This window comes from Coturnix japonica, chromosome 3 (genome assembly GCF_054131305.1).
Source record: "Coturnix japonica strain WE chromosome 3, WE-NBRP24, whole genome shotgun sequence".
NCBI lineage: Eukaryota > Metazoa > Chordata > Aves > Galliformes > Phasianidae > Coturnix > Coturnix japonica.
The window spans coordinates 64,480,102-64,702,924 of NC_140665.1; the positions used below are offsets into that span (position 1 = coordinate 64,480,102).

Here is a 222,823-nt window from a genome sequence, read left to right on the forward strand (position 1 = left end):
ACTTGCTGGTGGTTTTCTGAGCACAATAGTCAGCAAAACTCCTTTGATCGCTTCGCTTGCCGGGGCACAGCGGGGGGGACACGCAGCACAAACCCCGTGGCACCGGGAGTGGGAAGAAAGCGGGATGTTGTGCGGCCTCAGCTGGGAGAGCAGCGAGCACCGCGGGCGAGGAAGCAGCAGCCCTGAGCCCACTAAGGAGTCCCAGAGCAGCGGGGTCACGGCCGCGGCCAGGCAAGGTGCTGCCTCTCCCCTGGTAGCCAGAGAGAACCCGAAGCTGGGAAAACCAGGTCCCTTCATGTGCAGGATTAGTCTTTTCTTGCTTGTTGTATTTTTAAAACACAACGAGCTGAATCTTTCGGAGCCTAACTCGCAGCTCCACAGGTAAGCTCCAAAAGTACGGTGCTTCCTACTTCTGCACCGCACCACCAGCAGCAACCACATCCTTCTTTTCTATTCATGGGATTCTGTTACAAATGAGTCAGTGCGGCCAACCCCTCATCAAATGCAGGAGGTGCTCCCAGGATCTCAGCATCTCATGACAGGGTAAGGATAGGCAGCATAAGGGGAAGCTGCTTATAAGCACCATTAGAACTGCAGGTTTGAAACCTCTGAGAGGGAACCTCAGGGAATCTTCCTGCTTTGAATCACCAGCACCTTGTTGATTCATCACTCACAGGAAAAAGGCAAAATGAATTTTTCCATTCGGGACACATCACTGTTTTCTCTATAGAGATGGTAAAACAATTTTCATGAAAATCTTGGACCTTTTGCTACATGGAATAACCATGTTGCCCTAAACGGTTATTGTTTAGCGAAACATCTGAAAACACATAATAGACTACTTGTTTGCAATGCTTGCTATAGATATTGTAATAAAGTGCTGTTTCGCTGCATCAGTTTAACAGTCTGAGTTGATAATTTGACAGAAAGATTAATCCTAAACTCCCAGCATAAAGAGAATTAATATCAGAAGGGATTTGGTAACTGCCAGCCCAAATGGACTTCAGCAGGTTACAGCCAGCATCTTCAGGATCGAATCTGACATTCCTTTTCCTGACTAACAATTGGTCGTTGAGAACTGAATGCCTCTCACAGCCCTTGCTACCATCTCTGAATTGTGATCCTCGCTTTTTGATCACCCAAACCAAGGACTTGCAGACTTCTTTTCCCAAATGCTCACTGCAAAGGCTGTGAGCCCAAATGCAGGTGTTGATTCGTGCCTCCTGACAACAGGCTCGGTTGTCTCAGCTACTTTTAGTAAGCTCCTAAAAACAGCCCACAGTCCCTCAGAACCTCACCAACAACTGGCTAACAGCCACGCTCTCAGTGTATCCTCTTTGTCTTGGTACCTACTATAGACTTTAGATGGGTACAGAAGTTCTACAAGGCTGGGTCCAGATCTCTCCATCTGATAGCACATTCTTTCTGCAGCCACCACATCTCCTAATTTATTAGGGCTGTTATTACCTTTACATATTACATATTATTATAAATAGTCTTGGGAAGTTGTTCTTGTAGTGGCAACATATAGAGGACCATCAACTGTCAAGACAGAAGTTCATGCATTCAGAATGCTTAGACACTAACGTTAAATACACCTACTGAACTGTGACAGCACACATTTCTGGTATGAAAACCTGTATTTTTGATGAAGAAACCTGGTTCAGCAGTGCTCAATATGGATTCTGGCTAACATCTTAAAGAGGTCAATAAGGGTGGCTGATTGGATCGGTAGCACAGCTTTTGTTTGTTCTACCAGGCAGAGGTACAGAGCAATGTGGTATCAGTAGGCAGATATCAGCCACAGATACGATCCTGACCCTGTGGAAATCAGTGAAGCTGTTTTTATCCCTGGTGAAATATTCCAGGGGATTTCTTGTCAATTCTATTATTTAGTATGGATTAGAAAGAAAGAATTCCATTCTGTTAATTAAGGTTTTCCAAACACATTTCCATTTTCTGAAGCAAAATTAAGATTTTTCAAAGTGAGGAGGAAAAAAGAGATAATACTCTTTATTGTAACTCAGCTTTAGGAGAGGCTGAGAACTTCAGGCTTCCCACAATGAGCCCCAGTTGCAGTGCCGTCCATAGTCTCTCACTGCTTTATCTGCTGGAGAGTTTTGCTTATATTGTTACTTTGAAAGCTGGGAAGGAAAAAAAAGGCGATACGATCTGACTTTTGGTGGACACTGAGACACTTGTGAGGCTGAAGTCCAGCTCCCTGCTATGTCTGAGTGCCAGAGAAGCCTCAGCTTTTTCTTGCATCGCCCAAATCAATGTTCTGTGCACGCGGTGGTTTGCCCAAACTGGGTGCTTTCATCCTATTGAAGCTTTGCATTCCCAGCTCTAAATTTGTGCTTGAGTTTTTGCAAGCACAGTAATGTGGACTCCTGAAATATCGAGTGACAGGTGTGAACAAGTTGCCTTAAATAAATTGCCCCAGCTTTAATTCATATTCTATTATTCGTATTCTGATTTATCGGTCTTTATTTGTTTTTAAAGGGCACTCTTTCAAAAGGGCTTTGTAAAGAACAAGAAAGCAATGCTCTGCCATAACCAAGTTCTGGCTGGTCTTTATTAACTCACAACTCTTTGATATTATCAGCCACGCTTTTCTCCTTATTATTGCCTACCGGCATGGACGAGACAAGTGAGAAGGCCCGGTTTTCCATTCAGCACATAAGCATGCAGCCCCCAAAGCTCTAGCACGGGCTGCGGAGCTCGGGGCTGAGCGGGCTGCCAGGTGCCGCCCGCGGGCGCTGCGCGGAGCTCCCCCTCCTGGTGCCAGACGCGGCCTGAAGCCGCACCTGCGCCCGGCCGCCCCGAGGGAGCTGAAGGGCGGCGGGCAGGGAGATGAGAGACACGACCCCTTGTTCCTCGATGGGTATCTCAGCGAGTGGCTTCCTGCTTGCCAGGAGGTCACCCCAGCTCTCGGTGATGCCGGTCGTTACGTATGACTTGCACGGTCTGTCGTAAAGTAACTTGTTCTTGTCTCAGCTGTAGCTGAGGTGAGCCCTTGAGAAACAGAAATTTAAAATCGGGGATTTGGTTTGCTAAATGGTTTCGTTAAACAAAGGCATTCATTATGAGCGCTCATAGAAAACTGCTGTTATGGTGAGGTTTTCGTTTGGCTCAAGGTGGAACCGATCCTCTGGCTTTCTGTATGACGCAATAAGGTGATTATTTATGCCATCAGGAGCAAATAAATGCACCAATTCATTAAAATATCTGCTCCAAAGCTTTTTTCTTTCCTCTCCTTTTTTTTTCCTCTCTTTCTTTCTTTTCCTTCCAGCCCAACCAGCCATTTCATGCATACAGAAACATGCCTGTGAACTTCTCCCTGCAGTCAGCTCCTTCAGCTCCCCACTTCCATGCCAGTGATGTTATTTCACCCACACCTTGCAGAAGGGGTGCATTCCACTCATACCTGAGCTGGGATGAGAGCCCGCAGCGTTACTCACCCACAGCAGTGTCTGTAGATCCCTGTCTGCTGTGGATACTAATCTCAATCCAGAGCTTCCTCAGACGATTAGAGGCTGTTCTGCAAAATGTCAATACTCAGCCTCTCCGAAGCCAACACGGTGTGGTGGTTGAAATGGGAGTCATGGCAGCTTTCCAAATATGAAGGTCTGGAAATGTTTGGAGGTATTTTAATATTGATGAATATTTCAGATTTTTTTTCTGTTGCTTCAGTGTATCAGTGTCAAACCTGTGTGGATTCATGGCAAGATAGAGCCCTGATACAATTTGCGTCTGTCAAAGTTCTGGCAAATGCTAAACAACTTATTGCTATTAACGATTGCTCTTTGCCCAGAAGTTCACATAATTCATTAGAAAGCAAATTTTGATAAACAGAAAGACATTAAACACTTCTGAGTCTTCTGTTAAAACGCCTTTCTTTTTTACTTTGTTTAACACCTTGTGTCTCCTACGGCAAAAGTAAACAAGGGGAAGTCTTTTCCCTCTTCAGCATGTGCCATGGTTCAGCATGAAAGAGCACCTGCACTACTGGAAAACAGTTGAGATTAAACCTTTGAAAAGGTATCAGCAATTTGTGTAAAGCCAGATGGGTAAAGTGTGCCCTGGACACCAGTTTTGACTTTGAGGAAAATGCTTTATCATCTGCCTACTGCTACACTCTGCCCATTCTCCACCATTACTCAGTAGATCTGTGGTGACAATTTTATACCTAGCATGAAGCCAAAGATCAGGGAGAGGCACACATCAAACAAGACTTGAACTTGGGATGGCAAACCATACATTCTAGACCTCATTCCTTTAAAGGACTGTACCTCAGAATGAAACCTGTGAGCCTTCTCTAAAGTTTCATTTATTCAATACAGTGCTCCATTTGTTCTGTAAAACAAGTTGGTAAAAGCCCTGCTTTCCTGAGATCTTGTCATTCATAGTGACAGAAACCTAAAATGCTGCCCTATTGTACTAAGGCAGGTCTAGAGTACCTGAGAGACCCACCTGCTCCCTATGCCTCCATTCCATGTCCTTCACACACCTTGAAACTTACGAACTGTCAAACACAAAAGCAAAGATGGTGAGGGGTGGACTCCTGCATTCTTTGCAGCTTCCCATGGCTATAAAGCTCACCCTGAAGTGACCTGAGAATACGTACAACAAAAGACAACTCATTTCTTCACCTGCCATTTCTCAACAGCAGTCTGTTCCAGCTCTTGTCATTCTTCTACTTCTCCACACAGAAGAAAGCAGGAGAGAATTTCCTTGGTTTCGCTTTAATAAATGGGTAAGTCGCACAGACACCACAATGGTAGGAGGAGGTGCAGAGAAGTTGTGTGTGGTTGGAATACAGAGGAAATTTTTCCATTATTTTGAAATTATTTCTTTCTTTAAAATAGATCATTCATACTTGTACGCTCCTGAAAATGTTTCACAGTGATCTACATCAAGTTCTTCCTAAAAAGCATCCCTCCTCTCTTTGTCTTTTTGTGAAGAATAGAAGATTTTTTTTTACAATGAAGATAGTGGTTTACGCATTTTCTCATAATTCTGTATTTCCCCTGTGAGCTTTGTTGCATGATATAGTATGTCAGTTTAAGTAACATCTGTCAAGGGATGGAAAACAATTACAAGTTCTTTTCATTCACAAAAGTCATTCTGGAGTTTCCTCATCCTTAATTTTCTTGTCATGCTTTCAAAAACATTACATCATTTTGTCCAAATTACCCTCTTCATTGCTTATACAGTAGGTTATTAATTTCTCTCCCGGACCCAAAGAAACACATCAAAATACATACAGTCACCGGTACTAAATGTTTTAGACCTGTTTAAAGTTGGGCTTTGACGTGTCATTATTTGACAATTACTCTTCTACTGCAATGCTTGCTTTCCTGCCAGCATCTCACCAGAATCCTACATGACAGGTGATTCAATCTCTCGATCTTCTCAGTTAGATTTACGTGAATTTTACACAGCCTAATATATAATGGCAATGCATTCACATTGCTGTGGCTAAAAGTCTGTCAAAATTCCAAACACATCATGAGAATACAAATATATGCAGGACTAGAACATGTCATATCTTTTCAGCACAGGAAACATTCTTTGTCCTAGAATCAAAGAATAGCAGAGATTGGAAGGTTCTTGAGAAGAAGAACCTCACTTCCCTCCTCAATGGTGAACGTGTTGCTCATGGCTATGTTCTGTAATGTATCAAATATCTCTAAGGCAACCACAGCATCTCAGGACAACCTGCTCCAGAGTTTGTCCACCTTCACAGTAAAAAGCGTTTACCTTATGCTTAAATGGAATTTGCTGTATTTCAATTTGTGCCCTTTGTTCCTTGACTTTTCACTGAGAAGAGTGTGGCTCCATCTTCTTTTCTCCCTCCCATCAGATGTTTCTACATACTGATGAAATCCCCTCCGAGCCTCCTCCATGATGAACAGACTTGGTTCTCTGAGCCTCTTCTCTTACATTAGATACAGTACTGCTGTGCTGCACTTGTTGCAGTGCATCCCTCTCTATTTTGTTCTTGGGAGCCCAGAACTGGACCCAGCACCTCAGACACGTCTCACCAGAGCCGAGTAGAGTGGAAGGATCACCTCCCATGACCTGCTGGCAATGCTTTTCCTAATGCAGCCCAAGCCTTTGCTGCAAGGGCGCATTGTTGGCTAATGTTCAGCTGGTTGGATGCCAGCACCCCAGGGCCTACTCTGCAAAGCTGCTTTCTAGTTGGTCTCCCACCTGTACTGCTGTAAGATTATTCCCTTCCAGGTGCATGACTTTGCGTTGCTTTGTTGAACATCAGGAGATTCTTGTCGGCCCTTTTCTCCTGCAATTTATTCAATTTGCTTTGATTTATAAACTTTTAAGCAATTAGTATGACTGTTATCTGGAAAGGTTTTGATTTCCTGAACCATGTAGCTTTTTCTAATTAAACTGTGCATGTAACAATAATGATAATAATCTATGTCTTTTACTGCCATAATCAAACATGAATTTCCCTTAAAGACAGTCCCAAGAATCCTTCTCAGCACAGATGAGATTTTTTTTTCCCCTTAGAACTGGACCAATATATGTATCTATCTCAATTCAAGATTCTTGAAGCTGCATTTGGTTATCTACTTCTTTTCACAATGCTGTATCTAAAGCAGAATTGATGCCCTCACCACACCTTTTCACATCACCAGAGGATGCTGATGGGAGATGATTGCAATCCATCCCACCCTGCTCTCATGCAGAAGGCTTGCTACTGGATTTCAGATTTTGGTAACTGATATGAGTAATAGATGAAAAAATGATGTCACTCCAGTCTTCAAAAAGGGCAAGAAGGAGGACCTGTGAAACTAAGGGCCCATCAGCCTCACCTCCATCTCCAGGAAGGTGATGGAATAACTTACATGCAACCTGCTCTAGGGAAACTGCTTTAGCAATAGCGTTGCACTAGATGATCTTCCAGCCCCCATGATTCTGTGATCGTGTGATTCTGTGATACTTGAAGAATGTCACAGTCTGAACTAGAACCCAGTTCTTATGTCCTGCAGGACAGTTCTGTCACTGCTGGAACATGTAACATGAAATTTTTGTTGGGGGAAAAAGAAGCGAGTCTCCCTTTGAACCATCTTGCCTTTGAGCTCATTCATGAAACACCAATGACCTTTGAAAGAATACAGAGATGGCACCGCTGACAGATTTTTCCCCAGTTGGCTGCAAATAAAGTTATTTGAAATAACTGCAAAAGCTGTAATTTATCAGACTTTTTCACAGATTCCACAAAAGCAAGGAAACTCGAAAGGCTTTCTCCAGGCAGAACATGCCAGTCATTTGTGCATAAATTGCAAGAGGGGAAATTATATGTTTCTTTTAGAGCTGTTGTTGCCATCGTGGAAAGCGAACAAGCATCTGTGCTTCAGAAATCAGTGGAAGGAAGGTGTTCCGTGAAAGAGAGCATGTGGGAAAGCGACTTGAAATGGTGAGAGTATATGAAAGTAGCAGGAGTTCTGAATGCCACTGGGGAGAAGAACTGGAACAAGGCTGACACATAGAAAGGTGGTGAGAAAGCAAAAAGAATTGTAAAGAGGAATATACTGAAGGGGGGGAAAAAAAAAGGAAGAGGGAGAGAAAAAAAATTGGCTAGAGAGTAGGTCTGAGCAAATTCCAAATGTGAGAGAGGAACAGGAAAGGGAGGGAAAAATATAGGGCAGATGGAAAGGTTATCTGTTTGATAACAGCGCAGGTAAATGTGAACATGAAAGTTTTAAAGTGTGTTTTACTATGGAAACAAATAGAAATCTGAAAATCAGATGTCCAAGAAGGACCCCTGATGCAGCAATATTCTGTATGTTTGTATTACACACAATCTGTATGATGGCTGTTCTCTGTCACTGATTCTGAACAAAGGTTCTCAGTCGCTAATATTTAATTGGAGAGGACTGCTTACCTCAAATCACTGCAAGTAGAGGCTGCACCACCAGCCCCGAGGTTCTTAATTTTACTGCTAGGCTGACTATTTCCTGTGCTACAGTGCAGCGGATCTGAATCCAGAATACCAATTTAATACTCGAGTGCCCAAAATCAGGCTGGCACTTTGCATAAAAGTCTTTTCCTATATGTGCTGAGCGCCTGCAGCTCCCCCTGGGAATCAGTGGGTGCTGAGCACCTCCAAAAACCGGGTCACTGTCACTTGGCAGCTGTGAAATGAAACGAGGTGAGAAAGTTTAAAACTGAACTTACAAGTGATTGACATCTCTGTGGAAGGGGGCTTCTCTGAAGGTCATTCAGATTTTGGTAGGTAGTAGATGAACGTTTTTAATACAGATAACTATATAGCTCATAAACTTTCCAGAGGTAATATGAGGATAAAATGAAGTGAGAAGGAGAGAGAAGCAAGTTAGGGGGAATTAAGAAAGAAAGGGATGGGGGTGTTGTTCAAGCCTAATTCAAGACTAACTCGGGCATGCCTTACTGGCCTTACCTGTTCATTGGGAGCCTTAAAATAAACATAATGAAGTAGGGATCTTTTTTTCTGATATGATGTGTATATTAACTGTGGGACACCTGTCTGTGGGGTTTTTTGAGGAGCAAAAGCCTAAACAGTTTCAGAGAATTTAGAAGAGCCAGACCTGAACATTTGGGAAAACACATCCATTTTGGTTTGTTAAACACAACAGACTTAATAGGGCATCTAAGAAATCCCTAAAATGCAGACAAATGGAATCCGAGTGGACATACGACATGAAATACTTCCTTGTAGTTGGCTGATTTCTCATTCTCTTCCATTAAGCATTTTAAACCAGTGCTTATCAGAGACACAATACTCTTATATTCCATTTTGCATTTTCAGCTTATGGTTTCCCGACCATAGCTTCCGTTTGTGTTGGCCTATATCAATTGTCCCTGCTTGTGTACAGCAGCAATAACTATGACTGCCATGTTGTTAACATTTTAATCATTTTAGAGCGTGTATTGAAGAGGCAGGCAGGCATTTTAATTACAGAGGTTAAAAGAAGAACAGATGCAGTGAGTAAAGAGCTAGATAAAAATGAATGCGTCTCCCCTTGTACCATGACGGTCACTATTCTTTGTCTCCAATGGATTGGCAGGGGGACAAATTCAAAAGCAGAGGATGTCATACTGAAAAACACTTACACTGAAAAGAAGGGTTTACCTAAACCAAGGGGGAAATGTGTTGATAGTACAGTATAATAATAAAGGAATACTTTTGTTTTTATTTCCCTGAAGCCATTTAGTTAGTGCTATTTAAAGTCCATTTCTTTGTTCAGACACAGAATTTGAAGGACAGATTTAAATTATTTTCTTTGTGCCACTTAAAACAATTTTGAAGCCATTTTCTTCATCATTTAGGTCGTCTTTTGTATACACAGACCTTGTTCCCAGAAAGACATTATTGCCTTTGTGTTAGCAAAGCAGTGAGCAGGTACAGAGTGAGAGCAGCCCTTTGGATAACAACTTCCTCAAATGTTCTATGCTTTTTAAGTTCATCAGGAAACAGAAAGCTAGAGTCAAGCCTCTGGTGCTGGGTGCTCACACTGTGCCATGCACCTCAGCAGTGGGCAGTGGGTTTATGTTGAACCAGATCTTTCAGGCACCCTTCAAGAAGGAGTCATAAATAAGAAGGGGAGATAAATAAAACAAGGCCCTAGTCACTTCTGCAATGCTTGCTTCAGTAGAAAAATGAAGCCAAATATACCAATATAGCCTTGGTGGGTAGAACATTGCTTCTCGTGTAAGTGGAAAAAAGGAAAGGACAAAAACATACACAGGTCTCCTCTCAAACTGAGCATTGCTGGTAGGAAAAAAAAAAAAAAAGAACATTTAATATTCAGTCTGTGCTTTGATTATGCATGTGAATAGCAAGCTGCAAAATATACATAACGCTTCATAAATTACACACATTTATCCCTGTGATATAAGTATTTTAACAGAGAAACGCTTGGATTTACTTATTAAATCCATAGAAAATGTACACATTCTGTATGTTAGCCGGTATCTTGATATACTATGACTTTAATCACTGCATTTTGTCTCCTACTCACCAATTGTTAAAAGGGTTTAGCTTTTCAATCTACTTTTCATCTAAAAGGCTAAATCCTGCTTATTTTTCCACTGGACCCTCCCAAATTGCACAAAATTCTTTGATTTCAAAGGATGCTGTGATGGAAAAAAAAATAATAAAATAAAAAAATCCATATAAAATCTATAGGTATATGGGGAGGAATGTTTAATGGTGTGTGTGTGTGAGTAAGCCTTTGTTCAGCACGGCTGTCATTTACTCTGCTGCCTTCACTCTCATCCCGACCATGAACTCCGTAAGCAAGGGACCATCTCCTTTGTCGCAGTACTAAAATGTGTCTGGTTGGAGTTTTTCACTGCTACTGGAGTGCAACTAAATAGAAATAATAAATAGTTAATAGGTTGCCGAGTTGCAGAGGTGGGGCTAATTAGCTGAGGCTTCACGGGGTGGTTAATGATGGATTAGGAATGGGGAAACTGATAAAGCTGCATATGTAAAGGCTAATATTGTACAGGGTGATGGATGCTTTGTCAGCTTCGATTGCATACAACCAGAATTAACATTGTGCTTATCTTCCTCCTGCTCCTTCCATAGATTACTCAGCTCTAAAGCACTGCTGTTTTATAAGTCCCTGCCCAAATTCCCCTGAGTGGAGCGGTGCCAGTCATTTAAGACAGACTAAGAGGCTGCCTTACAATTGAAATTGGGTTGGTAGGTGAAAAAACGGTGACTTTCTGAAGGAGGGGTGTTATCAGCTGCACACTGCTCTGCTACTATTCCTCCTCAGCTTGCTGAAATGGAGGGATTTCAATTGATTTTGTTTTCTTGCAGTGCAGGCTGGTGAGCAAGTGTGAATGGAGCTGTGTGCAGTAAGCATGCAGCACAGGAGGGCTCGCCTCGTTGCCTGCACAGTGCCACCGAGACCTATTGGGTGCTTTGGCTCCTTATCCGTGCTGTGCACTGACTATAGACCCAAGTGCCGTGTTTTGTGTGCAAAGGAAAAATGGTATCATACTCCTATTCACACAAAGCATCCCTATATATCACAGCTGTATTTATTTATTTGTTAAGGAAAATCAAAGTAATTATGCATTAATTATCATTCATTAACCAGCAACAAATCATTTTCTGATATTGCTATCTCAGCAGGTATATTTAGATTTTAAAATTAACACATTTTCTTGCCAAATTCTATCCAGAGAATGTGGCTGCTACTGAAATCACTTGACACTGAATTGTACTGGCTTTTTGTGTGTGTGTGTAACTAAAGGATCAATAAGCATTCATACTTCTCTGTAGGCTATAGACCAGTAGGAAAACAGGCAGCCTTGTAGACAAGGCACAGACAGTCAGGTCAAGAGAAGAGAATTCTTTTCTCAGTTTGCCTTAGGGCTTTTTTGAAGCCTTGGACAAATCACATAACCTCTAAGTTTAAACCTTCTGACTTTCAACACAGAAATTATCATAACTGTCTACTTCTCCAGGATGTTGTGAAGTAAATCAATTCACTGTATGTATGTCTGTGTGGTAGGGAGACTGCTTGGATACTCGGCAAAACAAAGACACATTCCTGTTAGCTTTCCTTTTTGTAAATGTTTGTGGAGTACACCAAGTGTTTTAATGTATTAAAAACTTAAGCAATATCCAGAACAATATTTGGTTACATAGAGTATAGATAGTATAAAATACAAACATTTCTAGCTTCATTCTCCCACAGGCATTTTTTATTTTGCATAGGGCCAGAGTAACTATGAACAGTCAACTGTTCCACAACCAAGCGTAAGTCCTTTGCAAAAGTTCTGCTTTAGATGATAGTCAGGAAAATACTGCTACATTTCATTTGTTAGAAGAGATCCAGAGCTGGCATTGATGCTGGCTTTGATGTATCCTGTGGCATACAGTCCAAAGAATGATGCTGTAAACAGAAATGTCCCTTCACATCTCCTCTTTGTTCTTCAACTTTGATACTGGCCCCCTGCAGAGGCTTCTTTCTCTTCCTGGGAAGGCTTAACGAAGTCAATTGATAGGGGGAAAAAAAAAGGAAAAAAAAAGGCCTACCATTTCCTTTTCTACTAAAGACTCCAAAGAAATAGACACATATATCGTACACATACCGAAGCCCTAGAAATAGTGTGGCTTTTTCTATTGATTCCTGAGGGGAAATGAACCAAGACAAAAGCAAGCAAGCAAGCAAGCAAACAAACAAACAAACAAACATACTGTTGTGTCCACAACTTAAAATACAATGAATACATCACACTTTTGCTTCTGTTTTATTTATTTATTTATATTCTGAGTGGAAGAAAGAAGAAAAAACTGAGAAACTCAGTATTATAGGCGGTACAAGCAGCAATACCTCTGGGCAGGATTGTCTATCATTACCCTTTATAAGACTCTGGCTTTTAATGCTTGTAACTGTCAACTAAAAAAGTGTAAGTAAATACCCTTCCTCAAAATGGCATTTCCGCTTTCTGCTGCCTGGAAAGTCCAACAGCAATAGTCATCTTCATTAGGCTTAACTGGACTTCAATTGCTTTTCACAGAAATAGGGGTGTTATGGAGCTCAGCACAAGAGCAGAGAGAAGACTTTGATGCTTCTCCCAACAAACCACACTCACAAACACACATGAAAAGAAGAGTCCATGATTAGGATGCAGGCTGTGCAGACAAGAGGATGACTGGAACTTAACGAGAAAAAGATGAGGAAGCTGTCACAAGAATAAGAAGAAAAAAAAAATGCCAGTAAGGATGTTGTGCTGCACTGAAGTGAAGAAGTGAGGAGGTCATCAGGGTAAAACCATGTACCTGGACCAAGGGTAAAAAATGGGAATAGAAGCATGGATGGGATTAAGGCATTGGGCTGACAGCATGAGGAGGAAGGTCCTAGAGTATTATGGTATAATCCTTTCAAAGAGTTTCCAGATTATCCTGTGGTGAAATAAATAAATTAATAAAAAGAAAAAAAAAAAAAAGCTGTTTAAGAATGGCAGCCTACTGTTGACGCTCACGAAATCCTGAGGAAGCTCTAGTAGCAGTATACTGCATTGTGGTTATTGAGCTTCTTGCCCTACTTCTAAACCATTTGCTCTTAGTTGAATTCTGTAAACAAAGAGCAGAGGTGCTTGGTTTCTTAGAATAATATGAAGAATGGCAGTTTTGAAGAGCTGAAGTCTCACATGTTAGGAGATGGTAGGTTTACTGCCCACAGAACTCTAATTCTCCTCACTCTGTTTATAAGTAACATTTTAAGTAGACTGTAATTGAATAATCATGTTAGTTTTTTACAGAACACTTACCACATTAAGTGCAAGAACGGACAGGGCTCGGGAGATGGATCAAGGAATTTGTCACTGTTATAGGTTGAGGTGCCTTGTTAGCTCCTCTTAAGTGCATCCCTCCGGCGTTTTTCATTAACTCAGTCTTTCTGCACAGAAGCAGGCCATCACATTCTGTCATTTGTGGACAGCGCTTATAAGCTGGAAACTCGCTATTTACCACCAATTTGCTCTGTGACAGTAGCTAAGCAAACCCAATGGCAGTACGCCTGACTCTCCCCACAGAAAGCAGACCTTGCAGGCTCTCTACATTCCAGTTGTTCTCTCTCAGGTTTGGAGGAGGCTGCTCACCACAGACAAGCCCTGATGCTATCAGCTCCAGCCAAACCCCCTTCCTTAGGGCAATAACTTTTAAACCGCTGGTGTTTGTTCTGAGTCTTATCTCAGGTGTGAGATCAGTGAACCCCTTGTGGTTATCCATGGAAACAGGCAGCACTGTTTTCTCACTATCATTTCAAGAACTTCTGTTTGTTTGTGCTTTCCTGGGCTGCACCTCATTTTTAGTTTTGCGATGGAACTGTGTTCTGCTTGCACCTTATTTATTTATTTATTTCACAGTATCCTTCACAGTAACTCAAGGCGGGGACAAAGCGAGAGGCCGTCGAAACGGGAAGGGAGAGCGGCGCTGCCTCGCTTTACGGCCCGTTTGCGACTCGCAAGATGGCTGCCCCCAGGGCGCTGTAAGGTAGCGCCGTTCTGCCGCCCGGTGCTGAGCCGGGCCGAGATGTGGGGGGCCCTGCTGCGGCTCGGGAGCCGCGGCGGAGGCCGGCGGGGGCTTTCGGGGGGCGGCCCGTCTTCGGCCGCGCCCTGGAGTCAGGTGGTGTCGGAAGCCGAGAAGATCGTGGGGTACCCGACGTCCTTCATGAGCCTGCGGTGCCTGCTGAGCGACGAGCTCAGCAACATCGCCATGCAGGTCCGCAAGTTGGTGGGCACCAAGCACCCGCTGCTCGACACCGCCCGGTGAGCGCCCGCCGCCGTAACGGGGTCGGGCTGGGAGCTCCTCGGGTGGGAGAAGCGGGGCTGGCCTCGATGCACTCGCGATTTTGGGGTGTGTGTGTTGTGAGGAGACAGTGGGACAGAAGGGGAAAGCGGTCGGCATGAATCGCTGTGGGTAAATACTTGGGCTGAACCCTGTGCTTTGTGGCTTGGATGGATATTATACCACAGGATGGTCTTTTTGAAGTGATGTTCATGTGCTGCTTTGGGCTTGATCCTTTAAGCCTGTAGCTTGTGGGATGCTATCAAGGATGCAGTCAGGCACAGGGACTGAAGAACTGATTCTATTTATTTCTTTAAAATTAAGGAAAAAACTCACAAAACAAAATAACAAACCAGTACTTAGTACTTGTACTTTTGGGTGTGATGTTGTTCAGTTCTAACCTTGAAGGCTGTACTTCAGTAGTGCGTGGGGACAGGACTAGGGGTAATGGGATGAAAGTACAGCATAGGAAGTTCCACACGAATGTGCGGAAGAACTTCTTTACAGTGAGGGTGACGGAGCACTGGAACAGGCTGCCCAGGGAGGTGGTGGAGTCTCCTTCTCTGGAGATATTCAAGACCCGCCTGGACGCCTACCTGTGTGACATGGTGTAGGGAGCCTGCTTTGGCAGGGGGGTTGGACTCGATGATCTCTAGAGGTCCCTTCCAACCCCTACAATTCTGTGACTGAATGCAAAAACGTACACGTCCATTAAGTACTCAAACACTTGGAAAGATATTTGGTTTTTGTGACCATCTGGAAACTCTGCTTAAAATTGATTAATTAGATTTGTTTCTAAAGTTTCTACTTCCTACTGTGTTTTTGAGGTTGTACATTGTACGTGTTGGCAATCAAATTATGATTGTTTATTGTCATTTCTGAGCAGGGCTAATTTTCTTTAACTTATTCGATAAGTAGAATTTTATTTTTGGGGCTTTTTCCTTTGTTTTTTCCTTCATGGAATCATAGAATTATATAATGGTTTGAGTTAGAAGGGACCTCAAAGCCTACCCAGTCCCACCCCCTGCCATGGACAGGGCTGCCACCCTCCAACTCAGCTGCCCAGGCCTCACTCAACCTGGCCTTGAGCACCTACAGGGATGGGGCACCCACAGCTTCTATGGGCTGCTGTGCCAATGCCTCACCCCCCTCTGAGTAAAGTTCCTCTTAACATCCAATCTAAATCTCCCTTCTTTTAGTTTAAAGCTTTCTTCCTTGTCTTGTCGCTATCAGACCATTGAAAGTTGCTCTCCCTCCTGTTTATAAGCTCACTTCTCTTCCTGTCTAAATTCTTTGCTGCTCCTTGAAGTCTTCCTTAGGCTGTAATGGGTTTCTTAAGCTTTGGTAGAAAACCCTTGGTTGTGAGCAGCGTAAGTTCTGACCTGAAACAGCGTAGAGCGTCACTGCTACAGCTCTGAAAACATGCAGTGTAAGTGAAGTGCTGATGAGCGATTTTAACCTTTTGCCATATTTTGGGTCAGCAGGCTGCTGCAGCACATAGCCCAGTGCTGAAAGCCTTAGGGAAGACAGCTTTAAGATAACAGTCCATGTGAGACAGGACATGTGGAGAAGCAGCTGTTGGGGCAGTATATATTTCGCTGATGATCCTATCAATTCCTTTCCCTCGTTGGATGCAGCAGTGGCAGCTCATGGGTTTCGGTGCCTGCCATGAATCAGGCCTGCAGCAGGTGTTCTGGGGTGATGCTCAACCCCCGATGCCTCCAACCGAGACAGCTCCTGGCCAGCAGCCTTAAATCCGTGAGCTATTGCTGACTGTGCAGCTGGGGCAGAGTGACGGGTAACTGACCCCTACAACAAGGGATTTTGGAATTACCGTGTGGTAAGGAAAACTGTCTTTTGATGAATTTTTTTGTTAAGCTTTGGTTTCCGAAGTCAGCCACATGAAGTGAACATCCTCGGTACTGGCTTTGCCAGACTTGTCAGAAGGAGAGTGCAATGGGAGGGAAGGTTGAATTTCGTTTCAGAAAGGCTAATGTTTAGTGGTTAACAGATCATTGGAGGTTGGGGTATCTGGATTATATTCACAGCTGTGCTTCTGGCACTCTGAGCGGAGAAGTCACTTAATTTTTCATACTTGCTTGTACTTATCTGTAAAATGAATATTGCAGCATCTGTTTTCTGGAGGTATTACACTTAGTTCACTATAGCCTACGTTGATCACTGTGGTCTTTCAGTGGAAAAAGGTGTACAAACAATATTAATAAAGAATACGTTAAACAAACACTGTCATTAGAATATTCACCTCTAACAGTTACTCTGGTAACAGAACCGAATGCTGACTTCCCCTGGATCTTGGTAGCCTTCTGAGCTACAGGATGGTTCATCAGAGCTTTCATTTTTCTTGCCCCATAACAAAGTGCTTTTAGCAAACTAACATTAGCATTCTTTTGCTCTTCAGGCTTTGTTGAACTAAAGAATTTTTTCCAACAATGAGCATGTGAACTTCTTTTCAGATGGGAAGAAAATAAATCTCCAGTCCTCTCTCTTCGCTTCCCTCGCCTTCCTAGGCCAACTCACATCCTTTTTAATACAGGAAAGAAACTGTAATTGGCACCACGATCTACTTTTCTCAAATACATAGCGCGAATAACATGTTCTTGATTATTTAATCTCCCCTGAGAAGGATATAGCTTATTGCACATTGTAAACAGTAAACGTTATGGCCAATGCATCACTTTTATAATATCAGTAAATGAAATGGAACGCTTCGTACATGTAAAATTATTATGGGGCACCATTTAGCTCTAGTCATTCCATCATTAGCGTGCGGGAGGGATGATTGTATTTTAGTTCAGTCAGAATTGTTTGTTGGTGACAAATCCTTGTGTAGACTTAGTTACAGTTTTCCTGGATTATTGCGGAAATAAAAAAGCCTGATCAAACAGGATTTGTTCTGCTGCAGCCTGCCATAGGTTGCTCTGTAGCTGTTCTAAGTAAGCACTGAGTGTAGCATGCGATCCAGAGCAGCTTGCAGATCACACAGAATCACAGAATTGTAGGGGTTTGAAGGGACCTCTAGAGATCATCGAGTCCAACCCCTCTGCCAAAGCAGGCTCCCTACACCACGTCACACAGGTAGGTGTCCAGTCAGGTCTTGAATATCTCCAGAGAAGGAGACTCCACCACCTCCCTGGGCAGCCTGTTCCAGTGCTCCGATGATCTGCTTTTGGGTTAAAATGTCCGGTAACATTGCATTCCTGATGGTTGTGTTTCTCTATCAACTTGGAATGGCTCTGTTGGTGACTCATATCATGTCACTTTAGATGCAGCATTTGTCCTCCTGCGTGGATGGCCGAGTGTCTGCAGCACAGATACAGGGGCGTGTTCCAGCCCTGTGAGGTGGAATTGTTGTGGCTAATTCATATTTTGTCTAACAGAAAGGTGACCTTACAGGTACCCTTATTCATAACTGTGTGTGCTGTGACTGACTGTGAGCAGCTTTGTTGCGACTTCCAAATGTATTCATTTGCTATTTTTTCCCTGGGCTATTAAAACAAAGGTGTCCATGTGCTGGGCTGTGGCTAGCAGGGTAACTGCGCACAGCCAGCAGCCATGAGCAGAGACTCTGCTAAGCTGAGGGCTTCTGCCTGTACGTAGTGTTTTGAAGCTCCAACTTGCTTTCCTTCTGTATCTGATTCCTCCTTTTTTTCATTGTATTTATGGACTCCACTGTTATTTTCAGTTAGCCATTAAATGCTGTCTCACCCAGTTAAGGGAAAAGTAAAATACATTTTTCCCTTGTCACATTTGTCCTTTATACTTTAATAAGATAGAACTGGATGAATAAATAAGTGCTGCTTTTTTTTTTTCCCCCAAAATTCCACTTCTTGTCTCTCTTCTTGCAGTTTTTACCAATGCAAGTTTTATTAGTCTTCTCCACCAGAGGCATTACCTTCACATACACCAATGCTTGTGCCCATTAGTTATTCCTGCTCTGTTGAAGAGCTGTCAGTAGGATCAAGAAGATAAGAATTGCATCAGAACTTGTACAGTTGTGCTTGAGGTTCACAGTTTGCTTTTAAGGATCTTAACTGATTTGTTACATTTGATTTTAATTAAACATGCTTTTTGCTGGGTTTGGTGGTGAGAATCTTATTCCTGAAGGTAAAACACATTATTCAATTGAATGTTGACAAGTGTTCCTAAAGCAGAGCTCAGGAAGGTAAAGACAGTCATCCTCATGGCCATGGATTTGCCAGAGTTGCTGAGGGAGGCCGAGCTGTTGAACAAACAGGTTGTTTTCAACTGAAATGATGCTGAGCTCCTGTTGTTCCATGATGGGATGTTTATGGAAGTGTGTGCTTAAGGATGCAAAGGATGTACTGTGTTGTACAGTACCGGGTTTTGCTGAATGTTTTGCCACCATAAGCAAAGCCTTTATTTTCAAATAAAGGCAATTATGGGTCTTTACATCTTTTTTACATTCAAATACAAATGATTTGTAATGCCTACGAATATGGAATGGCAAGTTGAGTGTGCTGGTGAATGACTGTTATGTCAGTGTTTGCTCTGTGCAGGAAAAGAGTATTGAATAAATGGGAATATCTTCAAAATCATTCTTTCTGTAACCCAGAAGATGGTTACCAAGTATGCCGTCATATAAAGCACAAATGAGAGATGATGTCATAGAGTAATCAGGATTCACATTTGGATCACTGGAAACAATTTTCACTTAATGAATCTTCTTTTTCAAAGGCTTAGCTCGCCTTTTTTAATGTTAGAGGTGAAAGTACGTTCCCTGGCCTCTTATTCTTTCTGACATCTGTATGTTCTGACATCCAGTACAAAAAAGACAAGTATCTCTTGGAAAGAGTCCAGCAGAGGGCCACTAAGATGGTGAAGGGCCTGGAGCATCTCCCCTGTGAGGAGAGACTAAGTGAACTGGGTCTGTTTAGCCTTGAGAAAAGAAGGCTGAGAGGGGACTTGATCCAGGTTTATAAATACCTGAGGTGTGGGAGCCATAGTGGTGAGGCTGGTCTCTTTTCAGTAGTGTGTGGGGACAGGACTAGGGGTAATGGGATGAAAGTATAGCATAGGAAGCTCCGCACGAATGTGCGGAAGAACTTCTTTACAGTGAGGGTGACGGAGCACTGGAACAGGCTGCCCAGGGAGGTGGTGGAGTCTCCTTCTCTGGAGATATTCAAGACCCACCTGGACGCCTACCTGTGTGACGTGGTGTAGGGAGCCTGCTTTGGCAGGGGGGTTGGACTTGATGATCTCTAGAGGTCCCTTCCAACCCCTACAACTCTGTGATTCTGTTGTAGCTTGCAAGAAGTGTTTTCTCTTACTCAAGGGATTTTCCCTCCACCACATTGTAGTTTTTGATGCCACCTCCCAGTCTGACTCCACTCCTTGTGGCCCCCGGAAGCCCTGTTAAATAAATCTGGCGATCCCTTTCAGAAGTCCAGAGAACCATATGTATAACACTGTGTTGTCTGCAGTACTTTGTATTTTCCTGAATAGATACCGAGTTGGAAAAGCACAAATACAAGCAAGTATCTGGATGTTTCCATGCTGATGCCACTGCTTTCTCCCGGGGCTGGAAGACCATTGTTTTAAATTATTAATAACCTTCTTTTACCCCACTTCTGACTCTCTTAGTTTCCCTCAGGGTAGGCAGACTGTCTACAGCACTTGCCCTAAAGGAACTACCGCAGGAGACAAACCTGACAGACTATAAAGGAACACCATGAATTTAAAAATTGGAACTATTTCAGAATTTGTTTAAATTCTGTAGCGGATGCTTTGCTGTCCTTGAATTGTCCCTGCTGGTTCTGTAGCATTGACAATCACTTTTGCTTAATTTTTCTTCTCCCTTCTTGTTTTGTGAAAGATTCATGTAATGGAAGAATTGATCATATAGGAAAACTGGTGTGACTCATTATGCATGAGCTTTCATCAGAAATGTGCTGTGAACCATCTAGATTGTACTTATAATGATATGGAGGGGCTTAGAAGTTTGACTCTAAACCTGACTTAACTAAGAAGTGCCCGGAATGGGTCAGCCTGCTGGAGGTTCCTCAGGTGAGCTGCAGTCGTTTTTGTTTCATTCCCAGCTATTTCTATCAAGAAGCACCAGGTTGTTCCACCTCTTGCTTTCATCCTTGTTTATTTTCACTAAAATTACAAGAGATGGATATTTGCTTTTTGCCTTCGTTCTCCTCCATTTCACTTTTTCAGTTGCTTCTTTTCTCCTTTTCTATCCTGCAGATAAATAAGCACAGGTCTAAAATTAATGCTGTTTCTTGATAGACCACGTGTACAGTAAATGTCAAGTTCATTTTCTTCCTCTTTTCTTCATTCGTAGCTAAGGAAGGAAGTCATATCCAGGTACTTCTGGTTCAGCTGTATTCTCTAGTTAAAAACAAATGTGCATAGTTTTCATTTCAAACTTGCTTCAGACATGCTTTGTTTTGGGAGAACTTTTCTTCGACATTAATTCCTGTTGATAATTAGTTATAGTGCTATCGTGATAGATGCCACTGAGTATACATAACATTCATTCATTTTGTAGAATTTGATGTCATAAGAAAAGAAAACTATATCCCCCCAACAACTTCAATTAGGCTTTTCCTGGGTGTTCACACTCATGCTACAAACCTGATGGAATGAGAGCTATCTCTTCTCTTTAACTGTTCAGGACATCCCACAAAGTAAGTGTAACCAAGGGATTATTACATCTGTATGTTGTATACTGGTCCATGAGTTGTCTTCAATGTTGCACTAAGAAAAAAGAACAACCTCAAAGCCAACAACTTCCTTTCTGTCACAAGGGAGGTCTGGGTTGACAACAGCACTTGCTTGTGTAAAGCCATCCTACAAGTGTGTTGTCCTCATTAAGGCAGTCTGAGGCTAATGGCCCGTGCCAGTGTGTCTGGTTGTCATCTGAATGATTAGCCAGTAGCAGAAGAACCGTCATTAGTTGATTTGGTAAGATTGATTTTAATCAAACTTAACAGATGGTTCAAGTTGTCAAAAGCTAAGTGGAATCTACTACTTATTGGGTCAAGTACACAAGACAGAGCTTTGTGATCGTATGTGGAAAGTCATCTCTATTTCAAGCATGTAAAAAATAGTTGTGCTAGAGAGTATGTGTTTGCTAGAGACTGTTTTTGTCCAAAGATGCATCAAGTTCCCAGTTAAATTACTGGTGAGTTTTGAGACTGAGTATGGCATAGTGACCGTGTTTTCACATTATGAAAATTCATATATTTTCATAGACCTCAAAGTAAAAGTACCTGCAATATATCAGTGTTGTTTGCATGTGTATGTGTTATAAAGGGGAGATTTTTGTCTCTCCTGTCTCTGACTCCCAACTACTTTTGATTTAATGTGGTTTGTTTGAAGATACACTGTGTGCATATTTCACAATAATTACAGTGATGTTAATGCTATATTATAAAGCTCGTATTTGGATTGTGCTTTTGGAAATAGACTTCTGAATGTGAATCTCACTGGTTCGATGTCTTTGAATAATTAAAAATGGATCTACAGGAAAAAGAAACATTTTTCCCAAGCCTTTGTTGTCCTGTGGATGTGAAGCTGAAATATAAAAGTACAAGAGATCAGTTCAGCATATCTGTTATTGATCCCTGGTTCCTGGAGCCAGAAATAGGGTGTGCACCCCATGTTCCATTGCTCACAGGAAGATCTTGGCACTTTCTGAGTATCTGTAAGTTTAGATAGTATGGGAGGTTGTTGATAGGCTTTGCAAGAAATCAGATCTCATGTATTAGTAGGAGTAATAGATGAAAAGACTGCTTTCAGAAATAAGGTTCTGAGGACCTGAGGAAGCTGGAAATGCAGAGGCCCGCAAGGTGGTTGTGGGGAAGCCCTTGTTCTAATACATATTTATTCAAGGAACGGAACACATTGAAGGAGTTTCTAATATTGGAATTTACAGTATATTTTATGTGTCTTTTGTCCATAATATAACTTCATAAAACTGAATCAAATTATCTTGCCAGCAGGAAAGTAGGAAATGAATCCATGTAATGACTGTAATGTGTCATAGCAACCAAGTTTTAAAATAGTCAAATTCCAAAATAAGGTTATAAAAATGACATCAGAGGAAAAAAAGAGCATTCTATGTTATGTTATAGCAACAGGAACGTAGGCTTATTTTTTGTTTGTGAATCACTTGGGATCATATTGCTGCTTGAGGATTTTTTTTTTCTTTCATTTTTCTTTTCTTTTTAGGGGAAGATTATGTCCTAACACAATGTGTATTCGTGGGGAGAACATATTTTGGCAGTCCTTGTTTCTGTCACACTTCAGAAGAGCTGAAGTTTTGTTAGGTTTTGCTCTTTCAAAATTTCTCTCAAATAAAAATATTTGCTGAATATTTATCTCCTCATTCTCTTTTCTATGTTTAAGTTTTTAGGAGTTCCCTTGAATCTTTTGGTCCTCTCGCCTTGTCAGAGAATGATTGAGTTTCACTAGCAGAATGTTACGAACGAAAATTTGAGAGGTATATATGGCTATTAAGAACTGAAAGTGTATTACAATGTATTACAGCCCAAAGCTGGGGGGTCTTCACAGCTAGAAGCCCACTCCCTCCCTCTTATGCTTTAAATGCTGGCAACTTGCTTGCCAGAAATACCAGGTTTGGGTTAACGTATTGTCCCAGGGTGATAGCACTGCTTTGGATTACCTTGGTGTGCATGTAGGCATTAAATATTGAAAGCTGTTTTCATATTCTCCAGTGGTGAAGCTCTGTATAAACAAGTCTTATTTACTGAACAGTTTTGGAAGTGTGTACACACTGGTATGCCTTAGGAAATCTACTGTTTAAGCCTTTGTGGACCTGATTTTCTCTGGCCATGATAAATGGAGTGGTAGACCAGGAACTGTATCAGTGTTACTGCAAGGAATAAGTAGTGAGCGTTGAGATTTAAGAAATTTTGTGTGAGTTCACTAATAATTTAAATGCTTACCAACTGCTGTCACCAGACCTCATTAAACATTTCTCATTTTGTTTTTCAAAGGAATTTGAAAGCAAAAGTCTTATGCTGTATGAAACAGTATCTTTTATGCTTGAAAGATTTGTAAGCCAGGTATGAAATCTGGAGACAAACAAATGTAAGTCCTTCTTACACATATAATTATTAGAGAAGCAAGAAAAGGCATTGAAGAGGAGAGAGATATCTGTGAGTACTTCAAACCTACATGGAATTAATGTTGCTGCACTATATGGAATGTAATGCAGGCGTTTAAAACCTGCAGCTAGTGCTGCTACTTACTGAAAGGGTGCAGTTGTACACTTCACATTTAACAAGAAACCAAAACCCCACAGCCTTTGGGAAGTGATGATGTGCAAGTAGCAATTTTCCTTTTTCAGACTTTTCTGCTTCCAAAAGTGTATTGTTAAGAGAGCAGAGGAGAAAACCTTGTATACATTTAACCCCTGTCTCATTATGCACATTTTGGAGATGGTTTTACGTCTTCATATCAAGAATGGGAGATGTTTTCTTTCTTCACCGAGGGCTAAATAAACCATTTAGAGCTGGATTAGCTCTAGAAAGAGGGCTAGAGAAAGCAAGAGAAGTAGCTTTCCTCTAGCTCTAAATTCTCTGTGATTTTCATTAATTCACAAACCGTTTATTTTTACTACGGAGACACAAAGTGCAGAGCCCTGCAGTCTGGTTATGGCAAATAGAAGGATTACTGTGCTTAGCAGGTTGTGATTCTGTACCTGATGGCTTCAAGTTAGAAATCTGTGTTATCTTATCTCAAAATGTCATCATTTGTTGATGCGAATAATTCTACATTCTTCCCTCCCTTATGAACGTTGAATGATTCTTTCACAAGAAATTAGGTTATTTTAATTAATTACTTGGGGTTTTAAATCTTTGAATTAAGTTACAGGTGAGCTCAGCTCTTCCCTGAGGAGCTTTTACTATGTTAGCAGTGGAAAAGGATAATTCTTACTGCATAATTCTCTCTAATGGGCTGTTGTGTGTTGCTCAGTTGAACAAGACTGCTGCTTTGCTTTTGATTTCTGGTTTGTATCCAGCTTTTCAGGGAACAACTTGAATGGTAGAAGATATCACCTGAAACATATTTTCCTTTTCACTGTAAAAGAGAAGAGTGAGACCCACTTATATCTGTTGCTTTGGGAAATTATTAAAGATTACAGAAATATAATGTGAAACTAAATGAGGTACTGGTAACCAAATATATGAAGTCTTCATAGAAGATGGACAAAATATAAGGACAGGTTTATTGGTGTTAATTTCCTATCCTTATTTCAGGAAATATTCCCCTTGCTTTTAAACTATTTCTCTTATGTGTTTATAACTATATACAATCATAAAATGGTAACTTTATCTGTTACTTGTGGGCTGTGGGGACTGAAGAGATGCTTATTTTCCTGTTCTGGAGTATGATTACTTGTTGAAGATGTGACAAATTTAGGTCATATTTGGCACGCGTTTAAATTTAGCCTGAGACTGATTTATGAAAAAGAGGTAACAAACCTAAATTATATTTTCCCTTGTGTGAGTATTGCAGCCAAACTGCAATTCATTTTGTACTATGTTATGTTGCGATAAAAGATACACGCATGAAATAAAGTAGGGTAAAGAGTTCAGTCATTAAACCTTTTTCTTTTCTTTTAAGTTAGCTTTCATCGCTGCACCTTCAGTTGTGTTAATTACTTCAAAGAATTATCTTAGAGGCTAGTTGAAGAGCAGAATCAAAGAGGAAGGGAAATAGCCTTAAGCAGAATCTTTTTTTTTTTTTTCTTTCATGAGAACATTCTTACAGTAACTTGTAGGATAGAGGTCACTAAAAGAGCCCCTTTTAAAATTCACTGCTTCACACCTTTTGTTTTCTTTTTTAGTATCTTGATATTTTTCTTTTTTTAATATTCCAGAATACTATACGGCCATGCCTGCAGCTAATGTTAGAGAGCAAAGTGCTTGTCCTAAACTTATGACCCATCCAACATGGCCTTGAGCGCCTTCAGGGATGGGGCACCCATAGGCCTTTTAACGTGCTGGAAGGCTGCAGTGGGGTCTCCCCATAGACCTTTATTCCAGGCTGAACAAGCCCAGCTCCCTCAACCTTTCTTCATAGAAGAGATGATTCAGCTTTGTGATCACCTGCGTGTCCCTCCTCTGGTCCTGCTCCAACTGCTCCACATCCTTCTTGTACTGGGTGCTGCATGCCTGGGTGTAGTATTAAGATGGAGCCTCGTGAGGACAGAGTAGAGGGGGGCAGTGACCTCCCTTGCCCTTCTGCCTCCTCTTTTGATGCAGCCCAGGCTATATTTGGCCATATATCAAGCTTTTCTCCACTGGAACTCCCAAGTCCTCTTCCATAGGGCTGCTCTTGACCCATTCTCTGCCCAACTGATGTTTGTGCTTAGGATTGCCCTTTACCAGGGGCAGGACCTTATGCTTGGCCACATTAAGCTGCATGGAGTTCATGTGTTATTGCATGATTGCATTTTGTAAGATTTGTGGGATATATTTTTATTATTATTTTTAAATGTGTTTGTGTAGATGAAAACCTTAGGAAACAAGTAGTTGAAAGGCTTTTTTTTTTCTTTTTTTTTTTTGCCGGTGTATAGGAGAGTGTTTCATTCAGATAGTACTTGAAGTTAACTCGGAAAACACTCCATGTTTTACTGCAGATGATGTGAGATTGATTTTCTTGTTATGAATTTAACATAGCTGTAAGTTACTGCTGTTAAAATATGGCAATAATTTGTGATGTTGAATAGCCAGAACAGTATTTACAGAAAATATTGCAATCCGTGATACTAACTAAATGAAAGTGTGTTGATTTAGACTAGATATTAGGAAGAGATTGTCTACTCTGATGGTAGTGAGACACTGGAATGGGATGCCCAGTGAGGTTGTGGATGCCCCTTCCCTGGAAGCATTCGAGGCCAGACTGGTTGGGGCTCTGAGCAACCTGGTTTAGAGGGGGGATGTGTTTCAGCCTATAGCAGGGGGTTTGGAACTACATGATCTTAAAGATCCCTTCCAACCCAAACCATTCTGTAATTCATTGCTTATTTTATATTAAAAGGTTATCTGAAACCTGACTTATTTATTTTTGCTTCATGCACAGCTAGTCCTGACACATTTTGAGACTAAGGTAGAAAGTATCTCCGAGTAACAATATTCAGTGCTATTTTAAGTATGTATGCCCTAGTGATGATTTTTAAAGCACAAAATAATGATGACATACCATGCAGAGGTCTTGCTTGCCTGAGGCTAGTGGTCTGAATGCGCTAGGTGCAGACACTTCTGTTTGCTGATGAAAGTGTTGAAAAGAAGCAGGATTTCACTGCTTCCTTTCGTTTTGTTTTGTGAATGTCGTCTTATTTTTTTCTTTTTAGGTTGCTTTTAATTAAGCTGCAGTCAATTAACATCTGAAATCTTTTGAAGAATGTGAAGAGAGGTATAAGTACTTCTGGGAAGGAGGTTTGAAGCTTAGTTTTGGCAAAACTAAGGTTCAGTTGATTACCTGGTAGTGGCAAGAAGAAGGGCAGGCATTTTGGGTGATGTGTGCCAAGCCAGGGGCAAGGTAGCTTTTCAGGGAAAGGAATGAGGATCCTGACAGACTTCCTAGCAAGTAGGGCAGAGAAGTGTTGCCAGTAAATTATTAGAGAAACACCTAATGAGACAGAAAGAAGTCAAGAAGGCTAAGAAAAAGTATGGGAAGTACATTATAGCGGTCAGGTTAAGGAGGAGGCAGCTGGAGCGTGTGCGCTCAGGGATCATCATGGGGAGGTTGTCTGAGATATGTACAAAACAGTTCCGGTTTGCATCCAAGGCATCCCAGTGCTTTCCAGATGTTTTTGTCTGCGTAGTGCTGCTAAAAGTGAACTACTGTGTTATGCCCTTTTCATCACTTGAAATTGAAAGCAATGGAAAGATACAGTTCAGCAGACTAACAGCTCCCCTTATGGACAGCAGTACATGAACTTTATTTATCGTGCATTGCGTGTCTGTATTGTTCATATGCAGTCTGGCAGCCTTTTTCAGCCTCGGTGTGTACCTGTCATGTAGAAATAGAAATATTTAGTGTTTTTCATTCTAATCTTCAGAGAAGATCATGATATGCAGAGGAATGTATTGTGACTTTTCTTAATTGAAAAGGTGTGTGAATAATACTCTGGAAGAACTGTAAGGAAGAACGATATTTGCTAATTAGAACTTTGACATAATGCAGAAGTAACGATGTTTGAGAACACAAGTGACAAAGCATTGCCTTATTGCTAACGCATTTGGATGCTGAAGAGTAGGAAATGCTTTCCTATTCAGCTGGGACTTACAAATATTAAGTATAAGAGCTCTCAATTATGTAGTGAAGTAACTTCAATTTTAGTTTCATGATCTGCTGAAGGATTTATTACCATCTGAAGTCTTGTATGAATGTGAATAGCTCTTGCAATGTAAATCTGTGCAGTTGTCGTGGGTCAAGGTATTACAACTCTGAAGTTTGTCCTTTATCCAGGTACAGTAGACTCTGAAAAGTTTATTCCTATAGCCTTAGTCATTGCATTCTTGCTTCTCTACCTTTTGGTGTAAAGGATTTGTAAAGCGGAAAAAATGGAAGTGTAACAGAATGGAAGTGTGCAAAAAAATCCCTAAGAAATGAGAATCTCCTTCTTCTGGTGGACAAATAAAAGCTGCATTGAAAATGAGGACTATTGTAGAAAATGAGGCTTGGCTGTATTTGAGTACTTTGTCACAAACTGTAAACCTATACAGTCACTGAGTTCAGAAATCAATGAAACTATATCTTTTTTTCTCCTTTTCTCAGTTTAGTGTCCAGAGCATTTGTTCAGCATAGGAATAATACCTAAGGTATAGTTCTTTTTGCTGTGTTATTGCTATTTGAGTTTTAATTGCCTGTTTTGGGAAGGAAGGTTTTATGAGTTAAGGGAACTTTGCATCCATAAGAAAATAAGAAATGTGAACTTTGAGATATTTGACTTGGTAACTATTCAGGGAAAACTACTTGCAGATAAAGTGGTTTTGTGATTGTAATTGAAAATCGTCTTTCTGTATTTACAGAATAGTTTAGTTTAGAAAGCACGGAAATCTTTTTGCCTTGCTTGGCTGCTAAGTGATGCAGTTAGGAGAACTTTAACAAGTGGCCTGAGGCAGTTGCGTTGAGTGGAAGAAGTGCTTGAAAGGAAGCAGAATTGGCTGGAGGGGCCTTGGACTGTGGTTTCAGGAGCAGCTGAGCGGGTCTGAGGGCTATTGCAGCTGGAAGCAGGTGTGGCACGCTCTGCCTGCCCTTGCTGTGCAGGTTTACCACTTCCATGTGTTGGTTTTGGTGCTTTTCTGGTCTTTCTGTGAACTGACCTAATTTGTTAATTTGGGGAAAAAAAGAAAAGCAGGTGGCTTCTTTCAGTTTGGGTTCGTTTTCTCTTGGGCTGATCTGGTTCACTGGTAGAAGCAGCACAACGTTCATTCTCTTGCAGTGCTTGTTAAGTCCTTCAGCAAGGTTCTCCTGTTGTGAAGTTGCTGCTTCTGTTTTTGTTAGCAGTCTTTATGGATGCTCTTGCCTCTGGTGTCTGAAGTAGCAGATGAGCTTCTGAACTCTGTGGCACATCTGGTTCTGGACCAACTCCTCCTTTAGTTGAAACAACAACAACCAAAAGTTTAACAATTCTCAATTTCTCTTCTTGATTCCAAAGTACGGAAGGATGACCTTGAATATTGTAGGTGTCTTTTACTGCTGCTCCTAAAGTTAGTCTCATTACTTAGCTTAGTTCTACTAACCAACAACAAAGAGTAGTATCAAGGCATGAACTCAGGGGCATATCTAGATTTTTCTATTTACACTTTCACTGCTGGATCTGTGTAGTTGTGATACGGAGCACAACTGTTGTCATTCATTGTTCCCATCTACCAGGAGTGAGCCTTCTCTATTTCATGATAATTTCATTTTAATACAGAATACAGTGTAGGAAAGGATGTTTGTGTCTAGCCTTCTGAGGTCAGTAGATGTCAAATATACCTTGAATATTTTAACTACTAGTTTTGCCTGAATGATAAAAAAAAAGGTCTCTTTCCCTCTTAAGGATATCCAAGGTCATGCCCAGGTACCTTTATGCATTTTCTGAAGTCTAATTTGCCTTAGGAAGTAACTGCATTGCTGTGTTATTTTCTAAAAACCTTCTCGGAAGAAATCGCAGATAAGCTGAGATGAGAATGGCTGCCCTCCCTCATAGGGTAAGTGGGAGGCTTAAAATCTTCCAGCTGTTTGTCAGATATTTAACTCTGCTCTGAAACTGCTTTACCATCTGTCTAGCTGAAAAAGGTACACTGAGCAAGAAGAAAAGCGTGTTTCCAATTCAGATGAGTCTACTGCATCCTGAGAGATAATCAAGTCACAGATGATTATAGGAGCAGTGAATTTTAAATTTTATAGCAATAGCTTTGTAAAAGACATAGAAAGCTGAAGCTTGAAAGGATTCAGCTTCTGGGTACCTCAAAGGAGCAGCATCATTGCATCCTGAATTTAATGTTTCTGACCGCTACATTAATTTATTGTTCCTCAGCCTTGCTTGTAGGTAATTGGTGTTTTCTCTTGTGTAAAATGCATCGTTTTCCTGAAATCAACAATACATGCCACTTATCATTTCTTGTTAGATACTAAATGCCTTGAATTTGATGAATAGAAATTTATAAAACTTATGAAGAGATCTGAAAAGCATGGCAGGAGGACAGGGCAAATTTCATCAATTAGAAACAATCAAGCAGTTTAAATGATGAAATGACTGAAAATTAAAAAAACCTCCGACACGAAAAATATGAAGAAAAATATATAATCCACTATTGCCACCTGCAGGATATGATTGGAACAGACTGGGGACATTGAGGAACAGGAATTTGAATGGCAGTTTACAGTGACTGATAAAGAAAGAAGAAAGTGTCACCTCCGAGAAAACCTGAAGAAACAAACTTCAGAGCCTTTATGTCAACTCATTTTCAGTTTGTGGGTTTGCTGGGTAGGATGTACACCAGCTCACAAAGTTTCTGCACATATCTTGTTTTCTACTTCTGCAATAGAAGGTGGTTGCTTCTTTAGGTTTCTTGAGAGAAATATCAGTTATCATATTTGGGATAAGTAGCCCTTTGGCTCTGCTTCCTGCTAGAAAGCTGTGTTCTCTGACAGAAGTAACAGATCTTACATATTTTCCTAACATTCTTCCCATCATGATTCCAGTAAAGGCATCTCTTGGAAATAATGAATTAAATTGCCTGCTAAGTCTATTTTTTGTGACATTAGAAAAGAATTACCACAGACCAGTAGGGAAGTGGAGCACAGATACAAGTTGCTAGCAGTAGGCAAATGATGTCTATGTGAAGGGTTAATAGCCAAAAGCTGTGGTTTTAGAAGGGGTGGGAAGAGTGGAGGAGGGTGTAAGCCTTGTTTTGTGTGGGCTCAGCTGCAGTGGCTGTGAGCTGAACCTGACCTGTCTTTCCATGTTGACTTCTTACAGAAGTGCAGGTTCAGGTATAGGTCCTTAATCTTCAGAGACAGTGTTCAGGATGAATGAAAAACTGCAGGAAGATCCAAGGGGAAGCTGAAAGTCCTGCTTGGCAGAACTTTTTATGCAACCAATTTGTTGCCAAAGTAATTCCCCCCCGAGACTAGGGATCTCTTCAACCTGCATTGGGTAGTTTCCTGATGGGTGTCTGCTGTAGACAGCAAGTTGGTGGTGTAAATCATTGGAGCATCTTGACTTGAGTTGGGATCCATATTTCATGCTTGTGAGCTTACAGGTCTGTTAGGAGTTAATTTTTACTATGTCAGTGTATATCTGAGGCTATGTGTTGCTCTTAATAAATGAATGTAGAGAACTGGATGTTTCTAAAAGCATCCTGTGCTGTGCTATTAGAGTAAGTTTGTTGGATTTCTTTTCCAAGGAGGTGTGCAAAATGGAGGTGAGTGATGCATGCCGGCAGAGCCTCAGCATTACGGACATTCCTACTTCAGCTAAAACTATATGAATACATAAAACTCACCAGTCATTTATTTGAAGGAGCCCTTGAATCAGTGTAGGGATGTGGATGTGAGGAGAAAGGATTCTGGAGTGAGATCTGAGATCCACTAGGGACTTCGTTGCTGCAGAATTTGCCATGTAATGATGGTGTCAGATGTACAATTGGTCCTGTACTTTCATCTTGTTATGTCCTGAATTGAGAGATTCTTTTAATCCCAGGAAATCTGTCCCAAATACATACAGTACCCCAGAAAGGATGCCAAGGCATCACTAACAGAAATTGGCTTAGTAAAGTAGCTTCAGTATCGAGCATTATCTTTACTCATGAAGCTGTTCTGATCTTGTGAAAGCAAGAGAGAAGCACCCAGTTCCTCGCTGTTAGAGGACCATGCAAGTAAGCTCCCCCTCCCCCCTGAAATACTGTAGTATTTGTGCACGTGGTTGAAAGACTGTGCTTCTCTGGCTGAGTTAACCTGGTCTTATCTTTCAGGATTGTAAGAAGTTTGCAGTTTCTGAACCATTTCTTCCACCAGACCTGACAAAAAGCAAAATTTTGAGGCAAATTATAGTTCCCATGAGGTCTTGGAGGAAAGAAAACAAATAGAAAACCTTAGCTGCAATTTAAGTACACAGTTTTTGTGAAAGTGCACATTAAACGGGTCAGCTCCTTGCTTTGAGCTCTGGGAATCCTGTCTTTTTACTTTGTCCTTTTTGAAGAAAAATAAAACATGAAAGTGAACCTCAAATGTAGATCAGACATTATGAAAAAGCAAAGTATGGAAATGATGTGGATAGTAAATGAATAAATGATGGGAAGGTTGCCATTGGGCACTTACTCATTCTGCAGATTTGAAAGGCAAGTATCTGCTCATAAGGGAGTACCTCAATTGAGATGTTGGGATACAGAAGGATTTCTTTCGACAGTAGTACTTTTAACCTGTAGGATACTGGTTTTCTTTGGTTTTTGTGTTATTTTGGTTACATCTTAGGATAGAATATTATTAGTGTTAAGAAAGCATTTGGAGGTAAATTCTCAAATAGTAGTTTGTAGTACGTGACATCAGTTTTTCATTCAAAAAAACCCTGACCATTAGTATCTTTTTAAATCTCAAATAAATCAGCACTTGTTTGCTGTTTGCTCGTAAGTAGGAGTCATAAGCAGGAGCTCAGCAGAGCAGTTTGGACAGGGCAGAAGATGTTTCACTGTGGATGCTAAAAGAAGTGTTGTGCGCCCTTGTTTAGCCCAGCTTACATGGATGTAACTTCCTCTCAGTGACTGATTTCCAAGGGGCTGTGGTTAGGAATAATTCACCCACAAGTTCTTGCAAAGAACATAGGTGCGCTTTTGGTCCAAGTTCTGCTCTAATTTGGGATTTGAATGATTTTCTTCACAAAGAATTTGCCTCTGAATGCACGCACGGAAAAGGGAAGGTTACCATTAGCATGAAAGAGTAAAAGCAGATGCCAAAGTTGATCCTCGATTAGAAGAGATTTCCTCTCGGTTTTAAGTCCCTCACAATGGCACTGTGGGGAACGTTTTCAGCGCAGTGCGGCCCTGTAACAAAGAGTTGCTGCTAACAAAGGGAGCTGCTTCGCCAAATCCTCCCGCATGGCGCTGAATGGCTGTCACATCGCGGCACTTATTAAGCTATGAACCTACCGGAGCCCAGCAAAGGCAACACTTGAAGCAGCTCTCAGGATAGTGTTTTTATGGATGTTGGGAACTTTGATATTAGCAGGGCACCGAGTGTGGCTTAAAGTGTATGTGTGAATATTTTACTTTCTAGGACCCTTTATATGTGAGAATTGAATATTCAGCCCTTTGTGTGTGAGCGCTGAAGTTATTTGGATCAGTAATTAGTATTTTTAAGTTGACCATCCAGTTATGATAATTTCTTGTTCTGCACTGTGCTTGGATTTCAATGATTGAGGCAACATTTTAAAAGTCCATCCAATTGAGTGTTTATGTCCGTGCACCCCCGTGTCTCAGAGCTGTGACCTGGTGGTAGGATGTTTTACTGCAGTACTGGGAAGAGTCAACATCCATATGAAGTCAAGTGCCGTATGGAGAGGACTCGTAGAATCATAGTCACAAGGTTGGAAAGGACCCACAAGATCACCTAGTCCAACTGTCCTCCCATTACCCTTGCTACCACAGTCCACTAAACTGTATCTCGTAGCTGCTCATCCAGACACCTCTTGAACACTGACAGGGATGGCAGCTCCACCACCTCCCTGTGCAGCCATTCCAGTGCCTGACCACTCTCCGAGAAAAGTTTTTCCTTATCTCTAAATTCGATTCGGTTCTAGTAGGAGTCCTTTGCTCTCTCCTCTCCATTTTCTTTTATACAGTCCACTACTAACCAGTTAGCTCTCACAAAATTAATGTTGGTGTTCATTGGGTGTAGGTTGTAAGAATACCACTTATTACTTACTTATTATATCAATTAAGTGATAATAGAAACTTACAAAAACGTTGTCATGTTTCTATTCCGTTTATAAAAGGGATTAAAAATCCTACCAGAGAAGAGTTGACTAAATATTAAACACAGACCTGCAGTAGCCCTTACAATGAAAATTCTGTATATTCCTTTCTTGGCTTTGTGGCTCATCCAGCTGCGCATCGGTGACTTCCCCCCTCTCCTCCCCCCCCAGTGCTGTATTGTCAGGCTCAGTCTTTTGTGTTGCTAGTGGTAGCGTGCTGCAACTGTATCTCAACACTGATCTTTAAAAGATACTTGTTTATAATGGATGTGCAGTCAGGTCACTGCTCATAAAATGAGCTGTAAACACTGAATAATGTGTATTCACCTAGCCCAAAGCAAATGCAAAATAATGCAATGTAGCTTGACCTTTTCTCATGGCAGGTTAACCTGAGTCTAATTATCTCGGATTTGCCTCGGGCTAGGAGTGGACAGGAATCACAGCTTGGCTGAGTAGTAACTGTTTAACTCTTCCTAACTTGCTTTTGTGTTTACATCCTATGCTGCTAGGGGTGAGGCGAGGAATTTGGGGCAGAACAAAGAGGGACAAACCAAAAGTGCTTGTAGCAGCGGTTCCAGGAGCTTGCTGAAGTGGTGACTGAAGTTCGGGTCCCTGCCTGGTGGGTGTTGTGGTAGATGTTTTGGTAGTTTACCAAAGATAAGATAAGATATCATCTTATCCAGAGAGCATAAGGACCAATCCTCTAAACTACAGCAGCACTCTTATATGTATTATTGTATTATCATTATATTATTTATATATATATATATATAATTTTCCCTTTTTGACATAGTTCACAAAACGCAGCAGAATTGTAAACGTGCAGTGTTGAAATTTATACAAATGTCGAAAGCAAACTTCTTCAATGTAATTCGAAGTGGAGAGAGTTGCAGTAGTGGAGGAGATGCATTTTAAGTATCACATTTATATCATTAAGCTTCTGTCATTTTTATTGATGGTTATGAAGGTAGTTTCACTTCCAAGATGTATTTTCACCTCAGACTCCAAATGTGACATCTGAACCATCTCTTGTGCTCCAATAAATTCCATTTTTTTGTATCTTGCTTTGAAAATACCCTACGTGGTGTTAATGAGGGAAGCTATTGGCTGTGTGCTGGCTGAGCTGGTGCATTGCCACTGCAGCTATCAGAACTTTCCCTCCCAAAACACCAGCGGTGTTTGTTGGTTTTGAATGTCAAATACTTCCATTACTCTTTGTGAGGTCACTGGAGCTTGAGATAGCAGTTGAAAAATGTATAGATTTTACTATTGAGACACTGCCAGAGTTTGATGCAAATTTTTGTAGTCTGTGTCAGCAGTATCATAGAATCAAGAATTGCTTAGGTTGGAAAAGACCTTTAAGATCATCAAGTCCGACCACAACCTAACCATAGTACCCTAACAACCCTCTGCTAAAACCGTATAGTATAATCAGAAACCCCAGAAACTTCACTACCTCACTGCAATTAATGTGTAAGGTAACGAAACTGAGAAAGGTACTGCTAAGTTCTGGATTTGTGAAGTGCTATATAGCTCAGCATGGCATTCTGTTTTGCAGGAGAGATATAAATACAAAAGTCACTGTGTAAAGCTTTAAAAATCCACACTTAGAAACGAACTATGTTTGTGATGGTATGTGCCAGGTATTCTCCATGTGTTTATGCCTTTATTTTGAATGTAGTTTAAAATCTCAAATGCTCAGTCTGGCTTTTGTAGCTAGGAAGAAATATACCAAACAAGCAGCTTTCAAAAGGGAATGGATTTATGCCATAGCTTTTAACGTGGCCATAGCAAAATGAGAAGTGAGATGGGGAAATCTTGACTAGTGAATTGCACTGCTAACTAACTATGTTAGCAGCTTTGCCATAAGGCATTTGGAAATGTTGTGTTTCTCGAGATGTACAAGTCTTTTCGTGACAGGATATGAACAATTTATTGCTACACTTACCATTCATGCAGCAGCTACGTTGTCCCCGATGAATTGTTGACTCGGAAAAATATTCTAGCTTTATTTTAAAGAAACAGTGCTCTTTTCTTTCTGGTTGAGATTACGGCTCTCTGTTCCTTAGCTCTTGCGCATAAACTTAATGCTTAATTTTGCTTTGTTTTCTTATAAGAGAGAAAGCAGTTGTCATCTTTTCAGCAGATGTCTGGTGATGTTCAGAATATGATGAATAGAGCACTATACTTAGTTGAATTTATCCTCATTGTGCATGCTGTCATATAGGAAGCCTGGAGTGGTGGAGTCTGTGAGAGGTGCTCAGGGCTCTTGAGGAAGAATGCAAGGAGAGCTACTGAGCAGTGTCTCTGCCTTCTAGTAATGGATATTTTGATCTTCCTCTAAAAGAAATCTGTTTGCTTGACTCCTTGAGCAATGCAATAGATCACCTCACTCCACTTGTTACCACTGGAGCTTAAGGACTCGTTTAAATCCTGTGCAGTCTCAAACTTTAATGATTTTACACAGAAATGGGGGTGCTGATCACTACGCTGCAGTATCAGGTAACAATAGCCAGCAATGTTGTGTACTTCATAACCCTCGGGTTTAGAAGAGGACACGTTTAAAGAGGCATTCAAGATGATTGAATAGCTGTGAAATCATGCAAGAGCTCATTGCTGATAGTGCTTGTCTCTGTCCATAACCTTATGACAACAGTTTGCCTGTGGCGGTATATGAGGAAGAGATCTCCTGCTCTTCTTCTCATGGCTGTGATCCTCCTGCTTCAGCAGAACAGAGCATAGTGGAATAACTGTTACTCCCTTGCGATGGGCATTCCAGTGATGGCTTCTGAGCTCTTCTGGGATAATGTGGTTCTAGGATAGATGTGTGAAAATGGAAACCAAGTACTGTTAGCCAAAGACTTCTTGCTCTGATCTTCTGGGACTTAAATACCAGAAGAGATATAGGCAAAATTTGGAATTTTATAGGCCCAAGTTAATACTGAAACCTTTCTTAGACAGATCCTTCCATGAAAGAATACTAATAACCGTGATCTTCCAGCAGCCAGTTAGGAAATCTTGCCTCTAAATCATTTGAAAGCAAGTTATAGTAACTGGAAGAAAAAAATAAAGCTTTCTCATGCTGCGTTTTGCATTTTACCCTGAAATGTATCAGATGCCAGAGACCAAATATATTCCAATACAAAATTTTGTTGGTTTCTTGTGACAAGAGACAAGAAGTTGTCACATATATACTAGGATTATTAGAAGAGAATAACACAAATTAAGGAGTTAATGAAAAATTTTCTTCTACTATTTCCCATGTGCAATGCTTTTCACATCCATATGTGCTTGATAGAATCCCTAGGACCATAAGATTAAGTTGGATTAATGCAGGCTGTTGCAAGTACCGCTTCTAGATGAAATAGCTTCTGCAGGGCTGCTTCAGCATCCCGTCTCCTCCTCCTCCGTTCCCATGGTGGGCTTTTCTTGAAGAGGAAGCTGGTTGTTACGAATCCACCTAGAAATAATCTCAGACACAGGAGGAGCAGCTGCCACAGAGCTGTGAGCTGTGACACAGCCGAGCTCTGTCCCTTTTTTCTGCTTTCAGTTCTTCCCCTTCTCCTTGGGTGGGCATTAAGAGCAGAGTAGGAGCTTTTGGATGTGTAGGAGAGGAAGGAGGGGTAGCATCATATACAGCAGGAAGGAGGTGGCCAGGAGCCAGCACCACTGTAGGATGTACCAGAGAAAAGAGCATGGGCGTAGCCCAAAGCTCTCCAAACATAGAAACTGCCAAGTTTGGACCACCACAAGCTGTATTTTCCCGGAGCCTCTGAAAAGTCCTCGTAATCTAGGTTCAGAAGTTAACTTCCAACTATGTTGTATCTTTTTATGGGGGTGAAGGAGAGTGAAAAGAGTAAATAATTCTGACTTAAATTTAAAGCTAAGTTAAATGTCAAATGAAAAACAAAACAAAAACCACCAAAGAAATAACAAACCAAATCTCACCTCTGTTAGACACTGACTTGCATTCCCCAGCCTCTTTTCAATGACGCAGTCATGCTACATTGTGTCATTGTGTATACACTCTTGCACTGGATATGATATTTATTTGGATTTTCTGGATTTAAGAAAATATAAAAATCTTTTATTAGTTGTAGATTTTATTCAGAGAGCTCTCATTTGAGTGTCAGTGGGTTTCGCTGTGTGTCACAAGAGCAAAGATCCTGGTGGTGTGTCTACTTTGACAAGTCTTTCCCCTCCTTTCCCCACCATCTTGTTCTTCGTTAAAGTTCTGTGAGAATGTTGTTTAGAAAGTAGCAAACAGTAAGGTGCATGGCCAGACATTCAAAATTCAGGAAGTGCTGATGGGTTTGTAGTCTTGTATGTGTGCTTTGAGATGTCATCAGAATCTGACATGCGAATAACTTTCTATATACCTAGAGTTGTATGGTGTGTATGTTAGTTGTCATTTACACCTGCTAACTCTGGAATATCTGTGCTTGTTGCACTGAGATGCTGCTCTGTTTTGGAGCTAAGTTGAAGCATAATAAATTCTTGAGTCTTAGTTTTGTGGATTTTAAAGATGGTTATTTAATCTGAAGCAGCATTATTGACTTACAGAAAAGTATTTTGATGTTCTGTGTTTAGGTGTTACCTTGTGTATGTGTTGTCGTACGCCTCTGGTATTGTATTATTTTACAGCAAGAATGTGTTGACATCTTGTTTTTTACTGCTGCTGCAGGCATAATGGGTCAGATAAGACTAGAACACTAGTACTACGAAATCATTGTCGCACATGTTATGAAGAACTTGCAAATGCAAGTTAGGTACAGTAGGATATTGGGATTATCTTAATACATAGTCTTTGAAAGGGGGATTGTCTATGCACTGGGAATCTCATCAAGGACAGCATGTTGAAGTGTATTTAATATTAAAGTTACTTGATGAAGCAGCCCAAGAGTTAGCATGTTTTTTATTGCCTGAAAGAAGCATTTACGTTAACCTGTGACATTGTCATTCAAGTCTCTAGATGGCATTAACAGCGTCCTCTGACAAAGTCACCAGTACTGAGACAGAATAGACTGTGTTTTTTATCACAATGGCCTCCGTGGATTCAATTCTGTAAAGGTCAATAAGGGGAGCTAATTAAACTTTAGTTGTTGAGAGTTTGCACCAGGTTTGACATTTTTCTGTATATAGTCTATTAACATTTATGAGTTCTTATTTTTAGATTTCTGACTTAGGTAACCATATACTATAGCTTTCTGGTGTACCCCTGACAGCTGAATTATCAGTTTCAGTCATTGAAACTGGAGAACAAGAATCTGGTTACTCAAGATCAAACCAAAGTTTGTAGTCTGTCTAATTTCTGTATAGTGAATAGAACTAGTTGTTACTGTTGTAAGAAAATTTAGTTATGTGAAACATTCTAAATCTTGCCATAGGGAAAGAATTAAATCACCTTCAGAAGTTGCTGTATTTTCAAAGCAGGGATTTCAGAACATGAAGATGAAGGACTTCTCATTAATGGGTACTACTGTATGTATTTGTATTGGTTGAGGATGTGAAATTCTTTTGCTTATGGGCATCATTCTCTTTATTTTTGATCTGCGTGTGTTGATGAAACCATATAGTCTTATCTGAAAGATAACAGGCTGTTAGTAATTTGAACTTTATTGTCTGTCCGAGATGAAGTAAACTGAGAATATCTCCAAAGCTGTTGCTTTTGGGAGATACTCTGCTTATTGGGAAATGTCACTACTGGGAAGTGGTACTGTTTCTCTGTTTTGTAGAATTATATTTCTGCAAAGAGGATGGCGATCTTCCAAAAGCAGGTGAATCTCAATGTGGACCTGAAGGATAATGTTTGATTTTTATCTGTTTCATTTTCATACTCTTAGTCCTGAAAGAATAGGAAACTTGACTCATAGCTTATTTTTGAGGTTTAGTGTGTGGGGTTTGGATTTTGTTTTCCTTCTTTTATTCTTTCCTTCTTTTTTCTTGTGGTTTACTACTTAAGAGTCTGCCTTTCTCTAGTTAATAATGGGGTGAAAGAGAAAGCGTGCTGGGTAGCTTGATGAGACTGACCTTGTGCCTGGTTTGCCTACATGGCAAAGCTCTTGTAAGTTTACTTTGGAATTGGAATCCATTTCTACACATTATAATGAGATTCACCTGAGTTTCTACTTCTCCAGGCTGAGCAGGCCCAGCTCTCTCAGCTTCTCTTCACAGCAGAGGTGCTTCAGTCACTTCAGCATCTTAGTGGCCCTCTCTTTTATTACAGCCTAACATTCTTTTCGGTATGTCCATGTCTCTCTTGTATGGGGAACCAAGAATTGTTCAGTACTCCAGATGGGGCCTCATGAACTCAGGAGTAGAGGGGAAGAATAATCTCTCTTGACCTGCTGGCTACACTTTGTGTAATGCAGATAGAAATACTGTTAGCAGTTTGCTGCTATTAGTAATAGTGCTATCAGCACTATAATTGTAATTGAAGTTGTACTTCAATACTTCTTCTTATTGTAGGGGTAAACTGAAAGCCTGACCATCAGATTGGGCAGAAGAGTTAGGCTAAGCCTCAGTGAGTATTAATGGTCTTTTTTATTATGTGCTTTTGCAGGTTTATTTAAAATATTATATTGGTTATAAAATATACTGTGCGTGTTCTTGGTGGTTTATTTTTGTTGTTGTTGTTCTGTTTTTGTTTTTCTTTTGTGAGACTAGGTAATGTTTGGGGCAGGATACCCCTTCTGAGGTTTGGCTGCTAAGAGTAAGCATAGGTGGGCAGAAGTGTACATATAGACCATATATCTGCTTTATTTCTTGCATCTGGGTCACACTTATATCGGGAGACTTTTGTATAGTTTCTACTTCATATTTTCCAGTAGAGTAAGTGTTTTCCGTTTCCTGATAGCGGGGTTTCATGCCTCTGCTAAGATTTGTAATAAGAAGGAAGGCCCTTATGAGTTTTTTATTATTATTATTGTACTTGGGGGAATGAATAGCTAGAATAAAGGGGAAAAAACAACAACAAGACACAGAATCTGATACTGTTTTTGTCAGTTTCTGTATGTTCTGCCTTTTCCTTATTTCTGATCGCTGACATTTCACCACAAAATACTAATCGTGTTTCATTTTAAAAACCTCAGGATCCGCTGTGGCTGACCTCATCAGCAGAAAGGAGACATGTGAGCCCCAAACTCAGCGGCACTAGAAAGTTGTAGCGTTCTAACTGGCTGCTTCGGAGTCTAATGAAGAGAGTGAACGAAATCTCAGAATTTTGTTTGGAATGGCATCTAACAATGCTAAAAGCAGCATATGCCAACTAGGGGGAGCATAGCTAATAGGTAAAGAAAATGGTTGAAAATGCTGTATTATAATTGTAGTAATACTCTTAAAAAAAAAAAAAAAAAGAAAAGAAAGAAAGAAACCCTCTAATATATAATTCTAGTGACATGCTTTTAAGATATCTGTACGTTTTTCATTTACATTTTGACATTTAAATCGACATCGTTTTATGATCCTGTAATTTTGCAGCTCATTTCGCATACACTTTTTTCAATGGCAAATTGAAATCACAGATGAAGTGAGCTTAACTTGAGTAAGGAAGAAAAAATGTTTAGTGGGATGGGGAAAAAGTTTGTAGCACACAAACATATTCCTTGGCTGCAAATGTGTATGTGCAAATTAGGCTCACTTATGAGAACGACCTTTTTCTTTTTTTCTCGTGCTAACAAATCCCAAGGGAAGTGCATATGGTTCCTTGAAGTATTAAAATGTATCCCGCTGTTGGCATGGTAGAGAACACGTTTTGTTATACTTGCCAGCATACTACAGTTAAAGTATAACTGGACTGTTGGTTTTTTGGTGGAAGTTTAGCAAGTTTGCCAAAGCACTTTGACTGCAATCCAAAGTTAGATTCTATCCTTCAAATGTAGGGTAATGTTGGAGGAAAAAAAACACAAAAACTTTAAACTGTGCCCCTCTGTCATGTTCTCTAATATTTTCATAAATATGTAGTTTTATTTTTCTAGGTCAGGTACCTTGTAGGCATTTTTGTCTGAGATGTTTGACTTAGTATTTGTCTTCTAAAAGAGAATTCCATATCTATGAGGGCTGCTCTGAAAGTAAAATGCCCTGTTTTATTATATAGTTCCATGATGTCAGAGGTGGATGGTGGTGGTATGGCACCTTTCCTGCCAACATCCCATTACGTGTTGTTGCCTTGTGACAGATGGCAGCAGAGGGGCAGTGTGACAAAACAGTGTCTGACATGGAACTGTTTGCACAGCAAAGGTTTGTCCCTGAATTCGTCCATGCAGAAAAAATGACACCCATTGACACTGATATGCTGAATGTTGGTGGAGACCAGACAGTGGATGCGAGCACAGTGAGGCTGTGGGTGGTACGTTTCAGCAGTGGCAACAACAACACGAATAGCAACCATACACAGATGTTACAACACAAAATAAGGACCATCTCATCAGCTGTGAAACAGTGGTTCACCTACACTGATGCAGATTTTTACCGGCGTGACGTGCAGGTTCTTGTTCATTGCTGGGGAAAATACATAGCTAATGGTGGTGACTATGTTGTTGAACGTAGCTGTGGTGGTTAATCAAGTCAAGCCACATCAAAGAGTGTGTGCATTAGGGTTTTGTTTTGTTTTGTTTTCCTCTGTCTCATGTGGAATAAGTGAGATCAGAGTTAGTTGGTGTTAAGCTAAATTAACAGCCGGACAACTAGTGCAGGGAAAACCAACGTTAAGAGGAAAGTAGGGCCTTATTTTTTTTCTGCAAATCAGCATTCTACTAATGTTGATGAGTAACTTGTGAAATACTGTTACACAGTATTTCTGTTTCTGGGATAGAAGTTTAAGAAAGATCCTGAAATCTAGGATTTGGTTTTCATGTAGTTCTTTCTACAGATAAGATGCAGCACTGCTGCTTCTGTGCAGAAGTTGTGAAAGGTTTTCTGGAGCATTTTTGTTGGTGCTGTTGTATGTTTTTTCTTCATTCCAGTGGTGGATTATATGGAAAATCTTGATTTTTTGGAGAAGTCTGAAGAAGATTCCTCTATTTTATCTTAGGATATTTACCTTGTAAGTTTTTCCAAGGTTGCCTGGCTATTTTCCTTGTACTGTAGGCACCTGAAGTGTAGTAAGTAGGTTTCTTTAAAGCAAAGTGACAAGTCTAGAACGTCATTCATTATTATTATTATTTTTTCATTTTTCTTGATTCTTCTCCAAGAATAACATTTTAGTAAGGTGCACTCCTTTTTTTGGCAGCTCTGCTGTAGCTCTTTTCACTGTTAGCAGTGCTGCTTTCCACGTTTGCTATGCAGCCGAGGTCACTCCAGTGGAGAGAAATGAGGTTCCAGCTTCACATTCCTGCCTTGTTTTCTCTTGCCATTTTATTTTATTTTTCCTCATGGTCTCCAGTAATTCCTCCAGACTACGATCCTTAACTTTGTCCTTCAGACTCTGGCACCAAGCAGTCCAGGAAAAATTGAGGTGATCAGGACCACTAGTGCCTTTCCAGAAGAACCAAGTAGCTCTATTACAGAAACCCCATCTCTTTGTGTCATTATACTGTTCTGAAGTTGTGGTTTATCTTTTTAACGCAGTTAATGTGAGGGTTAGGTTGTCTCACCTCTTGCATGTGAAGCCTAGAATCCTTCTGAATGATACAAGCCCTGTTTTTGCCCTTCACTCTGTATTCTGCTCCACATTTTATTTTGCTTTTTAAAACTCAGCTGACTGTTTGGATCTTAAAAAAAATAAATAAATTTTAATTTGCTCAATTGAAATCTCTTGATTCAGAATTCTTGAAGGTTTTACCTTTGTACCTCCAGCTTGTTTGTTTGTTTTAGTTTTTTCTTACATGAATGTTTTCACATACAGCAAGAAGTGATGCTTAAAATCATAGAATGATTTGGATTGGAAGGGATCTTAAAGCCCACCCAGTCACACCCTTTCCTGTGCTCAGGGCTGCCCCCTACCAGCTCAGCTGCCCAGGGCCCCATCTAACCTGACCTTGAGTGCATTCAGGGGTGGGGTATTCACAGCTTCTCTGGGCAGCTGTGCCCACCCTTCACCGCCCTTTGAGCAAAGAATTTCCTACCAACAACTAACCTATATCTCCCTTCCTTTAGTTTGAAGCTATTCCCCCTTGACCTGCTACTATGTGACCTTGTCAGAAGTCTTTACTTGTCATTCATATAGGCCAACTATCTGATGTCTCCATTCCTGGACTCACTCCAGCAAGTCCAGGTCTTTCTTATGCTGTGAGCCCAGGAGCTGAATGCATGTGGGGTCACAATGAATGCAGTTCTGTTGATAATAAGGTCAAAATAATTTCTTCTTCTAGTCTCTGTCAGCTATAGAAATCTTAGATTTTTTAGAGTGCTTTTTTAAGGAGTTTAGAAAAAACATAAATAGCCAAGTAGCAGGCAGTAAAGTATAGAATGAATGTAAAAGCTTGTGCTCAATTTCAATGGTCTTTCTATCCAGGATCAGTGTACCTTTTCACTCTGAAACTGCTATTCAGATGCATTTTAATGAACATACCTTTTTTTTTAACTTCACTCAAGGCAGAATGGGATTACAAATTCCATTATTTTTTTCCTTCATAAGCATAGCACTCATTAAAATTGTAAGTTGTATGGCTATTGAATAAGAGAGTGATGCTCCAGCACTTAATATTTTTCTAGTAGATGCTGACTCTCATCCCAGTAGGCCTCTTCCTTCTTTCCAACAGTTGCACACTCTTTTGCATTCTCACTAGACCTTCAAAACACATGTGCCCTTGTTATTCAGCTTTATGGTTAATGCACATAAGTGGGTCAAATAGTAAATGTTTGCAGTGTAAATAAAAGCACAATGTCACTGGCTTTAGAAGAGCCCTCTGTAGACCAGCTAGTTCAGCATGCACCCTATGCTCAAAGCGCAGTCCCCTAGAACACGTTGCTCATGGTTGTGACCCATGGGATTTTGAGTTGGGGCAGCTTGTTCCGGTGTAAGATCACACTCAGAATTAGCAAGTAACAATTCTTACATGCAAATGACAGTTCTTTTCTTTCAGCTTCTTGTCCTTTCATTAAGCCACTGCTTAGTGGAGAAAACAAACAAAAGCAGCAAAAAATCATACTTTAAAAATTCTATTTATTTTTACCTGTTTTATGGGAACTTCCTGTGCAAGCCCTGATTGAAATTGGAGAATGGCATGAGTCTGCTTTACTTCAGTGGGATTTGGATCCATATTTTAAGAAGAATTTGTTTATAAGGTATTTTTAGTCTGGTTACAGGTAATACTTTGATCTAAAATGCTGGAGTTAGACTCCTGAAACGGTCAGTGCACCATAGGAGTTCTGTATCTCCCTTTTCCTGTTTGCTTGTTTGTTTTTTGCCCTGAGTTATGGCATGAGACAAGTTACACAGCCAAAACACAGGAGGAATAGGCTGAATGCAATGGCAAGTATCTCTGTTAGCATGCACTGCTGGTAGCTGCTGCTTCAGACTTTCCCAGAGAGGTACCAAATCAGATTCAGTACCCAGTCAAATTCTCTTGATACTTCCAGCCATCTGTAAAACAAAAACACTTTCACGTTGTATACTGTAGCTACAATCAGAGGATTAAGATGTAAAGAAATGTGATTCTTTGTATTCTACAAATCACCTGCCAGAATAACCTCTGCTTATTGAGACGTAAGGAAGGCAAGTTTACAATTTGCTGTCTTCTCTGAACAATTCCAAAGGTAATATAACAAGGACATAATTCTAAAGCACGCTTTACTACCAGTAGGTGTAAATACAGTGACACTTTTATTTCCTGTTCAAATTCATTATTTTAATCCCTGTCAGATACATATTTGTGGTAGTAACGTACCCTGCACGGCAAGTGCTGAGAAAACATTTATGGAAAGCTTTGCCAGAGAAGTCTGACTGTATAGACTACAGTGACTTTACTGTTGGGGCTCTTCATGTGTTTATGGAAAAAAAAGGCACTAGTTAAGCATGTCTGATTTGTAGATTTTGTTGCTCAAATACCCAAGTTACTTAATAACTCTAATACGTAAGATCGAGTAGCACAGCAGTTCTATTGATATGCTGGCAAAGAAGCAAACATGACCAGTCTTTACCATCTGTTTATAATGCTATATAAAGAAGACCTTACCAGTTGCCATGGAAACCAGCATTTCCAAAACCACAAGTGTTTGCTTAAATTCTCAAGCTTTCTAAAGTCTTGTCTTTTCTGCAGGAGAAAGAATAGGAAATCTCTAAAGTTCTCCAGTGATTTTTTTTTTCTCCTAACAATTGCTTTGCTGTAATATGCTTTCAGCATTTTTGCACCGTATCTTGTTTCACTACTTCATAAATTTAAGGAGCGCCATTTGTAACTTAATGACTTCATTTGATGCATTTAGCAATGATCCAGGAAAAGGAGGAAGATATTTGTCGTGCGTCGTGTTTATCTTTATCAAAGGAGTTTTTCCTGCTCACGTGAACAGTCCTCATTGTGGTATTGACAATGCGGGGTGATCCTACAGAATTTGAGTAAAGGTCAAGTTAAGAATTTTTATTATTTGATTAAAAATAACAATAATAATAATCAATGAACACAGTTGCCCACTGGGGTCTCACTGAAAAGTGACCCTCTGCAATGAGTAATCTAGAGAAAAAATGCAACTGAGATAATACCAGTAAGAGTTATGGCTTGGGTTTGTATTCTCCACTGTTGGCTTAAAGTTGTTTTTTAGTTAAAACTGAAAGAAGCCACTGAGAAGCCCTCAAGATGTGCTATTGGGAAGAATATACATTTAGTGCAGTATCTCAGAATATTTATATTTCTTCCCTTTTCTAACTGTGTGTACACGTTGCTGCCTTGCATTCTGTCCTAGCTCTCCGCTGTGGTTGAAGTTGTTTTTGTTGTTGTTCTGCTTCCTTTTGAGTTTATGAAAGGCTTTTACTGTGTATAAGCACTTAACTTCAGTAGGTAGTGACGAATGTAAAGCCTTTAGAAAAGGTGCCGCAGTCAGATTATTGGTGCCGGTTGGTTTTCAACCACTTAAAACAACTTCTGTTTCTTTTTATTTAAAAGGAAGATCTGTATTTAAAGGGTTCTTGGTGAATTTGGATTAAACTACTTGGACTGAGTGAAAAAATCTTCTCAAGCGCAGAGCTTGAATGTCGCGTTCCCTGCTACTGAAGGGCTGTCAGTGCTCTCAGAGATTACATATCTGTAATCCACCTAAATAATGCTGAAGATAAGTGAAGTTGTTTAGAAATATTGCTGAGCACAAAAGGTTATGAGAACTTTTAAGATCATTCTAAACATTCCCAACATTTTTGTCTTTTTCTATTTCATACTTCGGTAAAACACATTTATGAGCATTTTCGTTGGGAGATAATGGCCAGAAGCTGACCTATTTCATTGTTGCGTTTCCCTAGTAGAATTTATTTAATACAAAATACATCTTTATGACAGGCTTTACTGTTACAATATTGCCAAAGTGACACTGGGCCTCCAGAGGTGTCTGAAATCATTAGCCTTGTGAAGCTAATGATACTTCTGTCATTCAGAGAATTCTTCCAAAGTATTTATATTCCTTTCACTTAGCAGAATATTCTTGCATCTTTTCAGAAAGGTAGCCTTGTGCTTGAGTAGACTTGTTGATACTGGTTGGCAGTGGGGTGCTATACCTCCCACCGAGTTTAAATAAAGTAAATATTGACGGAGAACTCAGACACACAAAAAATTAGGCTTCTGTCTAAGTATTTGTGGTTAGAAAAATAGGGGTGCCAGACCTGTGAGTGACTGCTGGTCAGAGAAATTGCACTCAGACACTGACTGCTTTTTTTTTGGTATTAGCTTGCCTGTTATCCACATCACATTCCAAGATCAAGCCAAACGCTGACCAGGAAAACCAGCAAAGGTTGGCAGTTGGCTTAAAAATACTTCCCTCCTCCCCCTTCCCTATGGTGTCCTAATGTCAACCTTAAGGTAGTCCTTTTGCCCACCTCTAACACTCATGTGATGGGGGTAAGGTATCAGTATTATAACAAATTTGTAATTAAAACTTTTTCTGAGAAATCAATATCTTTGAGATTATGTGTGATTATATCTGCCTGATATTTTTACTGTAGGATCATTTTTTTTTCAGTGTAGGTTGTTTTCTGATCTCAAATGACCATGCAACTTGCAGCCAGTTCTATTGAAACCTTAGTTAACACAGTGCTATGTTTTTTCAACTCATGAAAAAATCTAGTTGTCCTCATCTGCTTACCTAGGAAAGCTCTGTCCTCTTGGTACTCAGCTGCTAAGAAATTTTGTGGAAAATTAGGAGCCCAGAACATCATGGTCACAATTCACGTAACTTCTGCCTTTGGGAAGCCCAGGGTTAACGGGTTGCCCAAGGAGGTTGTGGATGCCCCATCCCTGGAGGCATTCAAGGCCAGGCTGGATGTGGCTGTGGGCAGCCTGGTCTTGTGGTTGGCGGGCCTGTGTATGTGTGTGTGTGGGGGGGGGTTTGAAACTAGATGGTCATTGTTGCCCTTTTCAACCCAGGCTATTCTATGATTCTGAGCCCACTAAGTCATAGCGGTGGCTGGCAGACCGATACTTATGTTTGAATGAGGTTATAAAGGCTCCAAGAAGAAGAAATCTTTTAACAATTCAAATGCTGTTTCAATTTGTAGGAGCCGTAAATGTTCAAAGACAGTGAACTGCTGATTGTTTATCATCAAGTATCAGTATTTGCTTTGCACTTGCCCCCCAAACTTGTAACTTTTAAAATTAATTTATTTTGATGCCATTTGACTTTTGTGAGGCCTTGCCCACTTGAATCTCTACAAATTTATTTAAACTGTTGATTCCTAGAGTTTTCTAGAAGGTTCCATCATTTGTGATCATTGCTGTGTTTAGAAAGTTGTTGGAATTTTATTTCTGAAAGTACTACATTATATGGGGATATATACTGAAGCCAGAAGAAATTGGTGTAACAGTTCCAGAAAGAAATATAGAATATCCTGAGGTGGAAGTGACCAGCACAAATCATTAAGTCCAACTCCAGCTTAAACACCTACGTTTCCTGTAAGCTGTAATTCTAATGTATGTTGAATGTTCATCAGTCAGTTTCCCCATCTGTGACCAGGCTGCCCAGGGAAGTTGTGGGTGCCCCCATCAATGGAGGTTCTCAAGGGCAGGGTGGATGGGCCTTGAGCAGCTGAGCTGGGGGACTGGCAGCCCTGCCCACAGCAGGGGTTGGGACTGGGTGGGCTCTAGGGTCTCTTCCAACCTGAGCCATTCTGTGATAACTGTGCTCAAAAGATGTGGCGTGATAAGGCTGATGTACTTGTAATGTTTCATAGTTTTGTGCAGGTTGGAAGGGACCTTAGAGATCATCAAGTCCAGCCCCCGGGATTCGAGCCTCTGTGTAGCAGAGTGGCACTTCTACCACTTGCGCCACAGGGGGGGATTCGAACTCCGGGCCCCAGTGTTGCAAAGCGGCGTCTTTAACCACTGCGCCACCGGGGCACACGGTGTTTGAAGATATGTTGTTTAGAGGGTTATTTAACATACTTGAAACTTCATTAGGTGAAAATAAGCCATTATAGACTGCTGTTAACATAAACGAAATATATAATTGAATAGTGTATGCTTGTTTGAGTGTGGTCATATGATCAATCACATGATTCGAATAAGTGCATCTGTAATAAAGTGGTTTAGCATCAGTTAGGAAAATGAATATATCAGGAGAGTTTTCTCTTATTTACTTCTGACTAGTCATTAATAAAGCAAATTGAATAAAAGCCCTGAGGTTAGGTGAACTCTTACATTTCTAATAAAGTAGCCAGTGTTCTCACCACATAGTCCTGACATTTACTTGTAGCACTAGATATAGAATCATCAGTCATATTTAATTTTGAAAGTGTTTGTTTTTTAAATGTAGTTGTACCTGTACCCATGTGTATGTTCTGACGATCCTTCTGTCTTGAACAAAATCGGTGTAACTTTCCCTAAGTGTTACAGATTTAAACCGTGTTTATATATTGTCACATCTAAGATTGTCAAGCAGAATTGAGATGTTTCTTTTTCAGAACAGTTTTTATTTCAGCCTAAAACCAGCTTGTGTTTTTCAAAGACATTATCCCAGCTTTGTAAAGCTTTTTCGTCAGCATAATTGATTTTGGTTGTTACGCTCCTTTTCCAGTTCCTTTTTATTAGTGCTGTGTAAACAGGTTGATTTTTTCCCCCTCCTTTTGTTCAACATCTGTGTGGGGGAGGCTGAGGAATGGCTGCTCAACACCCAGAAGGAAATGTTTGACCAAACATTTCACAGCTCTCTTTGTGACCACTGTAAAATACCTTATCATATCTGTTTTAATTAGGTCTTTTTTTCCCCCTGCTTTCTTAGCAATTAAATTGGAACCATAAATTGGTGCTCCTGCATATAGATTTGATCTCTTATACATCCACATTTATTCAGTAGACTTCATAGTTGGCTGTGGCTTTTTTCCCCTCCCGTATTTCATCCACATCCACCTCTTCTTTAACAGTAACTATTTTCTGTGTTTCTTATAGTATAAATTCTTGGTATAATGTAATGAAAAAAATGGCAAGAACACGAGCTGTATTTGTCTGAGGACCTGCTAGAACGTAAATAACTTTAAATCTTCGCGGTATTTAATCAACATTGCTCAAAAGTAGGAGTGGAGCTTACAATCAGTGCTCTGTTTATTACTTATTTCTTTATATATAGAAACGTAAATTAATGCGGAAGTTAAGCCTGACACTTATTGGAGGCTAGTATTTCACCTGCAGAGTGTACTGAAATGGCTGCACATGTGGAAAAATACACAAAACATTAAGGGAAATGCTCATGTTTGCTTGATTTATTCTCTGCAGCAGACGGACTCTGGTAGTAGGAGGTGTAATTTGCAGCACATGAGCTATTAGCCAGTGTCATTGCTTGAGTGGGTGGTGTGAGTCTCGTGTCTGTATGGTGTCACACTGCGCATGTTTCAGAGCTGGGCTCTTCTCCCTTGTGCTTTCAGATGAAATTTTTTGTGAACAAGGCTCTGCTTAAAACTGTGAATCTGCGCTTTCAGACGGGTTATTCTGTCACATGGATAATATCTCAAGTAAATGCTCACTCCACACCTCCCCTGATATTCAGAACGTTTGGCAAAGCTGGATTGTTGTAGTGTTTGACTTACCCACTTTTTTTGACATGAGCTGCCCTAAAGATGTAATATGTTATTCGCAAGAAACCCCGTCTGTTACTCCATAGCAAACAAGCAAAATTACACTCTCGTTTCTTTTTGTTTTCTGTGGGTATGTTTTTGGGGGTGGGGGGCTACACTGTGCATGTACACGAACACTTGTGTTCAGCAGAGGTTTTCTAAAAGAATCTGAGCTTGAAGCATCTTTCTTTTTTTTTTCCTCTTGTGTGCACAATTTCACTTGGGTTGCTTTTAGTTCACTTTTTTCCCTGGAGGCACCTGTCTCCTGCCACATACCCATCAAGACTAATTGCACCATCTGGAAGACTTTTGTGTAGCTGTTACTTGTGCAGAATATCTCTTGGGAGCTTAATTCTGAATGTGAATGTGACCCCTGAAGCCATGTCAAGTAGCTGCAGTAGTTTCCAGCCTCTAAAGGATGATCACCGTAGGCTTTATTTGTTTCAAGTCTCATGCGGTTTGCTTTAGTACGGATATGTTACATGTCAGTAACACAGCTTCAGTCATGTTTTGAAGGGAATTAGGCTTTGAATGTGGGTCTGGTAATTCATAGAAAATTCTGTCTAAAATTGCATCCAAAACATATGGATTTGGATTTAGTCTATATGACGAGGTGTAGAAATGACAGACATGTTGCTCCTTACTATTACACTATGTCATTTTTATGTCCTGTTCTTCCCCCACCCACATCTGCAGTTCTCATTAATAACATCCTGCTAAAAATGCGAGGTGTTCTTTAGAGCATGGGTTGCAACCCCCCAGAACAGCTCTAAAACAATTGTTTTCCTTAGTGCTATGAATCTGTTCAAGTATTTTCAGTACAGGTAATTTTTTTCTTGTTCCTCACTTAAGCTTTATTAAGTTAAAAGCACTGCAGCACTTGGCACTTCCACCAGTGTCCCCCTGGGCAGTGCCTTGTTTAAAGGTTGGTGCTTTAAAGTCTTGTGGTGGTCTGGACAATTTTCTTCTTTCTGTAATAATGTGTCTGTTGGAAAACCATGGAGCACTGAGCGTGGAAAACCAAAGCATTCTGACTTAAAGCATCAGCAAAATTTGTTGTGTCTTATTACAAAAAACACAACGAAACAAAACTCTTTTCTCTTGGGATCCTGCATATATTATGTCAGGTTTTACCAATATATGTATGTGGATAATATATATATATATATATATATATATATATAAATGTAATTCTTATCCTGAAACCACTTCTTTTATTATTATTATTATTTATTTTTCCAATGATGGAATTGTAATAAGTGTTGAGGAAATATGAGGACTCTATTTGTTCTTAGCTGCATCAGCTGTGTAACTTGTTTGCTTGTAAGTACTGTGGTCAGCTGAAGCTCAAGCCAGAGAAGTACTTACACCACCACAAGCAATTGTGAATTCTGTCTACAGGATATATGTGTAATATATATTATTCATTATATGTATTTTTTCTGTTTTTTGTTTGTTTTTCTTGAGTCATTTAATGTTTGTTGTGGCTGTGACTTTGGAAATCTATAGAATTTTAAAAGTGTAACTGTTTTGGCTGTATTCTGTTAGTTATATATTTGAGTGTGGTAATTATAGCCATTCCTTTGTGTGCTTAAGGGGAATGAAGGTATGTAAGGTGAAAATTCGCAGGACAGTAATGGTAAGCAGCTTTCTCCTCCTCTTTAAAATGCCTCCCCATACATAGCCAGTAAGCAATGCAAAGTTGTACATTGCAGTACGGCTCTGTGTCTTAGGAACTGATCTGAGCCGGGTAAGCTTTCCTGGCTTTCAATGGTTGGGAAGCACTGCGTGAGTGGTTTACAAAGAGAAATCATTGTCTGCTCTGGGAAGCTGTACAGCATCTTCCTTTCAGCTGTTGTTACGCTGCTGTATTCAGGTTTTTTTTTAAAGGATCTTTGTGGATGAAAGAAATTGAGAGCCGATGGCTTCGATGTGGCATTTCCTCAGAAAGTTGAGTCTTGTGTTAAATACTGACTAATGTGCTGAATGTAGTCTTCCACAGAAATAATGATTACCCATCTTCTCCTAATTTACACAATCGTTTAGATTAGTTTGTGATTTGCTCTCATAAGGTAGCAAGGTAACGTGTTCTTAGAATCACAGAATGTCCCAAGGTGGAAGGGATCCACAGGGACCAGCTGCAGCCACCATCAGGCCTCCCCTTATCTCCTCTGCTCTGGGCTGAGCAAACCCGGGTTCTGCAGCCACACCTCATGCATCTTACCTGCTAGACTTTTCACCATCTTTACAGTTGTGTGAATTGCTATTTTCATGTTATTGCTTTGTTAAGAGGCTGACATCTGAAGTCTACCTGCATTGGTGCAGATAGACTGTGAATGTTTGGCATCCTCTTGGTTCTTAAAGCTCAGTTGAACTAAACTCTAGCTATCTCAAGCTTCTCTTGGAAGCCTTCCCTCACACCATGGCCGTGCATGGTGCTGCAGGCATGGCCGTGTAGGGCTGGGCTCACCCGCCACAAGCCACCTGAGACAGCTTGTTCTCCACTGAGCTTTTGGAGGCACGTAGTCTGCTCCATCACTGTGGGAATAGATATATTCCATTGACAATAGAAGTAGGGTGGTTATCTGCAGTAGCACGTGATCTTTTGTCATGGTCTTCCAGTTACTTAAAATATATATATATTTACAAGTCTGCATAAATAAGATAGTAATCTGAAGGTATGATTGTGTTATGAAGTGGTGTGAATGTAATAAAAAACCATCTTAATGGACCTTTAGCTTGCATGCAATGTTTTACTTATTCAACTGTACTTCCAAGATAGATATCCTAGCCTTTCTGTTAGCTGCTTTAAAGACTGGTATGGATTGATTTCCTTCAGTGATTAGGCCTAAAATTACACAGTGGGATGAAGTGACTTGGAGTTCTTAGTAATCCGTGATGTAATTCTTATATATTTAGCAAATATTTAAATTATATTGGAGGTAAGGGCTCTTTCTGGAAAGCAGTTCACAGATCTAATAGCATCTGGGATATATTATCTTTTCTTGTAGCTATTTAGCCTTATTGATGATCATAGGAAGTAGAAAGTAACTTTGACAAGGACAGAAAGAATATAATTTGAGACACTGGACGCTGTGGTCAAAAAGGAAAGCAAAGCTTGTTTCAAAATAAGCAGAATTCTGAAATGATACATGTAAGGGGTCATTTGGAATTGCTTTCAACAAATGTTTTTGGGAGCACACAGTACAGGCTTCCTTCTAACCCCAGATTTAAGGGTGCAGCATCTGAAGCAGTTCCTTTGTTTAGAACAGTCTGCCTCTACTTCAATTAGTTTCTATTATTTTGACTTGTATCTTACTGTTTCATCAGCGTCTACAAAGTCTATCCCTGAAATACTTGGATACTACTTTGATATACTCATTTTGTAACATCATATGAAGCTCAGGACGTGTGTTGCTTTTGGAAAAAAACAGCATTTAACCCTGAATTCTCGCTTTGCTCTGCAGTAGTAATATCTCATAGTGGGTTAGAGGTGAAGGATGACAAAAGTTTGTGGTTAATAATTACAGCTAATTTTCATGCAAATGTGAATATTAAAGACTTAGAGAAATGATGGGAGCTCAAGGTCTGAGTCTTTCTGTTTTGTTATAAGCAGAGAAAATAGACTGTAAATAATACACTTTTAAAAAATTCTTTTTCTTTTTTCTTTTTTTTGCAGGGGTTTTGTGTATGATAGTCGAAATAATTTACAGATGCGAGGTTTGGTCGTATTGCTTATTTCCAAAGCTGCTGGACCCAGCACAACAGATCTCTCTTTCCAGCACAACATGGTCAGTGGGATTTATTCCAGGTACGTGGCAACTTTCTTTAGTGATGCATACATGGATGCATTTGATTGGCAAAGTCATGGTGATATCAGAGCATCCTAGTGCTCAGCTGTTAAGGAAAAATCAATACTTGCCTAATTACAGATCCTTATTCCACAGGATTATTATAAGCTTTACACAGTGAAAACCATTTCCTACCAGTTGCGTAGCTCGTATAATATCCATGCCTAAGTCTTAATTGGTGTTTCTGGTACAGTTAAGTCAAAAAGATTTTAATCACATTAGGTATCAGAAAGTTTATGTTAGAGGTACTCAGAATCAAATATGTACATACACTAATTGAGTGGGATTTTTCTGCATTACTCAGATGTAATTTAGGTACACTTACTTACTAGAAGTGTCAGAGTCAGATTGACAGTCGTGTGGAATAACAGTTTGTTTCACTGAGCAAATCATTTTCACTACAGCCACTTTGGAGGATATTTTCCCTTGACACTATAGTGTAGAATGAAGTTCCTTACCTCCCACATGTGAGCTGAATTACTGAGTCTGTCACTAAGGTACCTCAGGATCTCACTGGTGTATAATCTGTCTTCATCCAGTTCCTAAATATATTTTTAAGTATTTAAAGTAAATTATTTAATACTAGTAACAGCAGTAATTAGAAATAGCGGTTGTTTTTCTTTGCGTGTATGTGTGTTTGACAGGTAATTGTTCCTCCAAAATAATAAGTGATGTTAAAAAGTTCTGGTTGGAAAAACTGTAAAATTAAAATTTTTGAAGTCCTTTTGAAGACTTGAGTGCCAATGGGTGAGGGAACTCTGTCGTATCTTCAGCTATTTCTACCTCTGACCTCTGCAGAGTATTAAAGGAAGATACACAAACTTAGTGACAGGTTTGTATCCTAATTCTTTATATAAGGGCACAACAAATTATGTCCTTAAAATACATATAAAATCTTAAAGCAACAGAATAAAGAAGGAAAATAAACATGAATAGGGAAGGACAGAAATGACATTAAGTAAGAAAAAAGACAGATATAGGAGGCTTGTTAAGGAGGGGCTGTGATAGCTGTTTAATTCTATTCTTGTTTGGTTTTACCCTTAATGTCCCCTTAGGGTTGTAATGTTTTTATATTTATATGCAAATGATGCTGTATGAGGGCATAATTCTATTTAGTTAATTATGGTACAGAAAGTATTTTAGTTGATTTTGTAAATGATTTTGAAAGTTTTCATTAAGCGTGTCTCATAAAAGGAGAGAAAAAGCATTATGTTTTCATAACCAACTTTTTGAGTATGATGATTCTGACTGTGGAGGTAACTTGTGAGCATTTAAAGCTGCCACTGGGAAGGTGACTATTGGAAGTATTCAGTGAGGAGCAAATAAGACCTTGAATTAATAATGAGCCAGTTGGTGTAAATGGACATCACTGGAGCTATGCCAGTTCAACCAGCTGAAAATCTAGCCTAATAATCTAAGTTTGAGCAAGTCAATAGCCATTATAATACCTAGTTTAGAGTTACCAAGGTATTCCAGAAATGAAGCAGCTTTGAATACGTCCGCACTGGTTCACTTAAGGTTCATTACTGTCTATGAGAGTGATAACTATGGAGTCATTAATTTAAATGAATTTTCAGTGGCAATTTGAATCTGTATGGTGGAGTAAATACGAGCAAACTGATGCACGCTAGCAGAGTGGCAGTGCTTTATTTCATTTTGTGCCATAGTGAGCCAGGTTTGCCTTCCTCTGAAATCACTCTGGGCTTTGTCTTTGACTTGGAACTGGTTGGTTGGTTGTTTTTTTTGTTTTTCCCCTCCCCTTTCTTTTTAATGATTTTATGACTCTGTACATTTCCAAATGCACTCTTCAATCCTGTCTTGTTTCTCATTTTGATTTCTGTACTATATAAAGCAAAGAGAAGTGGCAGCTTGTAAAATCATGAACTTAAAGGGCTTTTGCAATTGTTTTATGTATTACAAATAATGTTTTATAAACTGCTTTTCGAATAAGTACCAAAGGACTTTTTCCCTTAGTACGTTTTTGTCTGCTGTCCTGGTTACAGAGTAGTTATATACGGTTTGTGTATTAGAGTCGTATAACAAAGGCAAAGTATATTCCTCAGTGATATGCAATGAAGAAACGTGCTTGATCCTTTAATGCTTATGTACTGCTCCAGCTTTGAAAGTATTTTTTGGAAATTGATTCTTACAGTTTCATCTCCGCTGTAAACTATACAGCTCTTTCTGTTACCATGCCATGTAATTACTTCATCTTTACGTATAATATTTTGCTGGAAATATTATTTCTGGCGCTGTAACCAGCATCTTCATTGCCTGATACTTACATGTTGTGAACATTGCATTGTGGACTATTAGTTGGGATATGGCTTGCATGATTTTAGGGTACTTAATAGGGACTAATTGCATTTCTGAAATCTGAGCATGAGTTAAGTTCTAGTACTTGTCAGTGATTGCAACAGTCCAGTCTTTTTCTTTTCCCTACAGTTTATGTTGGAATGAGCTCCTCTGCTCTCTTCAAATCTTCTGTCCCACAGGGGGTAGCCAGGTTAAATCAGTCTGTTGTATCACAAAGAAAAAGAAAGATTTTGTGATGAGGCATGTTCTGCATAACCTTCTTTCCCTATTTGATATCTTGAATCACAGTATGAACAAGGAGTGCAATATCCATAATTAAAATTTAAGGACGCTAAATTTGGAACTGCCAACGTTTTCTTTATCCTATTCTCCCAATTTCTAGATGTCTCAATGACCCAAATGCATAAAAATAGATTAGCTAGCTGCTTAGCTTGCATCTGTTTTAATTGGTACACAATGGAACAAAACCAGTGCCTAGTACTAGAGAGCAATTTTTTTTTTCCCAAAATAATGAGAATTACAATTTGGGTAGTTAAAGGAGCAGAGCTGGTGCAGTGATATGATGCTGCCTGTGGCTGGAACTGCTTCCAGCTTGGCACTTTGTAATTTGCAGATGTGAACTGTCCACATCGAGCTGGGGAGGAACTGCAAGCCATTGTGCACAGGGATATCATAGTAACTGCTGGTTACCTTACGAGTCATGCAGAAGATAAACAGGAAAGTGTTATAAGTGTCTGCTTGGCGTACTTTTCTCTGTACTTCCACCTCCCTGTTAGGCTGCCAGCAACCTAATTTCATTGCTATTGGCTGGGAAAGGAGCCTGACATTACTTCCAGCTCAGCACCAGTACTCCCAAAAGAGGATGCAGAAAAGAAGTGGCAACATAATAAACAGCCCTATTTCACCAGCTGGACAGATTTCCTAAAACTGAAACTTCCTACTGGTCTCTTACCCTTTAGGTAAATATTTCCTTGGCTACAGAACCATGGCAAACACTATGATGAGGAGCAGCGCTCACAACAAGTTATGCAAGCGTTGTCATCTAAGGGTTGATATCATTACCCATACTCAAGCAAAGCATCATCCCTTATTCACTTGAACCTTGTTGGTGTTCTTTCTTTGCTGAAAAGAACACAGAACACACATTTACATATAGACAGAATCTAGCTAATTATAATCTATCATGCTAATAGTATTCGAGAACACCTTAGATGTGATGTTGCAGCCTAGACCCATTTCCAAACTTGCAATTATGTTAGAGATAGATACTGCTCTATGTTGCCTTCTTTCAGAGCAAATCTTGACTGGATATTCATGTAAGCAGCTTGCTGGTCTTCACTGTGAAGGTTTTTAATAGAAGTATCAGGATCATATGGTTTCTGAACACCTATAGCTTTCCGCTTCATAGATTTAACAACTAAATTACAACTGAAGATACCAAGCTGGGCTTGGGCTCTGTCACTATGTACCCAAAGGGTTATCTTCTGCTGTTGGTGTCTGGTACTGGCAGACATAATTGGCTGGGGACTGAGGAATCTCCTTGGCTTTATACTGAGTAACATATTCCTCACATGGCCTCTATATTGCAGCTGAAAGTGTAAGTGATGCCAAAGAACAAACTTATGCCATTTCTTCAGGCATCAATATCCTTGGCTCTACGACAGCAAGTTATTTTCTTCTCTCTTTCATGTTTTCAATCTTTCTTTTTTCCTTCTTCCTTTAGTGCCAGTTTCAGGAGTACCCTCTGGCACTGATACCCACTGATCAGCTCCGCAGATTCCTTTGGACACTTGTCTGAGGTTTTTTGTTATTTTTTTTTATATGTTTTAAGCCTAGTTTGTTTGTGCATTCACAAGGTCTGATCCTGTGGACACTGAGAAAGTAAAAAGATCTTTTCTTATCAAACTCAGCAAGTGTGTGTGTAGAATAGATCACAGAAAGTACCAACGAACTGATAAGTGAAGCACTACGGGTTTCTGGATTAGTGCTTTTAATACTAGGCTCTGCCCATGCTTGTTCTCCTTCAGAATTATGCATCTGGCCTTTAAAAGCTCCAGGAATTCATTTCTCACAAGGCGAACGTGCTTTCTTACATGCTTTCACTGCCTAAACTTTTCTCTGAATCCTTTCTGGTGCTTGAAATAGTGGCAGTGAAACTGGAGTGACAGTCAGCATGAACATGTACTCCTTTTCCTGAGTGTTTCAGCAATGATTTTGGAACCAGCACTGATGCTGCTTCCAACAAAAACCTATAAGGTGGCAGTTAACAGCAGATACTAGTTCTTGTTATGGTGTTGAGTCCTTCACTCACCAGGTTCTTGTAGAAATTCTTACTAAGTGCCCCAGATACCACTTTTTTTTATTTTCTTTTTTTTTTTTGGACACAACTCATGCACACACATTACACAGTCTGCTTTCACATATATTTGTGATGACAAAATGTCTCAAGTCATCTTGTTCTCATCATCTCTAAAGTAACATTGATTTGAAGGTCTCTGGGGATTACCAAGTCTTGACCAGAATGTTCATCCACTGGTTCCTCTTGGTTGCTCTGGAAGTTTCTCCGGTTTCATGAAGTTAGTGCCTCTACTGCTCTGTCCCTTTGCAGTTCCTTGAAGTTTAGTCCCAGCTTTGCTAGATATGAAAACAGAAAAGCTTTCCATACCCAGATTTTCCAGATTAGTGGTATGGTCTGTTTCCAGGCCAATTATGAGAACACAAGTGTAAAGTTCTCATCAGTCTTAGTAACTTCTGATGGGGTATCCCTTGGTGTTAGTAAGGAATCTCGTGTTTCTCATAGGTAACAGTTCACCATCTGCAGCTTTGTTTTTTCTCTAAAACCAGTGCCATGGCAGACGTAACAGGGGATGCTGTGCTTTTTGAAGCAGTCTTTAACAGCTGTGTGCATGAAAAGCATTCAGGCTGCTTCCACAGAACTGAAGCTATGTGAATGATTATATTTTTTTGGACTCCTTTGGACTGCAGAGGTAAATAAGAACTAGTGTAGTCCAAGATATAGTGGTCGTAGGCTTACTGCTGTTTATTTCTGAGAGCTATGTTCTGCACAGATTTACATGGGTGGACATTGGTTTGTTGACTTCTTCCTCTGACCTGAGCTGCTACTGAATTGGGATTTTATGGTTGAGGGAAAACCAAAATGGTAATAGTCCTCTTTGGGTAATTAGCATCATAGCATTTGATGTGTGAGCAAATCTTCTCTGAAGACTGAGGAAAATAAAATGTGTTCCATTTTGAGTGATAAACAGAATAACTGTTATATCTAGATATGCACCTTGGGCTCTGCATTCTCTGGGAGCTTTAATTATAGCCTCTGTCCTGTCCTTCTGAGTGCAACCAAACAGATGACAGTTGTGACTCAGTGGGCTGTCGCATCTCTCAAGTGAAGTAGGTGACTACAGTAGCAAAGGGCTACTTCTGATTTAGGAAAAGGCAACAGGCAATGCCTGTATGTAAATATATAATGACTTTATTGATAGCTCTATACAAAGAAATCAGATGGACTCACATTAAGAGGAAGAAAGTGGAAGTCTGTTACAAAAGCTCTTCATTTATAAGCTATGACAAACATTAGTAAATTTTGGTGAAGACAAGATCAGTTCTATCAGTGTAATTTAGAGCTTTCCTTGATCTATTTGCTACTAGGTTTTGAAGAAGTCTTCTTTCTGCCTTGCACAGGTGAGCTTCTATCTTCATAGCTGAAACAGGGGAGATTTATCTGTGAACAAATTGTTTGAGATTTATTGTAAAAGACAAAACTTAGATGAAATAAAATCAAAGAATCACCATAAAAATGATGACTTCAGTACCTACAAAAATGCAGAGCATAAGAGCATGACTTTTCACCTCCCTTTCAGACTTTTTGCTTCTCTCAGTTTTTCTGAACTATACTGTATATTAACATGGAAGATTGCTTTTCACTGTTTCTTACCTCTGTGTTTGAAAGTAAGTAAATGATGCTTTGTTGTATTTTGAACTTCTTTCTCCTGGAGAGTACATACAGAATTGCAAGAAGGTTTTGTTTTTTTTCATTGCTTCTTGTCTGTCAGTAGTGGAAAACAAGCTTAGATTTACCCTGACCTGGTGCAGTGCAGAAGGAGTGGCCAAAAAAAAGAATTTGGGAGACCTCATATTGTATTGCATCTGCCCCATGAATGGTGTACACTACATAACATGTTTAAAGAAAATAAAAAGCAAGAAATAAGAAAGATGTTGCAAGATCTAAAGTGTATGTAGGGACCCAAAACTCTAAAAAGGTAGGGCTTTTTTTCTTTTGTCTAGTCTAGGTATGCAGACGGAGAGTTTTATTGCAGAATAGCTGTTGCGCTTTAAATTCATACTGTCTTATTGCGTACAAGCCCTGGGTCTCAGCTGCAGATATTGCAGAGATTAATCTTATTAATGGTACTGCTAATTGGTGTTTGACTCCTAATTATAGTAACAATAGACCGTAACAATCAATCCTCACCTTTACTGGGAAACATTCGGACTCTTTATCATAAAAAATATTCCCTTTGGGTCTTAGTTGCTTTATTCCTATCTTCTGCAAGGCTGGCTCCTGGTGAAGGTGCAGTATCCTGAGTGCTGTGTTTTTGAAGCTTAGGTAATTAGCTGGTAGAGAAAATGCATGGTCCTAAAGTATGCAATATCTAAGTATTTAAGGAATGTGAAGCTTTTGACAAAATTACTGCTTTGAAAGATAAAGGAGAAAAGTGTCTCAAAGTATAAGTAGTGATGTCTTTTATAATCTGTAGGAAATGTACAGTTTTGTTTCCCAAACCTTGGTGGCTTTCTCTTAGCTTTTAGTTAGAGGAAATATAAGTGATTATTTTAAATTATTCTGTTTAGTTTTTGCTGTACAGGATGAACCCTGTGAGATTCTTCATCTCATTTGCAAGACGAGTCTCAGGAGATGAAAAGCACATACAACTTGATTACATATTCCTATTGATCATCTTCTACACACAACAATAAGAATCAACTCCAGATACAAATTTAACAATATTACTAATTCATTACAAGCAGTACTTTTCTTCATTAACTTTTTATTGTTTTCAGCATACACAGCATGTGCAAATATAGCAATTTTGTGTTGAATAAGAAAAGGTCCTCTCTGCACAATGCAGGATAAGTCAGAATACACTGCAGTAAAGCTGATCCAAGACTGTGGAGGAATATGGACTTCAAACTTGTTCAAAATAAGTCTGTTTAGCGCCAGATAATGGAGTAATAGTTCATACCCCAATATGAACACTACAAACGATTTTCATATTCACCGTAGAGAGGGCTTACATTGGAGGAAATATAGTGCTGCCTGCTGTATGTCTGGAAAGTCTCTATTTCTGGATCTTCCTCCTTCTACTGCATGTGAAGTGGGTACTGGACTGATGAATTTGTGCAGTGGGTCAGTAGCACCTATGGGAACAAGTTCTGCTTCATCCTAGTGGTACTTCATAATTCTGTTTAATAACTTTGATGCTTTCTTAATGAATAAGTTATGTGAAGAGAAACTTCTGTCATGTGAGTGCAACTCCATGCTGTTATGAAAGCACTGCGAAGATGCCCTAAGATGGCAGCTGCTTGTCACTCACAACTACGAGTGTGATGCCAATATGACCAGTTGTATCACAGCAAAGTTCTGAAGTAACTGTATGTTTATAATTGATGTCCTGCAATCCTAGAATGTCTCTTATGCTTTCCCATATGCTAAAATAACAGCTCTCCTTTTCCCATGCCCAAGCCATTAACATCTCCCTTTTTCTAATTTTACAGTACAATTGCAAAGTTTCAATACTAATTTCCACAGTATTCATAAAATTGGAAAGTTAAATGTTGCAAAAGTTGCAGGTCCAATTTTTTCTTATATGTCTCAATCCGTACACTGATATAATGTAACTGAAGGTACTGCAAAACTTTCCAACTGATGGTGTAGAATTGAGGGGAAGGTACTAAATCTAAAGTATGCACTGGTCTTCACTGTATTTGGCTACGTGTAGGGAGTATGGTGTTTGTTTTGTGGTAAACAGGTTGTTTCAGGACGGAGTTTAAGTACAAGTGAGGCTGATTATTAACAAATGACGCTCTCTCAGAAAAGGCAGCCTTTTCTACTTCATTTCCTTCTACTTGAAATAATGGGTTGTTTTAGAGTCTGGTTACATTACATGTTAAATAAATGAATCTTTCTTTTAATGTTATCTGGTTTTAAACTTGTGGTAGATTTTCATGTAGAGTTTGACAGCTCTGAGATGCTTCTGAATCACAGTATATTGTTGTGGACATTGATTTTCTTTTGTAGGGGAAGAGACATCTAAATGTTCTACCTTTTGACTAGAAATTAACAAATTCTTTAAAATACAAAGTTTATTTGCACTGTAAGTTACTTTATTGAATGGCCGCTAAGGTCAGTATAAACAAGGTATTGTTTTGCTGGACAAAACTTGGTTGCTTGTATTACTTTCCAATATAAAAGTAGATCTATGAGTACATACGGAGAACGGGAACGTAAAGGAAACTCAAGGAAAAAGTTAGAAGTTACCAGTTGCTGTAGTATTGTAGCCCAGGTTGTTTAAGGCTTTAAAAGACTTTTTCTGTCTGGCCATGTTGCCAGAAAAAAGAACAAGAAGTGGGGCAAGAGCAGAGTGTCTAACTAAGTGTGGGTGAATTTTGTGTTTGGTTTTATTTGTGTTTTGTTTTGTTTTTAAAGATGGCAAGAAAGGATTTTAAGTTAAATTCGTGAAGAGAGTGTGAAATAAGGAGGTCCTTAATTCAGAGATTCATTTTTTTCTTTAGTTGGTAATAGATGGGTAGGCAGAAACAACTTGTTTGACTGACTCCCTCTTATGTAGACATTGGCCATGTTTATTTCAGTGCGTTACTTCAATGCATCTTGACATCATCATTTCATAAATCTTCACCTTCACAAGCAAAATGGTTTATATTGGATGTAAAATATATTCAATAAAATAGCAAGGAATGATAGCAAAGATTAATGTGTTGGAAAAGACTCATTAATAAAAAATGAGCCATCTTTGCAAAAACTTAATTGATGAGCCTGAGATGATACTTCAGTAGATCAAAATGGAAAATATTAGTCCTTGTTACGTTGTACCTTCATTATTAGAAGAAGAGGAAAGTTAAATTGTTACTTAATACAAGATTTTTGGAATGTGTGGATTGCAAGACCAGCCAGCTGGAATTTGAAGATAGTTGTTGCATTCTGAGTTTAAGTTGCTTGAAATATGATTGATGACAGTGATTAGTGATTTGAGAAGAGAAATAATGAGTTAAAAAAGGATAGAGATTTCACAACTGTATTTTAATTATGTTATATGAGAAGGTGTTTAGGCAGTCAAAAAGGAAATCAGAAAGGCAGATGATGTTTTTTTCCTAAGGCTTGCAGCAGTTGAAAAGTTCTGATTGGCACTGATGGTATGATTATGGAGCATATTCAGTGCAGTGAGATTCTGGGAGAGCCTGACTGCCAAAACCTGGAAGTTTATTATAGTATTGGCAGTTGGAGTTTTTAATTTTTCTACAGACTGACCAAACTTTGGTAATTTTTTGTGGGAAGAGAAGATGTAGCCAAGGAAATTATGCATCTAGTATTTCCAGAAAAGGAGGAAAACTTGAGTTTCAGATATTGTACAATATTGTACGTAATTACTGTGTTTCATCAAAACTGTGTTCTGTGGAAAGCTTACTTCACAATTGTGGCTGAAATTTCCTTCTGGCTTCTGAAACTATGCACCAAAACCAATATAAAAAGTTTGTGTAATTTCATGTGCTGTTTCAGTCAACTACCTGAGTGTTATCAGGAATGTAGCAGTAGCTGCAACCAATAATAGACCCTGTTTTTTTGGACTCAGAGAGGAATTCTGCAGAAGATTTGCTCTTGGAGGCGTTTCATTAACATGTAACTCTCTCTCCACCAGTACTCATTTGGGGTGAATGTTTTTTGAATTAGTTGATGATTTTTGAATGCCACTTATTAAAATGTGTAGATGGAATTGTTCTGGGATGAAAGGACCAAAGAATGAAAGAATGAGATTTTCAGATTTGTAATGAACTAATATAAACAAGGTAAAAATAGATGGAAATTGTGCCAATGGGATAATGGGACATAGTTTTGTTCATCAAAAGATACATTTTCATAGTCTTACATTAAACTTTCTTTGCATATAATATTACTACTAATAATACTACTACCACTACTAAAACCTTGCAGACGTCAGTAGTACCAAATGCTTGTGCTATACTGATGTGGTCCCAGAAGCAGCCTTACTCCTAAAGGTTTATTGTCATATCTCTACTTGTGATTCCATCAACACATCTGCTCCAACAGGCAAGGTCTCTGAGAAGTCTTCCTGCCTCCCTTTGTCTATCTATCTCACCCTTTGTTCATTGCAGGCAATATGCATCTGCTGCATACTTCTGCTCTGTGAAAAGTGAGAGCATTCCCATAGTAAACAATTTAAATGTATGGTATTAGTGTCCCTGTCCAATAAAATTGGAAAGTTCAGGAATGGAGAGGAGAGCAGGTGTGCAAAGCACAGGTTTAATTCCCAAGTAATAAAAACACAGTTACAAATGTTCAGAGTAGGACGGCTTTCCTTGCTTATATGAGGTATCTGTGATTGTGCAGTGTAAATTCTTGCAGGTTTTTTCCTCTGTGAATTGGATATTTGTTGACATTTCAAAATACACGTTATGATTTTATATAAGCATGATAAAGAAAAATTGTAATTACCTTGTAAACTACATTCTGGTAATTCAGGTGATTTTGGTTTTTTTCCCCAGTGCCTTTTTCTTACACATTTAGACATATGAACCATCCATTCTCTTAACAGGACTGCTCATTTATCAGGTTTTCTTCACTGCATAAAAAAGGTTACCTTCTTTTCTCTTGCATAAAAAGGTTCGATGTATTTCAAGTGTCATTAGTAACAGAGCTTTAATGTCAAGGTTACTGCACCTTAACTTTTAGCTACATTGAATGCAATTATAGACAAACTCTTCAGCAATATTTCAGAGAGACACTTAGAGTGATAAGTCATGATGGCATTTGCTGGTCGTATCTGCATAGCTGACAGTACACAGTAATGGGAATTTCTGTTACGTTGGTTCAAACTGTCCCTTGTACTCATTGCAAATAAAATTTTATTCATGCTTCAAAGTCTTGGGGGACTGAGAAGTAACTAATGTATAGCAAGAGAAAATACAGTCATAAAATTAGAATTGGAGTAGTTCAGTTGGAAGGGACCTTCCTGAGTGCTTCAGGGCTGAACAAAAGTTACGGGATGTTACTGAGGGCATTGTCCAAATATCTCTTGAGAGCTGACAGGCACAGGGTGTCAACCACCTCTCTAGGAAGAGAGCTGTCACTCTATTTCAGTGTCTGATCATCCTCACAGTAAATAAACTTTCCTAATGCCCAATCTGAGCCTCCTCTCATACAGCTTTATGCTGCTCCCACTGTTCCCAAGCATCCACAGCCTCTTCTTACAGGATATGCCTTCCAGTCCTTTTTATCACCTTTTTTGCCCTCCACTAAACACATTTGAGGACCTTAACATCCTGTTAATGTTTTGGAATCCAGGACAGCATACAGCACTCAATATGAGCCTGCCTCACCACTAAAGACAGTGGGAGTATCACTTCCTCTGACTGGCTGGCTGTGTACCCCAAAATGTGGTTTCACTCCTTAGCTGCCAAGGCACGCTGCTGGCTTGTGTTGTTAGTAACCTATTTCTTCCAAATGCAACCTTATTTCCCTTTAATTATAGTGTATTTAAATGTTCTGGCTAAATAAAATAGCAATTTTTAATCTGTGATGTGAAATTTGTTCTGGAATATATGTTGCACGGGATGTAACTGAAGGCTACCTGTGCAGGGTACATCTCCTCCTGTCTTCCCCTCTTTTTTTGGAGTCCTTGTTATAAAACTTGCAACTCTCCCTTCAGTAAGCCAGAAGGAAGGTCCTTATAGTAGCTCATCTTTAAGACTCTCCTTTTGGTTTGATCTTCTTGTATCTGATCAAGTTTAAACATCTTACTTTATCTTCATGTTTTTTCCAAGTTTTGTACAGCTGTTTTAAGGGAGCAGCAGTTCTTTTTCTTCAAGAGTAGCAACAGCATTGATTGTTGAGCAGAGCTCTTCAGCTTCACAAACATCACCCTCTATTCCTCGTTCGGTGGTTTTCATAAAATGCCCATTTCATACTAGAGGTGTGTTTCTGTCATAGGAGTAAAAAATGCAAATAAAGAAATAAATAAAATTCACTGAGGCCAGTGGTGAACCTGCATGTATATCCAATGTATCTGCATAGTGTACATAAACTATTGACTTCTGACAGACAAATTTCATCTGCAGAGTCAATGGGAAAGTTTTGTGTCCAGTGCTGAAATTTGGTTGTTGGCTTCAGTAAGTGGTCTAGAATGATCTCTGCAGAAGTTAACATCCCTTTGGCAATGAAGAAGTGGATTAATTGGCAGGAGAGGAAAAGTCCTCTCTGGAAAGGCTGAGGGTTGGCATACAAAATAGAACATCAGTCCCCTTAGTCCAGAGGATATCAGAAGACAACTCTGGCTTTCGTGCTCGGGTGCTCTGGCTGTCTGAAGAGGTAATCTGTGTGCTGGCATAGGAGCTGGCTGGCAGCAGGCACCAGGTTGGAAGGCAGATGTTGATAAGAACAGGAAGAAAGTTTAAAACCAGTTTTAGATGGATTTTATTTGTTTGTTTGTAAGACCTTGTTAAATAAAGATGTTCTTCAGGAGCACGGACCAAAATGCCCTTCACTTCAATTGTCAGCTGATGCTTTCAGTGCTTAATTCCGCCATCTCTTCCACTGTTTTGTTTTGTTTTTTACTTCTGAATACTCGCTGTTACTTGGAGGCTGGGAAACATCTGCATGTTTTTAATTGATAAGACTCATCCTTTTTAGTACTGGCAAATATTCGCATTGACCTCAATACATCGTTTCACCCACATCCTTCTATAAACTGGACAGGCAGGAAAACATCTCCAGCAGACAATTTTAGCTGTGAATCAGCACATGCAGCTGAATGGAAAGGTGCTTTAAGTCGTACATGGTAAATTTTTTCTCAAAGGTGGCACTCTTGTTATTTCAGGCAGCCATGCTTCTAACCTATGGTAAAAGAGGATGGTAAAATTCTGGATGCTTGAATTTTCTTTGCTGTCAAAGCAACAAATTGAAATGTAGATAGGAATTTTCAAAACTGAAAGTTCAGTTTCACCTTTTTGTTTTATGACTTCTGTCACATGGTGTCACAATTTAACTGTTGTTTCCACTAAGTGTTACTAAGTCATGTGGAGCTTGCTCAGTTAAAATAGTCTGTCTTCATGTCAAGTCTCTGCTTAGAGTGGATTTTACTCTTTTTAGAATCCTGTGTTAGATAATAGCTCAGAGAAGAATGGATTCCAGGGACTTTTGATCCGCCATTACTGTAAAATAAAAATGCAGTTTAATCTTTTTTCCCTCTGACCGTAATGATTTTAACCTTGTGTACTAATTTGAATGGGCTTGCGGGGGCAGAGTCTTAAATGAGACACAAATGAAGGAAAAATTGCTAATGCTGCCACTGTATATCTAATGAGCACTGTGTAATAAACCATAACCTCTTCAACATTTCTGTGGAAAATGGTGTGATTATTTTGGATGGCTGGCCCTTTGTGTATGGCTCATTACCATCTGGCATAATGTGTATTGATATAGCCTGTAATTGTCAACTCTTATTTGACATGCAGCCTTTAATAAATGTGACTTGCATGGCTAGAACCCCCAAATGGTTATATGAAAAATTGTGATTAAAGAAAGTATGTATACTTAAATAAAATACACAACCTTATATGCATAAAATAATTTTGTAGATGGGCTCAGTTTTGCTTTATCTCTTTTTTTTGTTGTTGTTTTTGGGATTTTTTTTGTGGGAGTACAATGCCAAATACATTGTGTTACCAGTGTGAGTGCCTGAATGTGTGAAGATGAATGTGAATTCTGGACAAAGGTTGTTTCCTCTTGCAGAACTTCTTTTTGTTGTTGTTTTGGTCTTTTTTTAAACATTTATTGTCTGCGTACAGTAAGAACTAAGCTCTGTTAGCAGGACAGGTTCCCAGCCTGCTGGTGGCTTTGGATGATCCAATACTGTGAATGCAAGGTAACTCTACTAAATAAAGTAGTCCTGGTTTTGCTGTCCGCTAAATAAGGTGGCTGAAATGCATTCAAAAATCCCAATCCTCAAAATATCTGTGCGTCCTTAAAAGAAAATAGGCTACTCACCAATAGTAAATTTTTAAATACAGGGACCATTGCTAAGTGGTGCCAAATCTCAGTTGTTGTTTGTTTGTTTTCTGAAGTCTTCCTCCCTTGGCGTTATGGTTCAGAAGTATGTGAATAACTGAGATATCATTTTGATAGATTAGCTTGCAATACAAAACATAGGATTTCCCCAGCTTTAATCAGCTCCAATCCTTATACTTCAGGGAGATTTCATGAAGCATCATCTTCAGTTTTGCCAGTGCTGGAGAGTCCTTCATTACTCTTTGTAATAGATTTTGGAAAGTACTTTCACCTTATTCTTTTCTGAATTTGCTTAGTGTCAAGCTACTGGGTTGTGTTTTATCTTTGCCTGATAATCTCAGTGGAAACTGGGGACGCAAACTCCCTCCCACCGCAAGGGCAGAGCAAGTCTGAGACTGCCTCAGGAAACTGAATACACACAAGTCTATGGGGCTGGATGATGGGCATCCTAGGGTCCAAAAGAAGCCACTCTGCATCATATTTGAAAAGTAGTGACTGCCAGGTGAAGTCCCGTATGACTGGAAAAAGGGGAACATCACTCCCACTACCGTTTATAAGAAAGAGAGGAAAGAGGATCCAGGCAACTACAGACCGATGAGCCTCACCCCTGTGCCTGAGAAGATCATGGAACAGATCCTCCTGGAAGACATGTTAAGGCAATGATGGATGAACAGGTGATCCAAAGCAGCCAGCATGGCTTCACCAAGGGAAGATCATGCCTGACTAGTCTGGTGGTTTTCTGTGATGGAATGACAGCACATAAGCTACCCTTCAAATCCATCTCTCTCCAATTTAGAGATAAGGGTGTGGTGGGGGATCATGGTAAAGGCCTTGAAGAACTCCAGGTACGTGACATTGGTTACCTTCTCTTTGTCAACCAATGCTGTCATTCCATCACAGATCATGGACCATAGTTTTAAACTAAAGGAGGGAAGATTTAGATTAGAAATCGGGGAAGTTTTTTTTACTGAAGATGATGAGGTACTGGAATAGATTACTTGTAGAGGTTATGGATGCCCCACAGCATGGGGATCAAGGCCAGGCTGAACGAGGCCCTGGGCAGCCTGATCTAATACTTTCATCTAGTGGTTGGCAACCCTGCCCACAGCAGAGGTTGGAACTTGATGGTCTTTGAGTTCCCTTCCAATCCAAGCCATTCTATGATTCTACAATCCTATGATAATCCAGGTATTTTCTTCTCTGAAATTTGTTTCAAAAGTGTAGGTAGGTTCATTTCCTTTAAATAGTCGTGAGCAGATTAGTCTACAGATTCAATACCAGCCTTCTCTTTATGTTAAATGATGGAGTTTCTCACTGGAATATGTGTTTTATGTTACTCTGACTGTTAGTGGAACTCTTCCCCAAAATCTTTTTCTGGCTTTCCCAAATTGCTCCTCAGTGAAGTGCAGTTTCCCAATAATTATTTGACTAGTATCAGAAACCAAGAGTTGGCAGAAATGTGTTTTTGACTTGAGAAAAACATATTGAACCATCTTGGCTTACTTTGTACCGAGGTCAGTTCCTTCTCCTAGCTGTTTATCTACTATGTCATTCCTTTCCTGTTATCTCCTCTCCAGAGTGCAGTTTCTCTGGACCTACTGACTATAAAATTGTAACTACTGCTGTTTATGAGCATTATTATTCACTGCTGGTCTAGAGGATATTTGTACCTGGCTGTGTCAATGTAACACTTAGAAATATAACAGACTTCCTAAAATCCTGTGCCTTTCTGTTATGTTTCTGCCCAACCCAACCTAATGGAACAACGCAGTTCTTGAAGTTCTTTTGACTTTCAGGGGGTTTTAGTATATCATTTTTAAATTGCCTTTGCTTAGTTTCATGCACGTCTTCACATCTTCTTGTTCCTTTTGTCAATTTCCTTCCTTGCCTGGTTTCTCTGATTTGCATTTGTTGCATCCATTTTTTAGTTTGCTTCAGACAGGGAGGAAGGGAATTATAGCTGGTTTGGCTTTGTCTAGGCAACAGTTCTTTGGCTTTCTGTTTTGCTTTTAATCAGCTTAGTCTTCCTGACTAGGGAATTGTGGCCTTTTGGTTATATAGCAAAATATTCTTGAACGGTATCCAAAACCTGTTTGTGTTTTACTGTTTAATTTATCTATTGGTTTCAGCTTGTTTTATCTTTGAAAATAACACCTATTTACAATATTAAATGCATCTAAATATTACATACCATATTTATAAGCAATGCTCATATACTGCTTTGGCTATAATTATATTGTTTTTATATAAGAAATGCGTTTAGGTCATACCCATTTGTACCTAAATTATTTGTTATGATAGGAACTCTGTGTAGCAAATTAAGGTTTTAACAGAGAATTCAAGGTGAATCTAACATTTCTTGAGATAGGAAATTTCCTTTCAGAAATACAAGATATTAACAATACATCATATTGCCAATAGAAATTACTGAGTATCAGTAAGAAAAATCTTATGTAATATATTTACTAAAGGAGGGAAGTAGCTCTTTAAGGAAGTAAATATTTTAGCTCTTGGTATGACTCGATCCTTGCACTTTATATGGTCTGCATGGCTCTTGATGTTATCTGCAACAGACAGCAACTAGAATTTCAACTTGTCTTTTATTTACTAGATGTTTAAGGCTTGATTATTGCCTAGTAAAAAAACAATACTGCTTCTGACAGCTGTGATTCATTTTGGAAACATCAGTCTTCCCACACTGATTTTAAAATGAGGACCATACTATGTGATTCCTGTATGAAGAACGGGAACAGAATGCTGTCCATGCACAATGTTAGGGGAAACAGTTGTACTAAATTCAAGTCCACATCAAGTAAACTTAAAAATCAGAAAACATGTTCAAATTCTACAATAGGATGAGGGAAGAGCTTACTAAAGTAAATTGGAGGGGGGTGGGAGGGAGAATGAAACAGAATTTCAGTCGTGGGGGAAATACAGAAAAAAAATGTAAGCTCTTTACAAGAGTAAAAGTAAATGTGTGGGCAAGTATGGGTAGAAGTTTTACTTCAAAATTTCTTGTGATGCCAGGAGGGGAAAAAGAAGAGCGAGGGAAGGTAGGAAGCAACTCTGAAAATAAATGGATGGACAGGAGTGCGATTAACAACGTACTTAATAAACTTCGTAGAACCAATGTATTTGAACTTAATTTATCCCTCAGATGGAAGATGACATCTGCAATAACCTAGAGACCAAGGCAGGAGGAATCACAGAAGTCTTAGTCTTTGACCTTGCTAAAGAATTAACAGTGGGTAGATACTTTCTGCAGGTAACAGGACATGAGTCATGGCCATGCCAGAGTATTTGGTGTTGTGCTTAAGTCTACTGTTTCATCCTGAAGCCTTTTCCTGCTTGTGAAACCACAGCACCTACCATATGTGTTGGCTAATTTAACCAATGTTAAATAATGTTAATAATGTTACATAATTTAAGAATGTTTTTATTAAGTGTGGTGTTGGTTTTGACCGATGAGTGGGGGAAAAAGAACTGTAAAATTCTTTCCCCCCCCTTTTTAATGTGTGAATAAGTGTACTGTGTTGATGCAGCATCATGACCACAGCAAACAGAATCACTTTAATTTAGCTTGTGCAATGTTTTGTCCTTATAAATGTTTTATTCTTTCTCTTCACTGATCACAAATATTGCATCAGATATAATGTTCTGTGATACACATATACATTGGCAGTGTTAATATTATCATTTTAATTCTTTCTTAAATGCTTTTTCAGTTTTTCAGTTCCTTAGTTATACATAGATTATTATGTATATGTTATGATATTACTATGTATTTTATGTATCATTATTTATGTAACAAAACATACTAAACAGACAAAATATTCAAATCTTGGGTGTACAGTGTTAGTAACCTTTTAATAAAGGGTTCCATGATGACAGTTCTTAAAGAATTTTTAATCTCTCTTCTGCATTGTCTTCCTTCTAAACAGTTGTGTTCATTGCTGAGAACTACAGAATGTGGGTTTTAGTAGCTAGTATTATTCTTTGTTTATTTGGTCCATTTATGTGAAATATTATCCCTAATATTAACATAATTTTAAGCTATTAAGTGGCTCTTTGTGTAACCTATCCTTCTCTGAGAGGGGCAGTATATTTCTGACAGTTAGCTCATAAGGAAAGGTAAACTGACTCATGCTTTACAGCTGTTACTGAGAGCTTGAGTTTCCATCACAAATACTGCAGAGTATTCAACTTGAAATAATTCTTTGTTCGCAGCAGATCAATTGAGCTGTTTAATGTTTCTATTGTATATGCTTTGCAAAATGCTATTTTCTCTTTAGAGGAGGACTTGAAATCAGGGACTGAAGTTGCTGATAAGAACTTCTGAAGAAATCACACCCAGTAACATTTCATAGCTGCAAGCATTTTGTGGTAGCACAGACAACAATTGGGGTATTCAGGAAGGAGCGCTGCAAAATTCATTTTTAAACATATTTTTATTTACACCAAATTTTTTTGCAATATTTTGCCAGTCAACCTTGCCATTTTGTACAGTTTTGTGTAGGTTTCATCATTTGTGTTGAAGCTTTCATGGGATGCTCCTCTTTGTAATAATAGTGTTTGCCTTATTTTTCTCCATGGGTCTGGTGCCTACCTGTGTGTGGTGCCATACAGAAGCTGTCTTCCTTCCCTGGGCACACCCTGTTGCACCTCCTGGGTCAGTTTATAGAGCAGATCTAAAAGATTTGTTGAAGTATGCTCAGCAGTTTATCAAAGTTCACCAAAACATACTTGAGTGCCAAAGGTCTGTGTTGAATTTACTGGGGCAAGTGAGCAGTGGGTATCCCTGCTGAAGTAGGGGTTGGGTGAGATGGGCCCAGAGGTCCCACCAGCCTCAGCCATCCTGTGATTCTCTTAGTTGAGATGGAGGGAAGGGGCTGCTTTTCACACCTAACTCTGCTTAGGTAATGCAGGTAACAGTGGAACTTGTGCCTGTTTGACTGTGACCCATCAGAACTTCTTGTTAAGGCCCCCCATGTTCTGTCAAGCCTCTGTACCATCCTTTCTGGAATGACATCACTACACGTGGGTCATTTTCTGGAAAGGGAGAAAGAGGAGATGGAGTGACTTGCAGAGCTTGACATAATAATCTCTTGCAATGCGAAGCCTAGAATTTGGGTCTCTGGGGCAGTTGGTGGTGGTTTGCAGTGTGTACTTGCTTTAGTGCTAAAGGCCGTGGAAGATGAATGGAAGTATATTGGCATTTGGTGAAAAAACGCTTCTGCTTCTGTTTTAACAACACACAAACTTTGCATGTTGTTGTCCAGCATTTCTTCCAACATTACCTTTTTGTAAGTAGGGACTATGTGCTTTCAAATACAAATCTATTGAATCACTGAATAGTACTTCAGATTGAGAAAGCTGTGTATAGTATTGCTTTGGGCATTCAATAGCAAGTTCATAACGATGTTGTGTGTTGATATGTTTTAGTTTGTTTTTTGTGTGTATGTGCTTGTTTGTTGGGTGCTGTACTTTACAAAGTCATGTCAAGAACTCCTTTGTATTCGTAGCAGCACCATGGAGTCCATTGTAGTGCCTCAGTATTGTGGGTGTTATCACAGAAAGATGTTAGGAAAGGCATTGCCTGGGATTTCTACAGTGGCTTTGTTTCTTCTATCTTTATCTGACTCAAGAGAGAGGGTAGCAGAGCACTGTGTAAGATCAGGATTAAATGCAGATTATCTGCATAATATGGTTCTCTTGTTAGCACAAATAATACAAGTATCGTTACGAGAACAAATGGATTATAAAAAAATGAAAACATCTAGATCCTGTGTATTTGGAAAGCGAGACACTGATGTATTTGTGTAACCTTTTCATGAAGAGCAATGCTGAAGTCAAAGAGGAGATTTTGATTTCCTTCATTAAAAGCTTATTAAAGGAAGAAATGGGACAGTCACTGCTTTGCTTCAATGGCTGGAGGTCGCAGAGGCGGGCCCAGACTCCTCAGGATATTAATGTCTGCTTTCAGCTGGGGGAAATGAACCATCACTGGAGCTGGCGACAGCGCCGTGCTCGTCACCAGGGATCCCCATATGTCCCAGGATCTGTGCAGCCTGAGGTGGCAGGGCTGTCTGCGGGCAGCGGGCCCTCATTGCTATTCATGCCAGGTAGCTCGGCTCAGTCTGCCCAGAGCAAGGCTGTTTCATGTTGATCAGCTGTCCATCTGATAAACCGAATTGATAGGGACATTTCCTCCAAGGGCTGCTGTGACAGTGACAGCAGGAGCGTTGGGATGTCTTGTTAGTCTTTTCCTCCAAGCTGGCAATCCTGTTAACCCTTTGTTAGAGACAAGCCAGCAGTGATTACAGTACTGCTCTGTGGATGAAGGCTGTAGGAGTTTCTGCTATCAACCTACAATTTTCCTGTCTAAAGGGAGAATGGCCAGCTGTTTTGTTTTCATATTGTCTTCACATGAAGCAAAAATGGTGAATTTTAGAACAACTTAGCTCTCTGTGTGACAAAACACATTGGGGACCACAGCTTCCCCTTTCCCCACTTACCCACCCTGCTGCGCTGCAGCAGCCCATGTGGGTTTGCTGGCTCCTTGCTCTGCTGGCCTGAAGCAGGTGCTGCTGGGGCTCATTGTGTCTGCAGTCATTGGAGGCAGGAGGTTAGTTACATTCAGGTTGTTCAGGTGGGTGCAACACATCTGCACCAGCCAGAGGAAAGATATTGATTTACTCAGCTGAACCAGAACCTAACCTGTATATGCATACATGAGGTATATGGATATATGAACGTGTGCTGTTCTGTTCCCTCCCCTCATCTCTGCCTGCTGTCAGCTCATCACCTGCTGTGGGTGGGAGTGAGAGAGGAACCGATCTAGGTCCCCTGGAGCAATCACTAGGGTACAGCACCAAATTAGGCTGAGGAGTGGAAAGAGAACTGGTTACCTGACTCTTCTGCTGCCTTTTACAAAAAAGAAATGTGAAAATAGAGGGCAACTTTCAACTCAAGAAAGTGAAAATATTGTGTTTGGTGTGGGGGTTCTCACAAGGATGAAGCTCCAGAATTCAGAGGGTAGCACACACTGAGCTGGAATGAGAAACAATTTGTGAAGCTACCCAAATCTGACCTGTTCCTGTGCCAGACAGGCATCTCTGTGTCTTCTGACTAGTGAAATGTCACTAGTCCACCATATGAAATGTTTGGCTTTCTCTCCCACTCCCCTTGAACTGCAAATTATCCTGTTATTATTTTAGCTCTAATTTGAGCAGTCATTTAACTGTAGTTTTCTTACAGTGTTCACATTACCTTGCTTATCCTTTGTTCATTCCCATTGGCACTTTATGTTTGGCAATTTCTTCATGCTGTTGTCCCTCCAGCTTCTGAAGATGAAACTAAAAGGAGGATGCAGTGAGAACCATATTGATTGCTTTATTTTTCTGGAGAATTCAAACAAAGGGCAGTGTTCCTCCAAACAACCAGTGGTATCAGCAGTTTAACTGGAAATGCTTGGTGGTGTGATGTGATTCTTCTCTATGTTTAATGCATCCAAGTTGTTGCATCTGGAAATAAAATGACTGCTTAGCATACAGCATGGCCTTTGTTTTTTCCCTGAAAGTCTTTATTTTATTCATAGCTTCAAAAGTAATTGTACTTTTTCTTTGCTTTCAGTCAAAGAAGTCTTGCAGAGATTACGGAACTGATCCACACTGCCTTTCTGGTGCATCGTGGCATAGTGAATATTGGTGAGCTCAAGTCCTGTGATGGCCCGCTGAAGGATATGCAATTTGGGAATAAAATGGCGGTTCTGAGTGGAGATTTTCTTCTAGCAAATGCTTGCACAAGTCTTGCTCAGTTACAGAATACCAAGGTAAATATATATATATCTATAATTATTTTACTGCCAAAGCAAGTTAGCATTGGTAAATCTAAAAGAGAAGTCCATTATAAAATCAGCTTAGTTATGGTGTGTTGCTTATTGTCACGGTTTGAACTAAAAATCCACCTGCGTCCGTGACAGGGGGCCGTAGGCCCCGGAGGGGCCCTAGGCCGAAAGGAAAAAGTTAATTAGGAAAAGAAAACAGCGGCAACGATCTAAGGAGGCACACTTATTTACTAAATACTATATCGAAATACAGGATAACACAATATAATACAATATAATTGAAATTGAGCTAACGAATCAAGCAAAATAGGAGAGAGAATGAGTCCCGTAACCGAGAGGCCTACTGTAAATCTAGGCGAACGGCTGAAGGCTCCCACACACTCCCCTGAACGCCAGAACTCGAAAGAACGTCAGTCTGTTCTGCGACAGAGTTAATATAGAGTCCAGGTCCCGTGACCTATCGTGTTGTTCCCTGGGAGATGTAGTCTTCTTCTGATAAGTTGCAGATTCAGTAAAATTATTCATGCTTTATATGATGTTATGATGTGGAATACTGATAGCAAAATTACAAAATTATTAAACCATGACATTCCACCCCTTATTCTACATCATTACATTATATTTATACATACATACACACTCATATGTATAATTGTGAATAATAAGCAACCTTATTTTTTCTCAACAATCTATATTTATTCCATACAAATCCCTAAGTTGAGAACAAAACTCTATAACCTAATTTACTATTTATTAATTTTGAGAAAATGGCAAAACTGCCAGAAAAAGGAAAACATGTCAGCGGTAGAGGGGAAAGGCAGCGCTAGTAGGGCGTCCCCCACATCAAGGTGCACTCATCCTTTCCCAGCCACCACAGCAGATTTCCTTTTGACTTATACTTCTTTCCATGTGTGCTCTACACATGCATGGCCAGTGCAGGATATAGAGTCCAGATGGAAAACTTGCTTACAGAATGCCTAATTAAGGTATATAGAGAAAAAGTGTTTCCTTAACATTAATCCACTCTATCTTAAGTCCTATACCTAATTGAACTATTCTGTACCTAATTGAAATATTTTCTGAGACTCTACCTATATATTTACAGGAAAATCATTGGCTGCACTCCCCCAACATCAAATTCCCTTGTGGTACACATTGAACATTCCCATTTTTGTCCATCACCCACCATGTGCACCCAGGTCCCTGGGCAAAGACAGTACCCCGGAGAGGTTTGCCCTTTCCAGACGCTGGAAGGACCCAAACTGTTTTTCCCAACACACTCTTTATGTGTACTACAGGAACCTTATCTCCCTCCACGGTACGTAGGGAGCTGGATTGGTTAGGACCATTACGATTACTAGATCCTCGAGTGTTGACCAACCAGGTGGCTTCTGCTAAATGGTTCTCCCAATTTTTATACGTTCCGCCACCCATTGCTTTCAACATAGTTTTCAATAACCCATTGAATCGTTCAATCTTACCAGAAGCTGGTGCATGATAGGGAATATGGTAAATCCACTCAATGCCATGATTTTTGGCCCAAGTGGTTACAAGGGAATTTTTAAAATGGGTCCCATTATCTGATTCAATTCTTTCCGGAGTGCCATGCCGCCACAGGATTTGCTTTTCCAACCCTAATATGGTGTTTCGGGCGGTAGCATGGGGTACTGCGTATGTTTCGAGCCACCCAGTGGTTGCCTCCACCATGGTGAGTACATAACGCTTACCATTGCGAGATCGTGGCAAGGTGATATAATCAACCTGCCATGCCTCTCCATATTTATACTTTTGCCATCGCCCTTCCCCCCAAATAGGTTTCATCCTCTTGGCTTGTTTAATTATGGCGCATGTTTCACAATCATGAATAACTTGAGCAATAGCGTCCATAGTTAAGTCCACCCCTCGGTCTCTGGCCCACTTATATGTTGCATCCCTTCCTTGATGACCTGAAGTCTCATGGGCCCACCGAGCTAGGAATAATTCACCCTTGTTCTGCCAGTCCAAGTCTATTTGAGCCACCTCAATTTTGGCAGCTCGATCAACCTGATGGTTATTTTTATGTTCTTCAGTAGCCTTACTTTTAGGCACATGAGCATCTACATGGCGCACCTTTACAACAATGTTCCTTATTCGGGCAGCAATGTCTTTCCACAGTTCAGCAGCCCAAACAGGTTTACCCTTTCGTTGCCAATTATCATTTTCCCACTGTTGCAACCACCCCCATAAGGCATTTGCCACCATCCATGAATCAGTATAAAGATGAAGCATTGGCCACCTCTCCCGTTCAGCCACATCTAAAGCCAGCTGAACAGCCTTTACCTCTGCAAATTGACTTGATTCTCCTTTACCTTCAGTGGCCTCTGCAACTTGTCGTGTGGGGCTCCATACAGCAGCTTTCCATCTGCGATGCTTCCCTACAATACGACATGATCCGTCTGTGAATAGGGCAAATTTCTTTTCGTTTTCTGGTAGCTCATTGTATGGTGGTGCCTCTTTAGCACGTGATACCTCTTCTGTAGGTGGTTTTTCAATTTTTTTACTCTCAGGCCAGTCCATGATCACTTCTAGAATTCCAGGACGGCTGAGTTTTCCCATTCGAGCTCGTTGAGTAATTAATGAAATCCACTTACTCCAAGTGGCATCAGTAGCATGATGGGTGGAGGGAACCTGTCCTTTAAACATCCAGTTTATTACTGGCAAGCGAGGTGCTAGAAGAAGCTGAACCTCTGTCCCAACTACTTCAGAAGCAGCCCGAACCCCCTCATACACGGCTAAGATCTCCTTCTCAGTTGGAGTGTAGCGCTCCTCAGACCCTTTATATGCTCGACTCCAAAATCCTAGGGGTCGGCCTCGGGTCTCTCCTGAGGCTCTTTGCCACAAACTCCAGGTGGGACCTTTCTCTCCAGCAGCAGTGTAGAGGATGTTCTTCACATCCTGTCCCGTCCGTACTGGCCCCAAGGCCACGGCACGGGCTATTTCTTGTTTTATCTGCTCAAAAGCCTGCTGCTGCTCAGGACCCCATGAGAAATTATTCTTCTTCCGTGTTACCTGATAGAGAGGGCTCACTATGTGGCTGTAGTTTGGGACATGCATTCTCCAAAAGCCCACTACTCCCAGAAAAGATTGGGTCTCTGTTTTATTTGTGGGCGGAGACATAGCAGTGATTTTGTCAATCACATCTGCTGGGATGTGACGACGTCCATCTTGCCATTTTATGCCTAAGAACTGGATTTCCTGGGCAGGCCCCTTCACCTTGCTGCGCTTAATGGCAAAACCAGCTTTCAAAAGAATTTGGATTATCTGTTTCCCTTTCTTGGAAACCTCTGCTGCTGTATGGCCCCACACCACAATGTCATCAATATACTGCAAGTGCTCAGGAGCATTACCCTGTTCCAAAACAGCTTGGATCAATCCATGGCAAATTGTTGGGCTGTGCTTCCACCCCTGGGGTAAACGGTTCCAGGTATACTGAATACCTCTCCAGGTAAAAGCAAACTGTGGCCTACATTTTGCAGCCAATGGGACGGAAAAGAAGGCATTAGCAATATCAATGGTGGCATACCACCTAGCTTCTTTTGACTCCAATTCATACTGGAGTTCTAGCATGTCTGGTACAGCAGCACTTAATGGAGGTGTGACTTCATTCAGGCCACGGTAATCTACCGTCAGCCTCCATTCCCCACTGGTTTTACGCACTGGCCATATGGGGCTGTTAAAAGGCGAGTGCGTTTTGCTAATCACTCCCTGATTTTCTAATTGGCGAATTAGCTTTTGAATGGGGAGCAATGAGTCCCTATTGGTGCGGTACTGCCGTCTGTGAACCACTTTGGTGGCAATTGGTACCTCTTGGTCTTTTACCTGGAGCAACCCCACAGCAGAAGGATCATCTGACAGACCAGGTAAAGTTGACAGCTGCTTAACACCATTTGTGTTTACAGCAGCTATCCCAAAGGCCCATCGATACCCCTTGGGATCCTTGAAATATCCCATCCTAAGGTAATCGATTCCCAGTATACATGGAGCCTCTGGACCAGTCACAATAGGGTGCATTCGCCAGTTTTTACCAGTGAGGCTTATTTCGGCCTCCAACATAGTCAATTCTTGGGAACCCCCAGTCACTCCATGGATATAAATTGGTTGTGTCCCTTGGTGACTTGAGGGCATTAGGGTGCATTGTGCACCAGTGTCCACCAAGGCTTTATATTTCTGTGGTTGAGATGTGCCAGGCCACTTAATCCACACAGTCCAGTATACTCTGTTGTCCCTTTCCCCCCCCTGGCTGGGGGCAGGGCCCCTCTATTGTTTACCTCGTTGACTTGCAGCAACTGGAACTCTCCCCCGTTTGGAAGAGTTCACCTTGGTGGTTGTTTTGGATTGTAATTCTTTCACTCGTGCCTGAAGTGCAGAAGTGGATGAGTTATACCACTTCTTTATATCCTCCCCATGATTACTCAAGAAATACAACAAAGCAAGACGTATGGTCTTATCATTGTCGTTTGCTTGAATACGAGGACGTCTCTTTTTTATGGTTGAGATTTTCGATGATACAGGTCGAGAGGAACTCATGTTGTTTAGCTCTCTCAATAGGTGATCGTGGAAATCCTGGTTTCCATCATCTGGTACCACCGTGGATTCATCTACATCAGGCACATTAGCCAATTTGTCAATAATATCACTTTGTGTTTCCTCCACTTTGTCTAACCTTTCCACTATTTTTTTTCCCATTTGGACAATGGCTGAAGTATAAAGCTTAACTTCTGTAGCGCTTATAAATAATTCAAGCTCCTGAAGTCTGCTAATTAGCTCATTTACAAGGGGCTTTCTTTCCCCTTTGCCATATACCAATGCAAGTGCACTGGCATGCTTTTCTGGAGCTGCCTTTGTAAAGTCACGCCACATTTGTCGTGGAACGTGGACTGCTTCAGGATCATGTAATTGGTTTGGATTGTTACGATTGAACTGGGGGCTGTAGAGCATTTCCACCAGAGCCCTTTCTCTCAAAAATTGGATACCTTTCTCCATATCAGTCCATTTCTTTTTCTCAGGCTCCAAGTCCCGTTTAAAGGGGAATCTATCTCTTACCGCTATCAACATCCGCTTCCAGAGGGTGTAGGACTGATTTTGGCATGTGCCTATACCTCTGTCCACACGTGAGTCCCTGGAAATGCTACCCAGTTGGCGAGCTTCACTGCCATCGAGCCACGCACTGTTGGCACCATTGTCCCAGCAGCGAAGTAACCAAGTGACCATATTTTCTTTTGGCTGACGTGTGAAATCCTTTCTCAGATCTCGAATTTCACTCAGTTTAAAAGATCGATCAATAATGGTCGTAATACTTTGCTCACCTTTTGCTCTATCAGGAGTCCCAGGTGTTAATGTTGGCAGCTGTGTTGATGAGGCTGCCCCATCTATAAGTTTGGACTCGAGAAATTCTCGTAAAGAAAATTTAGCTTTTGGCTCCTCGTCTGACTCTGACCCTGACTCTGACGCTTGTGTTATTTCCTCCAGGCGACCTTCCTCCTTCTTCCTCTCTCCTAACTTTCTCTCTCCTAACTTTCTCTGCTCCTCTGACTTCTTCTCCTCCTCTAACATCTTCTTATACTGCTCTAACAACCTCTGCTCCGCCGACTTCCTCTGGTCTTCTGACTCCTCCTGCTCTCCTGAGTCCCCCTGACCTCCTGAGTCCCCCTGCTCTCCTGAGTCCCCCTGCTCTCCTGAGTCCTGCTCTCCTAACTCCCTCCGCTCTTCTAACTCCTTCTGCATTTTCTCTATCTGAGTTGAAACTCGTTTTGTTTTTCGCCCTCTTACAGGGGCAACCAGCATTGTATCTGGTGCCCCCGGTGGTTGGTTAAGTTGGAGTACATACGGTTCAGACTTGAGGGTGTCGCATTCTGCCCGGAGATTGTCGTACCTGGACTGGAGGTCTTTGTGTTCAGACTGGAGAGCGTCGTAGTCAGACAGGAGCTCGTCGTACACAGACCGGAGGGTGCTGCGACTGGCTTTGAGGGCGTTGTAGTCGGCCTTGAGGTCAGTGTACAACGAGTCAATAGAGTCATGTTTGAACTGGAGATCGACGCACTTACACAGGAGGGCGCTGTGCTCGGACTGGAGAGTGTCGTGCTCGGACCGGAGGGCATCGCGCTCAGTCTGGAGAGTGTCATGCTCGGACCGGAGGGCATCGCGCTCAGTCTGGAGAGTGTCATGCTCGGACCGGAGGGCATCGCGCTCAGTCTGGAGAGTGTCATGCTCGGACCGGAGGGCGCCGTGCTCGGACTGGAGAGCGTCGTGCTCGGACCGGAGGGCATTATGCTCGGACTGAAGAGTGTTGTGCTCGGTCTGGAGGGCATTGTGCTCAGTCTGAAGAGCGTTATGCTCGGACTGGAGGGCATTATGCACAGACTGAAGAGTGTTGTGCTCGGACTGGAGGGTGTCGCAGTTGGATTGGAAGGCATCATGCTTGGCCTGGAGGGTGCCGCACTCAGACTGGACGGCGTCATACTTGGACTGGAGAGTGTTGTGCTCGGTCTGGAGGGCATTGTGCTCGGTCCGGAGGGCATCGCGCTCAGTCTGGAGAGTGTTGTACTCGGACCGGAGGGCGCTGTGCTCGGACTGGAGAGTGTCGTGCTCGGACCGGAGGGCGTCGCGCTCAGTCTGGAGAGTGTTGAGTTGGGATTGCAGGGAGCTTTTCTCATCCCAAAGTTTTTCTGCGTCAGCTCTAAGACTCTCTTTCTCGTACCAGATTGAGTCTCGTTGGTACAGGAGATCTTTTCTCTCAGCTTCAAAAGCTTTTTCTCTCTCTACCTTCTCATCCCAAAGTTTTGCTGCGTCAGCTCTAAGACTCTCTTTCTCGTACCAGATTGAGTCTCGTTGGTACAGGAGATCTTTTCTCTCAGCTTCAAAAGCTTTTTCTCTCTCTACCTTCTCAGTCCAAAGTTTTTCTGCCTCAGCTCTAAGACTCTCTCTCTCAGGAATGGTATTGACTAAGGCCCAATAAGCATTAGCTAGGCCCAAAATCATTTGTGCCTCCTGAGATCTGCCTGAGCCACAACATTCCTGCCTCAAATATGCAATCAAACTCTCAGGATTCTTCAAGTGTTCAGGAGTGAAGCTCCATAACACTGAAGATGTCTGTCCTTTGAGAATCTCTTCAATTCCCTGCCACTCAGTATTCTCTGGTTCTAGGGAAGACTTCCTCCGGATGTTATAAATCCAGATACTGAGTGAGATTATTACAATAATCAACAGTAAGTTCAGGGAGATTAAGAGTGTGACCCACTGATCATTCAAAAACTGCATAAAGGATTCATAGAAAGAAAGAGGAGCACGCTTAAAAATCACCATTTCTGTATAATTAGTTGCATTAGTTGCTCCCTCTGGAGCTGTATACAGATACGAAGTGAGCATTGCTAACCATGCTTTCAATCCATTATACAATTGTATAGCTCCATAAGGAAAAGTGGCTAGCTTAAACATGGCCCAATATGTTCGGAGCGTCTCAAAAAAGGAACCAATGGCACACAGTCCCTGGTAAAACAAATTTAGTAGAGAAAACATTTTTTTTTTTTTTTTCCTCCAATAGAGAGAAAAAAGTAAAAGAAAACAAAGCTCAGCAGTGTTTATAAAATATACCGGAGTATTGGCAGTCCGCCTGGACTTTCAAGGTCAAGCTCGCAGGTGCAGAATCGCAAACACGAGATAGCTCCTTAACAGGGAAAAAAAAACTCGTAGCTCTGTTAAAAGCTAAAAGAGCAACAGAAGAAAACACAGAAAAACAGCAACTCAATGTGCCCGCATTCTCCACCAAAATCTGTCACGGTTTGAACTAAAAATCCACCTGCGTCCGTGACAGGGGGCCGTAGGCCCCGGAGGGGCCCTAGGCCGAAAGGAAAAAGTTAATTAGGAAAAGAAAACAGCGGCAACGATCTAAGGAGGCACACTTATTTACTAAATACTATATCGAAATACAGGATAACACAATATAATACAATATAATTGAAATTGAGCTAACGAATCAAGCAAAATAGGAGAGAGAATGAGTCCCGTAACCGAGAGGCCTACTGTAAATCTAGGCGAACGGCTGAAGGCTCCCACACACTCCCCTGAACGCCAGAACTCGAAAGAACGTCAGTCTGTTCTGCGACAGAGTTAATATAGAGTCCAGGTCCCGTGACCTATCGTGTTGTTCCCTGGGAGATGTAGTCTTCTTCTGATAAGTTGCAGATTCAGTAAAATTATTCATGCTTTATATGATGTTATGATGTGGAATACTGATAGCAAAATTACAAAATTATTAAACCATGACACTTATGTATAGAATATCCTTTAAAAATCAGCATGCTTACATTATAGCTGTGGATGGATTAACAGGATGCTACTGCTGTGAACATCTACTGGAAGACTGCTGTGTTGGCAACTTCAGTGGATGTTCTGAAGCAGTGTATATATAGGTAGAGATGAATGAGTGGTTAGTTTGGTGGATTTTAACTGTGTGCTGTGGCATCCTTGTGACACCTTGAAGTAGGGCCCCTCTAGCAGACTGCAGTCTGAAGGCACATTTGGTTTGGTGTTTTTGCTTTGTGAAAAGTTTGACCATCTTAGAGAATTCATAAGGGAAGACACTTAATCTCTTGTCTACACAGCCCTCAGGTAATAAAATTATTTAGTTAGGCACTTGGTTACCCTTGAGTGTTGGATTGCCCAATTAACGTGGATGTACTGGCTTCTAAAAGTCAGCTGCAACTCAGCTATTCCGCCAAACCTAACAGGCAATGTGTTTCATGATGAACAAGTTGTGTATATGTGTGATCACAGAAAATGAATCTCATGGAAAACTTGAGAAATCATCTTTCTGGTTGGTTTGCCTGTCCCGAGACAGAATCAGCTACCCTAAATCATTCTGGACATGTTTGTCTGGCTTCTTCTTAAAACTTGTCATGGTGGAGAGAGATTCATGAGCATCCCTGTGCTGTCTGGTGTAATACCTAGCTACGTGTATGGCTGGAGTTTTGTGGACTGAAAACTGTTGTTCTTGGCAGGGAAACCTTAATACATGCGAACATTGCCGCCATATCTTAATGTAAAAAATAAATGTGTGTCATATGCATGATTGTCAATGATCAACACAGTTTTAACCCTTAGCTTAGTGAGGATGTAGTTTTTAACTTATGGAGTTCTCATAATGATTAGAGTTGAGTATTTCCATACTGCTTTGATCATCATTGTAACAGTGTCTCTCAAATGTGGTGTCATTTCTTTATGTAGAGCTGAGGTTCAGTAGAAGGGACAGGAGAGTAGGTGTCAACCTGCTGGAATATTGGGTTAAGCTGTTACAGGGAGAACTGATAGGAAATATTTTTTAGCAGTTTTGTAAAGAGTTTTAGTTATCCCATAATAAAAATGGGTGGTAATTAGCTTTAATAATTATTGTTGATTTGTGTCCATTAATTTTTTTGTACATAATAGGAATCTTAAGACAAAGCAAAGCATTTAACTCTACATTTTTGTTGTTGTTGTTGTTTCCTCTTCTGTGGAAACATTTATAAAATGCAGCACCTTTGCATTTATTACATCATTAAGTATCGCGGCAACAACTCCCTTAAAGGCTTGCCAGGAAACAAGCCTACAGTAAAATGAAACACAAGTGCAAAGAAATATTTTTTCCTCTTTTTTTTCCTTACTATTTTTTTTTTTTTTTACAAAGTAATCATATTGTATGTCTGAAAAATCCTGCCAAAACATTTTAGCACTTTTTTCATTTTTCTGACATCTAAATACTTTCATAGCTTCTACATACGATAAGTGGGATGCCATTATGGGAACTGATTGACTTAGTAAATTATTCTTTTTCATATGTCTAACCCAACTAGCAAAGTTAGAGAAATTGAAGTACAAGCTATAGAAATTTCTTGACAGGTGCAATGATTTAAACATACTGTATTTATTCTTTTGTAAATGATGAATTTTCAAATCTGGCATCTGTTTTTCAGCAGTGTGAAATAACTGTGACTTTTTTCCTTCATAATGTTTTGTTTTCTTTGATGGAAAAAGTAAAAGTCTCAGTGCTGCTTTTTGCTGGCACCCATTTGGTAGCTCAGCAATTGGCTAGTGAAATGAGCAGCATGCATTGTATGTGGCGGTGACCATGGTAGACTATAACCTCTATTTAGGCATGCATAATTGTTGTATCATCTAGAATTTAAAGGGAATTTGAACATTACCTGATACCACTGCTACCTAGATAATTTTATTGTGCCATTAAACTCTTGTCTAAGCTTGCGTATGATGCATTTATCTCTGTGCTTCTCTCGGGGCTGACAATTAGATGTGAAATTCTGTAGTCGTAATGAAATGCAGAGCTATTTTATAATTGCCAAGGGTAAAATTAGCAAAGTCAATTATTTTCCCTTAGGCTTTTCCCTGTAGATATTAAAAGGCTGCAAGGTAATTGCCTTAGGTAACGCTTTGATTTTTAAATAACATTAAATATAGGAATTGTTGTTGTTAATTTGTAGTAATTTTCCTCTTCTTGCTAGTGCTGTAGAATATAACCACGCTGATGTTAACAGCATTCAGGGCTCAGGGTTTGTGGGTTTTCCTTTTATAAAAACAAATGCTTTTAGTTCTCATTCATATGTTTGCCAGTGTTATGCAAAAGGAGATTTTTAGGATGGAGGGTTGCTTTTTTGGATGGGGGTGGGGAAGAGGGTTGGGTGTTTTTGTTTGTTTTTAATGTGTGTGGTACAAACACTCGGGATTTCTTGAAATGACAATTAGAATGCCAAAAACAGTACAGCCTCCTGTAATACTAATACTGGTTTTGTGCTATGGTGAAGTCATGTAATATTGGTTGTTTGAACACACACAATAATTCAGAAGAGAGCATTCTCATTTTCTACTCTGTGAAATTGAGACATTAATTATGATTACAAAGTTGGCATTAATTGAGTCTTAAAACTAGCTACAGAAGGGCAACTATATTTGTGCAAATTACAGCAAAGTTTTCAGCTGATTTGAATAATAAAATCTGTTTCAAATGAATGGTGATTTCTTCAGCTGTAAAATCTTACATTGATTAGATTGCATATTTTCTGTTCTTCCATGTTAATTCTTTGACTGCCTTTTTTCTTGTCTTGTATTCTTGATAGTGGCTTTTCTTGGCTTTCTGATTATAGTGATAAGTTGTGTTGCTGATTGAAGAAAACCTTATTCCAAAACTGCACCCTGTAGTAGATTGGACGTTGGATTTTATAACTGAATTGAGCACAAAGAGCATCTGGGTAGGATCTTTTAATAGATGAGGTGTTGGCAGTGGTTATAGAAGTTAGTAGCCTTCAACAAGGAAGAGGATGGGGTTTTTTGCTAGTTAAAAATTACACAGCAACGTCTGGTGATGTGCTGACTTGCTGGACTGGAATGTGTTTATTTGGGATGATAGGAGGGGGTTGTTTGGTAGGTTTTCTCATTTTGTGGTGTTTTGATTTTAGAATCTTGATGAAGTATTTATAGAAGTTATTGTAAACATGTAGGTTGTGGGAGAAATAGAAAAGCAAATGATGCTTACCTAACAAATGACGGTACCCCCAGTGTGCGTAAAGAAATATCGGTTGGTTCTTTGTTGCCTTCTGAAGATGATATGACTTTAAAATATGTTATCGTGCTTTGCCTAGCCGTGGATGAGGGGTTGAAATTGCTGGCAAGATTTTGTTGCGTGAAAGTGCTTCTTTAGTAGTGAAAAGTATTAGTTTGGTCTTTGAGTTCTGCCTAAGTAACCTGAACCTCTTATAATAATTGTAAGGTGGTGTTCATATGTGAATGCAGCAAACATAGCAGACATTAATTGCAGTTTTGCCATCTGTTAGCAAGAAATGTGGTCTGGACATTTTTAACACAAGTAATGTGTGAATATTGACCAGGGTGTTGTCAAATATTTTTCAGGGTATATTACAGATTAGTTGGATGAAACTTGTTGCAGCTTTAAAGCTGTAGCTTGTTAGATCATCTCTAATGTCTGTTCTCTTATGAAACCATAGTTAGAGTGCATTAATGATGTAGTTGTGACCAGTTTTGTTGCTCCCACAGTCTGAAGGCAATGACACATAGAACTCAAATAGGATAAAAAGAGTCATTTTAGTGCAATACTTATGATAAAAGAATCTAAATGTATTGCTTGCAACTCCACAGACAGGCAGGAAGGCATATCTCTTAGAAGTAAACAAAATAAAATATTTTTTTTAAAAAGAGAGGAAAAAAAAGCTTAATCCAAACCACTTTGAAATACCTATAAGGGTCGTGTTCTTACTACTGAAATTCTCAGAATGGTGCTGCTCTTCCCTCTGTTGGAATGATTGAGCTGCACCAAAGCACTTCAAATCTGCAGCCTGAAAGCTTGGAATTGAGTTCAGGAATCTTGTCTGTCGGTGCAGAGCTTTGCCAGCAGACCACATCACAGAGTGTTGTTTTATTAGGCTTTATTTGTTTATTGCAGTACTTAGATAATGGATGCATTTCCTTATGTTCAGTTTACGTGTTCCTAAGTGCACGTGTTATTAACAAGATAGGGCTTGTGTTAGCATAAATGTTAACAAGTTATTCATGTAAATCCTTCTATTGAAACAATCTGAATATGCACTTTGCTTCCTGAGTTCTGCTTGCCTTGAGCCCTGATTTGTATTTACATAGTATCGCTTATGGTCCTATTGGAGGGAAGGGGGGCGGGGGGAAGAGAGGGGAATAGGTTTTGAATTTGAGGGACTTGATTCGTTGGCACCAGTAAGGAATACACAGTTTCCCCTTTTTGAAATGAATTTTTGAGAGGAAAAAAAAAAATAGTAGAAGAAAAAAATAAGCTTCAGAATAAACTAACTTACCATGTCTGTCTTGCTGTATCTTCGTCTGAGGGCAGCGTGCTGCATTGAATGAGGAGTAGGGCAGCTTCTATATTGCTGAGTGGTTTTAGTATAATTTAGTATTTCGGAGTGCCTCGGAAGTGAGACTACTGAAAATTGCAGATAGGGTTGAAGAATTGTGAAATTATTTACAGAAGGTATGGTTAAGGAGCACTGCTTTCTCTGGGAAATGGAGAAGGAAACCAAGTAAGTAATGTAGTGTTTTGAACATTTAACCCAATATGAAATGACATAAGACAACTCAGTTGTCCTGATTGAGCGTTGTTATAGAATAAAGCTGTTGTTTGGGCAACCCTAAGAAAGTAGTTCTGTATCTTAAAATATCTCAGGATTAGTATACAGCTTAGCATAAATTCTGTTGGAGAATGCAGAGAAGTTTTCATTACTGAGAAGTGAGCTGTTATATTAAGTCAACTAAGAATACAGTTATTTAATATTCTTAGGGTGTACCAGAATCCAGTAATTCACATCCTTCTGAGAAATGAATTTGAAATCCTTTATATTAAGGTCAAAAGATTAGCATTTATTCAAATTGATACTTGATAATGTTGGTTTTGGGTTTTTTTTTCTCCCAAGGCACTACCTTAAAACTTTTGTTCAGCATTTTTGCTGTCAGTAGAGGTAAAAGTTCTCATGGTGATGATGAGAAAATTGTAGTCATGCTTGTGAATCTCTTGATTCTTTGTGCCATCCCCACTGCCCCTTTGCATGGCTGTGCCAGTGGAATACTTTCTTAGCAAGCACATCATTTGCCTTTGTTTTCAAGCAGTAGATTTGTAGCCTCTTAAAATAACTCATGAGCAAATGAGGCACTCGGTTTTCTGAATCTTTCACATTTTTTTTGCCTGATTCACTTTTGCTGTCTGTAACTGGTAATAAAATACTTGTAGAATTTCATTACCTTAATGGCTGTGATTATATGTTTGAAAAGCGATCTTTTGGAGAAGTTAAGTTGGAGGATTAGGTGACACAGCTTATTAACTTATTAATTTCACTGAAATTCTAAAAATTAGAATTAATCTGCAATTGTGGTAATAGATTAGAAACAGTCTCCTTTTTGATGATCTGTAAAAGAGTTCTTTTGCATTGCAGTGAACATGAGGTTGGGGATTACATCTGCATAATTGAGTTTTGCTTCCTAATCAGTGTGTTCTACACGTAGGCCTTTTCTTTACCTTAGTAACCTTTTGCACCTGCACTGATTTTTAAAGCTAATACTTACCATAAACTTTCCCCAAACTAGGCTCCACTGGGATTAGGTTTGCCCCTATAAAATATGTCTGTATTGAAAGAGTTTATTTTCCTGTGGTTCTTGGCCATGGCAGTGCTGGAAAATCTTGTGTTTAGATTTCAGTCTGTTTTCTGACCTCCCACTTCTGCATGAAAAACTAGTTTAAAAAATATAAAAAGAGAAAATTCTACCATTTCCCTTATGGACATATCTATGACTTGTAACCAGTGCCTTGTAGCAGAGTGACTGCTGCAGAGCGTGGAAGGGCTGAAACCGAAACTGGTAGCAAAGTACATTCTCATAGACGTTGCTGTGAATCATCAAGTCTCAGACTGAAGATCTTTGCCAAAAATACATCACAAGGGTTGCTGCATCCCAGCTGCAAAACCCAGCACTTGCACTTGTTAAACTTCATGTGGTTGATGCTTGCCCAGCACCCCGGTTTGCCAAGATCTCTCTCTGCAAGGCCTCTCAGTGCTCAGGGAAGTCAACAGCTCCTCCCAATTCTATCATCAGCAAACTTACTTAGTATGCAGTGGAGTCCTATATCCCGATCATTTATAATAACAGTGAAGAGAACTGGCACTGAAATGGTAATGTCGCCATCCAGGTTTCTAAAAGCATGAATAATCATCAGAGGCGAGTTCATACAGAAATTATCAAAGTAGATTTTTCATAAAATTGCAGGAGGTGATGTCTGTCCTCAGTGAGTGAGATTTGCATATCACCTTCATTCTTGTAATAGCTCAAACAGTGGAATATCACAAGTTCCGTTTTCTCGGCTTTATTTGAAGCCTGTTTCTTAACCGTCATAGAAGATTCATATTGAGAGTATGTATGTAGTAGGGTGAAAAGCAATGGAATCTGTTTGTGGTGACATACTGTATTGACAGTATTTTCTCAAAGAGCCTTTTTTGACTGAGGACTTAACGTATTTTGACACTCATCTTTGTTTGGATGGGATCTTAGGGCACATTTGTTCCAGAGGTGGACTTTTATTATTTTCTAACAACACAGTTAATAGATTATGCAGAACTGAAAGTGACAGCATATAGTCAGATGTCCACCTGAAGTACAGCTTCAGTAAAGAATATGCTTTTTAGAAGTGAAATTAGATTTTTGTAGTGATTCATTTGCAATTCAACACAGAGCAATACTGATAGAAATGTAAGATTTGTCTGGATTGCCTGTCTTAATGTCCCAAGAGCCTGGCTACTCTTCTGAGGAATACGCTAATATTTACCGTTCCTTAAGAGAGTATTTAGCATCTGCTTTGTAGTGCTAGTTTTCTTTCTCTAAAGAGATATTCTTATTGTTACTTGTGCTGCAGAAGTGCATATGCAAAATCAGCTGTGCTCCTTCTCAGACAGCTGCTACTATCACAGAGTGCTCATGGTTGAAAGGAACTAATGGAGGTCGTCTAGACCAAGCCCTGGACTCAAGAAGGGGCACCCACAGTGTGTTGCCCAGCAGTGCCATGTCCAGTTGGTGTTTGGAGCTTTGTCTCCTGGAGGAGAAAGCCCCTTTGGGCAGCCTGTTCCAGTGTATGACTGCCCTTACTGTAAAGCGTTATCGTGTGTCCAGATGGAATTTCATGTGTTTTGATTTGTGCCCATTGCCTCATCCTTTCAGTGGGCATAACTGAGAAGAATCTGGCTCTGTTTTCTTCGTTCCCTCCCTGCAGATGTTCTCACACAGCGTACTGCTAGTAGGAAAAAATGTATGTTGTAAGTAGGGTGATAGATTCAGTATCTTCCTCTCTTCTTGCACCACAAGAAGGCTGGTCTTTGAAGCAGACCTTCCTGCAGTGAAAAAAATTTTGGTGAGTGTCTTTACATCAGGAGACACTTTACTGCAATAATGCAGTTAAGTACATACTATGGTAGCAGTTTTGTAGATAAATTAATTGTATTTTTGAACAGAATACTCCTGTTGGCTAGCAAGAGGATTTAATTTTTGGATTGACAGAAACTGCTGGTTAATAATAGCATTTTATAGTTCAGCAGCATTTCACTTCAAGAATCTGATTTCTGCTCCTGGTACATCAGAGCAGGCTGTTGATTTGATAGTTTTAACAAACATCTGCAGCTCGGTTTAGTTGATTCCATCTGTCAGATGCTACGTGATATTGCTTCTGATGCACATTTATTCAGACATAGTCTACACAAAGTAGTTAATACCACTTGCAGTGAATCATTTTTGTCATCCTGAAGCTGATAAAAAAATTTTTTTTGTTCATTTTGTGGATTAAAATCTACAGTTTCTTTGTGAAAACACTCAGCTGTAGTGGTTGTCTGCCCCAGCATGACTGGACATAGTGTTTTTTCAACCATGCTGTCTTGGATCATTTATTGATCAGGAGGGTTTTTATAGCTACAGAGCCCTGTAGTCCTGGTACCATCTTTGTTCACTGTTTTTGTATGTAAGACATGCAGAGAAATAGATACCCCTTTGAAAAAGGTCAAGTTGAAGAAACCACATACTTCTTTAACCTGAGTCACTCAATAATAGATGGCTGAGTGCTTCAGTGCAAAGATATGTAAAGATTTCTGAAGATATTAGTATAATGCATAAGAAACCAACTGAAGGTAGGGAAGAGATAGTGACATTTCTTCTATTAGTTTTGTTATCATTAAGGAAAACAACTGAGTTATGCATTGCAACTCTTTGTGTTTGTGTAAACCCCTTCTGTGGATAGTGTTACCTCAGTATAAAAAGGAGTCACTTAACTTTGTGGAAAATCCTCAAGATAAACTGACCTTAAGTTATGTATTAAAAGTATTAATAATGTTTGAATTGACTGCTGATATTTATTTTGAATATCTATACGTTGTTTTGAGTATGAATCTAAATGTGTGTAGTTACAGCTAGGAAGTACCTTTTTATCAAGTTGTGTGTGTGGGTGATGTGTGTACTTTGCACCTCGCGTTTTTCTTCCTTCATTGGTAATAGAGTGAAATAAATTTGTTTTCAAAGAGCACTTAAAATTCATTTAGAAAGCAGATCGCTGTGAGGAGTCTTTTTCATGTGCTTCAACAGGAAGAGTGGCTGCTTAAAAAAAATAAATAAAAAGAAGGACGAAAGAAAAAAGCTCAAGTAGTAAATCCAATAGGGTACAATAAAGATAACATAAAATCTTGTAGCTGGCATGCATCTCTACATGTGTGACTAATGACGCTTCAGGAGATTACCAGGGAAGAAAATTAAATTTCAGTATTCTTGGCATTCCATAGAGTTTTTGCTCTCTTTTTTTAGATATTATTGAACAATCAGAATTCTGCCTACTGAGTTTCATCTGTAGCTTCTTAGTGTGGCAGTGCGTCTGTGTCAAATGCAGGAGAATATTTGGTTGTAAGAGTTTTTCATTGAATTTTTGTGTGTGAAATATTTCCAAAAATTAACACTTAGTAATGAGAGTAGAGAAAAAGTAGCAATACGGTCAAATGTAAGTTGAAGTAAGTTTTATCCTTATATTTAATGTTTCTTGGCTATATGATTTTTCTTATTGGATGGTGAAGTCTTGCAACATCTTCAGTTTTGTTCATGAGCATCAAGGGGGTAGGGTCTGTCACAGCAGATGTCTAAGGAAAGAATATCATTCCAAGACCAGCAGCCCAAAGAGACAGAGGGAGACTAAGAAGGAAAAGAATAACTCATGGCTCTTCTTGAAAGGAATTTGGCAAAGCTACAGAATTTTTTCAAATAGAAATCAGAAGGGTGAGGAACAAAGACATACCTGTTGTTGTGTTCTCCCTACTGCTGTTTTCCATTTCTCCCCAAAAGCTTCATCCTTTCTCTGACATTCCCCTTGAAAATATCTGTTTGAGTCTGGAGAGATACTGTGCTGCTTTTTCTAAATAACCTGTTTAACCAATACCATTTCAGCTGCTGAATTTCAAAACTACAATTAAAAAACACCACGTATTGAATGGAACTCAAATTCATTCTGTTTTTAAACTAGGGAAATTGGGAAAAAATATATCTATTCAGTGTTGTGTTGCAGTGAACTTGAAAAAACATATTGCAAAGATGATTGCTTGAGTTGCTGAGCTGATGGCAGTAATGTCTTCCTTTCATCCACTGTGTTCAGAACTCCTGTGAAGAAAGAGCATTGCTCAAAATCCCTTTTTTTTTCACTACATTTGAAGGAATTTGTCACATCTTACTTTTGAAGAAAGCATTCTAGTCCTACCAAAAAATGTCTTATATTCTGAGATTTCTCTGCACTTGTTTTAATTTCACTTTAATAAAAATAAGTGGATTAGTTTTGTTTTTGTTTTTGTGGGCACTGGAAGCCAGAACTGGGCTGCTACACCTGTGTCAATGAATACTTGGCCCTATTCTTTGTCATTGTGTACAAAGAATTATTTGAGAATTATGATCTTGAACTATCATATATGTTGGTCACGAGTGACCTATCCAAAAGATTTTGTCTGAGTTCAAGAAAGGGAGAGAGGAGTTTCAGTGTGCGGTTGTTGGAACATCCCAAGCATTTTTTGAACCACCAGGACAATTTATATTTGCATCGAAGAAGTTAGAGTGTGAGCTCTGCTTTGCTATGGAATCAGGCATGTTGTGCTTATGTCCAGAATTTATATCATGTCATACACTTTCTCTGTCTAGATAGAAGGGAATATTCTAACTTTATCCATGTATTTCTTTTCCCTGTGTTCATGGTAAACTGATGGCCTGTGTCAAGCTTTTCATTAGCCATACTCTCCAAGACCTCTGCAAGACTGCTCTCAAAGAGTTCTGCTCCCAGTCTGTATACATATCTGGTACTGCCCTGACCCAGGTGCGACACTTTGCATTTGGCCTTGTTGAATCTTATTAGGCTGATGTGGCGCCATTTCTCAGGCTTGTCCAGGTCCCTTTGGATAGCGTTCCTTCCTTTTATTGTGTCAACTATACCACCGAGCTTAGTTTGGTCTGCAGTCTTGCTGAGTGTGCTGTCAAGTCTTGAAGTGTTAATCGCGCAACACCCCTACCTCCCCATGGGGGAAGTGAGGGGAAATAGGAAAAAACAACTTGTCAGAGATAAGGGAACTAATTTATTAAAAGGAATGTGAGATAATACAGAGTAATTAAGAATAATACATCAAATGATCTGAAAACAGGAGGAAAGAGAGAGAGCCCAACTCCTTATTGACTGGCAGTCATGACTGGCCTCCTGGAAGGGCAGAGAGCTCTGTCTCATCACCCAGGTTCAGAAATCACCTGGGAAGTACTGGAGACTTCAGGGAAAAATTAGTTAGTCTCTTCTCAGTGTATCCACTTCTCACACAGCTAGAACCCTCATGAGAATAGCTGAGACTGCCAGAGCTTAGACCCAGGAAGTTCAGTTCCCCCGTGCTTTGCTCCAACACCAGACAGCTTACTGCATGATGTCATGGTATGGAGTACTGATAAAACCAGGACAATGTGTACTGAATTCATCTGTCCATGTTGTTGATAAAGATATTGAAGAGCACTGGTCCCAAGACAGGTCCCCAAGGGACACCACTTGTCACCAGCCTCCACCTGGAGATTATGCCATTGACTACAGCCCTCTGGCTATGACCGTCACAACGCTACAAAATGTTTAGGTTCTACTTAAGGGGGGAAAAAGAAAAAAAGAAAGGAAAAAAAAGAAGAAAGAAAAAGGCAAAACTGTTGGACAAAATTTGTTAAGAGAGTGTGAAATGATCTATGAGATCTTTAACTTGTCACCTGCAAATCCTTGGCCAGTCCCTGGTTTGCTGCTAGGCTTCCTCGCTCTTTGATGGGCAGAGAAGGTACCACTTTGGGTGATACTGATGCAGAATGGAAAGCAAAATATGGAGTGGAAATTCATTTTCTGTCAATACAGAGCTACTTCTCCACTAGGAGAGACTAGGATTCTCAGAAATGCATGGAGGAGTGAAAAATAGTGGGGAGAGAGACTATGAATAGCCTGCCTTTGGTCTGTAGAGATCCTGCTGTTTTGAAGCACTAGTTCTCGCAGTTCTTTCTTCTCTTTCCCAGTCTTTGAACTTCTTCAGAATGGAGCTCAACCTTCAAATGATAACAGAAGGAAAACAGTTTGGAGCATGTGATTTTCATCTACCTTTCCTACTCTTCAGACTTGCTTCTTAGAAATGTTGAAGAGCTGAACAGGGCACTGGTGCAACAAAGCACAGATGAGAACAGGGGCGACCTGGATGCTGTTTTCTGCTCTTCCACTGGCATGTTACATGACTTTGGGGAAAATAAATTCCCTATTGTTCTTTTTCTCTTATATAAAACAGGAATAAATAAATTTTACAGTGGACTTTAATTGCGTTCAAATTTTCTGATGAATAAAGAAGAACAAATTGGTGTATCATTGGCCACATGAGTGCTACTGAATCTGTAATAATCTTTCTTCCTCTTTGTCAGTTTGGGGCACAGAGGAAGAATACCTTTTTTCCATGTTTTTGATTGCATTCTTCTGCACTCAAGACCCCAGGCCACTGATGTTATGTAGCAAATACTTTTCATAGATCAGACTAAGGGGCAATGAAGTAACAGAGACTCATGCAAGCATCCCACTGTGCTCTTGAAACTGGAACTTCATTTCTGGTAATGATCTGTATGGCCTTGTGTTTACCTTAGAAAAATAATTTGTGAGAGAAAAGGAGAAATTTGGAAAGAATTATTGCTGTTATTTAACACTTAGTGAGAATATGTCATTGAAGGCCTAATAGTGTTTAATATATAAAATCTATTTCGTAAATATGTAACTCTCTGAAGATGTTTTATAAACTATGAGAGGAAGAGGTACAATTGTCCACAAATGTTTTCACTGAGATTGTTTTAAAGTCAGTTAAAATTGCCTTTGAGAGTAGAGTTGCACTAAAAAGAGAGGAGAGATGGAAAGGAGAAACCCCAAAACAGGGTCTTGCTCAGTCTAGAGTTTCAGGAGAGAGAGGAAGAGGTCTAGTTATCCAGAGCCAGATGCATTGTTAAAGTTCATACTATCACTTTGACATTTAGAGTAGGACTCAGTGTCTTTGTAAATTCCTCTTCGTATTACCAGTGTAGGTCTCTGAGCTCAGACTGTTTCACAAACCATAACATTTTTTAGCGAGTGATTGATCTGTATTATGTGTCCTAGCCATCAGAAGAATCTTGGGATGTTGCTTGTATAAACTGTAATACAATCTGATCTTGGGCATTTTGTTACAGACTTTCATAGACCTATTGGCGATACTCAATCCTCCTGGATTTGGGAATAGTGCTTATCTGATACCTTTTAAAAAAAAAAAAAAAAGAAGAAGAAGAAGAAGAAAAGAAAAGAGAAAGGAGAAAAAAAAAAGCCCTCATTTTCTCTGTTCCCCACTTAAATAACTCAACACATCTGGTAACACTGTAGGATCATTGTCCTTTCAGTTCCTCTGCAGTTCATATTGCTACAATAATTCTTAGGTATCTAGTTTCCTAAAGGGCAATGTGATTTTTATTTTTTTAAGGCTGTTTTTATGGGTCTTCCAAATTAACCCATATGCATTGCAAGAAAAAAAACATGACTTTTAATCAGCAGCATTTCTAAAGTTAGCGCTTGCTCTGTGTGTATGAATATGTATACGAAGCAGCCTTAAAAAAAACACACCACCTTTCTGCTAGTACTGAAAACTAACATGCAAATGTGTTTTTATTATCAAATAAGGTCTGCCCAAATGTTAAAATATCTTTCCGTTAGGGGTTTTATCATTTGACTTCTTGTGTTCAGTTACAAGAATGATAAAAACTGAAACTAAATCTTTTAATTCAATAAGAATGAGGCTGAATTTAGGAAGCAAAAAGGGGAATCAGATACAGAATCATATGCATAGGAAATGAAGCATTCAAGAAATCAAAACTGCAGGGGTAGCCTTAAGGTGTCCTTATTTGGAATGCCTGCATTTAATTTTACAGTAAATCTGAGTATTTTGTTCCAATTAAGACAGTTCACGTGCACAACTCTTAAACTGTACAGTAGTTCCAGGGAGACCATGGAATGCTTGTTTTACATTCTGGATCAAGTTCAGATTTTTAGGCTTCACTTGAATAAAATAAAAAGTCTGAACCCTGAAGATAATACAGATTGATAAATCTGATTTAATCATTCCCGTGTTGCAGACTTCCAGAGTATGTGGTACAGCTGAGCCTCAGGCCATGCGCTAAATACATCCACAGTGCATTCCCAAGACACCCGAATACCAAATGATCACATTTGAAAGGTTACCTTTCCATGGATTCTGACTTTTCTGTATTAGCCGCGAAGATTAGAATTTTAACAGCTCCCAATGAGAGGTATTGTGAAGTGTTTACTTGGCAGGAAAAAAAGAACAGCAAAACAAAACCAAGCCCAGATGAGGTGTTGTCTTATATTCATGAACTGGGATTTGGTAGCTCTGCGAATGTCCTGTCAATAAACTCCGTAGTTCATACTTCAATTTTTTAAAATCTTTTTTTAATATTTATTTTAAAATATTGGGTTTTATATATTACTGTCCTTCTAAAATTCTTTTTTAAACATTGGGTTTTATATATTATTTAAAACTTTGATAGAAGAGTTACAGCGGCGCAGGCTTTAGCAGGGAGACAGGATCGTGCTTGTGCAGAATGTATCCTGGTAATTCCTGCAGTCCTTCACATCTAGCTTTATACAAAGGAAGTTGAAAACCATGTACCTCTCTGCAAGTCAGGCAGTAGCTTTTTTTCAATTATGACTTAATTTACTAGTAAAGATCTAAGCCTGTTTTTGTTTTTTCTCTCCTTTTCTTTTACAGGTTGTGGAGCTCATATCAAGTGCTATTGGTGATTTAGTTCAAGGTATCTACTATGAAAATTCAAGATCATCTGAGGTAAGAATTTCAGTAATTTGGCATACTCGAGACATTTCGTGGTATTAATGTGACTACAGTAAATGCTGCAACTTTTTAATCTGTTTGAAACGGGAGAGGAAGGGGGAGGAAGAGAATGAGCTGCAGTCATGGTGAGGTTCAGCACTGACGTCACTGTGGCACCTGTGAACACTGAACCTTTGCAGAAATGCTTCAGTGTGTTCTTTTTTGTGTTTTAAGTTTGATAACTTGAACATCTGTTTTGGTGCTGAGGAGTTAGAAATGTAGTACTGCACTTTTCTCCACTGTAGACTGTGTGCACGTATTGCAGAGTTGGTGTGGGCAGAGGCAGTGGATGACAGTGTTTCACACCAAATAATCATTTCTCTTTTCAAAGGCAGTTGTGGGTGTCCTCTGCCACGGTCTTGTTTTTTAATTTGTGTGACAACAACCATAATGAAGATGTAGCAAATCAGGCCTAGGTGCTTTTGTCTTCAGTAGAATATTTAAGGAAATTTGTTGAGATACAAAAGACTTACATGAAGTAAGTTGGCACGAGCTGGATGTTGGAGCAAAACTGACTTTTATTTTGTATTGCCTGTATCTTAGCATGTGTAAAAACTGATAATTAAAAATTGCCGTAACCTCTGCAGGTCTTAAATAGCAAGTTTGCACAGTATGGCAACAATCAGCAATGTGTGTATGTAAATATGTATCTTAAAATCTACTGCAGTATATAGTTTTATTTCTTATGTTTTCTCATGTGCCTAGTTTGCCTCAGACACTTGTGTCTTAATGTTCAGCGTATGAGATGGCAGAAGTTTATGGATACATTTGTATGTGCTGTGTATTCAGATCGCTGTTCTGACTTTCTGTTGCCGTGTTGCAGTATGCAGCAAAATAAATCAGCTCATACAGGTTACAGCCACAGTAGGTTCCTGCATTGGCAGCTCTACACCAGGCAAAACCACAGTGTGCAAAACAGAGAGTGTCAGGCTGTGGATGTGCTACAGCTGGGCCACAGAAAGTGTTGCATACGATGGAGGCATGTTACTTCAACTAACCTTGCTTCAGCTTACCCATCTTCTCTTGGCTGAAGCCAGTTAGCAGGGAGTGCTCACACTGCTCCATTGAGCAGTTCCCTCTGGGGAGGTGAGGGCCTCTAGCAAGAAAGCTTTGTTGGGGGCTGCAGGCAAGGGACAGTGTGCTTAGAGCCACCCCCTGGCTCCTGTTCACAGTGGAGGTGTGGGAGCAACACTGAGCACTTGACAGTGCTCCTGCACCTTCTGGGTTAGATCTGAGTAAGCAGCACTTCAGTCTGCTTGCAAGGGCTGCGCTGGGGGTTTTACAGTAACGTAGATGGTATCTTTGAGATCTTTGCAAAGAAGTTAAATTGTATTTTCTGTGTTCAGGCAGGTTTCTAAATACAACCAAACCCCAGATACATTATATTTAGAAGAGCAACAGCTGCCTTTATGGTTAGGAGTAAAGTTCTACTCATTGATCTCATCAATGAGGTTGTATTTTAACAGTGGGTACTGTATAAATAAGAAGTGTTGTGGACTCTTTTTGGGCTCCTGCCATCACAGAAGGTCAAACTCTTCTTTTTCTTCATTTGGCAAAGCACCGAGCTGACAGTTCTGACGCAATTACATCATCTTAGAGGAACTTGAAAGTAATTGTTTTCTATTGCAGTACAGAAGCACTCCAGATGTAGACTGCAGAGGAAGTGTGAGTTACACTACATACAGCTGCGTGGTGTTTGCCTACCATGGCCCAAGTAGAAGATGCTTACTTTGTTTTAGTGGCTTATTCTGTCTAACAAGAACTGGAAGTACGGTATACTCTTCGTAGGAGAAATCCAGTTGATTCAAAGCATAATTTGAGTGGTGGCATAGCAGGTACTGAAAATTACATGACAGTGTCTGAAGTTTAGTTTTACAATGTATGTGGCCTCTTGAGACCAAGAGCAAAGAAGTGTAGCAACTTTTCTTCCTTTTTGTAAAAATTCGGTCCTTTATGAAATGTAGATCCTTGTTGTGTATTTAGATGTATCCCTGTCTCTTTTCTTGCTATTCTGTGGCATTGCCCCATTCATATGCTGACCATCTCTGTAGCAGAGATTGCAAAATGGTCTAAGTCAGCTATTAGTCTTTATTTGTACCTTTTGTGCATCTTCCTTCCATCACCAACTGCAATTTGACCAAAACCATAATTTGAATGACATTTCCTGGAGGTAAGACAAATACTGTAATCTATTCCACAACTAAGTCTCAAATGTCAAGCTTACTTTCTTTTTAACGGTGGGGCATAGGGATGTTAGTAATGACATTTTCATTGCTGGGAATATCTTCAATTTAGAAAAGTGGAAGGATGTCTTCTCACTCTTTTTTTTTCTTCTTTTTGAGGCAGGAAGGTTGTGGTTCTTATGTTAAGTGTGCCTTTAATTCAACTGTTATAAAACTTCTCAGTAGCATAAAATGGACTCATCTCTTGTTCAGCGCTGAGTTGTTTGAGTTTTGCTAGGTATTTTTTCTCTTTTACTTCAGATAAAAATAACTGAATTCACCTTTCCCCTTTGAGATCCTAAGTTCATGTTTATCCAAGAATGTACTTTCAGCTTGCTTCATTTGGATGACCCTATGGGAGAATTAAAAGGATCTTTGACCTGACAAGGCTGACCTTATTTACTACTGAAGATGTATAACGGATATAATGATTCGACAGCTCTCATTACCACTTCGCTCTCTGTAAAACTGCATGCAGTCCTGCAGCCATCCCATTGTAGTATGTGCTGCTTGGTTGTTCTTGATTGGGTCTTCACAGTGTGGGTCATTATATCTGTGTAGAAAGGGGGAAAATAAAGATTGTTTTAGCTTTTTATCTTTATTTGCAGTGGCAGTCCTACCTTTAAAGTGTAGGCCTCAGTTGCAAGCACAACCTAAAGATTAGGGCTACTACTTTTGTTGCAAGTAGTATATAGATGTGGTTGAAGATGTTGCATTAATGGCTTAAGATAATGTTCTGGACTGTAAACTGGAACACAAAGGGGCAGTGAAATAAATTTTTGCAGCTTTGTGCTAAATCGCATGTCAGAACCCCAAATTCTGTGACTAAAGGGCACCATTCCTGCTTCCATCTCCTCCTTCCATTCCTGCTTCCTCTCCTACATCTAGTTCTAATTTGGAAGTTAAAGTGTATGCCCTTAGCGAGTGCAGTGATTATATTTGCCTAACATGGCCCTCACTCATTATCACGGTGTCTGTTTTTAACAGAACAAAACACTGTGCTGGATCTCTTATTTCCTACTTTTAGAAGAGTGAAGGCTTCTGAAATGTTTGCCAGCTCACAGAATACTTTTGCACTTTCAGAAATCTTCTGTCGTAATATCCCAGACCATTTAACAAATACTTGAGTGCGTTGGATCTTGTATGTTACTTGGCAGACTGTTTTTTAAAGTATTATGGATTTCCATAGGAAACTGTAGTGTTCTTTTTTTTCTCACCTCCAAATAATCCAGCTGATGCTAGATTTGTGTTACCAAACCTCATTTTTAATATCAGAATGAGGCTGTTACATAAGATATTACAGTTTCAAAGATATTCTTCTGCTGGCCGTAAAGTATTATTGAAATTTTCAATTGAATTCTTTGAAAATGGGGTCGAATTAGTGTGTAAAACAACTATGAAAAAGAAATCTCTTTGTAGCACATACTCATTGTACCAAATAGTGATTTAGTCAGTATTAACAGGCTTAGACTAATATCAAACAGAAACTTATTTTCCTGCAAAGCACAGGCTGTATGCAGTGAGCTATACCCGTTCTTCGTTGATGTTTGGTCACCAGTCCTGCTTTGAGGGGTTGTGTTTTGGGGTTTCAAGGCCAGGTTGGATGGGACCCTGGGCAACATGATCTAGTAATTGTGGAAGTTTGGTGGCCCTGCCAGTCAGGGGGGTTGGAATTTAATGATCCGTGAGGTCCCTTCCAACCCAGGTCGTTCTGTGATTCTGTGATTCTGCACGTGTTCATCAACTGGAGACAAACAGATCCAGCAAGCAGGAATACATCTGTTTATAGCTTGTATGAACCACATGCAAGATGTTTTGCAAGGCCTTGCTGTAGTTAGAGAGATTGATAAGTGTATCGGATTTTACCTATGTAAAATAATCGTTCTTGATCGAGCTAATGTGAAACTTTTAAATATTAGAACTATTTCAGAATATTCCTCAGTGTTTATGTGGGTTATTTGCCTGTTGAGAATTGAGCTATAAAGCTTGGTGTCAAAGTGGTTCAGACATCTTGATGGTTTTGAGCAACAGCAGATGGCTGAGAAGGAGCTGCCATCGTATTGATTAAAATAAAGCTTCCCTTCATGTGATCTGTATCTGACTTCTACTCTTTCCTGTTTTTGCATATGATTTTGTGCACTTCTAAGAAACTATTGTCATTCATGTTTCTTCGAATATGTTTTCAGCTGAACTGCGTATAACCATTTTCTCTGGTGTGACATATCAAACCGCTTTTGCACTGGGGATACTTGTTACCGTAACAACGAAGACCTGCCCCTCTATGACCGCATATTTTGTCCTGCAAGTTCATTTTCTGAGAGTTCCACCTTTCCTGTTGCCTGGGATGATTGTTTCAGACCGAATTTAAATTACAGAAGTAGTTTAACAGAAAAAATCTCTCAACTATCCAATTTCTTTCTCACAAGAGAGTAAGTGGCCTTGACATTAATAAAAGTGGGAGCACCGTCAGCTTTTCATTTCCCTCTTCCAGTTACTGCTTTGAAAAATTAGTTTTTAAGACACCGATTCTTGGAGTTTTCAAATTGTGAGTGTGAATTATCAAAACATGTTTGCAAGAAAAGCAGACCTGCTGTTAGATAGACCCTTGAGGACCGTTTTTCTTGAGCATAACTGGAATAGAAGTGGTGATTGACAAAGGTGCTTCAGATATTGCACTCCCATGCCAGCACTCCTCAAAGTGCATCTGGACTTGGAATTGACTGCATTTTTGAGAGATGGTGAGGGATTCAGCTGTCTTCACCCAACCTCTGCTGCACAAGCAGCATGAGAGTTGATGGGGATCCAGACCCATTTCTTGAGGACAGAGCTTTGTAATGATGTCCCTCTGTAGGCGTGAAATGTCTGAGCCCTGTCCAGTACAGCTAGAATTAATAAAGGTAATAAACATCACAGTTACTTCAGATTTCAAAACGTCTCGAAACCAGAACTAGTTTCATTTCTTCCTTGATGTTTTAAAGTCATGTTTAGCTCTTAACATAGATAGTTGTGTAGGACTGCAGTGTTGCTGGCAGACAGTTGTATGGCATGAAAGTTGTCTTTGGTAAAAAATGCTAGTTCGTTTGTAAGAAAATCTTGATGAAGAAGAGTTGTGTTTGCCTCTGTTCTCTTAACAAGCAGAAGCTTTAGAAGTGTGTGGTCAGAAGATTTTCTGTGATTAAAATCAGCTATATTTTGGCTTGCAGACTTACATGCTAAGTCACATCCATATGAGTGTAATTCAGTTTTAGAACTTGCTTCTTTCTGTATCCTAGGGGTTCACAATACTATGTTTTTTAATGTCTTGGATTCTCATCGTTTTTTGGAAGTTATATGTCCATTTCAGATAGATGTAGCTTTACACTGTTCTCATCCCGTGGACAGGAGCTTCTTGTGCACTTCCAAACATCATCGAATCAATTTCCTCATGTGCGCTGAGTTGGAAGGGCTGTTTAAGCTGCTCCAGTTCCTGCATTATTTGATTAAGCCTGCATTTCTCTTACTGTTCAAGGGCTCAGGGAAGCTAAAATGTTCAACCCATGGATGTTCTGAAAGATATTTTAACTTCATAAACTGTTTAAGGATACCTTAAGAGTATGTTTGTCTTGGTTGGATTTAAAACAAATTATGATAAAAATCACTGCCAGTTTCCATTATCATCGAGCACATTTTAGTAAATCCTGTTCTTTCTCTGAGCAGATTGGTTGTTAAGCAAAAGATTGTGTTGCGTCTTCCAAGAGCTCCTGTTTTCAAATTTAAAATGAATGGATCTGTATCTGAGTTCAGGGGGGGTGGATGGGGAGGGAACCTATCACTTGATACAGAGGAAACTACTTGAATTAAATGCTCGTTTTGACATTTTGCCAGTCATGGGAATTTGCACATGCTCTGGGCTGAGTCAAGATATTAAAACAAAATTGCAACAGTAAAATGAAACACGAGGAAAATTCAGGCTTGACTTTGTAAGTTATCAAATATGTAATAGCAAACATGTGGTTTCTCTGTTCTTCACATTCCTTGTATAAGTTAATAGTATGTCTGAAAGCAATGGAATTTTGATACAGCACTGTGTTACTTGGCATTGCAGTATTCTCCTACATTTTCCATTAGTCTCAAATTATCCTCTCCCTTGTAACGCAGCACTTCTGAGTGATATCCATAAGGGGGGAAAAATAGAGCTGAATGGGTGGATTCTATTTCATTTGTTACCTATTTCATGACAGATAATACCTTGTGAGAAAACTATAGGGTCACATAGAACTACTACGTGCCCATTGCTAAGTAATTTAATTGATGTCACTTTGAAGGAAAATACTTGTTATGTTGGAGATTTTTATATTACTCTTTTGAAGAATGTTTTGGTTTAGTGTATGCTGTATGTTTGACTGAACTGAGAAATTACCAACTTTTTAACTTGTATATGCCTGATTTTTTTTTCCTGGAGTTTCTCTTTACTGGTTTTTGCTTTTTATAAGCAAAACAATGTGGTCTTTTCTATTTATTTCTATCTTCTATTTGGAGAATACATACAGGTGTAACAGTGATGTGTATATGTGAGGAAGTTTACGTGTCACATCTAGCTTTGAAGACTTAGTAAAACAGTAAAGTACCAACACAAATGAATTCATATTTGGGGAAGAAAAGATGGGATTCATGTTAACTAAAACACATTTCCATTTTGTAGGAAGAAATTCCAATTAATGTTTTAGATATAGAGGATCTGGGAAAATGTTAAACATATTTGACCTTAGTATCAAGGTGATAAAGTTCACTAGAGGCATCACTGAGATTTCTGTTAGGCCTCGGGGAAAGTTAATACCCGGTTTTCATCATCAAACATGGCTTTATTTATTTGTTTTGAAATACTTTCAGTTTTTCCTGGAAAGGAAGAGGTACGAGTCCTTCATCACTCACCTTCTTCTTTTGTAGTTCTACATGCATTGTCGTGTTGTTTTTTTTTCTCAACTGCAAAGAAGAAATGTTAGTGACTTCTGAGATGGCATCCTGTTTGTTTGGGATTGATGGTTCTTAATTACTGGCAAGAGGCTGAAATATAGACATACTTTGCTTTCTGATTTCGTTTTTTCTCCCCAGTACTGCAGAGGGAGTACAATTGACAGTTAATGTTCAGGGTAATAATGAAGTCATTTAGAAAAGGATCTATGTGGAATCTGTTGATGACTCCACATATTTTATTTGCTGTTCTTTTTGAGCAGAAAACAAAAATTTGTTGTTTGTTGAATTTTCTGGCGTATTTATTCTGGTATTTTTCTCTACCTATCCCCAAAAGCACTTCTCCAGAGTTTTGTTACTTACCACATGTTGCATTTTCCTCTGCCACAATGCTAACTTCCATGAGCTGACAGTTGCAGTTTTGGTGTTTTCATTTTCACCTTTCTTTCATTTACAGAACTGTCTTACAGATGACATCGGAATATCTACATGGAAGGAACAGGTTTTCCTGTCACATAGTGCCTTGCTGGCGAAGAGCTGCCAGGCTGCAATGGAACTAGCAAAGCATAGCACTGAGATTCAAGACATGGCATTTCGGTATGGAAAGCACATGTCCATGAGTCATAAGGTACACCTTTTTCTTTCAATCTGAGATTTTAAAATAGGAAAAACTTGCAAGATGTGTTGGTTTTGAGCTCTGCTTTGTGACACCACTAAGCCACAGACCTCTGTCAGCAGGTTAATGGTACTGAGAGATTTGACCACTGCCTGGTATAACATTTACAGAAACTGCTGATATGAACAGTGCTTATGAACTGGCAAAATCACGCTTCTGGCTGTGTGCTTTATTTCATTTGAGGCTCTGTTAAAAGTCCCTCTAGTTCATCTGTCTGTAGTAGCTTAAAGCTTTACTTTCCATGATCATGTGTTCTTCAAGCCACCGTCCCAGCAGCAGGAATTGCAGAGGGAAGCAGGTATTGGGTGCCAAGCTGCCTCCATGCAAATGTTTGTGCCAATGAGTTCAGCTCCCTGCAGTAGCACATGAGGCTGAGGCAGGAGCTGCAGTGGCTGAAGTACTTGCATCTGTTCCCTTATGTCTAACCTGCTGTGGAGGTAACTTCCAGAGGGAGTAAATGCACAGTGAGGGAGGTAACCAGATGACAATAGCAGCAGCATAAACTTCTGCAGCAGTAGGATTTCCCAGGGAACGTCCAACCCTCCCTCATGCTTAGGTGAGACAGTCACTGCAAAATGTCTGTGCAGGTTTAAGATTTCTACTTGTCCTCTGTGGGAGCTCACTGGCCTTACATAGAGACGTATCTCTAGCATTTTCAAGTTCAAGTCAGGAGTGCATCCACTTAGTCAACTTTTGTTTGAGTTAAAGTATTCCAGTGTACGTAAGCTGCATTTTCTTCACTGAAAACTGGATGGAAATATTTTCTTCAAACATTGGAAGTCTTTCAGTCCACAGATACAACTACAAAGCAAAATACAATAGGGAAATTCAGATCTTCAGCACTCCTGTTTTGCCTTGCATAACCACTCCGTCTGTATTGCAATACTTGTAAATGAAGATGTTGCTTGAGACAGGCAAATAGACCTCCCATCCGCTTCTACTCAGTTGGTTTATGTGGTTTCTAGTTCCTCCAGGAAAAGGAAGTGGTTTTCAAAAGCATAACTTCATTGACGTACAAATATTGCTATGTGCTATTTCTAGGTACTACTCTGAGAGTAAACTACATCTAGTTCAGACTAAATCTTTAGTATATGTAGTGTATGCCTTAATACTAATACTTCCTCTACTGACTAATATGGTTATGTATAAAGGATTGCATGATTTTCATAGGAGGCTACTAGCTGTGTAATATTTCCTTGTCAGGAAACAAGTCATACTGCATCAATTTATTCAGTTACTGAAAAGCAGGTAGAATGCATTGCCCTTAACAGACAAAAAAACTGATCTTCTCAATGACGACTAAATCATTCTTCCTTGTATATTTTTTTCCACTTCTTTCCATTTAACAATTCCTTACCTGACTGTCCCACCATTTGCCCAGCTCTGCAAGCTGTCCTTTATTTATTTGGAGATACTCTACATACTTGTCTTCATGACAGTTTTCTGCCACTTAGTGCTTCTCCCTGTTCCTCTCCCTCCCCCAGTCTTGAAGTGCAACCAAAATGCAAGTGTCGAAGCAGAAAATGGCAAGTAGCTGTAGAATTGGGATGCTGGCTTTGAATTGATAGATAAATGTATAGTCTGCTTCTGGAAGCTTAAAAATTTTTTTCTTCTCTTTCAGCTACATTCAGACCTTCAGCCATTTGTTGAAGAAAGTTCTAGTGATGCCATGGCCTTCAGTTTGAATTGTGCTCCTGCAGTCCTTCATCAGGAGTTTCTTGGAAGGGATGCATGGATTAAACAGATCAGAGAGGTAAATTAAAACGTTGTTTAGAATTGCCTACTTCTATCATTTCCATCTCTCTTCCCATCTGTGCTTTCAACCTACAGAGAAACTCAGAAACTGACATCAGATGAGGTAATGCAAAGGTTATTACCTCCACACTCCAATACCTAAAACCTCTCTCTTTCGTTATTTCAAGAGGATGAAATCACTGGAGCTGACAAACGAACTCTGTAAGACTTCGGTGTGTTAGTGTAACAAGCAGATTCATTTCCATGGAGCATATTTTTGCAAAGTCACATTTCTTAGCTTAAACCTTCTTTTATTGGCAGTGTAAAGCCACCACAGTGGTCATATTTTCTTTGGGTAACTTTTCTCTGGGATTTGTAATTTTCAACAGAGGGAAAAGACCTGGGAGACATGGCTTCCTGACCACTACAAAGAGTCTGTGAGGTCTAGCTGGTTGATTTCCTCATTCTCAGTTCTCTTCATTCAATTATGTCTCATCTAACACATAAAGAAGGATATAAAAGTAAGATAGCTGTGTAGCATATATCTGTTTTACATTACCATGTAGAACTGTGTGGTTCAGGCTTAAGAATAGTTCTTGTGTGCTGAAATACAAATAGATAACTATACAGGAGAGCAGGGAGGAGAAAGAGTGGAAGACACACACAAAAAAATGACCCAAATTAAACATTCTGTTGTGTTCCTGTATCAGACAGATGTGTTTTTGCCTGTCTAAACAGCTGTGTTATGTACTGTTCAGAAATTCCTGCTGGTGTTACACTGAGTCTTCAGAAGAAACTCTGCTGCCTTTGTTAATAAGCTAGCTCCCTGCAAACCTATTCCTTTAAGATGCTTGTTGATGGCTTCTTTCCTTCTTGGTTTGAAAGCAGAACTCAGTATCACAGGATGTAAAGTTTGAGCTTCTGCCTAATTCTCCCTTAGAGGTGGCCAGGTTGCCGTGGTACTGTGTGTGTGTACGTGTGTGTGAATCTTGAACCAAAACAAGCTTTGTGTCAATGTGAAATTAGAGGATGATAGTTTATAATGTTTGATGAGAAATTTTCAGATTCTGCAGTCCCCACACAAGGCTCAGATGTGAGTTGAATGTAAATGGATTTAGATGATTGCAGTTGGGGAATAATGGCATTACCACAGCACGCTTTGTAAAGGCTTTGAAACCATTTCCCATCTGCAGAATCTAGAGGAGGTTGCAGGATTCCAGGAGTGCCGTCTGTCTCCTTGCTAATTCTTATACCAAAAATGGGCATGAAGCAGTTTTTGCTGAAGGGAAAAGAAGTGACATGCTCTACATAGAAGTATTGTACCTAATATTATTTTAGCTAAGTACAAAGCATGTGGCCAGGACTTACTGCCTGTCATTTGTGTCTTAATCAAGGATGCCTGAGCTACTGTGGAGCCCAGAACTTTTTGTGGTTGTTTCACCAGAGTACTCTTGTCACAAGTCCAGAAACAGGCACTGTTCCTACAGTAGCTTTAGAAGAGATACAGCCATATGCACCTTCTTGCTGCTGAGCTGGAGACTTTTTAAGAGCCCTCTTGTTTCTTTATTTGGAAAGAGCAAAACACACCAGATCACCACATGTGGAAGGCTGCATCAACGCTGAATGTATGTATTTTGAGAAGATTAGCTTCAGATTTGGAAGTTCAGAAACTGCCTTAAAAGAAACTTGGGATGCATACAGAGGGAAGCTGTGTCTAGAACTCCGTGTCTTAGCCCACCTCATTTTAAATTCAGTAAGAGAAGAAGTTAGAAACTAGCACAATCTCACTTAGGCCAAAATAATCCTTGTACCACTTACCATGTCTTTCTGAGCCTTCTCTGAAGGGGAAAAAAAAAAGCATTTCTGAAATGCTTTGTAGATGATTTATCAGATGCTTTGTTAAGTATTGTGAAGTACAGGTTTTAAGAACATACCTAAGAGGGTCATCTCATCCGAGAAAGAAAAGTCAATCTTCAAAACCACTAGTCCTGAAAACCTGCTTCAAAAGCAGTGTCATAAACTGTCTGCTTGTGGTCTGCTTATCTGATGCATTTCATGGGGGATTCAGGGATCTTTCTTCCTGGCAAGGTGAGCTGATGTCACACCACCTGATTGTTGATGAAGAATGTCCTAAAATTATTGTCCCTCACTACCGGCATGTGCTATTCAGAAGAAAGGCTAAGCTGAGTTGGTTGTATATATCTTTAGCATGCTGATAAACAGATCCCTTTCTTTGAGGCCCAAGAGCCTTGGCACAGCCAAGTAGTAAGACCCGGAAAGTTACCCCAGTTTGACAAGAAGGCATAACTTTTGCAAGTCAGTCTTTATGCCTGTGAGGAAGCTAAACCAGATGCAGAAATCTTATGTGAAAGAAGAAAGCCTCTGTGTCTGAAATCAGGGTCAGTAAAAGTCAAAGAGCAAACTACTGTGAGGATAAAAGGAAAAAAAGGGTAGATATGCTATTGTAAAAAGAAAGCTTAGAAAACATTAGCTAAGGCTGCTGCTTGGAGAAGTGTAACTGCTGTTGGCTTGAATGTTTGAGAGGAGCAGAGCAGGAGAAAGTACTCCTGCTGCTTGTAACGTCTTATGTTTAAGAGAGGGCATGCCGAACACACCTCTTCTGATAGCGCTAAGACTAAAAAGCCTGATTCTGTGAAACAGAACTATGTTGGATAAGCTGGTAATACCTTCAGTTCTATTTTTTCTGCATCAGATTCCTAAAGAAAGTCAATTCTGTTTCAAGTAGTACGTCTTCTAATTGTATTTTATACTCTTGCTGTTCTAGTCTATAGTTGGTAATATATAAAATTCTATAGTAGGTTATATAAAATCTCTCTTTCTCTTTAAGGCACAAGGAAAAGGAAATTTGATAGACTACAAGAAGGTCAGTAAATTACATTTAAACCTGCTTTTTATTTTTAATATTATATGTAATATTTTCAAGGTTATTCTTGACAGTTGAAACTTCCTTATTAAAGCCATTTTGTGCATGGGGGGGGGAGAGAGAGAGAGAATGGCTTGTACTTATTACTTGATTTGAAGTCAGTAATACTTATCTAACCTGTATCAAACACAGCCATTTCATAATCATTTTTGCTATTATTTTTTCCATGTAATTCTCCAAACTTAGTTCTGAAATCAGCTTTCTGTCAGCTTTTGCTGTCTCCTTTTGTGCAGTTGTTTGCAGGTTCACTGCCATCAGTGTTCTCTACTTATTGATAGAATGTGCTGTTTTTCTTTTCTTAACCTCACCTTAATATTCCGCTACCTTTAGAAAAATACACACACCTACACACTTCGTATAACAATTTGTCTTTCCTTCAGTTCCTGTTACAGCTTTAAGCAAGTCGCTACAGCATTTGCTCTGCAACTGCTCTATAGTATAAAGGCAGATGTGAACTTACTAGCTTATCAGCTGAAAGTAGCTGGGGCACTGTGAAGCTCTAAGATGGTTTAGAAGGCTCCCCTGGTTCAGTACTGGAGAGCAGCTTAACTGAGGTGGAGGTAGAAGATAAGGTTTGTCCCCAAGTTACTCACTGAGCACATAGCTGAGTTGTTCTCAGTCTCAAGTATGTCATGAGGATTGGTCATTAGTCTCCTCCAGCATCACTGGGAAATAACAGATGTAGAATGTAGATTGGATTTCCTTCTTTTAAGAGTTACAGTTGTGACATGCCCAGTGTCATTCCCATAGTTTAAAACAAACAAACAAATAAAGTGGGAGGTGGGAGGAAGGCTTCTAAAGGCTTCTAGAATTGCTTTACTGAATTATGCATTTGTCATTATATTCTTCATTTTTACTTGCATGATTTTGTATTTTTAATCTTTCATATGAAGCTGGGAAACTTAGTGTGACTATGCAACTTGGACATGGGGAGGGAAGGGGAGGGGAGGGGAGGGGAGGGAAGGGAAGGGGAGGGGAGGGAAGGGAAGGGAAGAGAAGGGAAGGGAAGGGAAGGGAAGGGAAGGGAAGGGAAGGGAAGGGAAGGGAAGGGAAGGGAAGGGAAGGGAAGGGAAGGGAAGGGAAGGGAAGGGAAGGGAAGGGAAGGGAAGGGAAGGGAAGGGAAGGGAAGGGAAGGGAAGGGAAGGGAAGGGAAGGGAAGGGAAAAAGCCTTCTCTAGTTTTTTATTTCGTGCAATTGACTTCAGCTGGGAAACATGATTTCATTGCTCTGGCTGATCATCTCTTACATACTCATGAATATTATGAGTTCAGTAATGAAGAATTATTAGTAGTTTATTAGTGAAAAATTCTCCATTGCTTTTACACACTCTAATAATCAACTTCGGGTTTTGTGAACATCTGTTTCAAAACTGGTGTCACGTCCCTCTCTTCTGTGTATCTTCATTGAAAATAAAAATGGCCATTAGTTACATCTGTGCTCAGTAAGCTCAGTAACCTGTAGCTCACCTCAGTGTAGTAGCTTGACCGGTCCATGCACACAGCCAATTAGAGTACACCTGGTGCCACACAAATTTGTATTTTTTCTCCTTTGCTGTGATGTCTTTATTTCTGTACCACCAGAGTCAGTGTTTTGCACAGTTGCTGTCTTTTTTTTCACAGCATCAGTGTCTCCTCTCATCTTTCTATTCAGTTGCTAGAATTACTTCAACATTTCTAATCAGATCTGGAGGCTTGCTTCTCTTTGACTCTCTGAAACGTCTCTTTCATGTTGAAAAAGCTAAGTTCACCAAAACTAGATGCAAAACTTCATTTTTGCTGTGAACTTCATCACGCCATTTGCACAAAGTAAAAATGCTCTTCCTTTATTTAAATTCATAACAATATGTACATAAAGACTTTCTGCTGTTTTGTCTGCTCAAGAATATTTCACCTTATTCACTGCAGATTTCAATTAAAATAATGAATTAAGGAAAAGATGAGAAATTGAGATCTACCCATTCAACGTGACGACTTAAAAGGCTGCTCAAGAACTTTTCAACTGTTCATTCGATGCATGTTATATTAAAATGATCTTTTTGAGCTTTTCCACTGACAAAAAAATCTTGATGGCACCAGTAAATTTAGTGAGGGCTCCGAGATAAAAACAGAAGCGAAATACTTTTCATTAATTTAATTAGCCCTGAGACTATTGTGTCAATAAGGTCACTGTTCTGCAAAATTATTAGTACATTTTTCTCCTAGCATATCAATTTTCTTATCAGAAGGACTTTGATATCAGAAAGACTCTTATTTTCTTGCTTTATTATCTGAATGTTTCACTCTGATTTTTTTTTGCTGTAGTATTGCACCACATCCAGACAAATTATTGATCCATCATTATGTTGTTTGAAAGCCTCTTACAGAGATAAAAAAGTAGTTTCAGCTCTATTTCAATGGTGTTTCTCAGATAACAACAGTTAAAGTACTGGTATATGGCAGAAACAAAGTTTGTGTGTCTCTGAAAGCAGCTGAATTCCTGTCATCCTCACTTGTGCGCTGAATTTCAGCAGAAATCTCAGGCTTCTTTGTCCATTTTACAAATTATTTGCCACAGGTAAGCTGTGTAATTCTACAAAAACAAATTGAGATCCTCAGTGAACCACTTATTATTGTATTATTTTAGTTAAACATCTTCCGCTGAGATCAAGACTTAGTGGTGCTAGGCATCATGCAGTCTTTTTAAGTGGGAGTAATAAAGGTTCAAAAAGTAGCAGGAGTGAATAATTCTTGTTTACTGGCCAAGGCTCTAGAGGAATTACGAGGTAAGACTAAAGTGACATCCTGTATTTTGCATCCAGCATTGTATTTCTTAATGTACAATTCGTAAAAGATACATTAAGTCAAGTGAAAGAAGACATGGCAAAATAGTATTTTTTGAATGTAGCCCTATTCACTTGCTTTCCTTTGGAGTCCTTTCATCCAAACTGGCACAGGAAATATGGTACATCAGCAGTGCTGTGACGTACTTTGATAGTTTGTATGTAAAAGCACCACACAGTGTTAACAGAACAGATTTTATACAGGATTGGCAGTAATATGAGTCAGGAAGTGGTAGATCCATTCATACACTGCATGGCACTAATGTCTTGGCTTTGCATATTCAAGGAAAGAACCAGAAAAGAAAAATGGGAAAGGTCAGGTCTGGAAACAAGGAGGTTTCTTGGTAGCAATGACAATAAACAGTGCTATCCAGCTGCACCAGCAAGGGCATATGACTTTGCTTGACCAGCTCACTACTGACTGCTGTGGTCAGTGCACTTGTCTTAATGTGGTGCTGTCTATGGAGCGGTATTACCATTCCACAACATAAATGACAGTGCTCCCTCAGCTGTGATTAATTAAATGCTGGTGTATCATCATGAGAGGTGTCATGGGACTACTGGCAATAGACTAGCTACTGTCCTGCTCCTGAAATGCAGCAAAGAACTAAAACCAGATGATTGGTATTTGCAGATGCTAATGACCTCTGGTAGTTTTCTGTTAAAATCTGTCTTGTTTGTGGCCATTGCCATTAGTTTCTTTTGTTCTGTATATTAAAACAACAGTTGTTAGTGAGTATACTTATTCTTGATGAGTTAGTGATATTACATAAGCAGACAAAACTTCTCAGGAGAAGCAGCTTAATGCACTGTTGGAATTAACCGAATCTCAAAATGAATGATGCTCACCTCATGGGACCCTTGTAGGACTGGTCCCATGCTCTGCTGGGAGGTCATCTCACATGGCTCCTTGTCTTTTATAGAGAAGTTGGCCCTTACTGCTCACTGACATTCACTTTTGTCCCTGAAATAAAGTGGGAATGGCTTCAAGTTGCACCAGAGGAGATTCAGGTTGGTTATTAGGAGCAATTTATTCTCAGAAAGAATGATGGGACACTGGAACAGGCTGCCCAGGGAAGTAGTGGAGCCGTGGTCCTGATCACTTGTTAGATGGGGGATGCTGTTACGTTGTTATTTGGGGTAAATTTAGGAAGTTTTGTTTTCTGAGAGAGTCTGTGTGTTTGTTTGCTTCTTTTGAAATTAGATTTAGAATGGCAACAGTTACCTCACACACCCAAGTGCACACCCAGTACCAAAAACCAGCTGTATCATTGTTTTTAAGTGTGGATGTCTTCCGTGGCTTTTTTAGGATGAGAATCCAACATAACTTTTGTATCATTAAACCAAACAACGTTACTTTTTTTTTTAATTGAATAAATGTATTTATCATCCCTATTTCAAATGGCGCATTATTTTGCATATAGCCAACAAAGACTGACAATATGTATTCAGTGATATTATGAAGCGATGCACTTAAATGACTGCCCAGCCTATATTGAGAAGGAAGAGCATGAATCTGTGTTTGGCCACAAAGTGTGAGTGCTGAGACATCCCAAGGTACTTCAAAAATATAGGAAAAAAACACAAAACGTTGATCTACTAGCTGTAAAATAGGCTTCAAGGTGACGTTTCAGCAGTGTAATATAGTTCTTACAGAGCAAAGAGAACAGGTTGAGAAAAGCTAGTACAGGGCACTGTAAACAATGCATTAGTCAGTCACTCAGCCACAGATCAATTTAAATTTTGCATTTGGGGGTTCTTATTTTGGTAAATAATGTGTTTCAGGAATTTAGAATAGTTCAGCTCAGTTCAAGATCAGTTCAAACGTGGTGTTTGAAGATTTCAGTGTATAAGAAATCAAGGTGTTTAGGGCCATTCAAACAAAAAATACTTTTTTTCTTTTTATATAGTTGCTTTTTATCTTGTCAGTTAATCCTAAATTTGATCATTATGAAAAAGGAATTCCTGTGTTCTTCTCCCTCTGCACGTAAAATCTAGCTCTATCAAATGTTTACTGCATGTTCACAGAGTCTTTTCCTCTGCAGAATGTATTGCTCCCTATAGGTAGAACTATCTAAAGGGAATCTTGTTTTTCCTTAGGCTGGGAAATAAGGTAAAAATATATCAGCACAGGAGAATTGAAGTTGTTCCTTTATACTTGAACACCTGCTGGTTTTCTTTTTTCTTCATTGATTCTTCAGTCTCCAAAATCCAGCAGTCCCTAGCTTAACCTTTTGTCCTTTTGTTGCCCTCAAACAAGCAGTCTTCTCCAGTAGGAGCCCAGAACAGTTGATCTGGAAAGCAAATATGTAATTTCTATGTTAATTTTTTTTTCTTTATATTTTTTTGCATCTTAAGACAAGGAGACTAGAAAACAGTGCTCAGAACTCTGCTTTAGTGGCAAAACGATAAGGTAGTTGAAGCTGGAAAGAAACTCTGGAGAACATCTGGTCCCTTGTGCTGCTCAAAGCAGAGCTAGTGTGAATTGATTAGCTCAGAGCCTTGTCTAGCTGAGTTCTGGATACCTGCAAGGACTTGAGTTTTTACAACCTGCCTAAGAAACCTGTTGGATTGACTTTCCTCCCCATGGAAAAGAATTTCCTTGAGTCTCAGCCCAGTACCTCTCCTCCTTTCCACGTGAGCCCGTGATCAGTGACTCCTTTGTCCTTGAGATGGTTGGGGCAGCAATTCCAGCCTACTACTCTTGAACCAAACCAATCAATTTGCAGCCTTTCCTTGCTAACACAGCCTGAGCTGTGGTTGGTGATCTTTGCTGCAAGGGCACACTGTCTCAAGAAAAACAGTAGGCGTGTAGGTAACTATGAAGTTCAAAGAAGTTCCTTAAGCTGGAGAAGTAGAGCCCAGCCACTTACTTTACAGTTTGTCATGTGTGCATTCAAGGCACTATGAACCACAGCACTTCGTCCTTCCTTTCCATATCCTCCTATTCTCATTTTCTCTTTCTGTAGTTCTTGATTAGAGCCATCCCTCTTTCCACTCAAAGACCAGGGAATAGGAAGAAATGAAAATAAATTTGTTGCAAGTCAAATGAATGGGGCAGGGCATAGTGCAGTTACTCTTAATATGCTGTTTTCAGTGCTTAGCCAGGTATCCTTTTTCACAGTCTGTGAAGACTTTGTTGTTGTGTTGCTTTTTCTTAGACTTATAGAGCAACCTTTCAGACAAATAAAAGAACTTGGTGTTTCTGAGCTTCATGTGTACAATGCAAAACCACTAAGCCTGGTCAACATCTGGAGAGATTGAGGGAAATAGAAGGTGCTGAGGAAAAAGAGTGTTGGTTCGTTGGGAGGGGCTTTTGCTTCCCTTATGAATCTTAATTGGGCTGCGCTGTTTTAAAATTATTCTTAAAGCTGAATTGAAACAAGAGCCCTTCTGTGAACTTTCACATGTTTGGCACCTTTAGAAAGAAGTGAGGCTTTATTACCAGTGGTTGGAACAAAAGCCAAAAATGTAAAATGCAGTATTCCTGCATATCTTGCAGATGAATTGGCAAAATATATATCCATGTCTAAGTAATCTGTACCTTGACTTGTATCCTGTTTTAATTATTGAATGCTGCTATGAAATAGGTCGTATTTTAATGATAGATGAAATTGTTCCTACCAGTGGAAATATGTTAGAGCAAAATGAAGTCGTGTAAGTAGAGACCAAAAGATGAGATTCCTGTGTTTAGAAGAAATTAGCGAGGGAGCTTAATTGAAGTTTATAAAGTAATAAATTGAAGGAGTTTGTTTTTCTTTCCTATTAATTTGCCTAAAAAATTAGCCGTTCATATCTAAATGAAATAATAGAAATAATACATCTTAACTGGATACATGGATTTTTTTAGTGTACTTAATTTGTGAAGTTCATTACATGAAATTACTGAAGTCCAAAAATTGAGAGCAACTGTGGAAGTGTAGCTCCAGTAAAAGTAGCAGTGCAGCTAAAGGCATAAATCAGTTGTTTTGCGTAAAGCAGGGCCACTGAAGCCTGGTTTCCTATGGAGTTACATCCTGAATTTCTGTAATAACTTTCTTTCTACAAGAAGCCCAATTTGCACTCCTGCTTTTTTTTTTTTTTTTTTTCCCCTTCCTTTTTACAGCCTTGTCTGAGACAGAGGTAACATTCAGTCTGATTAATCCAGACTGGTTTGCCTCAGTGTATGTGTACTTACTTGAACTGGCTGGCTGATTCTGCAAGTGAAGCACAAAACGAAGTTATGAAGGACTGTGAGATTGTTCATGACTAAAAAGCTGAGGAAGGAGCCTGTCATATAGGCAGAGATTTTTTTCATTTAGAGGTTCCTTGAACTTTGCCTGCAAACGTCCAATAGTAGATTGGTCTGATTTTTTTTTCCTCAATTGTTTTGTCTTCAAGGCACTTGTGTGTGCCTATGGATTTGCACAGGACAAGAACATAAATAGGTTATGTCCCTCTCTTAGTTTCTGAATTCTCCCTCATTCCAGATTTTAGTTTAAAGATTTTTTAGAAGTTGTTTTCTTTCCACTTTATATCTCAGTGTATGAGCGCTAGCAGCAGGTACATTAAACGTGAGCTTTAACAAATCAGCAGAGTTAGCTTCGAGTGTGTGGGCTCTACCATCTCTCACAGTTATGACTCAAGGAAGTGGAGAGAAACACCTTTCCATGCTGTTCATGTATCTCTTCACTCTCACCTGTCCTCACATTTGCTGCAGAGCTGTGCTGTGCGGCTGATTCCTGTTTGTTAGAAGATGTGTTGGATGAACAGTGCAGTTTTGCCTCCAGGTTAGTTCTCCAGAGCACAGCACAGGAAGATTCTAACTGGAAAGGAAAATAAAATTTTTATGAACTGGGACCTGAACACTCAAGTGCTGTAATATACTTTCAAGTAATTTCATCTTTAAATACGGATAATGAATCCACTTCAGTTTGTATTAAGAAATATCATTCATTTTAACTAAATGCACGTTGTCTATAAAATGGATGAGTTTTACAGTTTGGACGTGGCTTAGATATTTTTGACATGATTTAATTCTAGGTTGTTACAGTTATAGTGATGTGTTTGTAAATGAATCGGGGCATTGTGCTATGTGTTGGAGGAAAACATAATTTATAGAACCCTGTGTAATTAGTTAATGTAGACACCTGTGTTCAAGAAAAGCCTTTTTAAAAAGCACAAACAGAAAAAGCTGATACCGTGATGAGACTGAGCAATGAAAGTCATGCGGGACATATTAAGGATGATGAAATGCTGTTATGGCTTAGGGATAATTGTCTGTAGTATTTTGTGGGAAATTTAACCTAGTTTTTTAGGTACCAAGTCTTTCCAGCAGCCTGCCGTGAATGTCACTGTGCATTTTACTTCCTTGTCAGGTGTATCACTGAACCACTCTCAGTTTCCCTGTCCTTACTGAGAGAACGGCCTGGAAGGCCAACAATATCCTGGGCTTCATTAGAAGAAGGGCTGGGTTGCCAGCAGGATGAAGGGAGTGATTATCCCCCTCAGCTCTGCCCTCCTGAGGCCCCATCTGGAGTTCTGCATCCAGCCCTGGGGCCCCAGGACAAGGAGGATGCAGAGCTGTTGGAGCAGGTTCAGAGAAGAGACACAAAGACACTCAGAGGGATGGAGCCCTTCAAGAAAGGTTGAAGGAACTTGGGTTTGTTAAATTTGAAGAAATGAAGGCTCCAGGGAGACCTCATGGTGGCCTTCCAGTACTTGAAGGGAACTTACCAGCAGGAGGAGGACTGACTTTTTACACAGTCTGATAGTGATAGGACAAGGGGGAATAGCTTCAAACTAAAAGAGGGAAGATTTAGGTTAGTTGCTAGGAGGAAATACTTTACACAGGGGACAATGAGGCTCTGGCACAGCTGCCCATAGAAGCTATGGGTGCCCCATCCCTGGCGGTGTTCAAGGCCAGGTTGGATGGGGCCTGGGCAGCTGAAGTCGGGAGTGGCAGCCCTGCTCACAGCAGGGGCCTGGAACTGGATGAGCTTTTAAGGTCCCCTCCAACCTAAGCTATCCCATACAGACTTAGCTAAGTATGATCAAGTTGAACAAACCTTGCTTTACTGACAGAGTCTGCTTTTGTCCGCTGTCAGAAATTTAATCGTGCGGTGTATTATTCTGTACTATAGAAATCTGTAGTACAGAAGGCAAAAGCTCCATGAATGCCATCCTTAATGGGCACTGCAGCGCATGGGAGAGCAAGTGAGCGTGCAGTGTGCCAGTGCTGCACAGCATCTCTCAGACAGTGGCGTGGGTAGGAAATGCTCAGATGTTTTGAAGTCTTGTGTTGCTCTGTGCCTGCTGGAGAAAAGCTGGCATCTCTCAGTGATGGAGGAGTGGGCGATGTGTGTTAATCACCTGCAGTTTTGTTGTAGTCTGGAGCCAGAATAGAGCAGCTGTACACCTGAGACCATTCTCAGAGCTGTTTCTAATTGCTTCGGTGATTGGCTTTACCTCGGGAAAAGGCGGTGGAAGCTCCGCCATCACAGCTAACCATGCGCCGGCCCTGCCTGAGCAGTTTCTCCATGCCTGTGTTTCCCAACAGCTGCAAGAAGCGATCAAGGCTGGCAAAGGTGTGACTTCTGCCATCGACCTGTGCCGTTGCCATGGAAATCGTGCACTGGCAGCCCTGGAGAGCTTCCCTCCCTCGGAGGCCAGAGCCGCCCTGGCCAACATCGTCCACGCTGTGACCCGGTTCTCCTGAGGCCTTCACCGGAGCCACCTGCTGCCCATCGGCACAGACCCACCTGGGCTCACGGGCAGAATTCAGGGAAGAGGGAGAAAAAGGAAAAGAAAGGGGAGGGGAGGGGGGGGGAAAAAGGTCACACATTCACTTGTCGTGCCAGAAGCGCACTTGAGGCTGCACCGGCAGAAATAATTAATGAGGCCCGTTTCCGTGACCTCAGCAAATGGACAGGAAATAAGTGCGTATTGATTGGGCACCGACGGGGACGGCGCCAGGGCGGAGGCCGGTGGTTTTCCTGCCCAGGGAGGGCGTGAGGAGGGAGCGGGTGTCACACGAAACGCCCCCGGCCGCCAGAGCCAGCGGGCACCCCATCTTGGACTGGAGGGCAGGGAATTAACAGGGGAAAATCCTTTATCTGTCTGCACAGCCCCCCGGCCCCCGTGGCTCTTCGCACTCTTTTCATGTATTGAAATGTAAAGTTGCCCTGTGTCTAATGCTTTCCCTATCTGAGAAACTTGCCGAGAAAATGTGTCAAGCATGGTAAGTAGGAGCTTTAAGATATTTAATCAAATATTAATTTGGCTCTGCTGAGGGAAGTGGCTGCCTGGTTTTTGTACTGCGCATACAGAATATGCTTCTCTGGGTCAAAGTATTGAAGGAATTGAGGAAATATCCTTCTTTGAGATCGAGCAGTTTGTTTCTGCGCACCCTTACACAAAATGATTTCCTGGATTTGCGATGCTTGTATTCATTTTGGCTGAATAAATGTTAATTTGTAAGGCTAGATGTCAGCCTTGGGCAGAAAGGGATGAGGAATGTTCTTCTGTGAGCACAGTCTTTTGTGGCTCTGATCAAAATGGAGAAAACATGGGAGAAGTTCTGAATCTCGGCGTTCTGAATTTTAAAGTCCGACTACAGAAAGCTTTGAGGTGTATCAGGAGCCTGCAACGTGAGACTGTCTCTGTTTTGTTCATAGGAGATGATTTTTGTGGTTTGCATGCATGCAATCTGAGAACGTCGTTGACAAGAAGGCTGAGTTTACATAAATGATCTAGATTGAGACTCAGCTACCTTTCTTCCTTCTGTGGTGTAATTACAGCCCGATCTGGAGACAGCTAGCACAGCAAACAGATTTCATTACATCGTTCACTCAAACACTAAGTGGAGTTATTTCTGTTAAATTCTCTCCTTCCTCCTTCTCCCCCTGCACTCCTCTCCGCTCTGTCACGCAGCTTATTTATCATAGACCAGCGTGTTGCATTCCACCGAGTGCAAAATACAAACACAAACTCTATCCTCTAAAAACATACTGAAAATGCATCCTGCATAATGTACATAATATTCTGTGTAATATATGTCTATATTATACTGTAATATTGCATGTATAATAAGGACGCTTGAGACAATCTTTGTACAGGAGCAATGTCCAAAACTCAGGACTTGTTTTATTTTGGAGAATGTCTTCAGCATGAGGCTGCTTCTTGCTTGCACTTTGCTTTCCATGCCTGCCCTGGCATTTTCTGTCTTCCCAAGCCCAGGGCACTTCTGCCCGTGTTGGTGCTGCTGCTGCAGAGAAGCGCACAGGTGGTGGCAGCTGTGGGCATCTGCCTTAGAACTTCAGGGAACTTCACAGGTGAAAATGTACACTGGTTTGCTAATGTAGGCACTGAGCTTGAAAGTAAATATTTAATTTCAACCCCAGTCGTATTTCAGACAGCTTTTCTGGTCCTGATTTTTACATGTTACACACTGAAGGAGCCATACCTTGTCTTTATCTTACATCTACGCTTAAGTGCTTCAAAATGATTAAAGGCTGCAAGAAACTTGGGTCTGCTGGAGACATTCTGAGCCATCTTACCTCGGTTATATGAAGACAAAAATCAAACGTACAAAACAACTGTGTTGCACCTGGTTTATTTTTTCATGCAAGTACATCTTTTTTACTTGTACTTTTTACTAATAAAGGCAAATGGACAAAAATTATTGAGAATGGTTTTGTATTTTTACCACTGAAAAATTCTGCTTGCACTTAAACTGTTCCTCAACATTAATTTATAAAGAAGTCAAAATGAGTTGTCCGTACCACTGATACGGGGTAATTTTATATTCAATATGTGTGCCTATAATTATTGAGAAATTTTTGTTGCCTTGTTTTATCCAGGTAAAACACAAGCAAAGAATTATATATATTATATGTGTATATTATATATATATATACATATATAAAATAATTTCATTGTATATACTGTATATACAATGAAATTATCATCTGTAAGATTGAAAAAAAAAGGGGGGGGGGGGGGGAAACTCTCTTCAGGGTCATCTGTGTTTGCTTTGTTAACTTGATTTTCTAATGGCAAAAAGAATTACCCGAATGTGCATTAATTGAAGAGTTTGAGGAGCGAGGTGATGTTGGTTTTTAGCAAAGCTGAGGACATACGCCATTTCCTTTCCATGCCCTTGCATTTCAGAAGAGCTTTGGCACCTAATGTTTATGTCTGCTTTTCTTAATTGCCAGCAGTACGCTGATCCAAAACACAAGTGACTGAACCAGAAGTACCTATCAGCTGCTCCTCTGAACTTCATCCCAGGATTTGTATTGCTGGACCATTCCACGGGCATGCAAAATACAGGACGAGGTCCCAATTGCTCATAAAACCAAACTGAATTCATGTGCAAAGAGCACAGCTGCAGTGGTTAGAATGGCTGTCTCATACGTGTCCAGCCTGTTTTTTCCAGCTTCACAATTGTGATAATGTTGTATAAGAATGCTGTAAAATTCAGCTTCTAATTGTTTGGAAAATAAGGTGCATAGGAGCTTAGAAATGTTGGCTGGAACTGCTAAAGGTCAGGTACTCAGATCTCCTGTTCACAGTGGGATTGTTGCTGACACCAAACCTTGGAAACCTCATGCAGGTTCTCCATGCAGCATGTTCCAGTGCTGCTCCACCTTCCTTGTGAAGGAGTTTCTGATGTCCTTCCTCAGTGCAGTTGGTGGTGATGGCCCATTACTTCTGTCACAGCTAAGAGTTTGGCTCCCCTGTCTTTAATTCCCTACCCTGTACTTGTAGGCTGGTGGTGTTAGTCTGCTCTCAGTGGTCTGAGAAGCCCCAGCTCTGTCAACCCCTCCTGGTGGCCATCGTTGCTATGTGCTGAGCAGCAGGGTAGCCATCCAGGGGCTTACACCACTTTCGTATTATGCCTGTTGGGCTCCAAACCCAAAACAGGCTGCTTCAGGAACAGCCTCACTGGGTGTGGTGGAGAGGAGAATAAAAACTTACTGTGATGCACTGGAACTAGCTGGGATGGGGCTGATTTTCATCATTGCAGCCTTTATAGTGCTGTGTTCTAGATTTGTGACCACAGTAGTATTGATGGTGGACCGATGCTTTGGCTTTTGCTGAACAGAGCTTGCACAGCACCCAGGCTTTCTGTGCATCTCACTCTGCCCCCACAGTAAGCAGGCTGGGGGCAGGTGGACAGCTGACTGCAGCTCACCAAAGGGAGAATCTGTGCCATGGAACGTTGAGCTCAGCAATAAAAGCTGGGCTGTCTTCCAGGGGAGCTGCTGCTTTGGGTCTGGTTAGGCATCAGTTGGCTGGGGGTCATTGCTTCTGCATCACTTGGTTTTTTTTTTGTAGTTGTTGTTGTTTTCTTCCCTCTTATTAAATTGTCTTTACCTCAACTCAGAATTTTTCTTTATTTTGCTTTTCTGATTCTCTGCACCAGCTCCCTTGGGGAATGGAGGGCCGTGTGTGTGTGAGTAAGCAGCTGCACGGTCTGCCATGCTGCCCTCCAGGGTCAGCCCACAACAGTCCTTTCTGGTGCCCAGCTCGGGGCAGAACAGCGGTAGTGACAGATTTGGATGGAGCTTGTTAGAGGCAGAGCTTTCGTTAAGCCTGTTGCTGGTCACAGTGTTTATTTACTTGTTCCCACCACTGGTTTATTTATTTTCTTACCTACTCCATGCCAGGCTCCTTCTCTTGCTGTACATCAAATTTGAGAGCTTGTTAAAGGCTGTTGTTGCCTTTTGCGGTTTGCTGTGCTCTGCAGCACCTGCTTGTGCTTTGCCTGGGAGAGCTATGATAAAAGCATTGGCCTCGAGCCTAATCTGGTATTTGGGCCCTGCATCGCTGCTGTCCCAGTGCTTTGGGAACCATCTCGTGGAGACAACTAATAACTGCAACTTTTCCCACTTTTCTGAGAGCCAGTTTATAAAGGAGACAAAGAATGGCACCTTCCGCTTCTGCAGGGCAGTTGTTTCTTCCCTTGCTCCAACAGCTCTTCAGTACCTTGAGTGTCCTGGGCTGCTCAGAGCGCTTGTCTCAGAAATGTGATCCTGGCTTTTCCTAAGGCAGCAATATGGGGTTTCACCCCTAAACCCCAACGCCAGAGGGATACAACTCCTCATGCTGTGCTGGGGCCTCATGTGCACTTAGCAACCACCATGCAGTGCCCTCAGGGTGAGACAGGGTCTCCAAGAGACTGTGATGAACCTGCCTTGAACCTACAAGATCAGATACATGAATAGTAAGGAAAAATGGTAGCCAAAAAAGCCAAAATCAGCAAATGGTTGCTGATTCCTTGGGGAGAGAGGTGATGCCCAGTGAGGTTGTGAACATCTCCTCCCTGGAAGCATTCAAGGCCAGGCTGGATGGGGCTGTGAGCAACCTAGTCTAGAGGGAGGTGTCCCTGCCTATAGCAGGGGGTTAGAACTGGATGATTTTAAAGATCCCTTCCAACCCATATCATTTGATCATTCTAAATGCTTCTAAGGTAGTCCTGGCCCTAATGAAGGGATTTCTGGTTTAAATTTACAAGACTCAGGTAATTAATACTCTGACCAAGATTAGAGGGGCCCTGCCTCCAGTCAGGCGGATGAAAAGACAAATGGGCAGCATGGATTTGATGGCCTGATCAGCTCCTAATGTAACCCAGGATGTGCCTTGCTGTACTGGCAATAGAGCGCACACACGACTTAGCATGCAACCTAATTGATTGAAGTTGCTAAAGGATTGAAAAGGTTCTTTTTTTTTCACTCTCATGGAAGTATTGAGAAAGAGTTCTGTGGAGTGGCTGTGAAATGCTTCTTGCCCCAGGTACGTTGTTCAGGTGTACCAGCTTGTGGTGCTCTGGGGTATAACCTGTTGCTGAAATCTCCCCTTTGCTGATTCTTATTCTCCCAGCTTGGTGCTGCCCGCTCTGTCCCCACGTCCAGGTGCTGCCACTTGTGCATGGCCATTCCCGTGCATCACCGGCTCCCTGTGCTGTGCCAGCTGAGGAGTGCTCTGGCTCCCCCGCGTGTAGGAGACTCACGCTCTGCAGCACTGCAAGTTGGCTTTCATTCCTCCCTGACTGCAGAACGGTTTTTTGCCAAGGTGCATCTCTGTGGAAAAAGAACTTACTTTGAGGGCTATGTTCTCCTACACAGGACTCGATAGGGCAGCTGCAGTTCTGCAGCGACGTTATAAAAATCTTGCTTGATAATAATTTTCCCTATTTCACTTTGTTGTCCTCCCTTTGCTCCTTCCCCCGGATACTGAGAACTGAAAATACTCTTTGTTAGTAGAATAATGATATTTCGTTGTAGTTTTCTAATTGTATACAGAACTGAGCGTTTTGCTTGCACCGATGCCACCATCTTCTAACCAGCCCCTTTCCTACCTTTGACATTTACACCGAATTACTCCAATCAACGGCAGCGCTCGTATTTTAGCAGTTATTAAATGTCAAATTACGAAAAGGAAATGTTATCTAGAAGCAATTAGTGGAATCTGAAACAACTGCCTGCAGATTAAATTACTGGTGGGGTGGGGTTTTTTTTCCTCCACAAAAACATAAACACTTGATTGTGAACAGCTTTACTGTATGGCTGAGCGGGATGCTCAGTGTGGGAGCAGCTTCTCCAAAGCTCCATCAGGATAGAGAAGCCTTTTCCCCCCTTTGGCCCATCCCGATGAGAGCTCTCCAAGCCGCACATTGTGCCGGAGCACTTCTTCATTCATCGCATGCGCCCACTGAAAACTGCTTTCTGTTTGCAGCACTCGAGCTGTACTATTTATAACCCAGCCGAACAATGCAAACTGGAGGCAGTAAAAGGTGTGTGTTTCATATGCAAATGGCTAGCAATAATTTCCTACAATTACACTTAGTTGCCGGCCTCGTTATTTTCAGCACTGACATAAAGAAAATACAGCAGAGCACTGGCAGGAGAACACTAAAGGGAAAAATGCCTGCATTGCTGAGACTTGTTTTAATAAAACAGCGGCACTGCATTCTGTCCACCTGTGGAAGTGAAGGCGTTAAGATTTTATACCGCTTTACAACAACTCTCACTATCCCTTTCTCTGCTCAGGAGCTGTAAATGGCTTTTAGATGTCCGTGCGCTGAGATAAGGTATCTTTGCAGGAAAATAAATGGAGTTCAAATATCAAGTGTTTCTTAAAGACGGGTGCTGCTACGAATAGGCACACTACTAGTGACTGGAGTATTTCTTACTTCAACTGTTGTGGGAAGGGATGTCTTTTGGTCACATTTTCTTGTAGTAATAGCCATTAAGCACACGGGATTTCTTCTGTTCTTGGAACTGCAGGCCCCCACACCTTGCATTTTTAGAGGGAAAAGAAAACCAAACAGGTTAAATTCTCCAATTTTTAGGGCAGATTTGTATTTTCTGCTTGGTAAAAAGCATTCGCTTTTCAGATGCACGACTGTCCTCCAAGTCGCTGCAGCACTTTGGGTTGCAACATGTAATAGCTAAAAAAGCAGGGATGCACACAAATGCATGTCCAGAAGGAAGGGTTCCTGCCCACCGAACAGCTCTCCCATAGCAGTGGGGGCCAAGAATGAAAAGGGAAGATCTCGAGCTGCTTCTGAAGTAAAGAAGGTTCCCTCCACAAAGACTTCTGCGACCTGAACGCTGTTCGTCCCACTTGGAAAAACAAAAGTCTTTGCTTAACAAACAATTACTCAGCAAATCAGACAGGTGAGTCCTCAGCAAAACCCCGTTTTCTACATTGCTTGCTCCTGACTCCCCCCGTGCACCTATTGGAAGCACTAGAGGGCAATCCTGGCCCTGGCAGTGTGCTGGCTTCCAGCAGTGCCCTCCAGCTCCATCTCTCAGTGCACCTGCACATTGAGCAGAGCGTGCCCTGCTCCTGCGGGCAGCAGGAAGTCAGGCATCAGGCAAGAGAAGGCCCTGATTGCTTTCCTACAAGAAAGGGACTTGATTTCACCTTAAGGTCTTGTGCCAAATGCATATGACTTGCAAGCAACTCACTCTGCACACTAAGGCTGTTTCTCTTCTGCTTTCGGGCTCTTGGGTCTGGTTGTAGGCTTGCTTAGATTTGAGATGTGTGCTGCAGAAAAGCAACTGACTGGTGCTGCAGTGGTACGTTTTACAGGACCAAACTGCCATAACTAGCACTGAGAGCACTTTCAACATCACGTGCCACAACACTGCCTCCCCAGTGCTGCAGGATATTGCAGCAATCAACAAGAAAGGAGCCGTGCCAGAGGTTTGGGTCCTCACTCACACCAAATGTGCGTGACAAGAAGCAGAGAGGCCTCTACATTTGCAGCCATTCTCTCTCCATGTTACTGTACCACGCCATGGCCTTGGCACGCTGAGCTGCTCCAGCTCCTCACTCATGCCTGCTGCAGTGGTGATACCATCTGCGCCTTCACTGCCAGTCCAGCACTGCAGATTTAGGTGAGGAAATTCTTAGCTCAGTGGTGATGAGGTGCTGGCCCAGCTGCTCAGAGAAGCTGTGGTGCCCCATCCCTGCAGGCGCTCAAGGTCAGGTTGGATGGGGCCCTGAGCAGCTGAGTTGGGGGGTGGTAACCAGCCCATGGCAGGGGGGTAGGACTTGCTGGTCTTTAAGGTCCCTTCCAACCCAAGCCATTGTGGGGCTATCGGTGTTGGCAGCTTTCACGTTTTGGTTGATGCTGATGGCCAAAGTGTTGTTTCAGCTGGGCAGGGTGAGCGATGGCACATTGTTTGCACTCAGGAGCAATGGTGATTTCTTTCCTGAAGTGCTCATGTTGGAGCAGCAGAGCTTCCCTTCCCAGCAGAATTTTCCAGACACTGCTGCAGTGTCACAGAGTGGCTTTTGAGCCAAAGGCATAAAGGGAAATAAATGAACATTTGAATAAATGAGTTGTTCAGCACGAGTTCAAATGGTGAAGGGACCTGGGAGCTGTCTGGCCAGGAAGCCAATCTACTCTGCTCCCTGCATTGCCTGGAGACAGCTCGGTCTGCTCCCCTCTCAACGAGTGCTGTTATGGCAGCAATATGCTGTGCTTCTTTATGCTTAGCTGAGGCCCTTCGGGTCTCCTCCTGGGCTTGGGTCCCTGGTAACTGCAGTGCCTCAGGCCAGCATCGCAGAGCAGAAAGGAGGTGGAGTTCAGACTGGAGAGCGTGTTCTCAAGGGCTCTGAAATGGAGTTTGTGTTTGTCCATGCTCCTGCCTTATGGTTGCCTCTGCTTAATCCCACTAAGGACTCAAATGAAATCCAAGAGACACAGCCCTACTCAGCAGCCGGGCTGGGTGCTAAAGCATCATACCCCTTAGGGGAACCTTCAGTTAGCTCTGCCAACAAGGCAGAGGACAAATCATGCTGGAAACTTCACCTTCGTAGTGCTAACAGACCCAGGAAAGTTACTGGGAGCTCCCTTATCTCTAAAGGGTCGATGAATCGCTGGCTGTAGATTCTTGTCTCGTTAATAAATCGCACCCTCGTTAAGTGGTCCGTCAGAGCGGTGTGGAAGCTGGCAGCTCTGCTGGGATGGGCTCTGCTGGGATAAGCCAGCCCTTAACAACAACAAAAAGAGCAGCCAACGTGAAGTCAGCAAAGCATTGTCTGTGGGCATTACGTGGCCACTGTGGCACTGTGAGCATGGCCCAAACCTAAAGTCTAAACTCAGAGCAGCCACACAAACAGAAGACAGAAATCACAGGGAGCTGTTCCTGACGACAGCACCTCAGATCACAGGCTGGCTATGTTTCACTTGGTCCAAGGGAAAGCGGGAGTACTATCACAGAATCACAGAATGACCCGGGTTGGAAGGGACCTCAAGGATCATGTAGTTCCAACCCCCCTGCCTGGCAGGGCCACCAAACATACACCTTTACTAGATCAGGTTGCCCAGGGCCCCGTCCAACCTGGTCTTGAACACCTCCAAGGACGGGGCATCCACAACCTCCCTGGGCAGCCTGTTCCAGGAATCCTACGGGAGGGCTGCAGTGCCGATGGGGCAGCGGGTTTGCTCGGAGAGTTTCGTTCCTGGAAAGTCACTTCCCAGCCGTGTGCCACGCACTGACGGCAGCGACACGGCACCGCGCTGCCCCGGCTGCGGGAGAAGCCGAACAACGCGGGCAGTGCGAGCGGCCGCGTGATGCCCGGCGGGACCGAGCGCCGCAGCTCCGGGTCTCCGCACAGCGCGGCCACGGGGCCGCCGCGCTCACGGTCATGTACGGCTTCACCGGCGGGGGTTTCCCGTGCGCAGGATTCGCCGAGCTGACGTTCCACGCGTTACTGTCAAAACGGATGGCGGCCGCACGGATACTCGTTACAGCGGGAGCGCTTCCCGTCCCACGGCCCCGCGGATCCCCCCGGAGCCCCCTGCCCGCCGCGGGGTCCCGCGTGGGGCGGCCGCGATTCGCCGTTCGAGGGCCCGAGGGGGGGCACGATAACGGCGCCCACCGTTGGAGCGCGTTGTCCCGCGGCCACGTGCTCGGCGCTGCCCACGTGCGGCCGGGTCTCGCGGCGGGAGCGCGCGTGGCGGGGCCGCGCTCGGGGTCTCCGGTGGGAGCGGGGCGGTGGGGGCGGAACGGGGGGGGGGTAGAGAGGCCGCTCCTCCCCGCCCCCCCCTCCCCTCATCCCCGCTCCCACCCCCACCCCCCGGCTCTGCCCCTGCCCCGGGGCGGCGGGTGGCGCTGGCCGCGGCGGTTCGGGGCTCGGTGTCCTTGTGCGGAAATGACACACGGTCCCGTCACGTCACGCGAGAGCGCAGCGCGCGGACCCTCGCACACAAAGAGCGGGGGGGAGAGGCGGCCAACAGCGGCGGCCGCTCCAGCCGCCCCCGCCGTCCCGGGGCCCCCGCGCCCCCTCGTACGCGCCCCGGTAAGTGCCGCCACCGCAGCACGGGAGGGAAGGGGCAGCGGGGAGGGGACGGCGGGAGGCCGGGGGCTGGGGGCTGGAGGAGGAGGAGAAGAGGAGGAGGAGGAGGCGGCCCCTCGCCCCGCCGCGGCCGGGCCCCGCTCCCAACACGGAGCAAGGCGGGCGGGGGCTCTTTGTTCGCCGCTCGCGACGGCGACTCGGAGCACGAAGCCCCGGCCCGGGCCGCCTCCATCCGCGGCGCTGCGCTGCGCTGTGCCGTGCTGCGCTGTGCTGCGGGGAAGCGCCGGGCTGCCTCCCCCCTTGTCTCACCTCGTCTCCCCCTCCCCTCCCCCCGCTCGCACCGGCCACATAGATCCGCCCGGCCATGGTTCGGACCGGAAGCTCCAACCGCCGCCGCAGCCCGGGCTCGCGGGTCTGACCGCGGAAGCGGCCGCGGGCGCCGCGTGCGGGGTTTGCGGGGCGGCCTCGCCGCAGCCTCCGCCTCGGGGCGGGGCCGGGCCGCTCCCACGTGGCGGCCGCCGCCTCCCCGACGGGAACAGAGCGGCGGGGGGATGCGGGGAACGGAGCGGACACGGAGGGTGATGGGTCCGTCCCTTTGCTCTCGGTGGGGGTCGGAATGCTGGTTTTGAACGGTGGGGCATCAATAATAGGTTGTATTCCAACCCTCCATTTTGGGGTCACGGGCAGCACCCCGCTGTCACCGAATAGATGGAATAGAGAACATTTGCTTTAAGCACAGTGTGCCCTGTTTGCGTTTTGCTCGTTGTTTGGGTAACAGATGTACAAGTCCCCTTTCCTGTAGGGAAAGCCTGTAGGGATGTACAGGGATGTACAGGGAAGCCTGTAGGGATGCTGCTCCAGCAGGGGGTTAGGCTGCATGGTCCCCAGAGGGCCCTTCCCACCCCTATGGCCCAGGCTTTGGGCATCACACTTGTTTCCTCAACCTGCTGCTCAAACAACTAACCCTGCTCTTCCAAAACACCCTTCAGAAATAATATGCGGTGATTTATAATGGAACCCGACCGAACACGTGCAAAGTGCAGCTCAAGAGCAAGAAACACAGAGTCCTGCTTCTTTCTGTCTGCTGTCTGTCTGTGCTGGTGGTTTGAGGTGTAACTTTAGACATGATTAATGCAGATGTTTGAGGTAGCGGCGTGCTGGCAGCCAGCTGAAGCTATTTGCTTATTCTCCACGTCATGCAAATGAGTGTGGTGATGAGGTTTTCCATAACAGGAGAATACTTAAAGAGGAAATTAAAGCATTAATGAAAGTGCCAAAAAGTCCAGAGTAAAATAGTCGTGTTGCTGTTTGAGAGGGTGTTGAGAAATTTCTGCCTTGTTGTTTAAAGTCAAATCACTGACCTGGACCCAGTGCTGCAGGCAGGAAGCAAAAGACCTGAATGACGTGGCCAAAGCCAGAGTTCTATAGGGTTGCTCCAGCAGAAGAGCTGCCCTGCAGCTGTTTGGTGAGCAGCGCCCAAAGAGGGAGGCAGCTCCGGACCACCTGAGCCAGAGATATGGCTTCAGAAGCCCTTGTCCTTGCAGAGAGTTAGTCTGACCTCAACCTTCTGAAACATCACAAAGGGCAGAGTGTTCAGTGTCATCAGGTAGTTAGAACCACCCTGCACTGGGTGGAACTGCATCCAGCCAGCTGCTTCCTTGCTGGTGGACTCCTCCAAGGGAGGATCGGTGGATCGCTGTGTTTTAGGCCAACAGAGCAGCCCCAACTGGAAGGGAAGTCAGAAGCTCATCAGGCCCAGCCTTCCTTGGAGAAGGGAGCCGAGGTGAGATGATCCAGCACTGTCTGCCCATCTCTGCCCAACTCTACTATGGCCCTTGGGAGCTTGTTCCAGGGATGTTCTCACTGTAAAACATTTCTTTCTTATATCGAGGTAAAACCCCTCCTGGTACAGCTCATGTCCATTGCCCCTCATCGTCTCCATGTGGCTCCTTGTGAAGGGAGACCCTGTGTCTTCTTCGTGGCTACCTGTTAAGTACTGCGGTGCCCCCTGAGCCTTCTGTTCCCCAGCTTGAAAGGGCCTAAAACTCCTTCAGTCTTTCCTCCTGCAGCAACTTCTCCGGCCCCTTGAAAACCTTTGGATTCTCTGCATTCTGTCCTTTTTATTATTGTTTATTCATTTATTTTTGAGTTGTGAGTCTTTACACTGCTTTATCCAACACATGCTTTACGTGAAGTACAGACCCAGAGACGTGGAACAGGATCTCAGACCCCTTATTGTCTGAGAAGTCTCTTAACAAATAAACTGTCCTTGATTGGCTTTGGGTAAACCACACTGTCATCATGTAGCGTTGACTTGATCAAGTGCTGTTGCAGTGAGGCCAGCTACTTTTTCTCTGTTAAATACCAGCAGTTCTGTGTACTCATCTTGTAAAACGTACCCAATGTTGCCTACTTACAATATCAGCTCCTTAGCTGGGTTAGCTGAGTGCTTTCACTGCATGCTGAAAGCCACAAAGTCGAACATATTCTTCAAATATGCTTTTAAACACATTCCCAATGTGACGAGCAAACACTGTGTCCTGTCTTTTGAGTAATGTGAGTAACAGTTCTCTCCTCTTTGGATGTAAACAAAACTCGAGTAGTTCTCATTAAAGCCTGTGACTTTTATGCATGAAGCAATGTACCACCATGAGGCACTGGAAGGAATAAACATATAACACACGTTCTTAAGTCAGAACTTAAAGATGATCAATCTGGCTTTCTTCAAGAGTGATTGCAAGGGTGGAGAATTGGCTTGATCTTCTATTACTCACAAGGTCTTTTCCTCTTTGCAGTGCGGTTTTTGTAAGGGTTGTAAACATAAGACGGTTAGAATAAAAATACTTTGAGGCTAGCAAATGAGTAATTGTTAGGTATGGACAAGGAGGAGGTTGGGTTATGTCACATTGTGTTCATAAGGTCTTTTCTACCTTTGTGCTCTTAATCCTTAAGGCTTTTCTGCATATTTGGAGTAGGCACAACTTTGACACATGGATGACATTTTTAGCTCTATTTGCAACAGCAGCTTCAGGGCAGTAGTTTCCTTTAAAAGGACAGACAAGCATTAATATTCCAAAACATTTTTCTTTTTTTAAAGACTTTATTAAGTTCATTATCTCGAACTTGCAGCTTTGAGCTACACGTTGAGCTTCTCAGTTAGCAACTGGTATTGGCCTGTCTTCCATCCCTGGGAAGGTGATGGAGCAGCTCATTCTGGATGTCATCTTCAAGAAATGAAGGTTATTAGCAATAGTCAACAGGGGTCCCCAAGGGGAAATAATGCTTGACCAGTCAGGTGGCCCTCTGTGATGTCATCACTGGCTGGGTAGCTGTGGAGACAGCAGTGAACGTTGGGTACCTTGACTTCAGGAAGGCCTTTGATATCGTCTCCCATAACATCCTCGTAGGTGAGCTCAGGAAGCATGGGATAGATGAGTGGACAGTGAGATGGGTTAAGAACTGGCTGAATCCAGAGGCCAGTACTGGGTCAGGTCTTGTTTGATGTCTTCATCAGTGACCTGGATGAAGGGATGGAGTCCACTCTCAGCAAGTTTGCTGATGATACAAAGCTGGGAGGTGTAGCTGACACAGAAGGCTGCACTGCTGTTCAGTGAGACCTGGGCAGGCTGGGGAGGTGGGCAGAGAGAAACCTGATGACATTTGACAAGGGCAAAGTTTACTTTGGGAGTGATGGAGCACTGGAATAGGCTGCCCAAAGACATCTTTGGAGATACTAAAAACTTGCCTGGACACTTTTCCTTGCAACCTACTGTAGGTAACCTGCTTTAGCAAGGATTGGCCTAGATGATCTCCAGCGGTCCCTCCCAAATCCTATAATCCTGTAATTCTATGTTGTTGGTTGAATGTTACCAAATGGAGTCATGTGCCTAAGTGATGTGAGTGGAAGTAGATGAATTTATGGCTGTCCTCCATGAGAGTGCTGAAGTACCAAAGTCTTTCTGTTGAATCTGAGCAGAATAATTCCTTATGCAGCAATCTCTGCAGGACTCTTCTGGACTCGATGTCCAGAAGCTGTAAGGAGGAGGGAAGATTTAGGTTGGATGTCAGAGGGAAGTTCTTTACTATGAGTGGTGAGGTGCTGGAACAGGCTGCCCAGAGAGGTTGTGGATGCCCCGTCCTTGGAGGTGTTCAAGGCCAGGTTGGATGGGACCCTGAGCAGCCTGGTATAGTATTAATGTGAAGCTTGGTGGCCCTGCTTGTGGTGGGGGGGGGGGGGGGGTTGGAGATCCATGATCCTTGAGGTCCCTTCCAACCCGGGCCATTCTGTGATTCTGTGTTATTCTCATAGCTGGGTAGGATTTCTGGATCTTGCTGCAAGTCTCAAGATCACATATAAAATGCTTAGATTCATGTCTAGAGTTTGAGTGTAATGCATGTTTATTTGTTTGAAGTAGCTTGAATTTGCAACAGGAGGGAGCATGATGCTGTTTATCAAATTAGTTCTCTTCAAATAAGCTCATGGTATATTAGGATGAATAGTTTTGTCTTTATCTGATGCTGCCCCATAGGGCATCCTGGCCTATACTGGCCAGCTGCATTACTTGCTGTCCTCACAGTCCTTGCTCACTGGTCAGCTCTAACCCACTTTCAAAGCGAGGTGGTGGTGTTTTGTGCAGTGGTTGAACTGTGTCAGTGGCGTGTCAGTGTCAGAGGGGGATTTCTGTTCCTCCTTCCCATTCCAGAGCTGACACGTGCTTGGAGCCAGGCCTGTTTGCTTGCCTTACCCATTGCCCCTCTGAATTAGAAGAAAAGCAACCCATGAAAAAAAGAAGTGAATTGTTTTATGTTAGTTTATCAAGCTGAAGAAGCTCAGTGGAGGATGAGGTGAGCAGCCATGCCTGACGGGAAGCAGGTGGGGCTGTGTGGCAGGAAATTACAGGGGCAGCTGACTCCTCACTCAATAGAAGCTGCTGTCTGTGGTTAATTTTCTCGTAATGCCCATGTTGTTACAAATATTGTAACAGAGGAAACCAGATAAGGAGAGAGATTACTAGGGCTCCCAAGAAGGAATAGTTTGGAGCTCGTGCTTTGTTTGACATCCAAGAGCTCAAACATAAGTCTAGTCATTGAGTCTGATGTTCTTTTTACTATCTACTTTTAACTGTATTGTGGCAATTTTCAGATCAAAAGGTAATTTACAACTAAGTTACAGCACTATGTTTCAAACACACGAGACAAAATGTTCTGACTCAACATGATTTGACCCGAACTGGGGATGGCTTGGCCTGCTTGATGTTTAGAAAGTTAACTGTTAACCAGGGTGTGCGCTTTGATTCAGTTTTTACTTCTCTTCCAGTTTTAAATAGCGATCATTCAGATTCTTGTTTATCTTCTACATCCAGTTTGCTAATATTTTCCTAGAGGAGTTCTCCTAACACAGCCTCCTGTTTGAATAGCAGTTATAGTCACATTTACAAGAAAAATATCATTCTGTATATCCTCTCCTCAATAAATTGCATCATTCCCCCCAGCACTGCCTTTTATATCCCTTTGTCCTGGCTCTGTGTTTACCAGCACACCAGCTGTTAGTGCTCTGCCCTAACAGAGCGGTGCAGGATTGGGCTGGGAAGCTCCAGCACTTTGATTTCCATTACAGAACGCTCTGCCACACGCTGCTGTTGGTGTGTTTGCTTGCTCTCACCTCTGGCCCTGACAAAAAGATTGTGTGTGGCAGCTCTTGAGCACGTCCACGTTTTGGTTTTGTATCAAAGCAGACTCTCTTGTCCCTCCCCACTCCAGTCTTCCTTTAGATTTCTTTATAATTCCCCCTATATGCTTTAGATGGGCTGTTTGCTTTGTTCACTTGCTCCCTCAGTTAAGGGATATGCAGGAATGGTTGAAAGACAACCATGTTAAAAAGGAATCTGACTGCGGAAAACGTGAAGTAATAATAATCTGGGGCCAATTAAACGTAAGGCTACAGTAGGTGAGCGTGAGAGATGTGTGACAGCTCTTCAGTCACTGGTTTACAAGTCAAGGGTGTCAGGTTGCAGCTGTGTGCCTCCTAAGGGCAGTGAGATCTGATTAGGTTGTTTGCTTTGTAGATCTCCAAAAGATTTAGAATATCTTTCAGGAACACATCCACAGACTGATGCTTATCCCAAGTGATTTGCCAAATTAGTTCCTAAGGAGACAGTAATACAGCTGAGTCTTCCATATGATCTTTAAGGTCCCTCCCTACCCAAACCATTCTATAATATGGGAAACAATGCTGAGCTTGTGCTGGGATATTATGGATTATTTATTTATCCTTACAAAGAAAACCAGCAATGTTCTTATGTTATTAGAGGCTACTGCTTTACAGTAGGAAGAGTAGTAGTTATTGCGGGTCTGCAGATTCTCTATTCCAATTTATGCAATCCATAACAAGAGACCATGGATTTTTAAGTGAAAACTTACCCCAACATACATGTGTTCTGTTCTATGATGAGTTTTCGTTCTGTGACTCGGGCTCACCCACAACAACAACATAAAAGCATTTGACCGTGTTAAGATGTGGTAGCTTAGTACAAGGCTGAGAGAACTTAACGCAGTTAACTTTCATTTCTGTACTGACAAGATACTTTATAAATACAAATAAAGTGACTTCCTCTTTTCTTCGTACCAGAAAAAAGGTGCATTGCTTTCAGTACATTCCTACTATTGTATGTTGTCTACAATATAGATTGTGTGTTTACAGGTCTGTAGATTATCATGAAAACTGATTGAAAATGGCTACTGACTGCAGAAGTAGAGACTGGAAATGATCCATGGGCTGGTGATGCCCAATGGCTGCAGAGTAAAAAACAATTACAAAAATACATGTAGGCGTGTCTTGTTTCCAGAAGATGCTGATATCTGTGTTCTTGTTTTGTTCCTTAGTGCGATAGAAGATGAATTCAGCTGAAATCACTGATGACGATGAAGGTAAAAGAAATCATACCTTGTCTAATTTCTAATCAGGCAAAAGTACTTGTTGGATGGAAGCTTTGAAATCTGATAAAGAATGCGCTTGGGTCAGAACAAACTACATTAACAGCTTCTGAAAAGCTATCTAAAATACACTGTTGTCCTTGTTATCCGTTATATTTTCTGCTCTGCATCCTTCCTTCCCCTCCAGAAAAATCTTCCTGCTTTAACTTTATGCTTTAGACTCTTCTTCGGGGAAGAAACTGTCATTTACTGGATGACTGTATGGTTCCTAACATAATGAAACCTTGACTTTGGGGTGGCCTCAGCGTACACTTATTGTGCAAGTCATAAAAAAAAATATTTATGATGTTCTTCAAAACACATTTTCATAAAAAGAAGCAAAACACAAACGATTGTATTAAGGCTGTCATGGTTTTCTGGAGAGAGTGCTTTATCTTTTTAAACCTTCTCTTTTTCCAGTAAAAATTCCTAAAAAAAATATTGTGAAAGTAGAAACAGAAAATGAAGATGAAGCTCTAGACTGCTCGGTAACATCCAGATCTTCTGAGAAACACTCAGTGGATGGCGCAGTTACTTGCCTACAGGATTCCAACAAACGGAAACAGACCTCACTTGGTTGTGATGGTTCAGGGAGCCAGCAAGATGTCTTGCCCAGTGTGAAGAAAAGACGCTTTACACAAGAGGTGACTTCTCTATACATGACTGTGTGATTTTTCTGTTCATATTTTATAGGCTAAATTCAGTGCTGTCAGAAGCAAAAATGCAAGTCATTTAATGAGATTTGCATTAGTAGTGAGTTGGAGTCAAATATGGCTTCACTTGACCCAGTTTGCACACAAAATTTGTCTGGGCATTTCTTTAACTTGGGAGCAATTGTATCAATGACGTACACTGTGAGGTTAATTCATTCATTTGAAGTATACTTTTGTTGTTTTTCATAGAACATAGGAGCAGGTAGGGATTTGGCATAACTCGGTATGACTGTGATTACAGCCTCTCTCCTCACACAGTCCTTCAGCTGGATCTTGAGTGGCAGTAGCACCAGGGCTGTAATTCTCTTCCTTCCATGACACAGATTTTGATGTCAGTGTGACACGTATAAATTTGCATATTACTCAAAAGCTAAAACCCTTCAGCACACCTGGAATGGCATGTATTGCAACTTCTGCAGCTTCCCAGCTATGGCAATCCCTACATTTGTCCAGCCAGTGAAGTAGGTTCCAGATCTCTTCAGTTATCCCCTTCTAGTGTTTCACCTCCCTAATAACCAGAGATGTTTCCACTTATCTCTGCTGAAACAGTGCAGGTTTCTCTTTGCCCTTGTTCTTTGCGGTGGGGAGAGCGGTGACCTTCTGTTCCTTTAAAAAAAAAGAAAGAAAAATTAAAAAAAAGTCTTCTGTTGCTGGGTAAAATTGTTGTAGTGCCATCCACCCCTGGCCCTTCCTTTCCTAGAACTGAAATTCTGTTTCCTCAGCTCTTCTCCAGGAATCACTTCATACTTTTGTTGTTCTCTTTGAGATTCCCAGAAGAGTTGCGTTCACTGTTGGATTGTCACATCTTTCCTAATGCCCTCCAGAGCACTATAATGACCTCCCGTTTTTCATACTCAGCACTTCTTTAAAATAACCTAGATTCAAATTCAACCTCTTTTGAATAACTTCAATCCTGGGGTTATATTTAGTTTATGACCTACTCTAACGCACATATCCTTTTCTGCTCTTCTGCCGCTTAGCCAATTATCCCGAGTTGTATTTGTGCATTTCATTTCTCCTTTCTAGCTGCAGCTCTTCCTATTTGTTTTTCTTGCCTGTCATCTCTCTGACTTCTCAGGGCTCTGTTTTTTCTCCCAAGTGCCTGCGGTAGGTAGGTTTTGATCTTAAAACACTGCTTTCTTTTTCTTTGTTTCCTTTCTCTTCTACTTTTTACAATTATTTTACTTACATTCACAATCTCAAAAGAGCTTCTTACTGCTCCCTGAACTGGGCTTTCTTTGTGTTTTGCTGGTTGTTTTTAGTACAGTTTTAACATTTATTTGAAATGAATTAACCTTGAATTTATTATGTCAGAAAGTGACCCAGTTACAATGAGGAAAACTCGCTCTCAGCTGACCCCAGTGAATCAGCATGTTTAGTTAAATAACCAACCAGAAGCAGTCCTCAATCCTAACAACGTTTTTAAAGTGCACTGCTTTTCTAGTCCAAATATTTTGTTTTGGTTGATGACTTCATTAACTATTTCTGCTTAAACGGAGAACAAAATATATTTGAGAGTATTGCTCTTGTGTTACATTTCACATAGACGTCTATCTATGATATAATTAGAGCCATACTTCTTCTATTACATAATTGCACTCTTGGGCTGGTGTTTTTATTACTCAGTGACTTCCTATCGGAAGACATTTCACTTCTGATTTAAACCAGAAATCAACATTTTCCTGCATTCCTTATAAATAATCGTAGAGAAATCTCATGTAGGAGGAGGTAAATTTAAATAATTTCCTTGCAAGACATTTCCAAGCTCAGCTATTTGCTAGAATTGTTTTCTGTGTTTCATGCTTAAACATATTTGTTCATCATTATTCGTATGCTAGAATGTTTTGTTCTTTATTCTTATGGGCATTGAGACTTTGTATGTAAAGCATGCTAAAGTTCATAAATTACCTGGACTTTTCCACTGAGAGCAATAACTAAGCAACTTGGGTTAGGACACCAAGAGATAATGTGAGAGATTATTCCACAGTCAGTTGTGTTGGTCAGTTTTTACCAAACTGCTGCATTTTGGACGTCTTCAGATAGAGTCCAACAATTTGCTATGCAAATGCAATATAAAAAGCAGCACTGGATTATGTGTATTTAATCTTACAAAAATATTCTTCTCTTGTATTATTGACAGTGCATTCAAATTGTTCGTTCCAAATCAGAGTAGTATCTTCTGAAACATGCTAATAGCCAGTAAAGATCGATTTATTTAAAAATTACAGAAAATTAATTTAAAAATATATATTAAAAACTCAATTGGAGAATTTACCCAAAGCCTCATGTTTATGCCGTGAATAGCGCTGTTCCCAGCTGGAACCTGTATAAAAACAGGAAAGCAAAGCAAAAGGGAAAGGTGACAGGAAAGCTTCTGACATGGAGAGTGCTGAGGTGTAGGCCCAAACTTGCTGTCATCTGTTAGTCGAATTTTGAGTGCATTTCTCTGCAAGGCAGATGCCCAGGTCCATCCAGCAGCGCTGAGCTGTTGGTAGCAAGGCTGAGCCCTGCTCCTGCACGAGCACTGCCTTTCCCCCAGCACTCTGCATCCAGGCCTGAGGGTGCAATAAGATACTGAAGGTGGTGAGCCCGTTCTGCAGGATATGCATCTAAATCATGCTTTGTCCTGGTGCTGCGCGTGAGGTGTGCGCTGATCGGAGGTACCCTCATGTTGCCAAGTTTTGTTGTATAATTAAATAGGGAAAAAACAGCAGGAGCTCTGAGAAGAAGTAGCAGACTGTTGGTGACCTTGGCAAGCTATTTAGTAAGGAAGGAGCTGAATAAACCATACTCTGTATGTGAGGGAATATTTGGAATAGTCTCTGTGAACAGGGATGTTAGCTAAAAGGCAGCTACTTAGGTAGTAGGTTTCACTTTATGTTAAAAAAAATTAAAAATCTACATTCACATCCAGGCTGGATGTGGCTCTGGGCAGCCTGGTCCAGTCGCTCATGACCTTGCCCATGGCAGGGGAGTTGAAACTAGATGATCTTTGCAGTTCTTTTCAATGCAGGCCATTCTATAATTCTCTGATTCTTTAGAATTGCAATTTTGTTTTTTCCTTTGATCTGAAATGGTAAGAAGTAGATTTTTTTTTTTTTTTTTTAGTTCAGACTGGGTTCTCACTGTGGAGCAGAGCTACCCATGCATCCCTGTGGTCTGGGCGGATTGCCATGACCTGCCTTCAGGTGATGTCTGCTTGGGAAGCTAAACTGTCTGCTAGAAGTTCCTCTGTTCCTGTTGGTGTCTGTGCCAACCACAGGCAGGAGCTGGCTGAGAGCTGGGAGCAGTTTGGGTAGCAGTCTGTCTGCAGATCAGCCTCTGGTGCTGTTATAAGTCACAGAGATGCTGATGTAGGTGGGGTGTTTTGTACCACATGCTGGTGGTGGTCTGCAGCTCTGGCTTCCTGCTGCACCATAGCAAATGGGCCCTAAGACGAGTGGGACTGGAGAGACGGTCTTCTAAATGGAACCTGAAAGTCAGCTGTCCTAAGCACCACCGCTGCTACAGATTCTGTGAACTGTATTGCTTTTATGTTATGCTTTCATTTATCATCCGTCCATCCGTACAGCCTTGAATGTATTCACAGGTTTTCACGTGTAGGGCTGCGTGATGTGAATGAGAGCAGAAACAACTCCCAATTTCATTGGGTCTGCTGGTTCCTAAACCTGAAGTAGAAAACAGCTTGTTCTGTTTAAGCATGCAGTGACTGCTTCAGAAATTGAAAAGTAATTAGATTCAGTTTGTCACTGGAGTAAGCAGATGCCAAGTAGGAGGACACCTAGGGACCAGATTAATTTAATGACTGTTACTGTTCTGCTTTTCAGAAAGGAACCTTAATTCTAGCCCCTCGTTGTAGAACGTGCTGAGGTCTTTGCCTACATTTCGGATTGCTTATGGTTCTCAGCTCAGACCTGAAGTCTGCGTTCCATCTGTTACAATCCTTGAATGCAAATTCTGTATTTTTTTGTTCTGTTGTGGAACAAGCCATGCCAAAATGTTTCAGAACAGACTTCTGAAATCTGTGAGCGTTTCCTCACGTTTGGATTCTGCATCTTGAATTTTGATCTTGTTGTATCTATTCAACTACATAAGAATTATTTGCAGTATCCATGTGTTTGAAAAAAAGGAAAACAATAGTCAATTCCAAACCAGAACAATCCTCAAGCCCCGTGTAGTTGCTATGAGTAGATGAAAACGTTTGGTTCAGATTTCAAGCAAGGAGGAAGAGAGAGGGATGACCAGGAGCAGGAATTTCTTGAGAGTAGGTTACTGGTTTTTTGTGTAAGTTATTTAGAAATCTGGAAACTAAACTTCTCTGCCTGTCAGAAATAAAATTGCCTTTGAAAATGGCTATGTCAAGGTAACTTTCACTCGAGAAGTGTTTATTATTTACATTAAAGAATGTTTAATATTTTACTCCTTCTTAGGACTTTTTAAATATTCGTGCACCACTGTAAAGATTAAAAAATTAAACTGAAACAAATGTATTGTTATGGTTTTGCAATTTGGTTGGTGTTGGTATTCCACATCAGAACACCATGCTAATAATGGGAGTAAAGGGGACAAGTTTTTTTTTCTGTGAACTGCCTTAATGAGCATGTGGGGTGGGGCACCGGAAGGGAAGTGAGGAAGGGGACGGCGTTGCTGGACCGGCTCCCTGTGAGGAGACAACGTGGTCAGACCTTCCTGCCTTCCACAGCTCCATCGGTGAGATTTGGGACTTGGTACTCTCTTTGTTGAAACTCTCTTGTTGTTGTTTAGTGTTATTAGGTTATTAAACTGCCATTCGTTCTCAGATCACCTTTCTCCTCCCTCATTTTTTTGTTAGACCTAATCGCAATCTCCCTTCCCTTCCCCGTCTCCCTAAACGCACGTGGCCGGGCCGCGCCGGGCCGCGCCGCACTGCCGCTAGAGAAAAGGGGGGGGGCTTTTGTTCGTGCTGCCCCGGGTTTGTGCCCACTGTCCCGGAGTGAGCTCTAGAGAGAACTCCGTGACATTTTTGGTGGAGAATGCGGGCAGAGCTCAGGGCAATGTTTTGGGCAGTAATTAGGTGGTTTTTTTCAGCAGCCCTGTATGTAGGACTGATAGTCCCTAGGTTCCTGTGGTCCTGGCATAAGGACTTCCTGATGCTGGGGGTAGGGGTAGATTTATTAATCCGACGGCTGGCAGGGATAGAGATATCTGCCTGGCTCCCTTCCAGACTAACGAACATCACAGGCACCGTGCTTGAACTGGCTCACGAATGCTCTGAATTCCTTAAGTATGACTGGGGTGTCAATTGGAATACTGTGTTGTTAGTCTCTCTAATTGTAGTAGTTTACTATAAATTGCAGAGAGACTTGCAAAGAATAGTGCAGAGAGACTCAGGAAAAGGGCCAGAAGCATCGGGACCCCCAGTATCAGGTAATCTCACCCCTGAACACCAGAGGGACCTTGGGAAATTAATAGAACCCCTGAGTGAGTGTGGGAGATCAGGGGGATCTCAGATCGAATGGCTTATGAAAAAGATAGAGAGTCTCGAGAATGAGATCCAAACCCTAAGGGGAAGGCAACAAGTCAATCCCAGCCGACCACAGGAAGCACCAGCATCAGTGTCAGTCGCCCCAGTGGAAGGCCAGAGATGGGAACGTGTGTCCTCACGTCTGGAACGGATGGAGGAAGTAGAGGAAGATCCGGGCGAGGGACCCTCCCCAAAACCACCGAGAAAGGCAACCCAGAAGACTAACAGACGCGGAGAAGATAGTGATGATGAGGGAAAAGTCACTGCTTCCTCTACTCGTAAACCTCTGAAAATTACTGAAATCCAAAGTGCGAGAAAGGAGTTTGCCCGACTCCCAGGTGAACGCCTTGTCACTTGGCTGCTCCGGTGTTGGGACAATGGGGCCTCCTGCATGTCCCTAAGCTGCGATGAGGCTCGTCAATTAGGAAACATTGCTCGAGACTCATCTATTGATAGAGGGATCAGCAGATGTCTCGATGGAGTCGCCAATCTCTGGGAGAGGATTCTATCAGCTGTAAAGGCAACCGGTCTTCTCAAAAGTGATTTGGAGCCTGTACTGGAAAAATGGAGTACAGCTGAGGAAGGTATCCAGTACCTGAGAGAAATGGCCTTGGCAGAAATGCTGTTCGATCCCACGTTTGTCCCTGGGGACCCAGAGGATTACCATGACCCAGAAAAGGTGAGCGGTACTCCGGAAATATGCAAGAAACTCATACGGTCAGCACCAGGGAAGTATTCCAGTGTACTATTAACGAACTCTAACAGGTATGATGAGCTGGATAGGAGACCTGAAATTTTTGAGCTCATCCTTTCACTGCAAAATATCGAATACTCACTACTGCCACACCGTACCACCATCGCAGCCATCTGTAAAATGGTGGATAGAATGGACCAAATGGAGAGAAGACAGGACAACATGCAGAAGAGCTGGTCTGCGGCAAGGAACCACAGTGAACCTGTGGCAGTCTCAGCTGTCAGACGCAAACGCACACCTGTCCGAGTGAAGGACCGCAGTGAGCCTATGTCACGTGGTGCCATGTGGAACTACCTGCGTGACCATGGAGAGGATATGAAGAAGTGGCATGACGAACCCAATTTTGTACTGCGAGCACGGGTAAGAAAATTACAAAAGAGGTCAGCCACTACTGAGGTTGCCTCTACCGCTGCAGACAACCAATAGAGGGGCCCTGCCCTCAGCCAGGGGGGGGAAAGGGATAATAGAGTGTATTGGACTGTGTGGATTCGGTGGCCTGGCACATCAGAACCACAAAAATATAAAGCACTGGTGGATACCGGTGCACAGTGCACTCTGATACCCTCAGGTTTCGAAGGGACAGAACGGATACATATACATGGGGTGACTGGGGGTTCGCAGGAACTGTCTGTATTGGAGGCCGAGATAAGCCTCACTGGTAGAGACTGGCAGAAACATCGTATAGTGACTGGCCAGGGGGCTCCTTGCATACTTGGAATAGATTACCTAAGAAGGGGACATTTCAAGGACCCCAAAGGATACAGATGGGCTTTTGGAATAGCTGCTACAGAAACAGACAGTATTAAGCAGCTGTCTGATTTGCCTGGCCTATCAGAGGACCCGTCTGCTGTGGGGTTACTACGGGTGGAAGAACAACGGGTGCCAATTGCCACGAGAACAGTACACAGACGACAGTACCGTACTAATAGGGATTCCTTGCTCCCTATCCATAAGCTCATTCAACAACTAGAAAGTCAGGGAGTAATTAGTAAGACCCATTCACCCTTCAATAGCCCCATATGGCCAGTGCGCAAAGCCAGTGGAGAATGGAGGCTGACAGTGGACTATCGTGGCCTTAATGAGGTCACACCCCCATTGAGTGCTGCAGTGCCAGACATGTTGGAACTCCAGTATGAACTGGAATCAAAAGAGGCAAAATGGTATGCCACCATTGATATTGCCAATGCATTCTTCTCTGTCCCTTTGGCCACAGAGTGTAGGCCACAGTTTGCCTTTACTTGGAGGGGTGTTCAGTACACTTGGAATCGTTTGCCCCAGGGGTGGAAACACAGCCCGACCATCTGCCATGGGCTGATCCAAGCCACGTTGGAACAGGGCGGTGCTCCAGAGCACCTGCAGTATATAGATGATATCGTTGTGTGGGGTGATACAGCGACGGAGGTTTTTAAAAAAGGAGAACGGATAATCTAGATCCTCCTGTCTGCTGGTTTCGCTATTAAGCGAGACAAAGTGAAGGGCCCTGCCCAAGAAATCCAGTTTCTTGGGGTGAAATGGCAAGATGGGCGTCGCCACATCCCAACTGATGTGATCAAAAAAATTACTGCAATGTCTGCGCCCACTGACAAAAAAGAGACACAGTCCTTCCTGGGTGTGGTAGGCTTCTGGAGGATGCACATCCCAAATTATAGCCTCATTGTGAGCCCCCTCTATCAGGTGACCCGAAAGAAGAATAGCTTCGCGTGGGGCCCTGAACAGCAGCAGGCCTTTGAGCAAATCAAGCAAGAGATAGCCTGTGCTGTGGCCCTGGGGCCAGTACGGATGGGACAGGATGTGAAGAACATCCTTTACACGGCTGCTGGGGAGAAAGGTCCCACTTGGAGCTTGTGGCAGAGAACCTCAGATGAGACCCGAGGCCTACCCCTAGGATTCTGGAGTAGAGCATATAGGGGGTCGGAAGAGGGCTACACTCCAACTGAGAAGGAGATCCTAGCCGCATATGAAGGGGTCCGGGCTGCCTCTGAGGTAATTGGCACCGAAACACAGCTTCTCCTGGCACCTCGACTTCCAGTGCTGAATTGGATGTTTAAAGGGCAGGTTCCCTCCACTCACCATGCCACAGATGCCACATGGAGTAAGTGGGTTGCACTAATCACACAGCGGGCCCGGATGGGGAACCTCAGCCATCCAGGGATCCTAGAAGTGATCATGGACTGGCCCGAAGGTAAAAAGTTTGAAGCACCACCAGCAGAAGAGGTGTCACGTGCCAAAGAGGCTCCCCCATACAATGAACTTCCGGAAAACGAAAAGAAGTTCGCCCTGTTCACTGATGGATCGTGCCGCATTGTTGGGAAACATCGCAGATGGAAGGCTGCAGTGTGGAGCCCCACACGACAAGTTGCAGAGGCCACGGAAGGAAGAGGAGAATTGAGTCAATTTGCGGAGGTAAAGGCTGTCCAGCTGGCCCTAGACATTGCTGAGCGGGAGAAATGGCCAGTGCTTTACCTCTATACTGACTCGTGGATGGTGGCCAATGCCTTATGGGGGTGGTTGCAGCAATGGGAGCAAAACAACTGGCAGAGGAAAGGTAAACCTATTTGGGCCGCTGAACTATGGAAGAACATTGCTGCCCGAAGAAAGAACATGGTCCTAAAGGTGCGTCACGTAGATGCCCACGTGCCCAAGAGTCGAGCGACAGAGGAGCAACAAAATAACCACCAGGTAGATCGAGCTGCCAGAATTGAGGTGGCTGAGATAGACCTGGATTGGCAGAATAAGGGAGAGTTATTCCTAGCTCGGTGGGCCCATGAGACCTCAGGCCATCAAGGCAGAGATGGAACACATAAGTGGGCTAGAGACCGAGGGGTGGACATAACTATGGACGCTATTGCACAGATCATCCATGATTGTGACACCTGTGCCATGATCAAACAGGCCAAGAGGATGAGACCTCTCTGGGAGGAAGGGCGATGGGAAAAGTATAAATATGGGGAGGCATGGCAGATTGATTATATCACCCTGCCAAAGACTCGTAATGGTAAGCATTATGTTCTCACCATGGTGGAGGTAACCACCGGATGGCTTGAGACATATGCGGTGCCCCATGCCACTGCCAGAAACACCATATTAGGCCTAGAGACACAAATCCTGTGGCGACATGGCACCCCAGAGAGGATCGAATCAGACAATGGGACTCATTTCAAAAATTCACTGGTGAGCACTTGGGCCAAAGAACATGGCATCGAGTGGATCTATCACATCCCCTATCATGCACCAGCCGCTGGTAAGATCGAGCGCCACAACGGTTTGCTGAAAACCACGCTGAAAGCAATGGGTGGTGGAACATTTAAGAACTGGGAGAAACATCTAGCAGAAGCCACCTGGCTGGTAAACACCCGAGGATCAGCCAACCGAGATGGCCCTACACAGTCCAACTCCCTGCGTACCGTGGAGGGAGACAAGGTTCCTGTGGTGCATGTAAAGAATATGCTGGGAAAAGCGGTTTGGGTCCTTCCAGCCTCTGGAAAGGGGAGGCCCCTCCGTGGAACTGTCTTTGCACAGGGACCTGGGTGCACCTGGTGGGTGATGCAGAAGGATGGGGATGTTCAGTGTGTGCCACAGGGAAACTTGATGCTGGGGGAGTGCAGCCTGTGATTCCATGTGTGTGTATATATATATATATCTGTATGTACATATGTAATGCATGTTAACTACTGTTTATATGTTGATAAAAGTTAGGCATGATGTGATGATGTGTAATAAGGGGAGGAATGTTATGGTTTTGCAATTTGGTTGGTGTTGGTATTCCACATCAGAACACCATGCTAATAATGGGAGTAAAGGGGACAAGTTTTTTTTTCTGTGAACTGCCTTAATGAGCATGTGGGGTGGGGCACCGGAAGGGAAGTGAGGAAGGGGACGGCGTTGCTGGACCGGCTCCCTGCGAGGAGACAACATGGTCAGACCTTCCTGCCTTCCACAGCTCCATCGGTGAGATTTGGGACTTGGTACTCTCTTTGTTGAAACTCTCTTGTTGTTGTTTAGTGTTATTAGGTTATTAAACTGCCATTCGTTCTCAGATCACCTTTCTCCTCCCTCATTTTTTTGTTAGACCTAATCGCAATCTCCCTTCCCTTCCCCGTCTCCCTAAACGCACGTGGCCGGGCCGCACCGGGCCGCGCCGCACTGCCGCTAGAGAAAAGGGGGGGGGCTTTTGTTCGTGCTGCCCCGGGTTTGTGCCCACTGTCCCGGAGTGAGCTCTAGAGAGAACTCCGTGACATGTATCAACTTCTGACATCAGCAGAAAGAGAATAGTGACAGTTCGGGTCATAGCCTTCATGGTATTTTCAAAAGCTAACGTAAGGAGAGCACTAGCAATGCTAAATGCAGGTGGTGGGAGCAGTGGCAAGGTCACAGGACGAAGAGTCAGAAAATCTAGGTTCTATTCTTGGCTCTCCTGCTGACTTGTTGCCACCCGAGTTCTCTGCAGCTCGAGATCCTCACACATAAACATAATGATACTTAATTTGGGAGAGTATTTAGAACTCGGTGGGAGAAGAGTGCTAAATATTATAATTTAATTTCTAGCCTGTGGAGAAAGCCATGAGCCAAGACAATAATAATAATAGTAATAATAATAATAATAGTAATAATTTAAAAAAAAACAACATAAATAATACTTCACTGTATTTTTGTTGATTTATTTTATTAATGCATTTAATAATTTGATATATGTAATACAAATGAAACTTCTAGAGACAGTTTGGCCTCACACTCTTATGTAACAATGCCTGCTTAAGGGGAACACATCTATAACTACTATTTTTTAAGCAATCTTACTAATACAATATTTATTCATTCAAAGGGCTCCAATTCAAACATGAAGAACAGAGATACTGGCTCACCCACTCAGGTAAATGCAGAGCAGCCAAGCAAGAACAAGAATCCTAATATAACATGGCTCTGTGAGGAAGAACCCTTCAGTGACATAACCACTTCGTCTTACAAGAAACCCCTTTATGGCATCTCACACAAAATTACAGAGAAGAAGAATGCACCGGGAGCAGAGCAGTTTACCTCTTACGACTTGTATGAAAAAATCAGCCCCAGCAGTCCCTCGCATCTTCGGACTTTGAATGACCAGCGCAAAAGGGACTCTGCTGCAGCCCTTGCTGCAGCAGCTGTTGCTGTAGAGTCTGACCCAAATATATATTCTTTGATACAGAAAATGTTCTTCACGCTTAACACTCTCAGTTCCAATATGACCCAGCTTCACAATAAGGTTGACCTGCTGTCTCTGGAGGTGAGCAGAATTAAAAAGCAAGTCAGTCCAGTGGAGTGTGTGGCAGATTTCAAGCCTCCCCCTGAGTACACGCTGACTTCTGCTGAGCTCAAACAACTCATGGATCAAAGCACGTCAGGTGGAGACCTTGCCTGCCGGTTACTGGTACAGCTCTTCCCAGAGCTCTTCAGCGACGATGAGTTCAACAGGAACTGCAGCGCGTGTGGCTTTCCTAACAAGAGGAAGCTGGAGTCTCTCCATCTGCAGCTTATCCGTAGCTATGTGGAAGTCTGTTATCCTTCTGTGAAGAGTACAGCTGTGTGGCAGGTGGAGTGTTTGCCTCAACTCAACGATTTTTTCAATAGATTTTGGGCTCAAAGGGAGTTGGAAAATAACCCACAGAATGTGCAATCCTCCAGTTTTTATGAGACTGAACAGGTGGATTCCTCTCATTTTCTTGACGATAAAGAGCAAGAAGAAGCTTTGTCCTTGGACAGGAGTAATGCCATTGCCTCAGACTACATTCTAGATGCTCAGGATCTCAACGAATTTTTAGATGAAGCTTCTTCTCCGGGGGAGTTTTGTGTTTTTTTGTTACATAGACTGTTTCCAGAACTCTTTGACCACAGAAAATTAGCTGAAAGGTACAGTTGCTATGGGGACTCTGGGAAGCAATTGCTGGATCCTCATCGGCTTCAGATAATACGTAGGTACACTGAAATTTACTTCCCAGATGTACAGGAAGAGGAAGCTTGGTTGCAGCAATGCGTTCAGCGAATAAATGAAGAACTTGAAAATGTGTATATGGATGGAAGTGAATGTGATCAGTTGAGAGATGACTGTTACGACTCTTCTAGTTTACCAGATGACGTATCGATCATAAAAGTGGAAGACAGCTTTGAATATGAAAAACCAGGTAGACGCTCAAAAAAAATATGGCTTGTGCCCATTGACTTTGACAAACTTGACTTTCCCCCTCCTGATTTTGATGTCCCTGTTCCCGATTACCTATTGAACAAAGAACAGATCAAAAACATATACGAAAGCAGTCTTTCCATAGGCAACTTTGCCTCTCGGCTGCTTGTTCTCTTGTTTCCCGAGCTGTTTACTCATGAAAACTTACGGAAGCAATACAACTGTAGTGGGTCTTTGGGCAAGAAGCAGCTTGATCCCACTAGGATTAAATTAATTCGACATTACGTGCAGATACTGTACCCAAGGGCAAAGAATGACAGAGTATGGATGTTGGAGTTTGTTGGGAAGCTCGATGAGAGGTGTCGGCGAAGGGACACGGAGCAACGGCGCTCATACCAGCAGCAGCGGAAGGTCCACATGCCGGGGCCCGAGAGGAGGGAGTTCCTCAGCTATGCAATAAACCCCGAAAGGTTTCGAGAAGAGTTTGAAGGGCCACCATTGCCACCTGAAAGGAGCAGCAAGGATTTTTGCAAGATACCACTTGATGAACTCGTTATTCCTAACCCAGACTTCCCTGTGCCTTCTCCGTATTTGCTGACTGATAAGGAGGTAAGAGAGATCGTACAGCAGAGCCTTTCTGTTGGAAACTTTGCTGCCAGGCTTCTCGTAAGACTGTTCCCAGAACTCTTTACTCCTGAAAATCTCAGACTGCAATACAACCATTCAGGTGCTTGTAACAAAAAACAGCTGGATCCCATCAGACTGAGACTGATCCGCCATTACGTGGAAGCGGTTTACCCCGTGGAGAAAATGGAAGAAGTATGGCATTATGAATGTATACCGAGCATTGATGAAAGATGCCGGCGTCCTAACAGAAAAAAGTGTGACATACTGAAAAAAGCAAAGAAAGCAAAGAAGTGACAGGCTCTTTGAATTCCTAAGACTTTGACCACTAAATTATTGTCAGGATTATGCTTTGTTTCAGACTGAAGGGCCTGTCGGGCTGGGGCTGCTCAGCATCCGAGAGAACTAGGCACTAAGTTTGTTGCATTTTAACGTGTGTGTTGCATCTATGTGGGCACTGCAGCAGTGGGAAGTGGCTTACTAGGTTTGTACGTGGGTAAAGATCCTAAGTCATTGGTGACAGAGCTCTTGATGACTCATTAAGAGCATGGCTTTCACTGGCGCAAGTACCATGTACTGAAACTCTACTATGCCATTCCCCATTTCTGCATTTCTTCCTTTTTTAACACTTTTTAATAATAAAGATTTTTTTTTTTTTTTAAAATGCGGTGCTCGTCAGGGGCAGTATTTCATTTCACCCTTATACACAATCATGTTCGTTCATTTGGAGTTTGAAATTTAAACCTCATGGAAATCTACAAAACTAATGCTTCTTGAAAGTACCATTTTCATTGAAATCACAGCTTGAATGAGTTTTGTTCTCATTGATACTGGGATGCTGGAAATAGTAATACCACGTCCAAGAATGGGTCAGAGTGGTGTGGTTTCAATTTTTGACTGTTACTCAAGTTTTGTTTCTAAAAATTCTACGAATATGAACTATTGGAGAGTTGAGACGTGAGCATAGACAGCGTGAATGTCCCTTTCTGTTGGCACCCCAAGCTTAATCATGCCCCTGTGAGTTTTCTTTTTTGCCCAGTGTCACGGTTGGCATGACTGAGGGTGGCTTGTGAGAGTAGAGCCAGCAGCACAGACCCAAACCCGCACCTGTGGAATGTATTGCCACTGCCTGCGCCTGCCTGCTTGCCTCTCTGTAACACAACAATAACTAGATAAGCAACACGGACTTCAAAAACTTTTAGAACTTACTGTGTCAAAATGACAATTCCAAAGGTTTCCAGTATTAACATCAAATTGCATCAATAAAAGTTACCCGCAAAGATCAGTTTTGGGATGGAATGAAGTGCTATGAGGTTCCCATGAATGAGCTGTGGTAATGTAACTCACTCTGCATCATCAGAATGGCACCATCTGGATTTTTCAGATGTAGAGGGATATTGAGCTCGCTCACTTAGCCAAATTGATTTAGTGTAATTAGTAGCTATTTGGAGACATAATTGTGTATGTATAACTTAGATTCATATGGTCAAGTTTGCATCAATAATATGTTCATATGTAACATAGGCCACCTAGAACCCACTGTGACTCTGCTGTATGATTTGTCACTGGAGAGCACAGCTTTAAAACAGCTTTCTCCTTTTTTTTAATGGCGATGTGAATGATGTCAGAGAGTGTCAGATATGCATTTTTGAGTCAGTAGAGTCAGCGACTGCGTACTGACCATCGCTGGAACGCCTCGGAGCAATCGTTGATGTTCCCTGTGGTCCTTTTTAATTGTTCCTAAATGGCTCGTAGCGTATCAAATTTGAAATCTGTTCCAGTCTAATTTTCTATTTTAGCATTTGTAAGAAAATACAAAATACTCGATATTTTTACTTCGGATTTTTAGAATTTATTGTTCTTAGAGTCATATTGATCTCTCCCTTTAAAAAGCAAAAGAACGTTTGTTTTTTTCCTAATGGCAAGTACTAGCAAAAGGATAGTGTTTAAAGCCAGGAGTAAGCAGTAATAGATTTGCATTTGCTCATCTTCCCCACGTGCTAGCAACATCCTCAGAGAATGTATGAAGAAAGTCATGAATGTATTAAACGATACACTGAGACTGTTTGTGTCCATCTAAATGTTTCCCGCTGGTTTAAATAATAGCAGACCACACGCAAAATGGATATCGGAGCGAATGTGTCTAAAATAAAAAGAAAATGTTTTTACCAAAGATAAAGAACCGATACCGCAACGTCTGCATTATCTTTCATTTCAGTGCATAAATTTAGCAAGTTGAATGTGCCAGAAACAGACCTTCTCTTGTAATTGTATGCTACCAAGCGCCTCTGTGAAGTCTTCTACATGCACTTGTATGGGAGATATAAAACCACAGAAAATACCAACAACCTGTTGCAAATGCCCAACCAGATGGCAAGAAATGCAAAGTGTGGCTTTCCTTTATACTTTTTTTTTTTTTTTTTTTTTTTGATTTTGATGTCATAAATGTTATACCACTAAGTGATGTCAAAGCTCCCAAAGAAGTCGATGACGTTAAACTGTTGTAGCACTGGCGGGCGTTACTAGATAGCATGTGAATTTAGGACGTACTGGGTTTTACTGTAGATGTTGTCATTCTGTCCTGACACATCAAAGATCAGGCCGTTTATCTTACATACTGATGAGTGAAAAAGCGATTTTCAGCTTTTAAAATGGCATTTTCAAAAGTGGGTACAGAAAGATCCTTGCTGGTTTTTCTCTTAACTTACATCTGATGGTTGTGTACATTCCTTTGTCTCACTGTTCCCAGCCTTTCATGGTTTGACTGTATGCTTTGTGAAGAAAAGAGTGACATACAAGTAGTGACATGGGGTCACTGGAAAAAAAAAGCTCCTGCAGTGCATCCGAAGTACAGCCACTTCATCCGGTTGGTCTGTCCTGTAAATAAATTAAAGGTATATTATTTTCATACAAGAGGAATGTTGTCTGGTGATTGCCTGAATACAGTGACACGAGCAAATTCGTGTCCATTCCCTATAGAGGCTGTTTCTAAGAGCCAAGATAATCTCAGCAAGTCGGGCTGAAGACAAATGAAAATTCCCTGCTTTGCTGCAGCCGTTTTTTCTGCCTTTCAGATGGCTTTTGTTCAAAGGAGCAAACTTGGCCCCTTCAAAACAACAGGAAGATTGCTAGGTGTTAGCATGTCTGGAACATACGTAGCCATACACATACTGACTTCCTATAGACTGGCGTTGCCTTCTGCCTATCAGGTCAGCACAACCTGCTGAGGTGAGTATCGTGTCCCTATTGACATACAGCTTAAATATCTCACCTCTTAACAGCTTTCTGAAAGGAACGTTGATACACCTCAGCTCTCTATTTTTCTCTCTTTCCTAGCCTGCACAAATTAAAACCTTTTCTTAGAAGCTCTGTAGAAGATGTAAAACAATACATCAAAAGGGAGATCAAGCACACGTTTGTTTACTGCCCATTAACTGCATTCAACTGGCTAAGAAAACAAGGTTTCAGATGAGGAGGATCCTTATGCTTAGGAAGTCAACCACTCTGTTATCATTACAGCCCCCAAATGTTTCATGTTCTAAGAAATGTTCTCACCTGTTCTTTTTCCTGTCCTCAGGTTCATGTAGTACACTCTCTTATAGATACATTTTTTGAGCGTCATTCATCTCTTTGTGAATTGTTATTTATGTGCAGCAGTGGGAAACAGAACTGTATCCTCAACACTCTAAAAAGGGACACTAATTTTATGCTGGAAGGAGTGCTACTAATTCTACAGCCCCAGGAAATACAGAAAAGAACGTGCAGGCTTTGTTGGTTATTTAGCTTTTGTTTCAGAGATTAAAGGGTTGTGAAACAGCTGGAAAATGCAATGTCTGGGGCTTGCCTGTGCTGAGGTAACAGCAGTGGCTGACAGGTGTTCTCACAGTGTGCAGTTCTGTTGATTGCATTTAAAATCTGTGGTAGGGCAACGTGGCAGGTTCACATCTATGGTTTTCCTGAGTAAATAGAATTCTGCCATTGTCACTGACAAAGCTTCTTCACTTCCTCTGTGTGACTTCACGTGTTTTTTATGGTTGCTCTGGCCATATGGGCTACACGGTGCTCATGGTCATCTCTGTGTAAGCACTGCTTTGAGAGGTGGTCTTCCACAGCAGAATGCTGGAGCAAACTCCAGATCAGCATCCCATCAGATCTGGGATACTTTCCTCATACCTCATCTGATGAGCAGGGCGTGAGCCCCTGTGCTATATCATTTTCATCCAGCATATCCCGTTTTATTTTTGTCACCTTCTGAATGGCATTCCTGCTGGTTAGTGATTGCACCATGAGAAGCCTGTTGGTGCAGGCAGGCTGCTGCTTGCCCTCTTTCCTGATTCACTTCATGGTGTGGCTGCAGTCCCCTCTGAGCATTTTTCTTTTCAATAATGGCAAGCTGAAAGGCATTCGGTTCTTATGGGAAGAGCTGTAACAGAGATGAAATAAAGCTGTTCTGCAGAATGCCACATTTTCCCTGCCCCAGCCTTCCCCCTCACAAGAGAAATGTGAATATTAAAAAAAACAAACTTGAAGAGTAAACCATAATCAGTTAAAAAATGGGCAAAATCACCACATGTCCAATTGTACAAAGATTTGCATTAATAGACGTAAGCAAAACAAATGGTGATTGCCAAAGACTGGAGGAAGATCACCTCATTAATATCTCCCCCTACACACAAATGTCAGATAATCATTCCCCATTTCCTTCACAAATCTCATTATGGTCAATCAGCGGTTTGTCACCGTTAACAGGCGCGTTTTGTGGTGTCGTGCCTTGGCTGGAAGAGAAAGCATTCCTCCCATCATGACAGTTTCAGGAGCGGTTACTTCAGTTAGCTCCAAGGCGGTGCATTAGCATGGTCTGCAGAGGTTCCCTGTGAAAACAAAATGCCCAGGTGCATGGGAGCAACAGGAGTCACTCGATAGGATCACATCCTATTCCTGAAACACAGAACATCCAGGAGTCTCTTTCTGTGGCAGATAATGCTGTCCTTTGTTCCTCTTGCATCTGCTCTCAAGAGTTCAGAAACCTGTGTGTTCTCCTTGGAGTGCTTGTCTATAGGTACACTGGATGCTCCAGTATTGGAGATGAATTTTAAGTTTCAGCGGTGCTCAGTTTGTGCTGCTCTCCCTACCATACACATGGACTCTGCACCCCTTTCCCCATGAGGGCTGTTGCAGACCAACCATCATGTTGAGTCCTGTATTTCACAGGAGCTGGTGGTTAACTGTTCTGATGTGCCATTGCAGGAGAAACAAATACAAACCAGGAATGCTTCAGTGCTATTCTTGTCCCTGTGGAAAAAAATAATTGCCTGTTCTTTTGTGGAGCAAGTTGGAGGTGAGTGATTAAAATCCCTTTTTGTTGATCTGCAGACAATAGAACTGAGAGACTGATGCTTCTGCCAACTGCAGCCCAGTTCTGTGAGCATTTCCCTGCTGTCCTCCCATGGATGACCACAGATCCTGCTCTGCAAGGCAGGCTGGCCTCCATGCAGCACACACTGCAGTGTGGGAAGCATGCAAAGCTATCAGCTCATCCTGGTGCCGTGCTGGTGCCATGGTTCTTTATGGACAGTCTGACAGTGCCAGGCAGAGCCTTCTGAAATGGATCCGGCTGTTGCTTTATCAGTGTGTACCAGATATACCTGAGTCTGATACCTTACATTTGCTTTGTGAGCAACAACTTCTTGCCTGCCCACTTAGATATCAGGAACATGCTAAGAAAAGCAGCCTGCTGTGCACTCCTGCTGCTTGATCTGGGCTGCCCTCCCCTCTGGGCTCTTCTCACTTGCTAAGGAGCAGACCGTGGGCTGAATGAATGCTCCCACCTGCACACACACACACTTGGATACACAGATGTTATACACTTATAAAAATTCTGTCTGTGCCACAGTTCAGAGTTTGTTGTTTCTGTTGAAAGAAGTGTATGTTCAACATTACAAGCGTGGGTGATTACTCAAGACACCTGCTCCCAGGCAGCACTTCCCTGCAGTAATACAGGCGTGTACTTCTAATCACAGCGTTGTCTGATCTTTGGTCAGATCTCTACAGCCACTTAAGTGATAAATTCTCCTTTAAACACCACGCTGAAATCAGTATGCGGTAAAAAACAACATCTCATTTTCTTCTGTTACCCGTGTGCCTCCTACCTGAGCTGCCTTCTCCATGAGGGAAGAGGGGATCTCTGCCTTGAATCCTCGGTCATTGTGAAGTTTCCTACTTGTATTACATCAACATACATGAAAACACAGTTGGTATTGTTAACCAGGATCAAATCAGTAATTAAAAAAGGAAGCAATACGTATGTTACGTATTTACATGTACGTATATATAATATAAAAAAAACAAACTGCGTAACAAATCTGGAAATAAAGCTAAGAAAGCAGCGCTGCTTGTGGCGTCAGCTCTCATATAACCTGATTAACAGAAACCAGGCAGCAATTAAACAGTGATCAAATTCGTCTTTATTGAGTCATTATATATAACATCTGTAAGGAAACTGCCTGGAGATACGAGGGTAGAGTATTTTATCCCACAGTATCATGAAACAAAACTAACTGCAAGAAGTGACGGCCGTTTACCACAGGAGCATTGATGTACACAGCAGAGGGAGATATTTCTAACACGAGCCCTTAAAAAAGGGTACTGTCATTTTGTTTAACCAAAATTCTTATTTAACAACAAACAACACGGTTTTCTGCAAAATAAAAATCTCATGCTGCCACGTGCAACCCCCTGCTACTTCAGTACGTCCTGTTTGGGCACCTTCAAGTTTTTCCAACGCCTTAAAATTACTCTGTATTTTTCACTCTCAGTCTTGTCAGACACTTTTTTTAAGACTACCCGCATCACTACAGCAGTTCCTGTTTCTTTATCTTCACCTATTAAGAGATCCAGCGTGTCACCAATTTTCACCTGGAAATAGAAAGAGAAGACGAGCAATCGTAAGCATTGCCTGGAGAAAACAAAGTCCCACAGTCGGGGCCACATTAATATTGCTCCTTTCATGCCATTTGTTCTCCTGAATCATTCAGGGGAGGAGGTGGGAAGGCTACTCCAAACCCACTACAGATCCATTCTCCCACTGTGAACTTTTAGGAAAGCCCCGGCATTAAGCAACTAAATGTCTCCTCGTGACCTTCTCTGTCAGGAGTTTTGCCCTTACTGAATTACAGCCAACGCCTAACTCTGTGGAAAAGGTATCGTTCAGGTTTATTACCAAATAGGGCTTCCTGCCAATCTTCTTCTATCAGCAGATACAAAGCAGCCAAATGCAAAGTTCTCCTTCCTTTCTTAGGAGCACCTTCAACTGAATAGTGCAGCTCAACTGTTTGTGCCCCCTTGCAAAATCCACAACAGCAATTTAAAGACGAGCCCTAACTTGAGGGCAGTGGGAACTAAAACTTCTCTCCTTACTTGCTGTTCACCACAGTAATGCCACCTGTATCCCCCTCACCTGAAGGGTACTTAGAGGTATGCTGGTCACCATCTGGGTGAGCTCTGTTGTGACTGAACATGGCCAGCTGGGCCTGCAGCCCTTTGGCTGAGTGTGTTGTGTCCTCTCTTACAGTCAAAACAACCTTTCCTGGGCTACCTCAGTTTCAGTCCGTTTCTATCATCAAACTTTAACCATGTGCCTACTCCACTAATACCTCAGATTTAATCACTCCTAATCCATCAACCTCGTATCTACCATTGCATCCTTCAGCAATAAAGCTCTGTCCTTGCTGCCACCTGCCTTCTCCTTGCTTTCAGCCCATTTCAATACAACAGCTCTCCCATGTGCCTTAGTGAGCAACACCGTACCCCAAGAATCACAGTCACACACACAGAAAGCTGGAAATGGTGTAGCCAATGCCATTCACCTCTGCAGAGCCATTTAGTGACTAATTCTTCTGACCCAAGTAAAAGGAAGGAGGTCACAGTTTAGTTATTTTCTTACACTATATTAAAATATTTAAATGTTAAAGAGTCTTACAGTTCTACTTTTCTTCCACAGTTTTTCTCCATTCAGCCTGAGTTCGTTATTGTAGAATGCATCTTCTACTTTACTGAAGAAAAACAAGGTTTTATTGCATTGACAGTATGCAGCAGAACAAATGCAACTGTTGATTTGCAAACAAACAAGAAAACCACCCACATGCAAAGCGGATTTTAGGACAGGACAGTCTTGAACTGGAATTAATCTTTCACAGATGGTTATTGAAATGGTAGATTATGGGCGCTCTGCACTATAGGTGCAAGAAATAAAAAGCTGTTTCTGAAGAGTTGTCTCCCAATTACCCAACAAATGAAATCCTCTGTCCTGCACCAGCCAGTTCAATTGTTTTTAAGCAATCAGGTTATCTAACAGCACTGCAATGTAAGGCTTCTGTAGGTTCAAGATCAGACTTATTGACGTAGAGTTGTATGCTGTTGTATATCTGGCTGACTCAATGTATTATTTACACTTACCCTCATCTTTTTCTACAGCCATTAAACAGCATGTTATTTATTCCCTCTGTCTTAAATTAGGTCTTTTTGCATTACTTAGTATGTTTTCTTCATTTTAAATAAATGATGATTGATAGAAAATTCCCCAAAACAAACAAGAACATTCACAGAATCACAGAATGACCCAGGTTGGAAGGGACCTCAAGGATCATGTAGTTCCAACCCCCCTGCCTGGCAGGGCCACCAAACATACACATTTACTAGATCAGGTTGCCCAGGGCCCCGTCCAACCTGGCCTTCAACACCTCCAAGGACGGGGCATCCACAACCTCCCTGGGCAGCCTGTTCCAGGACCTAACCCCTCTCCTAGTAAAGAACTTCCCCCTAACATCCAACCTAAATCTTCCCTCCTTCACTCCAGACATCCAACACTCCAGACATCCCAACTCAAAACAGCTACATAAAAAAGTAATTATTCTAACAATAAAGGGCATCAAACCTCAGCTGTTATCAGCATGCCATCTCTCTCACCAGCAGCTTCTTTTTCATACTTACTTTCTTGCAATGTCTAAGCCAGCTTTCATGACCACGTCGTATCGCAGAGACTGCACCACTTTTTCAAGATCTTTGTAATCTTTTACTACGTTGAGGTCGTTTTCCAATTCATCTTCCAAATCGCTTTCTTGTTCATCTGCCTCCTCTTCTTCCTCCTCCTCCTCCTGTAAAGTTCGTCTGCTCCTCTTAGAGCTTTTGCTACTTTTGTTCCGCAGAGAGAGTACTGAGATATACTCTGGAGAAAGTCTTAGTGCACAGAGTTTTACTGGGGAAAAGCTAAACCATCTTCGGTCGTTTACTGTACTTGCTTGACAGCTACAGAATATGCTTCTTCTCCAAGAGAGAAAGGGTTTATTAGAGGGGAATTTCTCCCACAGTCCAACCCAGACATTCAGTTTTCTAAACACAGTGACAGGCAGCCTGAAGCCAGTCATTGCGCACCCTACAATGAAATAAACATTCACGGTTAAAAACAAGCAAGTCCTTTGACTACTGGAAGGCTTTCTCCATGGATGACACAAGTTACAAGAAGCCAGTGCTGAAACCCCCAATGCAACACTCCGTTCCTCTTCTGCAGTTCAATATTAACTGTCTAAACATACCTATGGCATTTTGCTCCTCCATCTGACAAACCAATTGTAAAAGAAGCAGAGAGGTAGCTATTTCATAAAAAGCAAAGGGAGAGTTATGCTTGTTATGACTCCTCCTTGGTGAAAGCAACTTGCTCGAATCCACAGGTAAAACCCTAAAAGGTGAAGGTTTCTCAGCTCCAGGCTCTGCTCAGACCATGCAGCTCCTGGCTGATGGAGGGCTGCAAAGTGCTCCAAGTGGGAGCGAGCATCACCCCAGCACTCCAGCAAAAGCAGCTCAGCTCTGTACACTGCAACAGGGCTGGGGCCAGCAGCTCCTGGTTCTGCTCCTTCTGGGGCCCACCCCTCAGCTGGGGGCACCTCTCAAGCCACATGTGAGGCTGGCTTTTGTATGGCTGTGTGTGTACTGCATGTGACCGGAGGTTGTTCTCACAGAATCACAGAATGACCCGGGTTGGAAGGGACCTCAAGGATCATGTAGTTCCAACCCCCCTGCCTGGCAGGGCCACCAAACATACACATTTACTAGATCAGGTTGCCCAGGGCCCCGTCCAACCTGGCCTTCAACACCTCCAAGGACGGGGCATCCACAACCTCCCTGGGCAGCCTGTTCCAGGGCCTAACCTTCTCTTGAGACCAAAGTGAACACTGCTGAAACCAGAACGGGATTCCTGTGCAGTCAGCTGCAGTAGTGAAAAATGTGTGACTACTGGCTGCAGAAACACAACCACAACCCCTATGGCTCTGCTCTCACTACAGCAATTTCAACTATTAGACACACAGTTGAAAATCTGCGAACCTCCCTAAAGACTTACAGCCTCTTGTCAGGCCGGGGCCAGATTCCTACAAGCTCTCTGAAGCCGCCAAGATTGCCGTTATTTTACACTGCCGACCCAAATCCGCCCCCGGGGGCACAGGGGCTGCCGAAGCCCGGAGCCAAGGTCAGCTCCCGGCCTCCACCCGCGCTGAGCTCGGAGCGGAGCTCCCAGCAGCACAGGGCCGCAGACGCCGCCCAGCGCGGCCCTCACCTCGGCCCAGGCCCCGCCGTTGACGGCCGCCCAGGCCCGACCGCGGCCCGTCCCGCCGCTTGAGGGTCACGTTGGCCCCGCGTTTCCCTCCGCCTCGTTGCCGCGCTGCCCCGTTCCGGAGGGAGCCTCTCAGCAGGGCAGGCCGCCACGGTTACCTGAGTTCCCCGGAGCCACAGGCCCAGGCCCGCCGCCGCCGTCCCCGCGCCGCTGCTGGCAGGCCGGAGGTGGGGCCGCCTCAGCCCGCGCTCGGCGCCCTCTGCCGGGGCTACCATACCAATGGCTATCCATAATCCCTTCTCTTTGCAGTTTAGCCTAATATTAGGCCAGGTCCATCCCTCTGCCATGCCCCACTCACACCTCTCCTGGTGACCACTTTTCAGTTGTTCAGCCTTTGGGAGATTCTCCTTATCCACACCAGATGGGTACAGAGTGCAGTCACATCCAACCAGCAGCATCTTGCCCCGATGCAAAGGGCCATGTAAAGTTCAGGGTAGTTTTGGCAGATGGCAGAGCACCTCTGCTTTGAATTTCTACTTTAAAATGCCCTTCGTCTCATCAGGCAGAGAAATCCTCCCTTGGAAATTATCAGCAAGTATAGGAAGTGCTACATCTGTGGGGCTACTATTGCAAGGCAGCTGTTTAATTACACCTGCCTAAGTTTTGCCATTATATTTTCGAAGGAGAGGCGTTTATGTCAGGGATATTTTGTAGTGAAGCAATTCCTCTGGAAAGTTATTTCCCTCCCTGTAAGCCTCACTGGAAAGGAGGCCGCAAATATATTTACATCTTTATATCTTGAAATTTCCATTACCCAGGTCAGAGTTAGTCTGGCATTACACATCTTTACTGCATCCTCATACCAAAAAGCAAGATAAAGAACTTGCCTGAAGTGCTTCTGTCTTCTATATCTTTCTAATATGATGATACGATGGTCTATTCCAAATCCAGAATGCAATTAAGCCACTGTTCAACACCTTTTCCTGCAAGCCTTACAGTCTTCAGAATGTGAATTGTATTGCTCTCAGGTCCCTCTTCACTATAGAGAAAATGTAACATGGCAGACAAGAGCAGGCATCATGCACCCGCTTTAATGACCAACAAGACAAAAATGAAGGCAATATTAATGACTCCTACATCAACCCATCTTTCTACCCAAAATACGCAGACTGGGTAAAGACCGCAGTGCAATGTATCCCTTTCTCCAGTTTACCATTAGATGGCAGTGATTAGCTCCCTGACGAAGCTCTGCGAGCTCAGGCTCCCGCTTAGAAGCTTTACTCAGAAGCATTTTCACGTGGCACACTTCCATATAATATTCTACGGCATTCAGCCATAAAAAGATTAGTCTTCTTATGTTGATATCTCGGAGAGAAAATTCTTGCTAGCCTTTGACCTGTATGTTGGAATCTATAATCAAGAAATCCTTCTGCCATTGCTCAGGTCAAGTGACAGCAGTAGATCTACCGATACTCTTAGCATCTGAAAGTAAAGTCGAGGCCACCATACAGCCTTCCTAGCCCTGTTAGTAGCTGTAGCTGTACCATTATGATATAATGCTCTAACTACCATTACACAATGCTCACCTCACCAGACTACTTGTCACTGCAGAATTATCTTCAGAGTTACCTTGCTGTAACTACACACCCTGTAAAATACAGTGCTTATTTCAAGGTGCACTGAGGAGGTAACCAGCTGGTGTTCTATGTATATTTATATGGCCTGGGAAAACAGAGTGTCCCCGTGTGAGCACCACCCTTAACTTTGTCCATATTCATTTGAATAATGAGCTGAATCTCCCTGACCGCTAATTCACCCCTTCCAGTATTACATACCGACTGCAACTGATAGATGCTCTTTTTTCTTAGTCCACAGCCTGGAGACAATTCCCCTAACTTGTTGTTTACATCCAGTCCACGTCCAAATAATCCTACCACCTCTTTCTCTAAAGCATATCCCTGAAAGCTGATCCTTCCTGCAGCAGGAACTCCTTTTCTGCTGCCTCTCCCATTGGCACACTGTTCTACACATTTATCCATAGCATCTACTGTATCATTTCTACCGTAAAACATTGTGGGTTGTTGTTTTTTTCTCTCTTTAGGATTCCTCTAATGTCTCTAGCTTCTGTGTATGCTTCTGAATCTTGTCTCCTTTACTTACTGACTCTTTGAGTTGCCATTTCATCTCCCCCGATAGCAATGGCATTACAAATTTCTGTCACTTTTTATTGCAGCCCCTGTGTCACCCTGCACACAGAATCCATTTGTCTTTTACACTAGAATGCCCCATTGAGCCATAATCAGAAAGAAAAAGAGGATAGGCAGTGCTGACTACTTTAATCACTACTAAAGAAGCTGATAGAAGCCATCCTAATAAATCACAGCACAGCGACCCACCTAGACTAGAAATTAATAGAATGCTGGACAGCGAAAATCAGTTTTCCATCAGTAGCTAAGTTTATGGGAGGAAAAAGAGCAGCTTCCTTTAGTTAGCCTGGCATTCAGCCCAGCTACCCACAGGTTAAAGGCTTCATAGTTCCACCACTAATTCTTCAGCTCAGTTTGGCGAGGTTTGCAATGAGAAATGTTTTTCCTCCTTGCCTTGTTTAGTAATAAGATACAATGCCTTTGTTTTTGTAGTAGAAGTTAAAGTATGTGCTTTTAATACAGGCTTCTGGAAATTCATTCATTCTTCAGCAACCGTGATTGTGCTGGCTTTGATTGCAGCTCCAGGATTCATCTAGCAGCAGGTGGAAAATGCAACAAGAAGGAAAAATAATCAGCAAAGCATTTGTTATTTGAGACTTACTCATTAGCCACAACAGCTACATATTCCATGAACAAATGCTAATTAGTTTGAATTAGTTATTTACTTCTGTTTTCTCTGTATTCTTCTCAGATTAATGGCTTTACTACTTAGAATATAGCATTCTCTAATTGATAGCTCCTAGTTCAAGTTATACACACACATAACTTTAATATAATTAATTACCAAAGAGAGATTTTGGATTGTTCCCTCATCTGTGTACAGTTAAAGAGCTTATTTGTTTGTTTGTAATGTTTAATGTTGGGTTTGCTTTTAAAAGCAGAAAAAAAAGGCTGTTCAAAGTACTTCATGTTTCATTGTGACTCAGAGACATTAACATCAGTAGCATGTATAAGCAGTAGTGCATCAGGAAAGAGAAACGGATCTGTAGACTTCAATACACCCTATATATATATGGGGTATATATGTGTATATATATATATATATACACACAAAACTATATATATATATATATACACACAAAATAAAGGAAAAAATATGATTAAAGGTGCATTAGGGGTGGATGAAATGTCAGAACAGTCATATTGTTTGGAGTCAAGGATGTCTTGTCCATCATTTAGGTCCAGAAGTATGAAGAGAATGTGTGAATTACACAGTAGTAAAATCTATCTTCCATGAAAGTGCATCCTTGCAATGCTTTCCATTTAAACTCTGGATGCTCTCACTGATAAGTGTCCTATCGCTCTCTGTACCTTGTCTAATAACTTGCAGTAAAGAATTCCTCATCTAAAAAGACACCTGAAGTCTTAACGTGATCCATGATGCAGCTCTCCATCTTTTCAATTTCCCAACTTGTTCCTTGTCTAAGATGAAATGGAAAGAACAGATAATCTATCTTCTACATCTTGTTCATTCATGCATGTTTTAATCATACTCATTCTTGTTTTCTCTTCTAAAATAAACAGCTCCAGCCTGTTCATCAGAATGTTCCATGCTTCCTTTAAACTTACCTTGAATCATGAAGTGGAGGAAATGACTTTTGCTCCATGTCTTTAGGCCTGTTATCTGACAGTAAGTCTCATGAGTTCTGCAATGCTAGTGAAGGTGCACTTGTGAAGAAGGATACTTCAAAAGAGATGGGAAGATTTGATTATGTGGCTGAAACCGTGATGCTCTGGCAAGACAGATCCTTTCCACTAAACCAGCAGCAGAAGAGACAGACTAGATAAGGAAAATATACTGTTCTTTTATGTTAGCAAATATTGACCTGAGAGTTTCTCAAGGTAAAATCCAGCAAAAATGGACAACAAAGAAACTTACCACCAGAGGATGTCAGCATAGATCAGCATAAGCAGGCTAGACCGCGCACACTGGGAAGCTGCATTTCTCTCTTCCAAATTGTCCTTTGTAAAATGATCAGCATCTGAAGTATCAACACATGCTCACAGTTGGGGATTAAGTAAAATAATACAGTTATGACCCATGTGACTACTGAGAGCTGCAGTGCGCTCTGGCCTGAGCTTAAAATGGACAAAGTGCCTGAGATATGCCGTAGTGTGTAGAAAGTTTCAATCTATACACAGCCAAAAGAGTGAAAAGCTGGTTGGGGGCACAGGATCCAGTGATTCTCCTTGGAAACTGATGCTCCTAAAATATTTAAGCTTAAATGGATCAAGACTTTCAGATAAAGACGAGAGTAAATTAATGGATGTGTCATAGTTAGATCTCATGAATTCTGTTCAGTGCTCTGACTACATTCATCTTGCTAAAGCTTGTCCAGATTCAAATGCATTACTTTTAAGTTTCAGAGACTACTTCTCTATTTCCTTTTATAGATAACTACTGTTTACTGCCATCCATTTCAGAGGATCCTGTTCGCTAATGTCTTATGCAAAGTGACACAAGTCTTACTCCTGATCACTAGATTGAAAATGATGTATATTGGAAAGTTGAATCAACTTAAAAGAATATGCACATGGACTTCTATTTAACCCAAAAGATCGAAGTAGTTTTATCCCTTCTATTTGTTATGCTTTCTCATCGAATATGACATATTTAACCAGGAGAGATGTGGAGTGCTCTTCTGACCTTGAAACATAAAAAGAAGCAGAAAAGTGAGCATTTAAAAATGGTACCTAATAGTACACCTCAGCACCATGATGTATCAGCACCTCCACCCATCACCAATAGTTCTCACTAAACCATGTCCTTCAACACAGTGTCCAAACATTCCTTGAGCATCTCCAGGATCACCTCCCTGGGCACCCAATTCCACTGCATGACCACTCTTTCAGAGAAGCAGTATTTCCTAACGTCCAGCCTAAATCTCCCCTGGCACAGCTTGAAGCCATTCCCTCTAGTCCTATCACCAATTAGCAGTGATACAGTGCTCTGGAAGTTCATTTAAGTCACCTTACAAGACCTTTGCACCAGCTTCACTTTTTATAGACACAATTCCAGACCTCAGGTAAATGCATTGGCTAGAGAGAATGGGAAAGGCTGTCTGGTTGCTATTCCATCATTCCCCTCTGTATTAGCTTTGACTTTAAAGTGCCTCAGCTGCTGCTGTAACCCCAGGGGATCATGCAACAGCTGTACCACTGCCTTTTCTCCCATAAAAGGTGGAAGAGGTTGTAAAGGAAATTTTCCGCCTGGTTTATGATAGAACAGTCTTCACTGTGGCTGCTGGAGAGTCCTAGAATGGTTACATTCCTTTGGCATCTCCTGCAGTGGCAGAATGGGGATCTGGTATCAGAACAGTTCAAGGCCACAGTTCAAGGCCTCACTTCATTGCTGTGATTCATGTGACTGCTCCCATAGGGGATTCAGATCTCTGTAATCATGAAAATCCAACTTCTCGTCACCAGCCTTAAGCAGAGAACCAGCAAACACTGAGAAACATAAGATCCTCATTTTCGAAGAGCACTACAGGCTACGCCTCTAATAGTAAAGGACTGGAGCCTGAATATGTTCAGAGATTTTAAAATCAAATACACACCAAAAAACAAGGAAACATTACCCAGAAGTGCTTCAGGGTTTGTGTAACTCTCCTAAGATCTTTCATCTTGGAACAGAGCAAGGATCGCATCGATTCAGCAAGGCAGAACCTACCAGGGAGGATTCCCGATACAGTGTTTACTACACCAGTAGCTAGAATCTTATGTACAGGTTACAACTGGAAGAACCTCCTGTTCCACTTGTTACACTGGTTTCTTGCTCTTTAAGGAATAATGATAATAATAAAATATTCAGATCCAAAGAGCATCTGGAACTGCGAGCTGTGGTCTGAAGGCTGAGCACTGGTGGGAAGGTACCCACCCAACAGCCAGGGGGAAGGTGGGGCCTCAGCTCTTCAACTCTTCACTCCTTGTTTCTACCATCTGGAAATACAGCTTTCTTTACCTGTCCTTCATGCAGCTATGAGCTCGGTTTTTAAATAGAAAAGCCTGATGTTCTGAGGGAACTGGGGTTGTTCAGTCTGGAGGAGACATTATAGATCTGTACAACTTTTCGTTGTGGTGAGGTGGGAGTTGGCTTCTTCTCCTGTGTAGTGATAGGACTGGAGGAAACGGCCTCAAGTCGCACCAGGGGAGGTTCAGGTTGGAGATAGGAACCATTTCTTCTCAGAGAGAGTGGTGCTGCAGTGGCACAGGCTGCACGGGGAGGTGGTGGAGTCACAGACCCTGGAGGTGTTATAAAAACGTGTGGATGTGGCACTGAGGGATGTGGTTAGAGGACATGGTGGGGATGGGCTGCTGATTGGACTAGGTGAGCTTAGAGGGCTTTTCAAACCTTAGCGGTTCTATGCTTCCGTGATCTTCACAAGCAGAATTTATCGCTGCTTCTGATAAGAGATAAGAGATGACAAGCAGATGTGATCCCTTGTGGCCACGCCGTGCTGAAGCGCCAGAGCACGAGGTGGGCACAAAACAAAGGCACAGACGTTGTGCCCGCAGTGCCCACAGCTGGGGAGACGCAGCTCAGCCCCACAGCCGGACCGAGGCCGGGGCGGCGACGCAGCCAACACCTCGCGGGGAGCGTAGGGAGAGCGGGGTCGGCGCCGGGGGGCGGGGGCAGAGGTGCGGGTAGGAGGTGGGGAAGGCGGCGACGGCGGGGCGTCACGGCAGCCCGCGCTCCTATAAAAAGCCCGGGCGCGGCTCAGCCGTCTCGTTCGCCGTCGCAGCGCTTGGGTCAGCGGCAGCATCGGTGCGGCACGCAGCGGATCAGCAGCAGAAGGGCATGGGGACGGCAGTGGGGACAGCGCTGGCGGCACGGCTCGGCCTGGGGCTCCTGCTCCTGGCGCTCCTCCTACCCACGCAGGTGAGCCCCGCCGCGAGAGACGGGAGAGCGGCCACGCGGGGACCCTCCCGGAGCGGGGTGCTCCTCCGGGGGAGCCTGCGGGGCGGGGGCCGCCGTTCGGAGCCCCTGCCTCTACCCCGGGGCGAGCTCGGGCTGGGGAGGCCGCTCGGTGCCGCTCGGCGAGGTTGGCTCTCGCCCCTTTGTCTGCGGGATCCTCGAGAGAGCGGCACGGAGCGGCGGTGCGGGCGCCTCGTCTCCGTGCGGTGCCGCGTGGCGGAGAAGCATCGATTCTCAGCTGGAAAAAAAAAGAGGCTCAAATAATAATAAAGCCGAGCGGCCCCCGGAAATAAATAAGACTTAGAGCCCGAAGGCGGCCGATCCCGCTGGTCCGAGCCCCCATGGTGCGGGTGAGGCGCGGCGGGGTGGGCGGTCCGGGGCTGGCTGCGGGTATCGCCGTGCCGGCCGAGCTCCGCCGGCTGCGGGGTGGGGAGGCAGCGCGGTGCTCGTCCACGCTGCGGGGACGCGTTTCTAAGAACCCCTCGTGAAAAGGGCCCGTAACGCCGCACGGAGCGAATGAGCGGCGAGAAGCTCCCGAGAGGGGGTTTCAAATCCGCTTGCTTTTGTTGTTTGGAAAGAAAAACTTCGTCCCTTTTGAGTTGGTCTCAATAGAGCAGGGTCTGATCGTGTGGGTGCCGATGTGTGTTAAGGGAATGTAGGAAGCTTTGTCTGGGTTCTCTGGGGTTTCTGAGCCCTCCCTTTGCGCACCCACCCAGAATCCGGGCTTTGTGCTCACAGCCGAGGTAACTTAATAAATACGTATCCCAGTGGGAAACAGGGAAGGAGGAATGTGTGAAGACTGAGAAAATTCCGAGGCACGCGGGGTCTTATCTCCTAATCAGTTTATAGGGTCTTAACTCTGCGCTTCTGTATTGATCACTCACTCACTGGCTTCAACATAAACTTCACTGCTTTTTCTTTTTTTTTCCCCCAAGTTCTGCAGTCTTGAATTGTTTCCAGTATATTCGTGCTTGCCAAAAAATCTTAGCTGTCAGAGGCTTCATACTAGCCTGCTGTCTTTCTATGATGTGCTTTTATTCAGGATATGCTCATGCAAGTTTCAAATGTATTTAACGTTGATTTTATAGCCTCAGTGTTGAGGTACAACATACATCACTTCTGCTAAAGGCAGTAATGTTCTCAGCAGCCCTGGAAATACAAGAGAATAAAGGCTTCTTTTATGGAGAGTGTTACTAAAGTAGTTGCTCTTAAATGTTTTTACTTCAAACTCTACTCCCGTGTACGAGAGGGCTCTGGTTTAACATAGGTTTGCTGGTGCAGAACTACAGCTAAGCTTGCTGAACTGTGCGTTTTTTCCCCTCTCCTCCTCCTCATGATTCTTACCTTTTGTTCTCCATCCTCATGTATTGCATGTCTTCCACTGGAAGGGAAGGACCAGCTTCAAAGCTCAGCTTTGAGAGCTTTCCCGTATGTGTAGGGTACAGGTTTATGTTGAAGTTCCATAGGGTGCAAATTTCTACTGTTCTGTTGCAATTAATGCAGAGTAATGAGTGGGGATTTTGTTCCCATTGTTCTTTGTCAGCATCTCTTCTATTTGCTGGTATTGTATGGGCTTTCCACTGCACTTCTTATTGTCTGTACTAGCATGCCAATAGGTTTTGATTTAATCAGTATAATTCCATTAAGTTCTGCAGTTCAGTACTACCACAGTGTTTCAGCCTCCCCTCTGTTATCTTGCAAAGTCCACTTAAATAGGTCTGTCATTCAGAGGACTGCCTGGCTCCTGATTTTTATTATTAAAGAGCAGAAAAAAAAAAAATCGCTTTTCATTAACTTTCTCTACCCACATTCTAGATCTACTGTGATCCCAATGGAACAAGTCCAACACCTTCAAACAATTCTTCAGCGAGTTCCACTTTGCCAGCTGCCGTAAATTCACTGAACAGTACCACCGTTCACGGACATGGAAATGCCCTTCAATCCGCCACAAGTCTCCTTTTCATTCTCTCAGTTTCTCTTCTGTATTTTTGCTGTTAAGAGAAGGGCAGGAAAATGGCTACCACTCCCCACCCAGTTTCCTGAACCATCTGAGATGGCTAGATCTTCGACCTAGCATGAAAATGAATCAGTCCAAACTCTGCATCAAACCAGCTTGGTTCCACTCCATACTGTAACTAGTACCAGTCTGACCTAGAGAAGCACCCCCACTGTTCTGACTTTCCAAAGCTGACCAATGTGAAAAGGATTTGCTCATCTTCGGCGTGGAGGTGAAATGATGTGCTCTTTCACCTAACAACTTTGAAATTGGCATAATGATGGAAGCAAAACCAGACAGTATTGACACCCCTGATTTAAAGCTGAGAAGAAATACAGTGTCCACGATAAGGATGGATGATAACACTCCACCAAAACAGAAGGCTAGAGACTTTACCTGCAGCTTAGAATTGATACCTTGAAGAGGTGTTTACCCTCCATTAAGTTCAGTAAAGTCAGAGCTCCTAGAACCTCTAGGAAACAAAAGCTTGAATGGTTCTGTTTCTCACACAGCCCATACAGTTATAATCTATGGCTGGTAGCAATGTATGTGAAAGATCTTCTAGATTTGTGTGAGACTGCTGCAAGTCTAAACATAAAATACCACATCATGTAAGAATCCTCTTGTTTAATTTCAATTACCAAATGGCTAATCAGGCAGGGCTAGTTTGGAAACTATTAAAAATGACCAGTTTTCCTAAGGGTTGAATGGGGATTTGGTTTTGACATTTTATTTAAATTGTTTGCATATTAAACCTTATGTGCCAGAGTAAGGAGGTGTGGAAGCATTGGGAAACGTACCAGGAGCTTTTTGTTAATGAAGTTCAGAGAGAAAAAAGTGAAGGGTTTGATAAGCATCTCTTTCTCTTCTCCTCCTGAGTTCTACAAGTTATACTAGTTGTTTTGGTTTCTTTTTATTTTGCTCCTGGAACTTTTCTTAATTATGAAGGATTTATAGAATCTCTTGAGTAATGTTTTAGTGCTGCTTTCTTTTTGTATTTGGCACAAGGTGAATAACAATTTGTTTTGAAGAGTTCTAATTGTGATGGTTTACTTTAAACATGGGCTGATATTTGTGGTTGGGAGAAGGAATAAGGAATGGGGGGAGGGGGGGAAAAGCCAAAAAGCAAGACATTAAATGACCAGATGTTTGGAATATGAAGATTGGAGTCTGAAGTTAATCAGTCAATTTAAAAATGACCTTTGTAAATACATTTTTTTTAAAAACCTTTCTGAATCAAAATTGCGATGCTTGCACAGATTGTTTCTGTGTCAATCAACACTTCATATCTGATCCTTGGTCAAAGCAAGCTTTGAGGAAGTTCAACCGCCTTAATGATATCTTCTAAGGAGGAGGTGGTGGGGGGGGAAAGGTTGATGAACATGAGTATATATGTTCCTATCACTCTGTATGAATACATAATCTCAGTATAAGATTGCATCGTACAGAAGTGGCTCTCTAAATATTTTTTAAATCAACGTGTTTCAGTTATATTACCACCAATCCATAATATCATACATTGATAACAAACTAACACGTTTATGTCAGTGAGTTATACATGGACATTTCCTTATGCTTATCATTTGTATCCAGTAAAATGTTGATTGTATTTTTGTTTGTGTAATTATGCTTTGACTTACTAGCTACTGATTTTCATTGGAGGGGAAGACCTGTAAATAAAATGGTGGAAAAGCAATGCATTCTATATGCGCCTCCAAACACCACAGAAACTTGTAACTGCATAAAATGAATGAGCTGTTAAGTGAGACAGTGTATGTGATTAAAAACCTCAAGGTCTAGAAATGCTGAAGTGTGATTAGTTTTATTCTTCTCTGCAAGGTTTAGTGATGTTGCAAGCCTGGATTCTGCTCTGAAAGCAGTGAGTGAGATTTCATTAATGTTTCTAGTAATGAGTAAGTTTTCCATGTTTATTACAGCCTCCCTTTGGTAGTAGTATGCATTCATTTTAGGCAAATGGTGCTTGAACAGAGTTTTCCTTTGTCTCTCGTGGTGGCGAGTTGTTTCCCTTACACCAGCTAAGGTTGTTTTTTCAGCTTGTGGTTATATAGAGCGTATGAATTAACTGCTTCAGCTTTCTGCTCCCCACACACTACATTAATATAAGAATATCCTAATATCGCAAGTTTCACCGTGCTTGCTGAGGATAGAGGTTAAAAGTAGAAATGCATGCAATGTTTTCCTGAAGAGCAAAAACAAGCGATTTGGAATTCAAAAGCAGGCATTTACCAAGCATTTACAGTTCATGACGTTCTGGAGTTGTCTGTGTTTTGTTTGTTCTTTTCAGGTATGCACCTCCCTAATAGCCCCTTTGTTCACGCTGATTGTCCCTGCTCCCCAGACATGCAGCAATGCATTTAAGAGTGCCCGGCTACTTGGAGAATTTGCGCAACAATCTGCATCTTTTTTTCAGTGGGAAAGAGGCCCCGGAGAGGCCTCCTGAGTTCCGGAGGGAGCACAGAGCTCAGCCCTTTGTGTTCCTTCACTTTTCCAGTAGGCTGAGCAAACCCAAGAAGCAGGATGGGTTTATCAGAGATCACCATTTGAGCATATCCTGGGGTCTGCGGGGAACTATTGGAGCTCATTGTTCCCTTACTTAGCTTTTCTCTGAATGCTCAGAAGATAAAACATCGACTTCTATCCGTTTATCTTTCTTGGTAAAACAGCAAACTGTGAAAATACAAATATTCCAGAAACTGAGACCCAAAAAATTGCTGAAACAACAGGCTTTTGTTCTATGATGTGTCAGTAACACGGATGAAATGGAGGAATATGCTTGGAGCAAAATGTTTGCCAAATTCCTAAATGAATGGGAATGGTTGGATCAGTTTGTGGAATGCTTTATGGGGTGGAAGGTTGCTTTTTAATAGCATTTATGCATACTTAGGCTTATGAGTTTTCAGTAGATCAGATGAGTGAGTTAGAAAAATGATGGTGTAACCTTTGTTCTGTTCCATTCCGTCACAGAACAATGGAATCGCTGATGAAGGAATCCACTCAGTGAGAGAGAACGTGGTGGATTTCATTAATGAAATGGGAGGGACAGGAGAGAAATAGAGCCCACATACTTCATGACTTATTTTTCTTTTTTATGATACCTATAGTGAGTGGGTGGGACCAGCTCTTACCTCTGCTTCTCTTTCATGAATTTGTTCAGCTGGAGCACGTCTGGATAATGTTGCAATGACTGAAACAACCCTGCTTCTGTTTGATGCGTGGCACTGCTTTTGTTGTAAGCATAATGCTAGCCACATAAGTCTTGAATAAAGTATAGTGTTGTTGTTCGAACAAATTAACCTAAAATGAGCAATTAAAATTTGTGTGTAGCCTACTCTTCCATTTAAATGTTGTATTCTGAATTGCCTTTTTTTTTTTTTTCAGCTGGTTTAGAAATCCATAGAGGCTGTAAAGGAGTGTGTTCAGAGATGATACCTGCAAGGTGGGATATTCTGGGCCACATCTAATGCTGTTACACCCATAAGGTTCTTCTTTAAGTAGCTTTCTTGCTTTCAGCACCATGAAAATGGTTTGGCTTGAGCCTTTCACCACACGATAAGGCAGTGTGCATGGGGCTGTTGTATGCTATTAAGGATGGCTCTGCTTGGTACGTGTAGAGGTATGACCTTAGCAGCTCAATAAATGACTTCTAAAATCAATGTGGTATTGTTTTGTCAAGATATTCTCAGCTTTTAGCATAATCCCCCAAACGTTTAGGATTTGTCCTAGGATGCAAATGCTCCCAAGCTAGTTTACCATAGACACACACTCTGATTTCATTAGCACAGCATTTCGTGTGGAGTCATTTCTCCCTAGAGCAGCAATTAGGCAGCCTGATGAACTGCAGAAGGACTCCTGGGAGCAAACACTTGCAGGGCCTGACTCCTTGTCATGCATCTGTACAAGTCAGCGTTTTCCCTGCACTCAGGTTTCATCGGGCTCCACAGTAATGCTCACAGTGGCACCTTCTATCTGAACGTGGGGATGTATATAAGCATGCATATGTACAATCAGAGGCAGTTCAGAGTGATTTGTGTTTTGTGTGCCTTCAGGCTTTGTAGGGAAGTGATTTCCCATATGTGACTGAAATGGCTTGGATAGCAGATAATATCATCCAGCAGCTGTATTGTAATAGATACAATTGGAAATGTTTCTTGTTTTTGCATTAAAGATAACTTTGAAATTGGATCTGTCAGCTCTGCCTGGTAGCACACAAAGCCCTTCATTATATAGCACACACTACATTTATGCACTGTACAGGTCTGCCAGGCCCCCGTGGATGAAGAAGCTGGTTGTTGTAAATCCATCATTTTATCTGCAGCAGCTTTGAGCAGCAGCCTTTCTGCAATTTGTGCTCTAAGATGTCTTGTTTTTACCATTATGCGGTAGCCTTGGGAAAGATACTCGATCCTTGCTTTGGTTATCAGACTTCAGTTTTCCAAGCTGAAGCCCTCAGCTTCCTCCTCATGAATGCATAATTGCTCTGTTTTAGCCTTCAGTAAAATGTCTGTAATGAATGACCCAGAGCTGAACAAAAACAGTTCGTTTCGTCCAGCCCAACCAAAACCCTGATTTAACAAAATCTCATATAGGAAAGGCCATTCAAATCTCTTTTGAACCCACTGATACTCCCTCCTATGTATGCGCTATAAATACATGAATAAAACATTTTCCAGCTTTTCAGAAGTGATCTGAGACTCTTTCTTCTATGCTTTCAGCTTAGCAGGAGCTATGCTTTAACAACTGATGGGGATACAATATAAAAACGGAGCACACAGCAGAATTAAATCGTGGCAGCCTGGTTTTGCTGCATAAACTGAATGATCACATTCCACCAAAATCTCTCTTGAATGACCTAGTGTGAAAAGTATTCTTTATGTGGCACAAATTATTAAAGGAAGCAACGCCTCTGTAAAGCAATTGTTCTGTTTCCCTCTTTTCAACAACTGCTGCTGAAAACACTGCCTGGACATTGCTTACTGTGCACTATTGGACTTGAAGGCTGCGATCACTATACTGAAATGTGTAAACTTTACAGAATAAAGCCTGAATATTTATTCTGCTGAATTCTGTTAAAACACATAAGTTTGGGGGGGTGGGGGGGAAAGGTTTATGAGGAAGTAAGAATGAGCTTTGAGACCAGAGAGGTACAACTACCAGACTACAGTGGCAAATGCAAATTATCTGCTTGATCCAGTAGGATTCAAAACCAAATGAGTACCTGCAGCTAATTGTAGTGTTCAGAGCTATAATAGCAAGGACAAAAAACCCATTTTAAATGGCATGAAAACTCTCCTGTACTGAGGACCCTCATTCGCATAGGAGTCAGAGAGAATTCCCCCTGCAAGCAGATGGCTTTGTAGGTGCTTGGTGCATTCTCTCTTAAGAAGCCAGTCTGGGGGCATGGAAATTGTCTCAGTGGGGCCTTTGCTCTAACATGGCAGTTCAGGTGTTTTAATGCATCAGTACAAAGAAGTTGTTAAATAACAAGCAAGAAGAGGCTCCAGCCTTCATCAAGGCTGTGAAAACAACGCAAAAACATGGCAGGCATTAATAACCTGAAACATGATTCTAGAAGTTGCTGTCATGTATCTTCTATTCCTACTATCTACAGAACTTATTGAGGTTTTCAACAATGCTCTGACAGTATCTTTGTAAGTTTACAAAGTATCTTCAGATTCCTTCTATAGGCTTATCTCACTACTCTCTTTCAGGAAACTAATAGAAAACTACAGACATCAGAGCATATTTTTTTCAGCTTGAAGGTACTCCTTGCCTCTGTCCCAGAATAAGTCTCCATAAGGTGTGCACTCTTGCAAAGTACTGACTGTAAATGAGCCTGCGAAGTATTGTTTGGTTTTCCTGCCTCTCTGTGTTCTTACTGAAATTAAAATCTTAAAACAACACTCAGTCAATTCCAGGATACAATGCAATTCTCACATTAATTTGGCCCTGGTAATGTGGCATTGATCTAAACCCTCAGCTACAGTTCCACAGTGAGCAAAAGGACGTTGCTAACATGCTAAACTGAATGACAGGGAGAACATCTACATAAGTATCTGTGACCTGAGCAGGGTGTCAGGTTTGATCCCAAAATGTATGATCTCATATGCTGGGGTTCTGTGAATATCACTAGCTACCTGATATGGGTCTGGGACTGTAATAAATGTGCTTACATTTAGCGTGTCTGTTCTTACTCAGCAGTGCAGGCTGATATTGTTCAACTAAAGCTTTGCTGGTGCTTTTCCTTCATGTGTTCTTCAAAGCTGGGGTAGTCATTGATAGGTGTCTTTTGACATCTCTATCCTTGTTTCAGTCTGATTGCTTTCCATGCCAATTAGTAACAATACTGCTGCGGAGAGAGCAGCTGGGCTCCTTTGGTTGTTCAGACTGGGGATATTTAATGTCTTGTTCAAGCTTCACATCTGGGTTTGGTCCAGTTGTTGTGCTGAAGATCTTGAACTGCAGGTTTGTGCTGACTTTGGGAAAAGATGGGAGGTGAAGGGGAAGTCTGGCAAGCTGCATTTTCTTCCAGGTGGATCTTACATATTCAGTTTCCAGTAACACTGAAATAGGAAATTTACTCTCATCATTTATGTTACTGTCACACTAAAGCTAAGATGTAAGGTATCCTCAGCCCCTTGCAACCTTACCACAAAATCAGACATAAGAGAGGAATAAATAAAGAAGGAGAAAATGTGATTTCTCATCACCTCAGCACACTCACAGTGTAGATAGTGATATATCATCTCTTATGAGCCTCGTGGCAAAGTCAGTCTTTAAAGTCCTGCGTCTTTAAAGTGGTGCTTTTAAGAAGAATGGCATCAGCTTATGAGTAACTACCAGATGCTTCATATGAAAGTACAAGTGATGAAAGCACCCATGTGCTTAGAATCATAGAATCATTAAGGCTGTAAAAGACCTCTAAGATGCTACATCTCCATGTTTCTTGAATGCCTCCAGGGACAGTGACTCCACTTACATCCCTGGGCAGACTGTGCCAGTGCCTCACTACTCCTTCTGAAAAGAATGTTTTCCACATATCCTCTCTGGATCTCCCCCTAGCAAAGCTTGAGGCCAGTACCTCTCATCCTATTGCTGGTTACCTGAGAGAAGAGGCTGATTATCACGTCATTACTACCTCTTTTCAGGTAGGAAAATGCAAAAGAAACTCTCCTGCTAAGATATAGGTGCCTCCCTATTCATTCCACCTCACTCAGGAACAATCATCTTACTGCTGGGCAGTGGGAGGTGATTTGTGCATCTGATGTTATAAATAGGTTGCTATAAATGCAAGTGTGGAGGTACCTGGTGCAGCAGGGTTGAGTTGTTTGCCTAGAGGGCTGGAATGTGAAAGAGTATTGGGGAGGGTAGAGAGGGGAAAACAAAAGGGACTGGTATTAGAATGACATGGAGCAAACAGAGTAATGACAGGGTTGAAGGGAGGCAGTGATAATGCCAGAGAGGCAGAGAGTCACAAGCCTTGGGGCCGTGTGGAGGCAATGAGGTCCTCTGCCTTCCTCCCTCCCACCTGGAGCAGACAAAACCCCATAGTCCTGCAGCCCCTCAGGGTCAGGGGCAGTTGCTGGCTGCAGATAATGTGTAGGGCAACCCCCTGGGGCTGTAACCAGAGCCAGTTTCTCCTTCTACTGGAAGATGAAGCCGGGCCCCACGGTGGTGACGCACATTTCAGAATTCCTCAGACTTGGGAGGATGGCCAGCAGGCTGAGAGCAGGTTGAGAGAGGCAATTAACACCCTGAATTTGTCTCCCCTGGGATCACAAATACAGTGTGTAGTATGAGGTCCCATCAGCACAAGAGTAAACTGAGAGAGTCCAGAGGTAATCCACAGATGTTGTCTCATAGGAGGAGAGGTGTGGCAGACTAGGTTTGTTCAGCCAGGGAAAAGGAGGACAAATAGGAATTTAATTGAATCTTTCACTACCCTAAAGAAGAGTGGGGGTTGGGAAAGGACATGACTGGTCTAATACCTACTTTGGAAAAGGGCAGAATCAAGGAGAGACTTTGAAAAAGAGGAAAATGTCTGAAAAATGCTTGTAGCAAATAATTCACCAGAAGTCTTACAAGCCCCAAAGATGTAGTTCTCTGTGTAATTTTGGATACTGCATTTAAGAGACATATGGGCCTTTATTGTTGAGCAATGAAAATCATGAGACGTGTGGTTGGAGACAAGTCACAAGAGTGGAACCTATTATGTGAGTGAGAAGTGGAGAGTATATTGCAACTTGCAGGTGAAAAGCAGTTGCTAGGGCATGGGGAATTGCCTGTCCTTCCTGCATACTGTGAAGAAAACAAGTCTTCTGCTTCAGGTGTGGTAAGGAGGATTTCAGCTCAATGGAGAGGTAAAATAACCTCTAATTAAAGCAGCAGAGAGAATGAGCGCTGAGATAAATTGCTGGAGAGCTTTGGATGTTTCTGAAAAAAAGATAAGCATCACTGTGGGAATAGTTTAGATGAAGCTGATCATACCTTTGGGCAAGGGGAGGGCTGGATGGCTGCGCACAGACATTTCTGTTCTCTAATTCTGAGATAATAGTATTGATACCATCCCTCCATTCCTCCCACCTGGAATTTTCTTCTGTGAAAAAATGACCCTTTACACAAAATAATCCCAACAAATAGTGTAGAGTTGCTCTAGTTTCTCTCTTTCATGCACTTCTCTCTAAATCATTTGTGTTCGTATTACACATTCAGATGGATTCTCCAATACTTAATAGAGGTATTTTCAGGTGGAAAGTACACACAAGCTTAAATTTGGGCTTGAATGTGTCTTCTGAGCTATGCTTCAGCTTTTTATGAGTGTAGTTACTGTCCTAAGTAGAGATTATCTCCTTTGTTTCAACTGTGCTAATATAGTAACTGTAGACAGAGGCACCTACATTCTTCTGCAATTATGGTGTCATTTTCTCCTTTATTTGACCAGTTGGCAACAGAGGAGGTTTGGGAGCATCTCTCCTCAATATCTGATAGCAACACTTGTGTCTGTCTCCAACTCCTTCTCATAATCCCCATAACCTGATCCCAATAACCTGATTGTCCATACAGATTCTTGGGGTGGTGCTCTGTTGGGTGCCTTTCAGAAAGGGTAATCTTCACTGCAGCCCAAATCACGGGAGTAAGGAGGTTTGAAGCCACATGTCTCTTGTGTAATCAGACATCAGCCTTAACTTTATTGTCCTCTAATGGGCATTGCCATGAGCACTGAACTGGATGGAATTCCTATGGATGGATCTCGTGATTTCTGGTGTCTACTGGACACCCTCCTTGAAAGCTGAATCTTTAGAAAAGTTCACTGTCTCTCATATGAGACAAGCATATATTTTTCTTCTGTTTTATTAATCAAGGTTTTTAGAGGGTGTTTCTCTTTCTCCATCTCTCTGTTTTCATGAGTGAGGATGCTCTTCATTTTATTGAGACTTTGACCACCTTGCCAAATCTGACTGAGATGTCCAACACATGAACTAAAGACACATGGAGTTGAACATGCTCCACATGGCTGTGCAAGTCAGGAGTTATCCAGGCTGGAAATTAAGGGAGTTTTAAAAGATGAAGAAGCTGTCAGCCATTTGATGGCATGGGGAAGTGGTTAGAGAAGAGAAAAGTGAGTTCAAAGGAAGTGTTTGTAGACAGATCTCTGCTTGAAATATGCTTCTGTGTGTGGCAGCACTTAAATAAAAATGTGATAAAAGGTTTGTCAAATGGCTTGAATTTATTGTGCTTGAAACTGAAAGAGTAGCTACTGAAATTTTAGTAAATGCACAGGAGACTTGGAGCTCATAATAAAGCATGGAAGACTTGTTTGTTTCTTTGAATTTGCATCTTTCGAACTTTAACTTCCTGTGGAAGGAGATATAGAATGAAACTACTTTTTTAAGACAGCAAAGATCCTCTAAAGGCTTCTATATTCTCTGTAGTCCATTCAGCATATTCAGAATGCAAATCAGTTCCACATCAGAGTCTGTATGGGAGGTTTTTCATTACAGGGGGGCATACAAAGCACATACCTAAATGTTTTTAAACATGTTTAGGGTGGATCAAAAATTAGTAGATCTCTTTACTTGTATTTTCAAGAGGCTTTTTAGTACTTTTTCATATCAAATGAAAGCAGTAAGTTAGCTAAATTTCTAGGTATTTGGAGACTCCTTTGAAGAAGTGAGCAAAGGAACATAATACTTTGAAACCATTATTGACACTATCAATTATTTTAACATTGTTTCTAAGGCAAAACAGGATCCTCACCAGACCAGCTTTGTGTCCTGTTCGTCCTCCTCTGACAGACTGTCTATCTGTGCTGTAAAGAGAAGGTGGTCAGACCAGCTTAATGCTTAACACATGATATTTTTCATCTTCAAAATGCTTTGTGAACATCAAGAAAGTGTATCACCTTCTGCTTCTCCACTGTATAGATCCGTAGTTGAATACAAGCAACAGATCTGGAGTCTTTGTAAAGTCTTGTGAGAGTCATTATATGCTGGTGTTAATTTTAAAGCCTTTCAGATATTAAGCAGAACAAAATTAGACTTTTAAAGCAACTAAGTTAAGAGCCACTGGATTTCTAGTGATTAGTGGCACTGTCAGTTGAACTTTTAGCATTACTGATGTCTGCTTTTGTGATTTTAACTGAGACTTTTGTTGAAGTCAAAGACTGCAGCACAGATTTCTGAATCAAACAGCTGTTTTATTATTTGCAATGTATGGGGACTGAGAAGAGCTTTTGAAACTCTGCTAGTTGTTCTTGTTCCTACTTACTTTCTCCTGCTGTTTTCAGGGATGTATCAAAGCCAGCTAATAATCTACCTAGTGCATGTGCTTGGCTCTGGCAAAAGAGAGACAGGGAATATAGAACAAATACAGAAAAACTCTTCATCTCAAAGGAAGAAATAACTTGGAAAATCAAGAAAACAGCACTTGGTATATTTCTAAAGGAGGAGTGGCACCATCCTACATGTTCCTATTGCTGAATGTTCAACTCTTTCATGTGAAAAATACAGATGGAATGTCAAATGAATATGAAATTGTCTGATTAGGTGTTGTTTGGTTTACATGACCTTCCTTGTTTTCTTTCTTTTCCATGAGAAGCAATCTTCTTTTGATATTTCATCCATTTTCTGCTCCACTATTCTATTCCTAGTGTTAATGAAGTATTTTCTTACGATATTCAGTGTATCTTGAGTCTGTGTCTGGTTTTGACACTTAGCACCAGTTCTCATGCACCCTCCACCGCAACCCCCCATCTTCAACTGTGCATATTTTTATGACCTAGAAATTTGTACTGTATCATAAAGATTTATTCCCTTGCAATGTGGAGATTTCTTTTTTTTTTTCTTGTTTTCTTTCTTTTTTTTCTTTTTTTTTCTTTATTTCTGTGAGGCAGGGGTGGGGTGGGGGTGTAATACCCTGATAATAGCAAGCCATCAGGTACTGGCACTGGAAGGGAGGACAAAAGAGACTTTACTTGGTGTGCGCTTGCTTTTTGCACCTTCTACATTGGAGGCTCCCATTTCTCTTTTCAGTTCAGTTGAACCTTCTTGGCTCTTATTCTGGAGCTAGGGGCAAGGAGATAAGAGACTTTGGGTTGCTTTCCTCTCAGGAATCTGACACTGAATCTGTTCATAGAGAAGGAGAAATGTCCCTGTTGCTGAACAAGTTACTCCTCTTTAGATGTTGGTTGAAATGCTCACCTGTGATCTCTACAGAGTGAGGACCTTTGGTTTGGTGAAATAATACCAGCATTTCTTGAGGGCTTGGAATAAATGTTATAAGGATTTAAACTTTCTGTTACTGAGCCTAAGAATTTCTTCCACTTTCCAGACTTTCTAGCTTCAGAGTGTAACCATGCTATCTATCTGGTTCACTTATTTGCTCTTCTCTCTGTTTTTCACCTGTTTGAGAGCCCATAGTGGACTTCACACAGAAGACCTGAAGGGGAAGCCATCAAATTGTACCAATTCATTTATGTCCAGACTCTCTCTTTTTTTATTTTATTTTTTTTTCTCAAAAAAAAAAAAAATGTTTTGGCTTTAAATGTTTTGATTTTTGATATTTCTAATAAATTTCCACCCCTCAATTTTTTCCCTATATTTGATTTGAAATCCAACTAACTCACTTCTTCAACTGAAAAACCTTTTTATAATAAATCAACAACATCCAAGGCACAATATGATCCGTCTGATCATCAGTGTCAATTCAAAACTATATATATATATTTCTTGGAATCTTTATTCATCCTTCTGTGTTAAAATAACCAAATATGTCTCTCATTCCCTTGAAAGGGTCATTGGGATACAAATAAATGCAAAGTTATTGATGACTCAGTATATGAATAAGTTGAGGAGACCTCAAAGGAGAAACATTCATTACACTGACAGTAATTTCATATGACTGTATGTATGAACTGGCTGCAGTGTGATGAGGCATTAGGGGTGTAACAACAAGAGTCTACTTGGCAGAAGAGTAACATGAGATCTGTTTAAAAGAAAAAAAGAATCAATCTGTACTTCATCCTGATTTCAAATGTAACCTACATTCAAAACAATGCTAAAGGCAGAAAAAGACAAAAGGTAGACAGAAAATGGAGAGTCTTTCCTCGTCCCTGAGAGCGCACATCATGCAGAAGCAAAATCTTCTGTATTTTCTTCACACATTTGACTTTAGGTGATGTTAGTTTCCAAGGCAAATCATTTCAAAATAGCCTATAGTTTTTGTTACTGGTGAATCAAATTCCTAAAGTGGTGGGAATCATCGTGCAACAGAGCAGCTGTAGGATATTCTCAGCCTGAAAAAGTTCCCAGTCAATAAGAGGTTGAACTGTATGAGCTAGACAGACTATAGGGAAAACTGAATCCTGATATTAAATGTCAGGAAAGATATATTGGTGTACAGTAATGGAGTTAGAAGATTATAGCTTTTTTTTTTCCCCTTCTCTTTCAGGTTCAATAATCATTAGCACAGAATGTCTATTAAGTGTCTTTTTAAAAGACATAAACCAAGTTATACTATTTCTTATATCAATGTTTGAAGTAAGTTTAAAGATTAATTGGACATGTGTAAGAGGAAAAATTGACAGAAAAATCATCTGATGCTTTGTAATAATGAATGATGTCTTAATAAACTTATATATATTTTTTTTTCTTTGTCCTCTTAGGTGAATAAGGTGAAATGTTCAGTGTATTCTTACTTTATTTTACTGCAGCTTTTTGAAGGAAAACAAGGAGAACTTCCGTCATGCTCCCAGCCACTCTTTCCTGAATAACCAATGTGGGTGACATGAAGGCACCTGCTCCCAAACCCCTTCTTTCTGAAGCCTGAGAGCAGAACTGAATGAGGGGACAGCCTTCCAATCCCAGGGCACATTCTTGGGATTTCTGAAGTCTCTGTATCTTTTGTGGGAACAAAATACAAAGCAACTCCTTTCAGATGCCTTTGTGAAAAAGAGCTGCGTTGAAATGCCTGGTTTGAGATCAAAGGCCTTGGGCAAGCAATTGGGGGTTTTAATTCTGGTCACAGGCAAAACTCTGTTGAAATGTTCGTGTTCTGCTGAGATGTTTCAGCTTTGATGTAATGGAGTATTTGACTAAATACCACTTTGACAATGTTCTGGCCAGGTCTACATTTTTTGTGCCTTTGTGTTTGTTGGAGAGGAGCTTAAGCAGAGAAAGCTGATAGACGAGGAATAGTGAAAGGCCTGGAAAGGAAAGCTGAAAACTTAATAAGGTGTTAGCTCTGACCTGAACCCAGACTGCTTACATTGAATCTTAGGTGCCTAGAGCCCACGGCTCAGACTGTAACTAGTCTGTCTGCTTCCTGCACTGCGAGGCACCACTGTACTGTGCTTGGAAATGTTCTGTCTGTAGTCACCTATTCCTGCCTGAAAACACCTGTTAGACAAGTGACAGGTATCTACTCCTCCCCCAGGCCAGCAATGCTTGGACAGACCGGCACTTGAGCTGCATGACGAGTCTGGGAGGCCAGGAGGCCTCGTGGTGGTCTGGAGGCATGGGGTGGGCTGGAGGCCTGGTTGTGCTGGGCCATGATGGGTTGGTGTCCTGGTGAGACAGGGCACCCTGTTCATGAGTGCCACTCTTGACTCTGGTGCTCCTTCTCACATTGCATTCCTGTGTACAGCCACCCACAGAATGAAGGGTGAAGGTTTTCCCTCAAATGCTTCAAGTCTCTGGGGTCATAAATTGTCTTCACTGTAGAAGGCCTAAATTCAGTCTTTTCTGGGCCATGCAGAACATAGAAATTATGTTTCTTGCCTCACTAAATTCTCAGGTCATGGGGGGAATCATAGAATGGTTTGGGTTGGAAGGCACATCAAAGATCGTCTAATTCCAGCCTCCCTGCAGGGTTGCCAGACAATGATTCAGTCACTAGACCAGGTTGCTCAGGGTCCCAACCAACCTGGCCTTTAACACCTCCAGGCATGGAGCACCCATAGCTTCACTGGGAAGGAGAGACTTAGGATTTTGCTTCAGTTCTCTGCCCTTGCAGCAAAGAAGCTGCACATCTCCAGAGGCCCTATGAGAATTCAGGAATCCCTACTGAGGGGTTTAAAGCTCCTGGAATTTTTGCAAGGTGGTGCATAAAATGAGTGCTGAAGTCAAGTGGGTGTCACAGCTCTCTTTCTATATCCATCAGCATTGATGATAGTAAGGTCAGGCTTTTAGTATGCTGCAGTCTTGCAAATGTGTTGACAGGTATTGGTAATTGAAAATGATGTGCTACACAGTGCAGTGACACCTCTTCCTACTGCAGGTAGTGGGCATGGAAAATAGGGTTGCTCTAAAAGTTATCTGCATCTGTGTAGATTATAGTATTCTTAGAGAGGTCAGTGGAATGGAGAATGTACAGTCTCATGGGAATGGAGGTAAAATCAATTTAGGTGCTACCTGGAAGAATTCTCATGTTCCGATCTAGTGCAGTTACAATGCCTGCACAGTACGGGTGAAAAAATAAGTGCCAGATCTGGGAAGGTTTGGGAAGGTGTGGCTTTGTTCACCCAGGTCAATAACTTAGATCAAAAAACCTCTTAGTGTGAACCACATTTGCCAGCATTGATAATAAAGAGGAAAACAAGAATACCGAAATAAATGTAAGATGTATCACACACTCAAATAGAACATCTGGATGTAAATGCCACTGTCTGTACTGCATCCTCCCCCTTAGAGACTAAAATGCTTCACTTTTGTCACGTGGACAGGTAGGTATGAAAGTTCAAATTCTTTTGGAGATTTATATGGGGTAAGCTGGGTAATTAGAAACTATGCTTCAGAAAGAATTACACACAAAGATGGCATTTGTGGCTCCTGCACATCCTCATAAAAACTTTCAGTTTTGCCCTGCAGTTTGTCTTAGAAAGACGGCTCAGTGCCAGAGCTACTGGCAAGTATTTATAGTAACTCAGCTCCAGCTCTGCCCCATGTTCCCTGTGCTGCATCTCAGATTGAGTGGCTGACTTCTGCATCACATTCCTCATCCGCAGAACAGGTGCCATATATCTTTTCCCTCCTACAGTGTTCCTCTGCTCTGGTACTGTTTGTTATGAGGAATATGGAGCAGGTAATCCTGTTTAGTGCCTCTGAACTTCCACAGTACACAATTATCAATGTTAAGATTCAAATTGATGGAGTGACTGGGCCTAGCAGATTACTTTGTTGTTTGTGTGCTGTGCCATTATCAGCATTCCTTAAAAACAGGTATATCTAATTTTTCTAGCTCTCAGCAAGCTGACTACAATGACGCTATTATGGGATAGGTTAAACCTACTGGAGCTGGTGAGTGAAATGGTTGCCTTCTGTTACAGGTAAATGCAACAAACACAGAGCTAGGCAGATAAAAAGGGGGAGGCAAAAAAAAAAAAAAAGGCTTGTTCAATACACGAGCAGGGGATTTGAACTGCTCACAGAACAGGAAACTTTGCTGGGCTTTCCCAGGGTATAGTTTAACTATGGGCACAGCTCATCTCAGTGAGAAAACAGAAGGTGAAAGAGGTGAGGGAAAGAGCCAAACTGGAGCTGCCCTGTAAATACGCTCTAAGGGGATATGTGCAAGAGAGAATGTGTTTAAGCAGCGTTGCTAGAAACTGACTTGGAGCAGGAAGAAAAGAAGAATCTGCTGTGCCCAGAGACGCTGGGTTTTGGCCAGCCTGCATGAGTACACAGGATTCTATCCTCAGCTCCAGTGCAGTTATATATACATATATATGCATATCATCTGGAAAAGCATTGCTGGCTTTCAAGAGCACTGTTGTGCCCCTTCTTTTTAGTGTGGATGGGAGACTGAAGCTGCACTTACAGTCTGCTTGTCAAACGTTTTGCAAGCATGTTTATTACTGGTGAAAAACAATACCTAATAAGGAAACACTGTTGTGGGGGAAAAAAAATCTCACACTTAGAGATATATCAGATGTTTAGATAGAGGCAATCAGTGTGTTACCCTGATGTGTTAAGAACTGAGGGACTGAATGCATTTTGTGGGGATGGAGCTGGGGGCAGCTGGGAGCCCAGCACTGCTGATTTGTCGCTTGCAAAGGACAGCTCACAGCCCTGGGAGGCAGAAGGGAGAGGAAAATAGGATTTACAAAGCTCTGCTGAAAAAAAATGGCTCTGAGAAAATGTGTGAAGATACTACTGCCATTCTGGACACCGGGGGCAATGTTTCCCTTGGTCTCGATAGTAACAGAAAGCGTTAGTTCTTTGTTCATACACTGGGGGTGGCGACTTGGCTGGAGATACGGGCCTGTTGCATTCAGGTTTGTGGAGGTCAGCATGCCAAGAGAAGCTGCAGGGTGAGGTGAAGGCAGTCAGGGGAAGTGGGATGCTCCTGCAGCCTCCTGTGCCACTACAGCGGAGTCCTTCACGTTGCTGAGTCAGCAGCTCAGGGAAAAACAAAGTTCAGCCAGCTAGAGCATCATCTGGGAACAGATAAATATGCTTTGCTGCACTACTAGTCAAATGAAATGGGTGTGAGCTCTTCTCAAGGAGTAAACGTTGGTCTTAACTTCTGCACATGCCAAAGGAGAAACATCTTGTTTTTGCACTTCTAAATCTAAGCAATGTCACAACCACGAACTGATCCTGCAGCTCAAGGTCTGGACTGTGGGAAACAAGATAAATTGTTCAAATAATCACGAGTGATGTAGTGTAGCCATCCAAAAGCACTAGTGAGAAAGAACTTCAAAGTTTCCTTGTCTGGAAACAGAATAAATCAGTTGAGTCTGGAGAAGTATTTGGTACTGGACAGGTGACAGAGATGAATGACCAGCCCACTGGCTACCAAAGACTACAAAAACCATAGCAAGTTAAGTTAAAAAATGATAGAGCTGGTATTTGCCATGCAAGTTCAGTTCTGCCCTTTATCCATGCTTCTGCATGCCATTAATGCTAAAGAGCAGCAGCTGTACCAGGGTGCTATAAATTCCTTTCCCCTTCACCCTAGCAAGCACCTAAAGCTCAACAAAAAGGGGCTGCTGGTAGCCTGGTTTCTGACCTTGCTTCAATGAAGGAAGAAGTTCCCTGTGCTGCTCTGATTTGATCCTATGAAGACAAAGTGAAGTGAGGCAGGGTTAACAAAAAAACACCACCAGAAGAAAAGGTACACCAGTATTTCATTCTTATGAATAATGTTTCAAGTCTCTTGATGATGCTTTGTGGGTGCTTGCTTTGGCTTTCATTTTTCAGTCTATTACCACAAAAGAAGATTGTATGTGAGCCTGTGGTCTCCCTGAGACAGGCTCTGCTTACAGAAATGACTGAATATTTTACCCAGTGCTTGTGAATATTCTGCTGCTCTGCATGCACTTTGCTTTGTGGGTGCTAGTTAAAATTCTAGTGGGCTGCCCTCCCATTAGAATACCTTTAATGTTTTATTGGGCTGCCTCCCACCTGAAAATGGTTTAGCACATAAAGGTGCTTTGCTCATTTAAGGAAAAATATACCATATTTCTGATGAAAAAGCATGATTGTTTTGGTAGGTCTCCTGTAGATTGCTCTTTATGCAAATGGTGCCTTGGGAACCAGCAGATGAAAGCACTCCAGGGTGGTATAGTGTTGCAGATGTTTCACCTGCCTGCCTCAGAGAACTCTGCTGCAGAAAGGAAAGGGTGAGGAGCAATGCACAGAACCAGTTCCCCTGTGCTCTGCTGGCTTACTTCCTTCTGCTAGAGATCTTGGTGTCTGCCATTGGAACAACTTATTCAAATACATTAAGGAAGGAATGGTCAGTGTGCCTGTCTTTGAACACTTTGATTTAAGAAGTTAGATTTACAAGACAGAGTTGCACTCTCAGCTAAGGAGAACAAAACTAGTAAAAGAGAAAAGGATGCTTTAGATGCATGAAAGAAAGTAGTTGAAATCAGAGTAACAAGAAAATATAAGTCTATGTAGTTTAGTTGTCTTGAATGACCAGGACAGGGTTTTTTACAACTAGAAAAACACATAGGAAAGTTGCTCACTAAAAAACAAGTTTCTTGAACTAGTCTAAACAAAATAGAAGCTTCACTGCTGATGGGAGGAGAGGGGAGTAGTCTGCTTCAGCTGGCTTTGCTCAGTTCTTATTTTAATACAGCTATTGACTCTCTTCAGACTTTCCTGCTTTGTTGTTTTAATTAAAGCATATGGATACTGTCTCACCATATTTTTGGGGTAAAATAACCAGTTTCAGCCCTGCACCCTGCAGAGCAAAGCCCTTGTTCAGCATTGAGTTTCGTGCCTCAATTCAGCACTGCCTGTTTGTGCTCCAAGGAGATGCCTACAAGGGGTTGACTGAGCAAACTTTGTTTTTCATGCCAGCGGTTCAGGCTGGCAAAGGAGGAGTTTGTGTTTGAATTATCTGCAGCCCCCCCAGGCACAACGGTGTGTGTAGGAAAATCTTGTGGGTAGCAGTAACCATGGCATGAGTTTTGTTTGCCAACCTTATACAACATTTTTCTTGGCCACCGAATCAGCCTCCAAACAAACCCCCCTTCTACACTCTTTATCAGTGTACCCACAGTGTGTGGGCTATGTCAAACACCCACTACTTGAGACACAATAGGTACTGCAAAGAACTTATGGGACTTCTCTTTCCTGCAAAGGAAATCCTCTTACTTCCCCATAGCAGTGGCCAAAACCTTTCGCTTAACCTATGTGTGAAGCGTAAGATTTCAACTGCACCTCATCAGAACATGTTTTTCCAAATGGTGTCTGTAAACCAGGCTCCTGCTATTTTGGAATGTCTGTGTAATAAATATCTTTACAGCTGTATAATTAAAACGCTATCGCTGCTTCTGTCAGGAACTTAGTTCATCCTGCTGCAAAAATGGGGTAAGTTTGCCATCCCAGTACTGTGGTACAGACCTGCTACACTGACCTAATTTAATCAAAATGTCTGGGAAACAGTGAGTCTCCGAAGGGCAAAATGCCTTTTGCTTTGTGCAAGGGTCATTACTGGAACCTCTTCAAATACTACTGAAAGAGAGCAGATGTTCACTTCTTGCATTTCTCTTCCCCCTCATCCATCCAGAGGAGGAGAGCCCATTTCCTCTGCTGATTTAATTAAGGACTGAAAATGTAATTTGAAAGGGAAGAGTGGAACTGAAGATTTATTTTGATACGCAGAAATCTGGGGGTTCTGTCTGTTGCTGTTTCACCTGTTTGTTTCTCCTTCATGCCTAGATGAGGAGGGCCCTCAGAGGTAATGGCTGATTGGAGCAGAATTTGTCAGATGTGTGCTCTGCCTTCCATGATGAAGAACTTATAAGGCAGAGGGGGTGTAGGATGGACTCGGTGTTGTCAATGAGTAAAAGTTGTTGTGCATAGAATTAAATGTCTTTAGACATTGGGGCCCTGCCTGGGGGACCAAACACCATGTTCAGCTTAGGATCAGAACTAGGAATGTATGAGCCCTCCTTGTTAATAACTCAGCTAAATGATGCTACTACTGGTGAGAATAGCCAAGAAGCAAGTTGTTAACGTTTTGAGGAGTTGTCTGTTTTGATTTTGGATTTTATTTTATTTTTTCTTTGTTAGTCTCATGCAAGAAAGAAATTTCAGGAGCCTTTATTTGATCTGCTTCTTACAACTGTCCTTACTTGAACTGGCAATGCTTTTTCTTCTTGTTACCTGAAAGCCTAGCCTGGGCAAGGCTTCACACAGAAGATGGTTACAAAAATGACTCTAGAGGTGGCAGAATCCCTTAGGCTGCAGGGAGAGAGGTAATGTCTACACCTTCCTTACACCTGGCTCAAATGTCAGTGATCAGGGAAGCCTGGGACAGTGTTTCTTATTAGGTTTCTGTAATATGATGCACCCCCAGATAAGTAAGCCACTCATTTTTGTGTCATGAGTGAAAGGTAGGGGGGAGTGTGGGTATGTCTGGTGGGCTTTCTGTCCTCTCCTTTTCTCAGGCTACAGGCTAAGAAGAGAAGACTCTGGCTACAGGGAGTCAATGACACAAGCTGAACTGTAGTCAAAATTACTTCACTAGCCAGTAAGTCTCTTGTGTGTATTACCTTAGAGTTAGTCTCTGAGAAGATCTATTTATTTATAAAATCCAGCCTTCTACACATCTTGAAAAGGAAGTTCTGAGGATTATGCACACTGCTAGAGGCAAGGGTGAGTCCAGGTGGAGTCACGTAATCTGTGAAGAGAAAAAGACTGTGAAAATTACCAGACATAACTGAGCATCTCAGTAGATAAACAGTTAAACAGATGAATAAATAAAGAATACCCTGGCAAAAGGTGAAGGGTTTCTTTTCTGGAGTGGAGCAATGTCTATTCAGCACAGGGAAGATATGTTCTGCCTATTGAAAAGCACAGTGCTGAATTGAGGCTTGCTGCAAATCAAGTCAAGACTTGCAAAGGGTATTGAAAACAAGCCCTTGATGATCCTACTGCCATACAAGTTGAGGAGAGACAAAAGAAGTTAAGTTTCCGCCTTGGCATAAAATAAGGAATGTGCTAATGAAACTTACAGTGTGAAATTAGAAAGTACTGGTAGGGTGAAGGAAAATGAGGATATTGTGCAGAAAGAATTAGATAACTAATAAAGAAATAGATAGGCAATGAAGTTTAATAGAATGAGGTCAAATGAGCACTAATAGCAACCTTTCAACTTCATATCCAGACTGCATTTTGATACCTTGCTCTCTCTACAGAACAACAGATGTTGTATCTTAGAGCAGCCTCTGCAAGGTGTGGGCTAATGACTGGAAACGGTAATTCTTGTCAATTCCAAATAGATTCACATTGGACCCTACATATTTATTAGGCATTGTTTTATTCACAGTGCCATGAGTAATGACATGATTTTCACCTGTGTGCTGGTATTCATCTATTTGCCATCAGAATCTGTAACTTGTTCCATTTATCCCAGAGAAACGAGCAATAGATGTGATTTTTATTTATTTATTTGTTTTAGGTGACCAGTTACATACAGCAGGTGATAAAATGAGCCAGGGATACTTGGATGCTTTCTGAGCACAGCATGAGCTTTGGAGTGTGCAAAACCAACAGTCTTCAGTTCTTTTGGTTTGCATGATTTGCAGTGAATTGGCTAAGGTAGCTTTGGCACTTACCTTTCTGTTTGTGACTATTCAGCCAATCCACCTAATCATAAAACCAAGGTTTAATGTTGGAAGCTGATAAAATGCAGCTGTACTCTTGAGGCTGTTTTTCACCTCTCCATTATTTCTCTATCGTGAGAAGTCAGCAAGTGCTCCCACTTTTGCTTTTGTACATGAAAGGTCCATCTGTGACTGCAATGATGGGATCATTTGTTGTTTGGGTTCTTCTCTGAAAACTGTCCCATAGATCCAATCACTTCTTTGCCAGCTGTAGGCCCTTATATCTCTTCATAACAGAAACATGTCTCCCTCTTTATCACAGTCCTTCTGCCTCCCATAAATAATGTTATAGTTCTGTCCAGAAGTGTTACCACAGTTCTTGGAAACATCTAGAAGGACTGCGATGCTTGCTAGCTTGTAAATAACTTATGTTAATTTCTTCCTTCTGTCACTGAAACTTGGTCCTCCGCCTGTTTGTAACACTACTGTTGTAAATCCAGATTCACAGGAAGACACTGCCTTCTCAGCCTGTCCTCTGTTATCCTAGGGAACAGAAGAATGAGGGCAAAGGGGGATAACCTGGGTAAAGCAAAACAGTGATAGTGTGAAAGCTTTGTATCTTAAGAAAATATTTACTTGGCTTCTGCTGGCTGTGTTTTTTACCCTCAGGTTCATCTTCTGCCTATAAGAACTGGGTGAAATAAGAATTAAAAACTTCTGCTTTTCAAACACTGTTTGGGGAATCACAGGAATGCTGGACCTTGATTCGTACTTGTAGGATACCTAGTCACAACTCACTCAAGGTCTGGCTAAAACCACTAGATGCAGTGCAACAGGCCTGAGTGTAGTGGTCTGATGCACATTATGTTTACATCTTTGGGATGGAGGCAGTGTGGAAATGAAGGAAACAATTCCTTCCCATAACAAGTCCTAGTATGTTCCTTTAGTGTAGCTGTAAGATATTTCCACTTAGAAAATTAAACCTTGTAACTGGGCTGAGATAAATAGTTTAGAATAACATCAAAATCAAAGTTGCCCATAGATATGGCTTTCTGCTTGACTGCAGGTGTTGTGTGCACTAAAGTAGCTCCCCAGTGATCCTAGGAGCCCCTGTACCTGTTGGCCAGGATGGTTTTGGGATGTGGTGAAGAAGACTAAAGACTGATGAGAGCTCTGATTCACTGGAGCTCCTCCTTCAGCTGGCAGCATGTTCCCACAATTAAATGTTTCATTAGAAACCTTTTGCCTTTGGAGTGAGTTTACAAAGCCAAATTTTGCCTCTTGACTTTAGTGAAGTTTCACTTTTTTCCCTAATTGTTTATTATTTTCTCTCTTCAAACAAGAACTAGATACACTGCTTTTTTACACAAGTCTAAATTGTCTCATCAGCATGGATGGACAGGTTGCCTGTAAGGTGCACACCAGCTATGCCTCCTCTCATTGCAGTAATGTGACCAGTGGAAAATCTGTGGGAGTACAGGGGTGGTTTTCTGTACACACTTTTGCATGGTGCAGTACATTCATCTTTGATTAAACATGTGGAGAAAAGTTGGGTTACTGCTGGGTGGATCAGCACCCTGGCTTTGCATGGGGGCCTGCTTGGGCCTGGCAGGTGCCACCTCTCGATGAAAACCATGAGTCACAGTGCTGTGTCCAAGCCCTTGAATTCTGGTGACCCACTCACTGTTATTTCACAGTCTGTCAAAGATGTAACTTGAGAAAAACTGCAGCTAATTGACTACTGTCCTGTCCCAAACAATGGTACAGCTTCATATTTAAAGAGGGAAAATTAAATCTTCTGTCTAGCAAAGTGTTGTTTTTTTTTTCTTTAGAATTAGAAGTGAGGAAAAACGGAGATCTAGACGTCATCTCATGTATGAATGTGAAGATATTTCTGTCATTTTAGTATGTGATAGTTACAGAAAGAATAAACCCATTTTAAATTGCTTGTTAAGGTGTAGTTGTAATTCAGATGAACTACAGGAGAGTTCAGAAAACCACAGCAAAATTCAAATAAAATTTGCTATAGGAGATTATGCCTGAATAATATGGAAAACTGAGTCCACATCAATCAGTGAAATGGTATGAAACAAATAATTTTCCTAATGATCTTTTTTTCTTGATGTAGTTGTCTTATTTTACTAGAGGGCATTTGCAGCCTTGAGTAGCTACTGTTTCATAGCATTATACAGTCCTTTGAGTTGGAAGGGACACTAAAATGTCATCTAGTCCAAGTCCACTGCATTGAACAGGGGTACCTACAGTTGTATCAAGTTGCTCAGAGCCCTGTCCAGTCTGACCTTGAATGTCTTTAGGGATGCTGCTTTTGCTGCATATCTGGATATCCTGTTCCAGTGCTGTACCAGTCCTATTATTAAACAAAAAACTTCCACATATCCGAACTAAATTTACCCTTGTTTAGTTTGAAACAATTTTCTCTTGTCCTACCACCACAGACCCTGCTGAAGAGTCTGTCTCCTTTCTTATAGCTTCTGTTTAGGTACTGAAAGGCTGCTGTCAAGTCTCCTCAGAGACTTCTCTGGGCTAAACAGCCCCAGCTCTCTCAGCCTGTCCTCATAGGAAATGTATTCCATCCCTTGGATCGTTTTTGTGACCCTTTTTAGGATGTGCTCCAACAGATCCACATCTCTCCTATGCTGAGGACTACACATCTGGACCAGTACCTCAAGGTAAAAATCTCACCAGCACAGAGGGGTAGGATCACCTTTCTCAACCTGCTGGCCATGCTGCTTTTGATGAAGCCCAGGATAATGCTATTTTCTAGGCTGTGAGAGCACACTGCTGTGCCCTCACATATAGCTTGCTACCTCCTGAGGTTCAGCTGGCCCTGCTGCTCAAGTCTGTATGTAATGATCTTTAACTTAGTTTTCTTCTGAACTTGGACTGTGATGTCAAAACAAGTCTCACTAAACATGCCCTGATCTTGAAGAGAGTGTACCTTCTGGGTTCACCTGTTTTCATTGTGCTGACTTCTGGGCTCAAACACCTAATTTTGTCCCTTGGAAACTCACAGTTCCCTGAGGTATTTTCAGGCAGTCCACAGGTGTCTATACCAAGTGACAGATTTTTTATGAAGGCTGAAAACATACAATTTTCTGTGGAGGAAAGAGGTACTAATAAAAGATCAATTAGATGTTCTCTGGCTAAAAATAGTCAGGTGTAGCCTACTGGCTGAGTTGTAGCTAAATAATTCAGCAGGAGTGATAAAAATTTACAATTCTGAAATAACTTATCAATTTATTTCAGAGGAAAAATAAGAATCTTATACAACAATGGAAAAAGTTTCTGTTATAATTAGCAGAAGAGAAAGACCCCTAACTGGGAAGTCTGAAAGGCAGATGCTTGAACTGAAGTAGCCACCCTGGTCTCTTAATTATATGCTGGATGAAACTCTCACTTCACTTGTTTTGCTGTGGCACAGAAGGCCTGTGCGTTTCATCTGTTAAGTGATTCATGCTGCAGCCACTAATGAGCCAAAGTTTTTCAGAGATGATGAATTCAGTAACACTTCAGCTTTTTCCCAAAGCTGATACTTGCCTTTGCAGCCTCACAGCCAGGTGCTCAGTTGTGTGTCTCAGCATGTTGGTCCTACTATGTACTGTATCACTGGCCAGCTAAGAAGCAGACGTGTTCTGATCTCTACTTTGGCCTTACTCTTTTGCACAGTGATCTACCTGTTCCTTGCTTTAGTGACTTAGCTGAAGGCTTGCTTCAGTGCTTAGCTCTTTGGGAAAGCCTTGGGGAGTTCCCAAGCTAGAATGCAAAGGCTAGGGTTTCCTCAGCAAGTCATCCTCTTCCATGAGGTGATGCTCTCAACAAATCCTGCCTTTTTCAAGCAGGAAAGATGATAGGTTTTCTTGGAAATGCCTGGATGTTTGTCAGGTACTTTCAGTTCATTAAATAAAATGGAATGGTGCTTTTAGCAGCATTATTAGCAAGATGAATATAATTTAATAGTGTAGGAGAGTGCTTCGTTTCCTTCCTTTAGCAATAAACTGAAAATAAAATGTAAATGTCAAGTGGCAATGTTGCAGCGTGCTTAGCAACCAGATTCTCAAATGTTATGAAAATGCCAAGTGCAGTAAGTCAGGACTGTGTGTTTGTGTGCATGTAAATAATCCACATCCACTTCTTAGGTCCTAAGTGTTGGCAGAGGTGATCTTGTTCCTTTCCACTTCTCCATCTGAGTGATAATTAGCTTAATGAGATTAAAAGATATCAGAGAGCCAACATAACTTTGATAGAGTCAGATCTGAAATCTCCACATCAGCCTTGATGTTAGCCTGGCAATCAAAGCTGTATTACACTGGACCGAAATATAACAGAACCCCAGACTCTTCCTGATGCCAAAGTTGCTATGAAGAGTGGATATCTGATAAGCATGACGTTTATAGAAAGTTCCTTCAGGCATCCAGATAAAGGTCAGCTGTGTTTACAGGGATTAAGATAAAAACCAGTATGTAGAGGAGTACCCTTCCACCTAAGGCTGTTTGAGCCTATAATTTTCATTGCTAAGTCTTGAGAGACTAAGGGAAGGCTTTCTTAGGCTTTGGAAAAAAACATGTTTATACAATCATGAGGAAATAAGGAAATTATACTGCATACTACTCAAGCTGTCAAGTATTAGTATGGGCTCATTGACCACCATTTCCTTATTTTAATGATTTTTCTGGTTATACCATACTGCCTTTCTGTTGTTTCTCATATACTTGATGAGTGCTCCCCATTCTTGCAGGTATGCTCTTAAGGATTTTTTTTTCTTACTTTATTTTCTTGTTAAGCCATCTCTTCTGTGACATCATACTTCCTTTGTCGCTGGTTTTTATCACTGAACAACTGGTCTTTCATAAATACGCTTTGGCCTTAAGTGACCAGGTCTCGCTGCTATTTGAAGAGTGATTTCATGAGATTCACCTGCATTTTATGAAGGAAAGGGATGTTTTCTTCTCCAGCCACTTCTAACAGCTTGCAAACACTAAAGAGTTTAGCTGCTCCACAAGGAAGCTGAGTGTTTGAGTGCCTGCTCACTGCTGAGCAGATTCCCATTGGGACCAGCTGTTGTTTTGAAGGGCATATAGCCTAAAAGTTGGGTCCTGGATAAGTTAGATTTCTCATTCAGCTCTCTTTAACCGCTGGATTTGTTAAATTTTCCTTAGGATATTCTCCTTCCTCTTGTATTGATCTGTTTCGTGTGTGTTAGGAAAGATTTTCTTAGGGATGGGATTTATTTTTTTTAATAGAAAGTATGTGATTGAACATAATCTATCTCTGTGTGTACCTCCAGTTGGATGCAAGGGAAACTTTCTGCCCTGAAAATGTGTTTATCATCAGTTAATCTAACAGTGAGGCTGAGACCATGAATCTCTAACATTGCTACTAATCTTTTCATCTTCTCTGTGTATGCACTCAAGGGCTTTTCATTTGGCAATAACTAGATCTAGGCAGGAGCTGGATACGTTTTATGAGGAATTGCAGTGATGCACAACACTTTGCTTTTTACAAAGATCATTTGATTTTTTTTCCTTTTTAAATCCTTTTCCTGTGTGTGGGGGGTGACATCAGAAATCTAACAGAAAACAAAAGCCAATTTCTTCTAGATAGATTTTATATATATTAATTTTGAAGACTTGGAAATGTTTGAAGTCTTTTTTTTTGCAATGGTAAATGAAAGAGTTGTGCTCTGAAGAGGCAAAAAAAGAGCTCATATGCTGGAAAACTCAAGCAGATGCTTCTTCTAGAGACAGAATTTACATTCCAACATTCTTTCAAAAACAAATCTGCCTTTCTCTTTAAAAACAATTTCCATGGAAAAGGCTCTTGCAAAGTAAGTGGCTGAGGTCAGGGAGCTCACTTTTTCCACCTGCGTTTTGTTTGCTTAGCTCCTCTGGGATGCAAAATCCTCCAGAAATACCATGCACGTGGACTGCTACATAACATATGTGGATGAGCTTTTCTGAGTTTCTGCCATGAAACCACAGATACAGATTTGGTGGTCTGAAAGCCAATAGCAGAGGCAGCCCTGGGCTGTGTTACTGAAGCATGAGCAGTGACAGCCACCATGTCACTGTCCCACTGGAGAAACAGCACGTTGACTTACTAGCAACCAGAGAGGTATTGGTTTATAAAGAGTGTTACTACTAAAACCACCACTCCTTTAGAGGAAAGGTAGATTTTGGAATCTAATTGATGTCATCCACTGAGTTAAAGAAGTGAAAATAAGTGTTGCCAGTTCTTTAAGTGTCCCTGCTATTTCAAGTCAGACCTACAGCAATAGCAGAATCTGGTGAAATTTCTACTTTCCCATATTGTGATTTCCATTTGAACTTCTCATATCAGTGTAATGACCCAAATATCTGTTAATTTAAGTTGCAGTGATCTGAAAATAGCATGTTTAACTGCGTAACAGGATAAACATCCAAGCAAAAGATCTGTTGGTAGTGGATGAAAACTCCTCTCAAGCTGCTGACTTTGGCTGTGTAACTGTAAACCATTATTAGCATGCTTTTAGAGTCTTCTATGTGTAAGGGTTGGTAACTACTTCAGCATACTTATGTGTAATGTTGCAGTGTGCTCTGCTGCCCTATGTTATGTGAATTTTTGGCCCTGTCAATATCTATATAAATCCAGAGCTACAACTCCACTTTCTTCTCTCTCTGTGACTGACAGGTTTCATCTTAACTTTGTAAACTAAAACACTGCACTGAGTAAGGAACTTTAAAGAGGAATAATCTTTTAAAGCTAATTCTGGTACTTAGAATAATTTCTTTTCTAGAAGGCTATGTGAAAATGCACAGATACTATTTTATTTTTTTTCCAGAGCAATTTTGGTTTTGGTTTTGTCTTATCACAATGTTTTGCACTTAAACTGACATTCAATCAGTTTTATATACTTTTCTTGTAGATTAATAGATTTATAAAGTTCCTAAGGGAATCTAGTCATACTGCTAGTCATAAAGCTAGGAGAGTTGCAGTAGTATTGCTTAAAAACCTCAGTTCAATAATTTAGAGTTCAAATATTGTTCTGAAGCATTTTCTTTAGTGTGTACGTGCATGGGAGGAGAGAAAGAAAACACTTTCTGCCCAAATCTCAGAGCAATGCCCAGCACCAGTGGGTTCCTCTGCTGATAGCTTCCTGGAACGCAGTGGCTCTCAGGGAAGCAAGGAGAGAGGTGTTAAGATTGCAGCTGAAGGCTTGTCTGGAATCGATGACTTCAGCAAGATTAATCTGCTACAGAAAGTGAAATATTTATCAAACTCAAAAAGCTGTTGCATCCACCTACTCTGATCTTCCAACTAACACAAGCCTTGGAGCTTTCTTAATTCCCATCTGAAGTCAAGTATATTTTTAGGGTATAATAATTATCTCAATTTTTTTAGACAGCATTGAGTGATAGAGAAGCTACCAGAAAGCCTGAGAGCCTATTTTAGAACTGTGTACAATTAAAACTTTGCACCTTTTTGTTTTTATTCTATACTTGTTTACCTGTGGTCTGCTGCTCCCTGTTACACTGAATACTTCTATATCTATAACATTATTCTGTACAGCTGGTATTTATAGGTAAATATACATTGCATAAACATGTAACAAACTGGGATTTGATTGAGATACAATTTGATTGAGATTTATGTATATGTTGTGTGCCCATATTTGTTATATCAGCGCTGTTATGTTAACAGTCAAACTTGTCATGTCATGATAACAACATTAGAACTTGAGGTACTGGAACAGGTAGGTGGTGAAGTCACCATTCCTGGAGGTGTTCAAAAAACATGTAGATGTGGCACTGAGGAACATGGTTAGTGGGGATGGGTTGCCGATTGGACTTTGTGATCTTACAGGTCTTTTCCAACCTTAATGGTTCTATGAAAATATGATTATACTTATTGGGCAAAAATAATTTTCTGTAAATCCATGTTAACTGGCACTACTATTCTCATCTGCTACACAATTCCTACAATCATCTTTCCTCTTGCCTGTTCTACTATATTGGCTAGGATTGTTGCCTCAGTGATGATCTGATTTATTTTAATTTCCTTTAAAAAGCCTTTGCACAATGTTAAATGTGCACAATGTCAAATATTCAATAGGATTTTGAAAATTGGCATAGTTTGATTTGTGGAACTCCTTGAGAAACTCTTTGATAATGGTGGGTGCAGTTTACATTTTTTTAGTGTTTTTCTTTTGTTTTGATTTAATTACTCATTTTCCTCTTCAGTTATAGGTCAAATAAAAGACATCTTAGCAGTCTCTGATTTAACTAAACCATCTGGCTTTTTTTGCAAATTGAAACTTAGCAAGGAACTTTAGAACAATGACTTCCAATAAAAGGACAAAAAAACTTTCTAAAACCAACTTAAAAAACAGCTGTAATCAAATGAACTTGTCTTATTAGAAGACATAAACAGAATATTGAGAAGATGCCAAAGAACAATAATGAATCTACAAAAGTCTTGTACTGCCTGTGCTTGAATTCTGGTCATATTTTCTTAAAGAGTCTCTTTATTGGGTTGGTGGAAGTGCTCAACTTGTTTAATGACTGGTGAGGTTCAGGACTCCTTGCTCTGGGGAAGAGACTCCAGTGTAGGGGCTGGGAAAGTGCCAGAGGAAGGGAATGGGGTAAAGGGCTAAACTTTGTTTTAGGAGCTGTGCAATGGACAGGCATGAGAAGAACTTAGGAAATACCCTCATGTCATGGCTGGCTTCCCACTGAGAAGGGCATGACGTGAACAGCTAGGCTTGCAGGAGAAGGTGAGCACTGAGAACCCCTCAGGGTGCTCTGTAGCCTGTAGCTCCTGCAGTCAGCAGGTGGGAACTGCCATTATTGCCACACAGCCCTGGTGGTAAGTGAACATATCTAGAGATGAAATCATCCAGAAAGTGGTCAGAGAGGGAAACTGACTGACTTGACTTTGGTGAGTAACTTTCCATCCTTAGAGGGAGGCAGGGATGCTTCATGAAATCTCTTCTCTAGGGAATGGTGTTTTCTTCTGAGCTCTCTCCCTGCATTCCTGGGGTGGACATTGGACATCCAGTCTGCAGGGGCAGAGAAGCCTGTTCAAAACTGTTTTACCCATCTGGCACTGCATTTCAGCAGCCCTACAGCTAGAGGCCATACTGGGAGCTGGACTGCAATAATGGTGTGATAACTGAGAATTCTTTGGGTTTTATCATTTGTGCCTTTCAAGTTTGGGGAAGTATTTTAGGAAGAACTGTGAGGCTCTCATAAACCAACTCCTCCTTCACAAAGAATCTTAATTACAGACTTTCACCTTTGTTGCTGGCATTCATTCTACCAGTAATGCTCTGTTTCTGTAAGCTGATCAGATGTGTGGCTACATACAGTAAACAAGATCAGCTGGTTAGATGCCTGGAAGTGTCATCCATGTGTTCCAATAGAATTAGGTAGTAGCTGAACCCTTCTGCTCAGCTGAGTCAGCACCAGGAACACCACAGAGCAGGCTACCAACACAGTCAGGCTTCCTGCTGCCACCCCAGGTAGTGAGGCAGAAAGAGCATCCTACATGGCTCTTCTCTCTATGGCATTTCCTGCACTTCCCCATCCAGATCAGGCAATGAGGAAAAGAACTTCCAACTTAGTTTTCCAGGATGGTTTTTTATGTTTTCTTCCTAGCAATAGCACACTAGTGAAATAGAACCTCTGCAGCCTAAGGTAAATTTGCTTTTGTTATGAAAATAGTTTTACAGAGACATTTGAAATCAGGAAATTGATTCCAGTCATCCCTTTCCTCCTCTTGCCCCAGATAATATTTGAACATATTGACCAGTTCCACCTGTACCTGACAGAGATATGGGATACTAAGCTCCTCTTGACTTTGTCAGGATAGGTGCTGTGAGGAAGCACACCAGGTTTGCTAGGAACTGCAGTATGTGGCCAACCCTTGTTAGTCATCAAGGTCCAACACTGATGCTTACCTTCAAGATACAGACCTCAGAGAACCAGGTTTCCATGCAGCTTGTGAACTGCTGCCTCTCATTTTTCTTATTCCCCATCATTGTGATTCTCACAACAGAACAGTTTGCTATTTATCACTGTTTATATCATTAGCAGGACCTGAAAATAAGCCTGCTTTGATTATTTTTCTGTTAAGGCAAACTTACTCTTGATAAAGTTTCCTGGAAGTGTGTAGCTCAGTTTGCCTGTAAATGCTTTGGTTCTTGTTGATGTTAACAATCTAGGACGCAACCTCAAAATGCTTTTGGTGACATGAAGGCTTCAGTCCCAGCCACACTGACAGCAGCAGCCTTTGCTTCATGCTCTATCAAAGAACCCTTTTGGTGGAAGAAGTTTTGAGGGTTTGTTTCACTGGTCAAAAAGTAATCTACCCATCTGCAAGAGCTCAGAAGAAATGTTGTTTTGCAGTGTTACAAACCTGTTATACTCTCTCTTTATATGCTCTTTTCTTCCTCAAGAAAGACAAAAAGAAGATGTCTAGATCATGTGAGCTGCAGTCCTAAACATCCTTTTGAAGACAAACTGATTTGGGTTGTTTTTTAGGAAGCGTAGGTCTTTACGATTAGATTGAGACATCTTGCAAATCGGAGCCTCAGCAGAGTTAGAGCAGTTAGAGGCCCTGTCTGCAAACATAAGCCACCCACTGCGCTCTGTTAAGATGACAGCAGGGTTCATGGACACATTTTTAAAGGCAGTGGCTCGGTGTGAATTACCTGTATCACAGTAAGACCTCATCTTTCCAACTGTGGCACTGAGAGGAGAAAAGGAGGGGCAGATGGGGCCCCTTAAAAAAATAAGCAAGAGATCGGCTAAAAGTGATTTCTCGCTCTCTGGTATAACTTAACTAAAAGAAAGTGACATTTCCTTTTATTTTGATATAAGAGATTCGCTTAAACCCTTGGGCAGGTTGCTCCCAATTTACTAAAACTCTTGCATATGCCTGAAGTACTCTTTCAAGGATAACTCTTTCAAAGTGGGGAAGATAGCTGAGTTGCCATCTAAGCAGTAAAATCCAGCTGTTCAGTTTTCCTGTTAAGGTTTTCTTAAGCCATTAAGTGGGCTAGTGCTGGCGAGACATCCCTGCAAACTCAAAGAACAAAGGCAGTTATTTTGTAACAGCACATTCCAGGACATTTAAATTATTGACTAAGTATGTAAATAATTGATAGCTCACAAACGTATCAGTGTAAGAGCCTTGGAAAGCGTTGCATACATTTGCTGGGGAGATGGTGGGGTCAGGACTTCTGTAGAGAATAACGAATTGTTTCCCTCCTGCCTTGAATGCTATTATCCTGCTCAGCTGCATGAACAACACATTTAAAAAAACCACTGACACATGCACTAGGTACGAGGAACATTGTGTAAAGGTGCCTTGTAGCGATAAACCTGTGAATCCCTTTTCATTACTGCCTTGGCTCTGAGATCAAGTAGCCTTGGAACTGGGGAAACCCTTTGAATTTCTCAAAGTATGAGCTGGTAAAAAGAAAACACCTGTATGTGTTAAGAACTTCTGCCTTGGTACAGATGGTACCAATAGGACCAACTAAGGGAAGTGTTGTGGTGGCACAGGGACATTGGCTCTACGGGCTGAGACTCTTCTTTTGCCTACTTTTTTATTCAGCTGAAACCATCAAGCTTTGAGGCTGATGCTTTGCCTCACCTGGCTCTTGCCATAGGCTGGCTGACCCCTTTTCCATGTGCTAGGAAGTGGGGCACGGAAACATGAGAGGCAATGGGTGACCTAGAAGTAGAGGTGCTAGAGTGTGGTGAAAGGTGACCTGGGCTCACTGGGCAGAGGGTGACAAGAGCAAGGGAAGGCCATTGGGAAGCCTGACAAAGGACAACAATGAGGCTAGAAACCCTTAATTAGGTGGAAGGGTGTTTTTTCCTCACCACTTAAAAAAAGAAACAATTTAAATGTTAGGAATGATGTTGGGAAAGTGATATGCAAAGAAAGAGCCCGAGACTCTTCATGCTGATGATAAATCAGTAAATTGGAGCCCCTTTTAATTCCCCTGGTCATTCTGTAGTCATGTGCTTACTGTTTTACGTATTTATCTTTTTCTCCTGCAGTGTGGCACTGGCCTTTTACTGAATTTCTCTGTAGCAACTTCACATCTTCCCTTCAATCTACTATAGGCCTCTTTTAATTTTAACCCTAAACGTGTACAGCTTACAATCCGATGCCATTCGTTCTGTGTATGTACCTCCATCATATAGTGTTTAATGGGAACATCAATCAAAAGATAGCATACAGCATCAGGTCTGCTCTTGACAGTCTCTTTTTCCCATCTGACAGTGGTTTAGCAATAAACCACTGTGTTATAAGTAGTTTTTCAACTCCTAGTGCTGGTAACCTATGGCTGGTTACAGCTAGACTGTGTTTCTAAAGCTTGCTTATGAGAATGTGAGATGATTGCAAGCTATGTGTATAGCTTCCCCTTAGCCCACAGGGCTAGTTAATGTGCTAAAAACAGGACATTAGATTTGTCTGCCATAAGATATTGACAAAGCCAAATCACTTTGTCTGTTCATTTAATCTCTTTTCTTTTTTTCTAGAGACATAAGAATCGGTTGTTCCTCAAGTAGTTTTTCTATAATTCCCATCTCCTTCTTCATAGTGAATTTGTCTTCCTCAGACCTCTCCCATCTTCCATGCCATATTAAAAATAATTGTTAGCAGCTTAAAGGTTTTGTTGGCATGATCTTAGTACACTGAAACACACTCATGCATTACCTATGCCTGGCATAGGTAACATCTTGTGTCATGTCTCAGTCAGACTCTTATGAGAATCTCAAAAATTAACAAATATTTCTCAGCTCTGGGGAGGTGAGCTATTGCTCAGAACAAGTCATCCAGTCATAGATGAAAAGTAACCTCAGGCAGGCAGATGGAAGAAATGGGAAGTGAAGAGTTAGACTTCTTAATAACAGCAGTGTTTTGATATGCTGGTGATAACGTGGGATATAGGAAAACAGTCTAAAAATCTGCTTTTGTGAGAAGGTAAGCCTGGTACTTCTTGCTGACAGCTGTTTGCAGTCCCAAAATGAGAAGTGTGATTTTAACCTTCCTTTCCAGAGGTTTTTAATTCTGGAGGCTGCTGTTCTTCAGTGCGTTACTTTCTCGGTTCTGGTTGCAGATAATATCCAGAAATACATCAAAGTCAGGAAAAGAGAAGGCCCCAATTCAGCTGGGGCAGACATTGCTGCAAGTGTACTCGGGGGGAGTTAATAATTTACTTAACATATTTAAAGAGACCACGTAATAAGCAAACTTGAAGCTAGCTACTTCTCTTATGCCTTTGGAGATCTTTTCTTAACCTGACGTGCCCTAATACATATATAATACATATTTTCAGGAAAAAAAAGAAGACGATAAATGGCATCAAATTTGTTTCTGAAATTTAGCTCGGAGAGTCTGAACTAGTCAGTGTAAGCTTTATTTGCACCATTGGAGGAAAACAGGCTGCTCTCGAAAGTAATTCACAAGACCTACTTCAGTTACATCTCTCCATAGGTCATTCTCTTAAGGAACTTGTTCCCATTTCAGTCTAAGTAAAGCACAACAGGACTTGGTAAGCTTCAAGATGTCCGTGTTAGATAAGACAACTGTTCAACACATCTGAACTTGTTTTAGGACATACTTGGAGATTTCAGGTTATTTCAGTCTTAGCTTTAAAAAAAAAGTGCTACCAGCACTTACAGAAAAGCCATAGAAAGTTGATATGTTGAGTTAGGGGTCGTTGAGCCCGTGAAGACTTGGGAGTATTCAAATTTCATTCTTAAGAAAAGCAAATCAATTTTAATGTTACAAAGCTTCAAGCAAATGCAAACGCATTCCAAGACCAGTCATTTGTGCTTTGCATTTAGTACAGAAGTAGATGAACATTTGCTTTCCTAATCTTTTATGCCTACTTTGTCACATGTTGTTTGACACTCAGGAAATAACACACGCTTTTAATCAACAATGTAGGATCACATTAAAATGTGATGGTCCGTGGTTTAATGGCAAAATCGAGTAATTAAAGCTATGGTGTAATATCTCGAGTCAAGTTCTGGTTCTTTGGTAAAGAACGGAAGTTCCAGGACGTACACACCCACGTCCAGGAACATAGAGGTAGAGGAACCACTTCTTTTACTATCTTGGGATGTGTGGAGAGCTCACTAGGAACTAGACCTCCAAATAGTCATGAATCATGTAGTGTAGTGCTCTTCCCAGAGTACAGCCCATGGTGATAGTAGTGGGGAGACTGTTGCCAGGTGCAAAAACTTCTTTGGTTGTTAGTCTTATAATTGAAGTAAACAACATGGAAAATACAATTAGCGCTAAGTATTGAAGTTGCTTCTGGTGCAAGCTGAGGAGGAAAGCTCTGCTCTGACCAGCTCTGCAGCAGACTGATAGATATCTTATGTCTCCGAGAAGTTAATAGGAGGATTTTGATTACAGCTGAGAAGAAAACCCATACTGAAACAGCATAGTATGAGATAGGTTTTCTATTGTGTCCCAGAGCCCTCTTCCTCCTATCTTACCTCCCAGGTTACCTAATACAGGCTCAAACTTCAGCTTTGCTGCCATAGCTGATATAAAGCATGTTGTCTATTTTGTACCATCTTCCTTTATTCTGACAACTTACAAAATAAAGTAAAAAATGATTCTGGTACCTGAGATGAAGCTTACCCTATGGAAATGCTTGCAGTCCATATGCTCATACCATACAGTACTCTTGAGTTTGTCTATTGGCATGCAGTTGTTAGAAAAGAGAATTTCCTGGGAAAAAAAAAGGATCATGCCATTTTCTATTTGCCCACTCTGCCTTTTATAATTCTATCATCTTTTAGAATTCTGTCATTCTTGTTTGGAAGTGAAAGGTTGAGTAAATGTACTTGTGGCAAAGTCATTTGAAGGAGTCTGGATGAAAAATGGTGTATGTATTGCTCCCTGAGGGCAGCAAGTCACAGAGCCATGATTCGAGGCTGGATCTTAGGAAGAGCAAGTAGAAGCAAGGCTACTTCAGAGATGAACTGAAGGATGCCTCTGGAGAGGTATTTCAACCAGCAAATAGAACAGACTGTTTAGAGCTCTTCCTTGGTGTAATGAAATTGTATTACTTTGTAGGAAACCTCACTTTGATGTTTTCAATCTCAGTAGAATTCAATATGCTTTCCAATTGCTTGAGAAGAATGACTTTTAAAGGCAGCATAGGTAATAAGACACGCTGGTTTGTAGCACAATGGCTGTTGCTATCCTGCAGGTTCTGTCCCTCTTCCATTGGAGATTTCTCCAGGTCACTTCCTGAAGGAGTTCACTCTTTTAGTTCACAGAATGATTTGCAATTGGGTATGGATGACAGGGAACAAGAGTTAAGGGGAAAAAAAAACTAAAATCTTTAGTAAAGGGCACTAGCGTTCATAAAGTGCTTGCTTCCAGTTATACCTTCCTGCCATAGGCTGAACTAAGTTTCTGGATTCTTTTCAAAGGTAGGATGTGCTCACAGTATTATGGCAGCCAAAAGGAAACCTGCAATCCATATCCCTTTTGTTTTTCAGTGGAAAATGATTATGAACAGAGAGGCAGACATTTCCCACTGCACCCAAACCTCATCCTATGATACCTATATTGTGAATTAGAAACACTTCACTGAAGTCTTCTATAAGATGCTGTTCTTGGACCAGAGATACATTAAGGGAATTTGTGTCTTATGCGGTACTTCTCAGCAGTCTTATAAAAACTGTATTCTTCTGTGTTACAGCAGAACATTTCAAAGCAGTAATAACAGTGGTGGTCCCTTTGTTCCCACTTTTTCCTTTGTGGACTGTATCTTTGCCCTCTGCCTTTCTGGCTATTTCTGCTGATTAATGCATAGGGAAGGAAGAATCATCTTTATGGCCTTTCTCTGAGAGGCTCAGCTTAGCTCAGGGCTCATCATATCCCTCAGAGAAGGGAGTTTTACATGTGCTGGCAATACTTCACAGTCTGTCTTTGGTGTCTGTGTTTTGTGTCAGGGAGACAGAAGAGAGACCGGGTGTTTTGATAAAGTAATTATGCACCGAAACTTAAAGCACAGTTCACCTCATCACTCTGTAGCAGCAGAGATGAAAATAAGCCATGATAATGCCAGCACTCACCTGAATAAAAGGATTTCCCTGGTTGTAATAGCATTCAGTTGTTCCTTCATATTGCTTCTTGTGCAGAAACTTCATCCAAGAAAGAAAAAACTGATTTAGAATATAAAAACAAAGGCATTCACCTAGCAACTAACTGGATGTGTTCCAGTACTTGGTGAACCCCCTGTGGAGCGTTTCTTATTGATTTGTCATGGAATCTATCAAAAGACCCGTTTCAGCTGTAGATGTGCTGCCTGTGAGACTGGAATTGGTGAACCGTATTGTGCTCTATTCCCAGAAACCTTTCTGCCTCTGAGATCAAAAGAAAAGTTAAAGTGTTTTATTCTTCTCCTTTCATATTGTGGTGTCTCTTAGCTCAAACAATTTAGATGTTTCTCAAGTGAGGCTGGCAAAGGCTCTAGAGTGGGGGAAGCTTACTTGCATGTGCAGGTTTGATACCAGGCAGTATTCCAAAAAATAACCACGCTAACTATGGTCTGAGATAAGGTCTACATAGTCTGGTTTAAGTTAATCATAAACTGTGTTGTGCTGGGTTGATTTCTGCCTTTCACCAAATCATTCTTTAAAAAGCCGAATTGAAAACGCTTAAGTAGCTCAGACCAAAGTTTCAAAAGGAAAGGATAAAAGGTTGTTAAGCAGAGAATGGCTGCACCACTGACCACCTCTGTGCGTTCAGGACTGTGGCCAGGCTTTGCCTAATGATCTCAAGAGGCTCTCTTGTAATAGCTTGATAGCATCAGCTTTTGCTCTGAAACCATTTAGACAGTAAGTAAGCAGATTCCAGGAAAGCCAGCCTCTCCTCCTCCTTCTCCCCATGATAGTAGTTGGACAGTTATTCAACCAAGAATGGGAAAGAGTACAGAGAGAACTGCTGGAAGGCTATTGAATGATCTAATTGAGAGTGAGCGAGCAGTAAAGCTAATGTAACAAAAATGATGGGAATAGACACGTCTGAAAATACTTGAAATTTATGGTGTTATCACTTTTTTTTATACTCTTGAGCATCACGATTTACATTCAGATGGTCTGGTAGGTTTAAATTTTAGATGAAGGTTGCTTAGAATCATGAAGAAGACCATTAAGTGTTGTCTTAATGACCTTTGATTGCATAGAACAACTTCTATAATTGCAGAGGGGAAAAGAACTTCAAGCATTTGCATTTGAGTAATTGATGGGCAATTTACAGTGTTTGTTTTTTATTTTCCAGGGAGAAATGAAAGGACTTTAATTCTATTCTTGACATTTGTTTTTCTGTAATGGGATTTTCAGAATCCAGTCCTACTGATTTGAAGCAGTGAGCAGAGCTTATAGAGCCAGTTGTAACTTTGGAAGAGGGAGATCACTGAAATGCGTAGGATGGGAAATGAAGGTCTAGGTTGTGCTAATTTGTCTGTGCACACTTTCTGCCGCTCTGTAGGGTTGCCACTCCCACTGACCTTACCAGAATTGCATGTTGCACTTCTAGTAGTTTAAGGCTACAACAGCACCTGTAAACCTGGTATGGAAGATATTCTCAAGGATTAGAAATCAGAAATAGGCCTGAGAGAGAGTCCTTTAGAAAAAAGTGCTTCAGTATCTGTCCTTTACATGGAAAAAGTGACTACGGAATCAGAGCAGGAGCTTACACAAAATGAGAGGTCCAGTTTGATTGGCATTATCTTGTTATTGCAAAGCGGGACTCAAATGTTGCAGCAAGGATTAAAAGATTGCAGTCAGTCAGAAATCCTATTGACCTGAGTTATGTGAGAAGTTTGACTTGATCTTCATGTTGGTCTCTGACATCTTTAAAATATCCTGATGGATTTCACTTTCCACCCATGTTCCTTTAGGTCAAGGCTAAGTTGTATTTTACTGAAGCTACCCACGCAGTCTTTGTTTTTGGATAAATATTATGAGTGTTCTTAGTCTGGCAGTTTCCACTAGAAATAAATGGTTCTTAATGTTTTAATTGACTTAGGGCAACAAATGAGTAAAGCAGAAAAGGAACTAGGTGCATGTGGCAGCACAAGGCGGAGGTACCAGTGCTCACATTCCCCTAATGCAGATGGATTTCTTAGAAAAAAATTACTTGAGTTGAAAAGGACCATGCAAGATTCCAATGTAGAACTGGCCGGTGAAGAATGTTTAATGAAAATTATTTGCACTGGTAGAAATTATATTTGGTATAACCTTTAAGTTTCTCTGAAATGTCCAAGTGTGATAGGTGTGGGAGTTTGCTTTTCTCAGAAACTCATTGTGTTTTCTAACAGGACTCAGAAATGATTTTACTGATGCATGATCTCTTGTTTATAACCTCATGGGTTTGGAAAGTACTGAAGGTTATTGCTATGACACTGATTTGTGAAGGTGTTTCAGAGGAGACCTGGGAATCTGTAGATAAATACATCTATTGTGTCTGTACCAAATAAATATCTGGGAACTGCACTAAAGATAGGTTAGTGTCTGCTTGAGTTAATAAGATATATAGAGGAAGAGCAAAGTCTTATTCATTACAATTTGTTTGTTTGTTTATTTTTCTGAAGACTTAAGAAGGGACAGTGACAGGAGACCCAACTGACAAAACCTGCTGTGGCTACCATAGGGCTTGCAAAAAGTGTCCTAAAGAAACTAGGCTGCTGCAGATATTCATCCTCTAGTTCCCACTGGAGTTTAAATCTGATGAAAAACAAACATGGTGCATCCAGATCATGAGATTTCTAGTTATAACAAGTGGGGTCTGGAGTCACCACAGCGGGCATTATGCTGTTAAAAAGATAATTTCCCCATTATTGCCATGACATTCTATTTAGCATGGTATATCTATAGCACTGAAGATTTAATGTATTCACATTTGTAAGTTAAATATCCATCAGCTTTCATGGACTGAGCCTGAGAAATCTCTTTGATGAACCACTTTTTTATATCTTCAGGTGTGTTAGAACAAAATGTTCTGCAGACTTTTAAAAAGAGAACCTCAGATTTATGTTCTACACTGAAAAAATTTTGACCTATAGCATTCAATAGTTGAGCTAGGCTTAGTGTTTATATGCCACCATGTGATGTGTCTGCTCCTGTGGAGCAGCCTGCTACAGTCCAAGTTATTCTTTGAAGGATAAATCCTAAATATGAATACGATGTTGCCTGAATACAGCAGCATGAAGTTCAGCCTGCAGCGATTTTGCTGGTTCTTGCCAGCGATTCACTATGCACACAAACTATGCCAAGGTGAACTCTACACCCAATTCTTCACATGGTTTAGTACCTAAAGCAGCTCATTAATGCTACCTTGGGCATAACTGTTTCTTGGCTGGTTTTAACATGGGTGTAAACTCAACAGAAAAAAATGTAACTGGAAATTGAAGACACAATCTTGGGAAAACCATGATCTTTCCCTGCTAGCATCCCTGTATGCTGCCAAAGTCATCTCTGTCAATGTCTACATAACTTCCAGCAATCCAGGAAGATGGCAGAAAACAACTGAAAATGGGGCTTTGAAGTTTGATGCAGAGCTGTCATCTCTGCAAATAGTAGTCAGAACCTGTGCTGGAACATCATCTTGTGTTGCAGATCCCACTTGTGACATAATATGTGACATAATTCTATTTTCCTGCTCCTCTCCACTGTTTTATATGTGATCAATTCCTGAAACTCCCTCCTGCAGTGCTTGCTGAGAACCTTAGTAGATCACTGTTTTATAAAGGCATACAAGGGGAGGTTTTTTTGATTGGTCAGTAGATTGGGATTGGTTTTTTGGTTTGTTTGTTTCATTTTTATTTAAAAAAAAAAAAAAAAAAAAAAAGCTGTGGCACAAAGGTTGAAGAACTTGCACACAGCGAAAAATAGGAATGGATCCAAGTTTGCTAATTTTCCACTACATGGCATCTTATCTGCTGACTTGCATCCTCTCTTATTTAATAAACAGCATAACTAATGCCAGACATTGCTGAGCTCATCACAGCCATCAGCCACTCCACTCTAAGTTCTTACCTATCTGTCATCTCCTTGAGGTCAGTTCTTGTGTTTGCTATATGAATGCTGATGTGCTTCCTTTGATATTTCTTTTCACAGTTGCATATTCATGACTTTGACAATTTATCCCAGTCACTTTCTGGATACCTGTTCAGATAGCACGAAGGAATCTTCTTCTTCATTGTCAGTGCCAGCATCAGGACCAGCAAAGACATCAGGTAGGGCTGGGGCAGGAGGTACTGAGGGACTGTTTCTGTTTCCTGACTATACGGAAACAACTAAGGTATTTAATTCTCCATGTTGGAAAAGTTTTATCAACCCAGGTCTTTAGACTAACAGTGAAAGCTCTTTCAGGGAGTGCAGTTAGTCAGGTGGATAACTTGGTTTGCAGTGTACATGACTGTGAAAATCTCTTCTGCCACCTCCTGTCCCATTATCCCTCTGTCAATATTAGTAATAAATAAGTCACAAACTGGGCACAGAAATATTTTTGTATCATTTGACTCCCTTCTGTTCAAAGCAGTGCTATTCTCTATGTCTCACTCTGTGTTCTTCTATAACTGCAAGAGGCTTTCATCAATAAAATATGCTCAAGCTAAAGCTAAAAGTCAATAATACATCGTATGTTTAAAAAAATATTGTAACGTTAATGGAAACAAATTGCTTCAACCACTTACTGTCAGTTCCTACATCCTAAATCACATCTTAGGAACATGCCATTGGTGCTGCTCATTTTTTAGTTCAGCATTGGCAGATGTCACTGGAATAAATGTCTTGACAGGCAATTGTCACAGCTTTTTTCCCCCTGCCTTTATATAGTAATTCAATATAGAATTGTCAGTTTTCCCGCACACTCTGTTTAGAGTGCATCATGTATTAAATTACTTCAAATAGTTGGTGCCAACTAGTTGGCATTGCTTGGATAACTCTTGAGGAAGCCAAACGTAATATGAGGGCATCTATAAATTATCTATAAGCAGTTACATTCTGTCTTCAAGAGTGAAGGCTCAGCTGTACTTCACTTCCAATGCGTTTTTATTTAAATCTGCATGTAAATGGGAATGCTTTGGTATGTGAAAGAAAAAGGGACAAATATATGTTAAAATTAAAAATTAAAATTAAAGTTACACAAATTTAAATAATTTCATTTTCTATGCTTCAAGTAAAATAATGGAGTTTTGGTTTTTTATAATTCAAGTGAGAAAATGGAGTACAGGGCTAATTAAATTAGGAGGAATAGAATTCTGAGAAATTTTAAGTGGAATCTAAAGCTGAAAGGCTGTATTTTCTTGAAAGTGAATGTGCTTTTCAATTTTTAATGGCATTTGCTACTTTGCCTCTCAGCACTACCTTTTCTCTATCAACAACTGAAAATCTTTTGCAAGAAAGAAACTGTCTCTGCAATCAGATCTCTGCTTTCTGGCTACAGATTGCCCCTGGGCCCATGAATTGGATTAATAAAAATTGATAAGGCTGCCCTGAATTTGAAAATACCACTTACTAAATTGTTTCCATATCAAAATGAGGCTTGTAAAAGACCATGTTGAGTGGTTATGTGATAAAGCTTATAGTAAAGCTGGGGATATAATACCTTAACATGAAAGGAAGTTTATAACACCTCAGCACATGCCAAAGGATAACTGATTAGAAAAACTACCCAATAATGATTTCCTCTAGTGTGACTGCCACAATACACCTAAAAAAAAAATGGGTGATTGATAGACAGCTGTTTCTCTGATTACCATCCAGGAAAGGATAAAGAATGATATGCTAATGGGTGTGACTCTCTCTGCAGAGATGAAGCAGTCAAAAGTCTGGAGAAATATTGTCTAAGCGACTCACTGAACAAACTGCAGATTAGCATGATTTGAAGACAAGAGAAACACTTTAGAACAGAATGGGTCTGCTAACTGAAAATAAAGCATATTCAAGAAGCTGATACTCTCTTCTGAACTTCCCATTGACAATTATGGTCAATGTGTTGCAAATAAGCATTTGCAAACCTCTGCCATGGAGAGGCCAATCATATGTAGAATAGAATAGACAAGTGATTTGCTAACAGGTCTTGGGCACATGCAGAAAAATTCCAGTCACTTTAAACAGTTAGCGTGACACCCTAGTGTACTTAGTTTCAAATCTGATGATACCTCACAGTCCGCATAGTACATAAGCTGATCTGGAGGATGCTCCACAGCAACTCTGTCTGAGGATTACTTCCCATACAGTGCTCAGGCCATGTTTGTAGGCCTGAGCCTGTAGGCCTGAGGAATGAGGATTTTCCTTTGCAGCCCAGACCTTTGTCAGTTATTTATATTACAGCTTTTTCCTCTCCTTGCTTCCACTTCGCTGACCATGGAGAAAGTGTCTCATCGCCTCCCCTCAGCCAACGCTAACTGCTGCCCAACAGCTGTAGGAGTGCTTGATATCCTTAAACATAATACAAACTCTAGGTGGAAATACACATTTCTTCTCCTTTTTGGTTCTGTTTATTTGCACTACAAATTGCACACCCCTTTTTTTTTTGCTTGTTTGAGTTCTGTAGACAAGTAGCTTCATTTGCTTTTATTTTAATCTTGTTTCCCTTGGTGTGATTTTAAAGTAATTACTTGAACTCTTATAATTATTATGGCAATCTTAGAAATAGAAGACTCTGCCTGTTTTTCAGTTTGATAAGTTCTGTACTATATTGCACCAACTGTCTGATGTCAAAGAGGCTGCATCTCTATCCATTTATAAAGGACAGCTTAAGAAGTTTTTATAAAGAGCTTGGGAAGAAGAAGTATCTCCTACTTAACATTCTCAGCCAGGAAACATTTATTGCATGTAGAAAACAAGAAGCACACCTCATTTCCAAGGGCACTTTAAACTTCTCATATGTAGATTGATTTCTCTTCTGGAGGGAACATCACGTGTGCTTTGAATATGGTACAAGAGAGCCTCAGTAAGTATTGGCTGTCATTTATACTGCATAGAAAGTTCTACTCTTTTTCTTCATTTAATGCATTTAAACTGGAGAAAGAAGAGAGAGAAGGCTGTGAAAGGCAGAAGTGGGTGGCAGAAATGAGATCAGATACAGCCTTAGGCTACCTAATTGCACATAGCTGGTAGTATAACTGAGGCAGCACGGCGTTGAATTAAGCGCATTTGTTCCTAGTCTGAGGAGGATTTGCAGCCTGTGCTATGCTCAGTGCTACTCCAGGTACTTCACATGTAGCACCTGAGCCAGCCAATCTGGGCACGTTTAGGAAAGCTTCAGTGTAGAGACCCATACAGATTTAGCACTCAGTTAATGGGTACTGCTTTGAAATATTCATATGGAACTAATTCTGCTTCCTGGAAAATAAATGGATTGTAACTCTCAGATCCAATGTGGGGCAATCACTCACCACTACCTCTCCCTTTCAGTATCCAGTAAGATAATATATCTCGGAGCACTGTACGTGACCATTTTAATGTCATATTTGACATATTTGGATTTTTAATTGATAGTTAAGTGGAAAAAAAAAAAGCTAGGGTAGTGCACTGAAGACTAATGAAAACACAGTTGGTTAATGTAATTGTCATTGATAGAGGAACTAATTGAGTTTTGTTGCATGAACTGAAATATCACTAGATGACAAATACATTACTGTGCATTAACCTCCTGATTGGTCCGTAGAAGATGAATGGGAGCTAAATTCATTCTAAGAAACAATTTGTTCTTATAGTTGCATGTTTCTTAGTCAGACACAGTAGAAGAAGGAGAGGTTAGTGCTCTCCCCATACATGCATTGAAACTCACCATTTAATCTACCACAGCTGGGAAAAGATGAGCACTGGAAAACTGTAGGTCCATTTCTTAGTACCAGCTGAGAATCCCACCTCCTGTATGTAATATATACAGAAGGTGAATCAACTCTAGCAAATTGTAGATGAGCGTTTTTACAATACCTGGAAGGTAGGAAGCATTTCCCAGAGGCAGCTTTATGAAATGTAGCCAGACTGGGTAGTGGTGGTTTCCTTCCATGAGTTCTTGTAAGACGAGTGAAAAAAGAACCCAGGCTGGCTGCTTGCATGTTATAGTAATCACTCTGCTAATTCTCAGCCTCGCTTAGCTGGCCTTTGGTGCTTGATCAACTGATCTTGTCATTAGAGTGGATTCTCCTGTATCATAGATGAATTTAATTCTGAAATAGAGATAACAAAAAAAGATGTTCCTTGGAATTGATAAAAGAGATCTTATATTATGTGATGTCCTTGAAAGTCCTGTTCATGAAACTATAGATCATGATGCCATAAAAGAATTATGTATGGAAATTTGCTGATTGTTGTTGTGATCTTGCAGGTCAATGAACAAGTTTAAAATATTTATCTACAAAATGTAGATGTTTACATCTGAGCTACTCACCTTCAGCTGTCTTTATAGCCGACAAAGATATAGTTGCAGATGAATAAGATTCATGATGAAAAAGACTCATGCTTTCTAAGGGTAGGTTTCTATATTTAACTCAGAGGAACTGCTCATTCAAAGTAGCCATTTCCCTCCATCAGATATAAAGGAATCCCAGAGTGTCTAGACATCTGCAGTGTAATTATCTACATCAGAACTAGAGAGAAATGTCACCCTTTGTCAGTGATTTCACACCACCTAAATGTCAATGATACTAAAGCAACTTGTGATACTGCCTGTTTTGCACTGCAAAATCGAGAAGGAAAACCAGTTTATGAAATCCTGCAAGCCTCCTTTTCCCTCAAACACTAAGACAATGTTAACCATGTGCAAAAGCGAAAGACTCCTCTACATGGGCAGCTGTCTTTAGTTTCTTTGGACATGACTTCAGCTTCCACACCACCTGAAACTTATTTTTCAGGAACTCTTATATAGAACATGGATTTTGTGAGGGATCTCTGGCTATTTTAACACTAGGATTCAGCATGAGACTTTTAAACACAAAGTACTAAATGCTCAGCTTTATTGATTATCAAGCAAAAATCACTGGCCTACAGCTGGGGGTGATGCTGAGACAGAATCACAGCTTTATTCTTAGTTCTAGTGCAGGTGAGAATCTGCTGCTCCCATAGTCTGGATCATAGTATCCTCATAAGCCAAAAACACCATCAGTCTGTGACTCTGAATATATGGGACAGTATGGCCTATTTCTGCTTGTAGACTTTGCAAGACCTACAGCAATACACTTAGTTTGTTTCTAGGAGTCAGTAAATACTCTTCCAAACTCAAGCAGTCACTGAGCTTTATTTAGTTCTGGATTTGGAAATGAGAGCAGCATTCAGGTCTGGCAGATGAATGCTGAAGAGTTAATTTTATGAGGTAGTCTTGCCAAACACTCATGTTTAGACATGAGGAATGGTTCCTGAAGAGACAATAATGTAGCGCACTCTGTGGGGTAGGGTTCACTTGGGTTGTAGTTAAGTCTACTCCTTGTTTTTGTTTACTGTTCAAAAGATACTGGATATTTCTGGATGGCAAAACTGGCTTTTGGAAGGAGGCTGGGGTAGGGCTCCAATGGCAGCTTCAGGGTTTAGATTTAAGTTTGTGGTCTGTGTTTGTCATCTCTTTAAGATGATGGACTGGAAGGTTGAATAGCTAGTCTTTCAGCTGTAGCAGGGATGGCCTACCTTACGGGCTGGTTTAATAACACAGGACTATTTTGTGTCCTTGGCCCTGTGGCATTTGGCTAAGGTGAGAGATTATGGTTAGCAGGGTCCGACAGAAAAGTAGATGTCTATGTGGTTGTTTACAGCTGCTGGCCAGAGGGGAAGAACTCATTCCTTCTAGTTGTGATAGTGTCTTAGGGTTCTTAACTGTGTACAGCACAGTAGTGTAACAGACTGCAGGGCAAGGAGAGCAATGTTGAAAGGTGCAATATAGAAGGCACAGGGACTAAGATACAGGCTTGTGCCAAGAGGTAAGAACATTCTGTGCTTCTCCACAGCCTGAAAAAAGGATTCAAAGATAGAATCAACTTAAACGTTCAGAACAGCAGAACCTGAAATACCGGTTTTACTATCTGGATACTTAAGGGTGCTATGGTTTGGGAATTAGGCAAGTATAAATCTTGCAGATGCATAATCCAGTCTAGAACTATACGGACTGGAGTCTGGAGGTTTGAGTACCATGCTCTGATGAGCCTGACTTACTACGAGTCTATTCAGACTCACCTAGTATGAAGAGCAGTGCAAAAAGTGGAGCATAGTATTCATATTACTTCAACATTCTCCAGAAGACTGTACACACAGATATAAATTACACACATGGTCACACACATGTGCTTTATTTTCTATTTCTGGTCAGGGGATAATAACCTTCCTTGTTCTAGGGCTTACAGAGTTATTAACAGCAGAATCTGGAGAGACTTTTTGCTGTGGCCTTCAAGACTTGATCATTTACAATGAAGACCATTTCTAGAAGGGAAGAATATCTATTAAGATTTCTTTCCAGCATGTCCTTTCTGTGTTAAGATTAGTGCCTAATTCCATGGCTAGGTATAAAGTTACAATATTTAGGACCACCGATGTGTAGTAGTTAGGACTAGCCTAAGCCAAAGTCTTGCCAAAGTGTCTTCTAAACACTCTTATCTAGAATGAACAGAAGAGCAAATATTTCCCCATCCCCTGTCCAGCAGTTACATGCCACCCCCAACCCTAATACCAGTCACACTGAGAGACATCTCCCAGCTACAGATGTATTCATAAGGAGTTTGCTTCCTTTTGGCACCAGTTCTTATCCTAAACTGTTAGACTTGATATGATCCAAGTATAAACTGAGTCATTCAGTCTCTGCTCTCTACAACCCAATGCTAACCCTAACCATAACCACAATCCTAGCCACAGACTTAAATAATAACAAGCAACTCATCCAAACAAGAAGAAAGATCATGCTTTCCCATTGGTAGCAGTCCAGTCCACAGGCATTTCAGGATCTGTAAATCAAACTATCCAGTTGAATCTTGACTTAATTATATAGCCCAGGGCTGCCTCTTCCCTTTAGTTCTCTCTCAAACTTAGTTTAACAAAGAAACCATTCTCTCATATGGCTCTACTTCTGTGTCATTGAACCTTGCATCAGGAAATCAAACCTTCAGCCCCTTTTCCACAGCCCTTTTTCCTTCTTCAGTCTTAATCTTTGGTGTAAAAAATATCCAAGAGACATAAAAATTGGTATAGCACAAAGAGGGGTTTACCAGGGTTAGACTTAAACCAATTTCTTTTTTCAGCATGGATGTCTACCCCTCCTCTCTGCATATAACAGATTCACAACAAAGACCTTACTGCTCTCAGTAACTGTAACCTTATGCACTACCCTAACTTTTCTTCACTAGCATTCCAAAAGTCTTAAACCAAATAAAAAAAAACACAAACAGAACTCAGTGGATATGTTAGGAATTTGATCTTTCTAGTCCATAGCCTCACATCTAAGCCCATCCTGAAGCTAGGTTTACCTGAGGCTGGGATAATCCCTATCACAGCAAGAACAATTTAATTTCAGTGTTGACTACCACTCCAGTTTAGGGCATCTTGCATTTTACTTTGACCTTGGTTGCTAGCTCTTTGCAACCCTATTGTCAGTACCAGTTCTAGCCATGAAACTAAATATAGCTCAGAAATACCTGAACAAGAAAAAAAGACATGTAATCAATTTGTTCCTTCTTCTGACCACATTTACTTTCCATATCAGTGGACCGTGGAGATAGAAAATGAGCCTTGCCTCCACTGCTGCAAAAGTTCATGCCTTATCTCTATTCTGGCTCATTTTCTTCCTGCTCTACAAGTGACATCAAGGTTGCTGGTCTACCTACCTTTGAGTTTGGTCTTTGGCCAAAGACACTTAGTGAGAGAGCGGTGTGTTTAAACATGGAAACACTGCGTCTGCACCAGAACAGCCCTCACGAATGGCTTCCAGACCTTCTTAGCATTCTTTTATTTCAGAAAAAAGGCACAGGGAGAGAAGTCCTGTGAATATTAGTGGCCATGGCTGCTTTTCTTCTGAACAGTTGGAGAACCTAGGCCCAGGAAGCTGTCCTAGAAACATGATATGATCAGCAAGAGATGTAAAATTTCTGCAAAGGCCACAGGCAAGATTTCTTCCCAGTATTACAATTGCATCTTTACTGGCTAAAATCTTGAGACTTGTGTCTATGCTGCATAATAGCTATTACCCTGTGAAATGTCATGGTCACTGACTCTCACAGTGTGTCTCTTGAACTGGGAAAGGTAGGCAAATCCA

General features: G+C 41.4%; 4 protein-coding genes across 9 annotated transcripts; 3 read left to right on the top strand and 1 right to left on the bottom strand.

The window, feature by feature from the left end:
* The first annotated feature begins 13,991 nt into the window (after positions 1-13,991).
* Positions 13,992-124,368, top strand: PDSS2 (decaprenyl diphosphate synthase subunit 2). 2 transcript variants are annotated; one of them, XM_015858767.3, is made up of 8 exons: positions 13,992-14,301; positions 54,671-54,802; positions 77,125-77,323; positions 100,246-100,320; positions 107,995-108,165; positions 109,835-109,966; positions 112,796-112,831; positions 122,248-124,368. In XM_015858767.3, the coding sequence occupies exons 1-8, from the start codon at positions 14,066-14,068 to the stop codon at positions 122,404-122,406; spliced, it is 1,140 nt and encodes a 379-aa protein (XP_015714253.2). In that variant the 5' UTR covers positions 13,992-14,065; the 3' UTR covers positions 122,407-124,368. The 2 variants fall into 2 exon arrangements, with proteins under 2 accessions (XP_015714253.2, XP_085399784.1); XM_085543658.1 differs by lacking the exon at positions 122,248-124,368 and adding an exon at positions 114,796-117,100.
* An 8,047-nt stretch (positions 124,369-132,415) lies between these two features.
* On the top strand, positions 132,416-156,142 carry BEND3 (BEN domain containing 3). Of its 3 annotated transcripts, XM_015858645.3 has the most exons (4): positions 132,416-132,512; positions 139,392-139,436; positions 139,902-140,125; positions 151,274-156,142. In XM_015858645.3, the coding sequence occupies exons 2-4, from the start codon at positions 139,403-139,405 to the stop codon at positions 153,524-153,526; spliced, it is 2,511 nt and encodes an 836-aa protein (XP_015714131.1). In that variant the 5' UTR covers positions 132,416-132,512; positions 139,392-139,402; the 3' UTR covers positions 153,527-156,142. The 3 variants fall into 3 exon arrangements, with proteins under 3 accessions (XP_015714131.1, XP_015714135.1, XP_085399782.1); XM_015858649.3 differs by lacking the exon at positions 139,902-140,125; XM_085543656.1 differs by lacking the exons at positions 132,416-132,512; positions 139,392-139,436; positions 139,902-140,125 and adding an exon at positions 144,066-146,811.
* Positions 156,143-159,670: 3,528 nt separating this feature from the next.
* MTRES1 (mitochondrial transcription rescue factor 1) lies at positions 159,671-164,077 on the bottom strand. Of its 3 annotated transcripts, none has more exons than XM_015858650.2 (4): positions 163,991-164,077; positions 162,218-162,659; positions 161,208-161,280; positions 159,671-160,144 (listed from the first exon to the last, which is right to left on the bottom strand). In XM_015858650.2, the coding sequence occupies exons 2-4, from the start codon at positions 162,649-162,651 to the stop codon at positions 159,968-159,970; spliced, it is 684 nt and encodes a 227-aa protein (XP_015714136.1). In that variant the 5' UTR covers positions 162,652-162,659; positions 163,991-164,077; the 3' UTR covers positions 159,671-159,967. The 3 variants fall into 3 exon arrangements, with proteins under 3 accessions (XP_015714136.1, XP_015714138.1, XP_085399785.1); XM_015858652.3 differs by having other exon boundaries at positions 163,836-164,077; XM_085543659.1 differs by lacking the exon at positions 161,208-161,280.
* Positions 164,078-170,767: 6,690 nt separating this feature from the next.
* CD24 (CD24 molecule) lies at positions 170,768-174,753 on the top strand. Its single transcript, XM_015858776.3, has 2 exons — positions 170,768-170,918; positions 172,770-174,753. The coding sequence occupies exons 1-2, from the start codon at positions 170,838-170,840 to the stop codon at positions 172,950-172,952; spliced, it is 264 nt and encodes an 87-aa protein (XP_015714262.1). The 5' UTR covers positions 170,768-170,837; the 3' UTR covers positions 172,953-174,753.
* Positions 174,754-222,823: the final 48,070 nt, after the last annotated feature.

Bases quoted from the DNA above. Each gene is read 5' to 3' on its own strand.
- PDSS2 (XM_015858767.3), top strand. From the start codon at position 14,066: ATGTGGGGGGCCCTGCTGCGGCTCGGGAGCCGCGGCGGAGGCCGGCGG. The intron at 54,803-77,124 runs GTACGTGGCAAC...CTTTGCTTTCAG, and splicing joins GTCAGTGGGATTTATTCCAG to TCAAAGAAGTCTTGCAGAGA. The intron at 108,166-109,834 runs GTACACCTTTTT...CTTCTCTTTCAG, and splicing joins ACATGTCCATGAGTCATAAG to CTACATTCAGACCTTCAGCC.
- BEND3 (XM_085543656.1), top strand. From the start codon at position 145,207: ATGCGGGCAGAGCTCAGGGCAATGTTTTGGGCAGTAATTAGGTGGTTT. The intron at 146,812-151,273 runs GTAAGAAAATTA...ATTCATTCAAAG, and splicing joins ATTTTGTACTGCGAGCACGG to GGCTCCAATTCAAACATGAA.
- MTRES1 (XM_015858650.2), bottom strand. From the start codon at position 162,651: ATGACTGGCTTCAGGCTGCCTGTCACTGTGTTTAGAAAACTGAATGTC. The intron at 161,281-162,217 runs GTAAGTATGAAA...GTTTTTCTTCAG, and splicing joins GGCTTAGACATTGCAAGAAA to TAAAGTAGAAGATGCATTCT. The intron at 160,145-161,207 runs GTAAGACTCTTT...TTCTATTTCCAG, and splicing joins TGTGGAAGAAAAGTAGAACT to GTGAAAATTGGTGACACGCT.
- CD24 (XM_015858776.3), top strand. From the start codon at position 170,838: ATGGGGACGGCAGTGGGGACAGCGCTGGCGGCACGGCTCGGCCTGGGG. The intron at 170,919-172,769 runs GTGAGCCCCGCC...CCCACATTCTAG, and splicing joins CGCTCCTCCTACCCACGCAG to ATCTACTGTGATCCCAATGG.